The 288358-nt window shown below is 41.1% G+C and overlaps 11 protein-coding genes across 18 annotated transcripts; 7 read left to right on the forward strand and 4 right to left on the reverse strand.

The window, feature by feature from the left end:
- The first annotated feature begins 69598 nt into the window (after positions 1 to 69598).
- On the forward strand, positions 69599 to 71827 carry tmsb2 (thymosin beta 2). The gene is made up of 3 exons (XM_030062065.1): positions 69599 to 69726; positions 70928 to 71032; positions 71380 to 71827. The coding sequence occupies exons 2-3, from the start codon at positions 70933 to 70935 to the stop codon at positions 71415 to 71417; spliced, it is 138 nt and encodes a 45-aa protein (XP_029917925.1). The 5' UTR covers positions 69599 to 69726; positions 70928 to 70932; the 3' UTR covers positions 71418 to 71827.
- Positions 71828 to 73199: 1372 nt separating this feature from the next.
- LOC115366642 (protein Wnt-8a-like) lies at positions 73200 to 77620 on the forward strand. Its single transcript, XM_030062184.1, has 7 exons — positions 73200 to 73263; positions 74875 to 75138; positions 75279 to 75312; positions 75685 to 75823; positions 76156 to 76281; positions 76726 to 76868; positions 77054 to 77620. Exons 2-7 carry the CDS (start codon positions 75068 to 75070, stop codon positions 77618 to 77620), a joined length of 1080 nt encoding a protein of 359 aa, XP_029918044.1. The 5' UTR covers positions 73200 to 73263; positions 74875 to 75067.
- A 720-nt stretch (positions 77621 to 78340) lies between these two features.
- Positions 78341 to 80407, forward strand: LOC115366891 (protein Wnt-8-like). The gene is made up of 6 exons (XM_030062553.1): positions 78341 to 78405; positions 78500 to 78533; positions 78695 to 78824; positions 79212 to 79337; positions 79516 to 79658; positions 79850 to 80407. Exons 1-6 carry the CDS (start codon positions 78341 to 78343, stop codon positions 80405 to 80407), a joined length of 1056 nt encoding a protein of 351 aa, XP_029918413.1.
- A 3148-nt stretch (positions 80408 to 83555) lies between these two features.
- lcp2b (lymphocyte cytosolic protein 2b) lies at positions 83556 to 87652 on the forward strand. Its single transcript, XM_030061594.1, has 8 exons — positions 83556 to 83664; positions 84257 to 84319; positions 85388 to 85583; positions 85787 to 85841; positions 86317 to 86365; positions 86904 to 86978; positions 87195 to 87344; positions 87527 to 87652. The coding sequence occupies exons 1-8, from the start codon at positions 83587 to 83589 to the stop codon at positions 87650 to 87652; spliced, it is 792 nt and encodes a 263-aa protein (XP_029917454.1). The 5' UTR covers positions 83556 to 83586.
- A 1442-nt stretch (positions 87653 to 89094) lies between these two features.
- syce3 (synaptonemal complex central element protein 3) lies at positions 89095 to 90466 on the reverse strand. The gene is made up of 3 exons (XM_030062554.1): positions 90264 to 90466; positions 89857 to 89965; positions 89095 to 89729 (listed from the first exon to the last, which is right to left on the reverse strand). Exons 2-3 carry the CDS (start codon positions 89963 to 89965, stop codon positions 89533 to 89535), a joined length of 306 nt encoding a protein of 101 aa, XP_029918414.1. The 5' UTR covers positions 90264 to 90466; the 3' UTR covers positions 89095 to 89532.
- Positions 90467 to 91033: 567 nt separating this feature from the next.
- On the forward strand, positions 91034 to 101805 carry foxi3b (forkhead box I3b). 2 transcript variants are annotated; one of them, XM_030062552.1, is made up of 3 exons: positions 91034 to 91908; positions 92122 to 92692; positions 101794 to 101805. In XM_030062552.1, exons 1-2 carry the CDS (start codon positions 91308 to 91310, stop codon positions 92682 to 92684), a joined length of 1164 nt encoding a protein of 387 aa, XP_029918412.1. In that variant the 5' UTR covers positions 91034 to 91307; the 3' UTR covers positions 92685 to 92692; positions 101794 to 101805. The 2 variants fall into 2 exon arrangements, with proteins under 2 accessions (XP_029918412.1, XP_029918411.1); XM_030062551.1 differs by lacking the exon at positions 101794 to 101805 and having other exon boundaries at positions 92122 to 93368.
- Positions 101806 to 112744: 10939 nt separating this feature from the next.
- gabrp (gamma-aminobutyric acid type A receptor subunit pi) lies at positions 112745 to 119825 on the forward strand. Its single transcript, XM_030061319.1, has 10 exons — positions 112745 to 113182; positions 114530 to 114607; positions 114833 to 114945; positions 115100 to 115167; positions 115365 to 115582; positions 117062 to 117144; positions 117379 to 117516; positions 117684 to 117836; positions 118868 to 119061; positions 119378 to 119825. The coding sequence occupies exons 2-10, from the start codon at positions 114555 to 114557 to the stop codon at positions 119708 to 119710; spliced, it is 1353 nt and encodes a 450-aa protein (XP_029917179.1). The 5' UTR covers positions 112745 to 113182; positions 114530 to 114554; the 3' UTR covers positions 119711 to 119825.
- A 467-nt stretch (positions 119826 to 120292) lies between these two features.
- afap1l1a (actin filament associated protein 1-like 1a) lies at positions 120293 to 147170 on the reverse strand. Of its 3 annotated transcripts, none has more exons than XM_030061311.1 (20): positions 147017 to 147170; positions 131115 to 131240; positions 130110 to 130193; positions 129909 to 129997; positions 128765 to 128900; positions 128462 to 128557; positions 128119 to 128333; positions 127814 to 127993; positions 127009 to 127092; positions 126206 to 126281; positions 125646 to 125765; positions 125332 to 125543; positions 124624 to 124769; positions 124426 to 124498; positions 124053 to 124148; positions 123689 to 123803; positions 122636 to 122803; positions 121821 to 121996; positions 121599 to 121721; positions 120293 to 121171 (listed from the first exon to the last, which is right to left on the reverse strand). In XM_030061311.1, exons 1-20 carry the CDS (start codon positions 147036 to 147038, stop codon positions 121145 to 121147), a joined length of 2364 nt encoding a protein of 787 aa, XP_029917171.1. In that variant the 5' UTR covers positions 147039 to 147170; the 3' UTR covers positions 120293 to 121144. The 3 variants fall into 3 exon arrangements, with proteins under 3 accessions (XP_029917171.1, XP_029917170.1, XP_029917172.1); XM_030061310.1 differs by lacking the exon at positions 147017 to 147170 and adding an exon at positions 135071 to 135224; XM_030061312.1 differs by lacking the exons at positions 124053 to 124148; positions 147017 to 147170 and adding an exon at positions 135071 to 135224.
- Positions 147171 to 147679: 509 nt separating this feature from the next.
- ablim3 (actin binding LIM protein family, member 3) lies at positions 147680 to 195054 on the reverse strand. Of its 5 annotated transcripts, none has more exons than XM_030061314.1 (23): positions 194393 to 195053; positions 186631 to 186765; positions 174723 to 174906; positions 169609 to 169724; positions 163747 to 163873; positions 163416 to 163509; positions 160607 to 160694; positions 160404 to 160462; positions 160203 to 160274; positions 158991 to 159152; positions 158440 to 158469; positions 158158 to 158284; positions 156006 to 156101; positions 155596 to 155646; positions 153014 to 153130; positions 152722 to 152792; positions 152337 to 152505; positions 150674 to 150703; positions 150031 to 150086; positions 149869 to 149929; positions 149752 to 149759; positions 149527 to 149607; positions 147680 to 149206 (listed from the first exon to the last, which is right to left on the reverse strand). In XM_030061314.1, the coding sequence occupies exons 1-23, from the start codon at positions 194403 to 194405 to the stop codon at positions 149093 to 149095; spliced, it is 2061 nt and encodes a 686-aa protein (XP_029917174.1). In that variant the 5' UTR covers positions 194406 to 195053; the 3' UTR covers positions 147680 to 149092. The 5 variants fall into 5 exon arrangements, with proteins under 5 accessions (XP_029917174.1, XP_029917173.1, XP_029917177.1 ...); XM_030061313.1 differs by having other exon boundaries at positions 186631 to 186768; XM_030061317.1 differs by lacking the exon at positions 155596 to 155646 and having other exon boundaries at positions 153014 to 153148; positions 186631 to 186768; positions 194393 to 195054.
- A 7188-nt stretch (positions 195055 to 202242) lies between these two features.
- Positions 202243 to 220352, forward strand: sh3tc2 (SH3 domain and tetratricopeptide repeats 2). Its single transcript, XM_030062563.1, has 22 exons — positions 202243 to 202470; positions 207583 to 207681; positions 208410 to 208541; positions 209113 to 209240; positions 209498 to 209603; positions 209879 to 210022; positions 211236 to 211437; positions 212580 to 212653; positions 212886 to 213081; positions 213455 to 213591; positions 213735 to 213785; positions 214070 to 214377; positions 214565 to 214759; positions 214861 to 215721; positions 216253 to 216473; positions 216588 to 216754; positions 216990 to 217167; positions 217430 to 217580; positions 217863 to 217985; positions 218141 to 218291; positions 218506 to 218702; positions 219124 to 220352. Exons 1-22 carry the CDS (start codon positions 202428 to 202430, stop codon positions 220123 to 220125), a joined length of 4866 nt encoding a protein of 1621 aa, XP_029918423.1. The 5' UTR covers positions 202243 to 202427; the 3' UTR covers positions 220126 to 220352.
- A 15625-nt stretch (positions 220353 to 235977) lies between these two features.
- adrb2a (adrenoceptor beta 2, surface a) lies at positions 235978 to 239086 on the reverse strand. The gene is made up of 2 exons (XM_030062545.1): positions 238936 to 239086; positions 235978 to 238557 (listed from the first exon to the last, which is right to left on the reverse strand). The coding sequence occupies exon 2, from the start codon at positions 238552 to 238554 to the stop codon at positions 237307 to 237309; it is 1248 nt and encodes a 415-aa protein (XP_029918405.1). The 5' UTR covers positions 238555 to 238557; positions 238936 to 239086; the 3' UTR covers positions 235978 to 237306.
- Positions 239087 to 288358: the final 49272 nt, after the last annotated feature.

Genomic DNA, 288358 nt, shown 5'->3' on the forward strand with positions numbered 1-288358 from the left:
GGCGAGGCCCAAGGATTTCAACTCTGAGCCTGTCTTTTACACAGGCGTGTGGCCTCACCCACGGCAGAGACTTTTGAAAAGCTGTAGATGTCAAGTCCAGCCCACTTTGTGTGGACGAGCTTGTCAAACTTCCCAAGTCTCTTGAAACAGAGTAAAAGAAAGTTGGGGGCAATTTGAACTGCCACTGTGAGCTTAAATGCACCCATTATTGTTGTTGGTCAAGAGGAAAGTATAAAATTTCAACACAAAAAAAGTTAAACACAACAAATGGGCCATTGTTTAGTCAATCCACTCATCCTCGCACACTGTAAAACAAAACTTCTGAGAGTAGCAAAATGATGACAATGTGTTATAACAACTCCTTTGCCTTTCTTTCTGGTTAATTTTATTGTGATTGCTTCAGCAGTTTCTCACTATATTTCTTGGAAAAATACGTCACAGGCGATGCAGGTTACTTGTAGCCATTCCTCAAGCAGAGTATGAATCAATGATCCAATCACAGTCACCCAAGATGCATCCCTTTCCTTTTGTCTCTAGGGTAACTTTCAGTGTACATTTATTCGGTCATTTATCACATGTGAGCGAACAATGCAATCTCCCGGTAGTTTACATGTAGATGAACGAGAGAACACAGGGCTGCTCCAGAGATTCATTTTGACCGGAACTAATCTCTGCTCATCACTGATGAGATTGAGCTGAGGAATAAATCATCATCAGGATAAGGCAGGGGTGAATGATTTCTATGTAAACAGTAGAAATGCTGGATGTGTACCTCTCTGTTGTTCTGCCCCTGGACTGAAGCAAACAGTGGGGCAATGTGTGTGGCCATCGTCCTCTCTCTCTCTCTCTCTCTCTCTCTCTAGCATTCACTATCTCTCTTTGACTCACATACCTACACATGAGCATGAATACATACATATGCACACCAACACACTCTTACACACATGATTGAAAATGGTAATGGCTGAGTGACCTTATAGGGAGAGGATAATCTGCGTTTATAACAAGCTGTAGGTGGTCCGTATGCTAAACATAAACAATAGATCTACAACTGCGTCCCCCTCCACCACTCAAACATGATCGCCAAGTTTGCCGACGACACTACAGTGGTGGGTCTCATCTCTGGCGGCGACGAGACAGCGTACAGGGATGAGGTCCAGAGACTTGTTACATGGTGTTCAGTGAATAACCTTTTGCTGAACACCAGTAAAGCTAAGGAGATGGTGACGGATTGGAGGAAGAAGAGAGCAGACCATGTCCCACTGCAGATAAACGGTGTCTGTGTGGAGACAGTCTCCTCTTTCAGGTTTCTCGGTGTGCATGTGGCTGACGACCTGACATGGCACACCAACACAACAGTGGTGGTCAGCGAAGCTCAGCAGAGGCTGCTCTTCTTAACCCTGTAATGCCATTTGTATCATATATGATACACATTTTCAATTCCGTTTTTCATTTTCAGTTTAATCAATACTTGACCAAAATACTGTTGTATACCTTTGAACACTTCCCCTGTTCACCCTGGACCATACCATTGGCACTTCAAGTACATATCATATATCATACACCAGAAAGGTTGTGTAATAACATATTTTTTGATTTTTTTTTTTATATGTATTTTGTTATAGGACTAAATAAAGGGTTCAATTTCCAAAAATTGGAATTTTCTGCCAATTCTTTCATAGTTCAGGCTTTATAGGGTTAAGAATGCTCAAGAAGTGTCATCTGGAGGCAAGTCTGATGCAAACTTTCTATTGTTCCACGGTGGAGAGTGGGTTGACGTATTGCATCACAGTGTGGTATGCTGGCTGCACAGTCAAAGACAGGAAAGCCCTACAGGGCATCATAAAATCAGCACACAAAATCATCGGCCGCCCCCTGCCCTTCCCTGGAGGACATGTCAGACTCTCGAGGGCTCAACAGGGCAAGGAGGATCCTCCTCGATCCATCTCACTCCGGCCACAGCCTCTTCAACCTGCTGCCTTCTGGCAGAAGATACAGGGTTTTGAGGCAACGCAACAAACCGGCTCAGAAACACTTTTTACCCCTGGGCTATCAGGCTCTTGAACAATAATATGTGCAATATGTGAATGATGTGTAGGTAAGAGATAATTTTGAGTATGTTGTATTTTACTGCTTTTATTTTTATTAGTTAATTATTTATTGCTCCTTAATGCACTATGGTAAGGTGAATCTTGTTGTAACACTGTACAATGACACTAAAGTATATTCTGATTCTGATTCTGAACTGATTTCATTTGTTAGCTGTAGGAATTTAACGGGATAGCTGCTATAAGGTTTTATTTCTGTACACTGAATGAAAAGAGAGTGAAAAGTGGAAAACTTGTCACTAATTCCATCTGCCTCATTCAAAATGTTTTGACATCTGAGGACAGTGTCAGACTCAAAGACATGCACAAGCCAGAAGCTGTGTATAACCAATGAGTAAAAAACAAAATATTTTACTGCTCTTATGTCATTTATGTGAGCATCACCCTGCATGATCATTTTCCACCTACCTTGGCCTTGGCTGACCTAGCATGAGTTGACGGAGTTGTGGGCGGTGCTGCCTGCCAGCGCACTCTGAGAGGGGCTTCACCCAGCAGTCAATCCCTAAGACAAGGGCCCTGTGACTTGAATTGGCCATCTGAATGTTCAACTGCCTAAAAGCCTCGATTAGACGGGTCTGAATTGGGGCTGCAGCAAGGGAGGCAAAGCTACGGCTAATGCAATTTCATGCACGACAGCAGTGTCTTCAGCTAAATTTATACTGGGGCCCACCAATGAAAAAAAAATGGAGGGAGGGAGAGAGACAGACAGACTGACAGACAGAAAAAATGGGCAGATAGAAACAAGAACAGAGTGGAAGAGACAGACAGCAAGCAAGTGAACCAGTGTGAAAGACAGAGCGAGGAAGGAGCCATGAACAGACAACAATATTTGACCATGCCAGATCAAATTATTGGACTCCGATTGCAGTATTATCTTCATAGATTAACATTTTTATGAGTGGCTGAAATTACCAATGAACATATATTACTATGCAATACAATCAGGCAGCTAAGACCCAATGCATGAATAGAGAGGCCAAGAGGGAAAAAAATAGAGGCAGCCATAAACTGCTTTTCTCATTATCCAAAGCTCTGAGGAGAGAGGCCCCACGGGCACAACATGCAAGAGTCAATTGCAGGTTAAGGCAGTGAAAAGTTTTGTGGTCCTGTAAAAGCCACTAGTCACAATGCTGCTACATCAGCCTTAGATCAAGGTCAGAGTCATTCAAAAGAACCTCTGAAAGTTGCTAGTGGCACTACAAAAATACCTTTTTTCTGATGGTCTTGAAAACTTTGGCTCAGTGTCTCCTTTCTTTCCTGCCTCTAGCCCTTAAAGAGCACGGGCTGGACACCATGTAAAAATGTATTTCCTATGGCTCCACTGGAGTGTTGCTGTGTAAAATTGGAGGACTTATCTTGATCACTGTTCCAGAGCACAGCTTTACAGGGGATGAGAGGAGAGCAAGTCATGAATGGAGTTTGGTTAGGGTTTTTATCTTAAAGCACATGGGAGGATAGACCGCATCAGCAGCCTGAGCCTTAAGTACACTACAATGCTCTTTGATAACCGTGTTGCTACATTAAGAACGGGGATAAACATGTATCCCTCTCCAACTCAAGAGACCTTGCACACACAGGGAAAGAGATCCGCCAACCATCTGAAGCTTGTAGGCATAAACAGCCAGGACAAATACATGCTTACTTGGGTTTCCAGCATCTATACCTGAAAGACAAGTGGAGAGTGAATATGACATGCAGTTCTGCTTGTATCATTTGAGACTCATGCATTTGATTCTGTCACACTCTATTTGACCTCTTTGTGCTCAAGAATGGCCAAGGTGTCTATTCTATGTTGGTGTAACACCTACGTGCTGATGTGGTAGCTGGTGATGAGCTAATCAAATCTGTTTATCCTGATTCATCAACCGTTTCACAAAGCAGTAGAATGGAAAGATCACCTTGGAGCCTGACTGCCTGAAGAAAACATTGGAGGCTCCACAGAATTGTGCTATTATGCTGCAGTGATTCATAGTCGTGTTGCAAAACAGCAGACCCGTGGTCAAAAATAAAGGCCCAGGGCTTGGGATGCCTGCGTGCTTGTGTGTTTTTGCAGTCAGGCTCCATGACGGCTGTCAAACGTTATTTTTTCCCCCACTCATTCCTGGCAAGAAATAGAAGTTGCTCCCTTACACTAACCGTAACCACACAAAACCTTTTCCTAGCCGTATCTGTAAACCTGATCACCTCTAAACTAATATCTAACCATTTCTAACCTTATGTGTAACTTTAACCATATCCTAAACATAACTGTCCGGTTTTGTGAGCCAGTCACAGCACCGTGTAGTACTGCCTGAAATGCAGGAGGAAAAAAAGTGTGGCTGTCACATGTGATTTATGATCACTTTTTGCCTCAACACATCACTATCAATCACTGTCAACACAATTACTGGCCATCGCCTTGTATTGCATGTGGCTTTTCCCCCTTCAGGTCAACGCAGTGTTTGGTTTCACTTTACAGGATGGCACTCAAAACAAATCAACATGAGAAACTCAGATCGTGTCTTTGAGAAGCAGCAGCATCTGCATGAAAATGTGGTACATTTGTGCACTGAGCCAGTCGCAAGTTCAAAAAGACTATATAAACCATCCTGTTGTTTCTCCTGCTGTCAGGAAGAGGCAAGGCTCCTTTGTTAAATGCCTCTGTGTTGACATGTATTGTAACTCAGAGCAGAATTGGAAAGCTGAGTAGACAGGTTTCGTTCAAAACACACAGATGACTCACAGCCCCGGTGATAAATGAATTTTGATGCTGTACACCCAAAACAGTTCAAAGCCGCTGTAAACATCGCTTTACAACACTGTTTTCACACATTCATTAACTTTTGAGGACCTTGGCACCGCAGCAGACAAACAAATGTCGTTAGTGTTTCAAAGACCTTCAGAGAATAGTGAAAAGTCAGAAACACATCAATAAAGGAATGAAAAGACCCAGGAGCAAATAAACAATACTGTGTCTAGAGATGGAATTAAGCCCCTTTTACTGGAGGCAGATCTTTTTTTTTTTTTTTTTTTTTTTTTTTTATTACGTTGCTGCTGAGCATAAAAAGAGGGGGAGAAAAGCCTGTATACAACATTTTTCCAGTGACTTATGGAGTAGGAGCAGCAACTCAGCCCTCACCCCCCACCTTGGATCTCCAGATCAATATTTGATTAGAAGAAGGTTTATCTGGACCAGTGGAACACACACACACACAAAACACACATACACACACACACTGAATAAGTAGCAATGCCAGGCAAACAATAGAAGAAGCAGGAACAGACAGATTACGTGGCAGACCAAGACTACTCTCAGGATTGACCTGGCTAGGACTGTAGCTCTACCTCTCTTTCATCCCCAATGCCTTTTGTACTTTTCATTTCTGAAGTGGCCCCCCTTGGCTTGAAGAGTGCTTCAGTCCTTAAGAGTATTTTTCTCCATTATCACCTATCACCCATGTGCATGCATTTAATAAGGACCAAAGTCTGGCCACCATGATATATTACACACAGCCAGTGATGTTAATTAGGTAATTATTTTAGCTAATTAATTGCATTAATTAATAAATATTTCCATGTCAACACATTTGTCCTTACACGATGCATAGGTAATATGAAGTATTGAATCATAAGGCGTAAAGGAGTTATAAAACCTTGAAGAAATTAATTTTGCCCATTAATATACAGATGGATGAAGTAAGGTTCTCCACAATCTATTCAGATCATCCTCTATGTAAGAAAGACCTGTGGTGTAAGTGTGATCCTGAATTATTCTTGAGGTATCGTTAGGGCTAGGTGTGCTTACGACTGCCGTTTTGATTCTTCGGATTATTACAGCAGCAGAAGGTTACTTACAGCTTTAGGGGAGTTAACTTTGTTTTATTACCAAGCAAGGAAACTGCAGTGTGGAGTTTTGCCTCAAAATTACTTTTCCAAACATCTAAGTCTTCTTTGGCATAATGCCTTAGTTGAGACAACACAATGCAAGAACAAGTGAAAAAAAATTCAAGTAAACGGATTCTTATTTGTATTTACCACTTAATTGGGTCATTCAAGCATGCTCAACCTGTAATTACAAAATTTCCAGCAGCATTTGAAGGAAGCATCTGCTAACTACTGTTGTGGCTGCTGGTGAGCTGCTGAACGAGTGCGGAAAATCTAGGACATAATGAGGTAAATATTGGACTTTTGGACCCACAGTGCTATCGTTTGGCTTCAGAAGACTTGTTTTATACTGCATGGGTTGTTTGGAGTAATTTTATGATCTCTTTTTGGGTTGTTTTTGGAGCTCTAAAGTAACGGGCTGTTGCTCTGAAGAGTGCTACCACAGAGCTGTGCAAGCAATACTGCTGTATGCTGTAAGGACATACAAACATAACTGGTAGCATTCTTCTTTTGTAAGTCTTTTTTTATGACTGTGTACATGAATTTATGGTCATCTACAGCCACACACACACACAAACAGAAACATGAACACACACACCACAGTTCTATGTCTAAGTGATTCTTCACAGGCGGCAGGACTGAACTGAGCTCTCTTTGCTTATGCTTCACATTCACTCCTCCACACCGCTGATCATGGCTGACTGACTGGTTGGCTTACTGCTCGACGCTAAGCCTCATGTTGGGATGGAACATGCTAGCTAGTATTAAAGCTGGGCTCCACCTGGGGGACATGGTCATGCATCAACTGGCTAACATGGCTATCATTTCAATGCATGCCATCCTATCTTTTTTTCTGCTTAAATTTGGGAAGAGACAGAGCTGGGAGAGAGAGAGGCAGACACAGAGAGGGAGAGCATAGTGGGATGACCAAGGGAGGATAGAGGTAGGATGGATGGATGCTGGTGCCAGGATCTGTCAGTAGTGACAAATGAATGTCGCAAAGATGAACCAAGTAAGACATTAGAGAACAGTGATGTGGCGAATCACCGTTGTGAGTGTGTGCGTGCGCATTTATTTTGTACGTGCACACGCAAGCATGTGTGTGCAGTTGTGGTTTCGCATGTCTGTGTGCTTGCGAGTGTGTGCCTGTGCGTCTGGTGCACTTCAGTGAGAATGTGGGGGAGCCAGGAAGAATGTGTGTGTGCGTGCATATGTTGTGTGTGTGTGTGTGTGTGTGTGTGTGTGTGTGTGTGTGTGTGTGTGTGTGTGTGTGTGTGTGTGTGTGTGTGTGTGTGTTTGTGTTTTTTTTTTTTGTTGTTGTTTTTTGAGGGGGTGCACATGCATGGGTGTGTCCCAAGCTGCCCGGTGCCAACGCTGACAGCGGCCCTCCAAGATGGGAGAGTGCTGGGAAATTGATTTAGGTGGTGTATGAGGGCGACAGAGATGAATCTATGTGTCTGATTACAGGAGAAAAATAGCAAACACCATGAGATGGAAACAGCAGAACACAGGATGTCAGAAGGGAAGGGCAGAGAAAGACAGAAGAAGAAAGACAGGAAGAGAGAGAGAGATACAGTAGGTGTATAAGTCCTTCTATATTTGTATGAAAGATAAAAATGCCCAAAATGTCCCATGACAGGGAAGTTTTTTCTATTTTTTCAAGTCTTTTCAGTTTAAAAACATCACAGAGTGTACATCAAAATATGAGTGTAAAACAAAGCTCATTTTACACCCAGCATCTTATCTGGTGAGTGAGTGTCAGCATATGCTCCATGCCGCTCCCCACACATATAAACATATGGCTCTATCCAGAGAAGTGTACTGCCATGAATATTAACACCATTTCACTATGGAAATAAGCCTGCACACCAGAGGCTTGTTTAACTTGACTGAATACTGATGGCGTGCATTAAGATGATTTATACCATAACTTAGAGTGCTAAGGGAGTGGAATGAAAGATTCCCCGGTCTTAATATTATCACACTGTGGCCTCTGACAGGCAATTTCAGCCATCTGATGATACTTTTATTGTGATGTCTTTATTGTGATGTCTGGTTATTCCATACTCTCTCTCCCTAATCCCTCTCCTTCTTTCTCTCTGTTTCTCTGCTATCTAATGCTTCATGGATTAGATCTGAGTAATTATCCATTATCGAGGTCATAACTGACACGACAGAATATGTGCTTCTCGATGGATTTCAGGCAGCGTATCTTTGATTCTTAAGGGATAATGCCGACTTGGGTCTTTTTTTCCATTTTTTGCAATCATGACAATTGATTGTGCTAAAAATTTAATCGCTTGCTCGGTTGTTCCACTTTAGAGCTTTATAACTCCAGTTCACCAGATGCACTGCACCGATACATGGGACCAGTGTAATCTCTAACAGATGAACCCCAAGAACAATCAAAACATGTCATTTCAGAGCAGTAACAGACACACTTAAGTGGCATCTGCCTGCATCTGATTTCCATGTACCTGTTGCTTGAAACTGCATTTAATGTGATATTAAATATTTTATTTTAAGTAGTTGCCAAGTATACCACTTAAGTATTCTGATGCTGTGTTGAAGTCATAAGAACTGCTATTGGTAAAGATAGAAAATCCACCAATGTTAAAAAAAAGAAAAAAAACTTATACTTATGAAAAGTGAAAAATGTCTGCTGTAGTTTGTTTATGGTTGGTTTAAAATCATTTGCATAAATAGAAATGCTTGTAAATGAATGAGCTATGTAAACAATGCTTTCAAACTAAAGCAATAAAAGACAGTTTTTCTGCTTCCTGAAATATGACCAGAGTACAGCAGACTAACAGCCTGAAAAATAGATGAAGATTTAAATAAAAAATTAAAGAAAACAAAATGTGGCTCAAAGGATGTTACTTATATTGAATTCCTGATCAAAATAATAGTTATTTCTCTCTAATTGTGAATGTAATGCCGTAAGCATGATTAAGCATACACATTCATTCAGTGTTAGGATTAATCATAGACAGCCACTGGTGATAAATCACTGTGACAGCCCTCTCTCTCTAAGTCCAGCTGTCTGTCTTCCTGTCTTCCAGGAGACCTGGTACCAGCGTTCAGAGGCCCGTCGGTGTTGGTTGGCTACACAGGCCTCTTCAGGTGTAAAGGAAAAATGGTAAAAAAAAAAAAAAAAAAAAAGTACTGCGTTTCTAGGAGAGTCCCTCCTTCTTGCTGAGCTGCCAGGACACCTTCCACATGGCCCTCACCTCAGCTTAGATAGTATGTTTCTGTTTTCTTTTTTCCCCCTTACTTCTACAACCCACACTTCACTCACCCACACACACCTTACACCACTGATGCCAAACTTTCCCATATTTCATTATTTTTTGTATTTTGCATTTCCCTAAAAGTTCCCTACATTTAATAGGCTCCCTGAAAGTAATAAATAAATAAATAAAAAGCAAGAACTCATGCCCAAAAAAAACAAAAAACATTAACAATATTGAGAAGTTATATGACGCACACAATACATTACAGTTCATGTGAAACAACACATGAATCACACTGAGAGAGCTACATACAAAACACAAACCACAACAGACAACACATGCAAAAACAGTAGTGGGAGAAACGCGAGAAGTTCACAGACAGACTGACATTAAGAAGGTGGCAGCAGCAGAGATGAAGTGCTGACAGATTTGACTATCGGTGAGCCACTGTTTTAAATGACAACTCAGTGACTGGTAAGTGCTGAGTTCTCTGATATGTGTTGGAATACAGTTCCACTCTTGTGAGGCTCTGACAAAAAAGGTGGACTGAATAAAGGCATTTCTCCTGAGTGGAATTATGCAGTCTGCTCTTGTAATCTCTGAGTGCTGGTGGGGACATACGATTCTGTAAATAATACATACATTTTACACACTTAATCATGACTTCCCAATTTAGGAGATTATATTTCCTTGATATTGCACAATGCTGGAAATTATTTTATTTTATTTTATAAGTTTTAAGTCTCTGTTTATACAAAGACTTTGAGACACATTTAGTTGCAGACAATGTTGATAGAGCCACACTGTAACATTGATCATGGTACTGGTGGGTTTGGCAGCGGCTTTTGTTTTTGTGCTACCATGAACATAAAATACAGTGTCATCAGCATACATTTGGATATTAACCTCAGGACACACAAATGACAGGTCATTAATATATAAACTAAATAAGAGTGGGCCCGATATAGATCTTTGTGAGACACCAGTGAAGAAGGAAAGGGCATCTGATTGACTGTTACAGAAGGCGATTTGATCTTTGTTCGCAGGGGGGATAAATAATGTAAGCACCGCCCTTGCTAGCACACAATGAACAAACACGCATGTAACACCTCCCAAATAGAAACTGAGGAGGAGGACTTCCTTGTTCAAGGTTTATCACATAGGCCTAGCCCAGTTTTTTAATATTTTAATTCCGATTATAATTTCGATTTAGTAGAACAGCTATAAAGCTAAATACATATTTTGTGTAGGCCTATTCTTTAACTGGTTGCAAACATTAAGCATTTTAATCATTCCTATTCTTCAAAACACATGGCTTTGACTGTATAAACTTTACCTCGAATTATGCTGAGCATGGTGTGGTCAGTGCAGGTTAATTTCCTCAGTCATGTAACCTGCTCCACTTGCAGGTTACACCACACATCTATCATAAAAACTGTATCTGTAGTCACACCTTTTCTAAAAAAATTTTTGGAGAGGTGGCTTGGTCTGGGGTGTATCTTCAGCAGCACAGATACTACTGAATTATCACAGAAATATTAAAATCATACTACAGAGGCAGCAGTGTGTCTCTATGATCTTCCTGCTCTTCCATGACTACATGTTGCCACTTGTCACTTTGATCATAAAGGTGACAGTACTCTATAGAGTATATAGGGTACAATATAGTGTAGAAATATTGAGTTTTTATAGTATATAGTTTAAAGAAGGATCAATGAATCAGGCAAACTAGACTTAACAGCTAAACAACCCATCTGCTCCTGCACTCTCTCTGCTACAAGAGGGGGGATGGCAGGTTAAAACGGGGGATGCATTTTGGTCATTTTTCTGACAAGGGGGATAGATTCCCCCCTCATATTGCCTGGATGATTATGTATTCGAACAGACTGAGATTGGTTGGAGAGGTATGATTCTACTAATTTAAGGGCCTCAACAGAAAAATTAAAGGTAGATAACTTTGGCAGAAGAACTCTGTGGTCCACAGTATTAGATGCTTACTTGAGATCGAGAAACACAGCCTTGACAACACCACTTTGATCCAACAGTGATTTGACTTTTTCTAAGAAGAAGCAATTGGCGTCTCAGTTGAGTGGTTGTCTCTGAAACCAAATTGCATTGGGTGCAGGGGAAAGGAGCTGTTTCCCAGGTGGTGAATGATTTGCTCAGCTGCCCATTTCTCTGCTGCCTTAGACATTATAGATAGGATGCTGAGGGGCTTGTAATTACAGGTAGAATGGGGATACTCCGACTTGAGAATCACAGTAACAATAGCAGGCTTCAAGGCACCTAGAAACTTTCCCGGTGATACTGAGAGGTTAATGATTTTGATGATGGGATTAACTAGTTAATCACTAGTTAACTAAGATCTTTAAGCATTGCTATGTCCATCCCAAACACATTCCTTGCTCTTGATGGTTTGACAGATCTGATAATCCCATAATGTCTTTTTCAGGGACAGTCCTTCTGTTGAAGGCTGGTTCCATTGTGTTAGTTGGACATAGATTTATAGGCTCAACAGAGAAGCCCTGTGTAATAGCAGCAACAGAATCAACAAAGTAGTGATTATGTCAGCTGGGTCTTGTGTGTGTTTTCCATCAAGGTTAGGTTCTATAGGCTATCCTGCTTCATGATGTTGCATTGTCAACTTTTTAAACTGAACCCAAACCATTTTGGTGTTAACCAGTTATAGTCATGAAAAAATCTGCCTCAGTTTCCCTTAGCTCCCTTATTGCCCTATTCCCAAACATAGTTAAATGCTGTTTGTTATGAATTGTTATGCTTAGTATTATAAACACATTTTGCACTGTTCACTGATGTTTGGATTTTATGATTTGCTGCAAGCCCTGAGCCAGGTTTGTAACATCACAGAGACACATCTTTCACTTAACAAAGAGTCGGGGTAGCTTGCATTGCCACGCTTATCATGTTGCTCACATATGCATGATGAATCTCCTGGTCCTCTGGTCAGCTTGGCTAAAGCTGGCTCTATTTCGTTTCCCAGCCTCAGGCAACCCATCTGGGGCCACTGCTGTTGGCCCCCGGGCCTGTTTGGATGGGCCAGGGCTCCTCCAGCACACAAATACACGGTGTAAGCCAGAGATTTCACATGATATATCCTGAAACATGCTAGACCACATGTTCCCTTCAAATGTACATTCTGAACAGTAACTGTGCCCTCCAGATTGTGGTTCTCAGCCAGTTTTTATATATACTGCATTGTACATAAAAGATGTTAAGTTAGTGCATGGCCACAGGGGAAAGAGCAAAGTGCAAAAAGGATGCCCACCAAAAAACACTTGTAGCCACCTGCTTCACCTTCTTTAAGGTCACTCATGCCACTCACTCATTTAATATTTTTTCATAAGCTTGAATCTAGCATATAAGGGTGTCTAGAAAAGGGTATCAGACTTGAGATGGAGACATAATTTATTTCCAGTACAGAAAGGCTCCTCATGACCCCAACCTTTATCGACCTTTAAATCTATTTGCAGTAAGGCATCAAAGCTGTAGGCTGATCTGTGCAAGGCCAGCTGTTTAATACCAGCAGCACATCTACACTTGGACAAAGTCACATTCACCTCCCGACAAGAGCCAAGGATGTGGACAACACACATTATTACAAAAAAGGAGCTAGAGCGATTAAAAATAAATAAATAAAATGAGAAAAGACAAAAACGAAATAAATTAATGAATGAATAAATACATTGTTGGCTTTAAAACAGTATGTGATGCTTACCATAATGGTCTCTATATACCCAATAAAATAAGTATATTAAGTATATTAGTGAATTTGAAAGATTAGCCTCTTTCACCACAGGTTTCCATGAAGATGTCCATGGATGTGGCCCCGAGGCATTGGTTCATACCAACAAGCTGAAGTGTCAGCCACTTGGTAAGAGGCCTATACATCTTAGAAAAGGTCACAAGTTGCCTGAATACACAAACATTGTGACTCGAGAAGTGACGCACAAAATTGTTAATCCAAGCTGAAGACCAGAGAAGTGATATAAAGATCATCTCCACCCAAGGCGCCTGTCTTTTTCATGATATGAAAATGGAGAGCGGGCGGTACACTCTGATTGCTCAAATCACAAACGGGGCATTCAGAGACTCAAAAAGGTACACTGCTGATTATTTTTGTAAACCTTACAGCCAGGAAATAAGAATCCACCTAACCTGGAGGGAGAAGGAGATAAAAAGAGAAAGAGAATGATGATGGTGTTGGGGTGGGGATGATGAGTCACTGGCTACCCGACTGACTGCCTTCACATTCAATAATGATGTCTACTACCTATCCTCCCACCTCGCTCGCTTTCTATGTATCTCTTTCCTCTTGGGTACACTGGTGTTGTGATGCATCAGCTTGACACAATGTTGTTGTTCCTGCAGCCGTAGTGTGTCTCTCCTTTCTTTGAATACCTAATTACTAGATCACCTTTTCAATTTGCCTTCTGCTTGCGTACGTACAGATAAATGTACACACACATACACACATCAAAATGCACACACACACACACACACACACACAAACATATGCACAATGAATTGCTAGAATGCGGCAACAGGAATGCATGAGGGTGTGTGGCTTTTGTTACTTTTCAGATGCAGTTTGGAGACACACAAACAAATGAAAGCTGTATAAATCTGATAAGAACATTTTAACCCCTTGTAGACTATTGTCACAAATTCGCCTCAAACCACTTCCAGTCTTAATGCAGCCGGGGTGGTGTATGTATCCCCCTGATGCTGTTGATGCATATTTCACACATACCAAGAATTGTATTGGAAGCACTCTACCACCAATAATTTAGCATCTGCTTGAAGGCAAAAACACAAACAATTTATTTGTGTGGATAATTGTAAAGAAATTCAGGCAGTAAGGGGTTAAGTCAGACTTTGTGGTGGACACATACTTGAAATGCAGAAATATGCATATAGGGAAAGTGAGTGTCCATCACTATACACTATACACAGTATACAAACTTGAAATAAGACCTACAGTACATGGCCTCTGAAACACATAAATACACATGTTGTCAGAGTGTTCAGGAGGAGATATATGGAGGTGTGTGATTTTGCTCACTTTGTTTATGTCCACATGAAAAGTAAAGTGAGAGAGCCAGTCAGAGACAGCGTGAGTAAGAGGGTGGTTCGGTGACGTAGCTGAACTATAAATATGGTGTTCTAAAGGCCGTATTGACATTTAGGTACTGATTTATCTGGGAGTCTGGCTCTGGTTTCTCAGGTCCTCTCCACAGTTCACAAGCAGATGAGGTGTTATCGAACCCACCCCCTTGCACTGAGAGGAAATACTACCTAATGAGTACAAATCTTTCACCCTTTTTTTCCCCCCACCCCTGGCTCCCACAAAGGAAAGGGCCAGGGAGGGTTTGATGTTAAAATCTGAACATATTCTCTGTCATCTGCTGCATGGTCTAATCAGAGACACCTTGATCTAAACCAATAATTGTATCAGTTGTGTGTGATGTGATGGCAAGAGGATTATGATGGCAGTGACTTGAATGATGATGATCAAAGTGTTGACGATGGTGATGATGATGAAGGCGATGATAGCAATGGGAAAAGGTGAATAAAACCCATGATCATTCAGGAAATCATCTTGGCACACAGATATGATAGATAGATAGATAGATAGATAGATAGATAGATAGATAGATAGATAGATAGAAAATCCCCATTCAATTAAATGATGCAGAGTATGATTACTGTCAGGTAAACTCCCACACCAGCAAGGTCACAGAGTTTTTCACCGGGAAAAGTTTCTATCCAGTGCCTCCAGCCACACGCTGTTGTGTTTACATAAACATACGCATTCTCTCTTTCTCCTCCTCCCTCTCTCACTATCTCCCTGTCATACCGCCAGGAAACATATGGCTGTGTGCTGACATGGTAATTATACACATTTCTGCCCACATAGTTTAGTTTCAGTTCTAACATTTCTTCTGTGTATGCTGATTTCGATAAAGTCCACTGATGAGTTTGTGTACATCTCAACACTGAATGTCAAAACTATTGGTTCAGTTTGCAATATCGTTACATTCAACCAGGTTCGGCAAGGATTGAACCTAACCAGGGATAATTTCCTCCGATTTCAATAAGCCTGGTATTTACCTCTCGCTAATTAAAGCAAAGCTTGTTGCAGCAACTTGTCACTTTGATTTATAGTGTGCTACCAGAAAGCAACCTAGAAAACTTTTCTTTTTTTTTCAACCATGACCAAACATATTGGTGCCTTTAGGGAAGAAAAATATCCAAATTGTCAAGACCAAAAAAAAAAAAAAAAAAAGGGAGGGAGAGCTCATTTTGTAGTTAAAGCCATGGAATGGAGGATGTGCATGTGGAAAGTCTGAAAATGAGAAATTTCATTAAATTAATTTGTTTTGTAATAAATGTGGCACTTGAAAGCCAATCCTACAACTTCCTCCGAGGACAATTCTCTTCTTTTTATACAGGGCACAAAATCTGACATTACGCGTGGTATGTTGGCACCAGGCCACTGAATGAGCAGTGACTTTGTTGCAAATGATCCATCCAGAAGGTGGTGAATTATTCACCATTTTGTTGGCAGCAGCCCTGGGAGGGGATGAAAGCCCTGGCTAACACCCCAGGGGGACTGAGGGGGCAGGGAAACCAGCTAACAGCGCCTGCCCTCCACCACTCCCGACACTAACAGCTAACACAGTGCGGTTAGTAGGGTAACAGCAGTTTATTCATTAGCAGCCCCTTGCTGGGTGACAACATCCAGTCAGTGTAAGTTAGGCCCCAGCTAACAGTTGAACAGGTTGGACTGAGGCTATTGGGAGGAGAAGACTCATTAGGGTGAGTTTACAGGGACAGTGAATGCCAGGAAATGTACCACCAACATCTGAGGTTAGCAACTGATCTGATAAGCTTTGGTTGTTGGCACAGTGTGGTGTTTTGATGTAACATTTTGAGTAATAAAGTCCACTTGTTAAAAAGCCCCACAGGAAGTGATGGTGATTGGACTCCTTGTGGATTTTTCCAGTGCGTACACTATTCCTTGATCTTATCTTCTAAGGACGCTCTTAAGATAATGTGACACCGCCTGCCCACCAATTAGTGTATTTCTTCCCAAAGTAAAGCTAATCTTTTAAAATGTTTGTCTCCCCGCGGCTCTTCCACTCAGCATGAGCCAGTCCTCATACTATCAGGGTTTCACATACTCATGCATTTAGTGTGACACACACTTTCAGGTTCAGCTGTATGCGCTTGGCCTCTTGTGCTCCGCAAACAAAATTCATGCCAGTCTAAAAAACAGCAAGTATTTAAAATGTCAGATTTTAATTAGGTAGAGTAGGATTCATTCTGAGTGGAGGATTCAAAATGAGTGGCCTAGCATGCAGTACTTTCCACAAGACCATGTTGGTTCATAGACAGACTGGCTCTTCCTCTCACTGTCTGTACATGAAGCACTATCTGACAAGACAGACCAAGTTCCCAGCACAGAGGTGAGACCCTGCAACCACAGTTAGACTATTAGCAAATAATGTGAAGCCAACAAAACAACAACAAAAACACTTATCACGTGGTGTTCAAACACACATGAGAATGCCACAAGCACAAAGGTGACAAAATACACAATATTGTGTGGAGATGGAGCCACTGCAGGTTGTTTTTTCCCTTTCTGCTCAAATAATCATGCCACAAGTAACTTTGGGGGAGCACGGAAACCAAAACCTGATTGTAATGTTTCACAGAGAAAGCTTATGAATAAAATGAGTCACTGTCTTCATGCTGGAGAAATATGACGCGAAACAAACATCTTTATGCAGATATAACTATTCTTGATTGACTGGTAGGTCACTAACTAGTCTAACTACACTTCATGTGTTACAATCATACATTGAGCTGGAAGTTCTAGTCAGTTATGCTGTGATTTTGACCAAATGTGAATTTAAAACTTCTGGGTGACCTGCTTGACCTAGATACTCCAAAATGTAATCAGCTCATCTTTTACTCATTATTAGTCCCTCTATTAAATTTCATCCAAATCCCTCCATTTGTTTTTGAATTATCTTGCTAACAGACAAACAGTGATCAACTGTAATGTCAGTGATCAGCTATTAAAACTCTGAAAGCAGTGTCCTCCATTATTTTTGAGCTTCTCATCAACTGTAATACATACTATGTTTAAAATGTAGAATAAATCAAGGCTTATCGTGTAAGTTAGCAATATGGCTCAGGTGTCATCATTTTAAGCAGCTCGGGTAAAATATTGGTTTTGATAAGTGCTATATAGATATGTCATCACTATACCTTGGAGATAAGTTTTATGTTATTATGTCATTGTTTTGTTATAGTGGCTCACTTGGTAGAGTGCCCACTCTTATCAAAGCCGTGTCCTTGCCGCAGCAGCCCAGCCATGTTTCTCGCCTGAGCCTTTTGCTGCATGTCACCCCCCTTCTCTGCCCTGCCTTTGCTGTTTCTCTCCATTGTCACTATCAATAAAAGTGAAAAAAAAAAAAAAAAAACTTTAAAAAAGACATGCAAACACAAAAGTTATAGCTCATGACTTGAACATCAGCGAGCTGACCATAGCTGACCAAAGGTAAACATGTATTATACAATAAGCCACCCTCCATTTCTGTTCTCCCCTCCACTCATCAGTCTATATGCGCTTGCTGCTTTTCAGTTTTAAGTTTGCATGGAGGCTTCTAAAATTATTCTGTCTGAGCGAAGTGCGGGTGCTGTTCACCTTGAATTAGTGCTTATTTTTGTCTCAACAACAGTTCAAGTGCATGGTGTTTAGCACAAAGTCTGTATCAAGACTGATGTCAAGGGCTGATGGAGACTGATAAACACATGACTCCAGCTGAGAGTCAGTCACAGGATGAGCTGAGTTATAGGCCAGGAGAGTTTACATGATCTCAGCAATGCATACATAAGCAATATATGAGCGTACATCAGCAATTTATCAGACTGTCCCATCTTAAAACAAGGATGAGCATGTACACACACATCCATGTACACACATGCACAAAACCTTACCCCTTAACAAAGAATCTCATCATCATTGCCAGTCGAAACATGTAGTTCACCTCCTTTGGGTAAGAGACAACCTCCCTAAATAAGAATGTCTCTCTAATGAGATTTTTCTGATGGGTCTTCAACATGAGACTGACCTTGTTCAGCACCTTACCCTCATTTAAACCAAAAATTCATCTGCAAGATCAAAACGGAGGATTTTTAATTAAATGTGTGATAACAAAATTGGAATACTTATCTTGGTATTTTTCATTTTCCCCTTTGAGCTCAAATTCCATTATCTTTGTCTCAAGAACTGTCAGCGCATCAAGATTTCACCACATGCGACAGCACTTTAATACTCTCTTTAGAGAGGCAGACTGCTGAAGAGGAGGAAATTAAATGCTCAGTGCTTTCCACTGTAGTCCTGAAAGGCTTGCAAGAGTCAAATAAACTACACCTTTGTGCCCTCACCACAGCATTGTTTTTATCATTGAACCAGAAAAAAAGTGTGGGTATGACATTTTCTCCATTGTTAACAAGCGCACAGTTACATGTCATTGCCTTTGGCGAGCAATGTCCTTTGTCCCAGCAGAGAGCCGTCCAAGGCCTACGTATAGCTGCTCCTAAAATAACCCTTAATTCAGAGCCAGAGGGTGATAATGTTACTGTTGATTGCATAAACATCAAAGTTTCAGTTAAATAACATAGGACTGGTGTACATTTATACTGTAGATCTGTGTGCTCTGCTGGAACTACAGCGTAGGAAAATACTTTGTAATAATGTTTGCAATGAGTTCCATGTCCAATGTGCTATGACCATATAGCCTCTCCTTCTTCATATAGCTATTTCTCTCCCTCACTTACCCACTATTCATTCCCTCTGTCCTTGCATATCTCCCATACTTTGATGTCAACCTGCGGCTGATTGTGTCAGTTTTTTTTTCACCACTTTCCAACTCCAATTCATTTTCAATCTTCTGTGGCTGATTTTCTTTTGTCCCCCTGATATTCCTTTGGTGCACATGCATTAAGTATGTTTTTATATTTATTCATTTCCATGTTGCATTATTCATTTGTATGTAAGTGATGATTTCCAGCAGTGGCCAGCCTGTCATGTGGTTACCTCATGGCTTCCAATAAATGGGTTTATACACAGCTCTTACTCCTTGTCTGGAGTCAAGTGTAACAGCACGTTTAGCAGAGCGGAACAGAGAGGATTGTTGCTGCTTGTGTTGTGCTTTGCTAACATTACTGTTGTAGCATTGTTGCATCAACATTAAATTAATGTTTTTTTTTTTTTTGTTTGTTTTTTTTTTTTAATGTTATCATATAATAATTTCGACCCCCAAAAAATCTCCCAAGCTCCAGATGGAGAACACTGCTCTACCAGATGTCTGGGACTTAGTGAGTTCTACTATCTGAATAGTTCAGTGGGTAAGACTGAAAGCTTGACTGCTGGAAACTGAGGTTCAACTCCCTGTTGAGGTGATTCTCAGATAAAAGTGGATGGCTCAGGCCTTGTCCAGACTGCCAGCCCATATCTATTTTTTTTGGTGTATCCAGATTGATTTTAGAAAGAGTGGACAGCCAAAAACGTGGACAGCCAAAAATGTGATTTTTGCAAATCAGATTCAAACCACATGCAAAGATCTGATTTTAAAAACAAATTTGATTTTCCTTCAGCCAGAAAAAGGCCTTAGACTCCTAATGCTATACAAGCCAACTACTGTACCTCAGACATGAGTTAGAGTAACATGAATAGTCATATCAGCTCGGACATTGCCTGGGGTAAAAAGGGCTGCTTCAGGTGTTTGGGTAACCTGATGAGAAATGAATATAGAGAGGCCCATATATATAAAATGTATGATACCATATGTCATATAAAAATGTTAATTTAATGTTGACACAAGATGTTAATTCACCCATGCTTAAAAGTAAGATGTTGAAAAAACTTTGTGATATTGACACTGATTTGCCTTTTGAAACCTTTGCCTTTCAAAAAACATCGAACAGTGTTTAAAGAATGGCAAGAAATGATTAAAAAAAAAAGCATCAAGAAACACAATTCAACTCCAGTCAAATATTCTTGGGATACTAAGTGTTTCTTCCTCTTCTTTCTGTTTTTTGTAAGGTTGTACTACCAAATTAAGGTGTACACCGGCACATACTGCATTGGAGTATGTAGAACAGGATCTAAACCAAGTGCTTTGTCTGCTTTTATCCATCTGTAATCACCTTCATACAGTGTCTCCTGGTCTGACTGTCAAACCAGAGCAGAAAAACACTCAGCACATGTATTTGTGAGGCAGGTGAACAAGAAAAGGAGCAGAAAAGTTGCAAAAAAAAAAACAAAACAAAAAAAAACAACCTCTTGCACACTGTCTAACTTGCAGAGATACACTTGATGCGATGTTTTGGTACTAGACCTTCATCGGGTGAAATCATCTTTTTGTCAGATGAAGGTCTAGTGCTGACTGTCAAACTGGAAGTGGGAGATATATATAGTACAGGGCGGTGTTTGTATTCATACTGCAGAAAGGGTCTTTAAGGGGCTCTAAATAAGTGTGTAATCATGAGATTTCTGCATCAGGATAGATTAGGTGATGTGTTGATGTGCACAGAAATATTTTAGATGTAAATATTGCATATGTTGGTCGTTTTCAGTTAACTGTAGTTTGTCTTGTAGGAGGGGCTTCCAGTATAAAGCTAGGGGTAGAGACTCTTCTCAGCAGTGTCTCTTGGGCCTGGAGAGGCAGCAAGCACTAAAGCCATATAGTCAGGGGCCTAGTGCTGGTCATTTGTCTTGTGTTGGTTCAGTTTCCTTCGTTTGTTTGATGCTGCGATGGCAGAAGGGACAAAACTGCCAAAGCGAGCTCTTCTCCATTTCAGTGTCCTTTACCTACAGCCTGAGGGCAGTAGTGTGAAGTGTAGGTTGAGGGGGTGATCGGAGTCATTCACTATTGTCAGTGCAAGGAGTGTGATGGCTCTGCTATTCATGTTTGAGATACTAGGCATTGGGGAGTGGATCATTTTGGAGGCAGTATGTTTGATCCTGTTAAGTGTGTTCTTGTTGGAGATAGTCAGCATGGTATAGAAACAGGGGAAGCAGTACAGGAGGATTGGTTGGATGATGCTTTTGCAAAGTAACAACAGGGGGCAGGGGGCAACAGAAAGTGCTCTGAGCTTGCGGCTGACACCACTTGACTGGTGACAATGATAAAGCAAAGCACCAGTGGAACATTTTTGAGTCCATGTCTCCTTCTTCCACTAAAGGGCCCAATTCTACAGAGCCTCCTCAGAGAGGATCCATGACTCCTTCTTTTTCTCTCACTCTCTCTCCACTCTTTCCACCCCTTCCCCTGACGCCCAGTGCCCTCCAGAGCATGTAAATCTCACCAGTAAATATTTCATCGGGGTCGAGCTTCCCTTCTCTAGCGAGGTTAATAGTATTCAGAGTGTGTCTTTGCCATTAGGATCACTCTAATTAAATCAGGAGGGGAAACATGCGGTACACACCCGCATGCACCTACCTACCTAACACCATTCTTTTCAAAGATACAGGAAGAAAGATGAGGCACAGCGGTGATAATGGATGGGCAAGAGAATCAGGGCTGCTCTCAGAATAGATTGAAAGGTGTTTTGTCCCTGAGCAGGTAGTTAAATGAGACTACCTCAGCTAAGAGCTTTCAATATTATCATTGTCATTTGGACAAATGTGTCTTTTGTGTCAGCTGTTCCATGGAAAGTCTTTCCAAACCTATTAAATAGCGACTTTGAGGTAGAGGCAGCTGATGTCTCAACAGTAACCCATCACATCCATTGAGGCATTCAGGGAGAACACAGATTTACATGGGACAGTAAATTACACAGTTTGATATTCAGTTGCAACACGCTCATTTTCAATCGTGCTTTTGGCTTTGTGTTACAAATGCCACAGCCTATTGCACAACTTCAGCGACAATTTGTGTACTTGTGAGAATTTCAAACACAGCTGAAAGTGTATGTTGTTTTACTGGTAGACTTAGTCGTGGCAAAATCAAAACAAACACACTGTAATAGTAATAAGTAATAACTCTTTTTGAATTGAGAGGAATATCCTAAACCCTCCAAAAACTGTCAAGGGATTGGTCATCCATTATCAAGGCAACCAAAGGTTAGGGAAATGAGTAGGAAGTGAACAATTCTTGGGGGAATAATCAAGATGTTTTATTTTAGCAGGAATAATCCAAGAGAGACAGTTTTAATTTCAAGTGCCCCACAGCAGTGACCCAAAATTAATTGTTCCTTTTGCTACAGAGGGAAACACCCCTTGAGACAGACCGAAGAACATAGAGAAAAAACCTGGGTAATTACACAAGTGTAGGGCACTTTTCTGTGGAGTATGAATCTCAGTGGCCATGGATTATTTGAGTTTAATGGAAGACAGAGCTGACCTGAGGCTGAGAGGGAGAGAATAAGAGCGTCGAGATACAGTGCTGTTGTTGAACACACACATACACACACACACACACACACACACACACACACACACACACACACACACACACACACACACACACACACACACACAAAAACCACAAACCAAAAAAAAAAAAAAAACAAACAGACAAAATCAACAACACAGGACTTGTGCATGTTGGAGGACATGGTCTGAAGATAATGAGACCACACCCAGAGATTAGTACAGCATATTGCAGAAAATTTAACAAGCTATACAAATGTCGGTCGACATAAAAGGGCAGAGCAATAGGTCAGGGATAATTTATCATTTTAACTAGACCTTTGGGGTGCAGCATTCAGTTTAACAAGCTTTTGCAAATACCACTGCTGGTGCCACTAACACATTTCCTTCAGGAAGAAGGTCAGATATACAATATAGACACAAACATGTCAGGGTGTCCAGGACAATATGAAAACAAAGGGATGATATAAAACACTAACCTTGGCAGAATTAGGGGATAATCTTGGATCAGCGGCTTAAAGACCTGTGGGGCCTTTAGAGCTGGATGGAACAGGACGAAATATGCCATGCTGAACCACATGGTTCCTCTTTCAACAATGTTTATCCAAGAGACAACAAAACTATTCCCGCTGTGGAGACAATGGCTCACTGCAAAGGGAGCAAGGACCTGAACTGGGCCCACATACAGTACATAACCTACAGGCGATGGAGATACAAGACCTGTCCAGGACGAAGACGTATGGTGGAATACAGAGAGAAAAAGTGCAGTTACAATACAATACAAACTTTTCTGAACCATTGTGAACCACGGTCGGCACCATAGATTTTACCAACAATTTGTGCAAACGTCAGCCAGATGAAGAATAAATCAGTTGGGCAGACCAGACTAGCGGAAGAGGCAAACCAGGATATGTTATCAGACAAATACTAGAGAAAGCATATAAATGCACAGTTTGACATTCAGTGAAGCAGGGTACATGTGGAAAAGCCGAACCATGCCGTGGAACTGGTAGACCCTACATGAACACAATAACCAAGTAATCACAATAAATGAACATGATTATCAAAAATGTCTCCAGCGGCTGTCTTATGAATCCACACCCAAACCAGCAATCCAGTAAAAACAAAAGTAAAATAAAATAAAAAATTATAGCTATACCAGCCACCCCCCATCTGATACTGGTCCTGATGTCACATCGCCAGCATTGTAAATAGCCTGTGTATATTGCCATTAAAGGCTGTTGTGTGATGTTCATTGTTTGACTGTCACTACCTTGAGGGATCCACATTTGTATCACGTGTTTTCTACGGAGTAGGCTACTACATACAGAAATCTATAAATATAAAATATAAATGAAAGTTATTAACCTTAAAACATGTCACATAACTGAAATGATTACACAGCTTTTGTAAATGAAGCTCTTATAATAATAATCTTATAATTAAATAAAGAGGCAAACTATTTTAGTGGTGACAGTTATTTCAAGTTTATGTTTATGCTTGTGCAAAAAGGATAACCAAATGCAAAACATAAAACTATAAAATTGATTGGGAGGGAAGCCACCATAATGGGCTTTAAAATAGCCTATGGAACTTTCACAGTGTTTATGGGCTTGAACAAAACACACCAAGACATAAACATACATGCAACCCATAAACACCGTGAAATGTGTGTGTTTTAAGGCTACAATAAAAAAGCCATTTGCACATTAGGCTTCCCACCCAATAGCTTTTACAGTTTACTTTTTGCCTTTTTGGGAAGCCTAATTTGATGTTTTGTCTGCTTTAAGTATGGTCACAGGTGGTTGTCTAACAGAATGTGTGGATAAAAGCAATTTTATCACCAGCCTTAGCTGCAAGATACACATATCATTAGATAGGCAGATGAATTGTTCAACTGAATATTTGATAATAGGATCTACCGATTGCTTTGTGAACAACTTTTTGTCTCCTTTCATATTTGGGTTGTCACTATGTTTTTCATTTGTATCAATGTGCTTTTGCAATAACTACATTTGTGTTTCATGCCAATAAAGCCCATTTCAGCTGAATTGATGCGGTGTGAGTCCAGAGGAGTAACAATATTCAGCTTGGTGCCAACCAAGTATCAGTTTTGTAACAACCTAACCCTAATGTAATGTAACTGAAGTAAAAAATCTAAGTGATAGTCAGTCTTAAGTTTAATTTATTTATATTTACTTTACAAGTACATATGCATTTACTTTATTTAAATTTACATTGTACAGCCTGATATGAAGTTAAGCACCAATATAAATTGAATATTCACACAGACTGTCCTAATAAAATGTTTCCAAAATCCATACACAGTCAATTTTGCTGCACACAGTGTTGCCTGATCCTCTGATCATTGCCTGACCACTTAGCAGTGCCTCCAGGAGAACTTTGATAGGTTAATAACATATACAGTTACCATCAAAAGAGCAAGACTGCACACAGGAGAGCTAAGTAAGACATCATAAAGTAGCAGTAATACTACATCATTACCAATTATATCTTATTAGCACTGAGGGAGGCTATTGTTTCACCTCAGCCACAGCGGCATAATCCAGAGCCTCTGTCATGCAGTTTTTCCTTGGTGTTTTCAGCGAAGCCTTGCAGAAACTCAGCTAGCACATAGTCATCCTCTGGTGTTCTCATTGCTCGCCTAATAAAATTCCTGCATCAGTGGAGTAAAGGATCACCTCTCTCTCTCTCTCTCTCTCTCTCTCTCTCTCTCTCTCTCTCTCTCTCTCACACACACACACACACACACACACACACACACACACAGACAAAACCATCCTACTTCATCTGATTTACTCTGCCAGTTGCTTTCACAGCCAGCTACTAACAGTGGGGCCATGGAATAGCTCTGTGTGCTTGTGTGTGTGCGTGCATGTGCATGATGTGTGCGCGTGTGGGTTTAGAGTTGGCTGGGGACTATATGCTTACTGACTCAGAGCATCACTCTTCTTTAGGATGCCTCCTGGAGGCTGTAATGCACTATTGATTTGTTTAGCTAATACATTTCTTCTCCCTCTGCTGAGGAGGATGCTATATAATTGCCTATCTCACATGGAAGCACAAATGAGACTAAAGAAAAACTCTGCCACATGCAGGAAAAGAAAGATTCTGCCTTGAAACAAATGAAAATTAGGGAAAAACATAGTACTGTACATCGCAATTGTGTTCATGGCGACTTTTGACAGTGCAGAAATACTTCTATTTTATAATCCAGTTTCCTCTCAAGAAGTAATATGTCATATTCATTTAGTCCCCCGTGAGCTGTAATCTTATTTTGAAGAGGAGCAGGAGGAGGAAATAGTGGTGCAAGCTCACCTAACATGCCTTTCGTCTTTCTGTTGTCTTTTAGGAAATCCTTAAAGGCTATGTGCATCCAGGGACGTCACTGCAGCAGCAGAGTCAGACGCACTCAATTCATCCCTCTTTGCCTGAGGTAATGTGATGTAAGAAATAGGTTGAGGCCATGTTAATAGCTTACAAATCTCTGTCTCAAACCCTTGAGTGAAATAGTCAAATAGTATGTCTATAGGGATACAGAGTTTCTCTCTATCAGCCCTTTTTTAATTTTTTTTTTTAATTTCTAGTCAAATTTACAGATGGAGTACTGAGAATGAAATGTGGGCAGGGTTGGAGAGAATACTGTGGACATACTGTGATGTAATGATAATCCTCAAACAATAAGTTAGTAGTAGTGACACACCATTAATCCAATAAGAGCTCATTACTATCTCTATCTCCGTTTGCATCTGCATTATAGCAATTAATGGAACAAAGCCATTCTGCCACAACCAAACCATTGTGAATGAATTAAGATCATCTGATTACACTGTGTGTGGAAAAGTCTCCTGTCAGCGTTTCAATGAGAAGAATATGAAGCCTCAGTAAAACTATTCCAGCTATGCAAGCCTAATTCCACACTGTCACTCTTTAAAAGCGAAGGCTTCACTATTGACAATAAAGACGTTTGGTAAGAGAAGGCTGCGTGGGTTGCTACCTTTGGCCCCATTCATCCAAAGAAGTATCAATTAGGTTGATATTGATTGTTGATGAGCAAATAAATTACTCTGCTTGTCGCTTCGATGAATGGACAGGTATGTCTCTCAACTGAAAATGCCCCCCTTATTTGGATTCATTTTCAAAAATGTATTAAAGAAATTCACTACAGTCCAAAATCTCTATCTAGGTCAGCACATGTACAAGGGCCACCCCTGCATCAAGCTTTCCAAAAGGAAAAATGGAGAGTGTAAGCCAAAATAAAAAAAAAAGTCTCAACTTTCACAGTGTCTTAGTTCATTAGCATCAAGTTGACAATTTCCTCAGTGGCTGTAGCTCAAATTAACACACCAGGATAATGAGAAGCAGGGAATCCTCACCCAGCCTTTATGGAAGCCTGTCTGAGGGATGAGGGGGAGGATATCAGACGGGGTGAGAGAGCCCACTGGAAGCAGCCGGGAGAGTAGAGTGGCCCGCTGACCTTCATTAGCAAGTCTCAGCTAGCTATGTCAAGCAAGACAAAGCTTGCTGTGTGATAGTGCCTGCCTGCCCACGCAGGAGGAGGACGGTGACAAATTGCATCCAGGAAAATAGATAAGGCTGTTATTAGAACTGTTACAATCAAAAGTGGATAGAGAGAGAAAGAGAGGGAGGCAGGGAGAAAAAGATTAAATGCCAGCGCAAGAAAGCACATAATTTCATATAAAGAAAGTAGTGACAGTGACATGTCTGACATTTTCTTCACTTTTTTTTGCTTCACTAAAGTTGAAGAGAATGTAAAGACTGGGAAAAACAGGTGATGCAACTGGTTGAGCAGCAAAGGAATAAGACTTATGAGCCAAACCATGACACTTATTCATGCAAATAAACACCTGTGCAGAAACTGCAATATGGTATTCTCATGCAAAGAGCCGTGATCAAGCTAAATTAGAGAACAACAGCTTTAACTCTTAGTACCATAACCATATGGCAGTAATATAAAGAGAAGTGTGTGTGTGTGCATGTGTGTAATAACATGTGTGCGCACGTGTGTGTGCGTGTGTGTGTACGTGTGCATGTGTGTGTGCCGTTTCAACTCTGGAGACTCCCCGAAAGCACTGAAGGGCATGTAGAAATCAACCCTTATTAGAGCCACAGACAGTCAGCCCTATGGACAAGAAGAGACAATAGAACAGAATAGAATAGAATAGAATAGAATAGAATAGAATAGAATAGAATAGAATAGAATTGAACAGAACAGAAGAGAATAGAATAGAATCATCTAAACTCATCTATTATAGGATTTTAAGGTTATGCTGTCAAGGAAACAGTTCAGTTAAGCTAGAATTCAAACAGAAAGCCTATTTATTCACTTGTTCAGGTTTCATTAAGTTTAATTGCATGACACACTGCCTCACTGAGGACATTATTGTTTTCTATACTGTGATCAAGAGCAGAGGCTCCTTTATGAGAAGCCAGGAGAAGTGGATGCTTGTGTATCTGAAGGATGTTATTTTGGAAAAGAGGCTTTGAAAAAGGACAAAAACAAACAAACAAAAACAAACAAACAAAACCTGCCAAAAATCATTTAGAGAAATAGCGATGAAAGGGGGGATTAAGATGATAATGAAATAAAAATGGTTAGGAATAGCAAGATGTAGAAAGCTACTGGAGATCAGAATACATCATAAGATGCAAACAATGCAAATCTGCGAGGAGTGCACACAGAGCATCCATGGATACACTATTTTCTATCATCAATCTGCAGTGTTCAGCGCATTTCAGAAGTTATTTTGTGATTGAGTGTTGTAACTGACTTACTTTCATTTAACCTGCCTCATCCTTTGTTTTCACTGATGATCTGCTACATTTCACAATCCCTAGAGAATGTGCCTCATTTTATTGCATTCAGCTGTGAGTTAAACAGCTAAACCTATAAGTGACTGGAACAATAATGGTAATAGAGCAAGAGTTTTGCACTCGACAAAAGTCAGAGTCGATTTACTCAAAATGCAAAATATCTTGTGGTTGTACTGCATCATGGTTTTTACTGGAGGTTACACTCTGAGATAAACTGGTATCTCTGCCTTTTCTGCAATAAATTTCATCATGTATGAATGTTTAACATTGGTGCAAAACGGTGAATCTACAAAGAAGCCATCCAACTTCGATTCTTAGGGTCTGACGCCAAAACCTGACTTTACCATTGATATTTTAGGGTTAGTATTGATGCTTACATGTGATGTTATCTATGTCTGGACATTTTTCCATAGGAATAAGAAAATTATGTCACCAACCAACAAAATGGGCCCAGAAATGCAAGGTTCATCATAAAGAGATGTTTAACCTTTAACTTGTTTTTATTATTGTAAGTGATCTTTCACTTACAGGACATGACTTAAGGCAGAGTGGGCTCTATTTGTTTGTCCAAGATTCGCAGATTCTTGTAAGTCTTAGCTTTTCATTGCACATGGTGAACATGGTCTGCATCCAGATGATGCTGGTGTGCACACGTGTGCAGCTTGTGTTTGTAACTTTGAATGTATGGAGGTTCTGTCCATGTACATGTCAGTGAATGAAACTGTCATTGTATCAGGACATACTGTGGGTGCATGGATGTGTGCATACTTTGTTGGTGTAGAAAGTCTCTCCCCTAGAGGAGTCAAGGGGTACACAAGTTGAGACTGTGCCCAGTACCTCAGCCAGCACTAGAAATCAGATGGCTCCTAGCCCACAGCCTTGGCTTGCCCTCAGCCTCTCTTCCCCAGCCAGCAGAATCTGATCAGAGCCTTTGAGCTCAGAAACAAAGAGATGTCTTCCAATGATTACGTGTGTAACAATTTTCTTTTTCATCCCAAATGCTAATTTTTGTAAACTGAACTCCCCTTGTGCTTAACTCTGACAAAGTAATTTGTTTTTATTGTTCGCAAAAAAGCTGACTCTCTTAACTTTGCCTAAGTGCTACACTGAATCATATGCAAAGTCTTTACTTTTTAATATACAGCCTGCAAGCTGTATGTACACGACAAACAGCCCCATCTGGAAAACAATGCATATGTACAGCAATACCCAGAATTTCACCTCCTCACTGTCATTGATCTGTCAAAGCAGTATGCATGCCATGCTAAGTATTTCACTCCATTAAGAAATCATGAACCATCTGCCTGCTCAGCTGAAATTGTACATGATGTGAGAGATGTCTATCATCTCATGTTTAATTAATGAACCATTGCATGCTTGCCAAGGAATCACACCACCACAAAAAAGACTAATGTTACACAAATGCTTCCTACCGCTATGAAATGGGATTTATCAGCTTTGCGTAGTTGCCATAGATAATGTACCGGCTGATGTTTAAGTCATTTTTGCTACAATGTTGTTTATTTCTATAATATGGTGCCATGTTACCAATTCAGCTAATGTTCAGCAATAGAGAAAGCAATATTTAGAATTTTTTTTTTTTTTTTTTTTTTTTTTTGTAAAAATCACACTAATTTGATTGGTGATTCAGCTGGACAACAATGGCAGATGATTCAGAAATGGAAGCATCACAAAATAAAACAGGGAGAGAACACTTGGCAGCACACAAGCACACACACACACAGGGACGACCACCACATCACCACCGCTTCCCTTGAACAAAAAGAACATTTTAATACCATAAAAATCTGATAAAGATTTTTTCGTTTTTTGAGATTGCCATATTGTTTGGTTATGCATATATATAAAGGAAGCTTGGGAAAAACATTTTACTTCACCTTCAAAAGAAAGTGTGATAAAGTTTTCAGGGCAAATTTTAATAAACAAGTTCAAGGAAACAACTTGTTTTCCCCTGTGCCCTTCTTACGTACAGAGAATCCACTGACAGACAATCAGATTTCCTCCCACACAAAGGCACAGACACACACACACACACACACACACACACACACACACACACATACACACACACGCGGACACGTCAAGTTAATGCAGACTGCAATGAGCCTTTCAGGAGAGAAATAGTCAGCTCGGTGAGAAGCGATTAGGGCTCCCTTCGGTCGCCATGGTGTTACTGATGATTGATGTGATTAATAAAGCTGTTGTCATGGCACCCTCCATGCTGCCAAATGCAGGCCAAGAGACGTAGAGAGGGAGAGAGAAAGAGGAATATGAGAGTGAGAATCTAAAGGTGCTCATGTATCTAGTAGCAACTGTAATTTATCTTTCCTCCGTTCTGGGACAAACCCCACTCATCTTATCATTATTTTATACACTACATGACCTCATCAGACAGCCGTAAGATATAGTTACCTTCACGTTTAAGCTGAACACCCCAACTAAATCACAGTCACTGTTGACTCGGTGAAGTCGAGTCGGTGTGGCTAATCAATTTATTCATTGGGATATTTACTCAAGTAATTAACTTTGAATGATTAGCCTTAGGGTATGAGAATTTCCCAGGACACCAAATCAAAGTTCCTCACTTTTTCTCCATGATCTCTAAGAAGCCAGGCAATTCAGTACAACCTCACATAAAAATTAAATAATCCTTCACTTTAGTTTCAGCTAATGCATGTCAAAGTGCAAAGAAATAGGGCAATGGGTTTAGTCAGAGCTATTGTGAAGACATGTACTAATTATCAGTCATCACATGCAGTGGGCTTTCGGTGCCTTGCTTTATTGCCCACTGTGTGGTTGTAGTCAAGTGAATTTATACAGTCCATTTTCCTCACGTTGGCGTGGTATGAAAACTGCAGACGCAGACACAGGCTGGCACAGAGAAACTATCACAGCTGATCACTCTCATGCCCCGACAAGGGTTTACTTGATAGCTATTGATTGGGAAACTACTACTTGTGCACTTTATTATCTGTGAGAGGTTTTTGGTTGAAATATGAAGGAGCACAAGACACAATCCTATAATATAAAAAATGAAAAAAAAAGTGTGAAAGCAAATAGAAGGTCTTACTTCACTGAGCAAGGGGAGATGGGAAGGGTTTTTCAATTTGCTTTGTGTGTTCTTTGACATTTCAAAACGTGGTCACACTTTATTTTTTTGTCAGGTGCATTTTAAAATGGCTGAGAAGACGTAATCCTAATGAGATTTCTGTAGCACCGCAACCTTGGATGGTAAACACTTTGCTTCAATCGATATGGTTTTACCTTCATGTTTTTATGGCACAGAACTGAGGGAGATAACGTCATTATGCTTCATAAATGGTGGCATGCAGTGTAATTAAGTAGGAAATTACCCAGAGGTCAGCTCACACCTGGTGGAGCAGAATAGCCAAGATAATAATGGGATTGTTTTAGCTTTGATCTCAGCTGCCTATTTAGCTTGCTCCCTGTGTGGGTGGAGGGACTCTGAAAGAAGCCAATGATGTCCCACTCTGTTTTTTTGGCCCAGGCTGAAAGTTGTTTTTGGATTCACTCAACCCTGATAATTTCCCTGTAGTTTATCTGCACTCTGTCAGTTTTTCACAGTTCACTGGCAATTGCTGTATAGGCAATAGTTTATTTTAATCACAGCTGAGGGCCTTCACATCTAGCCATTATCCTTTTCCTATTGAACATGTGCTCTCCAATTCGTTGTGGTTCATTTTTTTTTTCTTTTTTTGTTTTGAACCATAGATTTGGAAAACGGTATGCCTTATGCATGGATTAATTCATTTGAAACCATGCTGGAGATGAAAATGTGGCTTGCTGGACTGGGAAATGAACAAAGCTGCACAGTTCTGTCGCTGTAGATAGTGGGTGGATATGAGTCTTTCTCTCGCCTCCCAACAGAGCACTGAATCAAATGAAAAATTTCCCGTAAAGCGTGAAACAATGTGGCGAAACCCACAGCAGTATGGAAACATTATGTCTGCATAATAATTGTCACGTCAAACCTACATATATATATCCTGTATGAGGCCTGCATTAGCTGCATTAATAGTTGAACAGACACAACAGACACTGGTGGCAGCTGACATTTTTTTCTGGCAGTTTCATTCATCTGAATGTGCTGTGCATGTTCCCTGCAATCAGATGCTTTTTTAGTCTATTGTACTGCCATAGTGGAGATAACCCATTGTGAAACAGTAGCAGGATGAATATAGTTGTCTCTGTACTGACACAAACTGAATCAGGCATGCCCCTGGGGGAGGGATTGTGGGGCCCAAGGTCCACCTGGCTCCGAATGTAGGCCACTGGGTGAGAGGAAGGGATAGCCTCAGAGTGCCCACACATACATACACACACACACACACACACACACACACACACACACACACACACACACAAGGACACACACACACATACACATGCACGCACACTGGGAAATATTCCTAACCGTTGGCGATTATTAGAGGCAGCGTGATAGGCTCTGCTCCTCTGTTCTGACATGTTAATATTACATGAAACTGTTAGGGATGACAATGGGCCCGGGGCGAGGAGGAGACATTGAGGTTTTTTTTTTTTTTCTCCCTTTTCTTCTTTTTCACATTCGCCTATTTCTCTCCCTCTCGATCCATCCCAGTGACTTTAAATAACTCATGCCCTCATTATCCAAATATGGGAAAGCACAAAGTATCATATAATTAATTTGATTTCAGTGAAATTCATTCATACTCTGACTCTGTTTTGTTGCAGTACCCCGTTTTTTTGCAGAAAGGCTGTTGTACAGTATAATCTTCTGCATACGTTTCCTCAGTACAGTACAATCTTCTGTACACTTCTCTGTTTTTTTCTGTGCTCTGTATGCACTGTACACTATAGTGCAGTGTGTCTTAATATCACATCAAGCCTGAGGCCATTTTTGCAGATTGATTATTTCAAAGCCCAGAAATGCGTCAGAGCGCAGGAAAATGACTTCACCTGTGAGACGTTTCTTCACTCAGTGGAGGAGAGGAGGGAAGAGATCACTTGTCACAAAGAGAGGTTTCTCAGGTCTGTGTTGTTATGATCCTCTGAAAGACAACTTTCTGCATTCAAGCCTTCAGTCACAGATGCTATAATGTTCAAGAGCATTTTCACCTCAACTGGGGTGCATCCTCAGACTTTATAGACTCTTTAATCAAAATAAGAGCAACATTCTCATTTTGAATCCCTCTCTGTGTCTCTTAAATGAAAGCATTGCATATAGAGACTGAGACTCCCCACCCACCCCCACACATACGCACACAACTGCATATCCACATCGACTGGATTCTGAACCCAAGCTTCCTGAAAGATTCCTGCGAGCTTTATGTCGGCGCAGGAGTGGCTTCTCTCTTCCTCTGCTCATTGTCTCTATCCCTCTTCCGATCTCTATTCTGTTTCATCTGTATTTCGGCATGATATCGGAGTTTTCTTAGGCGCCGTTTACATGACAACTGTTCTTGCATAAAACGGAAAGCTTTTGTTGCCATTTTGATTTTTGTTCTCATGACAACAGCATTTTGGGGGCCTGAAACTGCAAACTTCGAAACTGGGTTCCAGGGTGGAATACTTTTAATAAAGCTACCCTTACCATCACTGTATAGAGAGGCGTTACACTATTCTTTTGAAAACCGTGATGACACGACCCTGCTTGGTACTATTATGTTTTCAACCTGCACTAAAAGAAACAATAACAATTGTCTGATTACAGTGGTACGCTAACGAGTATTACATACATGCCGTCAGATACAGGATAAAACTCTATCCCACGGGAAGAGTGGGACACAGTTGTGGACCACAGGAAACGGTGGAGCGTGTTTTTTTTCACTGTCCTAGATATCAACAAGAAAGACAGTCATTTAAAATTCAGGTGATGTAGGGCACAGGGGCTATTTTCAGATTTTTAGAAAACACAAGAATTATTAGGAGAATATAATTTATTAGCACAGTAGCCGTTCTGATACACACTCCAATCCAGAAGGTGGCAGTAATGCACTCACCACGAAGAAAAACTTCGTACACAGCTTCATGGTCTTCCATCGTGTTTGTATAGTTGAGTGGCAAAGTTACACCGCCACCTACTTGCCAGGCTTCATAATACAGCATTTTCAATCTTTTTTCTGTGTGGACGAGGATTTTTCTCATAACGTTGTTGTACAGATGCAAACATTTTTGAAAGTGCACTGGAGAAATTTTCTGTTTTTAGCAAAACTGCTGTCATGTAAACATGCCCTAACTGTTAAAACATGTCTCTCTCGCTCTCCTTGTCATTCAGTCTCCTGTGTAATCTCTCCTCTCTCAGCCTTTTTCCTTTCCCCTGAATTTGTCAATTCACCTCGCTGTCGAAACATTTACCTGGTCATTACCATCTCCCTATTGGCATAAAAGCTTAGGCACATCCATCCAACCGCAAATAAACATACTGAAAACACACACTTACTTTTACACTGACATGCGTTTGATGATGATAAGTGAAAGCAAATGAGTCATTAACAAATTGATGGTCATTTCTCGCCTGTATCCTTGTGCATATGTTTCATTCTCACAAAAGCGCACGTGCACACACACATGCATACAGACACGCACGCACGCACGCACGCACGCACGCACGCACGCACACACACCACGCAGAGGTGCATGCACAAGGCAATTTGCATCTCTGTGTCTTTGTTGTTGCAGCCTTTGACCGTCCACCTGAGAGGGTCCAGTGCCTCCAAGCCAGCCTACAAAGCCCAGTGACAGTTGGAGGGGGGAACAGAAGGCGCCAGGGAGGTGGCTTATGACAGCGACACAAAAGCACTAGTGTTTAGTGAGGGGAGGTTGTATCATACACTAGGCTGCTGCTGCATCGGCCTGCCACAGAGCTGAGGTAACCATGGCAACAGGCTGCTGGGAGATGAGGGAGCGAGAGTCAGCATGCTGGAGTCAGTGGGCCTTCAGCTTTTAAAAACCAAGAGAGATTAGCTCAGAGCAAAACCCCAAACCTCACGCTACACACAGCTTTATGACGGGTACTGATGCTGGTGCAAGTAGGAAGTAAGACCACTGGGAATACACAAAGTTTTTAGGCAAAGACCCAACCGCATAGTTGACATCAAAGGAGCTGTGCAGGCGCATCCTCCTAAACCCAGCACTCAAGGCAGTATGAAGTGCAAAAATTATGCAGAAAGCATCAAGCAGCCAAAAGCATTGAGAGTAGAGCAGTGAAGATAAAATACCCCATGATCTGGCAGTAATCATAGTAAATGACATCATTTGTGACCACTGGATCAATCCCAATGATTAGTTATCTTGTTAGGAAGTGTGAAATTATTACCATGACGATGTCTGCACCAGATTGCCATGGCAATAGAACACAGTGAGTGCTGGGAGACAAAAGGAGGAGAGTGGTGCTTACATAACAAACCGAGGGCAAGAAGTGAGGTGGGCTGAATGGGATAGAAAGAAACAAAAATGCCGAAGAGTGACTGGACTGAAAGAACAAGGAAGCATAAATCAATAGAAGGAAATCAAGAAAGGCAGGAAAAAGAGAGGAGATGTGGATAGATATCGGAAATGTACAGAAGCACAAACAAGCTGGAGACCGATTGATATCTAATCCTTCAGAGAGCTTTTAGCCTAGCGTAAGAGGTGAATGATTCAATAAAAAAAGTTACAAGATCATCAGACCAAAAACACAGTTCGGTGTGAATGGGGACAGGATGTTGTGGTGGTAAACACAGGAGGAGAGATTATTTACTGAAGAATTGTGTCATGAAAAATACATGAGGAATCATCAGAGGGCTTAACAGTTCTCTTTACTCTCCTCCTTAATCCACCTACTCAAGTAGGACATAACTCTCTCTCTCTCACACACCCCCCACCCCGTCCCTCTCTTTCTCCACTCTCTGTATCCTCCTGGGAAAAGGCTAACTCTTCACCATTTCTCTTGTTTCATCCTTTCAGAAGGTGGCATGGAAAGCGTTTAGAAAAAAAAAAAATGATACTATTCCCTTAAGTCCTCTTTTTCACTGACACATGTTTCAAAATATTGAAGATGGTTTGGAAGTCGTATTATGACACAAATTTCCATTAACGACCACTCACAGGTATTGGGAATTGAAAGTGTCACATTGAAAGTGTTCCTGGTTTTGTCAAAAAAGTAATGAGCATGACACATTAGGAACACGTTTTCTTAGCATGTCTCAACAGGATTAGTTTGGGGGACAGTGTCTGCCATACCGGCATGGGGTTTTAGACGTTGCAGTCTGTTTGAAAGAGAGTCCTTTCATATCAAGTACTTGGCAGGGACTACTGAGCTGCTTTGGGACATAATAGAGGTCTATATCCTGCTGCCAAAGAGTTCAACATGAGTGTACTTCCATGCATATGCGCACACACACACACACACACACACACACACAAACATGGATATGACCAAATACTCATAATCACTTCTTAGATTCTTAGATAAAATATTGGAAATGCTGCATGTTAATATTTCCAATCTAGGGAAATAGATAAATATTTGAAAGATGAAAATATGACTCTATTATTCACAAGAAACTTTTATTCATAATTGATAAGTAACAAGGGAGGCAAGAACTGCTTTTTTGTAATAGTTTTTTTTTTTTTTTTTTTTTTTTTTTTCCCCTTACAGAGCCACCATCGAGTGTGTCCTCACCTCCCCATCACTGTGTTGTACCCTGCGTCCTCTAACCACACCAATCACAGACTGGATTGCATCGTCTTACAGGCCAAGACCAGGTGCCTGTGAGCGCTCTGCATGATGCCAGAGCCAGGAAGCGGGACAGTATAGGATAACGGCGGAGCCATCACACCCGGCTCACTGCCTCTCCAGGACGCTTCCATCTGGCCACAGGATGTGCTCCATCAGCACCAGGACCCCCAGAAACCTGAACAGTTTTTTTTCTGTTTGTTTTTTTTTCCTAAGGCCATTAGCACACTCATCAATACACCATCCTAGCTCTCACCTCATCACTTTGCCACCCATTACGCATCAGTGTCAAATATTTATGTTATGTTACGTCCCACTTGAAAGGGACATCACCAATACAGACACTTCAAAGTACTGTGCAAGGGGACATTACAGTCAGTCCAATATCGTCAGCATACAGCATACGGAGCTATAATTCAGAAACTTTGAGCGTGTAAGCTTACATAAGCTGCAGTATCATGACAAATGACACCGCAGTTAAACATAAATGAGGTCTGATCTAACTTGTAGTCTGCTGTGGCCTATAAAATTTTTGCACTGCAGTGGCTATTCAGCTGAGACCATTTATGATAGTAGATGGCAGCGTGGCAGTGTTAACTCGCCACTCTGTGGAGCCTTGGAGTTTCAAAGTGCTTTGATTAAAAAGCTATTGCACGTAAACCAAGATGCTGCAGTCAATCATGGGTTTTATGTACACCCACCAAATTACCAGTAGCTTTAAATATGGTAAACACATGGTTACACACATGCAAGCAGGCATGCTCTCTCTCTCTCTCTCTCTCTCTCTCTCTCTTTCACAAACACACACACACACACACACACACACACACACACACACACACACACACAAATACGCGTTATACCTTTGATGATTGCTCCAATGGGGATGCCAGGGGCCTTACCTACAGGCATGAGAACTACAGTAACAAGCTGAATCCATAGCCTGGAGCTGTTTTCAACACTCTGACATTCTGAACATGTTGATGTTACCAAGCCTACACTTTTCAAACTATACCAAGTGAGGAAATCTGTTTCTAAGTGCATATATAATATTTCATACACAAATCATGCTTCTCTGTACACAAGAGGACTGAAAATGAATGCAGTGTTTTGAAGAGCTAGTAACAAATGAAGTAGACAGACATCCGTAAAATTCGATGTAAAAAAAAATAAAAAATGACCCTTCACCTAGACTATACTAAAATGTCTTTCAACCAAATAATTACTTGTGCAGAATTTTTAATTACTTGACCAAGAATTGATTATTTAATTCCTAATTGACTAAGCTAATGGCCCTTTTTTTTCCTCCTCTTGCTTTCTCCAAGTCCAGCCAAGACAGTTTTTAATTGCAAGGTTTTTGCAAACTCCAGTATAGCCCAACCCCTCAGGAGCTATGCTTTCCTCTCACCAAATATCAATCACTTGAATGAGATTGTCCCATTAAAAGAGCTTTAATGGGCCTAATCACTGAGGCGGGAGACGAGTAGCGAATCAATTAACTAGATTTGTGTAAGAAGAGACACTGACTTCAGGAGTCACATTTCATAACCGGAGACTTCTAAACATGATTGACAGGCTTTTGTTTATAGCCCAGTTGTAACAATTTAAGCAGTTAGATTGGATTTCTCTAACACAACCAGCTTATAAAATGCCTATGGACATAAATATCATAATTGCACAAGTGCGGGTGCTGACTAAAAATACTGTTTGAGCATTATTTTTTTAAACAAAACAAGTGCATTAAACTGTCTTGCGGTGTAATTATAACTGTGAGTGACCCCACACGAGAGCTCTGAAAACGATGTAATGAATTGGGACAGCTCTCTCTCTTTCTCCCTCTCCCTCTCTCTGCTCACCTGTCACATTTTCCAATTTGCCACTTAAAGCTCTTGTTGACCTTGCAGCTTTGCTGACCCAGCACCATTAACCTGCCTCACTTATTACAGCAGTGTGACCTGTCTCTCCAATATACTTGTTCGGATCTGTACAAACTAGCCAAGTCAAAGGTCTTTTTTAACAGTGAAGTTAACAGACAACAATGAAAGATACAGCCTCAGATGATAGATTCTCACTTTTTACTATAAAGTAACCTGTTAAGCCTGCTCTTAACTACTGACCTCCAGCCTTCATTCACAAAAGCCGTCTTTCCACCGTTGCGCCAAACGCGGGCATGCTAATGCTTGCCAAGGCCAGTTGCGTTTCCATTGTTAGTTTCGGTCTTTGATTGCGTGTCGGTGGAACTATGTCACGGCCAGTTTCTAGGTGCTAATGGCCCACCAAATACCCATGGGCCAAACAGGGCTAACAAAGGTTGGGAGCAGCTGCTAAGCACAGATGTCAGTGCAGCAGCTTGCTATTGTAGCAGAAAAGTAACGGAAAAAAGAAAAATGGAGAATAACCGGCAGTAGCGGTCAAACGAGGACATTAGGTCTCTGCTCACTAACTGGGCAGAGGATAATGCCAAACATCAACTTGACGGTGTTTGCTGAAATAAGGATGTTATGCAATATATAGTGAGAGAACTGGCAGAGGTGGGGATCCAACAGTCCAAGGTAATGAAAGCATCCAGCACACAAAGTGACATCTAAAAAAAAAAAAAAATCCCGTGGTTCGTAGCTCTGCAGTAGTTAGCTGATGCCAGGTGTGCAAACCTGGTTGGAATGGTTTTTGTTCTTGCAGCCGAGGGCCATTAACACGATCTAGCTTGAAGATAGCCCTAGCTCATAGTCACACAACAGTAGAAAAGTGGCTAATGCTCTTCGAAATATGCATTTGTCAAAATAGTGACAACGGCCATTTCCACTGTCATATCATTGTTATATGTCAGTGTTGGCTAATTCTTCAATTAGCAAAATGGCGTTATGGAAAATATGTAATGTATCTGTTATCACATAGGGACAAAAGATAAAAGCAAGAAAAAAGGAACAAAAAGGATGGACATAGGTGAATATCATGCCATTCAAAACAGTGAAAAATTGAGAAATTAGGCTACATGAGAGTATCCTGCTAAATCTTATATTTTTATGTATGTATTTGTATGTGATCTATCTATCTATCTTAATGTGTAATAGCTGACAGCTTACATGGCCTCCCACATGTGGAACATATTTTGCAGTTTCAGGAAATCCTATTGCAAAGGCATGTAAAATGACAAAACCACATGAATGTCATTATGGAAATCAATCAGCGTCTCTCTGTCCCTACTTCAGAGATTGCTTCTGGGGGCATGCCAGGTTTCTGCAGGACACTGAAAAAACTGTATGTTCATCCAAGTCTGTGCTTCCCCCACATTCTGTATTTCTGTCACTTGCCAACTCTGTGAATAATTATCCAGGACAGGCACACCACAGAGGGGCAGGAGACCCAGAGAAACCCTGGCACTTTAACATTCCATGGCTGTCTGTAGAGACTGACAACTTCACCTGGCTATGGTCTAGTTTTCTGCTCAGCCAGGAGTGGAAGGGGGGTCGGGCAGAAAAACAGGGGTAGGGAGACAGGTGATGCATATTTCATTAGGCTATTGTGGACCCCTCTCATGTATTTTTAAGGCTGTGGTAGCCTGGTGAGAGAGTGGGATGGTGGGAAGTTGTGCTGTGTTGTATGCTATGGCCTCACATTAGTGTTTGTCCTCTACTGCAATAACCTTGGACACATTAAAAATCAATCATATTGTTATCTCTAATTCCAGGGTAAATAGAGCACACATTCATTAGTGGGGCAAGATCCCAGAATTACTCCTGGTGCCAAATGGTAAACAGTAGTTTATATCAAATTCACAGCCTTGTTTTGTATGCAAGTCGAGATTGAATGTAAATATCAAATCCTCACTGACTGATTTATGAATTGTAAAGCACTATGAAGCAATCCAGTCCCCCAGGTAAAGATGGTGGGATGTGTGTAAAGCATGTATTTTTCTCAGTATGACCACACAAAATAATGTAATACAGTACAGCGCAGTATAATACAATACAGTACAGTTAGTTTTACGCACACAAGCCAATAGGAATTTTGTGCTGGCAGGTGAACATACATGTACAGCATGCATATAGAAATGGATCAACTAGGGATTCACTGGATCTACCAGCCAGATCCTGCATCCAGCATGAGATCCAACTAAAACAAGAACTGGATTCTGGACATCCAAAAGACTTTCTACACCGGGGTCATCAAGAGTATCCTGACTGTGAGTATCACTGTCTGGTAAAGGAGCTGCTCTGCCCAGAACCATAAATCACTAGAGCAGGTGGTGCAGGGTGTGTCACCATGACCTCACTCCCTGCCCTGCAGAACACCTTTACCAGGCAGTGCAGGACTAAGGCCCTCAGGATCTCCAGAGACTCCGGTCACCCCTGCAAGGGACCATTTAGGATACTGAGGTTAGGAAAACACCTCTGTAGCCTCAAGGCCCACACAGAAAGACTCAGCCCCTGGCAATAAGACTGTTAAACAACCTGCCAAAATAGGGACAATCAGTACGCTAGAGACACACACACACACAGTCTCTCCCTCTCTGTCTCTCTTTTATTCTGTCCACTCAGGCACATTGTGCATTTCTATTGCACACTTGTGTTTTGGTTTGTACTTTCCTCTGCACCCTACTTTTAATTGTACTTTCTTGTATATGGCCTCTGTTTCCACAATATCTCATATTGCCCAACATCATCCAAAGGCTTTCTTTTATCCTTTTCATCCTTTTATCTTTTATATGTTAAGTTCGTGTATATTTTCATGTTGAACATTTTTATATATAATGCTCTGTGCACAGTCCAGACATCTGCCAGAAAAAGCATTCCACTGCTTGTTGTACAAGGAGTATGGCCATATACAGTGTGTGACCAATAAAACTCTTAAATCTTGAATGCTGAACATAGAAAGGTAATTAAATAAATGGAATGATTTTTAAGCATATTTTTTTCAAGTTAAAATCCCCTTTGTAAAACAAAAACTGTAATGTCAGCAGGCATATATATTGAGTTATATAGGTTGGTGATTATACTCACTCATAGCAACATCAGTATCTGCAAGCTTAGCCATTTGCATATATTGTCAGATTTGAATCTGGATCCTGGATTGAATGCATCACCTAGCATCAATACAGCATTATTTAAACAGAATGAATCATTGGAGTTAGAGGGCGGTTAATTGCCTTGCACAGAAGCACACTGAAGCATTGAATTTGAACCAAGTCATTCTCCCCTTCACCAATTATCGGTTCATGTTCACAATCTTTGCATTTGTTGGGCATAGCTCACTTCAATACGCAAACCTTTTGGCCTTTCTCGGTGGAGTACAAGGACAGTGACATCTCAGTGCCACAGTGCAGCATAAATCTTTCGTTCCGGTTCACATGAGCTCTGTCCTCTGCTCCTCAGTGGGATTATGATCTCTCTGTGAGATGTCAACAGGAGTTAATGAATATCCCCTTTCACAAAGCCTGGGTAATCCTGCCAACAAAATGCCCCCCTCATTGATAAGATCTGCTATAATACCAGGAGGGAGACCACTGGCATCCAGCTCTCAACCACAGAGGGATTTTTCACGCTTCAATGCCTAAGCCGCCTTCCTTTATTTCTTTATTTTGCAACGCTCTGATGAAATTGGGCGCAGTTATTATTGGGGGATTTGTTGGTGACGGTGGCAATGAAACAGTCTACCTCCTGCTTAATCTACCCTCCAGTCTACTCTCACTGTTTCAGCCTTATTTTGTTTCAGTCTTTTTTTTTACTCTCTTTCTCTTCTTCTGTATTGCTCTCTCTTCCAGTCACTGTCTTCTCTAAGGTGTGAGCAAGTAAGTACAGTAATTGCACTCATCAGTGATTAATGGGGTCAGGTTGGGTAAAAAAAAGAAAGCAACTCAATCTCATAAAGAGGGAAGTTTCTCTTTGGATTTCTTGTTGGAGGAAGAACATCAGTGGTTTCTTTTCCTCAGCATGATTGGCAACATCTTTGATACCAAGTGGCCGCTGGCATTGTGTTTTGCACTGCACTTCCCAGTGAGCTCTGTGCAACAGTGTCACCAATATGTTACCCTCACTTGACTGGTAGCAGCTCCCACATTCCCTCAAAAACAAGCCTATGTTGATCTACAGAGATGAAAATAATGGATTTTTAAAGCCACTTTAAGATTGACCATGTCCACAGACAGAGTAAAGCCTGCACTACATTAATATATCAAACATTTTTCATAAAAGAGATAACTGTTTTGTTTCAATATTACTTTGGTACCTCAGTGACTATCTCTATTTGTTCTGGTACCAAAACTCACCACACAAGAGTCAAGGGCAAATCCTGACAGTGTTTTCAAAACCTGTTGTTTTGTTTTTGTTATTCAAGGAACAGAGCAAAAAGGATTAGACATTTGTGGGAAAGGGGTGTTAATTTAAAAACAGTACACATTTATTTGAGGAATGCTGTGCCTTCAAAACACTAACATACACCACCAGGCGTGCCGTGCTTTGTGCAACATAAAGGGGTTCATATAACCAAGAACTCTACTTGCCTTTAGACATTATTAGGCCAGCACAGTCTCAAATTACATATTGTGGCCATGTGAAAGTGACCTCCTACCATCAAGAAACAATAATGTGACAGAAACACAAATTAGAACTGTTTGTCACAGGAAAAGGCAAAGTAATGACTAAGTTTAGGCAAATTAAAAAAAATAAATAAATAAAAACAACTTTAGTTAAGGTTATGGCTACACTGAGGCTCAAATTTTGGTTAAGGTTTTAATTATGTTTAGGTTGCAATATGTTACTGTCATGTCAAAGAAATTATGTTAAGTGTTGTTGTGATTTCCTGTTTTATTTTGAAATTTGACTTCCCTCTCATTTCTGGTCACTTGCCCTTCCTCTTGTGTGTTCCCCTGGTCTGATTGTCTTCCCCGCCTTGATTGTTTCCACCTGTACCGTATTACCCACCTTGTGTGTATTATACTCCCTGCGTTCCAAATCGCATAGTTATACTTTTTACTTTTAGTATGTACTGCAGCTGCCCTTACAAAGTATGTAGTTTAGTATGAAATATGCATGCATATGCATACTATTGGGACACACTACATACATCGTCCCTGAAGTCCGCCCCTCTTGCTCACTTCCACCGCCGTCTGTAGCGGCAAATTTGTATGTTGTTGTCAAAATGCCGGTGCTGTTTCATACTGCGCTGTCGTCTGTCATATTTCTGATCTCCTGTCTTCCTGGCGCTTCTGCTGTCACTGAGCGAGTTTTGTGCGATATGTGTGTTTTGTTGTCGTCCGTATGTGGGCGTGGCTTGTACACGCAACTCAGTCAGTGCGACGTAACGTCCGCTGCGCATAGGATTGTGGGTCAGAATGGCCAGAGCAGCCTGCTGAAATCCATACTGCGAAATCTGACCGGATGTAATAGAACATCCTGGTACTCTTGGCATACTGCATCTGACATACTACGTATTGGGACATACTAAATCTTTTTTTCTCCTACTAAATAGTATGGTAGTATGAGTATTGGAACGCAGGGACTGTCTGCGTTTCCCTTTGTCCTGTGCCAGTTCATCTTGTGTCGTCTTGCCAAGAGAACCATGCCATTCTTGTCAGGTGACCACAGATTGTTTGCCTCGCTACTTTTTTCTTATTTGTTACTTTGCTAGTCATTGCCTTTTGTTTTGCTTGTCCTCGTTAAGAGTGAATTTCTGTTGTTACTTTTGCATTGATTTTTTTTTTAGTTGCTACTTTTGATTACTATTCCTCCTTGATTGAGTGATTTTTGGTTTTGTAGATTTCCTCCATGAGTGATTTTTGAGTTGTTACTTTGTGCCTTATTAAAGACTGTTCTTTATTCTAATTCGTGTCTGGAGTTGTGCTCTTGGGTTTTCTTTTGTGCTCGGTCCTGTCTGTTTTTTTTTATCATGTTTAAGAAAGAGCTAAGACTTCACCGTAGAAACCTTATTGGCATGAGCTCAGAGTTGCTAGAGCTGAAGGTAGATGATTACATCCATCTGACCACAATGGCTTTACTTTCCACTGGGAAAGTTCAGCATCCAGTTACTGCCTGTCTCCTTCACATAACCTTTTTGTGGTGGAGAAATATATTTATTTCACTTTTCATGCACAAAGCACATATTTGCATTTTAAAATATGCTCTACAAAACTGTAGGAGATCTGGCTCCTTGGGTCCAGAGTGTCTCTCTTCAGATTTGCACACCTCAGCCCCCAGAGCTTGTCCCTGCCAGGCTCTCCTGTCTCCTGGAATTTGGCTGTCAGGGCTTGCCGCCCATCTCCACAATCCCCTTCAGTGTTTCCAACTTGGCTGACAGTCCTTTTATTTGTTCCTTCTCCAGTCAGAAGGGCCATTGCACTGAGGAGGAATTGGGTTCACCTGTGTGCTCAAACCCGCACTCCCCTGGCATGTCGAAAGAAAAACAAAACTAGATTGTGCACATGCATCCCTGCACTATGGGAAACACAAATGAACAGACACACAAATAGAAAAACCTGTTTAAAACACAAGAAAATAATACAGCTAATCTGGGCTGTGGGTAATAAACAAGAGTAAAACCTAGTGGTCCAAATGAAAAAGAAAATTGTGTGCTTTCTATCTCACTCTAATTTTGCAATACAGATGGTGTAGTGCTTTTTTTTTGTTTGTTTTTGGATTGTTCAGATATTATATCTACCATTGCTCAAACAAACATGCAAACTACCAAGATTTTTTTTTTCAAACAATTGTGTTGTTGCTTCTTTAAATAACGGGAAAGAACAAGCTGTTCAAAAGATTTTAGAAGAGCAAATGGAAAAAACTATTTGTGTGGCATAGTCAATTACTATTGTCAGATTACAATTAATGGCAAAAGATTATTACTTTAGGTTAAATTTGATACATGTTTTCTCACACATTTTCATTTTAACGGCTGGGTGAGTTGAAGATATTCACATACAGAAATGAAGTGGACCGTGATTGCCATGCATGTGGTACTGGCATGTCAAACTTGGAGGTTGAATAAATCTTAAAGACAAAGAAGCTTGTCAAGCTCAGTGTGCGGTCTTTCAGGCCATTAAGCATAAGACTTGACCCGATTTCAGCTCACTTCATCAAATGGTCGTGAATCTATTTAGCATAAGCAGTAGCAAATCACTCTCTCCCTGATATTGATCCCAGGTCTGAAATTCGTCCTTTAACAGTCATTTTGTCAATGAAATCACCATCTAACTGGACACTAATGTCCATGTTTCCATGTTGATGGAGGTCATTGACATGCAGTGCCGGTACTCTGTAGCTTGGTAAAAAAAAAAAAAAAAAAAAAAAAATACCTTGGGACTCCTAATGAGTACCATAGCTCCTTGGGGACACATTGAAGGAAGTGGAATAGTAATTGGTCCACATTCATCAAGATACATCATTACACCGAGATTATACCTTCATCTAGCTTGCTGAAGCACATTAGTGTTTAAAAAAACACATGTAGAGTAATAACCATAACACCTCCCTGTGTTTTCAAATTATATCCACATTATTAAACTAGTATAACAATCGATGTGTAATACATGACTCATCAAATTTAACACTGCATGTCCTCAAATCCATCAGTGTTCATGAGAATGTGGATGGAAACGTGAGGCTGAGGAGAATGTGCAAAGAAGTGAGATGGTATTAATATAAAGAAAAGAAAAAAACGAACTGAAATTTCTTACAGTATCTGAAAAGAGAGACAGTGTTAAGAGCAATTTATGACAAAAGTAAGTGCTTGCTTGTTGGATTGCTCAACATATATATATAAAATAACATAAAAACATCAGTTTATGAATGTGTGTGTGAATGGGTGAATGTAAGGTGTACACTGCAAGGCATTTTGAGGGGACAATATACTGGAAAAGCTCTATTTAAATGCAATCTATTTACTATAAATATTTCCCAGCTGGAATTTATTGTGCGTTCAGATGAGAGGGTAATAAATATTGTGTAGACCCGGATATATGACCTTGACCATTTTTAAACCAATAAACTACATGTAACAGCAAGTCAGTAAACTTTAATTGACTAGATTCTGAAAGAAATCTTTCCCAGCATGTGCATGTGTGGGCTCCCTGGGCTATAGCGAGGCTGGAAAATAACATACTGCTTAACCGCTCCCACACTGGCATTCATGGACAATTAGTTCTCAAGTTAGAAAGACTCATTGATCCTTGCATGGATGTGGAGATGAAAGGGATGTTTTCTGTCTTTTCCTCCGTCAAATCAGCTGTCTGTTTCTCAATCAGTGGTACACAATTTACATCCTGCTATAGCCTGTGTGCTTTTCCTTTATCTTTCCTGCAAAAAGGACAAAAGCTTGTTATGTTTAAAAGCGGTTGTCATTTCTCTGCGCTTCCTGTCAAATGCGAGTGGGAGTGATCAGAGGTGAGCGGCGTCTCATCTAGCGTGGGCTGGTTTCCACCTGTCAGACTGTAAAAACGAGTGATCAGAGGAAAAATTCCAGCTTCTTCCTCGCCTCTCACATCTAGTACAATTCTGGCAATTTGTTTTTAAACATCTCAGCTCAAATTGTTTGCACGTTCAAAGTGTTACCTTCTGCATCCTGGCTTTTTCGTAAGATCTTCCAGGAATTTGCTTGGTCTTAAGAAGATATTATTTTGGAGAATGTTTCACTTCCCACGTTAACCTTGTTGTTTGCCTCCGTTTCTGAAATTCAAGGGGTACTTAGATGAAAATTTTGTTGAATGAAATGTCAGGACGGCACAGAGCTATTCCACTGGGAAGGACCTGTGCTAAACATTCTGAAATAAATCTGTTATGTGTTGCTGCCTTTATTACCAATAATTTCTGAAATTCTGTTAACAAACAGAGTCAAAACCTGCATTCCCCAAATGAAAAGAATAGCATATTGCCATCTATTTGAAAAAGTATAAAAAACAGCATCATTACTCGGTGCACAATAAAGTAGAAACCCTTAAAACTGTATGTATTTGAGCACCACGGGTTTTACTGGGGTGTGAAACGTGCCTAGAAAACACACACCCTCAAAATCTGACAATAATGCTCACATTCCACCTAGACCAATACCTTCACTCTCTCATGTTCCTCATGCAACACAGGAAGCACAGCTTTTTCCAGCGCTCTAGCAACCAAGAGCTGGTAAGGCAAGCACAGCAAAAGCATGTCATACCCTTATCTGACAGCACGGGCCAGAGACAGCGACACCTTCCTAACACAGAACCAGCTGATTGTAACAACTCCTTATCTCCTACAGCCCAAGAACCACAGCGCTCCAGACACCAGACTTGTGTCCCCCATGGCAAAAAACCCAGCACTGCCTGACAACGAATGTTCACGGGGCAAGATTTTGAAACCTCTGGTCCTCAGCATCAGGGACAGGAGCAAATATTCTTCCAGACCTTAATTTCAGATGTGTCACTAGTATATTTAAGGGTTGATGCAAAGTCGGGATTGATACAAATGTTTATCGCATAATCATGATAGAAAAGAGTGCATCAGGTAGTGGGGGAGTAAGAGAAATGGCAACAAATTACATCTATCATGAAGTGTAGTTGAAGCCATTTTCAGCAGCACAGTCAGAGTCACCCTGGCCCTACCTGAGAGCCTTTTTCTTCTGCTAAAGCAAAACCACAAAACTAGAATGGAGTAGAACAGTCATTGCTCTGTTTGCTGTGGTCATTTGGCTGGTACAGAATAAAATGGTGATTATAGTGCTACGGTAACAAGTCAGTAGAGCTGTAAATTGTGTCACACTTGCTTGCAGGAACTGGGCAGATATGTGTCTGTAGCCTGAAAGCAGAAATTACACAACAGAATTGTGAACAGCTGAATATGTGTGTTCTGGTGTGTTACACAAGGAGGGCATAACCTCAGAGTATTTCAGGACAATGGACAGTGCATTCTCCATGAACCAACTTGCCTTAAGTTGGTTCATACAGAAGCTAGCATTCACACATCTCACAGCCCCAACCATATCAATCTTAATCTACATCTCCTCACCCACTGTTATGTATGAAAAGAGAGTTGTTTGACAACTGCAGTTCAATTACTCTGTCTATACAAATGACCTTGAACCCAAAAACGGTCTCAAACACTTTTCAGGGCCTTGGACACACTTTGCTGATGACCTTTACGCTTGTCATGAAGACAGAGAAAAGTTACACAAAGTAGTTAATTTTATCTGTCATGCTTTAAGAGACATTCCTGTACTTTGTGCAGTTATATGGAACTTATAATTGACCACCTTTCTCTTTGTGCTCATTGTGAATGCATGCGTGCGCACACAGAATACAAAACACCCACCTCTTACCCACACACCCAAACACACACTCACACACACACGCGCACACACACACACACACACACACACACACACACACACACAATGCATACATAGAAAAAGGTGCATAACAAGAAACATTAACATGTGACAAATTCCAAGCTGTGTTGCTTTTAGTACAGTTGTCCTTGGTAGAAAGAAAACAAAAGAAAGCCTATGGATGATGGTCTAATTAATAGAGAAAGTGGTTGACGGAGGGTCAGAGAAGGTGTTGAGTAATTGTTGCCTTTCCTGGCTTTGGCAGAGCTGAATAAAGCAAGAGGGGATATTAAAATGCGTGTATTCTGCTGGATATGCTGCCATAAGGATTTTTTTTTTTTTTTTTTTTGGATGACACCTTGCACCATATTTCATTTTTTAGCTGGCTGTGTTTATTTAACCCCAGAGCTGATTGCAGGCAGAGGACCCAGCAGTGAAAACAAACATTATACAGAGTGTTGGGGATGAAGAAAAAAAAAATAGCTTACAGGATGTTGCTGATGGAACGGGCATCATTCATTACTGTAATACAGATGATTCAGTTCTCTATTTTGCCTAGAATGCACATATTACTCAGTCTATTGCGGTGGGGTGTGTACAAAATTACACTGTGTTGACCCAAATTATGAATTAATTCAAACAACACAACTTTTATTGAAAAAAAAAAAACCAGAGGACAAAGAGTGCTTCATTTGGGTTTCTGTGTGTAGCGGCATTAGCTGAAAGTGCTTTTTGGTCTGGTTTGTGCTGTTCCTTAATGAAAAAAGAAAAAGTACCAAGACACTCTTCAGGCAAAAATGTTTTACTTCTTCATGCAGCTTGATATGCTACTCCCCGATGAAGGCCACAGCATGGCCAAAAAGTGCTGGTGTTTTTTTTTTTTTTTTTCTTTTTTGTGTGGGTTCTTTTGAACTAACTGAAAAAAGGGGCTTCTCAAATTTTACTTGACGAGTGCTTTCTCATTTTTTGACTAATACAACTTTCAGGAATCCTGAAAATGTGCAGTGTATTTGTGAGAAGGGGAGAAAGAGAAAAAGAGCAGAGTAGAATGAGAATGTTAATGAAGCGAGGACCCAGTGATCAGGTGGGTGGCAACAGAGGTTATTATCAAACATACTGTTGTAAATGTATTCTTGTGTTTACTGAAACAGATGATGCATCTCACATTGATTCTCAGTTCATCTTTGTATAACAGGAGCCTCGCTATCACTACCTTCACATATGTAAAAGCTGAAGCTGCATCAGTACACTTTGCACGCTGGCAGCTGCAAATGACAGCGAAAAATAAGGTAGACTCTGAACTAAAAAGCCTATAAATCATGGAACACAACACTGGTAAACTAATAAAATGTGCAATCATTTTACCAAAGGATACCAAAGGGACAAGCCAGCAAAAATATCTAACATGGATGAGTCCATTTTTCTCTGGACAGAGCGCTTGCCTACTGTTGATTTGCAGACTGACACAGTTTGCATTTTGCTCTTAAGTTTCAATTTGTCATTTCCTGTGGGCAGAGAAGTGTATAAACCCAACTCCGGAATTTAATTTGGGAAAATAGGTTAGATTTGCAGGGTCTCAGTGCTTATCTCTAATGCAGTGTCACTTTGTTATTTAGATTGATAAGATGGATGTATTTTTACATAAACAGCTTGGCTTGTGTTGCTTTAATGTAACTTAAATGTGACTGAGTAGATTTTGGACTATTCCCTTTCCACTTCATTTCGCCTCTGTCATATCTTCCTTTCCTTTTTAATTCCCAATTCATTAAGTTCGGTGGCACAAAGTTACAAGTTTTTATTTGCCACAGAAGCTCATGGATTTCAGTTCCCTTACTCTCAGTTTCACTCCTTCTGCTCCATCGCCTCTCTCTCTCTCTCGCTCTCTCTCTCTCTCTGTTGCACTTCTGCTCTCTAGCTCTCCCTCTTTCTCTTTTCCATCACTCCATATCACTCCCCGCTTCCCCTACCTCTATCTGTATGAAGCTGTTCCAGTGTGTGATCAAAGCACAGAGCTCTAGAGTTCTTTCCTCCTTCTGTCAGAAGCATAGAGATGAGGGAAACAAAGGCCCCACAGTAGTCTGCCACAAATAACCTCTTCAGAGCACAACACTCACTATCGCACACACACACACACACACACACACATAGGCACACACTCACACACATACAAAGTCAGCCTATGGCAGCAGTAAGAAAGTGAGTGAACTGTTTGAGAACACAAAGTGTATGCTGCCACTTGTTGGGTCTCTATAGTGATCCACAGCATAAAAGGATGCAGCTTCTAATTATCTCCTATTCACACCAAACCAACACGACACATAGAGAATGGGTTGACTGATAGGGGTGTCGACTGACTGCTTTGTGGTGCAGAGTGTGAATATAAAATGTGTCACAGCCTAAATAATAGCATGCACTGCAAAGAGCCAAAATCGCAGAGCAAGTATGTAGTGCTGGGTGTTGAGACTGAAATGCATGAAGACAGGAGAGAGAAAACAAACAATTAACACAGTCCTTGAGGTTTTTCTGTCATTCAGCCATCTGTTCTATTTATGCTGTCCCCCAGGATTGCGTTAGTACTTGAAGCGGTCAGCCAGGGAGCAAGACAAGTGCCAGGAACTCATGCACTGTTTTCAGTGTCCCTTTAGCACTTTGATACTGTGAATTACACCCCAACTTCTAGTGGAGACAGGTCCAACAGAGCCTGGGGAGAAGGTCTTTGAAGTGGCTAAGATACATGTTTTTTTCTGTGGATTAAGTACAAACAGTGCAACAGCATCCCTGGAATTTCTTTCACATTTCGTTGCTCACACCCATCCTCTGTCTCTCTCACTTTGCGCTCACAATGTGTCTGCACCCCTGTTGCCCTTCATGTAACTTGCTTACCTCCCCATCAGACTTCAAACAGCCTTTTCCCTACATTATGCAGTGTTTTTGCATTATTCAGCAGCCAAATTCACGCTCTCAGATCAGCTGCCTCAATCCAGCTGTGCAAATTACATCTGGGGTGCAAAAGCCTCTGACTGATCTTGGTTCTGAGCAGAGAGTACGAGAGAAGGCAATGCCGCCTCACTTTGGAACTACTTGTTCCAGTTTGGTCTCCAACAGAGAAGAAACTTGACTAGGCTTGTCTTATGGTCATACACGCAATGGTCAGCAATGTGGGTTGGTTTATTACTGCAGCACTTTTTCGGAGAGTTTTGGGCACTCATCTGGGGCTGGTCCTTTGGGAGTCCTGCTTACCACTGGAACTTTAAGGAGTTTGGTTCACACAGCATCAAAGTGTAAGTCAGTGAATAGAGGTTTGCACAAATTTGTCCAGGAGCAGAGACTCTGATTTTCTCATGATGAAACGCAATACACCGTCTCACAATAAACAGCCACATCAGACGTATCTCTCTCTTCTGCTTTTCCCCCCCCTTTTCTTCTGGTGAATTGGGCCTCAGGGACTGTGACTCTGTGGTTGCACAGCCCCTGCTCTATGTCTGGTAGGCAGCGGGGAAACTGTGCAGCTCATTATCCTCCATTAGGGTTTTGGCTGTATCAGTGTGGAGGCAGCTCTTGGCCGTATAATGACAGAGCAGGTGCCGTTCAAACACAGACCACACTATTCTCAGGCTCTCCACCGAGACTGCAGCATAACAAGCAAATGTATGCACCCGCTCACACACGTACGCAAGCAGTCATAGATGCATATTCACATGTGTGCACACATGCAGACACGAACACCTGCATGTGTACAGACATGCACACACACACACAAATAAAGAGTTATGCCTGCACACATATCAACATATAGTAGTTCCAAAAAAAAGAAAGGGAAAAAAACTCCTTCTGACGGTAACAAACAACTTTATAATGAGACTGATGCTACCTGGCATATCCTTTTGTGGAGTGTCTTCTTGTGCTTCTCTTTTTTCTGTCAGCAAAACACTGGAGCCACAGAAATCTCACTTACTCCCACTAAACACTTGTGTCATATAATATAAGTTTCACAAAGCTTTCCTCGGTATACAAAGGATACCAGTTTATCTGTCTTGATTTATGTCTTATCCTTTTCCCTTCTGTCTCGTTCTGACTCTCTGTTTTGTCTCTTGCCCTCATCATCATCATCATCATCTCTCTCTCTCTCTCTCTCTCTCCACACAGACAGAGGTTGTTGTGAGATTGTTCCTCTGGGGTACACTGATATGTCCATGCCAATTAGGGCATGTTGATGTGCTTTTCGTGCCTCAAGTTTATTTTCATGTGGCCAGGAAAATGAACAAACTTCATCTCCTGTTCTCTCTCTCTCTCTCTCTCTCTCTCTCACTTGTTCTCTCTCACTCTCACTCTTTCTCTCGCTCTCTCTCGCTCTGCTCTCATCATCAGATGGGATTTTGTCTTGCTGAAAATTTAAATTCCGTCAGAATGATAGTAACTATGAGTTCTGTTGCCATTTCACACCTTCAACACTGAAGATTCGGCACCATTAACCCAGAACTTAACCTCAGATTTTTAAATGTTATCAGTAAATTGTGTTCATGCTGTAGAGTAATGTTCATAACTGGTATCAACCCTTTTGTTTATGTTTAAACAGTAGTTTGGAAGCTATAGTGCTAAAGGTAAGCTTTGTTTATTATTTGTTTGTTTGAAAAAAATGCTGTAAGTTAGTGTATCTTAAACATTGTTTACTGTAGAGCACTAATTCTCCCCCAATTTGGAGAAAGGGACTTTTTTAGTTAGTTAGTTTAGTTAGTTAGTTAGTTAGTTAGTTAGTTATCCCTTTATTTCAGACCCAGGGGATCCATATCACAATAAAAAAAAAAAAAACTTAACATTGTTTAAAACTGCATAATGACTTTAGTGTTTCATTAGGACAGGGCAATTCCCTATCATAAGCACATGCCATAAGGCAGTGGGTGCTATGGGAAGTGAGAGTCCCACAGCCAGAGCATTTCAGGACAATGGACAGTGCATCCTGCTGGCTAATAATGGCCCAGCGCAACAGCTGATTCCCCCACAGCTCTTTCATAGTAGCAGAAAACTGATCATCCACTGCAACACATTCCCCTCTCTGTTGGCTGCAGGCTTAGAGACTGAGGCAGAGACTGAGACAGCCTGTGGAGGGCTTAGGCTGGGATCTGCTCACTAGCTCAGCCATCTAAGCGCTACAAATGACCCACAATATGCTAGAGTGGCCGCAAGGGAAATAAAGCTTCCAGACACGAGGCTCCATCACCACTGCGTTCAAGAGAGGGAAATGGAGGGGCAGAGAGCGTTTAACCATTCTTGCTTCACTGGCCTCCCGCGTCTTGTTAAAAGCCGATGGCCACTTATGACAGGAGGGATAGCTGAGATGATGAAATGTAATGGGCCAGGAGGAAAGAGGGCTGGCTGAAGAGGTCTGGGAAGAGAGAGGGAAGAAGATCCAAGGGCAGACGGGGGGTTTAAGTGGTCTTAATAGAAAGGTGGGCAAATTTAGACCGCTGTACTTCTCTATGAACTATCAGAATTTGGGTGTGTAAGCCTGTTTGTGTGTGAGTGTATGTGCGTGTGTGTATGTGTCTGTATGCATTTATGATGGGGGGACTGTATCTTGAAAACAATAAAGTGAGGGATCAACATAAAGACAGATTAAAGTGTGTGAGAGAGGGAGTTCAAAAGGACTTATGCATGGTAATAATAACATTTAGAATTTAAACTGATCACAATTACCTTTCAGTGTGTATCAGTGGTCTTTTTTTTTTTTTTTTTTTTTTTTAAAAGGGTTTACTTTTGCTATTTCTTCTGTAACTGTTATACTTACACTACTACTTCCAACTGTTACCCTGCTACCTCCTTCTATTGCCACCATGGGAATCATCATTTTGTTTGAGGAGAGAGCTCAGAGACTCCTAATCTATGTACAGCTGTCAAAATGATTTATCCAGCCAGCTGCAAACATATGGACTAAATGTGTGTGTGTGTGTGTGTGTGTGTGTGTGTGCGTGTGTTCATATGTGTGTATTGCATGTACCGGCTTGCACACAGTTTTGTGTGCCTGCAAGTATATGTGGGCACAAAAGAGCAGCAGAGGAAAAACAGGAGATTGGAGCAAGAAGAGAGTAAGAGCTAGAGAAATCGCTCACCCTAAATATTTTCACTTCACATGAGCATGATTGTAATTTCAAGCCTCTCAGGCAGTTGTCATGTGGTGCATTGACTCAGAGAAGATAACAGGCTGAGGCGCACATACGTATGTTTCAAATCCCTATTTTATGCTATCTCCCCTTACAGCTTGCTGATCTGTATGTATGTGTGTCTTATGTGTGTGTGTGTGTGTGTGTGTGTGTGGTGTGCTTGCATAGAAAATAGCAGAACAGAACAGACCAGACTGAGCACAGAACGAGAAAAGAAGAGAAGAGAAGGGAAGAGAAGCGGACAGGACAGGACAAGACAGAACAAGATCGGAACACAACAGCAAAAGTGCAGAACAACAACTAAGGAGCTTTTTTTCTATTTCCTGTGTATGTTTTATGTGTCGTCCATAATGATGTGGTGATGTGACCCTCCCCACCCACCCACACACACACACACACACACACACACACACACACACCTAGTGGATACCTGCCGTCACATCTTCAGTGAGTGTACGCACAGATATCTGCCATCCCCACAGCAAAGCCAGCTAAGCCAGGTGCCCTTGCTCCCCAAGATAAGCCCCCAAAAGCTTGAATGACAGGCTGAGGCCTTTGAGACCACACACACACACTCACGCACGCGTACAAGCACATATATACTCTAACATACACTTTCTCTCTCTCTCTCTTTTACCACCTCCCACCATCTCTGGGTCTAAGCTAAGAGTTGGGCCACGTTTGATGCCTTTGATGCAGATAAAACTGCAGGAACCTAAAGACACTATCCTATATGTTCCTCTATTTGTATGTGTAACTTTGCAATGCTCAATGCAGTTTGTCTGTAAGCTATTTCATAACCATGCATGACACCCAACAGAAAACATGAGTATCAATAGGGAAATTAGTCAGTTTCCGCAAAATTATAAAAACTATTTTTATCCCCTGGAAATTTGAAATTTAGCAGGACATCAGTGATATGAGATCATCCCCTGGTTGTGCTGGAGCTCTGAGGGGAGCTGTAGAATGGGAGAGAGCAGCGCTTACAGCTTAAAAAAAAAAAAAAAAATACATGCTTGGTAGACTACTGTGAGAGATAGCTGAGTAATACCAGGGCAGAGATAGCCTTGTCTTGCACTGTGTTATCACAGGAGGGTTTCAAAGAAGGCAAAAAGGACGTGAGTCTCTGGACACAAAACCATGTGTCGGAATACGGTGTTTACTATTACACAGGATCTGATGCAGAGAAACCTTGGTTGGATGACAGAGGAAATAAAACTATAGGTGAAAGGAGGTATGCTATTGCATTTGTCAGGTGGGCTGCGTGCATATTTGTCAAATTATAGCCATGTCATCTCCAGGTGGCTCAATACCAATTGTTGGTGTCACGAAACTGCTAGTAGAATAAGTTATCAGGGCAGAAACATTTGACCTTCAGATGTGGATGACAGGCAAACAGCTGAGGAGAGATCAGGACAGTGAGAAAAATGAAGAACAAATATTTGACAGACTGGGAGGACCTCTGCTGATAACAGTGCTGCTGAAGAAAGTGAGAAGAATAACAGAATTAAAGGAAAATTCAAGCCTAAAATACATTAGCACCATTTAAGACCGTGATGATTTACATCTCTGGGGTCATTGTGTTTCTGTTATTTATGATATTTGCAGAACAGCATTTAAGGGGTACAATACATATATAAAAAGATAAATATTCACATATCTAAAACTGAAAAATGTAGGAGTTCAGTTTCAATTTCTAAAAATAAATCAACAAAGGCCTCATTTTAGGTTAACAGATTTGCATCAGTCATTTCTGTGCTGGAAAAATCCAGCACATAAATGAAAGAGCACAATTTTTTCCCCATTAAGCTCCATTGTAGCTGTACCTGCTGTCTAAGTGCCTCACGATTACCTATTTTACCAACATAAAGACAGAATTATTCCCTAAAATAATAAAACAGCACCATATAGACCTATGTGTCTATGTGAGGCACTGTACAGATTGGTGGCAAAAAAATTTCCTTGCGAAAGGATGTGATTAAAAAAATGCTACTTGTTATGTTTTAGGGTGGAATTTTACTTTAAAGTAGTTTTAAGTATAAACATATATATAAAACATAGTATAAAACAACCAAGGGCATATGGACAAGGGCATTATGTTTCATGAGTTCAAAAGACTGAACTAAACTTTGAATAATAACCAATATTGAACAGGTGCAGAGAGAATTTTGGAGAAATCTTGATGTCCGAAATGGCATGTTATTATACCTAAGATCCTGCGACTGAGGCAGTGTGGCAGAAGGTGGAGGGGTATGTGGAGGAACTCTCCTTCCCCTAAGGCGGAAGGAGAGGTGACCCATGCTATTGGTCAAACACGGACTCACACCCTGTAGCATTGGCCAGAGAAAACAATACTAATCTGATCAGAGTAGGTCAGGTCAAATATATGCACACACTCTCAAGGCACACTCACAGGCAAGTACGCTCAAACAAGGGCTCAGTCACAGACACACACACAAAAACACACATGCCCACACATAGCTTACTCACAGCGTTGGCAACGCAGCAAGGGCTGCTCACAGCACTGGCAAAATGACATATTCAGAGGCGTGAAAGAGTGAGAGAGTTGGGGAGGGGGAGTGGGGTTATCAACGGATCATTTGGAAACATCTGGGTCCACAATCAGTATCTCCCTCCCTCTAATTAACTCTCCTTCCATCCTCATTTTTCCCCTCCTTCCTCCTTCATCCTGTCCTTTCTAGCCTGTGTATTTCTAAGTATTTTATCTATCTTCTGCTCGCCATCCTTTCACCATCCACCTCCCCTCTTCTCTTTCACTGCACCAAGAGGCCCATTTTTCTGGCTTGGCTCTAATGGAACTATCACAAACACAAATATGGACCCACACACACACACACATACACACCACAGGAAGACACAAGTGCACACATGGTTTGATGCAATGTTGGTTTCTAATGCCATCGTCATGGTAACACTCCCTCGCTCCTTGCTCACACAAATGAATAGAGCACAGATCCCTGGAATATGTGTGGATTCTTATGTAACTACATAACCCTGCTCACATACAGAAAGAGAAAGGGGGACGGGGAGAGACAGACAGAGATAGAGTGAGTCAGTGCGAGACCACATAGGGAGAGCATCTGCCATCGGCGTTATACTTTTCACTGTGACGAGAACAGTATGTGCTGCTGCGTTTCTTCAGCCTTATTATAAGACACGCTCACACAGAGATACACATACAAACACACATACACCTGCGCACATGGACGCCTACACACCTGCACATCAGAGGCATCCTCTGTGTCCGAGTATTATCACTCCACTACATAATGAGAGGTGGAAATAGCTGTTTAACTAGTCTGAGCAACGGCACTGGCTGTTGTATCAGCATACTAATTACTACTTTTCCTCCTTGGGGGCACAGGGAGCACATGAAGATGATGGTAGGTAAAGTGGGGAGAGGAGAGACAGAAAAATAAGAATGGGGTCAGTAGAAGCAACACCATAAATATAATGAAAGGACCGGTAATTTCTAGTTGCTAAAATAAATAGGAGGAAACCACGCCGGAATCAAAAATGGAGATAACGATTTCTGCTTGTCTATTTATATGCAGTGTATGGGTTTTAGTGTGAAAGACTGAGCATAATGCGAAATTGCATGAGTACACTGGCATCCTGTTACTGTATGATGCTATTTGGGAAAGAGAGACAGCAGATGCCAGAAGAGCAGTTGCATCTCCCATGGTGTTGCTCCACTTCTTCTCAACTTTGTGTTTACCTTATCAGACATATGCAACATAGTCTGCTCTTCTTCATCACTCTTGGTGCTGTAGCATTATGTTTGGGCTTAAGCGCTGAATCAGTGCCATAGACAGAATTTTGCCTACACCTGTCCCTTGTTAAAAAAAATGACAAGGCTTCACACACATACAGGCGTGTACATGTGCACATTCAGATGCCAGGAGTGTTAAATGTAGGCAGCTGATGTGAAAACGGGCCTAATTAATTTTGGTGAGTAGGCTAGAAAGGCATTCTTCATGCCTCTTATTAATCAAATAAGTGACTTCACACCACTTTGAAGAACAGCCAAGGTCATGATTTACTCAGCTTGTGTGGAGGCACAGAGGCACCTGGCTCAGTCACTGAGGAGGTTCTGAAGTGTATTCCAGTTAATTCTCCCATCATAGAGTAACAGTCCTGCTATACCACACAGAGACTCTAAATTGACTGTAGGTGTGTATGTGCATGAATGTGTTTTTCTTCCTATTATCCTTATCGGCAAAGGAACCGTCCCTGAAACACAGGAACCCTTTTGAGGAGCCAGTCCATCTTTTTGCCCCAGGGGTTGAGTTTCTTGTACCAAAACAGTCCCTGCATTTAAGGTAGTACTCTCCAACTTTCTGGGGGCCTACAGGTAGAGCTTTAGTACTCAATATCCCTAAGTGTTTAAAAAAGAAAAAAAAAAGTAGAATAAGCACATAATTTATCACTGAGTTGGCCCGAGGATGCAACTCAATCATCAAATGATGTGCTTATTCCACATTTTTTGTCAGTTGAGTGCACGGTGCACCTATCACTCAAGCAGTGTGAAAGTATTATCTGACAGTTTTAAAAACAGGACCTCAAACACAGATTTTTTAAAGATCATTTTTTTTAGAAATTGTTCGGCTTGGAACTGAGAGAGCAAAAACATACCATCTGTTTGAGACTGTGCACCATGTCATTGTGATCTCCATTAATCTACGTGAAAGCAGTTTCCTCTTTTCAGCTCTTGGTTTTCTAGCATCCTCAGTCTCATTTTCAACCGCCATAACCTCCATAACCAAATGCAACATCACAATGGCACAGTAGTAACTAGTCATTAACTAAGCAATCATTAACTAGAAACAAATCATTAACACAAAGACAGCTTTGGCATCTTCCTTGTTTACTGTTTTGCCCCTGGAGTCTTTGGTGGAAAAGGAACAAAGTGTCTGTTCTGTGATGAACTGACAACCTATTTAGGGTGTTTTCTTCCTTCCACTCAGTGCATGTGGGATAGGTTCCTGTCCCCCTGTGAAACTGAATTGGAATAAATGGCTATGGAAAATGGATGGATGGGTGCATGGTTGGGTGAATCTGAGTAGCTTCACTACATATCAAAGTCGGCTGGGACGGTTTGTCTTCTTTCAGAATGTTTAGCCCACAGCATTTCCTTCCAGCTCTCCTCTCTCCATGCTAACGGGATCTGAACTGACAGGCTGCTCAGTCTCTGTAGTTTGGTTTCAAGTCGCTAAATGGAAGTGAGCATGTAATCAATGGCCAATGGCTCACTCACAATTGTCATGTTTGTGAAAGCTTCCTTGAGGAGCCATGGGCCAATCGTCTTGTCCACTCCAAGACAGAGGATGTCTGTTAGTGGCACAGCCTGTGGTGCATGAAATCTGACTGTCAGGGTCTGCTGACGCACCTGCCTGCAGACATGCACTGACACATTCAACACACACAAACACACACGCTGGTAATTGGGCTCGCAGAGCCGATGCACCAGAACAACAAAATCTCACTTCCTGTCTTCCAGAGTGTGCGTGTGTGTGTGCATGAGTATGTGTGGGTAGGTAGGTGGTTGTGTGAGCACATTGTGGTTTTATGTGTTTTAGTTCAAATGTCCTGGCATACATTCACTCGCGAAACCAGGCAATTTCCTGTGAAGCCATCGGACCGTGACGGCAGCAGCTGGCTAATGGGCAAAGCTTAGGAAACAGGGCATTACCAAACTCCAGCAAACTCAATTGTATTAATCCTCTGGATTAGCAGCTTTAATTCTCAACACATTTCCAGTTTAGAAAGTCTTATTTCCTTCCAGAAAATGGCTGCAGCATGTGAGGTGAATATTTAAATATATCAAGTGTAGCGAGGGATTTTTCTCTTCGTTTCATTGGTAAAAGATTGTTTTCCACTGTGGTACAGCACCATAATGATAAATACTGGCATCATTCCATATGAGAAATGAGATTTAACTATTTGAGCATACAAAATAAGGAGAGTCTCGCAAGCTGTTTCAGATCCAACAGAGAAGAGTTGTTTTTGAAAAACACAACCTCAAGTCTGAGACCCTGTCAAAACAAAAAAGCATCACTTGGTGTGTGTTTTTAACATTTTCCTTCGTATTTGTGGTTTACCTGTCAGTTCCATCAAGAGTATGGCACCTTGTAATTAACCCAAAGCATTTGTAATCCATCTCTCGCTGAGACTAAAGACCTATCTTTACCCCACTCCCAGCGCTGCCCTGAAGACCACTGAAAACTGTCAGCATTAATCTTTCTCTCTTCCTGCTTCAATCTGTCCCTCTCTCTTCCCCTCGCTCTCTCCACCCCCCCACCCCCCACCCCCCACCCCCAAGCATACACTCACACGTACAGGTTTTTAATAAGGGATTTAGATAATGGTGAACTGTGCTAGCGTCATGATGATGAAGTGTGTGTGTATATTCTGAGGGTGAGGCTTATTGGAATTCATATTATGTTTGTTGACTCCCTCCATATAAACAGGTGGCTGTGTGGAGATAACATACAGTAGGCCTATGCTGTGTGAATGATGCACACACACACACACACACACACACACACACACACACACATACACACACACACACACACACGAATGCACATACATGCATATGCATTGTTGTGTGTCTCCTTATAAATCCTAAAGCAGAACTCAGAGGGGTGTTTATTAATCTCTCTATTTCAGAAGAAGGGTTCCAAAGCCTTTCAGGTGCCTGAGCAGGAATTCCTGAACAGATGTCACCTCATTTCCACCCAGTGTGGAATTGCAGCAACAACAAAACAAAACCATTTTTGTTTGGGACTCCTGCTGGTTGATAAGGTGGTTACAGAAAGACGTGGGGCATGAAAAAATGGCTTTATTTTTCTTTTGTGCATATCCAGACTACTTATGTGTGATAGTACCGACACTGATCAGTATTTCCCAACAGTATCTCTCCTTCCTGCTTTGTCTCCTCCTTTTATCCCTCCACCCTGTCTCCTATCCACCTCCCGTCACCTTATTTGGTGTCACAGCTCAATTTCATTCATTTAAGTGAATCCACAAGGGTTCAGTGAGATACTGATCAGTGTTGGTACCATCAAACATGTATTATTTTGGATGTGCCCAATAAAAAGATGGAGTCTTCTTTATACTTGGTTGAAGGCTTTCTCAGCTGTCAGATCAGAGCTTTTTAGTGAAAGGACAACAGGCCTTACAAATTTTCTTATCTATCACAGCAATTTTGGGCATATTTTGGCCAGACGTGCAGTGGGATTCATGATGACACAGAAAAAAGCATGTATGTTGTGTATATGTATGTGTTCATTTGCATTTTAGTGTTACATTTCTCAAACGTCTTCTCTTGGCTTTGCTTTAGTGCTGCAACACAGTTACACACACACACACACACACACACACACACACACAATGACACCTCCTTCATCCTACTCCTTGTTGTCGAGGTAACAAAACATTGACTGTTACCTTGGTGCTCTCCTGCATACTGAACCTCACAGCTCTGCTTATTATGAATGCAAGATCATATCAAAACAGTGGCATTGCTCATGTCTGCTTGTCTGGCTTTTTGAGCATGCTAACTTGTATTGTGTGTGCGAGTGCATATGTGTGTGTGTGTGTGTGTGTGTGTGTGTGCACTTGTTTGTGTTATCCTAAAGACGTATGAGGTTTTTGTTTTCTCTGCTTATGTCTTGGCTGCCAGCTGCATGTTGACCTTGCCATCCCACATCCAGTGGTTAGCTAACCTCCATATTGATCTCTTGTTTCAAAGGCTTGGTGACACAAGCTGACAGCAATGTCTGATCAATTACAGTTTGACAAGGCTGTATCAAAGAGTCTCTACACTCACTTAGAATGATGCTGAATTCTTAAAGGTGCATTGAGTAAAGATTTGTATTGTCCAATAGTGCAACATGATCATAATATATTGGAGGCACTGGTGTAGTGGAAGGTATACACAGGTATACAGAGTATACCCACCTTTTTTTCTGGTGATTTACAGTATGCCCACCAGTCATCCAAAAACCCACTTGAATATACAGAAGAAGATGCCAACTTCCTCTTTAGTGATCTACCCATCTAATTATTAGTATATGCACTTCATCAATCACTACACCACTGACTGGAGGGGATGTGACAAGGTTGTTGCTGATCAATACAAATGACTCAACCATTACTTTACCAGGTACCAAGATTTCTGGCTTTCAAAAACTCACTTCATAATTACGCTCATATTTACTGTTTTGGAAGCAAAACTTTAGCCGCTTATATTTCCAACTGCTCAAAGAAGTAGGACAGCTATAGGCAAGCACCTGGTTGCATCATATTTCATATTATTTTAACATGGTGAAACAAACCAGAATCATTTCCATCCTAATATATTACCTATTCAATACACATTTGATGGATCACTGCTCCAATTACAATTCTTTTCTATGAAAAATGAGATGATTTTAAGTCTGTTCATTACAAGCCACAGCTATATCAGAGATCTGCTGATGCTGTTGCAATTCCTTGATCTTTGGTAAATGACAATTAAAGCTAGGAAAAACTCAGAACTTTATTAAAGCTCCTTCAACAAAAACATCTTTGGTTTGAATTACATTTTTACTAACATTTTTATGAGTAAATAAAAATTTAACAGTTCTTCCAGGCCTTCAATACTGCTTTCTTTGGGAACTGATTTGGAAAAACACAACAAATATGATTTTATCTTCTATTGTCCTTTCTATGGTGATATGAGAAGTGTTCTCATTTATGTTGTTTAGATGATAATGAAAAAAAATTGAGATATAATGAAAAAAATTGAGATATTTTGCAAAACGATGGGATCTCGATTGCAAACCTGTAAAGCCCGGACAAAACAGTATTGTAATTTTTTGAGTAATGCCTATGAATATGTATGCTTTTCATAATCACACACATTGCAGTGTCATGCATCACTACTCAATCTTAAGGACATAAGTAGTTTTTGTATTTGTGTGCCTTGTGATGAGGATTTCCTGAAGCCTTATTCCCAATCATATGAAAAAGAAATAGCATTTATAACATAATACATGGCCAAATTTGATCCAAACACAACAGATGAGTTAACATAAAAGTACAGATTGGTTAACTTCAAAGTACAAGCTGATCTGCGCACCATCAAAGGTAGTCTATGAAACATTGTAACAATGCAGTGTTTCCTTCAAATGTGAATGCCAGCGGGTTCGACATACAGCCGACTAGGTCCATAACAACAGCGCACATTTATCTTGAGGAAGGAAGTTACAGTGTGGCGCCCGCACACCACAACCCCTGGCACCACAGACAATGACAAGAACATTCAAGCAGTCAGTGAGGCTGGAATGCTGCATCTAGAAACAAACTGTGCGAAACAGTGTGCCCATTTTGCCAGTGTAATAATTTTCTCATATACCTCAGTTTCCTCGTGGAAACTGAGGTATATATCAAACTGTTAATTTTGTGAACCGTTCAAGCCCCTTTCGAGATCCTAGCGCTGTGTTGACATTTTAGAGTCAGACATCCCTCTGGTTTCACGGATCATTGAAGGTCTGTGTTTTACTCAACAGCTACGACATTTAGTAAGTAACTGTTAATAATTTTAATTGACAAGGATGAATGACTGAGCAGCATACCTGATTTTGTATTCCTTAAGGCAATGGCTGATTTTTTTTCCGGGGCTGGTTTTGACTTCACCGATTCGCTGAATCTATTCATGTTCTCACACATTTGTTCATTCATTTAATTCATAGAAGCATGGCTTTAACTGATCACTTGTTAATTTGTTTAATCCATTCAAGCCTGCAGTTGTGTGCATGCGTAATGCATTTCCTCTATCCCTGAGAGAAAGGGGGAGAAGAGGACACGCAAGAGGAGGAGCATGAGGGAGTGATGCTAAAACAGAGAGGATGCAGGGAGGATATTTACTTTGATGTATTAAGCTTTAAAAACAAAGCTTACACTAACCCTAAAGGAGACAGATATTTAAGGAAGAATGGTGGCTACTTTATTAGCTCCAAAATGCTCCCTTTCTCTCTCAGCCACACCGACATCACCCCCACATCCACATACATCAGTCCATTAGCATTAAATTCAAAGTTAATTTTGTCATTACTCTCCGATACCTGATAAGGTGCATTAAAAAGGTGTTCTGTATTTAGAGCAGCACTCTGTATCTTCCATCTCTCTCCCTGTGTCTCATCCCCCATCTCTGTCTTCATCTCCCTTTCTCTTGCTCTCTTTCCCCTCTCTTCATCTCTGTCGCCCTCCTCCAGCTGGTTAGGTGAGATAATTCTTCCACACTGAGATACTCTCAGTTCATTGGCCAGGTGATGGAACACACAGCACCAATCAGATGTTGGGTCATTAGTTGTGGAAACCACGAGCTGAGGCAGTGCCCTTATCTGTTCTCACTGATCCTCTACTGTCCAAACCCATCCATCCCACAATGCTGCTCTCCTTAAAAGCTCTCCACTCTGTTTATCTATATGGCACCTTCATTCCGCGCTGGTCATTTATTCCGATTAACCACTTTTTCCTATTCAAATGTGGGGTAATCTGATTTGTTTGAGACACATCCCAGCACAGTTATAATGAATGAGAATAGAGAAAGATTATTTTTGTAAGCCCTCAACATATCTGAAGTAGAGTTCTTTCATCCTGTTGGTTTAGAGCTGATAAAAGTGTCTGGCAGGATTTCATTTGTGTGAGTGTGGTTTGTAATTACACTTCAGGCAGAGTTGTACTTGTTGAATAACAATGTCTCCTCTCTTTTGTTCGGGGGTGCAATTTGCCCACTCCATCTCTGCTTCCATTGCCAACGCTTAAACTCATCTCCTATCAACTTTGATGATGAAACCTATTGTATTGTCTTGAAACTATGTGGCAGCATGTTTTCTACGTGAAATAGCCTCCATGTGTGCATACCAATGCACCTTATAGCAGAAGTCAGGACCACATCTCTGGAAGCTCTCTGTGCTCCAGAGAACACAGCAGTGGCTAATAATCGCATGACCCTGACTACCAAAATAAATAGCTAAGGGGGCAGTGGGGTGGGGCACTAACAGAAAGAGAAAAGAAAGCAGACTGGTTAAATGAAATACAAATTCTCCTAAGTGGCAAGATCAGACATCTCTATGCCTCTAAACTGGTTATTAAAAAAAAAACAAAAAAAAAAACAGATGCCCTTGGCTGTCCCTCTTTGGATATACCTGATGGAAACTCAGTTACTCATTTGTTTAATATTAAGCAACCACATCTCATCTATTCACCAACATTAACTGGCATCCTATTTGCCCATGATTCTGTTTGACAACAAATGCTTGGTGTCAACACTTAAAGTCATGAGTTCACTGTGAAGGATAACATGGCAACAATTTCACTGCTTCAAAACTAAAAACCTAAAACAAATATTAAGCTGTCTGCACACTAATTTATTCATAACAGCACAAGTTGCTGGGTTGCAAGTGTCACTTCTGAATTTATTACAGTAAAAAATTATGGAACCCTGTTTCCACTCGGCTGACTCATCTCCTGTTGTCTCTCAGTGCTAAGCCAAAACACACTGAGCTAACTGGCTTATGTATCTGTTCACTACTCACACACATCTAGTGACTAGCAGAAACTGTGCTTGAAAAGGTGTGAAAGGGTGATTTTATTTATTTATTTTTTATTTTATTTTATTCTCTCTCTCTCTCTCTCTCTCTCTCTCTCTCTCACACACACACACACACACACACACACTTTCTCTTTTTTTTTCAAGTGAGGTTAGTTGTTGTTGTGGTGAGTTGGACTTACTTGGGGGATGAGTGCACCCTAGTGGTCTCTCACACATTATTCACCTCAGTGGAGTTCTCTACCTGAAAATGGAAAATAGTCCTGTGCTGCCACTTTCTGTCCATGTGTAGACACAACTTGTTTAAACAATGATTAAACATTGCCCTACAGTTTGAATATTGTGAAATAAATTATATTAAATTATAATAAGTGTGACTATGCCACCAGAATCGGACTACTTGTATACTTTTTTTTTTTTTTTTTTAATAAAAAAGCTCCAATTTGTATGTTTTCAATATTGTACTATGCACAAAAAATATTTAATTGTATGGTGCTGCCATCTTCTGGTCTTTAGCAGACCTGACATTTTTTGTTCAACATGTTCCATTTGAGAATAGTGTAGACATGGACTGGTCTAAGAAAAGGTTTACTGGTCTATTATCATCCACAATCAAGCAGTGGGCTGTCAGACTGTTTGGACAGGTCATTTGGCTGCTCAGGCTGACCTTTGTGAATGTATATCTTGTCTCCAAACGTCAGCTTTGGTAACATTTCAAACAGAAAGGTTAATAGGAAGAATCGGATGTGTTTAGAGAAGGTCAAAGATCTTTTTTCACTCACAGAATGCAGAAGGAATCAAACAATTCAATGAATGTGCACATCTGAAAGGCTGAATCACTAAGTGATACAAAGAGCAGTAGGAGACATAATTCGCTTCACAGTGCAACTGCCAATTGGTTGATCTGTGCGGAATGATGGACTGTTTGTAGAATTCAATCGGGCAAAAGGTGAGAGAGTGGCAAGATCACAAATTATTGCTCATTTTGTTTTAAACTGAATGAGGAGTTGCTGCAAATGCAAAAGCCGTTAGGTAAATGAAACAATGCTGATCTGTAGCCACTAGGTGGTGTTGCTCACTCATTAGAGAGTGCTACTGTGAAGAAGCATTGGTTTGGGAATGATCTCACAGTGACGTTGCTTTAATCCAGTAAAACCCAAGTCATCCAGTAATGTGAAGTCACACATTAACACAATGCTTACAGGCAACCCCACATCCACTTGCTTATCTAGTTATTTAAAAGGTGAATGTCATGCTGACTCATGTGTGCTCTTCTGAGATGAGCTGTCCATTCTGAAATAGATATGAGTATGCTCACAGTAAATCCCCACTGCCTGGCATCCACAGGCTGTAACAGTACCTCTAGGGAGATTAACGAGTGCAGACCAACAAGTTTCATGATGTCAGCAACAGACTATGACCCTGGCACATCATGGCTTTATTAGTACTTGATGTAATCAAGAGCTGCTGAATAAATTATAAAATAAAGGATGTGACGGATAACCTTAAAGTTTACATAGGAATAACTGAAGGACACTGTTGTCCTCATAACAGGCTGAAAAATATCATATAAAGAAATGATATGTCAATATCACCCAAATGCTGAAAAATATTCTGTGAAATGTATTATATACCAGAATCAAAAGAATCACAACATACATTATGCAGCATAGTATAATGCCGTAGTTTACATACTGGACTTTGTAGCACAAATTGTGTGAATTTTCATGCGGATAATTAAATTGTACACAAATCCAGAAGCTATTCTGTAGTATGTAATGTATATTATACAGCCACAAAGGTATCTTTTTTTAATGCATTATTCTCATCATTCTCATTAGATGTCACCATCACGTTATATCACCACTGGATACAGAAAACAAATACATAAAATCCTGTTTACACCATCTCAGAAAAATACTGTATAATACACATTGTATTGGCCAAATAATTCATCACAATCAATCTCTGATGAGATAAGCAGCACAGCTGTTTGCTATTGGTGGTCTGTTTGCTTGAGTCTTTTCCCTGGGGGATCTGAATATTGATAGGGAAGGAAGGATGACCAAGCTGTCTTTCTCCCTCTCTCTGTCTACTTCTCTCTCTCTCTCTCTCCCTCTCTCTCTCTCCCTCTGTCCCTCCCTCCCTCTCTCTCTCTCTCCCTCTGTCCCTCCCTCCCTCTCTCTCTCTCTCTCTCTCACCCTTTCTCTCTCTCTCTCTCCCCTCCCTCTCTCTTATACCCACACCCTGGTGCAGACGCAGGCGGGCGTACACACACCGGCAGATTCTCTCAGCTTCCGCATCGCTCTCTGTTCTCCATCTCTCTGTTTCTCAATCCCTCCCTAATCTCTCCACTAGTGGATTTTCACCCACTGAGGAACACCGGTAAGGCATAATTATATCCTCTATATGCTGAATTTCTCTGTGTTTGTATGTTCCTTTTTTATTCCATTCCTCTAGAAGTCAAACAAAGGATTGGGGTGTGGCTGGATGGGCAGAAGCTGACTGCTGATGGCAGCAGTGAAATGATGTGAAGGACGGATGGTGATGATAATTAGGATGATGATATAAGAACAATAGAGAGGATATTTGTATAATTGTATGTAGTGATGGAAGAGAAACTGCACATACTTGACATGACTATTGCTGTGTATGGCATTGCAAGGCAGTGCCAAGGCTGGATATAGACTCCATTTCTAACCTAGGGGGTTGGGAAAAGACTCAGTGTGCCTCATTTCAAGGGACTGAAGTTAAGCATTCTGGGCATGAGCCCAGCATGTCTATTTCTATGTCAGACCAATTCTATTAGGTCCCATTCAAATTCAAGCTAGTGAGAATAATTTTACACTAGCTGGGTTTGAAAATGACTTGCTGCAGGCTAGTGAGCTTGTCATATTTCCTCACCAATCTCTGACAGAGTGGTGCTTGACACAGGCGTGACTGGGCTGGACTGTGCAAGACAAATGAGGCAGACTGGACGGTAGGTCAGGAATAAGACTGCAGTGAAGCCTGTGGAGCCATGCTTAGATCCAGGAGGCTGCAGGGGTGGATGCAGAAAGAGGCTGCAGAGGGAGAGAACAAAGACCTAAGCCCCAGAGAGGGAAGAAGAAAGACAAAGAATAGACAGCTGTGCAGCATGGTAGATTTGTGAGGCTAGATATGCCTGACAAATCTACCATACCAGGTTTATATGCCTGGGGGCATTTTGAAATGGAGCAATATCAAGATAGAGATATGTGTGGGAGGTGGCCACCACTCATATGCATTTGTGTGTGAGGGAGGTGTGTGTGTGTGTGAGGGAGGTGTGTATGCGTGTGTGTGTGTGTGTGTGTGTGTGTGTGAGGTATACATCTTATAGCCACTCCCTTTATAAGCATGCAGGTTACATTGGTTATATAATTCTAGTTTGGGGTCATCAAAATGTTTGACAGTTCTCATCATATCCTTTCGATTTATTCTGCTACTCTTCTACATTTGAGAATATATCAAATATAGGCATGTCTATCATGCTAGCTGCATTTGAAAGACGACAGCTGACAAGAAAGGTCAAACCCATGTGCTCAGGTGTCTCTCTTATCTTCCACAGCCAAAATGTCTGACAAACCTGACATGACTGAGATTTCCCGCTTTGACAAGACAAAGCTGAAGAAGACAGAGACAAAAGAAAAAAACCCTCTGCCCACCAAAGAGAGTGAGTGTCTCTCATTTGTGTGCTTGTGTGTGTGTGTCACTCAGTCTGTGGTGAGGAAATGGTTTCTTTTCACTAAGCAGGGTCCTGCCAAGCCTCTACACCACCCTCATCTTTCTATCCCCTGCAACCATTTTCTCATGTCAGCAGCTAGGCGTCACATGCGGTGCTGTCAACAGACCAGCCCTTCCCAGCAGCTTAAAGACAAATCTCTGCAACGTCCACAGCAATCTTTCTCAACCAATCGTTTAGATATACATCACATCAGAAAGCAGCATTCCCACATGACAGCGCCCCACATATTCACTGCAGACATAACTGCTGACCTGTCTCCCTCTCTTCTTTTCCAGCCATTGAGCAAGAGAGGAAAGGCGATGCCACACCTTGACTTCTGAGCACATGAAGAAAAGAGGCTGAGATGCCACAGCAAAAAGCACTTTGTTTTGATTATCCCAGTATTTGAATCTCTCATATTGTCTTCGTATAAGGGTGCTCTTGAGCTCCCTGGGGTGCTGTAAGGGTATATGGCATCCTCAAGGGGGCTCTCTACCACTAGGGTGGAAAACTTTAGCCTGGGTGTCTGTCTAGCACTGCTAGCCTATAGCCAACATGTCTCCTATATTGCCAAACTGGGGAGTGGTGTAGTGATGTAGCATACAGACATAGGCAGGCATCCATGCTAGGGGGGGTGGGGGTTGTCGAGAGACAAGGGAGCAATCAGATGCTAATCATGTGGGATGTTTTCATAATCAACTTTTTACTTTTCTTTATGAAATAAATATGAAGAAGTGAAACCAATCATCACTGAGTGTTTTGCTATCTTTCCTCCATGACTTTGTTCAGTTCCAAATTGCAATACATGTATGCACATTGCCCTCCTATACAGCATGGGCTGATCATTTAGCCTTGGAATGCCATTCTAATTATCTATGCTCTTTGCAGTTTTATAGCTTTCTAACTAATGTGGTACATGACAACGTATCCAATATGAATGTACACTGAAATTCACAGCCTTGATATAATTACCAAGCTATGAACATCACTTGTGAAAATGCACACAAACTTTCATCCAATAAAGGGGGTAAAAGATAATGGAATACACATGATGGGTTCATACTGAAGACCAGCATTGGGCTGGACATAATGTGTCTTTATGTGTGTTTGATTAGTGGGGGTGCAATTATTCCAAAATAGGCCTATGAAAAGTTGACAGTACATAAGCCACTTGGCACTTCCCAAAAAGTTTAGCATAAAATGTCAGACATAAAAAACAAATAAAAACACAAGATTAATAAATTAGATAGATAGTTATGAACAGAGCAAAGTAACACTGAGTTTGTAAATAAAGTGCACATTTTTCCGTCTTTAGCAGCAACACATAATATTAATTTCTGCATAGCGGAGCAGTTAATGAAAAGACTGGAGCAATTTGACAGGCTGAAAAACATAACGACTGTAATTTTTGTCACTTGTTAATACTGTAATGGCCCTTCAGGTCAGTCACCCCGCCTGGCTAACACATCGCCGGCTGGCGTCGCCAGTCCTGCCACCCTGCCTCGGCCTGTCAAGCCTGTCACCTCCTGATCCTTTATTGCTCTATTTATCTCACCCTGCACTGCCGTAAATCACCTATCAGCGCACCATGAGCGGCGTAATGTGTCTGAGATGTCTGTTAGAACAATTTAATTTACCTCATGTTATTTTAAGTAGTTCCATTCAAAAGTCTTGACCCTGAACTTTCCTGTGTGCTTGAGCTTGAGCTTCAATACACATCAGAGATAAAAAAAAAAAAAAAAAAAAAAAAAAAAAAAAAAACTAGCCATCTTCAATGCATCGTTCAAAGTTATTACGGAAAAGAAACTGACCGGTAGGCTAACCTATTTTTTAATACATTATGGAAGGATAGGACCAAACCTTCTCTGAAGATTTCGCGTGAGGAGTTTGATCATCATCATCGTCATACGACTAGGCTACTACTACTACTACGGCAACTCATTATTATTATTATCATTATTATCATTATTATTATTATTATTATTATTATTGTTGTTATTATTATTATTATCAGCAGCTGCTGCTGCAGCAGCTTTCTGATCAATTTTTGTGTGGTTAAGTCATAGTAAAACAAGTATCTCACTGGGTAGCTCACGTGATTTGTCCTTGACAGTTTCGGTGTTCTTGGGACCTCTAGCGCCCATTCGGATGGACTGTTTGCAGGTTATTAACCAATAAAGGTAACTTTAATATCGTTAAGGGCGCACTTAAACTGTAGCGTTAAAGGCGTTATGAGGCAACCGAGACTGTTGTTTAATAGCTCTTTATTATTTCTCAGATAGGTGCTGGGGGGCTTTAGGTTTCAGGCATGTTGTAAAATGGATGTGGTGATATCTAATTAGCCGGGATTATCCGCACCTACACCTGGCGGCTGTTAGGGGACCCCGCCCAGTGGCCCGTCTATTGTCTATGGCGCTGAGTGAATTGTTGTTTTAAAGGATTTTGAGTAGTTTATAGGGGATTTAACATGTGTGGATTTAATTTAAAGAAAAAAACCTACATAACGTTAATCACTAACGAGAGGTAACTCTCATATCAAATCAGATCCATTGAATATGTAGTGATAGAAACTGGCATGATGGCTGTTGATGACAGACACAATGACATCATCATGATTATGTAAATCAAAGAAGATGAGGCAGAAAAAAAAAATGGCAATGGGCCCAAGCACTGGATAATCCCATACAACAACAATAATCATCATTATCATTGTCATCATCATAAATATAAATATAACACTGCCAACAACAATAATAATAACAAACATCATAATCATCATCATCATAAATATAAATATAACAGCAGCAGCAGCAGTACCACCACCAACAACAACAACCACAATAATAATAATAATGAAGAAGATGATGATGATGATGATGATGATGATAATAATAATAATAATAATAATAATAATAATGACATTATTGCTATTCTTCTTATACGTCCTCTTCTCGTGGCGGTGGTGAAGGCGGTGTGGTATATATTTATTTATTTCAACATATGGCCAAAATCTACTGACAAGAATTAAGAAAATATTAACTTACAATATGATTGCAATATAATACAATATAACTGTTTTAACATTTTATTTCTTGTTTGTTTTACTTTTGTAAATTCCAGACTATGTTCACACCAGGTTGTTTCCCAAGGAAACATCTATTATCCTATTATCACTGCGATGTCAATGTCGCCAATGTGTGAGGCAGCATTTACATGACTAAGTCGTCAGCTGCTGAAAGACTTTATGGCTTTGTTGTCACCACGTATCCCCACGGAACACACGTGGTCTCGTTTCCAAAAGAACAAGTTCCCAACCACTCTAAAATATAAAACTTCTCTATGAGACTTTTAGGAATCCAAACTATGCTGTGCATCATGCCGTCAAATGAGACTCGCTTGATTAAAACATGGCTTGACCCATGCGCCATATGTTTGGACTCAACCCTTCCTCATATTTGCGGACAATACAATCATTATATTCCCAATATTGCTATATGAAGGCTTTTCTGTGGGGTAGGCCTACTCTAGTTCTAAAAACTAATAGTAATATTAACAACAACTATAACAAGAAGAAGAAGAATAACTGATAATAATAACAGTAACAATAATAATATCATCATCATCATAACGTAAATTAGATCAGCTCAGTTGTAGCACCGTTTCAGTCCGTGGGAAAAGTTTATAAGGACTAAAGCCTGGGAACAACAGGTGAATGAATGAGGGGCTGTTTGACTGTCTGCGTCACTTCTTTGAAGTGCAGTTATGCACCGACGTCTGCTATTCGTCTACAGGACGCGGCAATCATGTCCTGGTTGGGGCATTTTCACAGTGAAATGTTACCTACCGGACAAATCTGTCAATCAAAGGGGACAGACCGTATAAATATCATCGGCCTGCTTTCACGCCAGAGGTTCAGTTGCCTTCCTCCCTCTCGGTACAACACATCTTGGATACAACTAGGACTGCGTTTGGAATACAGCTGCTATGGGACGCTGGCATCTGCTCACAGCTTTGGCTCTGTCCACGCTCTGTTATGTTCAAGTTGCATCGGCTTGGTATGTTACTCTTTTTTTCTTTACTTTTCTTTTCCGTTTTTGTGCATGTGGACTTAACGCTGTATGATTTTTTTTTTCTTTTCTGTCTGTGTGTGTTTGAATAGCGGGTTTAATGTGCATCTCGTGTCCCCTTTCTATAGGTCAGCAAATAATTTCCTCATGACTGGACCTAAGGTAATTATTATTACTATTATTATCATTATTATTGTTAATATTATCATCATCATCATCATCATCATTATTATTATTATTAGTAGTAGTAGTAGTAGTAGTAGTAATAGTATTGTTGTTGTTTTATTCCTAGGCTATTATTATAATCATTATTTATTTTATTTATCATTGTCAGTAGTACTAGCAGTGACAGCGGCATTAATATTAGTATTTTTACTAGTACTGGTATTACTATCTTGGTATGTATGGGGTTTTAGGTCCTGCAAAAGAGATAAGGTTGGCTGAAAGATATAAATAAGTGAAAGAGTTTGTTTATTTAAATGGCTGTTAAATGCAAAGGCTGCGAATAAAATGTTCTTTACTTTCTCTTCTAAGGCCTTTCTAACCTATGCAAGCAGTGTGCAAGTGGGCGCGCAGAGTGGAATACATGAGTGTAAACATCAGTTCGCATGGGACAGGTGGAACTGCCCAGAGAGTGCACTCCAACTGTCTACACACAGCGGGCTTCGAAGTGGTAAGAAAATATGTATCCACGTACTCTATCCTAATTCATAACGCACAGCAGGAAGCTGCCCTCATGGGTAGAAACACCGACAGCTTGGGTTTAAGCCCAACAAGTGTCAACCGTGTTGAAATGTCCTTAAGCAAGACTGAATCCCTGATTGTAACTATTATTCTCGCAGTCGCTCAACATCTACCACTGTCAATCAGTCCCTGATAGTGCTTTTACGCACAGGTTACACGCTTTTTACGCACAGAAATTGTGCACAGTCAACTAGCCTTTACAGCACCAAAACTGACTGTATGAATATTAACATGGTCTGTTTTCTTTGTCAAACAATTTAGCCACAAGGGAGACGTCTTTTTTGCATGCCATCAGCGCAGCTGGAGTGATGTACACGCTGACCAAGAACTGTAGCATGGGAGACTTCGACAACTGCGGCTGCGATGACTCCAGAATCGGACAGACTGGTACGTTGGTAATTATGGGGGTGGGGGGGTGGGGGGGTGGGGGGTGTCTCTGGGCATGCAAAAATCGACATTTTAAGCATTTTAGGCATGCAAAATTCGACATTTTAACAACCCATATTCAGTTTAAATTCGTGTTCTATTTTTAATAAAAAATGTGCGTTGTGATGAGATATACCTATAGTGCCTATAAAGCTGATTTGCACTATAAACAAGTGAAATGACGTCACTCCGATGACGTTCTCCGTCTTTTGAGAAAAAAAATAATAAATTCAAGACTGAACTACATTAAAATGCTTATTAAGATAATGATTTTGCAGGTTGTGTCTTAAAATGAAATAGTATTGCGCACGAATCATTATTCTCCTTATCCACGGGAATGATTGTGAAAAATCACTGCTCATAACTTGTGACCTGTGATAACTCAAACAATTTTTTAATCCCCAGGCGGCAGGGGATGGATCTGGGGAGGGTGCAGCGATAACGCGGCGTTTGGAGAGAAGATCTCCAAACAGTTTGTGGACTCCCTAGAAAATGGACATGACTCCCGCGCAGCTGTCAACCTGCATAACAATGAGGCAGGCAGACTGGTAAGATATTGTGGGCCTAGCTATCCCTTGTGCTTTGAGAAAACACTAATATGAATCTGTCTTGAATATAAGAAGAAATAATCATCAACAACATTTACGCATGCATTCAATGTCAATAAACCAAGGTAAATTTAACGAAGGCTTGGTGTAAATTAAATTACTAACTATTCTCATCCTCTTGGCAGGCAATCAAAGCTACCATGAGGAAAGCCTGTAAGTGTCACGGAGTGTCTGGGAGCTGCAGCATCCAAACCTGCTGGATGCAGCTGTCCGAATTCAGAGAGGTGGGTAACTACCTGAAGCTAAAGCATGACCAGGCGAAGAAGCTGGAGATGGACAAACAGCGCGTGAGGGCTGGAAATAGCGCGGACAACCGAGGTGCCATTGCGCACGCTTTTGGCAGCATCGCCCGGACGGAACTCATCTATCTGGAGGACTCTCCAAACTACTGCCTTAAGAACCAGAGTCTGGGCTTTCAGGGCACAGAGGGCCGAGAGTGTCTACAGGGTGGCAAGAACATGTCTCAGTGGGAGAGACGGAGCTGCCGCAGGCTGTGTCATGAATGCGGGCTTAAGGTGGAGGAGAAGCGCATTGAGGTGGTCAGCAGCTGCAACTGTAAATTTCACTGGTGTTGCACGGTGAAGTGCGAGAAATGTACAAAAGTTGTTACAAAATATTACTGCACACGTAGGGAAAGAGGGAGAAAGCCACATAATAAAACGAAGAAAAGACACAATGCGCGCCGGCATTGATTATCATTGGCGAGGCATGCATTAAGGGACATGCTAATTATTTATCAGTTATTTCAGAAGTGTGAATGCCTGTTATATCTGAATCAATATTTATGAATTTCAATACTTCTGTATTTCATGAATGTTCATTACTCCTATTGCCTCATTAGCTTCAGTTATATATTTCTACATCAGCACTTTATTTTCCTTTGATAAACATTCAGTACATGAATTGGATGAATAAGCATACTTTTTCTACTGTTTTTTTCTCATGAGCACAAAATTTCCCATGCTCAGCCCGCGTTATCACTTGGACGTGTTTATGTAGTGGTGGGTAATTGGCTGTTTTTTGTTGGTCATTGTGTTTGTCGCCTATTTGGAAATTGTCTAGACTCTATGTTATATGTATTTTTAATTTTTTAAAAAAATGACTTAATAAATATTTTAATAATAACCAGGTCTCGGTTTGATTTGTCAAAGTGTGGATACGGTAGAGCTTTGAAATTCCAGTTCCGTTATTTGTATATTGGGGCTCTGGTGTTGAAGCCTTAGGGTAGAAAATAAACTATCGCCTAGTGCCACCCTTTGAAGTGCGCATAGAGGCGTTTCCTGAACTCGGCACCCAATCAGCTTTCTCGGAACATGAAGACAAAGAACAGAAGTTTGTTCGTCATTCAAATAAAAGAGAAAGTTGCAGTATATAAGTAGATCTCTTCTTTGTGGGGGTAACGGAGACTCAAAATGCTTCTTTCGGTGTTTTGGTTGCTGACAATTCTTCAGTGCAAAAGCTGTCCGGGACATGCTTGGTAAGACCTTACTAATTTGTCTCTATAGTTTGTAGGTTACACATGTGAAGTTAAATATATTTCTCTAATTCTCTATCTTCTGCCTTCTTCTCAGGGTCGCAAATAACTTACTAATGACTGGGCCCAAGGTAATTGCATTGTGGAAGAATTATTTGGGGATTGTGTCCATACATTATATTTGATTATGCACTAATAGAACAATTTGGCTACTGCAGTTAAAATGAAGAGCAGAGTTTTTAAAATAAGTGGCATTCAGGGCATAAAGTGACTGTCGCCGTCTCTCCTGCAGGCCTATCTGACCTACGCGGGCAGTGTACAGGTGGGTGCACAGAGTGGAATAGAAGAGTGTAAACACCAGTTTGCGTGGGATCGGTGGAACTGTCCGGACAGCGCCGTCCAACTGAGAGGACTAAAAAGCGGTATGCTATGCCTCTAAATACCATTACTTCCAGCACCATTATATAAGGATGCTCGGGCTACAATTTCATAAAATCTGAAGCGGAAACAGATTGGCCCATGTGCGTAAACTGGCTGACCCATGCGCAAAAAGACGTTTGTATGCGTTCTGCCATCATATGCTGTTGTGCATCGATATTTGTGTGTATTGTGGACATATGCTTTGTCAGATACGGTTTAGTGATTAGTGATTGTTTTTATTTCGGTCATTTTCAACTTGCAGAAGTCAAATACACATATAAATAGACAATATCTTATAGCTACACATATTTTTAAACAATACATAATATTTCATTTACAAAAGCGCATAAATCTGGTTGTTTGACTGTGTTTAATGCATCCATTCACAGCCACCAGAGAGACGTCTTTCGTTCATGCCATCAGTGCAGCTGGGGTCATGTACACATTGACCAGGAACTGTAGCCTTGGGGACCTCGACAACTGCGGCTGTGACGTTTCAAAGAACGGGAAAATTGGTGAGGCTATGATTTATGTGATGACTGTGGTACTGTAATCAATAATATATATTCTGTACAAAATACAACCTGTATGCTGAGTACTAACCTACTCATAATTGAAATGTAGACTATTTCTTTATACATGGGGGAATTCACTTGACCTGGACTCACTATTAATACAATATTTTGTGTATAGGCGGACGTGGCTGGCTATGGGGAGGCTGCAGTGATAACGTGGATTTCGGGGAGAGGATCTCCAAACAATATGTGGACGCACAGGAGACTGGCCAGGACTCCCGGGCTGCTGTCAACCTACACAACAACGAGGCCGGGAGGATGGTGAGGATTTGCACTTAGAAATTTAGTTGACGGAAAATATGATATATCTATGAATAAAATATAATATAAACCATAATTCATGTTCCTGTGCATTCGTTAGGTCTTAATTTCAAACGTTCTTTTACAATGGCATGTCTCCTTCAAGAAGAACTGACTGCCACATAATACCGAGCTCATTCTGATTTGAACAGGCTGTGAGGGCAACTATGAAGCGCATCTGCAGATGTCATGGCATGTCAGAGAGCTGCAGCGTCCAAACTTGCTGGACACAGCTGTCCAACATGAGGGACATTGGTAACTATTTGAAGATGAAGCACGACCAGGCCCAGAAACTTGAGATAGACAAAAAGCGGATGAGAGCTGGCAATAGCGCAGACAACCGTGGTGCCATTGTGGATGCTGTTGGCAGCATAGCCCAGACGGAACTCATTTATCTGGAGGACTCTCCCGACTACTGCAGGAAGAACATCAGTCTGGGACTACACGGGACCGAGGGCCGGGAGTGTCTGCAGCATGGAGACGGTTTAACCCAATGGGAGAGACGGAGTTGCCGCAGGTTGTGTCACGATTGTGGCCTCAGGGTGGAGGAGAGGCGAACCGAGGTGGTCAGCAGCTGCAACTGTAAATTCCACTGGTGCTGCAAGGTGAAGTGTGAGGACTGCTCTCATGTTATAGTCAAACATGTGTGCGCCAGGAGAGAGAGCGGACATGGACATGCCTTCAGAAGGAGATATCGTGGACCTAAATAAACGTAATTGTTGAAAAGACCTAGGTAACAGTTGATAAACCTACTGGTTTCTGATGAAATGAGACTGATATTTGCACTTTTCATTCCTCTTTTCCTTATGTCTTTTTGTAGCTTCAAATGTGAAGTTTAATATATATTTATCTGTCTTGTACTTGTTTTATATAATGAAATAAAGTTTTTTTTTTCTTTTTGGTTCGTTTAACTAAAGTTTTGTGAATTTATTTTTTATGTCAGATTAAGTCAGATGATTTTCCTTAAATCCATGAAGTTTTATGGCAAGGCGTACAGGACAGAGGCTTATTAGAATAAGAATGGAGTGGTGGATACACTCAAGGGGATTACATGGATAACATGGTGCACTTCACACCTAAACAAGGTGTTGATCCAGCGTTGATCTAGTGACACTTTGATGTTAACATGCATTGATTACATTCCGAGAGCACAAATGCTTTGAAGGACAAATTAAGGAAGTATGTCTACCGCTAAATTAGGTATTTGGCATGATAATCCGGGACTCAGATGTGGGTGTGGCCTATACTCTGTCACACCCCAGGGTAAATGCATTACAATAAATCAAAGCCGAGGGAAACACGTTGACAGTGTAACAGATACGTAGAGCAGTCTTCCAGTCTCTGAAGTCAGCCTGGTAAAAGGCAGCAAATTCTCAATACCATGTTATGTAGTTACCATGTAGTTATTGCCAATAACTACATGTGCTATAGCCCAATAACTTATTGGGCTATAGCACATACTTAAGAAACTAACAAAATAAGTGCAAGTCATATTGCACCAGGAATCATATTAAGTCTTAAGGAACTCGCGGTTTCTACATCATTAAACCACAGTCTCCGCCCCTGAGATGTCATTAATATGCCTCCTCTTTTACCCCACCGCCTGTATCTCTAAAGATGTTTCTCTCTGTTGGATATGCCATAAATCTGCCACTGTCTCAGCTAAATGACTGATGGCATGGATATTACCTTCATCAGGGGGTCCATGCCCCAGGGAGGGGGGGTGGGGGTCTAACTGAGAAGGGGGTCAGTCAGGAGGCTGTTACACTATCTTTATACATCACTTACCTGGAAGCAGTAAATAATATGTAAACTGCAAGATTACAATATGAGTGATTAGATCATCACTGGTCAGAGTATGTCTAAATTAACGGGTGTAAGTGTTTTAGACTTAAGCCCAATTAATTGGGAACAACAGTGTCATGGCATACAGGTAACCTTAAATTAAAGGCATCTACTCCAACAAGAATGTGACTCTCCAAAATGGAGTGCACTAACCTCATACTGGCACACAGTGACATAATAACTAACTCCAAGGCTGTGAAAGTACAAGTGTACTCCATTAAAACTATAGAATAAAACAGAACAAATAACATTGCTACATTATACTTACTACAGACGAGAACACACCCTCCCTGACCCCTCTCCATTTGTCTGTTTGCCACAGAGGAGGTCCCATGCTTCCTATGCTGTCCTGCTATGTGTTAATGAATGCTAGGCCCATTGAAACCCTAACTGGCCCACCCCTTAGTTCTGCTCACCACTGGGTACATTATTGCTGCCATATTGATCCCATCTGAACATATGCTGACCTATTGTTTTTTTATTTTTGTTGTTGTTGTTGTTGTTTTACCTATGCCTGCGCTTTTGTTTTTACTGTGAAGCACTTATCCGTGCCTGTACACCTGTTTTTTTAATGTGCACTTATTTTTACTGTGAAGCACTTTGGTTCAGCTAAGCTGTTGTAAATGTGCTATAGAAATAAACATGACTTGACTTGACTTGACTATTGTTCCTGCTCAAACTATGCTCAAAGTGGGTTGGGGGCATCTGTTTTTTTTTTTTGTTTTGTTTTGTTTGTTTTCTTTTTTTTTTAAAGGCCCTCTTCAAAAGGGTCACTTTATAATACTGAGATGCAATCTAATCTTTATTAATATTTCATTTTCAAGACATTTCATATAAATACACCTATGATTCCTTTGCAGATTTAATATATTTACCACAATTGTTTTTTTGTTTGTTTCTTTAGATTTTTTTGGAGTTCATAATTATGCTTTGCCTCCTCCACAGTATCATGTCTTTCATGGTGGTTTCCTTCCCAATCATGAGGAAGGCATGGGGGGAGGGATCATCTCCCACAAGGACCCCCCAAGGTGACTCATGTATTCACCCAGACAGGCCTGGGGATCTGGGAGAAGAGGGTGGGGACATAAGTGTGATGGATCAGCTCTTCTCCCTGTTGCCCTCCTCTCTCACCTTAGTGTGAGATACCAAGAGGCTGGGTAACTTATTATTCACAACATCTGCAGCCTTGGGCACATGTTTGCAAGCTAGGTAGTTGAACAGTTCACATTATGAAATAGGAAACAACATTATGACAAGTGTGCATATTTCACATTTTTCAAATTTTGTGATCCAAAACTAAGGAAGCCAATGTGCTTAACATCTATTGTATAAGGAATCCACACTCTTTCCCTGTATTTCCCACCCACAAAACAGCCATGTTTATGATAAGCTAACATGCACAACCCTCAACTGTATATGTTGCTACTAGAGCCTAATTTCCTCATAGGGATCAATAAAGTTTCATCATAAAACAAAAAATCAGAATTTATATCAATTTGGAAAAGGCTGAGTTAGTTTAGGTTTGAGCAACACATTATGTTCATTTAAATCACAATATAGTTAAACTGCTTGTATCTCTTGGTGATAAGCTACTGTTGCAAATCAAATATGAACAGGCAGTACAGCAGCAGACAAGTTGTAACAGACTAAAATAAGGGTCTCTATACATAACTGCATGCGGTTGAGTGCTGAAAGTTTAAGTTAATTATTCAGAGTCTTTATGTTTAGAGATAGGTCTCCTCTGCAGGATGTGCAAGCTCTAATATTGTATGTCCTAAACCGTCTGTGGCTGCTGAGACTTACGTATTTAGAGTCTTTTACCAGAAGAGTAGTAGGTGAGTAGGCAAGTAGGTCACACAAAGATAACACGTATTTAAAGAGAGGAGTGGTCCTTCTTAGCTGATAGCCATATAGGGTAGGTCAAGTATGCTGTGGGATTCAAGAGCAACATTTTTCTGAGCCCAATGCAAATAATAATTCAATCTACTGTTGTCAAGTAAGCCTTTCCTCTGTTCGGTGGATGTGACAGTGATAAGACACACAGATGAGTTTTGACAGTGTTCCCCCCAAGGTGGAGGTGATGGGATGGAATGCCCGAAGTCTGGCTGACTACATGAAGAGGGTGAGTATGGAAAGAAAAAAAAAATTACTCTCGATATATAAACATGTATATGTATTACTGAACACTAAAATACCAATATGTGGTACATCTTCTTTCAAGGGTCCCCAACCTGAATTCACCTTCTGAAATATTGCAGTAATATTACAGTATCCTATAGGCATTTCACTGCCACATTAATTAACATATAGTTGAACAAACAATGATCTACTGAAAGTATTATTATTATTATTATTATTATTATTATTTATTAATTAATTAATTTTTTTGTATGTTTTTGTTTATATCTTGTGCCTTTGTGTTCCATCATTCTGGGCCAAAATTCTGTATCAGAAATCTACTGTATACACTGAGTTTAGCGGAGTGGAAGAACTTGAAAAAAATTATTAACCATTTCAGGATTTCAGATGAGTTCATTGCCCTATTCAGTTTTTTGATAACTTGGGCATATAGAGAGATAAATTCAAAGTGTATGCAACAAGAGACAATACCACAAAACACACTTGTCAGTGTCTCTATTAGGATGAAACCTCACAGTAGAGCAGTTTTGTTCAATTGCATGCTGTGAGTTTATGACATCTCATGAACTTTTCAGCTCAAGCTATCAGGCTGTGACAAAGTGGTGATCAAGCGCAGCATCACCGGAGCACAATTCATGGTAAGTCTGTGTAATATGTAGGGGCCTCCTTTAGCCTTAACAAATAATTCCACATGCATTTCTTCGTCTGGAAATACTCATAGCATCTCTTTCTCTATATTATTAAACATGTTCAAATCGACATCTTACAGCAGATGACAGAGAGTGAGCTCCATCTTTTCCCATGCCTTCATATTCCGTAAGTCTGTTTTAAAGTATATTCATTTTACTATCATCAAACAGGACAACCTAAATTGTCCACAAAAAGATCAAGTTTTAAACGGTTCACAGATGTGGACCATCATGACCATGTATATGACGACACAGAAGAAAATGTTACTATATACACTGACTGCACAGTCTTCATTGAATTGTAGCAGGAAGTGGTTGCTGTAGACAAGATTAAGAATAGTAATGGAGAGAGAGTAAGTGAAAGACAAAACTGTAATACTAAATTTATCTGTAATATATCAGTCTTATATCTTTCTAGAATAATCAGCAAGATCCACAGTGAGATCAACAGGGGTGAGGAGAAGAGGGGTTTTGGTCAGAGGTAAGAAAACAGTCTTCAGTCATCAATGTATACATTTATTATATATATATATATATATATATATATATATATATATATATATATACATTTCAAAAATCTTAAACAGGTCAAAGGCATCAAAGTATCCCAAACAAGGTAAGGAAAACTTTCATAAAAATATGCCAAATATTTCAAGTCACCTTTCCTTTGGTCTGCTGCATTCTTTCATTTAATCTTCTCACAGATTTTGTACAGGAGGAAGCAGTATGGGAGTCTGACGAGTTTGTAAGTCTGTGGCAACAAGTTCTTTTTCATAAAACAGGCCACCATATTACACCTAGTTATACATTTATATCATATATAGAACCCTCAAAGTAAAGGACTAAAAAAATAAATTACAATCTGACTGAATAATGGAAATTTATAGGAATTCTATTTCTGTGGATTGAAAATCCAACATACAGCACAAGGTACTGCTCACAAACCTATTGCCTATATATCAGCTGCTTTCCTGTGTGAGTGCTAACCACTCTGTCACTTGTCTGGGCTGTGGTCAGGACAAAGAAGGTGATGATGATGGTGGGGAATACAAGGATGAGGAGAACAGCTATGTCTGTGCCCTGTCTGAGTCACCCCAACCTGGGCAAACAGAGAGCGAGGAGGCCAATGCTATGAGTGACTATGAGCCACTTGCCTCTCCAGACACAAAGGAACAGCCTCTACACCCCGGCTTGCCAAAACCTTTGGGAGATGGTGACTACAGTGATATCAGAAAGCAACTATGATGACTGCAATGTTATATGCACAAATAAGTGCAATGCTTAAAGAAACACTGTATTCATTTGATATTTTATGCTTTTTTGAAAGCACAATTCATGATCATGTTTCCAGTGGGTTTTAAGATTCATTAAGTTTCTGTGTGTAGATTCTTTCTGTGCCCCCACCCCTCCTGACAGGACCCCACGACCTCCCCTGCACCACAAACGGAGTCCACAAACAGAGGCTGACAAAGTGAGTCCACTCTCCTCTGATTTACTATTGAAACCCTTTATTTATACTGTCACATACAAAAGCACTTTCTGATCTACTTACAACAAGCTCATCCTTTCTCTATCCATTAATGTGTTTCTTGCCTAGCTGCTGTTGAGTTTTTTTTTTTTGTTTGTTTGTTTTTTTTTCAAATCATTGTCTCTGCCTGTTGCCCATTTTTTTCATAGCTGACTCATCTTACTCTACCAAAAATGGACAGTGCCCCTCAGAAGCCACCAAAACCAGGCCGATGTATGTATGATGACTCCACAATCACCTAATTTAGTGATGATGGAGATAAACATTTGAGTCATAGGACACTAATGATCTATATCTTGTGTAAAATGTTGAACAGCAAATGTTGTGATCCCTTGCCAAATTTTGCACAATCCCATTTCACACTACCCGACATGTCCAGGAGAGGGCAACCCTTATAAGTCCCCTTCCTTGTCCACAGGCAAGCCACATCAATTAAAGGCACCTACAGGGCCGGACAACTGCAACAGGTAAGTTAGCCTCTCACCCACCCAGCCCAGCCCTACACCGAGCTAACTGTGAAAATGAACTAGGTGCAATTAATAAACCTATGATGATGCTCTTTGTTATCTCTGCCCTACCAGGACACGTAAATTATCTACTCCTCCTACACCATCATTGCAACCTACTAAGGTTCACAGTGTAGTACCAGGACATACAAAGGTGAGCTGAGTCACAATAACGTTTGAATTCCAATTTACTGTGTAACTTGAGGAACATACATTGTATCCTAGTCAAAGCTGTGGTGTTTTAGTGTACTGCACAACTGGTGTAATTTGGGAGAGCAAACAGCAGATGGCGATGTTGTAAAACAAACGCCATTGGGGACACCCTTAGGTCTGTTTTGAGAGTTCAAAAATGATTTCTAAAGAGTAGTTGGATTGGTTAATAATATTTGTGTTTAATTTATTTGCAACAATATTTAGATCATAACAGCAAAAAGAGAGCTACTTTGAGTGTGTGTTTACCTACTCTGAGTGTGCATGTTTTACATTATGGTGTCTCCAGGGTATGGATCCAAGGTGGTACGCAGGACAAGTAACCAGACATCAGGGTGAAGTTGTCCTCAAACAGGTGAACAAGGTCAGGATGATCTGTAGTTTCTCACTTTAGTCACTTTTTTCTTCCTCCTTATGCTGGTGCAGACACACACACACACACACATACACATGCGGACACAACCGCGGTTGACATTTCACAGAATGTTAGGTTCAATATCGCATGTTAAAACACATAGTGGCTGAGATGACATTACCATTTGGGCATTTGTGTTTGTGTTTCTGTTTGTGTGTGTGTAAGGATGGGGCATTTGTGGTAAGGGATAGCTCAAAAGGCTTGTCTGAGCAGCCCTACACCCTGATGGTGCTGAGCCAAGGCAAGGTCTATAACATTCAGATCCGTAACCAAGGCAACTCTTATTCCTTGGGCAGTGGTCACTGGAAAACAGAGGTAAGTTGAAAATGATCATGGCATTATTAAATATGTTGAAATCATATATAAAAAAGCAAGTATGTGTACTGAAAGTAAAGTTCATATCTTGTGGCAGGCTTTAGGGAATGCTCAATGGTGATTTGTGCTGTGGTGCGTCATGAGGTTCCTGTCATCTTTTCTTGTGTGCTGGTGTGCTGTAGAGTTTCCCTGGGGTAAAGGAGATCATTAGCCATCACACTCGCATCCCACTGCTGCTCATTGATGCCACAGACTACAGTGCTGGAGCCAAGAGCCAGTGCTGTCTACTGCACCCTGCGGGATTCTGACCAGTGCCAACACTAGGCTTAATATGGGTGTTTGTGTCTGTCTCTGCGGTTGTGCATACAAATGTCTATGCAAGTATAGTGTATGTGTGTGGTTTGTCTGGACACCTTTCCATCACATCTGAACAAATGCCACAATTTGGGTATCACACAATGGTCATGGTTATATAATTCTCTTTTTTATTACCTTAACTTGTAGTTTCATTTACAAGAATGAGCACATAGAGAAGTAATGGTTTCAATGTGGCTGATCTTTTGTAGGTATTATTAAATTTTGCTTTCCAAATACACATACATACCCCTGGTCCTCTCTGCCTCTACTCAGATTCAGACACACACAGGGTCACTTTGCTCCCTCCTGGGCTCTTGTCAGAAATTCCAGCTTTCCAAGGTGACCAATGCACACAATAAGATCGCACTGCCTCAGCTGAGTTCGCACTACAGGCACAGAAAACAAAAAAAAAAACAAACAAAAAAAAAAAAACATGCAGAAACAGACACAAAAACAGCAATTGTGCTTAGCTGGAAATCACATCGCTAAACATTTAGGAGCTATGTTATCCATACTGCATAAGATATATCTGCACAATGTATGCATAACTGACAGACATAATTCTATATTGCTATGCAAGCTCTTAAAATCCATTAAAACAAAATGCATCTATTTCCCATGGTACATTGTCCATACAATTTATCTTTGTTATTATTGTTCTGTGCATAATTCAGGGATACTGAAGTGCTAGTCTCACAGCAACAGTGCAAAGATTAGCTCTAAAGTTTAGATGCAATATAACTCGATTTCTCTGGCCTGCAGGCTTTGAGGCAATAACGTAAATAGATAGTTATAATCACTTTTGACAACACAGCAGGAAGATTACGCTGATCACTGAGTTGCCCACCAACTGTCGCTCCAGGCAGAAATGAATTCAACATGATGTCTTCAATCAAGTGTTTTCATGGACAACCTTGTGTGAGACATCTTCAGTTACAGCCATCAACTCATCAACAGAAAGCTACCTGGCAGACATCATGGCATTCGATGTCACTGAGGTGCATGCACAGCTACAGTGCACAGAAACTGGAAGCAATCCACTTGCGCATATCACATTTCAGATCTAGCAAGTTACATTATGTGCTTTGCATATGTGCAAATCGATGATCAAGGTAATTTTTCAGGTGTCCCAATATTTTTGAAGTACGTAAAAAAATAGATTAAGAAGTCATACACACATGCCAGTTGGTCCATGCAGTGAGACAAGGACTCCAGCTCTTTAATAATCTGTTCCAGATCAATGGAGTTAATGTTACCACAGTCACCAGGTTGTTCTGGGCTTTTCTCTGTTTTTTCCATCTGAAAGACAATTAGGCTACATTAGTACACACCAGGATAAACAGAGTTGTCATATATTACCAAAAGACAGTATGGGCAAATTCATTAAAGACTGATCACTAAATGAACGGACAATTTAACAGAGAAGGAATGAGAGAAATTCAGCATGTTAATGTGTTTATTGTGACAAATTCAAACCAGATTTTAACAAAATAGTATATAAGTGTATTTTTTATGGGACTGGTTGTGATATGCAAGTCTGAGTATACAAGAGACTAAAGGTATTTACATTTGTAAAATTTATTCCACTCAACAGGCAAAACAGAGATCGCAACTTCTTTCAGCATACGACACATGGCTTATTTTCAAAACAAACTTCCATCAAATGATTACAATCTGAAATTTTACTGGTAGACACATCTAAATATCTGCTTCTGCTTAGTAATTTGTAGTGTTCAATTAAACTCTGCTTATCACTTCGTAAAACATCGTTTTCAACAAGCAAATCTCCATTTGGTATTCAGCGTGCAGTCATAGATAAGTCAACTCATCATCACATATCTGTCTTTGGTGTGGGATCTGGACATGGGGCCGGATCCGGACACCTGTCCATCTCCTGCTCCTGGCCATGTTCTCCAAAAACAGTAAGCCTGCATCTGAGATAGGCGTCTTGTAGTTTCTGCATGCTGTCCTGCAGCCCTGGGCTCACCCGCAACACTACCATGTCATACGCCATCCAGGCCAGCTGCACTACAAGTGCACAGACAAAGAATGAGGGTAAAATTCGCTCATATGCAACTGTATGCTTCAAATCCCATTTACTACAGGGTATATGAGAAGCTCCACGCTACAGTGAGATAAGAAGGCTGTATCAAACCTGATATATTTTCAGCGTCTTCAATCATTCTCTCTAACTCCTTGTTCAACTCCAGCATGTCTTCGTCGCTATTCTGCTGAAGCTCAGTGGGGGAAGGTGAATCGGTCATCTACAAACCGGCAATTTATTCTATCAATAATGGTCACAAATGGACCACTCCGCAAAAAACACCAACGCCAGCAAACCACCACTGACGCTAGTTTAACTTGGCAGCTGAAGTTAGCTAACGACACCGTGACCGAGCAAGTTAACTCTGGCTAATGTTTCAATCTTTCATGGCTACATCGAATTATTGGACTAATTAACGATTTAATTCAGACATGCTATCACACACACCCTGCCTTGCATTTAAATGAACAGTCTAGGAGCCGGCAACCATAATTTAATCTGAAATGTGCAAAACTTACGATAAGCTCTCCAGGGTTTCTGTTCAGATAGTAGCTCTGCAGTAGTTCAGTTACAGTTTTTTTTTTTTTAAAAAAAAAATAACCGTTAAAATCAATTTCACGTGCCTTCGAAAAACAGCCGCGTGTTCATTCTCAGTGTATCTGTGGCAGATTTTAGTGACCAAATGTTAGGACTACTTTATGTAGCTACCTCCTGTTTAATTCCAGTAGTCCTATAGGGTTTTGCAGTTTCCCCTTTTAACCTGTTTAACACCCATTTACAGTTACAGGATTACCATATTTATACTATAATTATTATTTTTTATTATTATTATTTATTTTTTTTTTTTAGAACAGAGCTGTAAGTACCACTATTGTTAATACTGATATTACTGCCACAGTTTCTATTATTGTAACTACTGCTGTTACTGAAGGTGGCTACCGCTGTGTAGAAGACTGGGCGTGTTTACAAACTGTCTACTGTGCCACAATAATGGGCACAATAACAAAATAAATAAATAAATAAGTAAATAAAACTTTCAAAGCTACATAAAACAAGACTAAGCAAACTTGTTTTGTTTTCAGTAAGCATAATGATTCCACAATTAGTGCAGTTAAATATGAACTCTATTAATGTTGGTGTTACTGAGAGAGTGGAAAATTATTTAATTGTAAGTGAGTGAAAGCCCTGGAGGAACAAGCTGACAAAAGAAAAAAAGAGAAGAAAAAAAATACTCACCTGAGAAAACGACCAATCAAAACAGTCTGTGGGAGGGTCCAGGGAACAGATAAAGGTGTGACAGGTGACATCTCTGGCATAAAGCAAGGACAAAAGGGGACAGGTCCTAGGTAGAAAGTTAGGTAAAATAAAGAAGGTAACAATAAAGCTAAGAAGGCTTGTGAATACTTTTTAGGTCGACTCACATGCTGAATTAAAACACATGCCGGGAACTGAATAATAAAAGGACTTTAATTTGAAGAAGAAATTGACACCGAAGGAAAGGACGACCAAGGGCAAAGACTCAAGCAGCGTGTTGGAGAGGTGAGAACCAATTTACCTTCACAATGTCTTCATTTGAGGCCCAGGGCCAGTCCCCTCCTCGGTGTGGGCCGCAGTTCCCTAGCCTTGGCCAGGAGCCACCTGAGCTCAGCATGTACAGTGATTGTTACTACCCTCCTCCCTCACTGCCGAGCCCACAGCGCACCACCCCGTCCTCCTATGACCTGGGCGACTATACCACCATGTCCCCCAATCCCTACCTCTGGTTCAACGGTTCTGGGATCAACACGCCTCCTTACCTGGCTGCCACTGGCCCACCAGGAAATCCCGGACCCCCCTTTGTCCCGCAACACTATGGCATGCAGAGGCCTTACCTTGGCCCGACTGGAGCTGGAGGACCAGGAGGGGAACTGAGTTGGTTCTCCCTGCCCTCTCAAGAAGACCTGATGAAGCTGGTCAGACCCCCTTACTCATACTCCGCTCTCATCGCCATGGCCATCCACGGCGCCCCAGACAGGAGGCTGACACTGAGCCAAATTTACCAATATGTGGCTGACAATTTCCCGTTCTACAACAAGAGCAAAGCTGGCTGGCAGAACTCCATTAGGCACAACCTGTCTCTCAATGACTGTTTCAAAAAAGTACCAAGAGATGAGGATGATCCAGGTAAGCACTTAAACTCAAAGTCACTCGATAAATGTTTTTTTTTTGGCTTATACTATTTCATTTACACATACATTTGGCTGTATGACAAATAGAAATCCTTACACTATAGGTGCTCTTGTGTGTTTCTTCTTTTAGCCTATCATCAAATTTATCTGTCTTCCCATGTTTCAACTCTAAAACATCTCACAAACTTGAATTTCTCTGATATTACAGGGAAGGGCAACTACTGGACGCTAGACCCAAACTGTGAGAAGATGTTTGACAATGGAAACTTCCGCCGCAAAAGGAAGAGGAAGTCTGATTCCCTCTCTGGTGGAGAAGGGGGTTCAGGGGGTCCTGAGTCAGGTGACAGTGAGAGAGGCAGCCCCAAGCATGCTGGCAACCCTGCTCTCGACATTAACTCCACGCCAGACAGGATTCCCTCCCCGTCATCCTCAAGTCCCTGCCTCAGCAGCTTCTTATCTGAGATGTCTGGGGTGACAGCTGGAGCAGCCAGTGAGGTTGGAGGAGATGGGTTAAGCAGGCCGCTGCAGATCAACCTTCCCATGGATGGGCCTCAGAGGCCCACACAGCCTGGAAGCTTTGGTAGTTACTCCCCCAGCTCAGGTGGGCCAGAGTGGGCATCACCGCTGCCGCCTCCACCTGCACTGTCCTCTTCACCCAACCACTCCTCCCTGGGGTACAGCAGCCCCATCCTCAGCCAGTTCAATGGGCATTTCTACCCTGGACTGGGATCAACAGGGATCCTCTACCCTCGTGAGGGCACAGAGGTTTGAGAGACTTTGTTTAAAGAGACTACAAGAGACTTGCAGCATGAAAATTTGCCCGTCTGATCAGTTCTGTGATGGTTATACTGTTGTCAGAGAAATAAAGCTAACACTGCTTAAACACACACAACAACACAGATAGTCTGTTTGCGCTGACTGAGACAGTTGAGATCACTATAGCGTGTGACAGTGAAGTAAAAAGACACTGATTCCCACAGGAAAAGCTGAGTCAGCTGCAATGCATTACAACTGACACTGCCTAAAAGCCCAGTCTGCTTCTCATATCAGGTCCTCAATCAGCTTTCATTCTGGCTAAACCTTGTCTCTATCAGATCTGACTCATTATTAACAGATCCCTGATCAGATCTCCTGCTGACATCAGGCCATTCCACACTGCTATCTACGGTTCTTTGATAGTATCACCTACACAAAGCTCAGACAGCACATTTGGAAGGGTAGTTAAATTACATATTAGTCTACAGAGTCTATGTTCACTGCCCTTATAGAATCAGCAAAAGATGAAAGAGAATTTCTCTTCCAGCCTCTTCAGTCATGACCGAAGAGAAGCAATCTGATAACCTTGAAATCTCCGAGTCTGATACACAAGTGGTGGTTGTATTTCATTTTGTAAATATGTCTATGTGTTGTGTAATGTTTATTCATACATTTATATGTTTGGTTTGTTGGTAAAAAAGGGCCTCATAATGTAAGGCATATACTGTATATGTAGTGTTTTTTGATATGAATAAAATGTTTTAGAGATTGAAAGTTGCATTTTTTTTTCCTCTTAATGAATAAGGGCACATTTTATTGCTTAAAACTTTGCTGTTTTTGATATAGATATGAGCTACGACTTTGCACTTTAAGCCAAAACAACTAAATAGATTAATAAATAAAATAATATTTAAAAAAAAAAAAAATGCGGAACAGAATGCAAGCTAATAAGCATGAACTGACAGAAAACAGTCCTGCCCGAAAACCGATGACCAGTCAGAAGGTAAAACCTACATGTCAGTGTAACCTGATCTCTCCGTGATGGATGGTTAACTGATTCTGTGAAAATCTGCATTCCCATACTTCACCAAAATCCTTCTCTCACACCATCTATTCACGAGTTCTGCTGACTAGCTGTGAGATGTGGTTTTGTAACAGGAGAGAGACCAACTGTGAGAACAGGTAAAGCTGCTTTATCATGTGTTAAATGCTGAATATTTTATACAGTGTCAGTTAAAAAATTTCCATCCAAGTAGGAGATTGGGGTGAACTTTCACCACTAGGCCTACCACCATAACATAACATCCTATAGCTAAATATCCAATACTCTAGACAGACCATGGTAAAAGCATATGATACCACAAATAAGGGTGCTGTTTTCTCAACAAGCAAAGGATACATATGCCATACTGTGAATGAAATTCCTCTTCGGACCAAGTCAAATGCTTTGCTGGAACTGTCTGCTAATGCTGAATTTCATAGTTTGATGATTAATATGTTCAACAATGGTGAACATTCTGGAGAAAATGTTATTGAAAAATTGAGCACACATTTGTCTTTTCAATTCTTGCTGTGACTGGCTGACAATTTGGTAACCACAGAGTCATCAGCTAAACAATACAATTTGAAGTTGGTCAACTGTAACTGTAATACACTTTGCCAAGCATTTTACATAGTTTTATTGTACTCCGTCTTGCACATGTGTTATTTAAATAGAGATAAACCCTTTGATTAGTGTCTGCCTTAGGCATTTATTTACCCTGAAACACAGGCAGCATGACAGCCATTTACCCTAAACACAGAAAGTGAGATTAATCCCCCAGCCCTCCCTCCAATACACACACACACACACACACACACACACACACACACACACACACACACACACACACACTACTTGCATTTCATACATAGACTAAAGATCAGGTGGAATTTGACATCCTGGCAAACATGACATAGTGTATTAGTTGTTAGAGGCAAGGAGGTCAACCTGTCAAAATTTGCATAACTGATTTCAAAACCCATAATGAGGTTGCAAATGATGGATCAGAAAGTCTTACTGTATCAGTTTTGCCAGCCTTGCAAGTATATCTGATTTAACTGTGCGAAATGTACTGCCTCTCGGTGTGTTTTAATAAACCTCAGAACTCATTCTCGGAATCATGACAGGGCCAAATTCACATGCAAATAAGATATCTTTTCCAGACATTTCCCTCACAAAGTGGATCAGCTGCATCTTCCTCAGGGGTGGGGTTTGGAATTTGAGTGGAAAGAAAGAAAGAAAGAAAGAAAGAAAGAAAGAAAGAAAGAAAGAAAGAAAGAAGGAAAGAGAGAGAAAGAATTGTAGGACGGAGAAGGGAAAAGATGTAAAAGGCATAAGTGTCTCAACTTGTCTTATTTCCATCCCAAATTGTGTTGTCATCTTAGATTATTTGCACAGTCAATTACGTTTTTTTCCCCCTTCTTGTTCAAACTCAGTTTTGGCAGGTGAAGATGTGATGTGCAGAATCAGGATTGCCTTTACCTTGTCTGTTCCACATGAGCTCTCTGGGCTCTGGGTGTATCTGCCAACAGAAACATTATAGGCCTTTTGTCACAGAGACTCCATTAACAGTTGACGTCTCCTTCGGCTGTCTTATTCAGACAGTTTCAAATTGATGCAAATTTTTGACCGTTAATCATGCCAAGGACATGGATGACAAGGTTAGAGCGAAAATGGAGTGTTCCAGATGGAGCTCTCCAGATAAGAAACGGTACAACCTGAGGGATTTACCTCACAGGCAGACTGAAACCAAAGTCAATTCACATTTCTAAAAACTAATAACACAATACACGTTTTAATATTTTATAACTTCCCTTCTTTGTGCTCTGTCTTTTACTTTGTGGTCCTGAATGTTTTGTTTAGATATGACTTATAAATCCATCAACCCCTTTCACTCATCTGCTTTTATCCCTTTACAATGGAGGATATGATTGTATTGCAGCCTACCTAAAATGACACTCTTTGTGCTCACTGTATATCCCTTCAGCTTTTGGATTTCCTTTTATCTTTGCCAAGAATGGTGCATGCAGAATGAAATTGTGATATATTGTGCTGCAAGCTTATGCAGTGTGTAGTGGAATACATTAGTTCCTGTAAAATTCAAGGGTGCAAAACATTCATCAATCATATGTGAGCTATTGGCCTTCCTTGCCTTAGGCAGTAGAATTATTGCTCAACAGAGTGATGCGATTAAAATCTATAAATCCTCATCTCCACCTGCTGCCTGGCTCGTGGCAGCCCTCCACACACCTGTTGGAACTAACGGAACGCACACACATACACACATTCTGTGTGTGTGTGTGTATGCGTGTGCACACACTGGTGCAGTGCAAGGCATGCGTGGTGTTTATATTATAAACTCAGAGAACGATTATACCATTGCCTGCCATGACAGGGTGTGTGTGTGTGTGTGTGTGTGTGTGTGTGTGTGTTTGTCTGTGTGTGTGTGTGTGTGTATGTGTATGTGTGTGTGTGTGTGTGAGGACAGTCTGAGATTAGCAGTGAGTGGACATTTCTTTGGGCATTGTATAGTGGATAGTGTGTGAGTTTGTTAAGTCTGACAGGTGTCAGCTCCGGTCATGTTTACTTCTTTAATGCGAGAGACTGCATATAGAAGATACTTCACTTTGGATAACTGCGAGCTAAAACAGAGAGCTAACTGCCCTGGTATAAAATCAACCCAAAACACACACACAAGGACACGCACAAGGATGTGCACACTCACTCACACATTCTGTATTTACTAAAACAGTCATGTCCTATCAATGCTGTTTAGTAAACGGTAAAAGAGGACGTCAAGCCTGGAGACATGTCGTCATGCCCACTGCTCCAGTTAGAAGTGGGCCCATGCACTACCAGCTCGGTGTTATGTGTAAACACCCGTACGCACTTCTGACACACGCGCAGGTGATAAAAGAGATGAAATACCCTGTTGTCAATATGCAAGTCACTGAATACTCTGTCTTTTGTGCTCTTTAGAGGTCACTTGAAGAAGACGGTGAAGTGCTAGAATTCAAACAAATTCTCAGACTGTCTGTGTTGGAGTGCTGGTCAGTAGAGTTTTGATGCATACAAAGCCGTTCAATCTCACTTAAAAAAAAAAAAAAAAATGGAAAATTAGAAAATTATCCAATAAATGTCACCAAATCTAATGCTAATGAAGAACAATGCAAATGACATGACAATGCCTAACTGTTTAGACACTTGCCAGGCTGCCATCACCAGTGTTCAACAATACTGGTGATGGTGATGCTTGCAATCAGTAATGTCCACGGATAATCTCCCAGTTTTCCAACAAATTCCATCAAGATTTCCCATAAAACAGCACAAAAATACAGCAGCTCCTTCTGTGGAGAACAACACATTCCAGTCAAACTCCAGAGAATAAGGCAGCGAATGATCTACCCTTCCTAACCATGGCTTTATATACACGATTTGGGGAATAGTGAAGTTTAAAGACAAACACAGAGTTGAGTGAGCGTGTGTATATATGAATCACAGCTATTTCACCCTAAAATATTTTCCGTGTCAACATGAAGTAAACATGGCGATATGAGCAGGGCCTTCCTGTGAGGGAGGGAGAAGCACAGAGAGGAAATGAAAAGTGCATTGTGTATGTCTTATGTATCTTATGTCATCTGCAGAACTGCATCTAAGAAATTGGAAGCCTTATGTAACGTAATGCTCCTTTACATCTTCAAGCTTGTTGAAGGTATGCCAAATTGCTAAAAGTTTATTGAAATGAGGACCATTTAAGATCAGTTGACCAAAAAAAAAAAAAAAAAAAAAGATGTGGAAACATGGAAACATTATTTGATGGTTGCTGTGCATGGTTCTCATCATCGGACTGACTTACTGATCATTGCCATGTTTATTCCATGTTTTGGTCAGTTGGGTGTAACGGGTCCTCACAGCTGTATTTGGTTTCAGACGCCTCTGAGGATGAGTTAATGGGATACTTAAGCTAGGGGCACACTGAAGGACTTTCCCTGGAATTTTCATTTTTTTTTTTTTCCTTCATTTGCATAGTCTTAAGAATTTCTTGAGAGTCTTACGGAACTCACAGGAGAAATTGTCCTGTAGTGTAACAAGCCAGCAATGCAGTTGTAGTGCTCCTAGGACTCGTAAGGACTTTTAAAACAAAATAAAACATGTTTGATTTTATTCAGAGTGGTGACTCAAATCCAGGACAAAGCAGAAGAAGCTGTTGCCAGCAGAATCATATAGATTTCCATCCCCGAGAACCCGATAGCTGTCAAATGTGACACTCTCTGGGTCAGGAAGCGCAGTTTAGATTCAGCAAACTGCCATTGTGTCCCCAGCTTTTAAGTATTGGACTGTGGCAAGGGTGTCACACTCAGGGCCTTGAAAAATGAGAATCAAGTCAAGGCTTGTTGGCAAGCAAGTAAATCTTGGGAATCTCACAACTGTAGTTTTGTGCTTTCAGCAATTCCCTGATAAACTGATAGCCTGTTTGCATATCTGTTAAACAGTGGGTGGTAGGCTAATATGCAACTCTGTAACTGTAGCACTTTTCCAAGTAATACACAACTAATATTATAATACTAGTAATGTAGAACCAGTATTTTTACAGGCAAGCACTTTTCTAGCATTAACATTTTACACTACAGACAACCAAATAAAAAAGTTCTTTGCTTCACACCCCTCCAATATTAGATTGTAGTCACATTACCAAAAACCAAAATCCCACATCAAATTCCACAATTTATTATCATCATAACTGGTTATCATCTTCTCAGCTGATACAGGCCCACATTGAACTAGTTTTACTTTACTAGGTTACTTTCTGCAGGTGGAAATTTTCCAACTTCTTTGATCTTATCAAATGAAAGGGAACAGGAACATGATGTCAATTGTAAAGCATGCACAGGTGCAAAATATGTTTCCACTGGAAATAACGTGATGCCAAATGTCCTGTTTTACCTGCTTAAACAGCATCAGACAGTAACACCTCACTCATGGCAAATGGCCCCGAGTTTAGACTGTAAAAGGACAACCAGAACACAGCTTACAAAAGTTATGGCCCATAGGGAAAACACTTGAGTGTGCAAATATATGTGGATATGTCTTAAACCCATTTGCATTTACATTTTACAGTTCAAGGATTAAGTTGGCACTGTTATCTAGAACAATTTACAATTAGTTAGGCCTTCAGTGCCTCATAATCCTATGACCACAGAGCAATCATGTCAGTCAAACACTTCGAAAAGAAGAGAATAAGAGCTAAGAGGCTTAGAAGAGTTTTTCTTTTTCTCTCTTTCCCCCCCCACTGGAAATTTAGATACTTCAAGTCTTGGATTTGACATTGCCACCTGCCAGCAACCCAAATCTATTTGGTTAACATAATCATTCACACAGAAGCACACATAGTAATTGAGTAAAGATGAGTAAGGTTCAGTCAAGATTTGTTGGTGAAGGGGAGAATAATGTAACACTCAGCATAATTACTGATCAAAGGGAAATGCATGTAATATTATTACTCTCCGCTTTCAAAATGAGTAACAGTGGGTCATGAGCCACTTTCATGGGGTAACATGCACAAAACTGTTGATCACATTTAATCTGTTGAAATGTTCCATGACATTCAGGGTTATATGTCACACTTTCCATCATTTAAAAGCATAGTGGTACAGCAGTGGTGTTTTTTTGTTTTTGTTTTTTTTGTGAGGGGAGGGCAGATAGGAGGAGCAGGATTGTTCAAAAATATGTGATGGTATTATTCACTGGAATTTTTCCATACATCCACAGGTACTTTATGAGATAAACAGTGAAGCTCCACTGTTTGCCACAAAGTAAAAGCAATGGAAAATGTATGTTTTCCACATTTATTTATTTACATATGTATGTATGTATTTTAAATGTAGCCCACTGTTAAAACATTGCACTGTATTATGGCATGAAAAATAAGCTAACATTTTGAAAAGCCTTTCTTTCTCTCTCTCTCTCTCTCTCTCTCTCTCTCTCTCTCTCTCTCTCTCTCTCCCTCTCTCCCTCTCCCTCTCTCTCTCCCTCTCTCCCTCTCCCTCTCCCTCTCTCTCTCTCTCTCTCTCTCTCTCTCTCTCTCTCTCTCTCTCTCTCCCTCTCTTTCTTTCTGTCTTTCTTTCTTTTTCTTTCTTTCTTTCTGGCTGTAACCTTCAGACAGATACACATTTCATGTGATTTTGTTCTAGGCAGACTGTATTAGTACAGTCATGCATAATGCTGTTATAGTAGTGTCTGATTTGGTACAAACCTTAAACAAAATTGTTATCCTCAAAGACTTCCTATCAGAAAAAATGCATTTTTAGCTCAGAATATTAATAGTAATTTAATATTGTGTATTTTTTCATCCATGTAAACCTAGATGTTCACAGAAGGTATCTGCAAAGGAAGGTCATCGCCCTGTATTTTCCAGTAACTCAAACACACCACCTTGTTTTTTTCCCTTGCCATAGCTAGTGATGACCGTTGTGGCACCCATAAACTCAAACTTATGCCTCTCAAGTGAGTCCAGCAGGTTCTGTTTTGTGTTGAGTGTTGTTGAAGGGCTGTGTCTGCTCAGGACACTGTGAAATACTTCAGTGTGTGTTCAGCTCAGACTTCTATAATTCATACCTCATACATCAATCCTTACTGAATGCATAAACTGATGCTGAACTAAAAAAGAAATGGATAAGTTTATTCATGTTTACCTAACTATTAAGTGATTGTAAATGCTGTACACATTTATGTTGTATGTTTATTCACATAAATAGGAGTGCAACTATGTTGGCCACATACACTCTAATACCCAGTCAGAGTCAGTAGATGATCTATTATCTATCATCTAGTTCGATACTTTCTATGTTTTTTTTGTTTTGTTTTTTTTCCTTTAAAGGCCATTAAAGTTTGTCACCCAGGAAAACATAAAGAGCACTACATTTAGATAACCACATGATGTAGTAAACCTTGCCCCTCTGGTTTCCCATGTGGTTTTGTTAAATCAAATTCTAATAATAACTTGCAATTAACATTTGACCCACATCTGAGTCTAGCAGTGACTCACAGTAATTGATATATCAAAGTGAAAGGACCCATCTAGTGGTCTTTCAAAGTACTGTGTAATTTTCAAAAATATGGCATGCAATGTCATTTATAACCCACGTCACACTAAGTGACATGGGTTTTGTGCGGCTTTGTGCATGCAAGTGTGCATCTCTGCGTGTGTGTGTGTGTGTGTGTAAGAGAGAGAGAGACATCATAAACTTGCACACTGCATAACCATACCATGCTACAGTACTATAAACCTCCTATATAACGAAGACATAATTGCTACCAACCTTTTTACAAATCCATCTTCTTTTTCATTACTTTGCAGATCTTTGGATCCAGTAAGGTCAAACTAGGGATCAATGGCAGTTTAATTGCCTGCTTTGCGCCGGTATGGTGGCAGTTCCACACATGACTGATCTGAATACCTAATCAATTCACCTAGAAGACAGGCTCCCTTATGTGGTATCTGCTTAGTAGGTCTACCATGCTGGAAACACTTTGCAACCACTGGAGATACCAAACAAATGCATGCATGATGGTGCATATGGCAGAACATAATAATGAAAGAAAGAAAACACTGCATATTGTGTGTATTGTCTATGTGCATATGGAGCATTTTCTTAATCCAAAATTCAACAACAGCTGTGACAGCATGAAAGATCCTATATTATGGTTGAAAGTGTATAGTTGATTGTTGCCTCATGTGGCTCTATGGCAAGCCTTGAGAAGGATTACAGACTCAGACTTGACTACGTAACAGTCATTTACTCTATATTCCTCATGCCTCTCTACATACACTTTGTCAGCTGACCGACAAAATATAAGGGAGGGGGAATTGTTTCATTATTTCCATATAAATAAAGCGCACAAGAGCATGCCGAGAATCTATCAACATAGGTGGACTGTTTCTAGGCTCTGAGGGGGCTTGAAGGAAGGAAGAAGGGAAGAATATAAATGAGAGAGGGGGAAAGAGGAAAATAAAAGACTGGTTGATGAGGGAAGGAGAGTTAAATTGTATTAAATAAAAGTGTCTCATAAGGAGTGATTGAGAAGGAGAGAAAAAAAATGAAATCTGACACAATGAGAGAGAGAGAGATGAAAGGAAAAGGATTTGTAATTTTAAAAAGCCACTGAAGTGTGTCCACACAGAAAACACCAGGGAACACTTAAAGAGCTTCTGGAGCAGGAGTAAATGAGTTTGCTTTTCCAGATTACAGTTACTGTGTTGGCATGTTTGTTCCCAAGAAACCATCTCACTGGGGACTCCAAGTAGACTGCTGACCAATATTTGAGCAGCAATCCCACTTTCAAAGCCAATAAGTAATTACCAAGCCTAAAAACAAAGCCTCACACTAGTCAAACTAGTGAAACAGCATTGAAGTATACACATGTATTCACCCCCACATTTTTTTCATTTATTGAGGATTGGTCTAAAATCTAGGCAAAGTCATCTTTTGTATATACAACTGCTGAAAATTTGAGGAAATCTATTTGTAAGTTCAAATTCCCTATAAAATCAAAATGAGATTTCGATGCACATTTTGCTGACAGCACAGCAACAGCAGGTAAAATGGTGCCTATTACATTTGCATAATTGCAAGTTTGTCCTGATGGTGGTGCTATGAATCCTGACCAAATGTGCTTTGACACACCTTGGGGAGACTTGCAAACAGGAAGGCTGATATATTTTAAGTTTGGATGATTGTGTGTTAAGCATGTAGAGAAATTTGCCTCACAGCCAAACAACTTTGCCCACAGAAAGCGAGCAATATTCTGTGTGCTACAGGTGCATCAAAAGCCAGACAAACAGGCTTGAGAACAGTTTCTTTCTCTGGGCCATCAGAACTCTTAACTCCAGCAATACACAAACACTACAGAGAGATGTCGTCATTAACATTTTAGGCACAATACACAGTGTTTTTATTTGCAATATCCATTCTTTTTAGAGTATTTATTTTAGTTTCATATGTATTGGACGTGTGCTTCTCTGTCTTTAATTGTTTTATTGATTGCACTGATCAGGAGTAGCACCCCGTTGCATAATGACAATACAGGCTTTCTATTCTATTCTACATAAAGACAATATAGGCATTTGAATTGTGTAAAAGTAAATGTGACAACTTCATAAGAATATAGATGTTTACAGCCAAATGTGGCAGATGTCACAGTTTGGTGTTCATTTCAAATCTGAAATTTGGTTACCCTAGCATCAAGCAGTAAGTTGAGGTTCACTTCTTATTAGTGCCTTTGCTGTAAAGTTCACCTGTGCACAGTGGCCAAATGCATGGTTTGGATTTCCAAAGCTCCATATCTGTGACCTGTGAAATCCATATATGCTGTCTACAAACTGAAAATGAATGCAGCTTGATGCAGCTTGAGACAGGCAGTTTGAGAGGATTGAAAAAATAATACTAGAAGAAAAACTCCTACAATTTCTGTTAAAGAATTCACCCCCTTTATTTACACATGACTATATTGTTTCACAGGCAAAACCATCTCACTACATTCATAATTTACTAGTCATCTTCAGAGGATAAGACCTTTCTTTCTTAGAAGTCTCAGAGCTTTTAATGGGATTTTTGCCTGCAGTCTGCTTCCGGAGCGCAGAGTGGATATCTGTGCTGCTGGCATTCTTCCTTACATGTTCAAGCACAGAGATAGGACTTTTCTTTTTTCATACTTTTTTTTTTTTTTTTGCTGACTGCCACTGTAAAATGAAAGAAGAGTAAGTGCTGATTGTACCTTAACAGTCAGTGATCACAGATTATACTTTTATACTTTATACTTTATACCTGGAATGAAATTCCATCTGCAAGAAACAGATTCCACCATCAAAAAGCAGAAATTTCTCATGTCTAAATATTACACATTATGTGTTATGAAATGTTTTTGCCAGTGACACAGTATGATTCAAGCGAGGAAAAAAGGAGGAAAAGCATACTTTTTCATAACAGATTTTTGTGACACTGAATTTTATACTTTCAGACAGGTTTTTTTGAATTCTCATTCAACCAGTAATCAGTGAGTGAAATTTTATAGCAGGGATATACAAGAGTTTACCCAGTAATATAAATATTAATAGTCAGCACATTCATGAGTCAAAACCAAAAGACCAAGTCATCAACATGGTGAGAGGATTAGGCCCATAAGCATAGGAGGGACATGTCAGCATGGCTGTTTTAATGCCCTTTACCCAATAATTAGCTACTTAGCTTGAATTCCCTCAGTCATTATAAATACAAGCGACAACTGTTTAATGTTGTCTGTTTAATTATTCTTGTTGGAGTGTTAACACTAGAGTTATCCCGGGCCATATGCACAGCCTTGGCTTTTTGAACCTTCATCTGCCCACTGGGCTTTTCTCCAGTTCATGAGTAAATCAGTTGGCACGAGTTAATTGGTGTGCTTTTTGCCTGTGGCAATAGGGTTAACAGTACGTGTGCATGCATGTGCACGTGGATGCCTGTGACAAGCAGACAAAAACAAAACAAGCACTTGGGATGTGAGACAGGTGTTTTCCTCTGCTCAGCCCTTTGTCCTCTGCTATGATAAAAATCTGTCAAAAACTGTCAAAAAATTGTAACAACAGCACTGCATATATAAACATGAGCAAGACCTTGTTTCAGTTTATCATGTTTTATTAGGGTTTCCCCAGGCTGATGTATTTTGACATAGTGCCTTTATCAGAAAACCATAACGGTTAAGGTACAAGTATCTTTTAAAAACAACCGTGATTGCTCACAGGTGTGCAGGGCAGGCTGGTTGGTTAAAACCCAACCCAGCGAGGGAGGCACCAACACCAATGACCAATCCTAGTCTAACAAGATCATGAATGCAACAGTATGAACATACAGCACATGGATCATGGACAGTGCCCCATCACTTGCCCTGATCTTAACCTCAGTGGAGTGGGTGTTTCTTGATCTGTGTGGGTGCTTTTGCACTGATGTGGGTGTGTGTTTCACTGTGGGGTCTTGTAGCTGCAGGACACAAATAGACACACTTGACCCGTTCACCTCGGTCCCGTCTAGATGGTAAAGCAAGGTTTATGAAACTCTAGGTCCAAACTCTCACGAGTGCGGTTAGGGTTTAGAGTAAGGTTAGGCTTACTGTTAGGTTATGGTTAAGGTTAAGGTTAGGAGTAATGGCACCAAGGTGAATAAGGTGAATTAGATAAACTCTGAAATGGTAGTCTATGTATCACTTTTTTTAATTACACTCAACTACAATATATAGCCTACATCAGATGAACTTGTATAACCAAGTTTACAAGAAAGACATGTATGAAGTCAACACATAAGAAAGAATGACCAAGTTCACCATTTTGGCTACTGTCTCACCACACACACTCACACTACTTTAATTTGAAAACAGTAACAATACCACCTATATCAGCCAACAGAAAACAAACCATCTAAATAATACAACAGAGACATGAAATCTAAAACGCATTCTGGATTGTATGACAACTAGCAATTATCTGCTCATATTTCGCAAATTATTTACGCTTAGATTAGATGAGAAAAACAAACCATTAAAAAAGAAAGAAAGAAAGAAAGAACAGCATGGCATGTCACCTTTGTGTTCAGAGATTCGTCCATCTTGCCTAAATGGCAGGTGAGCAAGACTAAATATGTTGAAGTGAAATTAACAAAATAGTTGATCAAATTTCTGATTAGTGAATGAGTGTGCAAAAAAAAAAAAAAAAAAAAAAAAAAAAAAAAATACAACAAATGTTACAATTTGTGTATTTTGTTTTAGCACAATGGTTGCAATCACTTGTAAAATATAATCTTGGGGATCTTTTGTTTTGTTTGTTCTCAGTACCTCAATATTTTCTCTCAGTGAGACAAAACAATCGCTGGCAGCACTTCCAAGGGAAATGACCAATGAATTAATAAAATTCTGTAGAATATTTATGAAGCATAGATACATATTTGAGTAAAATGAATAAATAAAACTGTAAAACTAACTAAACTAAAGCAAAGTCATAACAAGGAAATAGAAACAAAAATAACTGATAGAAATGACTGAATCAAATTGAACCAGAGGTTGGGAAGACACACAAACACACACAAACTCACCAATGCAGGCACACAATATGGGTACCCTGATAGACATTATTACCTTTCTCCAAGGCTGATTGGCTCATCAGAGCTGGCATGGTGAAGGTGACAGGGGAACATATTCTCTGTTCACCTCTCTGCCTCCTGTGGAATTAAATGAGATGCCACCCAGAGCCAGATGATAACCACTCCTGACACTCCACTCATCTGAATTTTAAGCAGAAAGGCAAAGGGGACAGGATTTGCTCCGGGGAAAGGGGATAATTCTGGAAGAAGAGACTATGGGTCAGTAAACTGATTTGATAAAGGTAAGCACTGCAGTGAAAGGGGGAATTTAGCCAAGGAATTACATAGGAGTGAGGTCAGTGCCTAGACTAGTGCTATGAATACAGAGACATACAGGTTCAAGGAAGCAATGAGCAAGGACACAAATGGTGAGAACATGTCGTAGACCAGGCCAAGCAGAGTTTGTAGGTGGAGAAGCGCAGAGAATACAAAGAGAAGTAAATGTTGAGAATGGAGTTAATGGGAGATATAACCACCATAGTAGATACTTTTATGCCATAAACTAATGGTTGAAAATAAGCTCCAAGCTGAGAGCTGTTTATATGTACTGTCACCCTTGACTTGTCCCCTCTGCTGCTTGTTGCCAAGGCTACGGTTTATTTTCCTGGATGACTGGGGCTAGGATTAGATCCCATCGGATCCACTAGGCAAGTAGTGAGATGGATTCACGCCTTCCACTGCTCGATAAAAAGAGTGTAGCATTCACTTATGGAAGCAGAGGATAAAATATTCCACTTGATCGGAGAAAGAAGAACTGGTGGAGATGGTGGAAGTAACATGGTGAGAAGTGAGAAGGGGAGGCAGGCAGATTTAGTTTGAAAGAGATGCAGAGGGCTAGCAAGGGGCTGGGAGAGAAGTGCAATGTTGTTTCCACTACCCTGTTAAGTGAGTTTTCTCATTACATGGCATGGCAAAGCCAAAGCAATAAAGGAGAGAGAGAGAAAGGGAAGCTTGTTATCAGCACTGCCATGAGAATAAAGTTGCTAATGGAGAATGAAGAAAAACAGAGAGACGCAACAGGAGGAGGTGTCAGTGGAGGTGCTGTTAATGACTCAGATCCCTCAGCATAGCTAATGAGGAAGCCACTATCATGCCTGTTGCACCTCTTCCAAATCAGGAACTGTGGCAATCTATTCCCTGGAGTTTATTCTTACACTCTCCCAGCCTCTCTGTCTCTCTCTACACTATATCTACCTGTCAGTTCAGTGGTCCCAACGGCACTACCTTGAAACATTTACACACAGGAAACTGGCATTTAGTACCACCTGCCAACTGCAGAATATCTGCAGCACCGTCAAACACAACTTGAATGTTTTGGCTATATGTATGTGCACACGGTTCATGGAATCACATTATGACAAACAGATTAGAGTATACATGATAAATTATGACAGAGTTATGACAAGTTGCAAACTCTGATTTACCTTGACGTGATTTTCTCTCTAATTCCCCAGTGGTTTCCTGGTGTGATGGTTGAGGGGAGTGCTGAAATCCAACAGCTATGCCAGCAGAGGATAAGACTGAATTGTCAATATGATATGGGGAGACTTTCTTTGCTATTAGGTTGAGATATAGGTGGTCCAAAAGGAACGATGTCTCAAGGGAGAATGGCCTGGAGAGTGATTGTTTTCATTGGATACAGGCTTCACTTCCGCTTCCCTTGGCACACACATAGGCACAACTCTTCCACTATGGATTATTTTAATGTCATTCAAAATCAGTATTAATGTAATGTATTAATGAAGAGTTCACCATTACTTACCCACCCAGCCAATTACTTTCTCTGTTTAATCCCGTACTTAACTGAGAATTAAAATGTTAGTTTCCTGTTTCTGAACATTACTGCCAATCAAATTAACCCACATTGTCACAATGGTTTGTATATTACACTGAAACAATGAGCAGTAGTTGCATTCTTTTTTCTATCTGCAGCTCTTTCCAATTTTAAGTAAAGAACTGTTTGGAGTTTAAATAATCTCCCAGCCATTTCAGGTTGATGCCAGCCAAAGACATAGATTAAGATGTTAACACTGAGGGAGTAAGCCGCTTACAACACACTGGATTATTCCATATTCACTCACTCCATGCTGAGCTTCAAATCTCAGAAGTCCTCATGGGAAAGGGGCGTAACAGCTGCTCATCTGCTAAATCCAAAATGTTTGTTGTGCCAGGCTCTGACCGCTACCAAAGCTGGACTGATGAAGGTACCTTTTTCTCTGTGATTTGTCCACGACATCCAGAAAATATCCGGTCATTCTCAGGTCAGGGCAAGTTTAATGTGTAATCTGCTACCAAAGAAGGACAGCAAACCAGTGCTATTGTATCAGTTCAAAGATAAAATGATGAGTGAAAATGGAATATTCAAGTTTTTTTCTTCTTTTTCCTCAGATCTCTGAATTGTTAGTAAATTTCTGTTTGTTCTTTGTCCTGTACATTTGTTAGCCAAAGTTGGTTTTCTCCCACTTTCTGAACAATGAACAAACAAATGGAATTACATGACCTAATTTGTGTTTAAATCTATTGGCAGAGAGCATGTCAATAAAAAACAATTAATTCAGTTAGCCAGCGGCTACCTGAGCCAGTGGCTACGTGAGCCAGCGGCTACTGCCTCTGGATATTTTTCTGTTATTGTATATTTATATCTCTAAGGATCAGCACAAATAATGAACACTCTGAAATAATGAAAATCCTTTGGACTTGAAATGCAGCGGTAATTAATATATTGTGTTTTCCCAATTTTCCTGCCTAATTTATGTTTTCCTGTCCATCTCTGTGCATGTGTCCGTGGTGTGGGCGTGTCTGTTTTTTTTTTTTTTTTTTGCCCTCTCTCTCCAAGCTCCTTGCTTCACCAACACACCTGCTCCTTGTTGCCATCAGTGCACCTGTTATTCATCAGCCGATCAGTCCTCCACTATAAGAACCTGCCCTGTGTTCCAAATCTCATACTTCTACTTTTAGTATGTACTGCAGCTTCCCTTACAAAGTATGTTGTGTAGTATGCAATATGCACGCATATGCATCCTATTGGGACACACTATACGTCATCCCTGAAGTCCGACCCTCTTGCTCACTTCCACCGCCGTCTGTGGCGGCACATTTGAATGTTGTTGTCAAAATGCCGGTGCTATTTCATGCTGCACTGTCGTCTGTCATATTTCTTATCTTCTGTCTTCCTGTCACTTCTGCTGTCACTGAGCGAGGTCAGTGCGATGTGTGTGTCGTGTTGTCTTCCGTATGTGGGCGTGGCTTGTACACACAGCTCAGTCAGTGCAATGTAACTTCCACTTTGCAAAGGATTGTGGGTCAGAATGGCCAGAGAAGCATGCTGAAATCCATACTGCGAAATCTGACTGGATGTAGTAGAACATCCTGGTACTCTTGGCATACTGCATCTGACATACTATGTATTGGGACATACTAATTTTTTTTTTTTTTTTTTTTTTTTTTGCAGACTAAATAGTGTGGTAGTATGGGTATTGGAACGCAGGGCCAGTCTTCACCCCCAGCCTTCACCAAATCATTTTCTCTACTACAGGGATAGTTTAATAGTCCTATTGCAGTATTGTGTATACTGTTCTGTTCGCCGGTGTTGTTCCTAGTTTTCTGTTCTCACCTGTTTTTTTTTTTGTTTGTTTGTTTTTTTTCCTGTGCCTTGGGATCACCTTGCCAACCTGTCTGCCGGCCCTCCATCACCTCCTCCTCTGTCAGTCCATGGACACCATGCCATCCTCATCAGCCAACTCTCTGCCACACTTAGTCCTGCCCACATCTCCAACATCTACCTCCATTCATCTTTCCTCTTAATAAACCTTTTTCACTCACAATCCTGTTGCTGGAAACTGCATTTGGGTCCACCTGTGTCAACACGTAACAGTATTCCACAAGGGTTGTTCCAACTCCTAATCCCACTTAACAACAGATTGTTGTGCCATGCTCTGAGAACACTGTTTTCAAAGCATTGCAGTCACACTAGTGTGAGTGTACTGTTGTGGAGGGACAAGGCAGCTGAAAATGGCACATCAAAGGCACACCATCCAAAAAGATGTAGGGAGGAATGATGCACGCAGAACAAAGAGGGATGTGCAGTAATATTTCTTTAAGATTATTATGGAGGATGTGAATTTTATTTTATTTGCATGTGTGTGCACATCTTTGTACATCATAGAGGGAAGAGAGTGGAGCTATAAGAAACAAGGCCAGAGCCAGTCGACAACCAAGGGTTCAAGCAGTTCCTTCAATACTGACAGATAGAGAAGATATAATTAAGTCCACCCAGGGCCAGAGAGACTGAATAAAGCGACTCAAAGAAAGACTGCCTCCAGCCCTGCCATAGGATAGGCTAGGAGCACAAGGCAGCAGAGCCTGGGGAATACTGGGAAGCACAGAGCTGGAGCGGTGTTTCATTAGTAGCTCATGTACTGTACATACAGAAAGACGAGACAAAACATTTCACCCTGCTCATAGGTGGATGTAGTGACGGGGAGACGTGACAGCTGGCTTCGAGCGGCAGGATGAAGGTCGGCTGGGGAGACTGAGTCAACACCGTGTTAATACTTACATGTTCCTCCTGGACATGGCAGCCGTCAGAGTTATTTAGGAAAAATTTATCTCTGTCCGTCTCTTGGGCAGCCCAGTGACATTTCCATTTGTCACATGACAGCAAATCACTGGGCCACGAGCCAGCAATGACGTTTCCATTTTCTTGTGGCGCTGTATAGATGAGGGCAGCGTTTCCTGACACAGGGGGTTATCAAAATGCTCATTTGTGCTGCCTCTGTAAATTGAAAGAAAGTGAAAAAATCGAGTGAAAGGTAGGATAAAGAGAAATATTCTTATCAAAAAGGGGGACCCTGAGTGCAGAATCGATGGATGCAGGAGGGATTGATGGATTGGTGAATAAATGCATGGGTAGAGGAGACAAGATAATGAGGCCTGCTAAAGTAGGTAGATTAGCTACAGGAGATAATGGAGTAGAATAAATAGTGGGGCTGAATCTGATACAAACAGAAGTAGTGAAATCCTATAAAACCTAGGTTGATAGATTGCATGTAAAATGAAGGAGGGTCCAAAATTCAATGACTGATTGAATTCTGGACCCTCTAAGAAAGATAGATACATGCTTACATAAAGACACATACAGACCTAACTGCAGACACAATCAAACTTTATGAAAGTTTATGACACATGTATTTTTATTGCAAACAAAAATTGGATTGATAAGGAGGCAGACATAAATGAACATGAAATGGGTAGATAAATAGATAATGCAGGATGAGGGATAAAGAGGCACAGTTTTGGAGCAATTGATAAGCAAAATGCACAGTGAGTTTGATAACATATAGACAAGATAATGTCTGACTAGGATGGACAAGAGTTGACAGACAGCTGGACAGAGATAGAGACAAGCAGGAAAACACATTTAACCTCAGGCAGATGTGCATGCAGGAAGACAAATGAACATGCAGACTTGTAAATAGAAAGCCGGCCAGGTAGATGAACTGTTGGCTCACAGTGAGCCAACAACCAGCCTGGTGCTGCTGCTGTGACTATCATTATTCATTAGCCCCCAAAGCCTTGCAGTCCAGCCCATGCCAAATACAGAAAGTCACTTACACATGAGACATTTACAACGTTCCCTTCAGGTACTTCAGCAAGAATCAACATTCATTTCATTCATTGTCAAAGGCAGTGTGCACTCAGACTTAAACGATGCATGAGGTGGATATAAATCAGATTACCTTATGTTCAGTCTGCAGTGTGCTGCTCACTGTAACTATTAAGAGTAAAGAGACTATTTGCTCCAGAAACCAGCTGTCAGGGCATGAAATTAGGAATAAGATAGCTTTATGAGTACAGTGAGTTATTGGTGCACTAAACAACTTGAAGTAGCAACATATCAGTTTGTTAGCAACCAGTTAATGTCATAAGCCAGCAAAGGGGAGTCTAGATAGGGAATCGAATATAGGCTGCAGCGGGTAGTGCCAGTACTGAAACCTCATAAGGTGTTATTAAGTCATATATCCTCAAGGCTGTCTTACACATTGGGCTCTTTTCAGTTGGCTCTGAGAGGCCAAGCTATGTAACTGGAACTCAGTTAATGTGCCAAAAGAGAACTAAGACCTATTAGACATTAATCACATAATGTCACCAGTGTTGGAATTGATACAAAATGGTCTGCCTTAATGACTATTGACCATAAAAATGCATTGGTCTTTTAACTGTGGTTGACTAAAATGCATGCACAACAGAACAAAATCCTTACTGTCGTCATCATCATCATCATCATCATCATCACCATCGGAAACAAAAGCAGCATCAACAATATCAAGAGTTGTATAAACAGAGCAGTAGTGCCTATTATAGTTCAGTTAGCAATAGGGTTGCATCAAGCAGAAATCATAAGCTTTCAGGTATGCTAGGTAATGATAGATTAGAATACCTTTATATGGAAAGAGAGATTGAGGAAAAGGGCAGGGGGCTTGAACTCTTACTGTCACCTCATGTGGTAGCTACATTGGTTATCCTGTGGACACGAATAGAGTGTTAGAGAGAAAGCTGAGAGGAAGGATGGCATGGATGCCCGGGGACTGAGTAAGAGGTGAGGAGGATGAGGGAATGAGACAGAGAAGAGCTGAAAAGCCCAGAAGGAGGTGTAGTGTCAGTGTAAATTGGAAGAGGAGAGGTAGATAGAGATTAAGGGCCAGAAGAAGGAGAGTATGTGGGATGAGAGGATGAGAAAAAAAAAGAAGATGTAAGGAGGATCAACTTGGATGTGAATCTACGTGTGTGCGCATTTGTATACATGTGAGTACATACATACATCTTTGCATGAGTGTGTGTGTGTGTGTGTGTGTGTGTGTGTGTGTGCATTGAGGTGGGGGCAGTGAGAAAACGGGAGAGATGTAGCGCAAATGAGAGGGTGAGCAGGATAAACAGAGACATAGACAAAAGGAGGGGGCTTCACAGCAGCGCTAAGGGGAGATGCAAGCACCGGAGAAGAAAGGGAAGAAGAGAGAGAGGGAGAGAGAGAGAGAGAGACGCACACACTAATACCACTGACACTATCCCACACACCATGACAAAATAGCATAACCAACAGTGATTTACTCGTTGCCTGAGACAAGACTGGGATAAAATCAAATAAATAACCTTGGTGAGAGAGCAAGCCCTTTCACTGGACAGACTTGGGACAGAGGAAGGCAGAAGAGTGCAAGAAGACACAAAGGAAAGAGAAGAGAGAAGGAGTAACCTGAGAGGGGAAAAAGAAACCGGAAGCTAATTGTGGCAAGTCATAAGGAATAAGACAGGTAAGAGAAAGGATGAGGGATGATGTGACTGAATTTGAGAGTGGGAGAAAAGTGAATGTTTGAAAGATGAACAGGAAGAGGTAGGAATCCTATTTCAGAGTTAGAAAATAAACTATAAAATGTAAAGAGAGATATTTGTTACTGACTGCATGCACAGACAACTCTAACTTAAGAAAAAAAGAGGGAAACATACAGAAAAGGAAGGGAAACAGAGAGTGAGCTGTGAAGAAGTGGGGAAAAGACCATTATCCTCCAGAGAAGCGTATTCAGCAGTTCAATATATTGCTGAGGGGGAGAGCAAGAGGGGTTTGAGAGAGAAATGGAGGATGGAGGGAAGCAGGCATAAACAAAAAGAATTAAGTTAAAATTTAGCATGCGCTACATGAATTAAAATGGCATGAATTAATCTCAACTTGACAGGCAAACATAGAGAGAAAAAAATATTGTACATCCGAAGAACGTCCGGATTTATTCATTTTCCTTTTGGCCATCGGAAAAATCAATTGCGTTCTTATGTATGACTACTTATGGTGGCAGTGGTGTTTGAATAATACATTGAATATTTAATTAGTTCTTCAGCAACAAGGGTTTACCATGGATATGACATTTCTGGAGCACAAAAATATCAATAAAATTGGATAGCAGAGGCTGCTTTAGGAATAGTGAGAAATAAAAACAAAGCATGAGGGACTCAGATGAAACTGGGAAGTAAGGAGGACTTAAGTCCATCGTGGACAGTGAGATTGGGGTCGGATGAGAGAGAGAGATGGATGGGATTGGTGGGTAACAATTAGAGAATGGGGAGGCAATCATGAGTGGAAGACAGAGACTTAGGAAGAAAACTGTTTGGTAAAATCCACAGAATTCACCAGGACAAATTTACTGACATGATTGTGCTTATAAAACCAAACACATAGACACATCTATATGCACATTCACACCATCGCCATATCTACAAGAAAATGTTTGTCATATCTTTGTTTTGTGTGTGTGTGTGTGTCAGAGAGTGAGAGAGAGAGAGAGATCACAATCAAGCTGCTAATGAGATATTCATGAAAGGCAGGTGGCTAAGATCAATACAACGTTCCAGTGCATTTCACCAAGAGTGAAACACAGAGGTATCACGCTAATTTATAACATCAAATAACAAGAAGAGCTGTTAGGTTATGCCAGAGGCGTGCATTCCATCTTGGTTAGGTGCTGCCACCTTATGGTGAAAGCATGTGAGAGGATGTGGGTGATTGACACTGCATCTCCAGCTGTTGCAAATGCGCAGGGAGAATGATCTATGCACTGTGGTTTCTGTTTTATCCATGTTTTGATTCCCTCACATGTCTCTGACCCTAGCTTGTGATCTGCCTGGCCATCCGTAATGTCGGCTCAGACCTTGACCCTTCTGATCTTGTGCCTGACTGTGGTACGAAGGTGAGAGGCTTGACTCCAGCATGAATGTACAGGGTTAAAGACACAGTAGTACTGATACTGATATTGATATTGCTGTTGGTATTGATTGGATATGCATCCTCATTCATGGACCGCCATGCTTGTGTGTTTCTTTTATGAAAAACCTCATCACACACACAAAAAAAATCGATGTTCCACCCCCCTTCTTACGCACTCTCATTTTTGATCTGCCTTTCTTATTGTTAGTGGTTCTATGTTCCCTGGGCACCACTGGGGAGACTGGAACGATTCACAGCTGCAGCCAACAATTCAGAAGCTGATGAAGGGATACAACCGCTACCTGAGACCCAATTTCAATGGTGGGATGAAGCTTGATAAGTAGAAAAAAACAGTTTTACAACAAAAACTCACATTCAGAACCTTTTGAATTCTAATTCTTGGAGCTAATAATGGCACGCACAAAAATTGCTGTTCAGTCAACAGTTTTGTTCTCCCTTTCTTTGACTTTGACAGAGGGTCCTGTGGAAATTGGGATGAGTCTTGATATTGCCAGCATTGATGCCATTTCCGAAATCAATATGGTATACTTAATGCCTCTAAATATACATATGTGGATCAATGAATGAGTGTGTGGGACAATAAGCTTTAGTACAACAGCAGATGAATGAGTGTGAGAGTGATGATTGGAATGTGATGTATTGAATGAATGAATGAATGAATAAACTGTTGAAGGAAGCAATGTGTGGAGTTTAGAGTCTCTCTCCCATCAACATTTTAGGACTACACTGCAACTATCTTCCTACGTCAACGGTGGCGGGATTCCAGGCTGGTTTTCCCAGGAAATGAGAGCGTCAGTGTGGATGGACGCCTGGTGTCACTCCTCTGGATTCCTGACACCTTCATCCCCGACTCCAAACGTTCCTTCCTGCACGATGTTACGGTGGAAAACCGCCTCATACGCATCTTCAGTAATGGAACTGTTCTCTACGCCCTTCGGTACATCGCTGACAGTTTTAGGTTTCAGCAGCATAGATGTATGGGACGGATTAAACATTTACTGACATTTTAGGCACTCGGGGTGATAATCTTATTACTCTTTAAAGTGCAGCAGTGCAGTAAGACTCAGCTGGACTGACCTGAATGAATAGAAAAGAAAGGGGTTTTAGTTACAGCAAGTGTAGGAAGCTGAAAAGAGAAAGGAGATGCACTTGGGTAATAAGAACAACCTAAAACACTCCAAATAAAACACTTAAAGATCTCTTTTCTCCTTTATGATTATTATGATATATTTTTTTTAAAAATTTCTATTCATTCATTACAAAACTGCAACAGGCACCCAGACTTCTTTTGGGTTTGTTTTCTGGCTCTTTAAAAAATAAATAAATAAATAAACTCAGTCCTTGGTAATTAGATGTAGATTGGCACTGGGTTGTACCAAAAAAGAGAGAGAAAAAATCCTTTATGTATCATCACTCAGTCATGAAACCTCGGGGAATACATTTATGGAATCAGATATTTTTTTCAGTGCCCCTTCAGTTCAGTTATGATTCATTAAATGTCCCCCATGGCCACAATAAGTAATAGTTCATCCTGCAGTCTAATCTTTCATGTCACACTGATATACAGCTTTATTAAAACTCAATGGGGGACGAATGAGGGGGTAATTTGTGTGCTCCCAGGGTAATTTTCTGGGATGGGGAACATGCCTTTGAATCATAACTGGTACCAGCGCCTGACTCTATGAAGCTGAAAAAGAAAAATTAAATGAGCAATCAAAGTCAGCTTTCAGTTCATGCACTGATTGTAAGACTTGAACAGTTTTCACGGTTGAGAGCCTTTCATGTCGGCTTTGTAACTTACTGATGGTAATATTTGCCTTGAGTACATGAATAGTACGTGAATTCTTAATTTAACTGATACTCTCCTTCAAAGCAAAATCCACCTCAATGACAAATAGTCCAGTTAGGAGTTGTTCATGTAGGATTTGATATATAGTTTATGTTGCACTCTCTCAAATAGAGATAGTCCAGGCTGTAAAATATTCACTTTGTTAACCAATGCCCCACTTAAGCCTTTTTTCATTAGTATAACTTAATATAAACTGTTTACTTTCTGGTACGATGACACACTGACCATGATTTTCAGGGATATTGATGTGTTTCATGGTTTGGAACTGCTAAAACGAATATATATATATATATATATATAAATTGAAAACAACAACAACAACAAGTTCAGTTCAGCCCAGATGATGTAAGAGGTCCTCTAAGCCAGCCATGCATATTCAGTGAGCATGACTTTTCAGATTAGATTCAACTCTTGGTTCTTTTGAACAAATCACATTTTCTGTTCACAAAATATTTATTGAGCTAGCCCGGCATCAAAAGAATAATATATGCAAATCCAATTTTGTCTGGGGATTTTTGGAAGGTAGCTGATTGAAGCCGCTCTAATGATCTTGTTATGTATGTGCAGCATCACAGCTACGATTGCTTGTAATATGGACCTGACAAAGTACCCCATGGACAAACAGGTGTGCACCCTGCAGCTGGAGAGCTGTGAGTACCTGTGAACTCTGTAAACGGCCATAAGTCATCATTATCATCACCACTGTCATCCTCATCACCACTACCATCATCAGCATTATCATCATTATCACCCAGTGTAGTGAGTATCAAACTAAACAGACAATGTTATATGTGGAAGGAAAGATTTATCAAAAAGTAATAGGTGTGTGTGTGTGTGTGTGTGTGTGTGTGTGTGTGTGTTTGTGTTTGTGTATATGTGTTAAGGGGGCTATAATCTGCAGGATGTGGTGTTCTACTGGACCAGAGGGAATGACTCGGTGAGGGGTCTTGACACACTGCGACTGGCTCAGTACAGCGTAGAAAGCTACTACACATCAGTGTCACAAGCTGTGTATGAGACAGGTAGAGTTACTTTAACTGCTAGAGCTCCACTTTATTAGATATAAACCAGTGGTGGAGAAACATTTCAATATGTACAGAGACTGAAGAACACAAAATTACTGATTTGGTACAAAAAGAATTGTTCTTTGACATGAAGAAGCAGTCTGTCTCTGTGTGTCTCTGTGTAGGAAATTACCCCAAACTGGTGTTGCATTTTGCATTGCGTAGAAACGTGCTGTTCTTCATCTTGGAGACATATGTTCCCTCCACTCTGCTGGTCGTTCTCTCCTGGGTCTCCTTCTGGATCAGCCAGTCCTCTGTACCAGCCAGGACATGTATTGGTTTGTACTGTTCTTCACTTCTTCACTTTTGTGTCTTGTTATTTTGGTTGTAGAAGTTGCTATCATAAAAATCCTGATTGTTTATTGATCATGTCTTCTCCCTGAATTTAGTATCACATCACCCAATACAAAATACTTTATTTTTATGTTATTGATGCATAATTGAACTGAATACTGAATTTTGCAGCACACTAGTATCTCATAAAGGGACATCTGCCCTAAACCAGAGTTTGCATGTTATTGCCAATTTGTTTGCAGACAGTCCTTTCCAAATTCATAGACAAGAGAGACAAGACAATTTTGAAATAAAAACAAATATTTGTGTATTTATAAGTGACTAATTTAATGGAATCTGGCACAGTTACAACAGTGAGCAATTTTCTGTCTCATTAGGCTAGTGGATTGGTGATGGTAAAATAATGCTCACTTGACTGTAGAAGTCCAAACACACATAATGACTTGTCACTTTTCAATTCATTTTAATTGAGCAACTCCATGGTTTGTTTTCTTTGTAACATTACAGATGTTACAAATCACAGATTAAGTTCAAGTTTATTTAAAGCCCAATATCACTGCCCACAAGTTCACAACAAACAGGCAAACACGATCATACCCCCTGACTTATTGCTGGGGGGAAAAAAGGAGGAAAATTTTAAGGCTTTTTTGTGATCAAGCTTAGGATAACAAATTGCCAAATTATGTATTCACAAATTGATATCATCCTTAAAATCAACCTGGACTTTGTTTTCATATCTGGTGGCTTATCCATTCCTTGTAATCTCAACAGCATTTTTAATGCCAAATAATTACTCTCCAGAGGCTCTAGCTAGAGCCAAAACACTCTAAACACACTATCCTGAAACAATTTTTTATCAAAAACTGGGACTTGGGATGGCTACAATGAAGCCAGTCACAATTTACTGTATGTGTGTCATGTCTAACTTTTGGATAAAGTGACCCTGATCACTTCATTTCATTGCGACTTTGCCTAAATTATCAAATCATGGCAAACATTGTGATCTTTGCTTCAGGAGTGACTACAGTCTTGACAATGACCACACTGATGATGGGTGCTCGCACTTCCCTACCCAATGCCAACTGCTTCATCAAAGCCATAGATGTTTACCTTGGCATCTGTTTCACCTTCATCTTTGGAGCGCTGCTGGAATACGCCTGTGCTCACTTCTGCACCATGCAGCACCAGACCATAGAAGAATTGCATAGGGTGAGCAGTCTGTTTACATTCATACTCAGTGGCACGTAAACAAACATTAAATAATTTAGAACATAGTTAACATATAATACTATGGAATGCTTCTCACATCTTTGCAGTATGTGGGACAAAGATCAGCAGAATATGTCAGATTGCTTTTTGTATGTTGACTGATCATCACACATATCGCTCTGTCTTTCTCACAGTGTTAATTCGTTTTTACATACATTTTGTGTGGTTTCTTTTGTGGTAATGAGGCAGAAGATTTGGATATGCAGAGCATCAAAGAAAAGTGTTTGATTCCTCTCTTTATCTCCATCCCCCTCAGGAGCTCCTGAGGGAGTTCAATGAATCAAATGGAAATGGTTCCATCCCTATGGTCAGCTCCAGCCAACCAAATCAGTCTGTGGAAATAGGTTCCACAGCAGAGGAGCCTGTGGACCAGTCAGCAAAGAGTGATGCAAAGAGCAAGACTGGGTCAAAAGAGAAGATGTCAGGGACAGGCTGCAGCTTGTCATTAGTGAAGGATGCATCCCGCAGGGCAGCGTCTGTCTTCATTGTGGAGAATCCACACAATATTGACCGCCATGCCCGTACTGTTTTCCCCATTGCCTTCCTCTTTGTCAATATCCTCTACTGGCTTTATTATCTCTTTCTCTGAGTCCTGTTTCCAAACTGATGCCTGGTTACTTTCACCATCCTAAGGCTGCTCTACCTCCTCATTTGAAAACAAAAAACGGTTGCCACTTTAGGTTAAAGCTATTTTGTTCTACACTTGCTTTAACCTATAGGCCAGAAAGTATTGGCAAACAGCTGATTTGGAACCAGGCATTCTTCTGTCTCAAACTCTGTATTGAAAGTTGCTAATGATAATGTATGAATGGGTGTTAACATAAAAATACAATGCCTGAATCTCTCTACCTATTGAAGATAAAGTGAGACTGTTCATTAGATGTAAACAATGGGCTGCCTGAATTGCATCACACTATATTGTGCTGCAGTGAATTGCCTTCATAAAGTGACTGCATTTTTTTCTTGTTTTGCTTTTCATACATTGTATGAGTTATGAGACCATAGATATTTTCTTCACAGTATGTCATGTGAAACTAAAACAATAAATCAGTGACTGAAAATGTGTGAATGTTTGATGATTTAAGGAGGAAGATCAACACACTGTGTATCCTTCCTGAATTATTCAGTGATTCATTAATTCATTCATGACCAAGGGTTTGGAAAATAAGACATGGATTTATTATTCCCTTATCCAGGTAGGAAAACAGTAAAGTGCAAAAGTCAACCACAGGTTTAGGAGAGAATTTGTTAAAATAATGCAGGGTGCGGCTTTCCCATTCAGACAAGATTGGCATGTACTGATGAACAGCACCATTGTGTTAGTCACTATAGTTATCAATAGGTACATCATATGCTGAAGAGAAATGAAACCACCTTGCACAGTATAAAATATATACAAAACAGTAGTCATGGCTCACTCTGCACGGGCAAGAAAAAAAACATTATGTATTGTCAAAGGCACATCATGGCATAAACTGTCTTCCATCCACCTATTATTCAACCCACTTATAAATGCAACAAGTCACATTCTAAGGCCATCTTTTCCCACATGGCAACTGAACAGCTAACCCACCTTGTGCACAGCTGGCTCTAGCACACTCTGCCTTTCCGTTTCATCTGCATTTTATGTACTTAATGCACATGCCTTTCAAGACGATTACCTCTTTTCTTTCTTTCATACACATCACTTTCTCACTTTTCATGTCTCTCACACTTGTATCTATGTCATTCAAGACAATGAAAATACTCATAACGCAGTGTGGTACAGGACAAGCTCACTGGATTCCCGGCAATTGGCAGGAGAGGACAGTTGGGTAAATATTTCATGAAATGTAACTCCCCCTAGTGACTGAACGCTTTCATTACAATATTTTTTTTTCCTCAGTCATATTCAAAACCAAGAGAGTAAAGTGTATCCTTAGGGATGAAGATGGTTCTGTTTTCCTCAGTGTGTATGCATGTAAGAGTCTTTATCAAAATCTTGATTTGTTTCCATTTCCCAATCTTTTGCATGATCCCACCCTTAGGTCCCCTTCTTTGACTCCCATTCCTGAAACAAGAAAACAATTTAGTAATTTAGTAACATTCTTAACTAATGACATCATTTCTCCTCTCTCAAGTGGAGCACACAAATGACCTTCTTATCCATCTGTCTATCTACAAAGAGAGAGAGATACAGAGAAAGATAGAGAGACAGAGAGATGGACAGAGAGGAAAGATGGAAAGAGAGAGAGCGTGATGAATAGTTGGTGCTTAGCACTGAGTGCAGACTCCACTGTGAAAGTCCATCAGACAATCAAGCTTTCTGCTGTGACACCATTAACCCCCTATGAAGGCTGACACAGAAAGCTATTCTTATTGACAGGCTGTGGAAATGATTCAGGCAGAGAGAGGGTGAGAGAGTGGGATCGGGTGTGAGCAGTACTAGAAATAGTAAAAGAGGTCCCAGAGGAAAAGACAGAAGAAGTTGCTGATACCTTGGCCTTCTGCATCACTGTTCCTTTAGGGGAGGCAACAGATGGCTGTCTTTTACGCATCTCTGCGGCACAGTTTACTGGTAATGAATCACTATAGATATTCTGGGTCTTACTGCTGCGAACCTAAACAAATAAAAAAATAACAAAAAAACATAAAAAATGTGTGTTTGAGCAGGTGTGCATGTGTGTGTGTGTGTGCGTGTTACACTATAGCAGGTATACCTTAGTGGGTGGCTTAGCCTCCGCTTGTGCACCCAGCACTCCGCTGGCCAGGCTCTTCCTGAGATTTTCTTTGACCTGGGTCAGTCGGAGCTCCAGGTCCACCCTTTCAGCCTCCTTCCCTTTACAAGCCTCCTCCAGCTGGGACACTTGCTCACACAGGGCAGACTTGTGCTTGTCTGCGCCACACACACACACAAGGAGGGACAGAAGACACTTACGTAAGACAGCAACCATAAACCTCCCATGGATTTTCATTTCCTACCATTAGATGGTGATAGAGCCAGTTATATAATCATGAAATCACATAATTTAGGCTGGCTTTTAAAACAGACTGGCAACGTATTACGTGTGAAACCAGAGGAAATTAATGGGATTACGAGGGGATTTTTGTGTCCATGTTGCTAGTGTAAAACAATAACATGATACTCATTAATCCCTGAAGAGGAATTCTGCTTTCCCTGTCAGCCCTCCTCAAAGTTGTCAAAGCACAGGGTTGGATATAGAGCAGGAATTCAGTGCCTTGCTCAAGAGCACATCAGCTACATGGCCACAGGATACTATCTATTTACTAAACCACCCTGAATCCAAACAACTAAATAACTAACATACACATAACCTTCTGTATTTCAGGGATGATTTTTTTTTTTTTTCAGATATTGACTGCTGCAATAATCAACAACAACAACAACAACAAAAACTGTCTGTTATGCTTTTCATATTTAGTCTTTTAAAGTCTTTTAAAGGGTTGAGTATAGCAAAGACTGAAAGCATTCTGAACAGCCTTTGCTCCCTTGTTTTGTTTTGTCTCCCCCTACCAGAGGCCGTCTTCAGCTCCTCCTTCAACTCTCTTTTCTGCTGTCGGAGGGCGACCAGTGCATTCCGGATCCCATCCTTCTCTCTTTCCAGCTCCTCTTTCTCTTTCAGGTAGCGCTTGGCATCCTCCTCTGCTCGTGTTTTCCCATACCTTCCATACTGGTTGGCATCTGAGTGGAAAGGTCAGAAGGAGGGTAGAGGTGAAGGGTTAAAAACTGGAGAGGTTATGGGAAGGAGACGGAACATCTCACGCCGATCTGTCTGCCTGTCTGCCGGCTTGACTATATCATGGTCAAACTCTCATTTCCTCCTTGGCTCACAAATTGTCCTGTACAGTTAATGAAAAGCACAACACTCAGCACTTTGCCTTTTTATATTTAAATAAGGCAGAAGAAGTATGACATGATGAAAGGATAAAAGACAAACACAGTCCTGAGGAGGCAGAGGTCAGCAGAGGAGACAGCGGATCTAATGTGAATGTCTAATAAATCTCAGGTTACATCCTGAAGCTCTTGGGCCTGGAAAGCGCAGCCTTTGATGTGTCACAGCTTCAACACGAAGTCCTGAGAAACAGCACTGAGAAGAGCCAACCACGCCAATATCATTTCCCTTAGCCCAGATGGCTTATCTTCACTATTTGTGAGGGAGAAATAAACTGACAGAGCAGAGCAAATTGGAGAGGCGAGCGAAGAGAGAGGAGATTGCAAATGGAAAGTGAGAAGATGATACAGGGTACACAGGGGAAGAGGACTATTGAGCAAGATGACAGCTCATACTCCATGACTGTCACTGATACTTGAATCAATATTGTATTGCACTGTAGTGTAAATAAATCACAGGGAAAGTGAAAAAATGGGTAGCTTTTCAATCTACGCCTCCTCTGTGACACAGAACTGTGCTACCTATATCGGCTCTGCTTGTTTTTCTTAAAAGAGATTGAGTGGGAGGGTTGCTACCCTTATTATTTTTTGCTTGACTCAGACAGACGGGAAGCCAGAAAAGCAGGTTTTATCAAGATTTCAATCCAAACAAAGTTCAAGAGCAAAGCCTCTTACTTGAGCCTGTGCGTTTGAGAGACACTACCGGCTTGGTTCTGCCAGAGTCACTGCCGGAGAAACTGGAGCGCCGCTTTGCTTGATTCCCTGACTGCTTTCTGCTGTTCTCCACTGGCTGGATGGAGAAAAGAGGAGAGATGAAGGGAGGAGGGGATATAAAGGATGCGGGAGGATGCAGATGGATGAGAGGGCCAAGGACAGAAAAGAGGCAAAAAGGCGAGAAGACAACAGTTCATTAGGATGTCAGATGGGTTGAAATATTTTTACAGGCCTGAGACCGCTGAGGTGTATCTGTTTGCTAAGCTTTAAGTGCCTGTCAGTGAGGTTAAAAAAGGGGTTTTACAGGTTGTAAAACTGCCATGACCTTTTGCCTTCCTTTCAGCAGTATGATCCCTTCTTCATTTTTCTTTTTTCTAGCTTTTCTGTCTTTTTTTCCTCTTTCATACGGACTGCTTCCCCCCTGGCCCACAAAGACAAGTCATTGATAGGCATGTAACAGAGCAAGTTCTGTTCAGATGAATGATCAGGGGTGTCATATTCAGACAGTGACAGTCCTCAGCAGCTGCACACACACACACACACACACACACACACACACACACACACACAGCTACTACTCTCTTGGCACATCAAAGTAAACCCTTGAGACTGACACAAACCCTAACACACAGAGTTCAGCTGGAGGAGTGTGTGTGTGTGAGTGCACATGTGTATGTTTCTGCACTTGTTTGTCCCACCTGCATGTCCTCATTAGGAACCTCATCATATGTTCGGGAGTCAGTGGAGGTGCTGCTGGAGGAGGTGGCCCACCTTGGATCAGAGAGGAGAAATGAGATCTGCATGAGGCCGAACCACTGCATCACTACAGCTCCAGGCATTGCCCCAGATTTGACCTCGCCCAAATATCCCAACCCCCCGCCCCGTGTCTCACTCACAGGAAGGAGTGCCGTGCAGCGTCACGGATGTTAGCGATGGTGTCCACATCAACGTAGTCGTAGTGCAGTGACTCTGGGTCTGTTGCTGAGCCCGTCTCTGCTAGGAGAACGCCCAGCCACCTCCCCAACTCCTCAGAGCTCCCCGCCTGAAGAGAGACAGGAAGAGCAAAAACTTCTTTATTATTAAGCCTCCAGTGCTTTCGGATTAGACATCCAGCACTTTCTCATTATTGCACTTAATCCAATTTCATTAGATTAGTCTTTGTATTATGTGCACTAGTGTTGGGCACTGTCCCTTTGTGCATCATGTTGATTTGTTTTTTTGTCTAAAAAGCAAAGTCTAAAAAGCAAAATTTAACTAGACAAGTGCCGTCGCTGAACAACAGCAGCGTATGACATTGTGACTACATCCCTACTCAGAACAACTGAAGGTTCAAATAAAAACCCTTGGAGATATCAAATTCACAAATTGAAAGTTTGGCCTGATGGTGCTAGAGGAAAGGTCACAAGGTCACCAAAATAAATAAATTCATTTCCTCCTGTAGGGATCATGAATGTGCACAGCACAGTTGAAGAGATTCAAATAAAAGGCATTTGAGGTATTGTCTTCACAGCCAGGATCTCTGGCAGTGGCACAGCAGTTTCAGGGATATAATTATGTTGTTGTTAGCAACAGGATAACAAATAAAATCAAAAACTGATGCCTACCTCCAAAGCAGCCACTTCTGTGCTGGCCCGCAGGATGCGGAAGGCAAAGGGGTGTTTGGGTCCGAGCCCTGGGACCACCTCACAGCCATGGAGAGGGAGGGAGGGCAGGGAGGCCCGTGGGTCTCCTCTGTCCTGGTAGAAATGCAAGGCACCTCTGCACACACAGCACCACTGCTCCCGCCACACCTGGTTCACCAGCACTAACAGGTAGCCTGCGTGGCAAGGCGTAGAAGAAAAAATGATGGATATGCAAATTCAGCTGGAGAGACAGAGCAGACGGAGACCCGAAGGCTACCAGGGAAGCAGAGCCTGACCTTGTCTTGGGTCGCTGTAAGCCATGCGAGGGTCCCCTGGCCGAGGAGGCTTCTTCTTTGAGAAGCTGATGATGCGCGTGATCTTCCGGCCTGCGGCAAAAGCCCCCCGCTTCACTTTGCCTACACCGAGAGTGGAAGGATCACACGTTTGATCACACAGTACAATCTACAGGTCCTACTAACCACCCAAATGCGCCAAAGTGTGCCTTCAAGTGCTCAAAAATTGCCCAAACTTTAAATCTACACTTGAAGCATTCTATTCTATTTCTGTTTTTCAATATCTGATCAGTTTATGTTCCCCCACCCTCCCCATTCCACCTTCCATGCACCTCATATTAGGGTCTTTCTTTTGATTATATTTGAGTAAGTTACTGGGCACTTTTGGGTATTTTGGGGTGAATTTTGGTGATTAGTGTTACCCTTGTAGATTCATCTGTGACATGTAAAATCATTTGTAATTTGCTCATGATGATAAATGTGTGATAAAAGAACTGAAAATATGAACAGAAAAAAAAGTTGCTGTTATGATTTCAGGGTGTGTATGTGTCTCTCTCTCTCACCATTCTCTCGGCAGTTGTCTCCCGTTGACACGCCCACACTGTCTGAATCAGATGTGTTCTTCTCAGCGGACAACCTCTGAGAGACGAGCGCACCACACACACACACACACACACACACACATGCACACACACACAATGGACAACACAATCTCAACAGTTGCATCCAAGTCAACCTTGGGTTTTCTATGTCAGCCAGGATCAAACTGGACCTAAATCACTCTGAGCCACCACACCAAAATAAACTAAATATAATTGAACTTTATTGTCCAACCAAGGCTGGAAATCTGTCTTTGGTTGTAAACACAAACACTGAGACACCCTTTCAACAACCTATCATAAGTTTGGATGGTCTCTTGTCCTATTGCATTCTTTCCTTCTTTCACACATATTCTCAAACCCATAAATCTGTGGCTGCAATGAGGCAAAACAATTCGTCCCTCCTCTCTCTGCACTCTGCACTCTCCCCACTCTGTGCTGGAATTCAAGACAGGTCCTTTGTAATTTATGCTCTGACACGGTGGTTAGTTTAAATCAGGAGGATGTGCCTGTTCCAGCCCTGACGTACTGCAGCCCTATCATTGCTGTTTCAACACCCAATTACACAGCATACTCATTCCACTTTGTTCTTTGAGAAGAACACAGGAATAACAATATGCTATGTCATGCCTGATGATTGTTTGAGAAGACTGCTGCTAATAATGCAATTGCTGTTTACCATCAACTTTTCCTTACTTCAGCTGTGAAGATGAAGCGTTATGATGACGTAGTCGCATTGATACAAGCATTCTCACATTTACGCCTACCTTGTCAAGTTCAATTTTTCTCGGAATGACAGGAGATGCAGATTCGTCAGGTCCTGTTCCTTGGCCGCTCACCTCTCTCACAACCTGCAGGGAAATTGTCCAGGTGCCATTCATGCTTACAATGACTAAACCATCACATTCAGTTGTGTAACCTCCATTTCTAAAAGCACAAGTGCTGCATATGTCAGCATGATGGTTGTGATTCCAGATCAGACAAAACTGTGCCCCAAATAAGGGAAGTTGTTGAGGGCCGTAGGAATAAGCTTAAGAACTTAAAGCATAATAAGAACTCAAAGAACCTCAAAAAAAAAAAAAAAAAAAAAAAGATTTTCCCACTTACTCCTAATGAAATCCATCCACCTGTGATCTGCCAAAGTTTGCAAACTGTATCTATCTGCCTTGCGTTCATTGTCCTTGGGGGGTGCATGGATACAGTTTGCTGGTGTTCCTCAGCAGGAAACAAGTCCCAGTGAAACTCTTTGCCCCCGAGGGCTATGGATTATGCTGGTATCGGTGTCATTGTTTTTGGAAAGCGCTGTTGCTGTTGAGTTTTTCACATGTAAATTTTTGGCGGTTTGGGATCCACAAAGGAACACCCATCCAGCCCCTTTGCATCAGGGTGCCGGGAGGCAGGGAAGACTGCGGCAGACTAGGAACCTCGCCAAATCACACAGAAAATATCTGGACGAACAGACTGTGCTAGGGATAAGTGGGAAAATATATATTTTTGCATTTTGGTGGAAGTGATCCTTTAACTCACTGAATGCACACATTACATGTGAAAATATGTGGAGGTGTTCCTCACCCTGAGCCACCTGTGAGCCTGCTCCTTGCTCTGCACAGCCAGCACCAGAGTGTCTCCATTGGGTAAGGTGAAGCGGAGCTCATGGCGCTTCCTCTTGCTGTCTTTCGGAGCATAGACCACAGTGCACTGGGGCAGCAGCAAGTCCACATAAGGACAAGTGTCCTTAGAGCTCTTAAAGCACTGCAGGGAAGAGGACATGTGGTCTAGGTTCACAAAGAGTGAATGACAGTGGATGTGTGTGTGTGTGAAGTGTTTCTCATACACCTACTGTAGTGTGGACATATTCATGCATTACACCCTCTCACCTGTAGTCTGTTTTCCCGTATAACAGTGAGCTGTTTTGCCCACTGGCCAAAGCGTTTCTTGCGCAGCAGGAAGGCACAGATTCGACAGTCCCTGGCAGGAGGCATGGAGCTCTCATCTGAGGGCCATTGGTGAGTGAGTCGGGCCCCGGGGCTCCTCTCCTCCTCATCTTCCTCGTACGACTCATACGAACTGCTCAGAGCATCAGAATCATTGTCTGGGAGAGTAGAGAAAAGATTGTGTTTTGTGTGTGTGTCTCTAGTTGAGATTTCCAGGAAATGTTAATAACTGCTGTTGTCATCCTATAATCCTATTTAATTTGGGGGTGATGGCGGTCTTACTCACATGAGTTTTTGCGGCGTGAGTTTATCCAGGTATGGGGGTAGTTGTTCTCAGCATCTTCATAGCCATCCTCTATAGAGTTGGGAGGGCTGGAACTGCCTGGAAATGGCAGACATGAAAAGAACCCCTAATTAGACCTCATGTTCTATCAGCCAAATGAGCATAACTAGTACTTTGTAAGCAGGTTTGAAAAAATGCAAGAAGAATGTGGTTGTCATTATTATCATTTAAGGGCTGAATCCTGAGACCATAGGTTTTAATGGCTAAATGGCACAAAGGGCACTGAGGGCACTTCATCATGCTGACCTCGTGTGATGATGTACTCCGGCATCTTGCCAGGACTGAGGGGCACTGCCTCCTCGTAATACTCCTCAGGAGGAGGCGTAGTGGGCAGAGGAGGAGGAGAGTTAGCAGAGTGAGGGGCCTGGGAGTCTGTGCAGTCCTGGTTGGGGAGACACATAACCACAGTCAACATGAAAACCTCTAATTTCCTCCATCACCGAAAAACAAGAATTCTTCTTCAAACAGTTAAGGCCCTTTTCTGTCTGCAGAAGCGCTGTGCCATATGAAATCTACTGCAGGGTTCCCAAAGGCTACAACACAGTTCTAGATAAAGCTTCCAGAAACTAATCTGGACCCTGCTTGGGCTGTGATACTGAAATCTGCTTACCATGAAACCTCTCAGAGAAGCTAAAAGTGCTATCAATCTTGACTGGTCAAACACGAAGATGATGACACTTCCATAAACGTGCTACAACACAACACAACCATTTAATGGGAAACAATGCAAACTGCAAGCTGGAAAAAGGTGTGGATGTCCTGATTAGTATTTAGTGAGAAGAAAGTATTCCATGGGGGCTCGGCTTTTATGACAGACTTTGTTCCCTTCCCGGTCGGCTCTTCATACAGTGGAAACAGAAACAAAAGCCAATCCCGGAACTTCATGAGTTCCTAAAAGTGGTGGAAAGTTCCAGGTTACCCATATTTAAAAAAGGCTATAGACATATGGACTCTGAGAACACTAGGGAGAATCTGTAAAAAAAAAAAAAAAAAAAAAAAAATCCCAACTCCTATATGCAGTTCACAGCGTGACATGAATAGGTGCATGGAAAACCCTGCAAAAGGAGTACAGTCTCTCTTTTTCTCCTTTTTTTTCTTTCTCTGTCACTCCTCAGTCAGTTGGAAGGATATAGTAATAGTTCCTCTTGAAGCTGCAGACAGTCTCATAGGAGAATGACACATGGACGGTGAGTGACAGAAAGACGGACACAGCGCTGTAACAGTAACATAGCTGCAGCAGGACAGAAAGCTTCACTCCTGTCTGTCAAACTCGCATTTGTCTCAGTGACATGAATCCCATCGATCACACAGCCTCATACATCAACGTGTCACCCTACTTCAAGGATGTAAAGCTACTGTTACACTTGATAATCTGAATTTGGCCACTTGCCTGTTTTGAAGCGGTTGTCTCATCAGTTTGTGTGTGCTGGTCCTGTTTGATATCCTCTGTAACATCTTTAAGCTCCCCCAGGTTGCAGTCTATAAACGACAGCATCATGGGATCAAACTCATGCTTGGGATATGGTGACAATCTGATCAGTGTAAGGAAAATAGTGCATTTTTACAGCTTGGCAGCAGAGCAAAAACTCACCAAATGTCTCAAAAAGGGATTCTACAAAGCTGGTGCCATTCCTGTAGACAGCTGAGTTCACATAGATGTAGTCTGTCCCTGACACTGAAGGAGAAAAAGAGGACACCATACACATATACATTAAGAAACCATCTCATTTTGTATCTCTGACATGACCTCTAACCTTTAATATACAGTGTAGAGCAGTGATTACCAACCCCTCTATGTTTGCAGTATCCTGAATAACTTAATGGAGGCTGATTAATCTGATTACAAGCAAATTACATGTTTTTTTTTTTTGTTTTTTTTTGACAGTAAAAGTCAGTAATTTGCTTTAGCTGTTGTACCATATATACCTAAAATGACTGCATTCAACTCGTGTTTGAGAGAGTATCTCTTTAATACAAAGATGGAGAGTAACTAAGTATATTTACTCAAGTTGTGTAGTTAAGTACAATTTTGAGGGACTGGCATCTTGTGAGACCTTAAACTTTTATTGCACTAAATTTCAAAGGGAAATATTGAACATTTTAGTCCACTTTTTTGTACCATATGGTTGGAGTTAGTTTGCAGTGCACAGTTTTACATGTAAAATGATACGATAAGGTCATAAAATATGATGTGTGGTCAAGAGTTATAACTAGCCAACAGCGTATGGACCAGTTGGAACTCCAACATTAAAATACTACATATATAAAATAATTAAACACTCTGAAAAGACCATTCTTCACAACGATTACTTGAACTTTTGAACATTTTACTGCTAATATTTAACATTCACTTGAATAGCATTATTAATGCATGACATTTACTTTTACTGGACTATTTTTAAATTACAGTATTAACTAAAGGATTTGAGTAATTTTCCATCACTGCGTATACCAAAAAATGACTGCATTCCACTTGTATTTAAGTGAGTATCTCCAAGACGCTTAATTACTCTTGTGTAATTAAAAGCACTGATATGCCCAGTGGCTCCTGTTTGAACATCAGCCAGATTTAATCAGCTTGACTCCTCTCTCTGACCTGCTGGCTGTATTTGCTGGAGGAGGTTGCGGACAGAGGTCTTCTTTTCCTGGGTGGAGGAGCTGAGGTTCTCCTGGTCCAGCAGCTTCAGCAGGATGCCCAACTCACTCACCAACACCTCCATCGCTGCACAGGGGGCAAAGGTCAGAGGGCATGGGGGTCAATGAATTGGCAGACAAGCCAAAGGTCAGACTGACCAGACTAAACAAACACCGGGTGTCATGTCAAAGCGTCTTTGTTTCCTCTGCTTTTTTGTGTCTTTCTTATCATTTTGTCTCACAGTCTGTCAGTATCAATCTGGCACGCTGTCACTGGGTCTTTCTGCTTTCCTCTTCTTTTGCTCTCTGTTACTTCCTAGACTAAACAGTATCATGATCTTGACAACAAAAACGCACCAGCAGGAACCATGCATGCTAACTGCTCATTAGCCCAGAAGAAAAGTGTGAATTAAGCTACTAAAAAAAGAACAAGTCCAAGTGTAGAGATCACACAGCCTAAGAACAGAACATACTGTATGAGGCGTAGAGAAAACAAGTGCAGCACTGATGTGTGGCAGCTCTGATTCGTTACTGGCTCACAGGCAGATGGGCGCAATCCCAAAGTTCAATCATCTGTCACTCTCAGTGCTGAGAGGGTAATTTTAACTGCTTTACAAAAAGTCGAAGGATGTTGGCAGAAAAACGAGATTCCGACAGAGAACCTGAAGGGCCACTTATAGAGCGCAACACAGGCCAAAATGCACTAGTGGGCAGATTTTGAATTCACAGAGGCTTGATCTTATCTAACAGCAGATGTTGCGCCAGTCTCTCACAAAAGCAAACTCGGGCTCAGATATTGTATGAAAGACAGATGGACTGACTGAAAGACAGGCGGTCAAACTATTTAACAGGTCTCTCCCGATTCTGTAAAACTTGGTGGACTGAGGATATACTGTAGGCATACATGATTCACATCACATGTTGATGTGAGAGGTGGGACTGGACCACTCCCTGTTTTCAGAACAGAACTTAAATAAACCATTTTGCTCTCCCAGCTGCTGGACACTCTTGAAACCCTGAGAACAGGTTTGGGAGCTGTTGGTGATCTATGTATGGTAAATGTATGTGTGCATAAGGAGCTTTGGGATTCCTCCCTTAATTTGCCAAAAACAAGCCACTGCCACCAATCATGACACACTCTACCGTCTTTAATTACTTCCTTTCTACACACTTTCTTCTCTGTCCCCTGTAATCCTACTGGGCATTTCTGCAGTTGTCATCCTAAAAGCCTTAGTGAAACTTGACAACCAACTGCGTCACCACTGGCACACTTGTCCTGTTTCCTTCTCCCTTTTCTCCTCCTTCTCCCACTCCCCCGTAACCCATTTTCACAGTCCAAGCACATTAGACCCACTGAACCATGCTTCCTGCTGGGGTCAGCCACAGGACAGTCACTCAGGAATCTCTTTGTTTGGTGGGTCTTTCATATGGCAACAAGACCTGTTGCACTAAACAAACACAAATACACACAGGCGCGCACATACATACACATATGCACACTCATACACACAACTACTCATACCTTGCATATTTTGTGAGGTGTGTCAACAGCCAACCCTAGTGTTGGGCCCTGAGGTGGCTGTGGCCACGTGTGTGCATGTGTGTGTGTTCAAGTTTGAGGAACAGCCTTTTTGTGAGTTTAGACAGAATGTTGGACTCTTTCACAAATAACTCTGACAAAGTAATGTTATGCATAATCAGTAATGACAAGCAGAAATTCTTGATAACCTAGATTATTTGTCTGATTTTTTTCTTCAGTGTGTGTGTGTGTGTGTGTACTCCATTTCATAGGGAGCAAGGACTGCTCCCACTCCTTAAGAAATATTTTCCTGAGGTGGGTCTTCCTATGGGCTTAACAATGCCCTGACAAGGATGCAGTCAAGAGCAACTTGGCCAAAGGCAGAGTTACAGCTAGGTGTGTGTTTGTCTGTGCCTGTTTAACCACTTTGTCTTTTTTACTAGTGTGGTTTCCGTCCATTGTAATAAAAGCGAGCATGCACATACTCTCCAAGAAGCTGGCATGAGGAACTGATTCAGGCAGGGACCCAGAAAGCCTATTTTCTTCATGCTGTTCACCCTGGGGATGCGAGGGGAGGAGAAGAAGGGGGGCGTGGAGGAAACTCGAAAGAGTAGGAAGTCTTGGCCTGGTTGATGCTGCCTCTCTGCCAGAGGCTCCAGCTGTTCAGACTTTGGCTCTAGTCTACAGCTGGGCTTCCCCTAACCTAGTGGGAGACCAAACCTTATCCACTGCATGAGTCAGTCTGATTGCAGGGAGTAGGTGAAATTTACACCAATCAGCACTAAATCAAATAGAACACAAAACCCAGGACAATGGAGTTGACATAAATGTGGGTCACAACGCTCCTGCGCTCCAGCAACATAAATAAATCTCTTGGACCAGTGCTCTTCAAGGCCGATTATGCAGTCTAACAATGATAATGTAAGTGTGGCTGTGCCAGCTGGAGCAGAGAAGGAGTAGTTCATAATATTTTGGCAATGTGAGGTATAAGATAACCCTTAGTCCTTCATCATCCCCTTATAATTAACACCACACTACGCAGCAGAGCCAGCCACACAGTTTCTCACACATCTAAGGCTGCGCATGATCCTTTAAATCTCTGCTGCACCTGTGGAACGTACATGTGTGTGTGTTCATTCATGTGTGTGTGTGTGTGTGTGTGTGTGTGTGTGTGTGTGTGTGTGTGTGTGTGTGTGCTCCATGCCAAAAAAAACAGATTTTTGCGCCCACCACCCTAGAGAATCTACACACACATATGCTCATAGCTGATAATGCCACATGAAAAACACAATGGAGATCTGTCTGGTCTGGTTTAAATATATGCAATTATGAGCGGGACAAATCATTGGCTTTTACTAGGCTTTTTTGAGGCCAGAGCTAAAAACATCCTAGGCAGCACAAAAGGGAGTATAAACCCCTCTGAGATACACAACCGTGACAAGCAAAGTCCTCGTCAGCATCTCAAAGCCGGTGGTGCCCGCAGGAATGTGCAGGTTATTCAGAGCCGAGGACAAACTCAAATGTTTACCTCCTCACACTTGGTTGACAATTGTTGTTAGAAAACCCCAGGAGACATTCCTCACCTTGTTAAAAGTGCAAGACGAGGAAAAGTGTGTATGTGTCTGTGCAAATGTAGCCTGGGTGTGAAGCAGAGAGAGTAGTTTGTTTAACAGTGGAAGCAGGGATCTTTAAAACAAGCTTGCATTAGCAGATATTTCTGTACCAACCGAGAGAAAGAGAGAGAGAGAGAGAGAGAGAAGGAATGAATAATGTCAGCAAACTGAGCACCTGTGCTAACATGTCTAGTGAACGCTGATACGAAAAATAATGTGACCTCAACTGGGTGCATAGTTTTTTCTTTTTCTTTTCATGCCAAAGCCCTTCTCCATGCTGAGCTTACTTGTTGTATTGCCACATAACAAACTATGACACCCACACATGTAGAACTTTTCATGCCGCATCATTCGACCATTCAACATTTCAACATTTCCACTTCACCGTATTGTTGCAGGCAGGAAATCCACAGCTAATCACAGCAGTGTTTGACATGCTACACAGAAACCCTACAGAGGAGAGTTTCAACAAACTACAATGTCAAAATGTAACCATTGTCTGCCCGTCTGGCTGCCAAACAGTTGCTTTCTCAACAATGCTGGCTTCCTTTCTTGGTTTTCCAGCGAACTGGCATGAGGCTTGAAATAAAAGAATTTGGCGTAAACACTAAAAAACATTCAAGAGTCACCCAGGCTCTTGCATTTAATTTCATCTGCTTGCAGCAAACTTATAGAGCTGTGCATCTTTCCATGTATTTCCATACTTTTACAGTTTAAATCACTTTGTAACACACTTGACTGTACCTGCCACACTGATAAAAAAAGTGTGGGGGAAAAAAGTCTTACCCTCAATGGGAATGGATGAGAGTCCCACCATGTTCCAGAGCGAGAGAAAAGACAAATTGGTTCATTCATGCACCAGCCAAGCAGATCAGAGCTATTCCCGAGTCAAAGCCTCCCTGTGTGCTCTGTCCTGTGGAGTCTTTGTAGTGGAGGTGAGTGTGTCGGTGAGCCTGCTGCTGAATTCACACTCCCCCACCTCTCCCTTCCTCCCTCTGATCTGTTATCTCTCTCTACCTCCCTCCTGTGCTCTCACTCCTCTTGGAGGGGGTGGGCAGGGAGTTGGTGGTAGTTTGTGTGTGTATGTGTGAGTGTGTGTGTGTGTGTGTTTATCCCCCACTGCTGTAATCCTAGGGATCGTGTAGCACCTGGGAAAGGCTCACTGTGTAAACACACACACACACTTCCATTAATAGTTAACTCACATTCTTTACCTCAGCCTTCCCCTCACTATTTCCTATCAGCCTTTAACTACAGGTGATACACAAAGTCATACTTTCTATACATTCCATCCAGCAGCTGACATGAACCTTTTGACATATTGCTATTAGCTACAATAGGATATTGTTCTACCTTTCAAACAGAAGAGGAAGCCGGATGTTGTATGGTAAAGATACCATTAAAATGTCTCCAAATCCCAGTGAAACTGTGTAGATGCAAAACTGGAAAATCTCTGAGGCATTTATTTGATTTGTCACCAATTACAGAGTGAAGGATGCAGGAAGAGTGAGGGAGAAAAGGCTACAGGGTGGAGACAGAGACAAGTTGAGACCTCTCAGGGTTGCACGTGGATGACTTTTTGCCTTGGGGCAAACTCATGGGCCCCAGGCACGACCCAACACGCTGCCTTCAACGCTACACACAAAGTAACTCATGAACACACACAGGCACACACAGATATAAACAAACACACAACTAATTTTCATATAAGAACAGCAGGCAAAGACACTCTGAAGATGCATATGGAACACACGCCCACACGCAGAAACACACAACAGACAAAAGACACAACTGCGTCACAAGTGTAGCATTTGGAGTCTTGAGATAAGGCTTTTACTGTTTATCAGTTCTCTCCATCATTTTTTCCCAGAAAGGTGACAGTCTGACTGGCCTTAGCTGGGTTTATGTTAAGATATGCTAGGATACCAGTGGATAACACAGCACTAAAGTTACTGTCAAGCCACAAGAGGAGATCTACACTGAGAGTAAAAATATTAGAAACACATGCTCTTCTGAATCCTGGTGAAAGCTGTGGCGGCTTTTTTAATTTCACTCACTTCAAATCCACTTTGGTTTTGAAGGAGACTTGTAGATAAAGGGATTAGATGGCTAAACGATGTGTAAAGGTAATAAATCAATGTTTTGTATGAATCAATATCCATTTGTTATGTTCTATTGAAAACTGAACCTATACTGAGTTCAGAAAATGATTTATGTTTTTAACAATTTATGTTTACTGTTCCAAACACATGATGTTTCTCCCAGGAAGAATACTCTGGTGATGCATTTCTCACTGCAGCAAAAGTGGTTTGTCTTGAAATAAAAAAAGAAGAAATGCGTCGAGGAGTGATCTCTGGAAAGCGCAATGCAAAATATGCCACATCAATGCTAAGTGACCACTAAAGATGCCGCCAAAACATAAAAACAGCAATTTCACAGGCAACTTATGCATTTAAACATTTTTGCACATTTTGCATGCAAAACAGGCAGGATCTCACTCGGAAGAGCAAAGTTAATGTTTTCAGAGAATATAAAATAGAATCACCATAGACGAAAATGTAGAAAAATGTAAAAATCAATAACCTAAACATGCAGACAGGAAGTCCTGCTGCAACCCTACTGTGCTAGCCAATATGAAACACAATCCAGATCCTCGTATGAAACATGTCTCCTGTTTCCCAGTGTTCCCTCTGGCAGAGATGAAGACAACAGCCGCAGGCAGACCCTACAAGGCCTGGGTATGTCCTGACACACCAACTCCTTGCTGTAACTAAACCATTTGAACTCTAACCTCCCCAGTAAAGCTATGAGCTCACACAGATCTCTGGGTGCCAGAGCAGGGGTCAGAAAGTGCACAACATGCTGTAAAAAACACACACAACACCACATGGCTTCTCACTAGACTTTCTAGTTATTGCATGCTTGTTGGATATCTACCATGTTAGGATAATTCAGGTGCCATCTATAAAGAAAATGTACTATGCGGATATTCGAATGCTCTCAAATTAATGGCAAGAATGATGTACAAAGAAGCGACTACAAAAAAAGTCTATATATACAATACCATTCCACTGATTATACTGCACATATAGCATTATAGACGGATGCTTTACCTTCCTGCTAGATGAAACCGCTGTAGGAAACTAAGAAGAGTGTACCATCTGTGACTCCACAAGAGCTCAGTATCTGATGAGAGCTGCTGAGTTTGGCTTGGAAGTCTCCCTTTCCTTATTGTCTTTGGAAGTGTTAGATATACAGCCATTTCTGAACCTGATCTGACATGAAAGAGCACTGCAGGTTGAAGACTTTGCGGGGCCCAGAAACTTGTTGTGATACTCCCTCTCCCTCATCAGTAAGGCCATCCATATATGACCCAGCAACTTTTGAACGGCAAACAAAAGCATATTTGTGCAAATGCATGGGGGGAGAAAAAGCATTATCTTATCTCTTGGTGAGTGAGTCACAGGAGAGGTTTTAAGTTAAGAGACAGCAGGGCTTGAACGTTATCTCCATGCTGTCTGAAGGTCATCCAAATATTGCATCCCAGCAGAGTCATCAAAGCTGAGACATGTATGGTCCAAAAATACAGCTGAATCATAATACACAGAATATAGATGGGGAAAGAGATGCCATGTCTCCCTGTTGAAAAAAAAACGAGAGCTTATCACACCTGTAGATCACTGAGGTGCGTGTGCATGTCTGCTAACACAAGTGAAGTAAATCAGATGTGCAGATAACAGATGTTCTTGTGGTTCATGGCGTGATGTGCTGCGCCAACAATGTATTCTCTCACCAGCCTGTGTCCTATCATGATAAAATCCCCTCCCACTTTACTCCTCAGATTCCAGGCATTTCCAAAGAGTTACTATTCTCTTCTCTTCAACAGAAAAGCATGTCGGGGCATTCAGCAGCTGATGTCTGCACAAAACATAATAAGTAAATGTAGACAATATCAGCTTGTCGGTAAGATAATACAGATTGATATGATAACCACAACTCTGATTTTGTAGTGAAAGGTGCATGCTGGCTCTGCAAAGCTCATGCAAACAAACCACTGAAGATCCTTCGAGACTGATTCTGATCTTATTATGCATACAGAATGCCTTTCCTGTCCCACACAGTTAATGGGCTGCCCAAGTGTATGGGGATGCCCCATGTGCCCCCTATAGAGATGGACTTCCTGTCTGCACTGATGACATCACCTATCACCTCCTGCCTTCTGTTTCCTATTCCTGTCAGCTGACCTAGTCCCACTTTTACTGTACTATATCTGGTAGCTCCATTCTAGATACAGTAGATCCTGTGCTCGATAAGATTGAATGCATCTGCTGCATTGCTTGTAGTTCAAAGGAATGAAAATATAATGGAGATGTTCAATATGCTCCCAAGAGATGAGGATTACCCTTTATTTATTTAACCTTTGTTTAACCAGGTAGTTTTTTTCTCAAGGGAAAACAGGCCAAGCAATACTTTCACATGCCTTTACATTAATGGTGGTCAGTCAGACACACAAGTGTGTGCACTTGGATAGCAGGTGATGAGAACATGTGGAAAAACTTACTTTGTTAGGAAGAACCATAAAGGTATACAAATGAAGAAGAGAGGGTAACAAACATGTCCCTCCTACTGTTTTTATTGCACATGGGAAGATGCTTCAGGTCATCGTAAAATACAGCAAGGAGCTCACACTTCAAGACAGTCTTGTGTAAATGCGAGTGTACACACAAACACACTGTGGATTGAAGCTGCTTAGGGAAATACATGCATGACCATGTGAACAAGTGTCATCATGCCCCAGTAGGTTACTCTAACCACTGACTGAATGACATACTGCCCTTCATTTCTAAGCCTCAAATTAGACAGCATACCATATGAAAGAAAGCTTTTTGAAACACTTTCTGTTTGAACTATGCTGCACCACAATTAAATTCACCCTTCATGCCCTCCATCTCAAAGATTTCACTCTCATTAAAGAAGAGCCGAGATTATGTTAGAGTGACAGTTACAGTTATTTTTAGGCATCATTTAAGCAGGGTGTACAGTGTGTATCCTGGGCCAGTGCTTGCAACCAGCCCCTAGCTAGAACATGCATCCTTACTCCTAATTGGACCAGTTAGTCTAAAGTCATTAGGTCTATATTAAGTTGCTGGGACATTTCCTTGGTGACTGAGTGTGAGAATTACAGTTCTGTGCATCCCCACTCACCTGTATTAACTGGCTTTGAAGGTTGGCCATGGAACGGTAGGGAGCACTGAGGCTTTGATGTTTGCATTTGACTGGCCAAACACACACATGAACACATGCATACACTCACTCACACACACATAAACCCACAACTACATGGCTTCACTGCCCTTGAGTAATCTCCTTCACCCACATGTGGTGAAGCAGCAGCAATCACATGGAGTCGCTATCACAACAGCGATGGAGTCCAGGACTCTGTTTTCAGGTCATGTCAGAAACGACTGCTGCTCCTTTTCCCTCTGACTTTAACCACATCCGTCCAGTGCTCTTTCTTCAAATAAGTCATTAGAAGTGGCCAAGCAGTAACAGTTGCATCTGGGTGTTTGTCAGTATGATCATGTCAAAAGTCAGAGTTCATGGAACTGACATAGGGGATGCAGGGGACATTGCTCTGCCTCTCTTGATGAGTTTCATCTGCTACACTGCCTTCATCTTCCGTTTTCTTTCCCCTCTTCCACATTTTTCATCCCAAACTCTCTGTTTTATTCAGGTCCGATGTGGCACAGAGGGCTTGACTCAGCCTGCTGCCAGACAAAGACCCTACAGTGCAGTCAGTATTAATCAGCTCTCGTATCTGCTCAGAGTCCTATGAGATCACCACAATGCTATGTCTCACTCACAGAAAAGTATTCACATGCTGAGAAAGATGCTATTCTCTGAGCGGAGGCACTGTTTTACTGATGTTGCGCAGACAAGAGTAATATACACAAAACACACATGCATGCCCGCAAACACATGCACGCACACACACAATCACATGCACACGCAGGCTCACGTGCACAGAAGGGAAAAGGGGCTGCTTTGTCTCCATGTGGGATTTGTCGTGTTAATGGGAGTGTGACCCGAGCAAATGGATCACCAGAAAACTGGGACACAGTTTTTGTATCTTATAAAGCTATCCCTCCTTGCAAACGTTTGAGTCTAACCATACTGTAGGGCGAAAGTTCTCCTAGAGGATTACTGAGGCACAGTGTGCATTTCTCTTTGTTGTTATATGTTATATAGAACTGGTATAAGAGGGTAAATTTATTGTGGATTAATGCCAAATTAATGCCTATTATATGTTTCATTTGACTAAATTCTCAAAAGCAGTGAGTGCTGACATGCGATAACTTTCATGTCTTACACAATATTGTATAGGTTTGCATAGGGCCAGGCAATATATCAATATGATATTGATACTGTGATATAAGACTAGATATTGTCTGGGATTTTGTATATCCTAGTATTATGATTATGGCATGATTTGGCTTTTCCTGGTTTTAAAACATATATTACATTAAAGGACATAACTTTCATAACTTAATGGACTGTTCTAGCTGTTCTATTATTTCCCTGCTCGGTCATCATATCCACATTACTGCATATCAAAAAATGTACACTGTGTAAATATCTTATGCAAACACCAATAGTCACCATATTTGATTTTGTCCACAGCCCTAGTTTTGAGTGTGTCTGTGTTCACAACACCCAAAGATCAGCTTTACTAGACTGTAATCAGATGTCATGTACTACGGGACATTTTTAATCTCTAGTCTCTGCAACCATGGTGGTACTGACATCCATGTCCTTTTGCTGATGTAGAATAAAGGGCAATACAGTCTGCCATCCAATGAATCATATCTAAAGCTGAACAGATACAGTATGTGTAGGGAAGTCGTCATGTCATCATCTGTGTGGAATGTCAGGGCAGTGTAAAGACCATTTTACTTTCAATGAATTTAAAACCTCAGTAGATAATCTGGAGTGTTTGCCTCGTTTGCTTTTGGTTTCTCTTTTCTGTCCCACTCTCCTTAAACTTGACTGATGGGGGTGCACACTATGAACTGTTCTCCATCCATTCATTTGTCCGGCACACATTTCTCAGGCACCACTGGTATGATTTCATACCATGTATCTCACCACTGAGATTCAGTATTTCCAATATTACAGTGAGCGCTACTGTTCTTGGACTTTCCATGGAATTAGACAAGGCTTCCTCTGTAAAACAGGAGACAGTATAAAACAGGAAGCTCTGGTCCAGGAGTCAGAGGGTGCTGGATGAGTTATTCATTGATAGAAACAAAACCTGCTTCTGATTTTAGGGAGCTGGTAGAGCATATGCGTGCTAAGCAAAACAACCAAGTTTTCTTTTTTTTTTTTTTTTTGCAAAGATGTTGAAGAGACTTGCCATGTCATTTTTTTGCAATCAAAGTCAGGAAACTAAAGGTAGCATTAAGCCAAGCATTACCCTATGCCTGGATGAGCACAAGGGGTCTAATGAAAGAGCTACAGATATAGCCATATAAACCCACAACATCATAGAGCTACTTTACTGCATGAAGTCCACGTGAGCTTTGGTGAGGCCTCCAAGACAGGAGATGACACCCCAAACAGTAAACATGTCAACAGGGTTTCCATGCTCCAGGGAAGGTTAGCAATTCTGCATTGTGTTGTGGTTTCAGTATCTGGAGACGCTGCAGCCCTCATACAAAGACTGAGATTCACGTGCTCATGCATTTAATAACTTTATTGTGGTAAAAACAATGACTAGACGTCAAATTTCACATGGAGTGGAAATTCTGACAATAAGCTTCCTAATGCTATCTCCAACCCTGACAATGTCATTAAGTAGATTTACTGAAACAATCCGCATTTACTGCAAATGTCATACATTAGAAAGCAAATACTGTGTGCACCACTCAGTGTGTTTGTGAATAGGATTGCAAAGGCAAGAAAAATATCTAGTCTTGGCTGTGAAGCCTGTTTGGCTGAAGAGATGAAAATTCATTTTGGGCTGGGCCAAGGCACATTTTGCCCAGGGGTGTAACCTGCTGCTGGTTTGACATTTTTGTGTGCGTGTCTTCAGAGGAATGCTACAAAATGGCCCAACCGTCACTTGGGACATCTAGTTGTGCTCATTGATTCAAGAAACACACTCTGAAATTGCATTTATTAAAAAGCTATTTTTTTTAAACAAAACATCTGTTAATATCTCGGATTACTGTGCTTGATCTGCATTCTTTAGTTGACTATACTTGATTCAGTGTCGTTTGTTCTTTTTGATTTTGATCATGGGCTGCAAAACTTAGGTGACTAAGCACTGTTGAGGTCATCCACTTTGGACACCAGTTTTCCTACTGTTCCAACAAAATTACCGATTCTCAACATGAGTTTCAGCTGTTACCCTTGCAATAGCAAATACAGATGGTGAATATAATATCAGCCACACAAACATTAAAAAGGACTTCAACTGTGAAGTAACTACACCACAACTACAAAGGCAGCTTGGGTTGTAGCAGCATGAGTCAGCGTTTAAAAGAGGCCATCATCTCTCATACGAGTATCAATTATACGCGTGTTTTCAAAGCAACACGAGGCAGCCGAGAGATTTTCAAAGAGGTGAAAAAGAGTTTAAGGTCTGAACTGCAGCAGCAATAATTATAAAAACTGTGCAGTTACTGAATGTGGTAAGGAGAGCAGGGTAGAATTATGCTTTCAAAATGACCAAAGACTTGAATCAACACCTCTGAAACACAGACTCAACATAATTGTATATTATGAGATTCACAAAGCTGGTATCTGTTGCATGGCTGCTATTCCCTGGCTGAGATCCCTCTTATCTAATGACAAGACTTAAAGATGCATATCCAGATTTTAAGAGCACAAAACCTGCACCCCTGTCTGATGAAACATGTAGTATTGTCTACTGAAGTGGTCTTTCAGCCTATTCGTTCTTGGGTCAACAAAGTCTGTTGCCAATTGTTAAACATGGTGGTGGAAGTCTTTGATTACACATAATGATACTGAGATTTCCATGTGATGAAATGAACCTATTGTTACCTTACCTGAAACCTTAGAAAGCCTAGAAACCCAAGAAAGTTAAAAAGACTTTATGAAGGCATTTGGCTACATTTCTAACTCTTCCACACTAGACAACTGAGGAAGAAAAAATATTACCATAACTGTAAGTATCTATTACTGCTAAATTATGGATTTTGGCACAGGAAGGCACAACAAGGCAGGTATTACAAACTGTAGAACAGGTTAGCTAAGTCTTGTTGCAACCAGAACTCTTATTTTCAGCCAAGTCACACCAATAAAATGGAATTTTCCCCGCTAGTGCTATTCCTTATACCTGTCAGCATACACACCCCAGGCAGAGACACTTTTTTATCTTGTGATAAGGAGAAAATCAGCACAGACAGTGAAGCTATCTCCTGTGATGTTGTACAGCATATCACCATGGAAACACTGAAACAGCTGCAAGGGGGATGACCATAGCCCTTACACAATGCACACACACATACACATACACACCTTGTTCAGAAGTGTGAATGTCTTAGTCAGAGGAAGTACAGAGATCTGCTCATCCCACCATGGTGAAAGAACATAATTACACAACTTGTAGGAACTGTGGCACCTAATAGTCCATGAGTTAGAGCTCATGCATGATGGGGCAATGCACTCCACATCAGCATGTCTGAACATTTCTTACATCGAAAAAGTAAGAATAAAATCTGATAAAGTGAGTGTATCAAGAATGTTACAAGAAGCTGGACTCAAGTGGCTACAGTAGACTGTGTAGAGCAGAATGTGAAAATGCAAATCAGAACCTCATTTTACATGAAAAATGGCAAAAATGGGCACACAATATGGTCAGTGGCCATTAGGAAAATGAGCGCAGTTGTAATTGAGCTCATTTGCCCCGCTATACATATCCACTGACATCATGTTTTAATTCAGCTGCAGTTAATTCAAATCCTTGTTTACACTCAAAGACATCCTCTGCAAGCCTGAGGACTTGGCTTTGTGTCGAGTAAAATTAAATTATCACTCAGAGCCACTGGCTGGTTTTAGGCATGTATGTGAATAACAAATCTGAGAAAAAAAAGAAATCACATATTGCCCTCAGACAGACAAACACAAGCCCACACAAGCTCATAAACACACACACACACAAACGCACACACACTCTCGCTCTGTCTCCCTTTTCATGGATTTGACTGTGGCATGTGGAACATTCCAGCCTTCTCATCAGAGAAAAGGTATGGATGGATAGGGATTTCATGTTTATGCAGCAGACTTGTGCCTACATGAACAGTATGTTTCACTTATGCATCTGTGGAGTCTGCAGCACATCTCTGCTGTGCTCGCAAGTTCTTCCATATGCTCAAAAACAACCTCTCCACAATAGGCCCAATTCAACACAGCCAGTGCGAATCACACACAATCGCTCCACTACAATGCGTCTCTGAGGACACAACCTCTCCCCGCTCACACCCACCTGATTCTCTGCTCCTCAACATGCACATTAAGACAAAAGTGGAAACAAAACCTCTATTACACTAGCAACCTGGCTTGGGTTGTACATATTAATGTTCTGCTGATTTTGTCAATAGAGAGAAACATATACTCAAGTCTAGAGTGTCAAAGACCAAACCCAAGCACAATGGCATGGGAAATAACTATGATCCTTGGAGATCACCACGCTATCCAAACTGAATTAGTCTCATTTAGTAGTGCTTGTCCATTCCAAGGTTTACCACTGGCTCATGAAATTGTGTGTGTCATGGCATCATCCTGGGCAAACATCCTGCCAACCAGCACCAATGTGGAAAAACGGGGTCAAAATGTATTCAGAAGCTTCCTGGCAACAAGATGTTCTTGTGTAAGTACTGCTGAGGCAACTGCTTGGGCACCGCTGCCAATTAGTTGCCCAAAGGTTGCACAGTGTACTTCTGCCTTGTGGGGGTGTAAGGAACACTGAGCAGCCACCATGAACGCTCTCACCTCCCTCTCACCTGCTTTATCAAGCTTGATATCTGAACTCACAACAAACATCAGTTCATTGCACACAGCAAGCTTTTAGGGTGACAAAAGGATCCAAAATAACCCTCGAGACAAACTGAGGAAAAAAGTAATACTGCAGCAGCCAATCAGGGAACTCAAAGATTGTAAAAACAGCAGGGGTGCTCCCCATGGGACACTGGCTGTCACAGTGTGTTTTCTCCTGTTGTGTTTACTCAAACAGAAAGCTGAGACAGAGGTTCAGTCAAGCAAAACTCATGTGTGTACTTGTGTGTGTGTGTGTGTGTGTGTGTAGGGGGGTGTGTGAGGGAGAGGCAGGAGTGACAGAGGAGGAAGTTTTCACTCAGCCAGTGGGTGAAGGCAACATATCGGCTAGATCCCAGCAGAAGAACTCCTTTCTAAATCCCGTTCTAGAAAGGACAGTTCTTTCAAAACACTTCCTGTATGAAACATACTGTACAAGGGATGTGAGTGGCATCTGCATTATGTACATAATCTGTCAAACAGTGAAGATGGAAGGCAAGGAAGGATGAATAGCAAAGGAAGGATGCATAGCAAAAGTAAAGGAGGGAGAGGCTCTTTAAAAAAAAAAATGGCTTTACTTTTTTCCAAGATACTTAAGATCAAAAGTAGCAGTGGAAACATGAAGAGGAAGAAAAGAGAAGGCAAAAGAAGTGCCATGCCAGTAGTTTGTCCTGTATCCCCTCACCTCAGGTCAGTGTAGTAAAAATGTCCATAAAGTTTGGCCTCGTAATCACTTTCATGTGTGTACCTGCCTGGCGGCTGGCAGCAGCAAGTCTATGAAATGCACTCAGCTAAAAGACTTTATAGCTCTGTAAGCACCCAGATGATACTGCAGAATCAGATGAAGTCTACAAACTCAAGAGGTTCGGTGTCAAAATCAACTACAGGAATCACGTTGCCTCATTTAAAAACGGGAGTTTGGCCATAACCTGTTCTTTGAATGTTTTCACTACTCACCTTGAGCCAAAGCCTACGAGCCTATTTGTTGTTTTTTTTTTTTTTTTTGGTTACAATGTGGAAAAATGTTGTGCTGTGTAGGGGCCAACTATACCCCTCCCAGAGAAAACACATGTGGCGGAAACACATTTTTTTCCCCCTAGCTATTTCAAAGTCTCCAGAGATGTCCATGATGGAGGAACTCACTGTTGGTGGTATTCAGTATCAAACAATTATTACCAGGACTACCTAATTTCAAAATATCTAATCCCCGCGCCCATTTATTTACTTTGACTTGGGATGAATGAGATTCACTTTCTGGAATAACAATCAAACTTTGAATCAGCACTTGCTTTTCTGTCTCCCCAAGCAAGCAGGGAAGCAACCAAAGTAACTTTATTTATAGTTGGCCACAGTGCATAGCCATTGTGTCTCTGATGTTGTCCAACTAGAAAAATAGGTGTCCATTGTACATCATCATGGGTGTTCTCATAGACTTACAGTGACAAGCAGAAGGGGGGGAGGTCTTGCTCAATCCAAGAACATAATCTCTATATTCCAGCCAAGTGGAGTTTGAGAGAGCTGCAGTCAGGGATATGACTCTTTAAACCAGACAGTGACAGATACAACAATAAAGCATGCAACTTAACTGCACCTCAAGACTGAGACTCGGCAGCACTGTGCCAGTCTTTTTTTTTTTTTTTTTTTTTTTTTACAAGACGTGAAAAGTAAACTTACATTTAGTGTTGTCTGTGTCCATTCCACTGCAGATGCTGGCTCAAGCGGAGAAAACGGTGGTTTCTAGCGCAGGGCCATGAGTGACGGAAGGAGCGTGTGAGTGAGTGAGCGTGTGTCTGTGTATGTGTGTGAGCGTGTGTGTGTATGTGTGTTGTGGTGTGGTCGAGCTGCTGCTGCTGACAGCTACAGGGACACAATATAGAGCTGCAGGTTGGGAACTGGAGGCAGGCCATTCCTCTGCTGGGTCCTAGAGTCAGGCGGAGTAATGCTGCAATGAGCTTCCTTCACAGTCCCGCCGTCAATAAAGTTGAGACCGAGTTGGAAATGGTCGATATGGACAAAATCAAATATCGCAATTTTTTAAAAACCGAATATACATGTATTGTGACAATATTGTAGGGACGACTATTGATGCTTTCGCAAGATGTTTACACACTAGGGATGTATTTTTTGATAAGCAAACATGGAAATGCAACAGGTAGATGCAAATAACAGCAGTCTAATAAGTTAAGAAAATTGCATTTACTTACTGTAATGCAGATATCAATATAATATTAATATATCGTCCAGCCCTAGAGCCACTCAACTGAATATATCCTAAGATTAAGACAATATATTGACTAGATGTGTCGGATTTACAAATAAAACATGAAGGAGACAAAATTTGAATTTCAGTTTAATTTTTTTTAGTGACAAAATCAAAATAACAATATTCAAAGCAAGGAAAATCCTCAACAACCCTGGATTATTGTCAATGTGTTATACCTTGCAGAACATTTCACCGTGAGTGAATAAAATCTCTGTAGCTACAAAATTATTGGGTAATCATTCAAACAAACAATAGATGTAGATGTATATATGGCTACTGTCTGAATAAACCGTTAAAAAAAAAAAAAAAAAAAAAAACACCTGATCTGAAATATGTTGTAGTGGTATTGTAATGAGAGGTGGAGCTGGAAAAGGTGGAATGGGAGGACTGTACTGGTGATGTGTCCCTTTTTCTATTAAATCTACTTGATTGCACATTCTTTTAGGTTACCATCCAGTTGCATGGTAAACCGTTTCTATAGGTGACCCTTAGCTATATTTGACCAGAACATTACATGGAAGTGATTTTCTAACCTGTATATATTTGCATTCTCACTTTGGCTTTCATTTTCACACAAATCAAAGAAGGTCACGCATACAATTAAAAATTATCCACCTCAAATTGCTTGTTTTTTTTTCTATAATAATCAGTGTAAACTAGAAGGATCCACAGTATTGTGTGTATGTGTGTGTGTGTGTGTGTGTGTATGTGTGTATGTGTGTGAGGGGGAAAAATGGGGACAGGTAAACAGTATGCATCCATGTATCCTTATAAACCAAAGCAAAGTGATGCTGTATTCTCACTCACTCAGTCTTCCATCCAATTCATTCACGCTGATAAAGTGTCATAAATGATATATCTACATTCTACTCATTCAGATTGCTGGTGCTGCACACTCATAACTAAGAGAGCATAACAATGGTATTATAAGGCAAAGCCAAAATTCTCCTCATTATGTATTGGTACTGCTGCTTAGGTCACAGTCGTCCCGTCGTATGACCTCACAGGGGCACAGCCATGCCTTCTTCCATCCTCCATCCCTAAGAAAAGTACGTACAACACTACTGTATATGGCCACCAGGCTTACAATCTCTATTGCTTAAACACCACTCCAGTTTGTGCTAGTCTAATCAGTGACTACTTCAATGGACTTTACCGGAGGATGGAGGAGTAAAAGACACAGCCGTAATCACACAGGCAACAGTGTAACAGTGAATCTGTCCATCTGCGTATAATTTCTCTCTGGCCTTCCTTCTGTGTGTATATGTGTGTGTGTATGTGTGTCCCAGAAGTCCACGCTAAGGTGAGCAGATTTTGGTTTGTAGTATGAGGAGATCAAGAACAGGTTCTCAGCCATGGCAGTGAAACCGGGTAGAGTTCTTCAAATCGCTCTCTTACCCCCCTCCCACTCCCTCCCGCCCCTCCCGCCCTTCACACAGTTGTTTTGAGTCTCTTGCTCCAGTTATGGCCGAACTTCCGTAAATGTTTTAAAAGAGCCGGGCCTGTTTCTTTAACTCATTCCTTTTCCACAGGGCCAGCCGATCAAAATCCTCCACGGTCATGCCAAACACTTGGACGAACTCCTCTGGGGACAGGTGGCGCTGCATGGAAGACAGACAGAGGCAAAGACTTGATGCACTATTAAGACTTCATAGCTGCTAACGCCACAATGCCTGATCCACAATTTCCTCTGAGCTTTCCCTCTTCATAAGGCCTGCTTCCTATTAAGCCCTAAGGACCAGATGAAACAAACTGGACAACAAGTACTGGATAACAGTGACTGCAGCTGCCAGTAAAAAACACAATGGCTCATTTTCCCCAAGGTGATAATGCAGTTGGCTACAAGTGATTCTTAAAATATGATAAATATACACAGTTAATACACGGCACATGTTTCTCCCCGGGCTGCTGAACAACTCACCTCCAGTCTGGCTCTGTCTACATCTTTGGGCAACCTGTTCCGCCCCCTGGTGGTGACAATGAGCGCTTCATAGGGGTAAATCTGCAGGGAAGAATGGATAGCCATGCTTTATTATAAAACTGGTTAATCGGTTACAATAACACTGAGATAATTCAGTATAACTCACATAAGGTAAGTGATTTCACAGCTAGCTAATGAATGTTTTATTTTTTTTCAAAAATGTACCTTGTATTCTGTAGGGAGAAAAGAAAGAGAGAATGGCATCAGTATAACAGGAAAAACTTTTAATTTGTTGCTACTGTGTAATGAGCCATACTATAGGTATGTTGCAGTCATAGTTACCTCTGCTTCCCCAGTTGGCCTCGCTGTCATATTGGTATTGGTAGCAATCTGCACTCTGAGGCTGCAGGTACAGAGGGACACAGAAAGTTTAACAAGCATTAGGCAGTGACATTTATTGGCCTGAAATATGTCAGTGTGATGGCTTGCTCAGACTGGTCTCACCCTCTGGATGCCATTACGTCCGTATCCTGGCAGGGAAGCTGATTTACACACATAATCTAGAAAAGAGAAAAAAATTGTGATGCTATAGCATATCACAATTATTTTGTGTGCCCTCTTCACCCAATAGTATATCACTAATTATCAAGACAGAATCAAGACTATGAATATTCACTCCACACCAAATTGTATATAGCAATTTTCACATCTCTTTAAAGGTCCTAATTTTAGACATTGTATATTGTCTGTCATACCAATCACTTTGTGTTGAAAAATTCACCAAAAAAACAATGCCTTAATCAGGTCAGCAATGTCTCCACTTTCCATCTGGTGTGGCACATGGAAATCAGACAGACAGACACTATTTCTGCCAGCAGATGGCGCTCACCACTAGCTAACAAATTATCTGAGTCTTGCTCCAGAGGTTGCCAGTACAAAATATTAGAGGTTTGTGGCTGAAGGGCGTTCAGCACAAATACATTATTTATCAACCAGCGTCAGTCTTCAAATGCAAACCAAGATCTAATGACATCTTCCCATTCTATTCCATTACAAACTTGTTGACAAGTACACTGAGATGGCCTCTATCCCAGCCTCATCCCCTATAGCATTTGAAAATGACATTAATTAATAATGATAAACTCACCACTATCAGTGCTGTACTGAGACCTAGGAGCTGTGAAATAAAAAAAGAACACAGGGTCACAATTCATATTTAACCAACATCCTGCTTTCTGTGCAATCTTCGGTGCTGCTGAGATTTTCTACTGTCCTGCTGTGTGCTCTTTGATTAAAATTGCCTAACACAAGCCACAGAAAGCTCTGTGGCTTGCGTTAGGTCTCTCAGAGCAAATTTGACAGGCGTCTGTCTAGTTAGAGGAAAACTTTACAAACAAACAGAAAAAGGAGCAAGCTGGGTACCCATCAGGCGCTGGGAGGAGTGCAAGACATCAAAAGAACAACAAGACAGGGAGAGGCTAGACGAGAGTAGTACAAGAAAGACAAGACGGGGAGGCATGAAAAACACAGCACCAGTGGATGCACGCACCCGCTCACACTCACACAATAATCACTCCACCAGATAATCGTACAAAACAGCCTGTATGGACACAAGCCCTCCGCTGCCTTTCAACTGTGGCCAGCAGAGTCCCACTCAGCTGTCTCCCCTCCCATCAGAGCCCAGCGTTAATGAGAGAACTTATTACTCATAAATAAACAAGAATGTGGGACACCAGCTGTGAGAGCAAGAGGGAGATAGATAGATGGATTTATGGAGAAGGAAAGAGAGATACAGAAAGAGAGAGCGAGTACAAAGGGTGTTGTTTTGTTTTCTATATACTGCTGGTCTGAAAAGACCTTTGAGACTCCAACTGCTATTGAGGGCTATAAATAAACTTGAACTTGAACTTGAACACGTCAAGAGGCAGAGAAGAAGACAAGCTGGTGTCTGTGTGTCTGAAGCTAATTAAAATCAAAGTAAAAATATGCTACATGACCAGTGAAGCTAATAAACAGTCCCCTCTTATTGTGGAAAATATGACCCACCTAGAATCCGCTCATTTGTCTCTAGAGTTGTTCATCCAAATATGAGCAGGAAAGCACAACTTGTTAATTGCTCCAAGAATTATCTAGATATCTTAATAGTAAAAGTGAATATTGCCAGCAAGAGATACATATTTCACTGATGCAACTACTTGTTTTTCACCAATAAAGTCTCTCCATCTGGTAAAACCATGTCCAAGGAAATAGGAGTGCTTTGTTGAACAAACAGCAGCAATTCGGGGGAAAACTGCTAATTTTGGATGGGTCTCCATTCCTGCTTTAAAACATCTGGCACTGGACCCCTGGTTGAACACTTTAGCTGATTCCAGTAGCTCAAAAAGTTCAGAGTCGGTGTGATCAGATAATCCTCACACCAATGACAGACCACATCTGGTGCAGGCCAACCACAGGATCAGCAGCAGCTGTTTCTGCCCTCCTCATATCTCTCCATCTCAATAACCCTGGATGCCTGCAGCAGCCATGACCCTCCGACAACCATAACCTCACTGCCCCCTCCTTCAACTTATGACTAGCAGCAGATATTGAAGCTCACAAGAAAGCCTTGTGGCAACACATGCACTCATGCATACACATACGGTCACACTGGGAGGGGACAAAGCCACGGCTGTATATCAGTGACTGGGGCAGGGATACAGTCAGTGGGGCAGGCGATCATGAACATGCAGAGATGATAAAGCGAGCGAGAGAGAGAGAGAGAGAGAGAGAGAGAGACAAAGAGATGCGAAGGGGGCAGGGTGGATCCTTACATCCGTTGACAGTGTTGTTGTAAGCTGTGGTACCATAGCCTGTAGTGTTAAGTGTTTCCTTGCTCCCACTACGAGAATTCCTCGCACTGCCCCAGGGGTCGTTGTCATAGGAACCAGATCTGGCTTTCATCTCCTCCTTTAGGATCATCCTGCCGATGCCACTCCCAATCTGGAGAGTAAGGAAAGAGATACAAGGGGGAAAAAAGAAAGAGACATTAGGGACTCATTTAATGTACAAGCAAACATACAGGCAAGACGGTGAGAGACACAAATAAAGAAAAGCAGGATGCTGCACACTACATTTAAAAAAAGTGGGTCTTTCTGAGAAAGAGGTTGGTAATTGACGGTGACGAAAAGGGAGACAGAGAATAATGAGGCCTCTTACTCTTTGAAGACTCTGACTCCAGCTCTCTTCATCTCCTCCTGTCGAGAACCGCCTTCTCGGAGCCCGATAGGCTGAGAAGGAAGACAGATAAAAGAGATTTCCTTGTATGAAAAAACAGCTCTAAGGATGACAGAAGGTAGAGTCTGACCATATAAATATGACAACACACCACATGAGTTACAAAATGCTCCCTTATGCCACCATGTTTCGCCCAGTGAAAAGATTACAGGTTACCACTCCAAAATCTGTTAAACAATACTTTACAAATTTCAAGCAACTGATACACTACTACCCTTGGGGGAGCTGCTGTATGGGTAGTAGTCAGATTCAGACTGGGCATATGGTTCAGGAGAGTAGGTGGAGAGTCTGGAAGATCTAAGGATGTCCTCACTGGTCCTGCTTTTAGTGGCTGAGTCCACGTGATTTTCTGGGGAGAGATGGAATACGCGTTAAAACAGAAATTAAAAAAAAAAAAATCCTTTAACATAGAACACAACAGAATGATCAGAGCTGCTTATTCTGTTAATGCAGTGTACTGTGGCGTGCTGAGAGCTGCGGAGAAAAAGGGGTTAATGAAAATCACATCAAGATGTACGATGAGAGAGCACATTCAGGCTGCATATCCAGTGTCATCTCCTGACCAATCTCAGCAGGGGAGATCCAGACTTAAGTACAGCACTTGAATAAGTAACATTAGTTTACAGTACATTCAGTTACACCTTAGTTTTTTAACAAGCTCGAGCCACGCAGCTGTTTTATGAGTGCTGTAAGGGGATGGTATCGATGCCACTCTGCACTAAAGCGCAGTCAATGGAAGCCAACGGAGGTGACATGCAGTGTAATGTCAGATAGATCGCTCTGCTCTGCGTTAGCCATTAGCCATGCCAAACCCAATCCAGGATCCATTGAATTCCTATAAACATGATGCATGACACCAGTGGCTGATGGTCTCATCACTAGAACACACGACCGCTTGCCTACACAACGGGATGCTACACACACACACACACACACACACACACACACTAACACACTCACAAGACAGTCTTCTGTTAGAGGAAGTATTGCTGGTGTATTGTGCAGTTGTGAGATGACAAAGGCAGGAAGACAGACACATACAAAGACAGGCAGATTGGCATAATACAGTAAATCCAGACAGACAGAGAGTGAGGCAGCGAGAGCAGGGAGATACTTACAGTGTGATAAGTTCACCGGGGGAAGTTGGAGGGAATTGAATAAAAGTGATTGGATGCGATAAAAAAAGAAGGTGAAAAGAAAAGGGAAACATTATTGGAGTGTCCCTGAGGGAAATGCGACAATGTGAGAGCTTTGCTACCCATACGGAGCACAAAACACACTTTGGAGACAGAAAAGCTAAAACAACAGCCTTGATACAGCCTCTGCTCTATACAGGTAGCAAAACTGTTAACTAAGTAGTACATAACAGGCCTTTTCATATGCAGCTCAATTTCATACGAGTCTTTTACAGGGAAATATTAATATCAATCATCTCTAGCACTGAAACGAGTATAATGGTCAATAGCCGCATCAAGTATCATGAGGATGAATATGGCCAGTGTGGAAGTGTGCACTGAATGTCAATAGTCTTACAATGCTAATATTCAAAGCCCTATAAACCTGTTGTATGTATGCTTAAGTGTTGTGCATTGTGAGTCACAATGAAAAGAGAGTGTGCACATACATGCACACACATTTTTGCTGTACTTTGCACTCAACTTCCATTCTCATCACACCAAATCAAATCACTTAATAATATGGAGGATGCACTTGGCGAATAAATATGGTTCTGATTCAAGAGGCCAGTGATGTACTACTTATATTAAAGTAGTACAGGGGGTTATAGTGTCCACAACACATGTTCACACACTGTTCACTAACTAACACACAGACACCAACACAGACAGAGGAGCATGCAGGACAATGGGTAAGATACACTATCCTCTTCCAAGATTGCAATGCCTTGTGATGTATATACTACACCACGCTAGCCAGATTGCTCAAGAACATTAAAGTTTAATGATTACAAAAAAAAAGAAGAGGAAAAACACAGAATCGTGTGATGACCACATTATTTTGCAAACGGATAGAGTGACAGCAATAATCCCCTTTGTTTTCAAACCCAATGAACACAACAACTTTCTCCAGGTTCTACCAAGGCCTTTATACCTATCACCACATCTCCTCACTCCTTGGCTGCTGGATAATGCAGCCCTTTGTTGCTTTGTTAAAGAGGCAGTCTCCATGGCAAATATACATTCTAGTTATAATAGAGTTTTCTGTCTGTGACTGTGCTTTGTTCGTTCGTTCCTTAGTTCCTGTTCTATTCTAAGGCAGTGAGTTGTGTGTCCTCAGAGTCCCATCTACTCTGCACTTGTCACGCCTGAGCAACCTTCACTTCTTTCGAAGCCTATTCCCTCCCTATTTGTCGACACAAACCTTCCAGCTAGAGAAACTGAACTCAGCGGTGTGCATGGGCATGTGCATGTGCAAACACATGCATGCACAGCGCACATACTAAACATACTCATTGCTCCTTTGCATTCAGCTGCTGACAAATGCATTAAGCCACCTTACCTTCACCTTTCGGGAGCAACCTGAACTGAAACGCTCAACTCTAACTCTATTTCCTCGATTTTATAGTACAGCATCGATTCTTGACATTCATTGCGTTTTGTTTGTGACAGCTTCAATTTGGCTGATAACAGGAACATCAATACTAATCGATCACACCTCAACAGGCTGTTGTGAAGACATCAAGAGGTCACTGAAAACATCTATCGAGTATTCAAACACAGCATGACTAAACTGACAAGAGGACAGGCAGGCTAAAAGGCGAGGCTAACTGCACTGTACCCGTTCTCTTATAGATGGGAGGCTTCCTGTAGATGTTGGGGTCCCCTGTGGCTGAAGAGAGAGAGAGGAGATGGAGAGGTGAAACATGGAGGAGTAAAGGACAGATGAGAGGATCTGAGTCTCTGTTGGGAAGGTGGGAAGGGAGAGGGAAGAGGAAGGAGGGATAGTAATAAGGGAAGGTAAAAAAAAAAAAAGGGTAAAGATGTAGTATGAGGGGAAGAATGCCAGAGCAATTACGTGCAGTTTAAAAATACAGCTTAGACACATTTCCACACCCCCTCACCCCCAAGTAACATAAGATGAGCTTTCTGGATGGTTTGCATTCATGAAATATGGATGATGATAAATTCCCTTTGGTGATAACTTATGAGACTTGGAGTAGTAGGATGAGGGAAGATGAGGAGTCCTACCTGGTACATGAAAATGTTTAGGGGGCTGGTATGTGGTGGGGGTGCTTGACCGCCCCTCTTGGCCGTAATAAGGTGAGCTCCTGCCACTCTCAGAGCCTGCAGCCAGCCAGCACCAGCCAATCACAGCAAAAGAAACGTGAGCATGAAGGAAGGCCTTGACGCAAGCCCTACCCACGCAGATGAAAACCCCACAGCACTTGACATACTTTCCTAAAAAGGACTTTTCCACTTGTGTAATGACAAAGGATTATCGACATGACAACAGCATGACAGTGTGGCAGTACAAAGTCTTTAAAACAGTAATTACAATGTCAATACACATGTGTAAGAGTTGAGTGAAATGATAGCCAAAGGGCAACAGCAGCATATGGTGGCCAAATGATGCTCAAGTGCAATGAAATTCCACCGATAATCAGTGAGGAACAAAAAACACGAAGCTGGTGACGCTCCTTTATTACCACTGATATTACTGTATAGAAGTGGTTCCCAACCCAGTCCTCAAGGACCTTCTGTCCTGCAGGTTTTTGTTCCAGCTCTACTCCTGCACACCTGACCCAATTACAGCTCATGCACCTTCATGCACACCCTGTTCAGGTAGATCTGTGTCAACCAATTAGCGTGAAGCCCTTAAATGGATCAAGCGTGAAGGAGTAGAGCTGGAATGAAAACGTGCAGGACAGTGGAGTCCTTGAGGACTGGTTTGGTTACCACTATGAGAGCATAGGTATTATAAATGTATCAGTGTTAATTAAGGAAAATGACTTAAATGAGTTCACTTGAAAAACACGATGTAAAAACAAAACAAAAAACAGATTGTATATCCACTTTCATTCAACTTTGTTAAAGGGACAGTTCACCCAAATTACAAAGAAGGGATTTTTTTTTTCACCTTACCACAAATGCAATCTACATATTCAGATAGTTTCTGTGTGATTTGGTAAGAGGTTCAGTCTGCTGTGATCTTCACCGTCTACAGGGACCATAATACAATGGGGTTTGATAGGTATTCATTTGTGGCGCTCAAACTGTCAAAATTTTGCATGTGAAAAACCCAACATTCAATCTGCCCCTGACTGGGAGCAGATAAAAACAGATAATGTATTGGGCCTTGTTCACCGATATCTTCCCAAGTTTTTTCTTTAATGTGTTCTTGATAAAGGTCCTAAGTGACGTCTACATCAGATTCATGACATGTTTTTAAACTGCGCAGTTGTTCATACCCGTGTTCTTATAATGATGAATCCCACTGTCCTCACAAATGATGAATCCCACAGTGATGAATCCCACTGTCCTCGCAAATGATGAATCCCAGTGTTGAATCCCACTGTCCTCTCAAATTGAAAGAACATGCCAGTTGTTGCTAATTAGAATAGGGAAACACCCTGTCAATCCCCCATAAAAGGGCCATGTGCAAACACAGAAGTCCCACGCAGAGACTGATCAAGTTGAGAGAAGTCATGAATGCCCAAATGAAAGTCTAAAGAGGGCGAATCTCTCCAAATGTAAAAAAAAAAGGAAGTGAACACCAAAATTTGTAAAATAACTGAATTATCATTATTAAAAAAAAAACGTAGAAATGAACCAATTATTTTGCACAAACATGTCAGCACTCAAATGTACATAAATGTGCTCTGGAGTGTGAGTAGATTCTATTCTTACCGAAGAACAAATCCTAAATAAGAAAATATTGGTAAATGTCAGAATCTACATGAAAAGTGGTTTTTAAGAGGAAGTTTCCTCTTGACAATAGATAGTGAATGAGGCAACAAATATCTTTGCCCAAAGTGCTGTAAATTATGTTGGGTATTCATTTCACTATTTTCAGAAAGCGAGGTTGCCATTGAGTATTACATGTCAACATTTGATGGTTTGAGCTCAACAAAAGAATACCTGGCCACTTCCATTATATTTCGGTGAAGGGAGTATCTTGATAGAATGGAAACTTCACCAAATCACACAGAAAACATGTGGATAAACAGACTGCACTAGATGCAGTAGATGCACTAGTTGTGAGAGGGAAAATATCTTTGTATTTTGGGTGAACTGTTCCATTGAAAGTGCATTTCACCTACAGTATAGTGTAAGTGAGTGACTGACTAACTTCGATATTTTTTATTGGACTGGCCTAAAGCTAGGAGTCTGTCTGACTCACCGGGGTAGCCATAGTGCTGCGGAGAGCGAGGCATGATGGGAGACATGCCCTGACGGCTATACGTTGGGGAGTCGATATAACCTGGACTGGAGCACCGCCTCTGCTTCATATCCAGGCTGTCGTAGTCCTAGAGAAACAAAGGGGGAAAGTTGTCGGGGGTGAAAGAAGAGCAAGGGGAGAGTGAGGCCTCTCTAAATACCAACGGGTCAAAGTGCCATCAGTAAGCTTGTCTAAGCATGTCCTAAACATACTGCAACTTATGCTGGAGGGAAGTGCACTTACCTGAGAATAGGGAGAGAGAGTCCCAAGTGACTAGAAAATCAGTGGAAAGAGAAGAATTACTATTTGAGGCACAGATGAGTATCTAAAAGCAGTATCTCATAGTCTATGTTGAAATTCATGAATGTGTATGAAAAGGCAGCAGCAAAGACCAGACTTGAGCAAAACAGCATTTACAAACAGTATTTAGGGTTTGCTGTAGCCTACTTTGGTGCTGATGGGTGGGGTTTGCTGCATGGGAGAAGCTGACAAGAAGCAGAAAGCCTTTATATAAAATTACTTTAAGTTCAACTTGGCATACTTACAGTATCTGGGAATGACAAATTACTTGATTTTATCTGACTTGTCTGGATACAGTAAACTCCACCCAAAAAGTAAAAAAAAAAAAAAAAAAAAAAAAAAAAAAAAAAATACAACAACTGAGGCTTAGTACAAACACACAATTCCTAATAGATAAACACATGTAGCAAGCATTTTTTCAAAGTTTGTCCATCTTTAAATTAAACAACAGATTTCTCCTGCAAAGGCTGGCCAGGAGTGTGTGGCAGTAGTACCTCCCCATAGCTGTAAGTGTCTAGCCTGTCATCAGAGGTGTATCTGTGGTAGGGCTGGTATGAGGAGGATATGAGGTCTGGCTGTTGGACCTCATAAATGGCCTTGACCTTTGGCAGGGCAGCTAGGTCCTTATAATCTAGGATCTCATTCTCCACTCTGGCCTGGAGAGAAGACACACACATACATATACCCACCAAAGACAGAGACAACAGCAACAAGCCCCAACATCAACCACATGGACAATGCACAGTAGAATGGAAACCCCACCAATGACAAGAAGTGGATCGTGCAAAGGTGAGACAAGTGAGGGGCCAAAAGAGAAAGAGCTGATGAAGCACGCACAAGCTCCCACGCATGCACATACATGTGAGCACACATCCACAGAACACGTATACACTGCAGAACTTGACAACAGTGTAAGATGTTGACCTTCAGCAGCTGTGTGTGTGTGTGTGAGAAAGACAGCGAGCGGGGGGAGAGAGCAGAGAGAAGGGGAGAGCAGACAATATGGACAACAAGCATGCTTACACTGCATTTTCCTCTCATCCATCACCTTAAACAGAAAGGTCATTGATTATGAGACAAGAGCAGAGCGGCGCGGGGCAGGGCTGAGCAGAGAGCGACTACTGCTGCTCGCATGCAGACGGTCCTTGACGTGCTAATACTGCCGACAGCAGCAACACTCAGCAGACTGCCAAGCAGCACAGTTGGACGCCGTTCCATTTCTGGCCAAAGCCGAATTTTGAAATTGAACTGGCCCAACTCCACAGAGCACATGGTGACAACATCACAAAAGCCTGGGATGTTTCCCTACTAGCCTTAATCTCTTATTTTGAAAATTTGTCCTGCCCTAATTGCACTTTGATAAGCAAGTCATCATAGCTATAGCACATAAATAGTGTGTTAATCTTGAGTCCTTGAGGTGAAAACATGATAAGAAAGAAAGAGGAAGATGACTTTTTTGTTTGGTGTTGTTTGCTTTATGGCAACAGCCAATCCCTCATTTATTATCCCAGAATGCATCACTAATGCTGGCAGAGATATGGGACACAGACAGTGAACAGGCCAAGGGAGCAAGCAACCTCTCGGGTTGGTGGTTAACCATTCAAACCTATGGATAGTGCTTGTGTCTATTTGTGGCTTTTGGTGCAAACTCATTAGCGGTGGCAACAGCCAGGTGACTAAAAGCTGCTAAGTGGTAGATTACTCACACATATAACCCTGCTGGGAGAGCCGATGGAGGAGCCTGGCGGAGAGATGGAAGTTTCTGACAGGCGTCTGTGCTGTGAGGCACCAAGAGACAGAAAGAGGAAAGAGGGCAGAGTGCACAAAGAGGGTAAATGAAGTCACTCTTCATGGAACAGATTTCATTTTATTTCAAAATCTAAGCTTTTTTCATATTTTTTTCTTACCCTGAGTCTCCTCTCTGCCCTGGCTGCCTGCTTGCATAATGGGTGCCACACCTCACATCCTGAAAAAGAGGGAAAGAGACAGAAAGAGAGAGAGGAGAGAGGATGGTGTTGGGTTTTCCCACATGCCATGTATTGTCTACACAGGCGACTAGGGTGTGCATCTGTATGTCTGTGTGTCTGTCTGTGTTGGTATCAAGTGTCACCTGTCAGGTACATTTCCTCCCCCTCTTTGAACATCATGTTGCAGCGGGCACAGCGGGCACAAGTCGGATGGTAATGTTTCCCTCCAGCCTGAGAAGAGAAGAGAAGAGAAGAGAAGAGAAGAGAAGAGAAGAGAAGAGAAGAGAAGAGAAGAGAGGTGTTAGTGGACATGAATCATCACTGTAAACTGTTTCATAGAATGAGGTCTAATCTTTATTATTTACAATATTGTATGCATATATTACAACACCCAGCCAACAGCAGTCTCATAAAATACGTCAAGTCGTAGCCGGGACTATAGTCACTGCAGCAGAGGGTAGCACCCTCATTTTAACCATTATATAAACTCCTCCATACCATAATTAGAGTAACAATCTGTGTAGGTCACCCACATGAGGAAGTGAGTGTGGGACAGAGGGAGGGCGAAGTAAGTGACTGAGCACGTGAAGGACACAAGGGCGGGATACATGTCTTTGGACATTTTGAGCGCCCCTGGGGAACATATCCAAACACACATGAAATGCATGTGGCATAGGTGAAATGATGCAGTATTATGTCACTGTGCCATGACCGACCATTAACCCAGTCCAGTGCATTGCTCTGGTGATTCTCAAATGTCTCTCTCTGTTGGGTTTGCTGATGGCTAAGGCGTGGCAGAGGTACAGCACATCACCCCTGCTTCTCTGACACACCATTAGAGATTTCTATTTATAGAAGCTCTGCTGACATGTGACCTGTGTCAAGGAGACTTGTGTGAAGCTCTATTTCTTTTATCTGAACATGGCTAACATGCATGTAGTGTGTGTGTGGGTGTTTCTGTGTGTGGGGGTCAATATGTTATTTAATGCCTAGTCATGTGCACAATGCATCCTTCATCCATCAAAACTGCAATGGAAAATTTTTTTCCTAGTGTTCTTTTCTGTGATACTTTCATGTGATATGCTGAAAACTCAACTTCTTTAACACTGGTTTTAAAGCAATAAAGCCCCACCAGAAAGCAGTCTCTCCAAGATGTGCTAATTTATGTTTTTAAACTATATCTAAACTGCATTTTTAACCCATCCCTCTTCTGTCTCTGTGTCTCAGGTTACTCTGAAAGGAAAGCCGGGTGTGGATGCTGGAAGCCAGCATTTCCGTCTCATACTTTTCCCAGCAGCTTGCTGTTTATCGTCTGTGGTCAGATCACTTGAGCAATGGCCATTACCGTTTCTAATGAGGCCCCCGTTCTCTCTGGTGGCATTAATAGGCTGCTATATTTATTGGAAGAGTGAAACAGGAAGGAGGAAAGGGAGAAAGAAAGAAGGGAAAGAAAGGAATGAGGTATCACTCTCCTTTCCCTTTCTCTTTCTCTTCTCTTTCTGTCTCTGTCCACTTCTCATTAAAGTAACAACCTTTGACTTTGGAGAAGTTTGACTGAGGGGACTACAGCGGATGCTGGAACAAGCCTAATGAGCAGCACATACACACACACACACACACACACACACACACACACACACACACACACATTTTCAGTGAGATTTAGATTTTAGATTTTGCTGATATTTTGCTGAGATGTTATAGGACAGAGGCCTTGAAAGTGCTTATGGTGAGAGTTTATATGGTTTTCTTGAATGAGAGGATGTGAGGGGAGTTTAGGTCCGAGCTTCACGTGGGTAAAATCAGTGCTGTATCTAAAACAACTGAATCATTATGATATCATAATATGAAAGGAGTAAAGATTTCATGAACACATGCATTCACACACACACACACACACACACACACACACACACATTTGTACTCACAGAGAGAGAGAGAGAGAGCGCTGCAGATAAAGGCTGACATGTCCCCATGTCTATAAATAGCCCAGAGAGCCTGACAGTCAGGAACAAAGCACTTTACACCAGCTATTCTGACAAGCAAAGGAGCACAGGGACAACAAGGCCCCGATGTGTGTATGTGTGCATGTGTGTATGTATGTTTATGTGTTTGAGAAAGTTTGACTGCGTCTCTTTCCTTTTCCTCATTCCCAAAAGACAAGTGACACCCTCAGGAGTCTCTTCCAAAACATTTAATTAGCATCCCTGCTTTATTGCTTTCATTATTTTCAACCGTACTCCCTCATTCATCCTCTCTTCGTCTTCCTACACGCACCTCACCATGTTCTCCTTCAGTCCCCCTCCCCTTCACTCCCCTCTGCTCCCAAGGGTTGACTCCTTCTTCCATCTCTTTTTTAAGAAGCTTCAGCATGAGAGAACTTCAAACACGTGTTTTTATCTGTCTCTTGGCAGATCTTGCGTTCTTTATCACTCTCTTCCCTCTATCGCTTCCTCCATCCTTCACTTTTTAGCCTCTGATCTTTTTATATCCCCACCCCCACCCCCCCCTTTATGAGTTATAACTATACAAGGTAGGTGTATTTTTTTTTTAAGTCTGTGTTCTGCTCAATTGTGGTGCTTGGAGAAACAGTGAATGCTCCTTCTTAGAAGAGTCACCATTGTAATTGTGGATGTGGGCCGCTGTTCAACCGGGCTGAAGCAATGCAGTTGAGCTAGTTTTGATTTGGTTGAGCAAGAAGAAAACACAATTTTATCACCCCCGCTAGCTGTTACTCACTCCGCTCTCCCTCGAGCACAGCACAGCTTAAACAATGTGAGTTGATAGAGCTGAGTATAATATGGGACTGCTCAATTGCGATAATGCTGATTACGCTCAGTTACAACTGTCAGCTCCCATTCCACCATTTCCGCACTGCTGCATAATCCTGCGTTGCTAATGCTCTGTTACCGCAATCTCAAGATATTGCTGAGATCTGGTCCCGTTTCTCACCTCCAGCACCCTTCCACTGATGTATCTGCTGCAGGTCTCACATTTCACCCCGTACTGAGCGTGGTAATCTGCCTCACAGTATGGCACTCCATCCCTGCAACACAGCAAATATGAAAGGAAGCCAGGTATACTTTCAAAGGGTGTATTGAACGCGCACGTTATCTAAAGAAACTGGATAAGGATGTGGTTTCAGTTTCATTTTAGAAGCGGCATGAGGCCTGCTGTATAAACAATCTCTGATCAAGTGCACAGCGCCTGTTTCACACTAAAACAAGAACAGGAAATTGTTCAAAGTGTGTGTAGCATGTGTTTTGTTTCTTTGCATACTCACTTGCTGATGTATTCCCCAGTGAGGACCATGTTGCACGTCTGACATCTGAAGCAGCTGACATGCCATTGTTTCTCCAGTGCCAGGAGAGACTGACCCTGCTTGATCTCATCCCCGCATCCCGCACAGTCTGAGGAAAGGGAGCAAGACAAAGAGAAGGGAGACAGGGAAGGGTGGAGAGAAAATAAGAGAAAATAAGAAACAGATATGGATGTGGAGACAGAGGAAGGGGAAAGAGACAGTAAAAGACAAAAAAGAGCAGTGATGTAATTGTGCAGCTTTAAACACCTACACTGGTCCCAAGTGTCATTTGCCTCCCCTTTCACACAGTCCCATCTCCTTAATTAATATCCTTACTTAATAAAAGATAATGCAGAGTTGTGAATCTTGCTCTCTCAACCAATAACTACACTTGATTGAATGCAGACAAGAACCTTGTATCATTTAAATGGCCCAAGGGCTGAAACACTAGATAAATACCTTCTTACATACAGTGAGAGATGCATGAATCCCTCTCCACACACACACACACATCCTCACACATATATCCTCTCAGACAGACACCCTAGCAGGCGTTATTGACACTTATTGACACAGCACTAACGGGGCCCACATGAAGCCGAGAGGAGCAGGGGCTGTGCATGATGCATGGCTGAGGAGAGTCTGAATGCAGAGAAAAGGTCAGTGCTCCATTTGTTTCCATTTGAAACACACTGGGCTTAGTTTAACCTTCTCTGACCCAGTCTGCTGTCCCCTAGAAATGCACTTGAATCACAACAGACAACTCCACTCTGCCCTGTCAGCCGGTGCAGCGTTTTTCTGCAAACTCAACGCAGTGCTGAACTCAAGCCTGAGAATTTCACACCAAGACTGTTACAGTACGCAGCAGATTTTCTACTGAAACATGACATTTTTGCCATCCACTGGGGTCAGTGAAAAAGATGTATCTCAAGTACAAATGTAGTCCGTGTTTTATAAGACCCCAACACAGTCTCATGAAATTTGTAAAGTGAGCATAATCTCTGCAATGACAATACAACAAATTGTGCATGTAATTGAAATATCACTGGCAAGCTTAGGCAACTAAAATACACTATATTACCAAAAGTATTCGCTCACCCATTCAAATGATCAGAATCAGGTGTCCTAATCACTTGGCCTGGCCACAGGTGTATAAAATCAAGCACTCAGGCATGCAGACTGTGAAACAAGACATTTGTGAAAGAATGGGCCGCTCTCAGGAGCTCAGTGAATTCCAGCGTGGAACTGTCATAGGATGCCACCTGTGCAACAAATCCAGTCGTGAAATTTCCTCGCTCCTAAATATTCCACAGTCAACTGTCAGCTCTATTATAACAAAATGGAAGCGTTTGGGAACAACAGCAACTCAGCCACGAAGTGGTAGGCCACGTAAAGTGACGGAGAGGGGTCAGCGGATGCTGAAGCGCATAGTGCAAAGAGGTCGCCGACTTTCTGCACAGTCAATTGCTACAGAGCTACAAACTTCATGTGACCTTCAGATTAGCCCAAGTACAGTACGCAGAGAGCTTCATGGAATGGGTTTCCATGGCCGAGCAGCTGCAGCCAAGCCACACATCACCAAGTGCAATGCAAAGCGTCGGATGCAATGGTGTAAAGCACGCCGCCACTGGCCTCTAGAGCAGTGGAGACGCGTTCTCTGGAGTGATGAATCACGCTTTTCCATCTGGCAATCTGATGGACGAGTCTGGGTTTGGAGGTTGCCAGGAGAACGGTACATTTCAGACTGCATTGTGCCGACTGTGAAATTTGGTGGAGGAGGAATTATGGTGTGGGGTTGTTTTTCAGGAGCTGGGCTTGGCCCCTTAGTTCCAGTGAAAGGAACTTTGAATGCTTCAGGATACCAAAACATTTTGGACAATTCCATGCTCCCAACCTTGTGGGAACAGTTTGGAGCGGGCCCCTTCCTCTTCCAACATGACTGTGCACCAGTGCACAAAGCAAGGTCCATAAAGACATGGATGACAGAGTCTGGTGTGGATGAACTTGACTGGCCTGCACAGAGTCCTGACCTGAACCCGATAGAACACCTTTGGGATGAATTAGAGCGGAGACTGAGAGCCAGGCCTTCTCGACCAACATCAGTGTGTGACCTCACCAATGCGCTTTTGGAAGAATGGTCAAAAATTCCTATAAACACTCTCCTCAACCTTGTGGACAGTCTTCCCAGAAGAGTTGAAGCTGTAATAGCTGCAAAAGGTGGACCGACATCATATTGAACTCTATGGGTTAGGAATGGGATGGCACTTCAGTTCATAGTATGAGTAAAGGCAGGTGAGCGAATACTTTTGGTAATATAGTGTAACTTATAGGACTAAGGTTAATGTTAGACATAAAGCAAGTAAATCAATTGAATCATTCAAAATCACATATCTATTCTGATTCTTAAAGCTCTTAATAAAGTTTTGATATCTAAATCTTCAAGCTTTCGTAACTAAAATTATTTGGTTGTTGCAATGGTTAAAGACAAGAAAAAAATCCTGAGAGAAAAATAAGTAAGTAAATAAATAAATAAATAAATAAGAATAAGAAGATGAGGAAGAAGAAGAATCTATTATCTTTTCTAAAGAGTTGCCTCTTGACAGATAAAAGAGCATCAAAGGAATGAAGTAAATCAACAGAGGAATAACAACAAGGGTACACAGGAAGGAGAATATAAAACAAGCAGGAGAAGAAAAAAAACACTGGAGCATCAATAAATTAATGAATAAAAAAGGAAGGGTTTTTAGTATTTGTGCTAACGGAGTAACACAAGCGTTTTAAAAAGTTATTTAAAGGAGGTTTCTCGGGCAAGCTGTATCATGTTAAAAGATCAGATACGTAAACAGGGGGTACACCCATATGCCTTAAAAGTAGTCATTAAAATTTTAGAATCAATCCTAAAGCTCACAAGCAGCCAATGCAATGAGGCTATGATGTTCCCTTTTCTTGGCTTGTGAAAGAAACTGTGGCTGTAATCGGCCAATTGATTTGTAGGGGAGGCGAGAGAAAAGAGCTTTTCAGTAATCTAGTCTGTTTGAAATGAGGGCATTTGTGAGTTTTACAGCGTCTGACAGGGCAAAAAAAAAAAAAAAAAAATCATCTAACTCTGGCAGTATTTCTGAGCTGGTAGGAGACAAATTTGCTCAAAAAGATAAAATGTGATGAAAAACAGAGGTCAGGATCAAAGATCACCCGCAAATTTCTTGTCTGCTCCGTACAATCCCGCCTTAAAGGAGCCAGTGCTGCCAGAACACATTCTCTATTCACTTTTAAGCCAAAAGTCATTACTTTTTTCTTTTAAAACATCGCTGGGAATCAGAAAATTATTGGACACCTAGACCTTAATGTTGGACAGGCAACTTATGAGTTCATTGATGGAGAAAGGCTGGTAGGCCTGCATGTCATTTGCATAACTATGGCCTGTCCTAGAGGAAGCATATACAAAGAGAGCTGTGTGGGACCCCGCGTGTAATGGGAGCGGGACTAGAAACAGAGTCATTAATACAATACAAAGTCCTTATTTGTACGGCAAGACTTAAACCAGTCTGTAACAGTCCCCTTAAGTCTTGCCCAGTTGGAGAAATGGACAGAGAGCGGTCCACTGTGTGAAAAAGCAGCACAAAGGTCTGACGAAACTGAAATAACAAAACCCCTATATCAGAGTTCAGGAAAATGTGTTTGGAAACTTTAAGCATAGTAGTTCCTGTATCATGATGCGCTTGAGAACCAGATTGAACATTTTCATAGTAGGTATGGTAATTTAAGTGAGAGGGCAACTTAAAGAACTAGTTTCTCTAAAACTTTAGAAATGGGAGTTTAGAAATTGGTCTATAGCTACTGAGGAAATACAGGTTCCATATTTCCATTTCCATATCAGCTTTCTAAGGAGCGACTGAACGATGGCCTGCTTACAGTAAAACGCAAGGTCCCGTCTTTGTATGTTATCAACAGCTAAAATGACAGGGAATAAAATGGTAAAAAAAAAAAAAAAAAAAAAACATCTTTCAAGAGTCTAACACAACATCTAATGGAGGGGGAAAAGATTTCACAGTTCAGTCAAAGAAATGGGGTCAAAGCAGCAGAAGAGTCTGTGTTACAGGCCAGACAATCTTGAAAATAAAAACTTGACTCACAGTAAGAAACTTCTTCAAGTGAGTTAGAAATCAAGCGAGGTTGCCAATTGTGTATGACTTCTACATTCCTCCATCCACCATCCCAACCACAATGCCCCTTTTTTTCCACCTCACTTTTTTCAGAGCCAAAACTCCTTATTTCTAGCTGTTTCTCCTCCACAAAAATCCTGTCTTGGCACAGAAACACGAAGCTCTCACTTTTTGTGCACAGAGGACATATTTGCATTTGAAGACACTGTGCTCATTTCATGAAATTTCAGGAAAGCAGGCTGTTAGAGCCAGCACATTAGACTCACTCTGTCTGTACTCTATCTGCATCCTGGCCCTCAAACAGCTCCTCACAAGGCAGAGTGATGTACACATACCTGGGGAGCAGTTCAGCTTTTACTCTGCTGAGCGGAGCAATCCGGGGAGGACAGTTATTCACTGCTTCCCCACCATCTGTTATTCCTTCACAGCAAGTTAACGGCAGCCTGCTGTCTGCATGCCGCACTTAACAAATGATTCACGATCAATCACCACTGCTCTGTTCTGTGATCATAATCTGTCATTGTGCTGCTTAATACTGAACAATAGAGAAACATGCATGCTCAACTGTCATTGCATACTCACGTAACTGGATGACACAAAGTGGGAGAAAACCCCAGGAATCCACAGATATCAATGATAGATTTTTTTTTTTTTTTTTTTTTTCATAACAGAAGCTGGATCACATTTAATTATATCAGAGGTTTTGTCAATATGCACCACAACCAAGACTCTGTAATTTGCTTACAAGAACATTACAGGCTCAGCTACATTAAATAAGCTACACATGTAATTTTTCATGTCACAATATGACCTCATGCAGGATATGAGGATATATGGGCTCATTATTTTGACTAGACAAGCGAATATGCTGAAATATTGAGTGCCCATACAGTTTTTGATCAAAGTTGGGATACTTTTCTGTTATGCACATGTATAACTGAAATATCAATGGTTTTATTGCAAAACCAGCCATATTTAGGCATGTAATTGTATATGAGAATATAGAAACTCCAGATTCCTGTAGTAGTGGCCCCAACCCAGAACGTGAACTCTGTGATTATTGTAATCAGAGAGTACCCACTATGGATGTCACCATATTTGGATGATATCTTGGAATATCCAAGCAATAAAATCTCTGGTTTCTTTGTTTTTCTTTTTTGCATGGGTATGCACTCATGCAGGCACATTCACAAGCACACACAAGCTCACACATGAGGACACACCGCAAAAAAACTCCACTCAAACAAACACAACACTTCTAAAGACACAGAGGGATTGTGAGACACATCAGCACACATCTCACTGCCGGTATTTTCCTCTCCCTGTAAATATAAAGTAGAACATGACCTGTGCTTTGGTTTGCTACAGCTGAGGACTGAGCCATTCAGTAAACCAGCAACACGACAGGTAAGGAGGGGTGTAATTAATAGGCCAGATGTGCAGTGAACACACAAGACGCTTGATTCTCTGCCTGTTTAGCTCCCAGGCAGGGTGACTGATGTGTCTCTTTAAGTTGTTTAATTCTCAGTTGACAAATCAGCACGACAGGGCGGAACACAGATTTGACAGACACTTGATTAACTAAACGAGCTAAATGGGCCTAGCGGAGACTCGTCACATTAGACTCAATGTGCTGTTATGGTGGGTGGCTGTAAGCAGAGTGGACAAAGCCTGGACTTACGGCTCGGCCCATGGATCTTGATCGGCTCGTTTGATTTGATGAGTGTGTGTGAACACTGCTGGCAGACGCAGTCCTTTCCACTGAATGTCACTCTGTCTCCAATGGGGAAAGGCCTCCTGAGGGAAAAAAAAAAGTAGAGAGAGAATTGGTAAACACAGCCCACACACACACACACACACACACACACACACACACACACACACATACACACAAACAGAGATAATATGCCTGCAGTGATTCTGCATGTTTACAGTATATCAAAGTGTAAACACTGAGATAATAATGGGGTGATGGGAGAAACATGATTGGGTGACAGACAGGCCATAATCCTGCTGACACAAGCTAAGCACATCCTGACATCTCCTATGGACCAGAAAATGCATTTCCAAACTGTTCAGACAGCAGGTTAATAAAATGTTGACTGTTGCACGAGCACCTGGCTGCTCTGTGATTAAAGAGCCGATAATATGTCGCTGGCACAGGCTTCAAAAGCAAAAACTGTCTCTCTCGGTGCCAATGAAAGCCTATTAGGGAAACTATGTGTTGTGCATACTGATACATACCTCAAATTTTCCTCTCTGCCTTGTTCACTCTACCAAAATCTCACTGTCTCCCTCTCTTTTCCTTCCTACCACAGCTGGTGCCACCTGGTCACCATTCTCTTCACTGCGCAATCAAAGCTGTAAAGCTAAGATTATGAGGAGTGTAATCACACATACTCTCTCTCTTTCACACAGACACACACATACATAAATACATACCTGCAGTTAAGTGACAGAAAAACAGCTTGTATGGAATTAAATTACACATATGATGATATGCTGTTTTGTCTTTCCTTTGTTTTTTTTGTTTTTTTTTTTTAAAGAGGCTGATTGAAATTTTATGACTGGAGAGGAGGAGAGAATGAATGGGGAGTTAAAAGGCTTAGGGAAGGCTGTTTAAAAGACATAAGGCAATAATCCTTTTAGTCCCCCACCAAGGCCTGGAGCTGCAGCCAAGACCCAGAGGGAGGCAGGAGTCTCCAGCCGCGTTCACAGTCAGCACAGACAAGAGCCCACCCACAAGAGTGGGGACATCCACATGCACACTCATGCACTGACACACACATACAAGAATGGACACAGCAAACAGGCCTACAAGGCATACAGCTTGGTGTTAAGTAGTGAGTTATTGCATATGTACACATTTTGAATTAGTAGAATTAGAATTTTAGATTTGAATGTGAAATTTGCAGTTTCAGGGGACTGCAATACGCAAACCTACTACACACCAGCCCAATTACATGAACCATTTGGCTGCTGTCAACAAATTAATTTGGGAGAAAAATGTGGCCATTCATAAACTCCATGGCAGTTTTTTCAGTCCCTTGGTGGATATGTGAAGGTAAGTGATTTTAACCCATACAAGCAAGTTTTTTGAAAAAGATTTCCTTAAAAATGGTCAAAAGGTGAAAGAAGTGACATTATAAGGCTACACTTAATTGATGCACACTACCACAGATGGAAATACTCTTGTCAAATCAGCTAAGATCCCATAGCACTGGATGTAAAAAATGATCATGTTACATACACATACACTAGGCCTACATCTATGCATGCAGCTGCAATTGGACAGTTGCAAATGTTCAACATAAATCAATCAGTTGTCATTAAACTATTGAATAAAACTGTCTGTATTTCCAAGATGATGCTTGTACAGCCCTGATGAAACTGATTAACATGGAGCTGCATTTCAGTTTTGAGTTTTGAAGCAAATGGAACTTCTCCCTTTAGTTGTTTTCTGCTCAAGAAAGCTTTCAGGAATGTGTGGCTTAATCTCGAAAGCATCTGTCTGTCAAGCTGAAAATTGCAGGTCTGAGCCCGGGCCTGTGGTTTTCAAAGCCATAAACTGTCAACAACAACGGGTATATTTTCTAATATAGAGTTCAGCCTTTGCAAACAATTTTTAACACAGTTCTTTAAAAGGCTTGGTCACAGGTCATTAAGCCTCTTTCATTTTTTTTTACAGTCTCCTATCTACACCTGTGCAGCAGCCTAACAGACCGTGTGTGTGTTCACTTGCCAAGATCAAATTCTCAACTTGTTTGGTGACCAATCCATGGGGTTCCCCTCTTAATGTCAAAATCTGTGTTATCTATGTTTGGTTTATCCTATTGTTTTGTCATTGTTTGTTTGTAATCTAAGTTGAGTTAAAAGGGTAGGCAAATATAAGCTATGGCTTCAGCCTACGCCCATTCAGTCCAAGTATTGTTTTTTTGTTTTTTGTTTTTTTTTTTTGTTTTCTTGTTTTGTTTTGTTTTTCCTTGTAATGGTTATGGTGAGGAGAAAAGTAAGAGAAGGGGGAAAAAAATCCTGTATGTTTTAAGACCGAAATAAACTTATTCATTCATTCATTCATTCAAAATGTATTGTGTGAATTTTTTTTTTCACCCAATTGTTTCAGGTGTGCTGGGACCGATCCACTGCCACTTGCATTATTATTTTTTGTATGATTATTAAATTATTATTTTTTTTTTTCATTTGTTATTATTATATATTCTTTTATGTATGAAACAAAAAGGAATAAAACAAAGGGAAACAGAGACAGCATGCACATAATGTGCATATATACATGTAAGTGTGGGCATTCAGACTGCAAACACACACACACACACACACACACACACACACACACGTATATGCATGTGTCTATGGAGGTTCTGAGCAACATGTCCCTGGAGTTCTGGGAATATTTTGTGCTCTGTGTGTGTGTGTGTGTGTGTGTGTGTGTGTGGTGTGTGTGTGTGTGTGTGTCTGTGTCTCTGTGGCATGGAGGGAACTGGTGTGTATGCTCGCCTTGCTCCCTCTTGCTCTTATATTATTCAAAGAAGAACAACATCCATACATAAAACAGAAAGGCTGGACAAGCGAGCACACGAGCCCATCCAACTGAAAGAAGCCCCCACTGGGTGTATTTTATTTTTATTATTATTTTATTTTCTTTTTTATCTGAAACATCTCACCTCACAAATTATTCAACAAGGATCTTAGAAAATACTAAATAGGACACAAGTCAATGAAAACGGATAAAACATATTCATTCAAGTTTAATTTTAATTTCACCCTTCAGTTGTTCCTATGGTTAGTCATCTTTTTCCAAACTATTTTTTTCTCTGTGTGTTAAGGTTTTCTTAATTTTACTGACAAGCCGCGCTGAAGGAAAAGCTGAACACAGAAACACAGAGAGGTGTGTATTTTGACAGCCCGGCGCATAAAATGTGATGTCTGTTTTTCTACGATTGTACACGTGTCTGTTTTCTAAGTGCAGCTTGCGTGCACTATGAGCTGAATTTTTTACGTGTACTAAGTGCTTGACCATAGCTATCGCAGTCTATAGCTGACTTAGATGAAGTACATGCTGCGATGGAGTAGAGTGTGTTTGTCTGTGTGTGTGTACATGTTTGTGTGTGTGTGTGTGTGTGTGTGTGTGTGTGTTTGTGTGCAGTTGACCTTGTCTTTACCTGTGTGTTGGGCTTACTCCCTCTAGACACACACTGCCTTGTCAGCCTTTCTCAGCGCTTTAAAAATTTACTCTGTTTACATATTTAATGCATCTCTTTTTTTCACTGGCCGCAGAAGTAAAGCTATTTCTGGCCTCAGTGGCACGGCCTCTGCTTTTTTGAAAACACATCAGCACGGAAACTGAAACTTGGTATCTGCGGCGATGAGGATGGAGACAAAGAGTAAGATGATGAAGATGAGGAGGAGGAGAAGGGGAAGAAAGGGAGGAGAGAGGAGAGAATGAAAAAAGAGCAGGTAGAGAAAGTAATGTGAGCGATGTGACAGAGGGCAGACGGAGCAGGGAAGAGGAGATTCAGCCTTCAGCTTCCTCCTGTCTCTTCTGGTTGGCTCCACATATTGACACACAAACACACACATACACATACACACATACACACAATCCCTGTCGCTGTCAGGACTGCTCCACTGACTGTCTTCGGCCAGTTGGTGTCAGTTTAGTATTTTTTACTAACGGCTGCTGGGCATGACCGCATGTTTATCAACCAATGTCAGGCAGACACACGACAACTCCTGGAGGGAGGGGGGGGGGGACTCTTACGCAAGCCTTAAACCAGAAAAAAAAAAAAAAAAAAAAAAGATGACGAGACAGAGAGACACAGATGGGTGTTCCTACGTAGCATGGCTGCATGTGCCAAGAAAGCAGGCATGGGGGCAGAAGAGGACTGGGAAATGAAAGAGGCACAAAAAGACACAGATAGAGAAAGACAGAAAAACAGAACGGGTGTGAAAAAGAGAGAAAGAGAGGTGAGAGGAGTCGACAGGAATGCTGATGCTGAATTTGTCCAGGAGGCAATTCTTACAAAGGCAGGCTAACACTGATAGAGGTCATATAGGCGAGATGGTCTACCTTTACTGTATCTGATAGCAGGTAAGCTCTCCGCTTGACTAGTCAAATGTGATCAAGGGAGTAGTAAAATAAAATATGCCTCTGGAGAGGTCTAAAAATATCTAGACTTTCTATCTTGTTTCCACTTTCATTGTTTGATGGCAATCAGAGAATAACATAATACTGAGTTTAGAGTTTATTGTAATTATTACCAGTCCCAATTCACCGCTGTTGTTTCAAACTCAAATGACTATGATTTTTGGCCTGTGGACAAACTGATGAGGTGGAAAACATCAGCAGGGACTCATAGCCTAAGCGAGAGCAAACAGCTGACATATCTTCTCATTGAGCTCCATCAAATCATCGTCTGTGCCTCCTCAACTCCTGTCCTCCTTTCCTCTCCTCTCCAGTGCTACTCTCTTCCACTAATGTCTCCACACTTCATCAACAAATAAATATTAAGGAGGCACTTCTGCCCTCTCAGCAAGGACACGCATATATGTATGCACTCACCCCCCCCCCCCCCACACACACACACAGATATTTGTTTAGTTTGCATCTAGTTACAGTGTGCAGACAGTTATGCATGAGCAGCTGAGTTTATGTATTTGTGCAAGTAAATGAGTTTGAGTGCAAGTCTGCATGTGGGATGGCATGTGTATGTGTGCGAGTATGTGTGTGCGTCTGTGTGCCTATGTGTGTGTGTATGTGTGTGTGTGTGTGTGTACCTGCAGACACTGCAGACAAAGCACTTGGGGTGGTAAGTGCGTCCCAGGGCTGAAACCACCTCTCCTGTGATGAAGCTGTCACAGCGGTCACAGCGGGTGCCGTACAGACGCTGGTAGTCCGCTGTGCATATGTACTCGCCTTTCTTCTGGAAGAAGCCCGATCGTGCCAGATCACAGTTGCATACTACAGAGAGAGAGAGTGGAGGGAGAGACAGACACAGGGGGAGGGAGGGAGGGAGAGAGAGATAAAGTGAGGGTAAGCATAGACTCAAAGCACTCAAGCATATGGAATAACCTGTGGATGCAGACATCAACAGGTGTCAGCGCTAAACACGGCTCAGCTTCCCATCATCAAAACATTCCACCTTCTGCCATGTGCTCATTCAATAACAAACAATCTCAAGTGTTTTACAAGACCTATTTTCCAGTGAATTGTTGTGTTTCATTAAACTTCCTCCGTCCTTTTATTTTATTTTATTTTTTTGCAAACTGCATTAATTTCCTGTTACCTGTTCATGTGTATCTGTGTGTGTGTGTGTGTGTGTTTGTGTGTGTTTGCATATGTTCATCTGTCTTCCAGTGCCGCTGCTAGCAAAGTTATTCAGCTTCAGACATGTTACTGAGCCAATTTGCTCTGATGGGAATACAGTGATATAATCAGTGGAAAAGTAATTTTGTGCTGAACAATGTAGAGAAGGAAACATAACAACAGACTGCAAGTTCCCACACAGATATACTGGCAACATCATACCTCTAAGTACAGACTCATTAAATATCAATGGGGCATCACTGAAAGCATTTGCCAAGTGTATGCACAAGGTGAATGCTCACTTTGTGCATGCGTGTGACTCCAAGCTGTGAATCCACAGCAGATGCTATCGGCTATACCTCTCTGCCATGTAAGTGAGAGTGAAATGGTATAACAGTGACGCTTTTCATGGATCAGCGGCCAGTCTGGTTGTTTCTCTCCAGATTCTCTGAGTCTATCTGTTTGAACAACATGGGGAGTTGGTGGTGGTCATAACCTCTTGCAGGAAGGAGTAAAGCCTTCCTGGTCAAGGTCACATGTTTTATACACACACAGTTTCACACAGACATGCACATATATGAACATTTTTAGATTAGAAGGCATTCAGCGTATGGCAAACTTTTGCCGATACTGTATAATAATCCATCTTGCAGTTACAACCATCTTGCAGTCATTCCTTTCACATGAAATTTAAGTTAAATTGATGCTGATTTCTGCAAATGAAGGATTTAAGTGCTGGAAATCTTATGCTAGAAATCCCAGATCCTGATCACCAACAAAATCTAATTACTTGTTTATTGGCCCAAAACCTCTCTGTCTCCCGAATATGACAGAAATTTCATTGTTACATTTTTGAAAGATACAGACAAACAAACTGACAGATGTGAGACACATTATCTCTTCCCTCCACCTGTAAGTGACAAAGAGACATGGAGGGAGGGTGGGAAAGTCTTGGAGATGAAATAATGGAGCAAAAGAGGGAGTAGAGGACAGGGTAAGCTGTGTAGCTGCATAGTCTGATTCATAGACTCTCTCTCTGCCTTTTCCCTCAGCTAGACCTGACAGCACAGTGTGCGTCAGCATCCTCTCATCCCTGTGGCTGAAATACCATCATGACCAGCAGGGGGAGTGCTAACATGACTTGGACCTCACAGTTCCACACTTGATGACTCCACAGTACACACATATGCCTAAAAAAAAAACAAAACTAAATTTTAAATATGTTCATGAGCCACAGCCATCTTGCAGTCAGCTCTAGGACTTGAAGAGTTACATTCTGTCTCATCTATAATGCAGCAGGACTGAAACTTGTGAAATGTGCTGCAAAAACAAAGATGGTGCCTGGTGCCTGCTACCTAGGCAGGCCGGGGAGGCTGATCGCAAATATTCAGCCATAAGTATAAATACTGAGCACCATAATGATGAAAATATGCATTAAATATAAAATATGTATTAAGTTGTTCTGTTGTATATTTACTGCCATTCTAATGGGCATTTCCATGGTTACATATTTAAAATTAGTAGAAACAGAAACAGAAATTCATTTCTGTGATTTTGGTCCAACAGTGGTGGAAACTGCTAAATGCACTAAACTGCAAAAAAGCATAACATGCCAGTTGTGTTTACCACCTGAAAATGTAGCCTATACTGAAATATAATCCACTTGGAAGAAATGCTAATTGTGACATGAACAATATCAGGTTTGACTGACAGTGTAGAGTTGAATGCTGATTGAAACGCTGGCGGGAACTGAAGGTGGATTGCACAACTGCTTCATGCTGCATTATACCACCAGTGCTCTTGCTTGTGTTATAATGAAGCACCTGGAATACCAGCAACTTAGTGGTGTTAAAAGGCTTCATACCAACCAATCTAGAAAGACTCAAATTGCTGCCACAAGCTAAATGTGGCTCCCTGAATCCTCCAGTTTTCAGTGTGCTCTGGCAGGCACTGGGTGTGCACAAATACAGGCACTGACAGACACACACACACACACACACACACACACACACACACACACACACACACACACACACACACACACACACACACACACACACACACACACGCTTCAAAGGGGCTCATTTAATCTAGAGCTGTTTATGAGTGGAGCGTATTGACTTAATGGTGTAATAAAAGATCAATGGCCCCTCACTTAAAAACAAAACAATCTCAGCTCCCACAGGAAGATGGAAACACATAAATCCATCCCCAATGAAATGGGACTGTGTGTATGGAGAGATAGAATGATGAAATGTGACATTGTGTATAGTAAGATATAATGATGGATCTTTATCATTGCGACAGGTCATTGGCACAAAGACAAGAAGGCTGGAGGAGGGACGGAGCGATGAGAGGAGGGAAGAGAGGGGGACACATGAGCAACACAGTGCTGGAAGATTTTAATTGTCTGTTTGTTTACCCAAATTGTGTGTGTGTGTGTGTGTGTGTGTGTGTGTGTGTGTGTGCGTGCGTGCGTGCGTGCGTGCGTGTGTGTGTGTGTGTGTGTGCCAACCACATTTCCAGACCCGCTGAACAATGGCACAGAGCTTCAAATGTGTCCCTGCTGCGTTTTGAACCAGACCAACCAAAGAACTTAACCAGAAACCCAAATCACATGTTATCTGATGCCTTCATGGAAAAAAAAAAGGAGAGGGAAAATAAATATTTCCACATCAGTGAAACTCTTCAGTATGGCAAAAAAGAAATCCTTGCATCTCAAACAGTCCAAACATTCAATTACTGAAAACAATGTTTTTAATCTTCTGACAGCTAAATTGTGCTAAATGTGCCTCTGTGTTTGTGTTCATCTCTTGCTATGTCCCTCTCTCTCTCTCTCTCTCTCTCTCTCTCTGCCTCTTTTTTTTTTACTCTCTCTAAATTACTTGCTTTTCAATCGGCGCCCAGATTGATTTTCAAACGACTGGAATCTGCTCAATTAGCCTAATGCACTTCATTAGCATACGGACGCCTGGCCAAATCACAGCCAGCCAACTAGATCTGCCGAGACTGGATTGGATGGGCTGGCTGGATGGTTCACCTGTTCTGGCTAATCACACTGTTTGCCTCTGACTGGACGATTGGCTGGGTGCGTTGGAAAGGACGTCCCCCTCCCCCAGTTGCTATAGGAGACGTAAACCTTCCACAGTTGCCCTAGAGACAGCTAGGTCCCAATACTGCACTGGTTGTGGTGTTGGTGCCACGTTTGGCGGTGTTGTGGTTACAATGGACGTTGATCAGAGATGATAACAGCGCACTATCTGTTTCAAACCAACTGCTTAAGAGAGTTTGGAATACTTCAAAAAAAGTAGATGATAAGTCACCTGTGTTAATTCTCACCTCTCCAGTAATGATGCGGCGTAAGAGGCCGCATCGAAACCTGACAGGAAAGACCACGTTTCTGAAAACAGATTCAATCGGTTATGAAACATGTTACAACAAGTCATGATCCTCACAAAGCCTGTCCTGTCAACCAGCCTGTCAGCATCTTTCATACATCTTTGACAGCAGAAGAAGATTTCCCTGGAAGAACCTCGATAATTTATAGCTTTACTGCAAGCATGCACACATACTCTTTACTTTCTTTCTTCAAGTTCTCTCTTTTCAGTCTCAAGTAGTTTTAAACTTATCCCTCCACATGTTCTAGTTGGTTGCCAGCACAGAGGGTGGAGCTGGGTCAGAGCGCGGTGTTTCTGCCGCTGCATGACAGAGACGCGGCTTGGCTTGGCCCGCAGAAGAAAGGCTTTAGCTGCAGCCACACAACCGGCACCACATGGTGTGGACACCTACCTATAAAAAAACAGCCAAATACACCCACTGCAGGACCAGTCTGGTTGGTTTCACTACTGTATTCATGGCCTTTGGGCGTTGCAATCATTATTTGTACTGTATCTGCTCATGGGAAAGCACAGACAGCTGCAGTTGTAAATACAGTAGTAACTGCACAGAATTCAAAGATAGAGAAATATGTGTTATTTTATGAAACAAGTATTCTGCTTCATCCTCAATTAGCTTATTAAACCAAAAGTCATCAGCTTTGCAAAAACTGCATTGCATCAAAGACTTCATTTCATCTGTTAATTTTCTGATCTGCTCCTAAATGACACACTAATGAGGGAATCTATAAAAAGACACCACTCCTGCGCCTCACACTGCTCTTTTTGGGCAGAGCAGGAAGTTAGCATCTGCAGATTATAAGTCTAGTGATTAGAGGTTAGCATGTAGGCTGGTGTCTGCAGCTGTGGTCATTAGAACAGCACTGATTAGGCATCCACAGGGGGTCTGGATGATTGGGTATTTATCTCCAGCCAACAGACGCAATTAAAATTCTCTTCTCAAAGTCAGCCTGGGCCGGAACCCCCAAAATAGTCCCAGCACCCCTGGACCCCCTCCTCCCGTTCTCTTCCTCTGCCTTTCCAGAGTGCATCTAAATCCTCGTGGCTGTGCACACAGACGCACCACTTGATCTCACATTACACTTTCTTTTCCCTCTATATTACAAAGCTGCACCTTTTGGTCAGCCTTCCTCCCCTTTCTCTAAATACCTCACTCTGTGACCCAGACCCCCACCCAGCCTTCTCGCTCTCGCTCCCTCAGCTCATTATACCGCTGTTAGACCTTCATAATGTGCCATTAAGTAAACAGACATGCTCCGTACAGCACGTCAAAGTAGCCCCGCTACACATTCTAATTGTTTTACTGCTGGTGTCAACACTATGCTAATTTTCAGGGCTTTTTTAAGAAAGAGGACAGGAGCAGCCACACACACACACACACACTTTCTGAGTACACACACATGCTGGTGTAGCAGAGGGGCTTGTATGACCATAGTCAGTGACATTTCTCAGCAGGGGAGGCACTCACACATTCACCCACACATCTGTGCCATCGATGTGGGGCCCGGCTTTCTCTGCCCTCCTCCTGTCCCCCGGATCTGAACCCCTCTGACTAGAGGAAACAGGGAGCACTTCAAGTGTAAATAATGTGTTTTCTCAAGTCGTGCCAAAACACAGGGTGGGAGGAGAAGCAGTCAGAGAGACAGGGAGACGAGAGAGAGGAATGAAGACAGCGAGGGGGGGAGTAGGACAAAACGAAGGGAGATGCAGACAGAGAAAAAGGGCAAGTGGAGAGTAGACAGGCAGGCAGCTAAGGGCTAAAGACGAGAGTGATAGTATGTGAGTGACAGGGCTCCCCTGGCATTTGGCTGCAGCAGGTGATGGAGACAGATGGCTGCCCAGTGGAGTCCCTCCATGCTATCAGACCCACCCTGCTGCTCAGGTCCTCAGCTTTTAACCCTCTGTGGGGAAAAGCACAAAATCGCAAACATGCAGCACTAAATGACCCATTTGGGAACAAAGTGAAGAGGAGGCCTGATATTCATAGGCGGCGAGAAGCGATGTCCTGCGGATTAGAACAAGCAATAACCAAAAAATGTCATCTTTCCACACACAGATGAATATGCGCAGATGGGCTGTCATGTGTGTGTATGTGAAGTGTGTGTGTGTTTGTCCAGCACAGCAGGGGTTGTTGCTTAATGATCCTCTTAATCATTCAGAAATCAGTCCTTGAGTGAGCTGCACACTAAAACTGTTCCCCCTTGCCATTGCCTGCGCACATGCACACACACACACACCCACATGCACACACGCTTAAAGACAATAGGCAGGGCGTCTGTGTGTGTAAATCCCCCAGGACGGTGAAGCTTGAGAGAGACAAGCGGAGGGATAATCCCTGTCATCTATCCCGGATCCTGGAGAGTCGTTGGGGAATAGCGCCGCTGCCTGCCGGCCTCGCTGCCTTCTCTCCTCGCCAGAATGTCTCCCTAGCAACCAGCCGTTGGCGTGGTGATTGGACCAGCGTGCCAGTGGTTGCCATAGCTACAGGAAGCTCCCCTTCCCCATAACCCCCCTCTTTTTCTGTGCTGTCTCTTCTTCTGTTTCTTTTCCTTACCTCTCCCCTTTTCTTTCTTTGTTTCTCTTTATTCCTCTTCCTTTGTTACTACATCTCTCTCTTTCTCTCTCTCTTCCCCTCTCTCCTTCTCTCACTCTCTCCCTGTCTGTCTGCTGCCTTCAGAGAGCAGAGCACTGGTACAGTAGATTGATGTTATTAACACAGAGGTTGAGTGATGGGGGCTAATGGCATCCAAAGGGAGGTCGGACAGAGTTAAAATGGGTCTGCAGAGAAAGACACAAAGACGCCGCAATTTTACAAGAGCCCTGGTGAGAAGACTGGCCAAAAAGAGAGAATTAGCCGCACAGTCAAGAAGTATTTATGTGATCTTGCGGTGTAAATCTGCTATTCCCTTTGGTGGTGCTTTATAAGACCGTGCAAAAATCTGTTTTGTCTCAGAAAATAATAAGCAGATTGGTGGTTTGGAGAGAAGCATGGGTTAGTGTCTGTGTGTAAATATATGTTTGGGTCTACGTCTGTATAATTGTGCCTCCGCGTCCGCCTGTGTTTGTGTATCTGCGTGTAAATTTTCCACAGTGGATTGCTTCAGAAAAAATGTGCACTCCCCGTGATTTTGCCTTTGCAAGTGAAATGTGCGCGTCTGTTGGTGAGTGTTTGCGCTCGTGGCACTGACAGGCCCGGCTGTTTCTGTTGGAATCCAAGAGTGCCACTTATGCTCGGGAGGCAGGGGAAATGTGGTCACTATGTCATTAGGCCAGTATGCAGGATTCAGCCCGTCTGCCCGTAATATAAAACCACATCATCCATACTGCACACTGCTATGGGATCCACACTATCCACATGACCAACCCCCCCCCCAACCTCGCCTCCCTCCTTCCTTCTTTCTGTCTCTGTGTCTGGAGTTGATACATCAATCTGTGAGCCGACTTCTGGCTTCAGCATTTTCCACAGACTTCTGTCTTGGGCTGATTGCATGCCTGCCTCGCCATGCTATAATCAGCTGCTGTATAATGGACTCAAATGAGAGGTTAAATGCACATGATTAGCGTTCTGTTCTTCCTCTGACTAATGCATGAGAAAGGAATTATGATAATGTGGCATCCGGAAGCTAATGTGGCTTGATAAAGTGTGGGGAGAGATAAAATGAGAGAAAAGACGTGGATGCAGGAGTTGCTGCATGCTTGTGTGACTGTATGTCTGGGGACTAATGTAGCTCATTGGCCGTCATGTTTTAGATAATGTGTGTTAGCACAAGAGTCAATCCTATTCAGAGGGTCACGGTCAGCCCTGTGGAAATGAAAGGGAAGAGAGACATAAAGAAAGGAAAACAGAGGGAGAAAGAAAGGGGGGGAAGGGGGCAGGGTAACTACGATTTAATGACATGGCTTCACAGTAAAAATGAACGGACTAAAGCACACACAATATCATTGGTCAAGGTCAATAAACTGGGTACGTGCACTGGTTCTGCGCAAAAATCACGCAACCAAGACAGCTGATAAATACTGAAACAGACCCCAGTCACAGAGTTCACAAACACATCCGACATGTAAGACAATTGACCATTGACAATTGTGGACTGGCAATATAGTGCGATGGTATACAGTAGCCATTAGTCTCCAAACCACACACCCTGCATGCCAATGTCACACTGTCCCAAGATGAGAAATTGATTTCATGCTTGGGTGGCTGTCATCAGGACAGAGGGAGAGAGAGAGAGGGAGAGAGAGAGAGAGAGAGAGAGAGAGAGAGAGAGAGAGAGAGAGAGAGAGAGAGAGAAAGAGGGAGAAATTCTATCTTTTATCCTGCCATTGCATTCAGAACCATTCAGCCTCCGAAAAGATACAGAGAACTAATGAAAAACAAACACGGACAATAGAGAGGAGAGTTTATAAGAAACAAAAAAAATGTAGCATGTTTGTGTGGAAGGGGCGGGCATTACACGACAAACAATACAAGCTTTAGAAAACTGCTTGCTGTGCAGAGGCCCACAGTGCTATACGATAGTGTATTATGGGTAGGGATGTGGTAGAGGCCGGTCAAACAATAGTGCCCCATTGCCTCATTAGAGAGAGGTTGGAGTCGATGTATGTGGAACATGAGAGAAGACAACAGGGAATGGAAAGGAAGGGAAGAGAAGAGAAGAGAAGAGAAGAGAAGAGAAGAGAAGAGAAGAGAAGAGAAGAGAAGAGAAGAGAAGAGAAGAGAAGAGAAGAGAGTTTTTGAAAAGTGCCTTTTATATGATCATTAGTGAGACTTTTCCACTGTTACGCCGCTGTGGGTGAAGTGACTGAGAGGGATACACATAGTGAGACTAACAAAGAAACATGGGAAGAGAAAGTGGGATTAAGAGAGGTGTTACACTAAACTGATGATGTAATGTTTAGGCGACACACACAGCACCCCCATCCCCCTTCGTGTTTCTCTTTTCTTCTCTCTTCCTGTGTTCACCCCCCTTTTTCTCTAGGGCACAGAATAGGGTTTTCCTATTGGCTAATAGCACCATAGAGATGCTGAGAATATCCACCAACCAGGGCCCGGGTGCCCCTTCACACCGTTACCACAGCAACCCCTCACAACCACTGAGAGTGTGCATGAGTGTGTCCGTGTGCATGCGTGCCCACATGGATGTGCACACACTCACGCACCTGAGTGTGTGCGTGAGTGCATGTGCGTACGTGTGCAGTACATGCATGTATGTGTGTGTGGTGCTGTTTAGGGAACATACAGTATCATACCAACCCGTCTCCAATGAATAAGCCTTCAATGAGTTTATCTACTGTAGCCCAGCTGTGTGCTCTACAGCACTGTAGCACAGCAACTTATTCACTTCCTTCTCCTTTGCAACAGCTGCCAAGGAACTGGCTCATATGGGTGCATTACTGAACTGCAGCTTTGAAATGTGTTATTACTGTCCTCCAAGAAAGAATACACTGCAAAAAAAATAATCCATCTTACAGAGTGACAGTACCCAGTTTCAGTGTCTTCTCCGCCTAACCCAGTAGTTTGAAAAATGCAATGCAATGGGCAGAAAGAGCACCGGTGGAGAGGAGTGTATGGGTCAGCAGGACCAGCTGTCAAATCTGTCTGATTATGCAGAGGCAAACTAACGGAACAACCCTGTAGAATATCCGGTGACATCCAACTACTTTTTATTGTCAATTCCTGAAAAATAAAGAACTGTTGATTTAGCGCCTCAAACACTGGCAGTTCAGCATGCAGCTTTACATGCCGAGGTGACACCTATTATTGTCTTCTATTTCAAACACTTGTATCACTTTACATGTCAAAAAATATGTTTTAGCAGCTTTTTGTCAGGTACCATGTTTGATTTTCCTGTTGCTGAATAAGTGAAGAAATGTCAGTGGGGTTAGAGAAATTGACTTCATTTTCAAATGAAATGACAGACATGTTTTGCATGTGGTTTGAGCTACAGCAGACATAATCACTACTATACCCTCCTCTCATCACTGCAGCCTCTCTGATCTACAGCCAGTTAATAATATAAGAGATGGAAAATGTGACTATGACACTATCCAGCAGGATTTCCAAGGAAAAAGTTCAGCAGCCTTTTTTGGCATGGTTATGCTGACAAGATCTGCAACTGTGAATAAAGCAGACTCAGTGTAAAGCCTATTCATAACCACAATAGTGAAACAATGGGATAAATCAAACAATTTGATATTTTTAATAAATCATAAATTCTTCCTGTTTGTGAAACTGCAATTAATCTCACATCTAAAAGAATAACTGCAAACTGCAAACTAGTAAGTTATGGATGGCGCCCTCAAAAGATTAACGACAGAATTTTCCCCTGCATCCTTGCCATATTTGCTGACTCCATCTGTTAATTAATCATTCCTTCCAGAATAATTCAAAAATCAAACCCTCCTTATTCAGTTTTATTGTCAGCATGTTTGAAGCATTTCATGTTCTTAGTAAACGCCATGTTTATTTGACATACTGCACTTTGATATCCTGTAAATTGGTCCACAAAGGACTGTAGAAAATAATGGGGTTCTACAGAGAGACTGTATGCACAGCCACTTACACTGTGGGCCCAATTTCTCTAATGGCTACAGCCTGCTTTTTCATCATGCCGCAGCCAAAAACAGCCAATTCTAGGTTTCCTTGGATCGTGACTCAACAGAGTGTGAAATAACATGAGTCAGCTATCTTTTAGCTCTAATTAAATCATTACAATTTTGTCGAGATTTAATATTCGAATGCAAAAGACAGAATCCAAGTTTCCTGGCACAGAACGATTTTTCTCTGAATAATTTTTATTGGTTAAATTGAGTTAGTTAATCCTACTTATCTCAAAACCTTCAAAACTTTTTTTTTTGCTCTCATCTATTGCATTTCAACTCAGCTAATGCACCATGACATAGACTTAATGTACCTTACACATAATGAGGCAAAAAGACAAAAGAATAACAATATAGGGCAGAGATTCATCTGAAATTATGTTAGTTGGGTTTTATGAACATGAACAAATGAGTGACTGCTGAACTTCATGAGTGTTTATTGTCCTCAGTTTGTTTTCCCTTCTTGTCAGATGGTAAATGACTGGGCACAGTAAGCCATGACTGACTGGCTGATGGACTGTGGGACATTTTAGTTTTAGAAAATGCTTGTAAATGTTAGTGCTAACATATTTCTAAGCATACCTGCTCCCTCCAGGCTGTACAACAGTATGACAGGACAAATAAGATTCCTCAGGTCTTGGCCTGATGTTCTAGTTTTAGAGAAGACTCTGATACTGATTGTATCGTTACAGACCATGAAACCTACAGTACCAAATACTTGATATTTCAATAAAATACCTATATGAAAGTTTAAATAAAACCTATATTCTCCTTTTAGAACATTACAAAATGAGTTGGTAATCCTGTGCGATTCCTTTTCTAAGTGGATTGAGTGATTATGTCACCACTGGGCTGCAGGTCAACAGTGCTCACCTGTAGCAGCCGAAAGCCGGTGATGACAGTCTCATTAGACCACAGTGTACAACAGAAGGGAAATCCCCTCCCAGCAGGCAGCTGTAGTAACAAGCTATCTTAGTAGGAGCATAACTCCCCTGCAAGGCTCCTCTGATCTATTCCAATCCCCTGATGCAGCTATTAGCAACATTCATCATGTACTGCAGGAGATGGATGATGGATGATTGACTATATATATATATATCTATATATATACACACACACACACACACACACACACACACGCACACATATATATCTATATATGCTTGGGTGGGTGTGTGCAAACAAGAAAGATTTCATGTTACCCATTCACCACTGGAATCTGAGTCCCATTCTGTGTATCTTTAACAGCTTTATCGACCAGACCCACCCAAGCCCCAGGACCCTCCAAGACAACACCCACCTGTGTGATCATTGCCTCTGTTTGTCAACTCTAACACTCTGTGCTATGCTAGGTGGATCAGGTTGCTTGTTGTGTCTCTCTTACCTGCGCAGGTAAAACACTTGACGTGAAAGTGGGTGTCTTGGACTCGCACCACCTCACCCTTGCACATCTCCCGGCAACGCTGGCATCGGATTGGTCCAGAGCTCCGCTCGCCGCCCGTCAAGCCTTGATTGGGTGCTGCTGAAGATAAGAAGACATGCCTTCATATTTTTATACTCAGCTAGAAGACTAACAAAACATTATTTGTTAATCTGAACAAAGCATTTTCTTGGTCTGATGTCATATCATATTCAAAACATGACACTGTTCTTTCTCTTATATATAATATCCATCTTTTGAACTGGTGCCATGATGACAGACCATTAGACTGTTCTGTGTGGCGTTCACACAATAAGATCAGTGTGTAGCTCTGTCAGCACTTGTTCTGAAGCTGTGAGGTCTGACACCTCTGTAAGCTGGGTAAGCTCCCAGGCTTTCTCTCCCGCTGTCTGTTTTTTCTCTCACTCTCACACCCACATATATGCAGGCACACACACACACACATGCTGTTGTTTCAGGTTAGAAAGGAGATGGATCCCCTTACCTCATTATGCATTAGCTTACATGTCAGTCTTCCCACAAGCCCAATACCTATTTGACACAGTCACAAAAACATCCTCTTGTGTCCTGTCGATAATGGGATGAGTGGTATCACTCTCAGAAAGGTTAAAGTGCTCAATTAAGTCAATTTTAAATGGGTCTAGATTATGGGTTTAAGTGACACCTCTTAGGACATTAGGGAATAAAGAAAATTCCCTCCATCCTAGGACCCATACGCAAAGGCACAGGACTCAGCTTCCCAATACTGAGAGTTCACCACAACAGCTGGGATCACGATGTCTTATTTAGCTCCATTTTCCTTAAGGAGCATTTGAGTGGCCCTGCACTTGGTGGAAGGGGTATAATGGCAGGGTAAGCAGCTGGTCTTGCTATCTGCCTGAATGGCTGACTTGAGGACTTTGCTGTTTCAGTCAGAGCTACATGGGCTGGCGTGACAGAGCTACTGAATCCATTTCATTGGGTGAACCTCTGAGGACTCAGAGCACTTAAAGTGTTATGGCCTTGCATGCCTCACAGCCTGTGTGCACCCCTTGCATGCTCTGTGCATGACAACCGCATATGCATACTCTATGAAATTGAGTGTGAGTGCATCCGTCTGTGGGTGCGAGAGAGAACCTATGCATAACTCTAGTTGTTTATTTTCCTGTTTGGGACAGGACTGTGGGTGCTGGAAATATGCAAGCATGATTAATTCCCACTCCCAATCTCCCACACTCAAGTCTCTATTAGTTCATTGTTTCCCTCACAATGCTGGCAGCACCACTGGGACCCACTACCCAGGCTGATAAGTGCCCAACCACTGGTTCAAATAATGACACACCCTTTTATGTGTGTGCATATGTGTGTGTGTGTGTGTGTGTGTGTGTGTGTGTGTGAGAGAGAGAGAGAGAGAGATAAAGGAGAAGGGAAAGTAGTTTCTGATTGCCATAAAACCTAATGAACAAGAGATCCCATCAGGTGTGAACAGGAGATAATGGGAGATAATGGCAGGAACTAGCAAGCTTGTTGTGCCAACACCTACTGGAAACATGCAGGACATTCAAACACAATACAGGGCTTTTGAAAGCAGGCATACACAAGTCTCTGGCATGCTACAGCCTCCCCTGCCACTACACACCAGGCTAATCATTTCCCTCCCCACATTGCCTATTCCTATTTCATATTTCACATCTCCAGCAAGCAATGAAGCCAATTATTATTTTGTATTTTCTCTGTGTAAAGCAGGACAGCCCACAGCAAACGTAATCTAATTACAGCTGCTAATCCACTGTCATTTGGAAACTTGGTCAATGAGCAACCTGGGCTTGAATGGAACAACATACATGGAAACAAAACAAGATTAAGTGGCCAAAAATATTGACACATGGCCCTAAAATAGCCAGGCATTTACATTTTAAAGAGATATGGGAAACAGCAAGGTTTCTAATGCGATATCATACTGCTGCCCCTTAATAGCTGTAATGCAATGTCAAGTGTTTACATTCGTGCATACCTCCTGTCAAACAGAGGCAGTGATGAGATGGAACAGGGTTAATACTGGGATAATATAGTCACTTAATGTAGGCAATAATATGCTTATTAAATTGCAAAAAGGTAGGCTATTTAGACTCAGTCGTCAAAAATGTGAAATAAGCACATAATTTAACAAGGGCTCAGGCCAACTGTGACAACTGTGTAGACTCAACAATTAAGTTAGTGCTTATTCCACACATTTGCTAAGTTAAGTCTAAACAATCCTCACTTAAATTGATCCACGGCAGCTTTCAGACATTATTTCACAACTTTAAGTACAGCTGAAATGTTCAAGTCGCTTCCATTATGCAAGCACGCTCCTGCATTTCAGAGCCAAACTAATCCATTTTCAAAGATGGTTACATCAATGAAATACATGTTTAACTTGTTTAATGTACATGCCAAAAAGCCAGCCATTAGCAGAGAATGCAGGTTGGGTAATGAGCTCAGGAGCTGCAGAATTATGTAACACCACCCAGCAGTGTCAGTGTGTTCATATCCATTGAAAGCAGCCGAGCTCTCCCTGTCTAAACCCATTACAGAGCCCTTGAACAACCCTCCATCCTCCCACATGCTAAGGTGTTGAGTCATTGCATTCTAATGATAGCTACCCGTCTACAGGTGTAACCCACTGACTCCAGATCAGTGACGGGCGCCCCGGGAGACTACGGCCTCTAGCAGACAGGTGATAAGAACAGGCCCAGGGTCAGAGAGGCCGACAGTATCCTGAGGGAATGAGAGCTGGCTGCTGCTATTTCTGCCCCCCGACCTGAGAGCCCGAGGGAAGAGCATGCTGGGAGCTCAGTCACACGGGATGGTGGGAGATTGGAGGTGACAAGCCCCTCCCCCCGCTCTCCTCTTCCACAAGAGGAAAGATGAATTAAAGAGAGGAGTGAAGAACGAGGCAGAGAATGAGACGGGAGTTATAGAGAGAGCGTGTGGATTTATGTGATTGATTATTTCTGTCCTCAGATAATCTGACATGGTGACGTTAATAATGCATCCTAGGAGTTATTTTGTGGTAATATGTTACAATATACGTTTTTGTTACACCCACTTTCCCACCACCTGTCTGGTCTACTTCTCCTTTGGTTTGCAGTTCCCTACATTACCCTGAATGACTCTGGACAGCTCCCTGGAAACATGCCTGAACTTGTTTTATTTAGCTGTGTATTAAATGTGTCTGGAGTAAAGTTAGCGTTATATTGGATATTTTGTGGCATTATTTTATTTAAATAGCTCTTCCTCTTCTGGTAATCACACATGTACTCATTAACATGTTTTCTGTGTTTGGTTTCCTGTGTGTTTGTTACTGAACAGGAAAATGTTAAGCATCAAGCTACCTGCATTTCGATTTTCACCAGTCTGTACAGAGAGTAATGGCAATGGTGCTCGCTTATAGTGGCACTTGGCAGTGTAGAAAAAGTGCGAGTTATGGCCGTCATACAAAATGCATGCGTGACAAACATGGCATCACATCATATATATTTGTCCTGTATTAAGCGAGACTGAACTGTGCGTGTGTGTGTGTGTGTGTGTGTGTATTTGTTGCATATACATATATATGTGTGTGTATATATAATAAATGTGTGTGTATATTTCAGTCTGTGTGTACATGTATTTTTTTCTTTACGAAGAGAACATCATTTTGGACTCAGTGAGGTAGTAATTTAAAATACGTGACATGACTAATGCCCATTTTAAATCTGCACCGGAAATGTCAGAGAAATTCTGGCAAATGCTTAATACTTTGAGAAAACAGTTTAAGGTTTACTAAATATGTTCACATCAGTATGTTTTCTGTGTCTGTGATGCAAAGTAGCAAATCATCAGGTCTCTCTCTCTCTCTCTCTCTCTCTCTCTCTCTCTCTCTCTCTCTCTTTGTCCGTCTCTCTGTCTCCATTTGTCTCTGTCAGGACCTTGGAGAGGATCATTTATCAGAGGGGTGATGGAGAATCCAGTGATTTCACAGACATACTGTCATTCTACAGAGAGAGAGAGGGGTCAAAGTGTTCCTGACAGTGTGAATGATCACTCAATCTCACCAGAAGCCAAGGTCACCGACAGAGCAGTCTGGAGGATGCAGTATACACAGACTACAGTATAGCTGCTGCACGGCGCCTGCAGGTTGAATGAGTCTGATGCTGATTCTGTTCATTCTAATTAAATTATAAGAGGGCTATGGCTGACACATGAGAAGACAACCGAATGTTGTCTAGGTTTATTCACATTCTTCTCCGCAAGGGCTTCCCCTGTTTCATGTAAACAAGCAACACTGTGTTACAGTTGGCAGAGGATACCAGTTTGTAAATTACACTGTAATTAAACCAAAAATGTGCCTGACTTGTCTCTGAAAATACATATTGGAGCAGATGTAAATGACACCAAACATATATTCATTATGAATGTCTACAACTATGCATATTCTTTTCTCCTACTTTTGTTACGTGCCGAGTTGAACTAAAGGGTCTGGTGGCAGGAGTGATAGATTGTGTTTGGCTCTGGTTTGGACTGTTCACCAGATGAGGCAGAAGAGCAGGAATCATATCTGATAGGGCTCCCTGTATACCCTCTTTCCAACTCCAACAATTTATAAAACACAACTCCCGTGGGAACACTACAAAAAAGAAAAAAAAATATCCATCATAACCAAGAAATCTATTTTATTCTTCAAAGAGAAAATCTCCCAATGGGATAAGATCATGTCTATTATTTCCAAAGCCAGAGAGGCTGTTTTAAGAATTTTCTTGAATCAAGTGTCATTTTTTCTCAGTAATAAAGGTGCAGTCTGCTTTATTCTGCTTTGTTTCAAGATACTGACACTGAATTACGTGTTATTATGCCAATCCACTGGCAGAAGGTTACTTGTTTTAAAGAAAAGGAAAATCTCAAACTGAATATGAAACTAAATGGCTTGTTAAAACTGACATCTTGAGTGATGAAAACTGTATCTTCCTGCTCTTTACGTTTATATCGTCATGGATTCCATGTGTTATATCCCTATATACAGTATCACTAATCATTACAGTTGCATGAGATACTGGGCCAGTCATCTTAAAGTTAGGACAGGCAGATGGGAATATTGTGTGAGAGGATGCAGTCCAAATACACTGTGCTAAATCTCTCTTTGTATTTCTTATGTGTTTTGTCTGATATTTGCAAACTCATAACACTACCCCAGAGAGAGAGAGAGAGAGAGAGAGAGAGAGAGAGAGAGAGAGAGAGAGAGAGAGACTAATAAGGTGTCAGTGCTGCCAGTGATGTATGGCTCTGCAGGTTCTCTCTAGTCCCTGAGCTCAATGATCAGTATATTGATCAGCACATGTTTTATCACTCCCTTGAAATTTCCCCCTCCCACAAAAAAAAAAAAAAAAACACAAACCACAAACCCATGGAGAGACAGGGGATGGACCTTGACAGATACACAGTACAGTGCACACAGATGGCCTGATTTATCAATTTGTCCAGGTAGTGAACATTTTCATTATTACCCCAAGGACATCAACATACTGTATATTGGAATTTCTGTGTGTGTCTGCATGCACGTGTGTGAGGACAGTGTGCTAAACTAAGTTTCTGTCCACGAGAAACTAACCTGCTACTCTCACTGACTTGCCTCTTCCACCATTCAGGCAGAAAATAAGAGACTGACCACACACACACACGCGCGTGTGAGACCCAGTGACCATGAGAGATAGAAGACCCACAAGATGAAGAGAGACAGTCAGAGCTGTGTGTAATTACTCTGTGTGTGTCTGTGGCCCTTGGGCTATCACACCCAATGTAGCGGAAAACACTGCACAGCACAGCCTAACAGGCCCATTCATGTCCAGACCTTGAGTGTGTTTAGAGCAGATGAGCATATGTTTGACTGGGAGAGAAGAGGAGAGGAGAGGAGAGGAGAGGGAAGGAGAGGAGAGGAGAGGAGAGGAGAGGAGAGGAGAGGAGAGGAGAGATGAGAACTTCAGCTGTTCATTTCTCAGCTCCCATGCCTGCTGTGTTTTTGTGCCTGAAGCTAGAGTACTGACACATGTCACACCACCATCTGCCTGCTGTGACAGCGCGGATGCTCACGCACACATATGCATGCATGCACACATTCACACATCATAACACATGGTTAGATGTGTGTGTATGTGTGTGTGCATTCTAGTACATGCGCATGCATTGTGAGCATGAGCTTCACATGAGCTTGATAGCTCCCCTCATGGTGGCCGAGCTCCTCCCCCTCCTGTCAGCTGAGAAAAGCATTCTGAAGCTTAACAAAAGAATTTGAAACATTTTTTTTTTTTTTTTCCCACTCAGCAAGCGGAAAGCTGCAACACCAAGTACAGCACAGGAGCTCACAGTCAGGCAAAGCTCAGCAGCGGAGGGTTAAGAGCACTGAATGAATAATGTAGTGACACACAATGACAGGCTAGATTATGAATGATGCAATAATGCCCGGTTCCTCCTGTAGACACAGGGACAGGGGAGGGAGGACAGGAAGTGCCTGACACCATCACTTCGCAGAGCACCTGACACACATCAACTTCAACCAGCCCTGCTGACAGCTACAGTACAGTGAGAGGGAAGGAATGTTTAAAAAGTCATCCCCATCTGCAGTGTTGCTTAAACTTGCCCACCAGCTGTAGTGTCTATCAGCCCTTCCCTCCAGCCAGAGAAATCCTACCAGTTTGTTTTGTGACTCAACCTGCACTGCTTAAAAAAACAACTTGTAAACATAAATACACAGCAAAGACAGAGGCACTAAACCAGGCGTGCAAAAGCGCAGGCTGTCAGGCAGGCACACATGCTGCACACGCTGCTGACCTGCCTTGCAGGGGAAAGCCCTGATTCAGCTGACAGAGGATCAGGGTCAGAGTCAGCTGATATGAGGTCGACTTAAAATCACGGCTGCCCCTGGGCTTTGCTGGGGTGCAAGACAATCAGCTGGTCAGAGACAAGCATGACTGCAGCCCTGAGGCTGTCTGACTTTGTTCTCCTAGGCTACATCACAGTTAACTGACCTGGGACCAGCAGTGATCAGATCAGAAACCTTCCAGCCGAGGGATTTCTACTTCCTCCACAATGAATGTGTTAGAGGCCAGGTGGACTTTCTGAAGGGCAACAGCTGAAGACACAGGTGCTCCCCCTTGGGAGGTCATATGAACTATGATCGTGATGGGGAAATGGGTGAGGAAGGTGAAGATGAGGACAGGGAGAGAAGATGAAGGGGCAGGGAGAGTGAGAGACACTGACAAAGCAGACATTTGAAGACGCAAAGCAACAGCTGTTAGGTAGATGAAGAATCCCAAAAATGCTGTTGCTGGAGGAGTGGGAGCAAATGCTGATGTGACCTCCAGATATACTTAGTTCTCCTACACCCTCTAGACATGCTCCGGGTCCAACAGAAGGGCTTGGCACACACTACTTAGTTAAGAGGCATTCTGAACATCAAGACAAATTTTAACCTGTGCACAACAATCTGTAGGACTTCTGATTTCAAGAAACTGAGTGTTCCTTGAGTACAATGCTTTCATCGAAACCTTCCCCTCAAAATTGCTCAGAAATTGTTTATTATCATGACACCCTCTGCAATTTCTACCAGCAAGTAGGATCCTGATGTTTTACGGGTAGCTGACTCTCCTGCCCACAGGTATTGTCCTTGCGCTTCATGTGGATAGATAGAAACGCGCAAGACTGGACTTACCACTGGAACTCATGATGCCCAACGGATCTTATCTAAAACAAAGCCGCTTCCTCGAAAATAATCCCATAAATCACAGGGGAACCTCTTCAATGAGCACTTCTGTTCCTTGAAATCTGTGTAATATGGCAATCCAGTGACCGTAGATGATGCTCCCCACTCAGCGCATCTCCGCAACACTGGTTCCAGTCAATTTCTGAGAAGGTGGACGCAGCCAGAAAGAGGAGAAAGATAACGGGGAGAATGGGATAGATAAGCGAGGATATTCCCAGTGTTGATGGATTCCAGTGTGAGCTCCTGTTCGTGCTGTGTGGGAAGGCTTGTTGTTATTTGGAGAGGAGAAAAAAAAGAAACAAACGCCAATGACAATACAATGTTGCCCGGTCGCATTCCACCTTCACATTTTCGCTCCCGGCTGGTTCCACCTCCGCCGTGTTGTCCCTGCCTGTGCGCTGTCACCGTGCGCTTTTCATGTATAAAGCCACTCTGAATGAATTATTACATATCCGGTCATACCTTTCAAAATAAAGCCTCTCGGGCCCTTTTTTTTTTTTTTTTTTTAATTAAAAAAAAATCTTAGAATGTATTTTGTTTAGGTAACAGATATTGTTTATAATCTGGGTATTATCTCCTAAAATGTACATGCTAAACAATTCTTTTGGAGCCAAACAATAAAACGACAGCTTAAATGTGTTTTAATGTCTGTTCCAGAGTGCAGATTAATTTCATATTCAGTTGAAGGAGACGACAGAAATATTTCACGCTTTTTCATATTTGACTTTGCACTGTTCTGTAGACCTAACAGGCTGCTACTTGATCATTTTAAGAGTCAAACCTCGTGTGTTTTGTTGTGAAAGCAAAACACCTGAACTTCCGTGTATTGTTCTGGCTAATTTTGGCTGACATGACGCACCTCTCTCTCTCTCTCTCTCTCTCTCTCTCTCTCTCCATCCTGGGTTAAGCGACGTCACTCCTCTCGCAGAAAGCGACCAGCTGGCTGCGTGTTCGGGGCGCATTGGGGAGACTGTAGCCCACAACACACTGCAAAAAATGTCTATCACAAAAAGTCTTTTTTATTATTATTATTATTAAAATATTTTTTTCAAAGCACCAATTATATCCCCGTTTTCCAATGTTCTTTCATTTGTTATAACAATTTCCTAGACCATCATCTTGAAGGGGGTCCTCCAATAGCATCAAGGAAGACAGTGGAAAGAAAAAAAAACTGTGATGAATTGATTTTCTTTGGAGAAGTGAAATATTCCGGTCCATTAGCAGATTTGTTCACTTGGTTTAAGGAAATTAAGATGCTGGGTCTGTACACTAGATGAGCGGGCTTGCAGAGATGGAGATATTTTTTGCAGTGGTTGGGGCATGGTTTGTTTTTCATCGGTGGCTAAAACTGTTATGACACCGCCCTCTTCTGGAAAATCGACGTAAGCAAATTAGTTAATTGGATTATTTACAGTGGACCTGCTGTCATCAGGATACGGGGCAATTGTCAAAGTGTTGACGGACAACACTCTCTGCTGGCTTTGACAGCATAAAACCATAATTATATCCCTAATTGCGTTATGCCAAGCATCACAGCCGTATTATAGGTTTGAGATGGTCCTGACACGTTGACAAGGCTGTACTTCATCCATTTGAAAACCATTTAATAGCTGAACCAAACCATTATCATGCGTTTTGTAACTTATTGGATGTGGTATCAACGTGGAAAGATCCCCATCTAATGGTCAAAGCAGTATTGATAGTTTTTGTAGGGCAAAAACAACTGGACTCGGTCAAAGGGCTTCAGAAAGCCAGTAAACAGAGAAATAGCCCTGTACACGAATAATAACAACCCCAACAAATCCAGAGGACTTCAAAGCTACTGAAAAAAATGTGAGCACTGACTCTGAGAGTAAAACGGTAATTTTTAAAGAGCCAAGAAAGATGGCAAGTCACTTCTGTTTGAAGCCAAAATTTATGAGCTGACCTGTTTGTTAAGTACATATGGTATATGCTGAAGTGTTACATAGAAGATTACAATGATAATGATAATTACTATGCTAATAATGATGTGATGGTATGACACGTGCACTATAGTGGCTTCTTTGATCCAAAGTGCCTTACAGTGGCATTACTGCATACATTTTTGGAATAGGTGGTTCCAAACCACATAACCCTGATTAGTGGGGCGGCTTAGCTCAATATATCACAACAATCGTTCATTTTGTGATAAAAGCACCAAATTTGGTAGATGTGTTGGTGGATATATTTCAAACAAATCTGGATATTGGGCCATCACAAAAGCGCCCCCTAGTGGCCATAGCAGGCATTTGATTTATTAAAATGAATAAAAATATAAAAATGATTCATTAAAATATTTTAAAAATGTAAATACACATTAAATTAAGAAAAAATACAGTTATACACACTCAGTTTCTCAAACACTTTCTGCCCCCACCACCACAACAACCACTGAAAGCCAGCTAGCCAACGAGCTGGCTAGCATATATTCAGGACCGAAAATTGAAAAAAGCCCCTTAGAAAACAACATGGTGGGCATTTTTGAGGAAAAGCACTTTATCTGTTGTTTCTGTATGATTATTTAATGATTTATGATTATTTAATCCATTTCTGCTGTATGCCAAGCTGTAAAAGTTACAATTTAGTCATAATTATTGATTAATTAGCATAATTATTGATTAGTCGCCCAAAGTCAGAAATGGCTATCAGTTTCCTATTTGTCAATATTCTATATATGATTGTTTGGTATCATTGTAAAGGGGACCTTCTCAGCTTTCATTTAAGCCCATGGGCGTCTCTTTCTGACAAACACAGAGGTCACATGACCTCCTTAAACCATAAATTACACACATTTTCCCACATTTTTCGCCTAAACTATATAGTTTCTTTTATCCCTGTGGGATCAAGGGATATCAAGGACCCAAAAGACAACAACCACAATACCTAATGGACTTTGAGGATTCAGGAAATGTATGATATACCCATACTATTTCTTTGTGAGAGGTTATTGTGAGCCTTAAAATAGCAGTAACTGACTCAGGCCCATTCACCTCCATTCATTCTCCAGCATTACGTAAAAACGACCTCACCAATTGTTTACTGTAGATACAATGATATTATTACTAATACAAATGTAATAATAATCAAAGGCCAGGTAGACATTTTTCATCAATTTAATTAATTAGTAAAAATTAACTGAACGTGGCCACTAATTATTACAAATATGGATGATAATGATTGGATCAAAACAGTAGTGCATTACAATTTTTTTGTGATCACATTTTTTCTTCTTCAGTGCATTACATATTCATGCAAAGGTCACTAGACTTTCGGCACTGACAAGACCTGCTGGAATGTGTTTAGGCAGCCCAGTGATCTACTCAACAGGCTTGGTGAAGGTCCGGAGGTGAATGACTCCACCATCATGGATGCAGAAGTGTTCTTCTGCAAATTATATGGTGCAGTCAACACAAACAACATCAGTGAAGTCCGTTTGGACATGTTTGTCAAGAGCATGACCATAAAGAGACTGCCACCCACCAGAGATGCTCTGAACTTTCACATCCAGCGTGTTCACTTCCAGACTTTGGTCTGGCGGCAGGCCCACTTGCAGTACCCGGTGCTCCCACCCCCTGAAAATATGGGATGGAAGATGGAGGACAATGTGCTTGTTCCTGAACTCATGTCACTGCCTGCAGTTCCAGATGCCTGTGAGGAGCTAGTGACCTGTGGCTGCACAACTGGATGCCAAACCCATGCACTGCATCTTGTCAGTGCCGAAAGTCAGGTGACCTTTGCATGAATATGTAATGCACTGAAGAAGAAAAAAAATGTGATCACAAAAAAATTGTAATGCACTGCTGTTTTGATCCAATCATTTTCATCCATATTTGTAATAATTAGTAGCCATGTTCAGTTAATTTTTTACTAATTAATTAAATTGATGAAAAATGTCTACCTTGCCTTTGATTATTATTACATTTGTATTAGTAATAATATCATTGTATCTACAGTAAACAATTGGTGAGGTCGTTTTTACGTAATGCTGGAGAATGAATGGAGGTGAATGGGCCTGAGTCAGTTACTGCTATTTTAAGGCTCACAATAACCTCTCACAAAGAAATAGTATGGGTATATCATACATTTCCTGAATCCTCAAAGTCCATTAGGTATTGTGGATGTTGTCTTTTGGGTCCTTGATATCTCTTGATCCCACAGGGATAAAAGAAACTATATAGTTTAGGCGAAAAATGTGGGAAAATGTGTGTAATTTATGGTTTAAGGAGGTCATGTGACCTCTGTGTTTGTCAGAAAGAGACGCCCATGGGCTTAAATGAAAGCTGAGAAGGTCCCCTTTACAATGATACCAAACAATCATATATAGAATATTGACAAATAGGAAACTGATAGCCATTTCTGACTTTGGGCGACTAATCAATAATTATGCTAATTAATCAATCATTATGACTAAATTGTAACTTTTACAGCTTGGCATACAGCAGAAATGGATTAAATAATCATAAATCATTAAATAATCATACAGAAACAACAGATAAAGTGCTTTTCCTCAAAAATGCCCACCATGTTGTTTTCTAAGGGGCTTTTTTCAATTTTCGGTCCTGAATATATGCTAGCCAGCTCGTTGGCTAGCTGGCTTTCAGTGGTTGTTGTGGTGGGGGGGGGCAGAAAGTGTTTGAGAAGCTGAGTGTGTATAACTGTATTTTTTCTTAATTTAATGTGTATTTACATTTTTAAAATATTTTAATGAATCATTTTTATATTTTTATTCATTTTAACAAATCAAATGCCTGCTATGGCCACTAGAGGGCGCTTTTGTGATGGCCCAATATCCAGATTTGTTTGAAATATATCCACCAACACATCTACCAAATTTGGTGCTTTTATCACAAAATGAACGATAGTTTAGCTATGCCGCCCCACTAGATAGAGTTTGACGCCACTCTCTAGCCATGGAACTCAACACAACCACAGTAATGATGATTGTGGTGCTGGCATGTGTGTGTGTGTGTGTGTGTGTGTGTGTGTGTGTGTGTGTGTGTGTGTGTGTGTGTGTGTGTGTGTGTGTGTGCGTATGTGTGTGTGTTTGTTTTTATTAACCTAACCGACTGCCTTGTCCTGTGTCCCGAACAGAGAGGAAGCCCTGGTTCTGAGGCCTGGAGGAAGCCGGACAATGGCGGGATGTAAGGCGCCTCTCTCTCTCTCTCTCTCTCTCTCTCTCTCTCTCTCTCTCTCTCTCTCTCTCTTTCTCTCTCTCTCTCTCCTCAGCTCTACCTCTCAGTGCTGGAGCTCACTGGCCATACAGGACGTTCTTTCTTTGTCTGTTCAACTACTTTACAGTACTCCCTCTTTATTGCCATGCTGTGTTGAGTTTCACCCTCTGTCTCAGTGGAGAGTTTTGGAAAAACTACAATGTCGTCTTTACCAAAGTAGAGACAGACTTAAATCATAGACTAATATGATCAGATCCCATTAGAATCACATTATCAAGGGGGGATCTTGGTGGCTCAGTTGCACAAATAACAAAACCCTGATGTTTGGGGTTAGAATCTGGCCCGGGACCTTTGCATATCATCTATCGTTCTATATGGATTACTGTCCACTGAAGCTGAAAATAATCTTAAATATCTCATTATATATATATATATATATATATATATATATATATATATATATATATTTATAGCATCCACTGAGGTTTTATATTCTATGTTTTTTCTTCCCCAGAGAGAAGTGATACTGTTAGCTAAATGGGAAATGAAATATAACACACCATATGAGAACTGTCCTGCACCCCAGTGATTTTATGTATTTACTGTGATTACTGAGGCACTATGACTGGCCGGCCCTCTAATCACAGTCAAAGCAGTTTACGAACAGGAAAAGTACTCTGGAGGCTAATGATTAACTGAATTATATCATCTTCACTAGTGTGTCTGTGTGTGTGTGTGTGTGTGTGTGTGTGGGTGGGTGGCTGCCCTATGGGTCTACTGTGTGCCGGGTGCTGAACATGCTCCTGTGTCAGTCCCGTGTTGTGCTTTTGTCCTCCAAACTGATGGTGCAGAAAAACAGGAAGCTGGCCTTCCTGAGCGCTGAAGGCAGAGGGGCAGGAGGGCGTCAGGTCACTACAATGTTCACACTGCCTGCAAAGGCGCCTCTGTGAGCCAGTGCCCCCTAAGCAACGCTAAAGGCAAACATCCACTGATATCTGTTTTTACTGGAATAAACCAGACCACTGTGACATCACTCTGTTCCTTCTTCAAACTCTGCCACTAAGCATAATGCAAACCGGTTTCCTAAATCTCAAAGAAACAAGGAAATGTATCACCACTATTCACGGTTGGCATAAGCAGTACGAAAAATATTTGTTGTCCTACTGAAACAGATTGATCACTAGTCTTGTTGTTTGGTGCAGTTCTAATCCGTCACCACATTGTATCGTCTCATCCAGTGAATGTTTTTCTGTTGGAGGTAATGTGTGTCTTTTGTTTGACAATCACACTCAGGCGACAATCCATTCTCAATATCACTGATCAGCACTAAACTGCATTCTTTACTAACCCTGACAATCCCTGTCCTTTGTCCAACCACATGTTCAGGCCAAAACCACACAGACACACACACATACACACACACATGCTCACACACACACTATGAACTGTCCACGCTGTAACACTGAGCTGCTATCTCCACCCATTGCTGTGTGTCTGTAATTAGGAGTGGAATGTTGCTATTCAATACAGAGACACACACTCAAACGTGCACAAACAGACACATACACACAACACACACTTTTGCAAGCCGAGCAGAATAAATGGTCTGTGTCTTGCAGGCCTGCATAGCATATCCAATTGTACGATCACATGTGCAGGGCTGATATTCTGTTTTCAGGGTGACTTTGCTGTAGTTTGCTGGAGGCAGGGGATACACAATCAGTTCCAGAGTTTATATTTAACTAAGCAGGGCAAAACACAAGAAACCAAAGCAGCACTTGCCTGGGGATTATTATCTTGCTGCACACAGATAGGGACGGACATGACCCAGAAAGTGAAAGAGGGAGCCAATGATAAAGAGAGGTCACTGGTGTAGCTGAAACAGGGTTAGGGTGTTAATGGTTGGTGGTACTCCTGGTGAGGGCTGCCGCCTACCACTTTGTTGAGCATGCTCACTTGGTGCATGAGGATAAATGCTCGTGACACGTTCAGTCACCATCACGAGTGGAATGCTGACACTGTGGGAGGTGATTTCCAGGACTGTAGAGGTGTGAAACGTTTGGAATGAAGTCGAATGAAAGCTTTGGTTTAGGCCTCAGCAATCGCACAAACCTGCTGATTGTGCATACCTTTGGCATGTTGTTATGTTCTGAATGCAAGTGTGTCACATCAAACTGGCAGGACTGGTGCTCCAGAATGAGGAAATAGCACACTATGTTTGCTGTACTTCTGCTACTCTGTTTACAGGGGGTTAGAAAGACGCATTATACAATTGCCAAGGCGATTGTTGAGCTTTATAACAAACAAAAGCATGAATTAAAAATTGATAGTGACTGCTGTTTACTCTTTCACTCTTCTTATTGTCAAAAAACATAAATATAAAAGTGTTGCAAAATTGTTAGAAGAGCTCAAAATCAAATGACAGAAAGGAAAAGTTTGGGGAGGGAGAGAGAGAGAGAGAAAGAGAGAAAGAGAGAAAGAGAGAAAGAGAGAAAGCTTGTGCCCTTGTCCCAAAAAATAAGGGGAGGAGTCACAGGATACTTCCTCAGTCAGTGACATGCCGACTAGGATAGCCTCTGGGGCACGCAGACACTCATACACCTTCACTCACGCTCATTCACACTGACTCACACACACTCGTCTTCTGTTTTTGTTTTTCTCCCTACGCTTGTGGACTTACAGCGGAGAATGCCATAAGTTTTTTTTTTTTTTTTTTTTTGCCACAGTGGTACACCCGTTTAATTGTGAAACCACACTCACTCACACACGCATACATTCATTCTGCCACACACATGAAGAATGAAGTGAGAGGGGAGAGCTGGCAGCAGGACAGAGGTAAGAGTTGCTTTCTATAGCTGTCTATTGAAAATGACCGGTCTTTAATTCTCACAGTCTGTTGTGTTGATCTGGTTGCTGCACTTTGTATCTGTGCTCAGTCACGTCGTCATAAAGTTGCTGACAGCTCACAGGATATGGGACAGAGTGTAGGCTAGTATCAAAAGGGACAGTGACTACTAGTGATTGTTAGTTCTGTATTCTGCTTAGTGGTTGCTCTTAATGTTTGCATAACAGTTCTTCCACCCTCTGAACAGCATGACAGCGGACTTTTACCAGGACAAAGTGATCTCCTCTCATCTCTCTACCTGAGTGTTGATCTACCAGTAATACAAGAAAAGCAGAGTATGCAAACAGATCAACCCAGAATGTCGCACTATCACTGAATTTGTAGCTCTGCACTGTTTATTTAGGAGTTGTACATACGACTGCATGCAACAGTGTGGGAATCTCCCAGCAGAGAGATCTGTGCTAGACACATAGGCATGTGAGTGAGCTAACAGGGGGTTAGTCTAAACTTAGAGTCCATAACCCCTGTCTCAGATTTCTCTCCAATACTTGCTCCCCACTAGCTCCCATGCCACATATCCCCAACTTACAGGCACACGTTGCACACACAGACACACACGCACATGCACACAAACACAGCCAGATTGTGTTGGCAACCATATGTTTCTTATTAGCATGCTGCGTTTTAATGTTACTGTCGTGGGCTGATGAGTGTTACAATTGCAGTTTGGGCTTTTGAGCTGTGTTTTCAGACTCTTTAGAAAGGAGGGCCATTTGTGGTGTGTGGCTGTTATGCTCATCAGCTCTTGTCCTTAAAAGACACTAGTTATGTTTGTGGCCTAAAATGTTTTTCATCATCTGTTGTATGAATGTGTAGCAAAGCAGGGCACAGTGTGTATTTTTAGGGGCAGGAAGGATTTTGACACTACAACTGTGAGGAAATGATACTTTGATCTACTCACTCTTTCACTTAGAAGGCTTTTGTGACATAGGCAGCATCAGCAAAAATCAGGTTACACTGTTTCTATTTACAATCAGTCCGCACTTCAACAAGGATTTAATAATAGTGTTTTGGATGACACTGGAGGCTGCCGTTGCCCTCTGTGCAGCCTTTGGTGCTAACAACAGCCTGAACTTATGACCACGTATATCTGCCTTGTGCAGTTTGTGTTTATCAGATTAGAGAGTCCACCGGTGAGAAACAGAAAGGAGTGTCCTAAGAGTGTCAGGATATGTCTTGACACGCCTTTAGCCTGTTTACAGCTTTCTGCCTCACAAGACCCACACACAGATTCAATCATGACCATTCAGCAGCCACATGAACAAGACGAAGACACTGAGCTCGGCTTCAGAGCAGGATCTCCCTGCCTTTGATTACAGCGTGTCCAAACAGACGAACAAGCGGGACACAAAGAACAAAGACATTTTAATCGTGTGTCTTAGCGTGTGTTTTCTGTGATCAGCAATTACAATGGGTCCCATTGTGCATCACGCATTAAAGCATCTCTCCTTAAAGGTGCACAACGCAAAACTATAGAGGGTCATTAGAAGTGAGGACTGTTTAGACTGCAATGCAATTCATCAGTGAGTCTGAAGGATAATGAGACCCGTGTAGACTCAGCCATAAAATATCATGCTTCTTCTTCTTTTGTTAAGGCAGAATGAGTAAGATTTGTCATCACAGCTTGTAAATGCAAGATTCAAAGTCGACCCCTCCTCCTCGACTACACTAACCGCCAGCCGGCACCTTCAGTCTGATTTCGTGTTGCTCTTCATCCTCCTCCTCTCCGTCACTCTCTTTGTGGAACGAGCTTTTTCCCCTCGGTGTTTCAACTCACTATATTTCTTTTTTCCGCGACCTGCGATCCATGATTTCTGTAGCTTCCTATTGGATGCCCAGCTGTCAATCTGGCACTGTGCGCTGTGATTGGCTGGGAGCTACACACCCACTGCCCAAAGGCTTCCCTCTGCCTCTTCTGGGCAGAGGGAAGGGTCTTTGCAGATACACACACCAATACACCCCTCTACGGGGTCATAAGTAATGACTGAGAGGGATTATTTTGGTATGAGTCTATACATTGTTTCTTTTTGCAAAATCCTATTTATTCTGCCTTTAAATCAGTAGGTATTACAGCCCACTTTTCCTTTAATGGTATAATGTTGACCTTAAATACATATTGTTACGCAAATTTATGTTTGACCAGTGTTGATACAATGTACTTTCTGTAAGTCTCTTTGAACAAAAGTGTTTGCTAAATGAAAATGTAATCTAATGTAAGTAAAATTAGCCAGTTTGCCTGACCAGGAAAAGGGATGTATTTTTTTTTTCTAATACTTCCTCCTTCTGTTGCAATAAAAGGTGTCATACCTGCAGGGCATATGTCATAGAAAGCATGACTATTGTGTGAGTTTTGTTTTAAATCCTATATACAAAAACAAGAATACTGACAAATAAACACACTGAAAGGAGTCATTGGATTTTCGTTTCTTCTAAGACAGTAACAGTTCATATAAGGTCAGTGAGTTGGTGTTCCCATGAAAGGAATGATACAGTATTAAAGGATTATTTTAACGTTTTGGGCAAAATTTTGCCCTTTTCCAACTTACCCAGACTGAAACAAGATGTTCGGTCCCATTTTCACCTCTCGGGTTCGGTTCCAATGGGTAGCAGTTTGTGTTAGCTTACCATAAAGACTTGACGTGTATGGGACTCAATAGCACTGGCTCCGTCCAAGTGTAAAAATAAACCTTATGGCAACTCCGAAGCTGTCTTATTTACACAATGTGTCATGTGTATTTGAAATAAACATCTTGGAATTAAAAAAAATAATAATAATGTTTTAGGAGCTAGGAGGGTTTATGAGAGTTTTGCCATCTCTACCTACACCTTCTCTGTGGTGCAAATCTCTCCAATAGACGGAAGCATCAATATGTGTCACAGTTCCCACATCTAACTTCTCCTAAAACAGCTCTCATTTTACTTAAAAAAAATCCCAAGATGTGTATTTCAAATATACATGATGCACTATGTAAATAAGACAGTTTCGGAGTTTATTTTTTCACTTGGACAGAACAGACTATGCTAAGGTAATACAAAATGCTACCCACAGGAACTAAACCACTGGACATCCACTTGTCCCTGTCTGCATAAGGCAGAGAAAGGGTATTTTTCCCAACATGCTGGAGTATTCCTTTAACATTTTTCTTCACTATCTTTATGATCTGGAGCTTGGCCTATCAAAACTTCCACAAAGCCCCTCTATCCAATCCCGGCCTGGATCGCTTTCCCCATGGTGACCTTACAGAGTCAGATGATGTTGTCCTAGTGTGCTGATCTCATTTCAGCTGGCTGCCACCAATCTAATGGCAAAGAGTGCAATTGTGTTGTGTGAATAAGCTGATCCTTGATCTATGCCAACAGTCAACTCCGAACTGCTTTGCTGTGACCTTGCAGCCTGTCCCCATGCCTGACCTGGCATTGCCTTACAGAGGATCAGCAATACATTGTCTCAGCAACACAGACACACACACACACTCTCTCTCTCTCTCTCTCTCTCTCTGTCTCTCTCTCTCTCTCTCTCTCTTAGTCACACACACTCAAACACACAAATACATTGTCTTTGTGACACACATACTATACATATTTTCACACAGAGAAACTCTCACTGAGGCCTGCCCCCCACACACTCATACCAATTGCAGAAAGTGCTTTGTGCATTCACACACTGGGCAGCTACTGAAGAGAGAGAGAGAGAGAGAGAGAGAGGCCGGTGGGAGGGGGAGATGGAGACAGCAAGAGACAGAGGAATTACAAAGAGAGAACGAGACGGAGACAGACAGGGAAGGAGAGATAAGGCTTGCAAAGGGAGCGGACCGACACCTACAGTAAACACAACACATGGAAAAAGAGAGAGAGTGAGCAGGGCAGGAAGGAAAATGCAGAAATAGGGGAAGGAAGCAGGGGCTTGTCCATCAGAGCAGAGAGGAAGAGACTGAGCCGTTTTAAAGAGGCCGGAGGAGCTGATGGGATGGCATTGATCTCTGGGAGCTGCCGGCTCCTGGCCCACATGGCGTCTTGTTGCTGCAGACCGCTGCTCCACTCTTCCTGCTGTGGACCCCTCATCAAAGTCTGCCTCTCCTCCTTCACAGGTCGGTCCCAGCCTGCTCTCTGTGCTACCGTACTGCCATGAGAGGGACTGGTACATTGAGCTAGACAGGAGCATAGGTCTATGTGCAACATGGGTAACAGACTTAGTCATGAAGGTAAAGGGCATGGTGTGTTCCTGACCTAGCATCCTGACTGTGCTTATGTGGTGTCAGATAGTCCCGTTGATGCTAACTGTGCTGTATGTTGTGGATACTGTAGGACGGAAATGAATAGGCCGTTGTCTTCTTCAGTATATTGTCATGTTGCATTGTATTGCTGAGTTGTGCGCCTCATTGTCGCATTGTCCTTTGTTTTGAATGCTTTGCATAAAGATAATACTGTTCTGTTGTTTTTTCTTTACTGACAAAGCATGGTTTCCTCAAAAAGAGGGAAGAATAGCATTTTAATCATACTTGAGTTTTTTTTATGGGTCATTAATGAATAATTGTGTTCCTTCTTATTGTATTTGAATGCTATGTACTGGGTCCACTCCTTTCTGTGCTGTTGTCTGACTGTATGCATGGCAGTATGTGACCATGCTGACATGCAACTCTGCTCCTAGCAGTCAGGGGCAGGGCAGCTGTGTGATTTTGGAGGCGGCTGTTTGGCTGATGTCAGTGCAGCTGTGTGTCACTGCTGGGCCTTTGTCTGGTCCCTGATCAACGTCACTGTATCCCCCTTACCCTGTTAACTCTTACACTAACCTATGGCTCTGTCTTGAGGTTCCCAGTTTAATGGCTGCACTCATTGATTCCCTAGCATCCTTAAATGGCTCCCCATCCCAAAAGCTTTTATTTTATTTTATTTATTTATTTTTTAAAAGATGCATTACTTGTACTGTATGAGATAGTACCATTTTTTTAGATTTATTGATTAAAAGGGAGTGTAACAGGGAGTAAAAGGAGTGTGGACATGTTCAGAAATTGCGCAACACTAAGTTGTTTCCCCCTTCACAGACATTTCTCCTGCTGAGCTGGATGCTCTTTGGAGGGAACCACCATACACACTAGGGGGAACAAATGAGCACTTCTCAGGAGATGGCATCATGACGCAAGGTACAGTGTGTTGCCCAGAAGGGCCGGACGTTGTAGAATGTCTCCAGCAATTTGAAATCATGTTATTATAGAAGCCTTTATTACTTTGAAGCCCAAACAACCTTGTGAGGCTAATTTGAGAACAAGACATACTGCTGCTCCACTGTTCACAAATTGAGGAAGTGTTTGGGACATCCTCTCTGCACAATGGCACAAACCAGGGAAAGCCCGTCGCTGCTCCACTTCAATAGCAGCCTGTTATGTGCAACCATCTGGTTTATATTTATAGGTGTAACTGAAGGAAACTGAAAACAGACTTATTAAGCAAGCAGAACCACAGTCACATGCAGCTGGTCTCATAGGAATAAATATTGTGTGTGCAGCGTATATTGAATTTTTTTTCTGTAACGGCAAAATAGAGATTAATTTTCATCTTGTATCATCTAGTACTCATCCACTTTTATCCCCAAGACAATCTGGCACTTGTATTTAGGCGCAGTACACTCTGGACAGTCCTTTGGACGACCTTCCTGATAAAACTGTTTTCATTTATTACACACCTGTCTTTATCAAAAAGCATCTATACACAGTTCTGTTTTGGTAACACTGGCTTACCACCTCTACCACCTGAGTGTCCATAAAGAGAAGCTCCGTTCTTCCTGCTGTGGGCCTAGAATAAACAACAATAATGCAATAAACTTGATGCAATACTACTTTTTTCTGATTTTGTTTCCTCATTTTCGGTTTAGGTGAGGAGGATGAGGGTCCAGGGTTGGAATCAGGGGAAGGAGGGGTGGAGCCAAACAGTTACTGGAAGAGGAAAGAAGCCTTCCTTAGAGGAAGTACTGTCTCACTGGGAGTGGCAGAGAAATTCTCCCCAGGTATTTGTAATAACATTTTTGCATGGTTCTCTTGACATGCCACTTATTATATTAGCTACTCTAACTAGGTCATATCTTACATATATGACATTTACAGTGTATGCACATTACTTTCTTGTAGACTGACTGATGATGATCATTTTCCTCTCTACTAATGTTTTACTCCCTCAGCAATTTAGCTGCATCCATCACATTCCCTGAGGTGCGCCCTCTCAAATGGATTCAAATGGCCACCCTTAGTCCAGTCAGAGACCTAATAGCACTATTATTCCTCCGGAGGCTGATATTGTGCCAACAATGCATCTCCCTGAAACATGAGCTCCTTTAGAAAGTGTTTAATGAACTAGTGAAAGTTTTGTCTCTCTTTGCCAGTACATACTAGTAATAAGCGACTAATGTGTGCAGGTGTGATGAAAAATGACGATTTTGAAAACGTTAGCGGTTTATTCCCATATTGGCTCAAGGGATGAAGGCTTTGGTTGCTTTGGGATGGGATTCGGCATAAGGCCTCTCCCTCACTGTGTCGATGTCCCCAGATTATGTAATAACATTTGTCTTGTCTGTGGTCCAGAAATTTTACTGGTGTTCACTGGGCGGAGGCGGTCCAGTGAGCTTCCTGACCAGGCCCTGCAGGAGGCGCTGCGCACACGACTCAGAGTGGTGGAGAGCAACAGTCAGGATGTCATCCAGCTCTTTAAAGTCAGTGAGAGATACCATCAAAATACTGTCCTAACATTACAGACTCTTACTATTCAAACAACATCTACTGATATATTAAAGTTCAATAAGTGCATTGCAACATGAGATATGATCATACACAATCCGATCCAATATGAATCACCATAATGCAATATGATACCACATACTGTATCTCTATTGTACACTTTATGGAGATGGATCACTGGTACTGAAACACTGTAGCGGAAACATGACCCTGAAGCCCTTTGTCTCGGCAGGACTTGTCTGCCCGTCTGGTGTCTGTCCATGCGGAGAAGGATAGCTTTGTACTCACCTTCAAGACTGTGGAGGAAATCTGGAAGTTTTCAACTTACCTAGCTTTAGGTAGGATTGATCAGGATTATTCTTGATCTTTTGGACTGTAATATCACAAATGCAATGGTGAAACTGTATATGGTTATACATGTCTTCTTTTCAATCCCTGGTTTTCTACATTAAAATTTACCTTATTTTACTTCAGTTAATGCAGATATTGTATGATTGGATGTTTGCTATGGTTTTGCTATCATTATTATTAGCAGTGGTGTTGATAGCACTAGCCAGTTGATAGCACTGACAGTTCCTGCAGCACAAAAACAGATGCATGTGCGCTCTTCTAGGCTATGTGGCTCGGTGCTTGGAGAACTTCCTGTGCGACCAGTCCTTCTGGCTGGACCCAGAGCTGCTCAGTGACTTGGAGATCAATGTACAAGTGGACGAGGAACATCTGGCCACCCTCTACCTGGGACTGCTGCTCCAGGAGGGTCAGTAGTGCTGTGCTGCAGAGCACTTTGATTCATTCATTTATTTTTAATGCAGAGGTTGGGAGTGTCCCATTCAGGATGTAATCCATTTAGATTACTGGTTATGTGGCTGAAAAGTAGTAAATAGGAATGAAATTTAAAAGAGTGGTAAACTCACTGCCATTCAGTAATTGAATACTGTAGGTCTCATATAATTTTGTCTCCAAATCTATAGATTATTCAGTTAAATATTCAATTTACCAACTCTAAATTGAATAGTGTTATCATCATGTGCCACCACAATTTATTATGTTTTCACACAATTACCTTTGTGTCCGTATTTTCAAATTCTCAGTTAAAATGTATTTCCCCTTCCATCATGTGTCCAGAAAATCCAGTGAGTAATTTTCAAAAATAGCCATAATCTGGTCACTTTTACTACAGCATACATTTACTTTTTTTCTTCTTCTTCAAGTAATCTGTTCCTTGTAATCCACTGATGAACATTATGAAATCCATATGACCAGACTGCCTCACCTGACTTGAGACACCTGATTGCAATGGGCACCTTGTTGTAATTAGAAGTAGAAGAGCTTATCTGTCTTACGATATACACCAAATCTACAGACCACAGCAGACCTCCAGTTACCAATCAGCCGCATGATGTCATTGCTATTTATTACCACAACAGCCTTTTGTATTCCCAATAATTTTGACAAATTGAATTAAGTGTGGTATCTTCAAGAGGGAAGCTAGGCATCACTGAATCTTTGCACTTTGCTGACATTTTTATAATGCATCACAAAAAAGCCATTGTTCTGCCAGGTAGAATTATTAATACACTAGTTGCCTTGAAGAAATTATATTGATTTTTTCCCTGCCTGGGCATTGCGTGCATCACTACTTTCTCCTAAACATTTCCCTGAGGCAAAAAGCTTCAGGGAAATGTATAATGGGAATGCAGTGCTGGCAAATGGCACTAAGAAATACATTAACTTAATAGGGGATATAAAACATCCATCATTCGCCAGTGACTGAATGAGGGCACTGCAGCAGTTTTGCTGATCTTTAAGTGTGGCGACTTTTAACAATATAAAAACTGATGTTAAAAAAATACTTTGTGTGTGTGTGTGTGTGTGTGTGTGTGCATTGCTGTGTGCCCATACATGCCTCCATATGTATGCGTGTGTTTGTGTCTGTCTACCAATGCATCTTGATGTCTAATTCTTTACAGGATCCTTCTTTGCCAAGGCACTCTTGACCAAGAATGAGCAGAATGAGGATGAGGAAGAAGAGTTATCATTCAAAAAAAATGACTTGCTGATGGTGAGGAACACAGGACAGGATCACATGTGGGAGGGCACCCTTCTTTCCACTGGTCAACACGGCCTGGTGCCAGTCAACGCCATGCAGCCACTGCCATACCCTTTCTACCAGTGAGTCACTCTGAGTTATAAATTGCTTGCACTACTAGCCCATTCTCACTTCCGGGGCGTCAAATACCGATGCTTTGTCACGTCTTTCTGTGTCTGATAGCGATGCCAGAGGCACCTATTAGAAACCAATGGCACCCATTGGCATCATTATAGATACATTCACACAGTAGTTGAAGGTGACCCAGTTCTGATTTTTTTCTTTTTCTTATTGCCATAGCTGTCCACATTCATCTTTGTATATGACCCATATCTGACAACAGCGTGAACAGATCTGTACCATGACCTCACATTTACAACAAGCGAGTTGATGAACAACCAAGAACGTCATTTGCACAACAGTCCATCATCACAATTAAATAAAAGAGTGGTGCACTGCAGGCATGCATCTCTTAACTCCTTTGTTGTGGTAACAGTGGTGTGGTGGCAGTCAGTCAGCTGTTCAGGCTGAAGGCAAGAAGGCAAAAAGGGGCTTTGACTTAAGCAACTTCCCACAAATCTATTAAATTTGAAACCTCCTGTCTCCCTACCATTGTTGCCTATCATTGTTGATCCTCCTTGTTTTGTTTTGTCCACGACTGCTGACAATCAGTGAATGCTGATGCTCTGATAGTGATATGAGCGTCATTAGAATCAGAATCAGAATTTGTTTTTTGCTGTTCACTCTGGCATAAAAAAATCAGATCTGTGTCACATTTGAGGAAAAAAAATCAGATCTAGGCAACTTTCTTCTGATTGTCTGACACAGCATAAACATCGATAAAGTCGAGGTAGGCAGGTGGTTGGGGTGGTTGGTGGGTATATAAGGAACAGGACATTCAAGCAGGTGACGCAGGTCCAATTCTGGCAATGGAAGTGAGACGCCGCACTTTGCATTATTTTCAAGTGACACCTTTCACACATGACAAGAGACTATGTTCAGTTTCAGGTTTTGGTGCCTAAACCTAACCGTTCCCCAACCTTAACCAATTGTTTTTTATGCCTAAACCTAATCTTTCTCTACCACATGACATTGACATCCCCGCGAGTTTCCTGTTCACCTTGCCACCTTTTTGGGTGAAGGAAGAAATCATCGCTAGGGATGGTTGCCATTTATACCCATCAGCTTTGTCCTCCTGTCTAAACTATGCTTCCTGTTTGGTCAGATGGTTCCTGATGAAGTACCCAGGCTTTGCTGGCTGCTCACCAACAGAAAAGGGGCAGTTTGAGCATCCTATTGGTAATGTCATACTCCATAAAACATATATTCACATACAAGGTATATTTTATACTCACATATACATGTCAGACACTCTGTCATCCTACCTCCTGGACACTGACTTATATTGTTATTTCATATATCAATTGCATATTGCATAACTATATTGTGACAGTGTCTGGTAGTTTTGATCATATAGTGACCTCAAAAGGAAAAATCGTCCTGGGCTCATTCTCCCCATTGAACCCTCCAGTGACAGGTTCATGTGTGGCGGTGGTGGACTACAGTCCAGTGGGACAAGAGGAGCTCCAGCTGAGCCAAGGTGACATTGTGGAGATCCAGGGCTTGCTCGTGCGAGGCCTGGATGTCTTCATAGGAACCCACTCCTCCACAGGACACACTGGCTTTGTGCACAAGTCCCATGTTAAGCCTCTGGACACTGTTCCTCTGTAAGTTGTTTTGTTCCTTGATTATCTAACGCGTCGTGTGGTTTGAACTTACTGGTCTGACGTGCATTACATAAACCTTAAAGCAGTTAAACCTCATCCAATCCAAATGAGTTGTCCCAAAGATATTAGATATGACTCCTATTTAGATGTTTTTCTCAAGGGTATAGTGAATTAGATTATATGTGAGGACATTATCAAACCAAGTAAGTATTCCAGACTTGTTTATAGCCTTTCTGGGGAACTTATCATATAAGGACTTCCACTAATCTTTATGAAATCCTATTTAGTGCATCTGCAGTCTAGAGAAGGTGGATGGGGTGAGTAGGCTGATGGGAGAACTGAAACGATAATGCTGCCTTTGTCCCCCTCACAGAGACAGACAATTGGTCTTTCTGACTGAGGAGGAGAGGGCCGCCCTGGCTCAGGTTAACCCCTGTAGCTCTGAGCCAAGTGACAGCAGCCTGCTGGAGAGACTCTTCTCCTCTGACATTAGCTCTGTGTACAGGCTAGGTAAATAAACTGCTGGGCTAGGCTCAGAAATAATACTGTTTGCATATCCCCCAAAGGTTTATTTGGGGACACAATAGTTCCATCTGTTCTGCTTGCTACTGCAGAATTGACACATACATTTATTTTACCTTGTGTGTTTCCAGACAGACTGGACGAGTCTGACTTCATGGTCATCAGGAACCAGCCAAAGCATGGTAATACTTTGCAATTTAATCAAATTGTTAGTTAATTCGCTGTTTATGAAGTAGATGCAGCCAAAAGGCTTGATAATTTCATAAAGAATTAAGGGTGTTTATCCACTGAGGAGGCCATAATCTACTCTACCAATCTAGTTTCATAATCCCTTCTCAGCTCTGCTACCATTTCATTGTAACAAAACAACCATTTGCACTGCACTGTCATCTGGTCAATCAAAAAGACTATTATTATTGTTATTATTATTATTATTATTATTATTATTATTGCTCTCTTTACCCAGATCATAAGATTCCTGTGAGTGCCCGTCAGAGCCTCATTTCAGAGAGAAGTGGCGAGACACCCCCTCCATACCACTCTTCCCCAAGCCCCTCGTTCTATCACTCCTCTTCCCGTCTGTCCTTCTATCAATCCCACAATCCTCTGCCACGTGAGGGAGAGCCCCTGTCCTTTGCTCTAGATGACACATTCAGAGAGCTGGATGAGTTCCAGGAAGACCCTCCTCTCTTCTTGGAGGAGAACAGCTGGGAGGGAGAGGAGTCAGAGCTCAGTGACCCCACTTTGATGCTGCTCAACCACGATCACTTCCAGGTCAGCATAGTCCCCGGCCAACACATTAAAATTTATTTGGGCACAATTTTAGTTATACTTCATATCAATGAACAAAAACAGTGTTGTTTTTTTTGCCCTGCATGTTACAAATAAAAAAAAAACTACTTAATGATTGCTAAATTCAAGTATCCTGTCATTCATTCTTTTGTTTGTTAATTTAATCTAGGAGGACTTCCTGCCACTGTATGACCTACAACACTCTTTCCTGTGGGTGACCTTCAGTGGTAAGACTGAGGAAGAGTTAATAGGGCACCTCGAGAATATCAGGGAATGTGCCAAGAGGCTGGGCATGCACTGGGCACATCGAAGGACCTGCTTTCTCCTGGGAAGACTCTGTGCCAGGAAGCTTAAGTACTCTCAGGTTTGTACTGTTCAGTATTAATATGAAAGGTATATTTTGCCAGTGGTGTTTAGGGTATATTCTAAATCTGTTGCTTCATGTTTGTTCTCATTTCTCCTCAGGCACGTGTATATTATGAAGAGGCTCTCAGTGTCAGTGTGGATGGTTTCTCGGACACGCCCCTCCTCATCGCTCTCTTCACCAACCTCACTGCGGTCTACCTGAAGCAGCGAATGACAGACAAGCTGCCCCAGACCCTGGAGAAGGCCAGTGCCTTGCTGCTGTGTCTTTCTAACCATAGCTTCACCTCCCTGGATGAGGTTGAGCTACTCAAGCTGCTCCTTAGGAGGTCAGTGGTAGAGGGGGACAAACACCTGGAGGCCCGAGTCTGCTACCTCATCTCCAGCCTCTTCCTGCTCCTCCGAAAGACTGATGACGCTCTTCCCTTTGTTGAGCGACTCCAGTTTCTTTCAGTGACTCTTTCTGCCACAGAAGGCCAGCCTATTGTTCCTTTGGACCTTAACTGGCTCCTGAGCTGGCTCTATCACCGTAAATACATGCCTTATCTGGCTCTGGCCTCTCTAAGCCTGGATTCAAGACAAGACCACTCCATCCAGGATGCCTTCAAGAGAGTGGAGCTGTTCATTAGGAACTCTGTCCGTCTGAACCCTCGCTGGAGGGAGGGAACCTCCCTGCTCCCTGCTCAGACTGTGGTCTGCCTTCAGCAGGCTCTGGCCATTGCTGAGCAGGGGGAGGACCTGAAGACCCAGAGGGACTTGTGTCTGGGCTTGGCCTCAGTCTATCAGCAGTATGGAGCTCTTGATAAAGCAGTGTGCTGTGCCCAACAGGCTGTGGAAACAGGGGGCCATATCAATGAGGAGGAGGGCTTTGAGGCCTCTGTGTTGCTGGGGTGGCTGTTGGTGTTAACTGGCCAGGCTGAGAGGGCCCAGAACACGCTGCAGCCACTGCTCACATCTCTCCAGGTACATTCACTGACAATGCTATTCAAGCCAAGTTTGAACAAACCAAACCAAACCAAACCAGGCCAAGCCACACTAAACCCAACTCAACTTTATTTATGTAACACATTTTGTACAATGAAACACAATTAATTGTGTATTACAAACAAATAGAACATTTCAGAGAGAAAAACATCTTAGGCTGTATAAAACAGTTCTCTATACATATACAGTTCCCCTGCATAGAACAGACTCTATACCCTTGCAATTTTACTCATAGTGCACTATAGAATAAACTCTCTATACCTGCACAAATTACCAATCTGATTTTACACTCTTAGAATTTAACATGATCAGGTATAGAAAAAAAAAAAAAACTTCAAATAAATGAGTACATGGATGAGTGAATGGATTTATACATATTATCTTTGTGTGTGCATGCACTTTGTGAGGAGAGTGTATGCCTCTTACTTTTGGATGTAATCATTCTTTCTTAGTGATGCTCTTAATAAATGTGATGTGTAAATTGTGCTTTGGTTTGTGACCTCTCTCCAGGGCACAGACAGTCCCACTCAGCGGGGAGTGATTCACAACCTCTTGGCTTTGTGTCTGAGGCGGCAGGGTCGCATCCCAGAGGCGGGTTGGCATCTCCACTGTGCCTTGAGAATCTCCAGGGAGAGCGGTAACCAGAGGAACCAGGCCCTGGCACTTGCCAACCTAGGCTGCCTTGCACTGGATGTAGGGGCATCTGGCCTAGCAGAACGTTTCTTAGTCAGGTTAGAAATCAGTTTTATCACAGAAATTTGGCCCTCTGCTACCCTGATTGAAAATGTGTGAGGAGTCTACCAAGAGTTGTTTATTTTGATGGTAATTGTAAGTGTTGTTGACAGATCCCTGGGCCTTTTTCTGGAGCTCTGGGACAGCCCCACAGATGAGGAGCACGTTCAGACCTATCTTTGGCTGGGGCGGAGCTACAAAGACAGGGGGAGGAGTCAGGAGGTCAGGGTGTGCTACGAAATGGGGCTACTGATCGCACTGAATGCCAGAAACTTGCACAGTAAGTACAAGTAAACACATTACAGTACAGTAGGGGAGGGCAATATACTGATATTACATTGATTAACACAAAATAAATTATACTGAAAAATGCCACCTGAAATATTCTACATAGATTATTACTCCTTTTGGTGTGACTACTTACAAGTGTGTTCCACATTAGTATACATATATTGCATATTTCATGTGTGTTGTAATTAGCAATATTTTTGCTGTATATTTTCTGTTTTCCATAGGTCAGATGGTTGTGGCCAAGGTACTAAGTCGACTGTATGCAGACATGCTGCTGTATGGCCAGAGCATCATCTATTATGAGCACTGTGTGTCAGTGGCCAGGGAGCTGAAGGACAAGAGACTGGAGGGAGAGTATCTGGAAATCCTCAGCAGCCTCTACCTCTCACTGAACACAGAGAAGTGAGTTTCTCTTTCTCTCCATCTTTCGCTATCACTTTCTCTCTCAATTTTTATGTAAAATTTCTAAACTTTCCAACCAATTTCCAACCTTGTTTGTTTTCTCTCTCCTTTCTTATCATTCTCTCCTGTCATCTTTGCATCCTACCTTTCATAGAGGAATAACTCAAAAGCTGTCATCAGTTCTCATTTGATGTGATGTATTTCAGTTACACTTAGAGATTTGTGGTATAGTCCATTGTCATCTGTGGATTGTGTGGTGCAGATCATCTCGTAAGTCTCTGGACTACACCAAGCAGAGCCTCAGGATTTCCATCGACCTGGGCAGGAAAGAGGAGGAGTCAGAGACCTGGCTACAAGTGGGACGCATCTATTACCTGATCTATGAGGACGAGCTAGCTGACATGTACCTGCAGGTGAGGAGAGAGGGGAAATGGGGAGAGGGGGCTAGATAAGAGTGAAAAATGGGTTACATGGGACAGTGAGCTTTTCAGACCAAAGTCAGCTCCCTATCAGATCACATCTTGTAATCTGTATTTCACTTCTTGTAATATGCAACAATTTGCATTTCTTCCAACTAAATATAACACTGCTGTCCATGCGACAAATCCATGTCAAATTTCAAAAAGCACTGTTTCTTGCTGTAGCTGTTGATTTTCTATTGATACAAGCATTTCATACTTCTGTTTACTTGGCAGGCAGCAGTGAAGACAGCCTTGAGGATGAATGACCCTCACTTTGCCATGAGCATCTATGAGGAGGCAGGAGACGTGTTCTTCAAAGGCCACAGGAACCGAATGGCCTCGCTGCCCTTCTTCAGAGTGAGAAAACACAGCAGCATGTGTCCTTGTTGTTCTGTTATGTTTGATGTACTTTGTGGGTCTCATAGGTGTTGTATGCAGTATTTAATATTATAAACTGTGGCAACTGATCAATGCATGTCATACTCAATGAAAATCTCCATATTTTGTTCTAGGATGGCAGTCTGCCATTTGCACGGAGCATCAGGGACATCCATTCAGAGTTTCGCTTGCTGAGTAAACTGACAGAACTGCTGATGACCCAGGGAGAGCAGGAGGAGGCTCTGCAGTACGCAACACTGGCTGTTCAGATTGGCAGCAAAACAGGTAGCCAGCAGAAGCAAAGCCTGCAGTTGAATCAGAGCCCCATGTTTGCACTATTACGTCTCGATCTGGGGTGTTAGTGAGATGTAATCATAGCTCTGTCTCATTCCCAGATTTTGTGGAGTCAAATACACCTACCAGAATGTAGCAAACCTAGTATTACTTCATCTGTAGAGACCATTATTGTTTTTTGTTTGTTTGTTTGTTTTTCCCATAGGCGTGCGTGTGAATGAAAGGACAGCCTACCACCGGCTGGCTACAGTCTACTACCGCCTGGAGCAGTATGAGATGGCAGAAAACTACTACCTCAAGTCCTTGTCCCTTTGCCCCCCTGTCCTGCAGCACCCCATGGAAGCTCGTTACTACACCAAAGTCTATATCAGACTGGGCAATCTCACGCTACACAAACTCAAGGTATAGGAGACACATACTGCATGCATTACTCTCAGTGATAAATGAGGACAGTAAGGTGGTACGATTTCCAAATGATAAATACTCTGCAAATAATTAAATCTTGAGAAACCACTCAACTTCATATTTCATCTTAAACTCTTATTTTCCATAAGAAAAGGATCAAAATTTTGTGGGTAAGGTATTCCTACTTGTTATCTTTCCAAAGCTGTTTCAAGATTTTTCTAAAGATGTCAGTATTTTGACATCTATTTAAGAAAAAAATACATTTTAATATTTCTTGCAAGAGTCAAATTGGAATGGTCTAAAGTCAGTGTCCTTGTAACAGCTAATGGGAAAAGTCAAAATCAGATCTCAATATGTAATGAGTATATTTTTAATCTTAGTCGGTCCTTAGCCCTTCTGTTCTGTGTGCTCTTATCAGGATGCCTTTGATGCAGTGGGCTATTTCCAGCTGGCTCTGGCAGCTGCCCTAGAGGACCATGCTAACCCTGAGGCTCTGTATGTGGTCTACATGAAGCTGGCAGAAATCCATGGCCACCACATGCCCGATGCTCAGCTGTGCCAAGCGTACAGAGACAGAGCCCAGAGCCTGAAGAGGGTCCTGGCAGGTCAGGTTGACCCCAATGGGGAAGAGGAGTGGGACAACCCAGACACAGAGCCTGGACAAAGGGAGGAAACGGTCTCTGAAGCTGATAAGGAATGTACAGAAGGCTTTAATGTTGTATCTTGTACCATGGAGGTAAGGGATACACAGCATGTCTCTCTTGCCAGAAACAATCCTATACCTGAAGATGGGAACTGTGAGGATGGCTCATTTACACAAACCTGTAGGAACCATATACAGGCACAGCCTGGATGTGCAGACTGTACTATTGGAGATGATAATGCTTGCCTTCCTGATACAAATGGAGTTTGGGCGGATGCCACTGGGTCTGAAACCAGTCATTCGTACACTAACAGTAATCATACAGAGTCTTTTGAAACAGCACATGAACGGATCTCAGACTCCAGTGACTCTTCTGACACTTTACAAACTGACCTGTGTCAAACAGCTGGACCACATGGGGTCAAAGACCACTCAGACTTTGACACTGACCAGGGTAGGACTAGTGAAACTGTACCTGTCGATAACAACATGGGCAACATCATCCATGCAGATGGGGGACGCACAGATATGCAAACCAGAGAGACTTATATTCATCAAGAAGAAAATATTCCTCCTGAAGAGACATACGCAGATCTTCATAAAATAGACCCTATTCACAAAAATGGCACCATTGGGGACAAACAGTCTTATATTGACCAAACAGAGACTGCTAACATGGACACTGATAAAGCTGATAGTGCGACAAGCACTTCCTACTACACCGGGAGAGATAAATCTGAGACAGCTGATACAGATACTGAACAAATGTACATATAGCCTTCCAATGGTGGGCTAGATTCTGTATTGACATTTCCCTCTTGTTGCCTGTCACCTGAAAGGAAAACTATTTGTAATGTACCAAAACACATGCACTTATTGTTGGAACGATATTGTCAACACTGTTGTCAGTATATACTTTTCAGAGATTTAATAACATTGAGGACCTGTACCTTTTGTATAGTTCTCTATTACAGCGCATCAAGCTTGTAATATATGTTTTGTAAATATGTATTATTATTATTATTATTATTATTATTATTATTTGTTTTTGTATCTCATGGGATGTTATGAGTTAAAACATCTGGAATGATTCTTGGCTCTTTTGTGTTAAGTTATTTGATATTCTGGGGATAGGGGAAGAAAGAATCAACACATTCATTTTCAAAATAATGTCATGTCTACAAAGAACCACAAGAGAGCGCTATTATGCACCTTTTTGTGCTATCTGTTGCAAAAGGCTACTATGATGCTGTTGTACCTTAGTTCTGCCAGAGGTGGGCAGTGAAAGGCAGCTGTCGACACTGGCATGTGTTGCATCAGCTGTTGTAGCCATCTGCAACAGGTGAAAGAGGAGAGGAAGCAGAGAGAGCTTTATATCATCTGCCTGACAATGGTAGAAATCCAGGCTGAGCAGTGTGGAAATTGTCCTTTGTCAGTCACATTTGGTTTTGGGTTGACCACAAGCTCAGTAGTTATGTCCATCTGTGTAGCAAATTCCTCCCTTGAGACTGTGAGCGAGTTTTTTTTTTTTTTTTTTTTAATAGAGGAATACAACATTTTCTGCATGATAAACTTGTGAAACAACTGGCTCTGTTTCACTCCATTTTTGGAGAGAAAATGAGTTTAACATTGCTTGAATTACAGTAATCAGATATTAACCCGAGTGTAGTATTGAACACCTCACTCTGGTACACATTAGCCTACTTTCCGTGGACCTGGCACAATGGAGAAAAGCTGAGTGATGGGTGCAAGCAAAGCTAAACAAACTAGAATGGCCAAGAATTAGGTTAAGCTACAAGCCAAAGCAGGAATGTTTGCATACCTGATTTGCATGTATTACAACATTACAGGTCTTGCCCCTTATCCCTACAGGCATGAGCTTGGCACCAGTCCAAAAGACGTCTTGATGTGTTCTTCCTTTTTAAGCATTCACAGAAGTACTTTCAAATTAACTTTAGGCATATTTGCTTAGCATGTTTACCCCATGTACCCATGTGAATATTCATCTGGGACTGCAGGGGTTATTAATTTCAACACCTGAAAAATACAAGGTTGAATTCTCTCATCTGACCCCCAAACTCTCCACCAAACAATACATGACATAAAAAAGTACGCACAGTTCTGATTGGTTTGTGCTTTTAGTTTAGCATCAGAGAGAGTGAAGGTCTTGCTTCTTAAACACTTGCAGAGGTTTAAAATGTTTAGAGGTATTTAGTTTAAAGTGTTTAAAGTATTTAGAGACCTTAGATGACTAACACATACCACACCCAAATGCAGTCTTACTTTATGTCTCTTGTGTGTGATTTGTGTGGTTATTGACAAAATCCATAGCGCCTACCATAATTCTGTTGTTTTTTCCATCATTATTTCTAGTTGTACTCTTTGTGTCTGCTCCACCTTTCTGTCCTTGTTCACGTCTGCACCTCTATAGCCTCTATGCTGTATGAGCGCCACTACAGGTCCTCACTCCTCTGCAATGTGTCATCGGCCTTTGTGGGTGTATCTCTTCAGAACTGTACAGGGTTTCCAAGGCATCCCCATGTTTCCTAAATGAGACTGGGTATTGCAGATGCCAAAATTGGATAAGCCTTGACAATCACTGTCATTTACACAACTCTGGCCAGATTCATCACCATAACAAATGCAGACAGGAAACTATAACAGAAGTATACCAAACTACGATGATGTACAATCAGCAGGACGTTTTTTTTCCTCTGTAGGTGGTACATGGTTGACATCTTGACTCCATACCTCAGCCACTGCAAAACTTACAGCAACCAGATATGTGTAACCCAAGAAGAGCTTTGTGTAGAGGCTTTTATAGAGCGGTCAGGTTTGGGGATCAGATAGGACAGGGGGTGACATGGAGGAGGAGGAGGGATTTATGTCAGTGCAGCAAAGGAACCTGAATACCGTACCTGTACTAAAAGTAACAAACAAACGATCCATGGTGGAAATAGATCAATGAATGATAACACTCACATTGCAAGCGGTCATGTTGGTATAGTTAAGTGTCTGTTATATTAATTCGAACAGCTTTAACCAATTGAATGATGAAGGATCAACTACAGGAGACGCACAAAAGATTTTAGTGCCAATCCTCTCGTCAGATTTTTGGTCAAGTGTGGTGGACCAAACATAAAAGTCAGTGTTGTCTTAAAATGTAATTATTGAGTCACATGTCAGTACACCGGTATTGTGCTCTGAAGTTAATTGTAGTAGATGGTGGTTAATTTGTTTACTAGTCCTCATTTAATAATCTTAATTTAAAACAGACAGTTAAATCACAGTGAGGACATAGCTGATTAGTCATGGTCCAGGTTCAGTAACTTGGTGCAGCAGCATATAAGTGCTCTGTTGTACAGTTTAAGGTTCACTATACACTCATGCACACACACACACACACACACACACACACTGCCCTGCCTTGCCTTGCCCTGTCCTTCACCACTCCACCTCTCTACCTGTTATTCCCCAGGGGCCCGTTGCACAAAAGTAGGATTAAGACATCCGGGATAAGTGAGTGAGCCGAGCTCAACGAATCCAAAACACGAGCGTCCAGGCTCAATTGATTGCACAAACACCAAGCCAGGATCAGCAGACACGGATTCATCAAGCCAGCTGAAACCTATCCTGGATCAGTGCGCGCACGCGGCTTCCTCAGTAGACCCCGCCATCGATCACAGATTCACCGATTCACCATAGCAGCGAGAGCAGCGTATTTCTCCCCCTCTGAGGCAGAAATCCTTATGGAGGCTTACGAGGAGGTGAAAGATCAAATAAAAAAGAAGGACAACACCGCCACTGTTATCAAACAACGAGAGAAAGCGTGGAAAAGTACTGCAGACCGCCTGAATGCGTAAGTAGTGCGCAAATACACACTCACTGTTCCGCTGAAACCATCACAATTACAATCCAAATAGTTAATTAACATCTCCGAAAACGTAGTTGTCCTCTGATTATTAATCAGTTGAAATTGTAAGTGAAATTTACTGCAGATGTGAGTGAAATTGTGTAAATGTAACTCCTTCAGACTGTATAACAATTTGATAAATAGATGAGCTCACTGACTGAATTGAATTTCACTTTAGGATAAATAAAGTTCCTCTTATGTTATCCTTATATTTGCCCCTCATGCTCCCCTGCATGCACATCAAGATAAAATCCCCCTCAGGTGCCCATGAGGTGGGTTTTGTGAATAGGAAATCCTTTCACAGCATTATGTTCAGGTGAACATGACTTTTTGATATTGTCAATTAATGAACACTGTACACTGCTTGTGATGTCAGTTGATTGGTTTAATAGTCTTCATCTTATAATTTCAGATTCTGCAATGCTGACTGTCTGATCAGCAATGTTGTGGCAAAGTGGCCCGGCTCAGTCCATGACTCCCAAGTCTTTCAGACCTCTGGAATCTATCAGCGCCTATCACAAGGTGAGCCACACAACCTCTATTAATAACCACTTTTTACATCATGGCTGTGTCAAGAATGTCACTCTATTTATGAGGTTGTGATGACGAGATTTTGTATTGACAGGTGAATTCTCTGGTATGTTGCTGGGGGACAGGGGGTCTGCCTGCCAGCCTTTTCTCCTGACACCACAGACCCCCAGGGGGCACAGCAGGCCTACAGTCCTGCCCATGCCAGGACAAGGGCCAGGACTGAAATGACCTTTGGCCTCCTGAAGGTGCTTTCACTGTCCTCAGGACTTAAGGGTCAGGACTTTGAGGGCATGTGACATCACTGTGGCCTGTGCTGTTCTCCAAAGTGTGGCCTGCCTGAGGAAGGAGAGGGCCCCCAGAGTGCCATCACACAGACTGGGACAATCCTGCATCTTCCCTGATGACGACAGTGGTCGGCTGCTCAGGGACCAATATGTGTTAAATTATTTTAGTTAACATGCATGCTTTAAATTTAAGTTAAATATGTCCTGCAGTGGCAGAGATACATGCTGTGAATTTCAGTTAAATATGGCCTGCATTGGCAGAGGAATTAAAAAAAAAATGCTTAATTGTATTTAAACTGATTTGGCCTCTTATGTCGTTTGTGCTGTATACTGTGTGTATACAAGCTTGCTACTGCATCCATTCATTTGTCTGTTCATTTGTTGTGTATGGATTTGTCCTGCATTTATTTCAGTGTGCAAACATGCAGGGTGTATTACATACAGACCTTTGAATGTGTCTTTATTCTTGTATTGTATAATATGCTTTGATTCTGTGCTTTCTATCATGTAGAGTCACTGTGTGAAGGAGCTGATTGTTTACCTGCTTTGATTTATCCTTATTCAATAAAGGAATGTCATGTTACTCTTTGATGTGTATTTATATTTATATGGGATGTGTATTTTATAGTCTATGGGAAACTAAATTATCTAATATTGCAACATCTAAAATCATCATTTATCATCAAATTAATGATCACAAATGTTTAAATGACAGGGGGTCTAGTTTTGACACTTTCCTAAAATAATCGCCTAAGTTTTTTTTTTTTTTTTTTTTGTCAAAAATGAGTTTTTTGCCTAAATCATCTCCTCTTGATGCTGGCCACCTCTGGTGAAATCACCAGCATCAGAACAGGTGATGCCATTCTACCCCTGAAGTATAACTGCCTAAATCACTTGTGTGCAAAAACTGTGACTTTGGTAGTTTTTATTTTTGCAAAAAAAAAAAAAAAAAAAAAAAACGTTTTCAGGCTATTTTAAGCATTTCAAGATGGCAGCGGTATCAAGAAGAAAGAAAATTTTCTCTGCCAGTGAAGTTATTTCAATGATCCAGGGCTCATCCTCAATTGGTAAGTGATGAGGTTTAGTATAACTTTGGCATATAACATATTACAATTGCCTAAGTCAACAAAGGCATGTTCAGAAATTTGCCTAAGTCATTTATTTCTGTTATGTTACATAATTGACTGACATTGTTTTTAGTATGTCAGTAGTCATTTTTTTTTATATAACATTTTTGAGTGAAATTATCAATAAATATCATAGTTAATTTTTTCGTGAATTTTTTTGTGTCTCTTGAAAAACCTGAAAAAATGACTTAGGCGATTATTTTAGGAAGGTGTCGATGTGATAACAATGCGTAGTGGGCAGTGGAATAACTTTTAGTTTCCGTTTGTGGTGACTGCTGACTGAGATAAGGGATAAGATTAAATAAATCCTGGAACTTAGCCTGGTCTGGACCAGGCTAGCTCCACAGAATATATCTCCATGGTAACTTATATCAAAACATATCCTGCTATCCACTATCCTACTTTTGTGCAACCGGATCAAGGATAAATTAATCCAGGATAACCAAGATATCCCGGCTTAATCCCTTATCCTAGTTTTGTGCAACAGGCCTCTGGTCTAATCTGTCACCTCCCAGGCTATATTATAAAGATAACAGGTAATAATGGATAAACAAGCTTATGAAATCAGCCACATCTCATATTCATATCCTTCAAAACACATGCACGCATGCACACACACACACAAACACGCACAGCATCATTTTTCAGTTTATTCTATCATGGATTATTGGTGAGCGTGGACACTCTGTATTATTAAGGAGAAATATATGACTACATGAGGTCGAGTGCAGCAGTATGGATGATCTCAGAACAAAACGTAGACTGAAACATTAACCATGCTTGCAAGTCCCACTTTGAACTTGAAGAGGGTCAAGGTGAATGACAGTAACAGTCTGTAATGAAAGTTTGGCCAGCACTGAAGAAACCCTCTCTGGCTTCACTCTTTGTCTATACTGTAGCCAAGGCAAACAGCAGCACTCGATAGATACACATCAGTATTTCATTACAAGTTCACGCTGAGAGTGACCGTCTCTTCTTTCTGCCTATGACCTAAGATGTGTAATGCTCCAGATATCCTCCATGGTAAAATTCTCTTGATGATAGGTCTTGGAAATTCCACGCATTTGAGCTGGTTTCTCCATATATTTTTCTTTTCTCCTCATGCACAATGTAAACTTTGTAATTGTGGTTCTCCAAGTTCAGCTTTTTCCTCCGTCCTCCGTCTCTCCTGTTCCATATGGTCACTAATGTAAATGTCACATGGAAAGTCATTATCTTTGAAATAAGGTCAGCAGAATGAACCTCTTCCACTCTTATTGAAAAGAAAAAGGGTAATACATCTGGCTGTCAAGTGTATCCTATCTTTGAGAGAGATCATTATCTATACTGTAGAGACATTTTGTACTGTAAAGTATTTCAATATCATTGTTTCACTATTTGTTACCATGGCAGCTCGTGCGAACAAGTGAAGTGTGTCCATTTGCCAGATAAAGCAGTAGCAGAGCAAAACTACCAGGGCTAAACCTGACACACACTTTCCAGAGATGACTCAGCCTTTCAGCAATAATTTTAATAATTTTGTCCTTTGTATGACGAAGGGTCAGTAATGGCAAAAAGTGGCCTAATGTATGATAATTTTGCCATTTCATGGAAATAATGCATAAATTAACTTTATTTCCTGACTGCTGACTTTTCTTTCACAGATAGTGTTGCAGAAATCCGATCCTAGATCTCTGTTTAGAGGGAAAGATGATGTGCACATTGGTCTCCTGCTTGCTGCCTTCCCTCCACACATTGTGGCCTATTTTGTGAGTAACATAGGCATTTTAGTCTTATATTCTTTTCTTATATAGTTTTCTTCAAAATACAATCATTTTCAGGTATGATAGTTTATTGATTCCCACCAACCAAAGTGGGGGCGACATCAGCTTTTGTTAGTAATGTAGGTAATGTAAATATGTCTTGAGTTCATGCACTTGCATGTGACATGTTTTCATGTTGCTTTTGGAGCAGAGTGACAGACAGAGTGGCTTCATTCCTGTACCCTGCAATTCCCCAGTTAATTAATTCAATTAATTGTGCATCTACCAGTTCTAAAAAGGATACAAAAACGTTTTATTTTTCCATTCCCTTGTGCAGTATATTCCCAGTGTGTTTTTAAGACAAAGTGTCTTATTTTGTTATCATATTGCTATGCCAAGTAATACAACTCTTCAGCCCCACCCTCTGAGTCAACTATGGAGGTCTTGGCTTGTCAGCTTTCAGGAGGGCAGACCGATGAGCTGCTTAGATGGGTACAGTGAAATGTTACTACCATTGTCAAGCATTTAGTGTTGGCTTGCGATGTGTTTTAAATAACACACATAGCTTCCACTTCACGAGTGCTCCTCGTGAGTCAAGGTTTGGTACTGGATATTCCCTTGCCACGCAACATTAACCACAACCCCCATTTCACATATATCTCTTGCACACACACATACACACAGATGCTTACTCACACAAACACTTTTAAACCTCTACTACTTAGTTCCTTCTGCACCCCAGCTTCACACAATATCCCAGCGTCTCTATAGCACCATATTAGGCATCTGTTTACTTAACTGGCGGGAGTCTTTGTCTCATATGCAGTCAACACCATAAATATGTCAGGGAACATGGGGGGAGACGGTCACTCAAGTGTCAAAGGGTAAACAGAGATCACAAGGGGATTAAGGGTGTCGTGGCCTGACAAGTCTTGCTATGGCAGGTCAGAGCAAGAAATTTCCTCTGTTGTTGGAACAACAGTTGTGAAAATGTGACAGTTGTTCTTTCCTGCCTTTGTGTTTCCTTTGGATGAGCTAATATCTGTGAGATTTTCAGTCACTCGAAGAGACTTGACATTTTCTAATGGAACCCATCCATTTAGGTACATTCAGCAGCTTAAGCAGTGAGTGACAGTTTGACTTTTGTCAAACTATTTCCAAATAGCAACCCTGGCAGACAGGAGGAGCATGGTTAATGTAAGCTATCCATTCAAAAGGACCTGCTGATTGCTGTGGAACAATGAATCCACTGGTTGGTTAACACAAACTCTGTGGCTCTCCATTCCTGTTGGAAATACAATGTACAATAACGCATGACATGCAACTGTCACCCCTCAGTCATTCATTTTTGAGTCCAAGTGGATTTCAAAGTTCCCAGTATGTTATTCAAGTCCCAATGAAAGTTCTTGAGCCAAATCCAAGTGGGGCCCTTCAATAGCATGAATATGATTCAAAGCTGGTACAGCTCTAAAACATATGCCTGCAATAAGTGGTTGTCTCAGTCTCTTCAGTAACTTTGTATTCAAACCAAACAGATTTAGCAGGAGGCACAGAGGTGGCTTTGGAAAGGTGGAAAATGCAGCACTTAACAAAGTCATTAACAATACAATTCAGTCATCGGAGCCAGCCCACAGTTATATAGAGCAAAATGGATCGCTTGGCAGCAAATTGTGACTGTTATGTTGTCAGATAATTGAGCCATTAAGAGACAGAGCAAAAGAGGGTGCTGGGGCACATTGGAAACACTATGATTACACCAGAGTAGAAAAAAAAAAAAAAAAAAAAAAAATTGTTTGCATCATGGTCAATTCAAAATAGCCAAATGAAGCTCTAGGTCCACCAGCATCAATTCACAGTTCCAGCTGGAAGTCAGGAAATCCAGTCCAGTATGTTAGACATTATACTGCAGCGGACCATAAAAAGCATATGTGGATATCTGCTAACTGGAGGCAGCAGATGGTAAGCAGACTTGCAGCGCATATGTGTGACCACAAATTTGCACACAGATAAAACCTCTCTTGACTTCTTAAAAACAAAAACCTAAATGCATGTTTCATCATCCAAAACTACAAACACACAAGTGCAGGGGACAGTGTTGTTGGGTAATACTGTTAGACAGGGACCAACTTTTAGCTGATGCTGCTCTCTGGGAGGAGACTTTCAGGACCCTGAAAGTTTTGAAAAATCATTAAATTGCACAGATGAGACAGCTGAGGCAGAAAAGTAAGAGAGAGGAAAAGGTTTGTGTGGCACTAGAGTTTACATGTTACGTGTTCCACCAATCATCATCTTGACCCTTAACATCCAGGACTGGAGTCACATCGCTAACCTCACCGATATCCCATTGGTCTCCTAATCATCCTTCTCCCTATAGATTTCCTCTGTGTCTGTTATCACCGTGGATTGGTTGCTTTGATTATTATGTATTTTTTTTTATGGTAAATTATTTTAATTAAAATGTCAAGGAGAAGTCCTTGAACTGCATAGTTTGGTGTTAAGGACTTGCTCCATTTACAATGGCCAGGTTTTGGGAACTGGACCATAAATCAAATAACATGTCGCAACATTTTTGGTTGTATACCAAGAATACATATGGCTGACTGCTGATATAGGATGGTCTGACACGTTGAAAAATGAGCAAATTTCTAGAATAATTCCGTGAGTAGCAATGGCAAGAGTAGCAAACATGGGAAAGGAAAGTAACATGTTGGAAAGGTATATATATATTTTTCTGAAGGAGATGTTTTATTGCATTTTCCTTGGCCTTGAAAACAGAATTAAGCCCATCTTTTGAGCTTGTATTTGCTTTGATAACCTTCAGTCCAGCAGAGCTCGTTTCTCAAAATGGGACTTGATATGAGATGCACATGTGTGCGCACATACACACATGAACTCGCACACACACACACGCACACACACACACACACTAGCAAAGCCCCCCTGGGAGCAAATGAGGCTGCAGACATTGTGGTGCCTTAGTCACTACAGTCACCAAAATGCCAAGGGACGTCTTGATCTATCAGGGACAAACTTTTCTCATGCTCACACCCTGCATGCTGTATGTCACAGCCATGATTAACACATCTGAGAATATAGTCTTCGCATACCAAAACAGCCCCATCATTCCAGTACGCTTCTCGCTCCCTGTTATTTTCATTTTCTCTCAGCCCTTTGCTTTCAGCTGTGACTCACACAATACGGTAAGCCAAGATATAAGAAATTGCTTCTTTTTTATCTTGCTCTTACCATAAGTGACTGCCTCAGCTCTTATGATAGGTATTACCATACTTGGGGCATATTTGACAGCCTAAACCCATTTAGGAAAAAAAGAAGTTAGAGAAAGTTTTCCCCGAGTGTCTTTGTCACCCTTCAGATGTGGTCAGCAAGCTCCGCAGAGCACGTGGCAGATATCACAGCCTCCAGTCTGTGCACACCCGTGTGGACTGGGCTCACTGCTCACCTAAACCCCTGAAGGACATGAAACAATTGACATGAGTTTGACTGAAATTGCTATGTGACAGTGTAGTGGAAAACTTGGATTTTGAATGATTGCAGGGAGGGCAGCAAGGAGCTCTTGTGTTTAGAAGTGGACGCACTTAAGCTGCCAATGGCCATGCGTCAAAGCTGATGTTCAGCAATGAAATTCAAGTGGAGGAGGGAGGCATGAATAATGATTTGATGAAAAGCTTTTAGATTGTTTATTTCAACATGAGCGGGCTCTAGCTTGACACTCTAGAGTTCAGTTCATAGGCCGCTGCATGGCTCTCTCTGTAATTGGAAGGAATGACTGAATCCTATAACAGTCTCATTAATCTTCACAGCACACTGCAAGTCAGAATAGCAATAAGGCAATTAACACACAAAGATAATCAAAATAAACTGCCCAATCATTGCAATGTGCATGTTAATATTTCACAGGGAGAGACAGAGAGAGAGTTATAATATTAGAAAAAATTATTTTCCACCCAGTCACACAACTTAGACACAAAATATTGCATTATTCAGTACATACAGCATGATAATGTTGCCACTAGTCCTTATGTCATAATCCATGTGAGCGTTCATATACAGGCTCAAATCAATACTTTAATTCAATGATATGCTTCTGTACATATGACTTGTCATGTGGCTATAGTTCAGCAGAATATGCTGTTAACAACAGAATATGTTGTTAAATGTCCCCTTTGTTGCAGCCATGTGGGGAAGAAATGTTAATGTTATCCTACTGCTGAGGCCATATTGGTTTGGATATTATGAAAGTTCAGATAACAACTTCAGCCTTACTGCTGCCTCTCAGACCATTTACATAAAAAACAGGAGATATACAAATATTTGTCTCTCCCTTTCTATCTCTCTCCCTCACACACACACACACACACACACACACACACACACACACACCCTCACACATGCACATTATGCGGTGTATCGTCACACAGTATTGATCTAGGATTTTTACATCATAGAAGGGTTTAGAAATACTGTCAAGGACAGGACATAGGTTATGTTAACGTATGAGCAGGCTTATTCCACACTTGTTTAAAACAGCTTCCAAGAGTTAAGACAACATCCTGTCAAACACTGATTTGTGTATATTTCTCTTTTTCAGGTTGCACATTCATAATGTATATCAATCTGTATTCTGTTTCCAAGGATTTAGATAATGATCGAGGAGGAAAAGAGCACAGTGACTGATGAAAGGGCATTATTTCTTGCTTCTAATTTATTGTTCCCTGTCAAACTACGTGGCTGCCATGAAATTCATATGTGTGATATGATTTACAAAGCCGATCAGCTGATGTTCTCGCCGTGGATTCCTATAAATCCGCCCTCTAAAAATGCATTCACGAAGGTACATCTGCGTTCATAAAGGTTTTTAATCTTCATTCAGCGGATGGATATTTTATGTTCATGGAAGAAACACAGCATAATTTTTATTTTTTCATTTTTTTTTTTTTTATTTTACAGTTTTTCCCCACTCTGGCTGTGTGCCAAGGATCAAGACATTTTTATGGCTTTACATAGCTCCACTCTCCTTCTCCTTTGGATTTCTGGAGAAAAGTTAGGTCGTCCGTATAAAAATATGGTTACTCCGAGCACTGGGCAGACACAGTGTCAAAATGAGAATGGAAACATTTTCATAATATCCCTATCTCTGTCTATCACTTCATCTGTGTCACATGCTGGTGACTGGTTTTCCCACACCAAAATAGGCATAACTACCATCAATGTGCAGGCATGACGAATTCAAATGGAACTTATCCTACCCTTCAGGTTTTATTTTTTTTATTTTTTTATTTTTTCATGCTAGAGAGAGTAAGAATGGGAATTGGTTCTTTCTCTGGCATTAGTGTGGTGTCACAGAACAGAACAGACTGAGAAATTAGGACCTGCCTTATGAAAACATTTCATATAAACAAAACAACTGATGGAGTTAGGCACAATGTGCTCAGCTGATAAAAAACAGTCAGTATATGATACAGTAGAGGCCCACAGTTGATGTAATTTGCTGTGATTAGGGGACTGTGCTGACTGAGAAAAAAACGCTTATCAAATATCATGTGAATGAATATGCCTGTTGTCTTGGATGAAATAATAGATTCACATAATTTCACACTTAATCACTACAATCATGCAACCGAGCCATATAGTGATGAGAAATGTTGCATAATATCAAGCAGACTGCTCATTGCTGTGATGTTTAGTGAATATTAAGGACGCATCAGTGATAAAATTACATGCAACAAGTACATAATTTATTATTTCAATACAAATGTTACAGCACACTTGGATTTCATAAATATCACAAGACACCACACATGTTGTAAGAGGGTTCAGTACATCAACAGTGACAAAAAATGTGTGCGAAAATAGCTTGAAAAGAAACATTCAGTAAACATTCATTTGACTGACATTCTCAACCTGGCCAAGAAACAAGTTCACATATAATATATTTTCTTTTAGTTTATTGTATTTTGTTTTATGTATTTTATTTTATTTTATTTTATTTTCCTTTAGTTTACTTAGTTTATTTTTTGTATTATGTTTGAAGCGATATTTCACTTTCATAAAAAATTCACATTTAGATACATCAATAATAACATTAGCTGTGCTGAGAGAGAGTAGCCATCATGGATGTTAAGTCTATTTTCTTACTCTCATCTTTAGCTGGAAACAGACAAAGTACTTTTTAATGTTATCTGTATTGTTGCTGCAGTCTGTATATATGTGAGTATAGTTATACATATAGTTTTCTTGACCACTATTAATAATGCTAGAAGTGGCATTATTAATAGCTGACAGTTCATGAACTTACTAATGGCTTAAATGCTTAAACATGAAAGTGCAATACAGTGCTGCTTTAAGTCTATGCTTTTTAAACTGTGAGCCAACTAGCTGAAAGCATGGTGAAACTCTTGTTGCAGAAACCTCATGGATTAGCTAACCTGGGGCTCATCTTTTTAGCTCTTGTCCATCCATGACATATGCCTGATTCTAACTCTGTTCTTCCGTCATGCTGAATGAGCAATGGCTCAATGTGCTTTCTTAAATATTGAAAATATTATATTTGCCATGTCCTGGTATATCCTCTGAGACGCAAGTTCTCAACCTTTTTATTGTCACTGATCCCCAAAATGAAACACATCAGGTTGGGGACCCGTATTCCAGGGATTCCTGTCTGATAAGATTTATTTATTCCATAAATGTCTAAAGAGTAGATTGGCAGATTGACACTGAGGGGTGTGAAGCCTATGGTAACAACACGTTGGTGAAGACCTCACGGATCAGCTAACCTAGGGCTTATCGTTTTAATTTCTGTCCCTCCATGATATATCCCTGATTCTGAAACTGTTTTTTTTTTTTTTTTTTTTTTTTTCTGAAATTAGGAATGATCAAAGGGTACCTTTGAGCCAATGAAATAATGGTGAATTTTTTCTGGGGACCCCTTGGAACCTCCTCAAGGACCCCTGGGGATCCACTGACCCCAGGTTGAGAACCACTGCCCTCATCCATAGGCAACAGCCACATACCTCCTTGTTTGTGGCAGCTGTCCAGAATGAAGAATATTCAGATTTAAGTTCAGTGAAATCAGGTGTTTGAACTACGGGGAATCTATGGAAAAGCTTTGGTGGTGCTGGGTCCTCCACGTGCACAGGAGAGCACCGTGGGCAGCGCCTGTGGTTCCACACCATGAACTGTGCCTGGAATGTTGCAGTGTCAGCTAGTCATTAAAGAATCATGGCACATAATTGCATTGTGTCCTCTAGCACGGAGGGGGTGAAGACACAAATTTCATTCCCCATTATACCAGCCTATTGATGAAATAGCAACCATAAAGAGCTCTGACACAGCCACAGTGCAAGGAGAGGCCACAGCCAGGAGGGAGCAGTGTGGATATAAAGTTCAAACCTACTCCACATGGACTGATAAAGATCACATTGGAAAGGAATGGCACCAAGGCAGACGACAAACACGTCACTACAAATACCAAATAGGCATGCAAATGGTCAATAATTACTGAAGTGCATATGGACGTAACTTTTTTTCTAAGTACAGATCTGATGAGTTTTTTTTTTGTTTGTTTGTTTTTTTTAACAGTGATGAATGAATTCAAGCTGATGATGAATCAGTGAATTCAATAGTTGTCGTGTGATTAATCAAACTTATTCAGCTCTTCAGAATCTGTTTTGTGCTTTGTGCTTTTAAGCACAGTGAAACTGTTGAAAAATTATGTGATAACATTTGACATTCTATTCGAGCATAAAAGACGAGTCATTCTGACATTTACTTTACTGTAGATCCATAAAAAATATGTACTATGAAGCTTGTTTTTCACACAGCAAACTCTGACATATGATGACACCATATTTACGTCCATTGTATAGGGTCAATGACAACAGTGCCAACTAAAGCAAGCAATACAGTACAGAGAGATTCCTGAAAAGGAACAAAGTTCACAGTTTTACAGTGTTAGCTGACTTCACTCCAGAGGTAATGCCACGTGCACTAAAACACAGGTCACAAACACTGATTTAGACTGGCAGAGAACCCCCTGCTCCCCCTCCCACCCTCAGTTGCTACATTTAGCATGCTGCTGCTTTGATCAGAACATACTAGAGATCACAAGCTTGACTGGGGAATGGGGTTATGTCTATCGCAACACCTCAACCTCTCTTTTTCAGAGTGCCTGTGAGCTTGCCACAGTGTGAGCCATTTAGATCAGGACAAGTGGGGTTAACTCTCTGACAGAAGCCTTCTAATGAGTGCTGATCCTCGTAATGCTTGCCCATGTCAAAAGTCACAACATTCACAAGAACCTCTGGTCTTAAGAGAGGCAATAAAAAATAAAGTATTGTTTGAGCTTGGCCCTTCTCATCTCATTACAACCTGCAAAGTGGGAATTGTATACTTTGTAATGTAATAATCTATTCTCAGCCTTGTTTTTTAGGAGGGAGTTATCTGATTCTCCAGCTAAACAGCGGAGATAATGGATTTATTCGTGTTTATTGGGCTGGGCTCAGCTGGATTGGGGCATTTCCTGGGGACTGCAAACCAAGAGAGGGAGAGAGGAGGGAATAGAGGAAGGGAGGAGATATGGAAGGAAACTGACTGGAACAACTGGAACAGCAGCGGCACCGCTCAGTTGTCCGCTCAGTGTCCTTTCCAATTGTTAGGTAGATTTCATAAAGATCCAGACATATGTTTACACTGAGAAGACTCTGGGAAATATCAGGGAGCACCAGGGAAAGCGCACTGATCAGGAGTGCCGACTACTTCTTATGTTTACTGAACTGAGTGGTCACCACCTCTAGCCCTGGAACTTTGTTATCACTTGGCTATTTCTATGCACTGTTTATTATTGTGTGAGGTTTGTACTCTTGTGCCATGACTAAGGAAACGGCTTCTCTGGTTTCAGTAAACACTGTACATGCTGAAGCTCAGCAACCACATAATCCAATCAACAAACAGGCACATTATGCAACGAAAGGGACTTGTGGGCACATAGGATAAGAAAGATTAATGGTTGTACATGGTATGGAATTATAATGGTTTGTATGTCTCACAAAGGCACTAAAATGATGTTATCATTGTGCTACTATTAGGTAATTAATGTTATAATTTATTTATTTGTGGCCACCTGCTAACAATGGACTAAAGGTGGGTATGTGCAGTATGCAAACGCATAAGAAAAGTATGCATGGGAATTTATACATAAAATGGCTGCATGCTTTAGAGGCCATTACCCAGGGTAGCCAGATTAACCATAGTGACTTCTGTTTTGTACTGAAATACAGTATAATGGATAATTATTACTTCATGACTGATACTGGAGTCCTGCAGAAGAATTAGATTGCAAGTATTATCATTTGAGTCACAGATCCTGGCCCTAGGCGTTCCTCAGCTTGCAGCACTGAGATGTAGATAAACATTCTGTGAATGTTTCCATCTCCAGTGCTATCTGCTGGTAACAGATAGTCCCGTGCAACTGGCTGTAAAACATTACAGCAGGGAGCAGTGCCTCAGAACATTGCCGGAGTGTTTGAGGCGTGAAGCCTGGCAATGGAGACAGAGAGACAGGTTCTGCCACACCTGTTGTTGCTCATCTCTCACACTCTGAAAATCCATCAAAAGAGAAGGAACTAACTGTAGTCTTGGTTGGTTTGGAATGTATGTCTTTAGACAAAGCGCCAAAAAGGCTTTGAGTTTGATCCTACTGTTTTTCTTTTCCACACTTTCACAGGGAAAGTAGGTGACTTATTATTCATGTCTCTCTACCATGCCCAAATGGAATCTGTGGGATCCTTCAGCATTTACATTTAAATATATACAAAACATTTTTATGCTGGCAAATAGTGCTGGTACACCTCTTAGAAATAAAGACTTAACTCACACATTTTACATATTTTTGCCATGAACATCAGAGAAGTTAAAATAGATGACCACAGATTCCATTTGAGGCTGCTTATAGCCTGCACAGACCACTTAGTAATGTAAATAAACTGAGATACTGCCCAAGTCTACCTACTGTGGGCAGTCAGTCAATGTGAAATAACTTAGATGAATATTTAAGAAATAGATATTGAAAAAAAAAAAGTGGTGAGGTAGATGTAAAGTCAACTTGATAAACGTAATAAAAGGAAAAGTGATCTACCTACAGTATTTATTCACTGGTGTGGAAAAAGAAAGTCCTTTCCCTCCTCAGCCAGACATGTCCATCATTACCGTTCCCTTAAACCAGTCTTTAGAGACTCTGCCAGTCAGTTTGACTGTATTATCTCCATTAGTCAATTGGAAAAAGTCAGTGGCAGCAGTGTAAACATGTCTGTATCGTCCTGTTGGCAGGGCTCAGTGTTCCAAGGTTAGAGGACAGTTGTTACGCCTTTTCTGCAGTTCCCGTTAGGGTCCATTGTTTTGTCCACAACACCACAGAGCCCCTCACCCTTACCCAGACTCCCTTCATTGGGGTCACTGTCCTCTGAGCTGCCCTTACTCCTCCCTTGCTGTTCACTCTGCCAGCTTTGCCTACTGTAGATGTATCCATTTGAAGGCCCAACATTGGGGAAGCGATTTTTCTTCATACAAAGCAGCTCCTTGAAGGCATATCTGAACTCTGGGCTACGACAGTAAATGAGTGGGTTGAAGGCAGAGTTAGCATAACCTATCCAATTGAGTATCCGGAAAGTGAGGTTGATGTTGTCTACCTTCCATATGGCCACTACCACATTGAGCAAGAAAAAGGGCAGCCAGCACAGAGTGAAGATCCCCATGATGATGCCCAGTGTCTTGAGGGCCTTGTGTTCCCGCAAGCAAAACTTGGTCTTTTTGGCACCACGCCCATCGTTGGCCTCCAAAGAGTCGGGGTTGGTGTTTTGGACATTATGAAAACGACCCACACTTTGGTCAATCTTCCGCAGTTGGCGCTTAGCCTCCTGGAAGACACGGCTGTAGACAAAGACCATGATGATCAATGGGATGTAGAAGGAGATGATGGAGGAGGTGATGGCATAAGCTGTGTTGGTATTGAATTCACAGCAGTTGCTGTTTGCATTGCAACGCTGAGCTTCAATATCATCTGACGTCCACCACTTCATATGGATGGGCAGGAAGGAAATCAGGGCTGCAATCACCCACACCAGCAGCACCACAATTCGAGCCTTGCACTTGGTCAACAAGGACTGATAACGGAAGGGAGAGGTGATGGCCAAATAACGGTCTAGAGCTATGACACACAGGGTCTCGATGCTGGCAGTCACGCACAGCACATCAGTAGCAGTCCAGAACTCACACCAGAAACTACCAAAGTGCCAAGTATTGAATATAATGTAACAGGCTCCAAAAGGAACAACAATGAGGCCCATCACGAGGTCAGCACAGGCCAGGGACGTGATGAAACAGTTGGTGACATTTTGGAGACGTTGGAAGCGAGCAATAGCCGTGATTACCAGGATGTTGCCAAAGACGATGCTCAAGACGAGCAAGGACATGAGCATGCCCAGCAGGACCATTTCTGCCTCACTGTAAGGGTCTTCATTTTCACGTGAGTCTAGCAATGAGGTGTTCATCTCTTCACTCACATTAAGGAATACTGTGGGGGTCGGACTTCCCATAATCTGAAAAGACCAGATGTAGATAACATGCACACATACACATACACACACACACACACATACACAGACACGCATTACTGTACACTTGGTTGAGAATCACAATTTATGGACAGTCTAAAGTGCACTGATATGGAGAGGAAATTAATAAAATGTATGTAAAATGTATAAAGACATGCCTTTTTTTAAACAAAAATTTGCTATCTAAAAGAGTGACCACTGATGTGTCTGTTGTTGGTTTTATTTTGAAAAATTAAAAAAAAAAAAAGAGTTGAAAAAACTTTACAGTACTAACACTACAGCAGGCTTTTGTTAAATCCTTGTTGTCTGCAGCAAACATAGCTTAAAAAACATCTAAAATATTATTAAACTGATTTTACAAACCTCGACAGGTTGCTGCTCTGTTCCTGGTTTCCCATACAAAACAGAAATCTCAATGTTTTGGATAGTTCCTGCAAGTATGGAGTTTCACATGTCTTTCTCTCGCTTTTTCTTAATCTCCTTGTGTCTCTCACTCACTCAGTCCCTGAGCTGAGCTGTGTCTCGTCTAATGTGTCTCCCAGGCTATTTGTCAGAGCCCTTATAACATGCAGTGATGACATCATGGTCGGTGCTCAGCCAATCAGGCAACAAGCCTGTGGAGGGAGCTAAGAGCTCCTGAGAGTTTGAACACATAATCCCTACTGCTGCAGGGCTGCATAAGAGAAAAGGTGCAAAAACAAATGAGCTCTTGTTTGGACTTTTCGTTCTTCCTGTGCATGTTTTTAAGAATTTTGGAAGAATTAGCTTCAAAACTGTACATCTATTCATTTTAAAATTCATGTGTTTTGTTCCAAGTTCACTTAAAGCAAGTAACATTCTCAGCACTGAGGAGATTTTACTGCACTTGCTTGTTAATGAACAATCTGGACCTTATTACAAATACATGCAGATTTGAGTTGTTTGGAGATGAGGTGATGTAACTGCAAAGTAAAACTAATGTTTTGTGATTTATAGTCAGGTTTGTCTTTGTGAAAACAAAAAAGGCAATTCCCACTGACCTTTTCCTCTCATTAGATTTCCGACTGGTTCAGTGTAAACTGTATGCTGCAGTCTCATCAAAAACTTGGGTCTGGAGTGGTTCAGTCCTTGGAAATATATGAAATGAAAAAAGACTTTCTTGATTATGTAATGCTACTAGGATAAATATTTTAAGGTTAAGCTATACAAATTCCCCTCCTATTTCTGGTATGAATATTTATCCATGGCCTTTTAGTGTTCCTGCCTTAAAAATCAAGAGTAGTCTATAACCTCCTGAACAAAAACAAACTCCCCCACAATATTTCAGCGAAATAGAGCCGTGTGTTTAGGATCTGGGACATATTTGCATCCTTTCAGCTGATAACATCAGTCCATGCAAACAAACATGCATGTACTCAAGGAAAAGTATTTGTGGCTTTACCTGACATAACATTCAAATTTTGAGAGCACTCCTGCATTATCTGTGGCTTGCTAACAACGCAGAGCTCTGTGTCGGAGCAACAGTGCTAGTGGTGTTAGTAGAAAAAGGTAGGAGGATGAGAACTGGTGAACCACTCTGGTGTGTAAGTGGTTTTTCAGAGAGAGGCTCAAGTTATCCTCAATAACCTCTTTTCTAGTCTAAACTCTGCCATGCCTTGGCCTTGTGCAAAATGGGTCTGTATGATGTCTCCCTGCTGAATAAGTAAGTGTGAGAGCTTTGAGGAGGGATGCATTGAGGGTGAGTGTGTGTGTTTGAGCACAAAGCACAGCCATTGTGAGTATTTACACATCCACATGGATTTCAGAGATAAAGCAGGAATAACAATTAAATCACCTCATTTAAAGCAGCACTTCCAAAACTCTGATAATAGCCAGACAATTTTGGCCATCGCAGGTTCATTTTGCATGCTTTGTATATGTGGGACATATGCCACATATGAGGTAAACAACACTGTGCAATCTACAACAAACAGAGGTTCTTACTATAATTTTTTTTTACTTCTCTCACTCTTAGATCTCATTGGCTATTGCCTGTCTATGTTTAATTTTCAGCAATTCACCAGCTCAAACTAGAGGAGTATGGCAAGACCTGTCCTGATGTCAGTCACAAAAATCACACTTTGAAATAGTTGTGATGGAGACAAGAGACAGAAATCCTTCAACCTCAAATTATAAAGATCTTCTGTATCGACTGCCACTCTGACCCCCAAAGTATTATGGGCTCAGTCGGAGAGGCAAATTGTCAAGAGAAGAAAAGAAAAGAAAAAGAAAAACTGGGGAAAATTGTTCAGTTTATACTGATAAACTGCAGGCTGGTGAAGTTGTTCTTTTCATTACACAATCTTTTCTCTAAGAGTGATGCTCATTGGTCCTCTGAATCGTGTGCATGTGTTTGTCTAGGGAGTGTTTGTCTATGGTCTGTGTGTGTGTGTGTGTGTGTGTGTGTGTGTGTGTGTGTGTGTGTGCGTGATTTGTGTGCTTTTGTGGACTTGCTGTGACTGCATGCCAGGAGGTCTGCAGCATGGGATCAATTGATGCCCTGATAGCTGAGGTGTCGATTGACAGAGAACGCATTGTGCTAACTTGAAATGATACAAAATGAAAATAGCTATTGAGGCAAAAGGGGAAGTTATCTTGGAGGAAGAGTCAGTTTGGTTGAGGGAGAGACACAAGGGGTAAAATTACAGGGTGTTTTTTTTGTTTGTTTTTAGAGTTTTGGGCGTTTCGTGTTGTGTAATGTTTTTGGTGGAGATCTCTGTAAACAATCATTTGATTCTCAGTAAACACGTTCAGGTAGGGTAAGCAGTCACACAAATTTAGGAATGATATAAGCATTGTGTAAGAACATGAATCATAGACAGAGCCCTTAGAGAAGAAGTGGAAGTAGATGTGTATATATAGAGCACTGATGTATGAGTATGAGTGCGTGTGTGTGTGTGTGTGTGTGTGTGTACACCTGTGTGTACACACACACACAAATGCACTTTGTGAGGACTGGCTTCCATTCATTTTGACAGCCTTTCCCTGATCTTAACCATAACCAGCGCATGCCTAACCCAAACCATAGTCCCAGCCTTAACCAATAAGACAGAGTCTGGTTGGTAGTTGTGAGGAACGGCCAAAATGTCCTCACTCTGTTGGTTAAAAATGCATTCTGGTCTTCACCATGTAGCACGTGTGTGACCATGTGTGTGTATGTGTGTATGTGCAAGGCCTGTCCTAGTCTGAGTGTAGGAAGTGATGATGCTTTCCAGACCTGTGACCTTCCCTCGGATAGAGACGCCACAGGCACTGTGCTTCGTCCTTGTACAGCGAGCTTTCACAAAAAGACTTTTGACTGATGACGCAACAGCAAATCAGACCTGTGACTACCATAAGCTACGTTCTCAATATTCAATTTTTCTATGGAGACCACACAAATTATTTACTATGAGCTACCTCTTAAAATAAATCAATTCACTTCAGTTGTATAAATGGCCACTGATTTACTATTAATTTATGAATTGGTCTTACAGGCTCCTATTAGAGTTCTTATGCTGCTATTTGGCTTTTGGCTAGATTTCATGTGTGAGCTCTCTGGGGAGAGTCTAAAGCATGCTCACACATCATCCTATGTTTCATAAGTTTCAGCCAGATTGATTGCCCAGATTGTCGTATATTGTTATGATCTGTAGGATGTCCTGTACTTACACCTGAAAACAAACAAACAAACCAGCAATAGCATGTGGGTATCGTGGCTTTGGGCTCTGAATCCTGTGCTATTACCTGTCCTGTTTGTGATTTAGAGAATGGAGCTTATTCTACTGCTGCGCTCACTAAATGGCACCCTGGGCCAAAGCAACAGATATACAGTGTGCCGTAAATGTAATGTAATGTAAATGTGATTCTGTTCAATGTCCTGTTTTGAAGCTTTAGACATCGGGAGCCTGTATGTTCAATTAATCATAACTGGTTTCCTCAGCCTGTGATGTCTGACTTCCTGCATCCTGTCACTCTCCAACACGGTCATTCCACAATTGGAGAGCCACTAAGAGTCTTGGCTCTTGTCAGCAGTTAGATACTGTATATTGTTAGATACTGTATACTGTTGAGTCAAACAATGTTTCATCTCTTCCAGTCCCCCATTATGTGTCCCCCCACACACATACACACATGCACACACACACACCTAACCCCCATCTAACCCCGAATTCTAACACACCTCTCTCTACCCTGTATGTGGAACAATACCTGGAGGCATTATTCCTCTGGGGAACGAGACTGCTTCCCAGAGAGGGAGTGGGAGTAGAAAGGAAAGGGCTTTAGCTTTCTCTCTCTCCCTCCCTCTCATTCAATTCAGTGAGATGTGAATATATATTAAAAGGTCAATATTGGTCGGGGACTGTGGGGGTGCTATCTGTGGAAAAAAAATATTATGACAACTGCAAGGTGTCTGTCTTTTTTCACAAGCCTCTTTGGCATACTGTCTCTCATATTATTTCTCTTTCACCTTTCACACATATACACACACAGATGTGTGTGTGTATATGTGTATGTGATCCCTGATGCATCTACAAGAAGTATTTCTGCAAGAACATTAGATATAAAAGGATCACGTGGCTGGATTTACAGTACATCAGAGAGCTTTAATTATCCTCAGAAGAATGAAGAGGAGTCATGTCATGATTACTTGGAAGCGTTCACCCAACCATTGTTCCACATGCCATTCTTCTCTCACCTCCAAGCTATAACTGTCAAAAACCAAATGGGCAAAAACGAAAGAAGACATCAGAAAATTGAGTTTCAAATTGAACATGATAATGTAAAAAAAATATTTCTCTGCCACTGACTGTCCAATTATGTCTAATCCATTCAATCTTGCTCTGATTTTAGGAATGACTTTCCAGGCCAATCAATTCATGACCTTATCTAATTCATTTGAACTGAGGCATTCCCTTGGGGATTAGTTCAGAGCCTAAATCACTAATTGCTTCTGTGGTATTAGCTCTCCCTAAGGGACTGTGGCTGAGTTCCACCCAAAACTTAATAGTGTATAACCAACACAGACAAAAAAAAAATCCATTGCTGTTTTCCCTGCCATGGTAGCATAGTGGCCGATTATTTGGACTTGTTGCAATCACTATAATTACTTGGAATAACATGTTTTTCAGTCAATTGAAAAAGTAAGACAGAACTATTTGTACGTTTTGAATGGATGAGAGTGCAAGACCACGCCTGGCTCGCACAGGTTTTTAACTTGCAAAACACACCTCATTGTTCACCCAGCTCAACCCTGAGGGCAAAAGTTCAGCCTCAGGAAAAGGCTGTAAAAACCCGGGAGTCAACACAACATTATAACCAGTTTACTGTGCCATTAAAAAAAAGGTTTGGGTGGTGGCCACTAGAACTTGACATAGTTCACAGGTTGTATTTAGCTCAATGGGCTCTGATAAGTCTGCCCACTGACACAAACAGAGGAGAAATGGCAGTATGAAGATTCACATCAGGCACATCAGTGTAAATGACATATTGTTTAAAGGGTGTTGTTGTACCAACTCAACATGCCAGCCTCTTTTGGAATTAATATGTTAGGACGTCCATCGTCTCACCCACATTCCCTTCCACTCTCATTTTTTCCAGCAGTGTTGCTATGGTCAAAAAGCAAGGTCTGTTTCCAAAACAATTACCCTTTCTCTTTTCTCTACTGGTCACCACCACAAATCAACACGCATTTCACTATTCGACATTCATGGTAAAAAAAAAAAAAAGTATAAATACAGTCTCTGCCAAGGTAAACTGTATTTTAGTCAGTGGAACGGTTCCCTGCCCCCCTCTTCTCGGCTTGGTGTTTTCAACAAGCCAGAGAAATTGTTGGTCTCATGAGAGCCACTTAGTTTGTCTGATGTTTTATTGATGCTGACACACAAACACAAACCTTCGCAGGGGTTGTATGACTTCATGTCTGTGAAGGTTAAAGGTTAAATGTTGTAATTGACCTAGTGTCCTATTTAGGCAAACCCTGTAACCAGAATCCCTGTCACACGACACAAGCAGGATTCCTTGTGTAACGCATGTGTGAGGAGAACACATGGATTTAATAAAGGGCTTATGAAATGAAATGGGAAGTTAAGAAATGAGCTTAACTCTTCTTTTTTTAATTTTTTAACAGCAACATTTAAACTCAATCGATGGCCATGTGTGGACTACATTGTTACTAACCTGTCAGGGGAATCCTGGTAATGAGTTTCATTAAGGCCATATATAGGATAATGTAATTCCAAACAATGGGCGGTAATGGGCAGTGTCAGCTGCATCATCCCACCAACTGTGCTGAGTGTTCAGAGAACATCTTATTTCATTTTCAAATTGGGAAAGCTCTAGCCTAAACCTCATGGGAGAAAATAAGATATTATGCATTAGAGTCCTCATTACTCAGGGAGGAAAATTAACTTTACACTAAGCCTTAATCAGTGTACACTAATCTGCATCATTCAGCGAAAAAGTCCACAACAAACGCCAGATCAGCACAGAATCTTCATCCATCTTTTGTCAAAAAACAAAAAAACACTGCAGGGTTTTTTAATTTTTTTATTAAGATTCAGTTCCATTAAAATCATCCCTATACAAATATACAAGAACAGCGTGCCTTCCATAAATCACAGCTTTTCTAGCTGTTGTTGAAGCAGTTCAGGCAGTCTGTCTGGTCTTGTGTGGTGTTTATATACCCTCAGGCTTGAGCGGCAGCTGAGTGTTTGTGGCTGATGGGCATTTTCCCACCACAAACTGTTTGGGTTGTGCCATCAATCTTTAATGGGCATGGGCAGTAGTTAGAAAGCGAGGAGATGGAGGAGAGTAAATCGAGATATAAATAATGAACCGCTACCATTTTGTCTCCCAAATCTGTTGAATGAAAGTGATGGCCCAGAAGCACCTGCAGATCTTAGAACTTTAACCATCTATATGAACAAAAAGGCTTTTTTATGGTCTCAAGTTAGTGTTTACAGAACAGAAATATGGATGCTCACCACTTTCCATGAGCACAGACAGTGATTTTGTTAGGTTATGTGTCCATATACTGAGATGCTTGCATAGTCTGTGAACTGACTGAATAAAGACATGGATTTGCAGTGTCTGTCAAAGAACTCTTATCATGATCCGTCATTTGTAACTAAAGCACATAGTATCATTTGTTAACCTACTAGATGTGGGACCCTGTTACCTGAATAATGTGACTCTACTGTAGCTACAGCTCAGACAATAGGCGCTGACCCAGTGAACTGACTATCCTTTTTCCTTCCCACTTCCACACTGATTTATGACCAAATAAACAGGGCGTGGGTAGATTTCTTTCTGTGTGCTGCTTAAGGAAGTGGCTTCATTCTTCCCTACTCTCCAACACCATTAAGCCTCTTTCCAGCATCTCTGGAAAGAGGGTGCCCCGTTCCAGTCCATATGGGAGGGAGAACTGAGTCGAACTCTCTCTGGTTTTGTTTTTCTCTGTAAGTTCGGGCAGACATCCAGCTTGTATAAATAGCTACAGTCTTACGAAGATTCTGTCCACTGAAGCAATTAGTTTTGAATGAGACATGCATATTCACAAGATGCAAATGGCTGTGTGTGTGTGTGTGTGTGTGTGTGTGAGAGAGAGAGAGAGCAAAGTACAGTGTGTCAGTGTTGCTAAGATCTTCATGTGTTAGTGATAATACTTGAGAGGAGGGCTTCCTGTTCTTTCTGCAGCTCGTACAGTGGAAATGGATGCAAGCTCAGTTATTTATGTTGCAAATCACCATCATCTTCATAGCATGTACCACCTGTTTTTCTGTCTCTCAGCATGTGCAAGCACACTCACATAGGGGACTTAGTGCTAGTCTTATCTTCAGTAATGAGCTGAGATGTGCCACCATCATTCTGCCCCTCCCTGCCAGTCTATTGTTCAGAGCTTCTGAGCTCCTGCGGATTAATGGATTGTTCTGTGGCTTGATACACACTGACAGACCAGAACAACCCCAGAAGATTTGTGAATGAAAAAAGCCATGTTTAAATTAACTGTGAGTGATTTCATAACACCCCTCTCCATTACCCAACATAACTTCTGATGCTGGTTCGGGTGTGTGTGTGTGTGTGTGTGTGTGTGTGTGTGTGTGTGTGTGTGTGTTGGCTGGCAATGTCAATACATATGGATTAAATTACAAATACATGCAGTATTAACCTAGATGGCTACATTTGTGCTTTGTCTCCCACTGTCTTTTTCCCCTTGTTGTTGTTGTTGTTGCTGTTTTTTTTGTTTTTTTTCCCTTTGTAAGCAAGAGATAATGAATTTTTGACCCTTAGCCAACAAGCAGGCCCTAACAGATATTATGTGCAGCTAAACTGTAATCAGGTGCAACATCAGTCACAGTCCATCTTCGATAACAACGGCCACATCTGTGATAACAGCAATGACTGGATGAAACAAAGCAGGGCTCCAAACGCATTCTGACGGGTCATCCATGATGTTACAAGCACGTCATTAAAGAACAGTCTCTCTAAATACCCCGAGGGGCTTTCTGAATTCAAATTCATTTATTTATCTTTGTTTTGACTCAGTCACATTTTCTATTTCCCTTTTTTTAACCTGTGTGGTGTGGGCTGTGTTTTATTATGCTGTCACTATAATTATATTAGTTTTCTGTATTCAAATACAATTAGGCCGGGGCACATATTTACCATGACACCAACACCAGGCTGACCTGAGGACCAAGCCAAATATAAATAAAAGAGTTCCATCCTTCATTCAAAATAAATGTGTCTGTATTCAGTTTGTACTTTGGGACTTCCAGATGAGTATGAGGGGGAAGGAGGGATGTTGATGACTAAATGCTAACCAGAGAAATCTAACTGCTGAGAGTGCATCAGCCATCAAAACGTATTATAATGAAGCAAAAGAGGAGGGAGAATTGAACGCAAAGCTGGGGAGCATTATGTGTTTAAATGCAAATGTTAAATTACAATGTCACTGCCAAGTAACGTGTTATGTAACAAAAGTTCCTTCACTTTACGTTTCCTCAAAATGTTACATCATTTCCTTGACATCTCAGTGGAGTGGAAGCACTGATTTTGAGAGTGGAGAAAAAAATGCACAAAAAGTAAAAGGCAATCTGTATATATCAGTTTGAGTGGTTTATGGACTGATTCCCCTTAGTCACTCTGTAAAGGCAGTGTCCAATTTCAGTGCAGCTGTGTGGAGCAGCGAGTCCAGCCATTCTCACGAAAGAGAGGTTCTGATGCACTGAAACATGCCTTTTTTTTTTTTTTTTTTTTTTTTTTGAGAAGCAGACACTGATTGCCCTTTATTTGAGAGAGAGAGAGAGAGAGAGAGAGAGAGAGAGAGAGAGAGACTTGCTTACTGGAAAGTAGTGGATAGCTGGCATTGAGTATATGGTACAAAATAGCATGCTGACTTGTTAAATAACAACAAATAACATGGGGGGAGGCGGAGATATATATAGAACAGTGCATCACAATTAATTATTTATTCCATTATCATGTCATCAATTTGACCTGTATATGGTGAACCAAGGTTTCAAAATAAGCTAGGACAGCTCAGTCTTGTCTGTATTACTTGTAAATATGCAAAGCCAAAACACATTTTGATTGATCCCAATTCATTACAGAATTGTATTCAGTATTGCTGATTTTATCAGCTACCGGTAATTGTCCCCTTCCAAGAAGTTAAAAAAAAATAAATAATCAAGAAACCACATCTTTATTAAGAACCATTTCAAGAATCCAAGGATCCTAACACTGAGACTCTATCCCAGTGGGAACAAGATTTGGGAGTTCCACTCACCTTTGCAGAGTGGGAAAGAATATGGGCAGACACTGCAGTAATTTCCAGGTTAGTCATATTTAGACTTATGAAAGTGAAAATCTTTCACAGAGCATACATCATTCCCTCCAGAATTTAAAATAATAGACTCAACCTCCTCTGATCTCTGCTGGCATGGTTGTGGTTGGTTTCATCTGCTGTGGCACTGGCCTGCAGTCAGGTCCTTTTGGACAAAAGTGTTTCATTCGATTTCAGCAATAATGAATATAAATCTCTCTCTTTGTCCTGTTGTTCACTAGCTAGGTTATAGGGTTGAAGAACGAAAGTCAAAGAAAGGCAAATGGTAGGCCTAGCCATTTTGGCTGCTAAAACAATGATTCTGTTAAACTGGAAGATTCATAAGCCAAATCCTTTTCTTAATGTATATTTCCACAGGTTTTGTGCACACTCAGAGAAAGCCGACTGTTTTCAAGTAGTTGATGGACCTGCAATAATGCAGCTTACTGCATATTAACAACAACCAATCAATGTGACTCCCTAATTTGATTTTAGTAATTACATCGAATAAATAGCTGTTTTATTATGATGCTGTTATGGGGATAATTTAATTGTAGGCACTGAAACTCCCCAGGCGCTATTATAAAATATTTGTGTTTCTGATGCACTGAGGCATGCCATTTACTATTTCAGGATAGTATTTCCAAATGCTGGCTGTCAGTGTTTGAAATATTACCCCAAATGGCATTGGGACTGTTTTATGTTTGTTTTACTGTTGTTCAAAGTTGTTGAAATTTTAAAACAATTATAGCACACTTGCTTGTTGATTAGCATGCAGATTTAATTAGGAATCATAGGAAAACATTGGAGGGGGAAGAGAGAAAAAAAAAACATGAAAACTCAGCTTGGGGGCACCAATTTGGCCAGGTGCAAGCACTGGCATGCTAACAGGTGCCCATGAAAATAAGTAGCCGATGGAAATAATGATGGTACCAACTCCTAACAGGGGATTAAAAACAAGATGATGTTATTCTGCTCTGAGGAATTATTGACTCTCCTCTGCTGCATTGCTGTTAAAGGATTCATGGTTTATGTGTTTGGATAGCTGTAGGGTGAGCACTGGTCTTAGTTGGACTATTGTAAATCTTCCAGAGGAGCTTGTGATCCTTTGACAGCTCTATCAGAGAGGTTAGCTAGCTGATGAAAGAGAGGCTTAACTCCCTGCTTGCATTTTACTGTTGTTCTGTGGCCTCACTGGCCTTTTTGGCATTGTATTAGCGTTGGCCTACAGCCGTGCCCAACAGACACCAACTATATGATGCACACACACACCCACACACACACACACACACACACACACACACACAGCCAGCCACACACACGAGCACACCAATACATCAACACACATTAACAGTGGCAAGTCATGCACATACATTCTGATGAAGTTGCCAGAATTACTAGTTTGCTACTGTGGGGACAGCTGCTTGAGACCAGAAACACAAAGACATGCATGGATACTCACGTACTAATGAATAGATACACAGAGACAGGCACACACACACACACACACACACACACACACACACACACACATACACACACACAGAAGAGAGAGAGAGAGAGAGAGAGAGAGAGAGAGAGAGAGAGAGAGAGAGAGAGAGAGAAACAAATTCCCATGTCCATGCCATTAAAAAAGGAGCCATACTTCAGCTTTTACTTCTTTCACAGTGGAAACCCCAAATACACTTAAGTACATTCATGTAGTAATAAGCCTTAATTAAAAGTTAACTAATTTATATTGAAGTTATTTACTGAAGGTGCTCGTGTTAACTTAGATATTTGAAACAAACTAATGTATTACATTCCACCACTTTCATTTGGTTTCACAGCAGATGATTTTTATGATGAACTGATTTCCAGTTTCATATACAAATTTCTACACCAAGTCGCTTTTGTTGATTTCATCACATCAGCTGACTTGTTTATCTACTGATTTACTTACAACTGTAATAAATAGTACAAATTAACATTAGTTAAGTTACTTAATACTTTTTACTATATTAATTAAATTGTTTATTTTTCCCAACTGATAAATAAGATTAACTATCATCATTCCAAATTATCCAACTTGAAGAGTGCACTCAGTAGAGTGTGGCATGTGTAGCATATGGTGCCTCCTCCACTCTCTGGTGCTCAGACTTGGGCCAAATTAAAAACACCTCTTTTTCACCTTCAAGGAAAAGAGAAAATAGGGAGGCACTGCCCACATATCTCTCCTTTTCTGGTATATGGAAGGTTTTGAATCACAGTAAGAGGTCCTTAATCATACAGTCATAGTAACTGTGCACAAAAAAATATTAGGCTGGTAGGCCTAAGAGTATGTCAGATTGGTTGTGGACAGATACATACAACCAATCACACGATCCCCACCAGGCTAATGCCTGGCAGACATTATAATATATGAATTAATCTAATAAACTGCATTTATGTACACTTTAATGTTAATATAGGTCTGATCAATTATTAATAGGTCTGATCAGTCATCAGTAAGACAACTTTGCTTGTGAAAACAATACAGCAGTAGTACATTTCTGAGCTGTTTCCATTCATTCAATTCAATTCAATTTTATTTGTATACCATCAAATCATAACAAAAGTTATCTCAAGGTACTTTACAGAAAACCAACAGATCCTGGCCAAATCCATGGACCAAAATCTCCCCCAGGAGCAAACACAGGGCGACCATGGCAAGGAAAAAACCCTTTTAACAGGGCCAAAAACCTCGAGCAGAACCCGGCTCTGGGTGGGCGGTTATCTGCCTCAACCGGAAGGGTTGAAAGATAGACAGAGAGAGAGAGAGACAGGAGGGAGGACCACATTGCAGGACATGGAACGATGAAAGTTCAACATAGGGCTGTATAGTAATACTAGTGGTGATAACAGCAGTAACGACAATAACGACAATAATAGTGGTTACAACAACAGCAGTAATCATAATAACACTACTAGCAATAATAATACTACTTCAGATAATAGTAATAATAGTAGTAGAAACAATGATAGCAAGAATAGTAAAAATGATAAATATATGTCTGATAGTGGCGGGACTGAGTAATACTAATAATTGGAGTAGTACTAATATGACTAATGACAACCAAAATACATATTGTAGAAATGGGTGTTGATCAGGATCATGGGTGCTTTGCAGCAGATGGTTTGTCATCACAGATGCAGATTCTACAGCTCCAGAGGCAGAAATACTTGCTGAGAAGTGACAGAGCGAGAGAGACAGGAGAGGAGAGAGCACAAAACTACAGGAGAGAGAAGATGGCCGGTTAGTAACATGCATTAATGAAATATGGATATGAGAGGAAGGAGAGAGGAGAGAGAGAGCTCAGTGCATCATGGAAGGGCCACCATTGCTTTCACAATGAGCCAGTCAAGTCATGTTCATGTCTGGCATTTGGACCAAACTGAATAAAATCAACATGGGTCTCAGAACCCTAGAAAACCATATCTTCGTCTGTTTCTCTGCAGATTACGTAAAGCCTGAGGTCATTAAAAAACCTGAGTGCATGTGGTCCCAGTGCTGATTCAAATCTGACTCTATTAAATGCCGCTGGTTTCCCTTTGACGGGATTTCCTGGGGATGATTGCGGCCATCAATGAGATAAAAAGTTATGGGCTGGACTCGGAAGTCATGATGAGTGATGGCGAGGATGTGTGGCGAGACCAGCTCAGGGGTCAGCACCGGTAACAATGTGTGAAATTAACATTACTCTCACAGTTTGCCACTGGATTTTTCCAGGTGCAATTATGGCAACTTGGTCTAGTCATCTGTGCCAAATCTGTGTCAGTCTCTGTTCTCTGAGTGATGCAAGAATAATCTCCCCTGGCACATATACAGTGTCTGTCTAGAGAGCTGCTATCTCTGATGCCATGAAGATTGTAAAACTCACTGACCAGAATATCTGGTTGTTTTAAAACGTACATTCTAGTGTTGGGATGCTGGGAGAAAGCCCTGTTGTCAGAAACCATCTGCTGTGTGTTGTACGTGGGTGCATGTGCACTTTTTTTTTTTAGCATTTTGGTGCGTCAGCATCGTGGGAATCAATGCGAACAAATCTACATCAGAATCTCAGTTGTAAGCTTTCCTATTTCAATCCACCTATTTTTACAGAAATGATGCATTTTGCATTTGCACAGAAAAAAAACAGAATGTAAACAGTGGAAATTCACAAAAACTCAAAGTAAAGCTTTTATACTTGACTGTGGTGAATTATAGTTGCCCTGTCAACAAAGATATAATGCAGTAAAGGAATTTTTCAGTTTTTACTTAAAATATGCAGATAATTCAGATAGAAACATAGCCACTGTCATGTGTGCAGTAGTCCTGCTTTATTAAAAACCAATCAGGCACTCAACTCTACCAGGTCATCAGAAACTGTCTATTTTGATCACCAGACCAGCCATGAGTTGTGTGGTTGGAGTCGACTGAGTGGTTTACATGTGTGAGCACACACCCTGACCCTAGTTTCACAGGTCAACAACCTCATACTGCCTCGATGATATTGCTGTGCAGCTAATACATGCTGTCTCACTTCAACGACCCTGCCTGAGTGACTTAGTGGAGATAAACGCAGCTTGGGTGTCCTCACATTGATGAGCTTCCTAACCCAGAGGAAGATTGGACAAGCCCGGGGGATGAGGCTAATTACAGGCCATTACTACACTGATGACTGGATAGCACAATGACACAGCCTTGTAATTCTACAGACATCACAGGTTAAACCAGACTGGGCTTGTTTTCTTGTCAGCCACTCTAAAAGATTGGACGTAATGTTTCCTGTGTGGAAAAAGAGCCAGCTTTTTTTGTTGTTTGTTTTTGACTGGAAGGTTGCTGCCTCCTGCATGTTAAGAATGCATTTGTCTATCAAATGAGAAAAAGAGAACAACATGGCGTGCCATTCACATCAGTTAATCTTTGTCCCTTTGGTGCAAATCCCACAGTGACACGTCAGCAATATTTAAGACACACAGACACACAAACAGAAACACACAGAGACAGACACACACACACACACACAGGCTGTAAACATTTAAATGTATTTTATGTATTAAATAGAAAGATGGTCTAGGCTATTTTGAAAATATGAGCTGTGAGATGAAGTGGAAACAGAGTTTAGAAGACCTGATGCTTCACAGCCTGCTGGCAGATTACTTTTACAGATCCTTAGACAGATTATTATTTTTTGTTTACTGTGCATTTTGCAGACGAGCCTTCATCTTTATATCAGGCCAGTACTGGAGCCTAGGTGGTTTCGATTTCTGTGTAAAGACATAGACCTGTAAGGAAAAAAAAGGAGGGTCAATCCCTTTGGAGGAAAGCAGAGGAAAACCCCAAACTGACCAAAGTCACACAGTTTCTCTTTGTGCTTATTCACAAAGATGAATTGCTGCTTGATATATGACTCAAGACATGAGAATTGGCAGGTTCCAATATTTCACTCAGCATAAACACAATCTATCAAGAAGCACAAAACAGGTAATTTATCGCTAAAGTGTTTTTATTGTCATCATTGCACATGAAAACATGAAACTGTGAGAAACTGGGCTCCTTGCTATGTGGAGTGAGCAGGGGCGGCGCCAGGAATTTTGGGCCCCATGAAAAAAAAAAAAAAAATATATATATATATATATATATATATATATATATATATATATATATATATATATATATATATATATATATATATGTGTGTATATATATATATATATATATGTATATGTATATATATATATATATTTACTCGATGATGGTTTAATAATTTTATATTAGTTTTTACCTATTTTTTGGGGCCCCTGTCAGGCAAGGGTCCTTGGAATTGTCCTAACTTTTCCCCCATATACTCAACATAAATACATAAATTAAATAAATGAATTAACTGAAAAATAAACGAACAACTTAGAATTGCTTTTTACTTGCTTACTGTTTTGGTCTAAGAATATTTTGGCAATAACAGGCCAATCTTCTAAAAGTTAAAGCAATATTGAAAGAATTGCTACTTGGTGGTTAAACCACATTTTAAAAGGGTATGAATTTTTTGCAATAATCGGGGGTTAGTGATAGAGTTAGGAGATTTTATCCATCAAAGATGTTATCTATGCACGAAAACTGCATAGACTAATTTTACCGATTCCCTCTGCTTCCCTTTAGATAGATAGATAGATAGATAGATAGATAGATAGATAGATAGATAGATACTTTATTCATCCCAAAGGAAATTCACAGTTTACAGCAGTATCCACAGAGTACAAGATTAAGTAAATAAAAAATAAAGAATAATAAAAAATAACGAATAATAAAAAATAAAGAATATAAAAAATAAAGAATAAAAGATGACACTCGAGATCTAAAGATCTAAGTACCCAATGTGCAAAAAACAATGTGCAAAAAACCCCAAAAAAAACAGTGTGCATTGATGTATACAATGTGCATAGATGTGGGCAATGTGCAAATTTACAGTATAAAGAGATGATAAATAGCTGATAAATAGATGATAAAAAACCAAAAAACCAGTGTGCATCGATGTATACAATGTGCATAGATGTGGGGCATCGATGTATACAATGTGCATAGATGTGGGTACACACCAGGTTAAAGATAGGTTATGTGGAAATCCAGAAACAGCATATTTATCTGGGTCAGCTATGTAGGAAGGCTTAGAGGTCCCTCATTTACAATCACGAGGAAACAAGAATTAATATATTTGCCATCTCATCTTACAAAAATCTACCACAGGCGATTGCATTTCTGAAACAGAACCTTTGTTTTCTTCTTGTTCAACAAGAATGAGTTGTACTAGTCTTTGCTGACACACACTTCAAAATATGTCACAGGATCAGGTCATCCTGTGTATGCTGCACCATCCCCCTCTCTATAGACATTTTTAAAAATACACTGTATGTCTCTGTTTTTATAGAAAAATCTGCCTTCAAGGGAATGTTTTTGATATTGTCTCTTGTCTTTGCACTATGAGGATACATGAAGAAGTGTTGAGAGCGCCTTCTCCAACAGTTGTGATCGTGTGTAGCATACGATGTCTTCCATGTTCCAGTCATGTTCATTAGGTTTCTAATGTTTCTGGCCACTACACGCCTGTTTTCCATCTACAATCGAAACAACCCCCTGCCTGCCCCACCTGTTCCTCATTACTGATCAGCTCCACCTATAGCTGTATTTCCCTATAGCTGTTCCTGTATTGGTCCGTTGGTCACCAGAGCTCAGTCTTGCCTGAAGCTTTTTTTTTTTTTTTTTTTTTTAGTTTATTTCATTTTTATTTTACTATACCAGTTTGCCTCAGTTTTAACATTACACTTCCGCCTTTGTGTATCTAGAGTTGGGTCCAAATTACTCTGCCCATCACTACACAGCTGGAGGTTGTATTTAAACCTTTGAAAAGCCCTGACTTACACATGATACACATGAATTTAGACACAAGGAAAGAAACAAAGGTTTGATGCAGGAAGCCCACAAAAAAATCTGTGAATGACTTACTTAGAAGTGGTAGAACAAGAAGTAAGTAACGACTATCTTGTGTAGGAGGAGAAAAAAGTTGCAAAATCAAGATGAGCAGACTGAACGACTGAATTTAAAAGACAACAAAAACAGCCCTTACAAAGGGTTTAGAGTTTATTAATTAGGTTGTAAACACTTCATAAATGTTATAGGCATCAGTCAACCATCTTCAGTATCGGCATCAGTGTATGAAACCTCTTTTTATAATTGTTTATTAATGGTTTATAAAGTGTTCACAACCTAATTACTGTATTTCACCAATTAATCGCCCGGCCGCAAATAGCCGCCTGGTTCTTTTAAACGCCTGGGGTCTGCACCCATTTTGCATATTAAACGCCCACCTGAATAACCACCAGGGCGATTATTTGCATTATATTGAGGTAAACCAAAATAAGGCTATTCACCTTATTTTTGCAGAAGTAAACAGTTAGCCGCACAATCACTGTGCGGCACTTCCGTTTTCTGTCAAAATAAGAGAGCTAGCTAACGTTAGAAAAAAAGGGTGTACCGTAATCTTAAATCGACCGACTATAAATATGTTGGACGGTAACTGTCATCACAATAATGGCCTGGTGTAGGTCTGTGCAAAAATAAATAAAGGCGGCGAATAGCCGCCTGGTTCTTTTAAACGCCTGGGGTCCAAGTTGATTTTGCATATTAAAAACCCAGGCGATTAATTGGTGAAATACGGTAATAGCCTAATTATAAACCATTCATTAAGCCTTGGTAAGGGTAGCCTTATCTCTTAAGTTGTACACAAAATAGAAATAAAAATAGACCAAAAAGTTAAAATAGTCCTACAGTAGTGCAATCATAGGGGGATTTGAGCATGGAAAAAAATGGGAGGGTGTAGGATATGTGTGTGCAGGAACAGAGAGAAATTGTGCTGAGTCAATAAAGGAAACATTTCAGTTTCAGTTTTTTGGTCCCTGCATGACTTCTGCATGATTATTATCACTAGTGTCCAGAGGTAGAGGGAATTTCAGTATTGTCCTTCTCTGACAAATGTGATGCATATGACTGAAACAATAAACTATGTGGCCTTTAGGCAGATTCAAGAAAACACCATGCCTTTAGTTTATCTGAGGGCACATGAAGGAAGTGGTGAATGGTATTGTGAGGACGCGGAACTGTACCATTGGGTGGTGTTCCCTATATTTTCTGCTTTACCGTGACTTTTAGTTCCTTTTTTCTGCTTGGGGACATACTGTTCAGCACTTATCAGATACTCGCCACTCAGAGGAAGGAGCAAATTGATGTTGCATAACCACTTAGGGGCTTTGAATGATGCCTGTGATTTGCTGCTGTAGCTTGGCTTATGTCAGACACCCATATTTTGTTGTAATAGTTATTGTGAGTCCTTCATGGCTTGATTATTGGTATCAGACTGATTACTGAAGCAGAGACAACAGACAGAGTGAACAGTGCAGGTAGTGTATCTGAGAGCTGCTTGTTAAGCATTGCATTAAGCAGAACATGAGCATTCCCTGCATGCACTTGATACTGGAAGTTGGGGTTTGAAACATAGTGTCAATAAATCAAAATAAGTAAAATTACATTATTAAACTGTCTGTAAGACATGTTGCAGTGTTTAGCGTTTCTGTCTAACAACTATACTCTATATATACTATACTTCTTGCATATTTACTTCCTTATTTTGAAGGCAGAACATTGCAACTATCTCCATATCTCAGCTGTTTTTGGTTCCTTTCCAAAGCCTGTCTCATTTGCTCCTGTCTGCTCCTTCTGCTCTTACAATTTTTGAAACAGCTTCTCTCTGGAAATGGCTTACTTGTTTGTAGTTCATAGTTACTTGTGCATAGTGCATACATAATGTACATGTTTATATATATATTTGTATATTGTACATGTTATTTTGTGCACACAACTATCTTGCAGAAGGGATTTTAATCTCAGAAGCACTTCTGAATAAATTCTTGTATCATGCAGACAAACAAGACAGAGAGGGCAAAGCAAGATGGAGCAAAAGTGCAACTTCAAAGTCTTACTCTGTGTCAAATGTAAAGTTGAAGTCTCTTTCAGGATTCAGAGATATCCACATGTGCCCTATCACAATCTCTTCTCTTGTTCTGGGAGGGGACAGAAGGGGCATTTGAGATACCAGGTGTCCACATGGGACGGGCTCACCTTTGCACTGTTGCCATTTATGCTGTGTTATTTTTCCCCTGACACTTCATTTGTATGTCATAGCTTTTGATTGGCACACTGAGCAGAGCATTGGTTACTCTCCATGTGGAATGGGATAGGATACAATGTCTCACATTATACCCTGACTGGTGGACGCCTGGGTAATTGGAAACCTCATTTAGCAGAGCGGTGACGTACAGTGCGCCAGTTAGTACAAACACTGCCACACAAGCCCTAACGGAAGACATGCTTAAGAGTGGGAAATATTCACCCATGGGCACATCATCTGCCAGGACACACTCAGTTATAAATCTTTCCCCTAGGGTTCCAGTTAGCTCCTTATGTTAGCTCCTGTGAGGAAAATTACTGTGGAGCTGTGCGTTATGCAGGACTCCAGCCGAGGTATTAACATGAAGCCACCACACACACACAAATACTCCCCTCGTAACACTAAATCTTTTTTTATTCACCAAATAGACTTATCATATATATTATCAGCCAAATAGACTTGATGATGATGCATGCTTAGCCTCATCAGTGAGACAAGTGAGATAGTGTTATGTCATACCAAATTAATGATACACAAAGGACATCAAAGGATCGTAAATAGTCTGGCCAGAGGGTGTGAGGACAGAGGGGGATTGGTGGAAAGGGGTCATTTATGGTATTTCTATGTAGCCCTGTGGAAATGTTGAGTAAGTAGGAGATGTGAAATGACTGGCAAGTTCTAAGAAGACACAATGAACATCACAGTGTGGTGTTATCATAGGATCAATGACTCTAGGACACCATTAAATGTAAAAAAGCTCATTTGGCTGTAAAGATTATTGCGCAGTGTGCTATATGCGCAACCCGACTTGTTAAATCACAAAGCTAACACTTATACGGAAGGTCCCACATCCATTTATTAAGACCTGTAAAACCCATTTCATGCACATTTTAGCTCTCAGCGCTTCCCCTACGGCCTGTCATACTACTCTACCAACACACATTGATTTTCAGAAGAAGCTGTCTCCTCAGAATGGCTGAATGAGAGATTTTCTCCTTGCTTGTCATCTTTAAAGCATGTGTTGATCAGCTGGGGAGTGTGACCCTACCCTTAGGTCATGACTGTACTGTCCTTACATTGTTAAATGATTACCTGTTTCCAAGTGTCCTGAAAAACATGGAAATCCTGGAAACTTAAGGACTAAAAAACTGATAAAATGGCCTAGAAGTAGTCACGAAATCCTGGAAAATTCTAAAGTTACACCGAGAACACATTTTCAAATGTTTTCATAGGCTCAGGTTGTACATTTTTAGCTGCTGATGCCCTATTGATTCCCAGCTGTCGTCCTTTGTCGTACCACATGTTTGGAAGGCAAAGCAGGTCAGAAACAGATGAAACAACACTTTGATCAACACAGAGTTTGATCACCATGTGTGTTGTTAGCCTATTCATTTTTTTTTTTTTACACATAAACAACATGATGTACAGCTCAACAACTTGTTGAGACATTAATTTCACACAGTTTTAACCATTTGACCACTTTGTCCAATCTGAATCATTCTAAGGTGACTTTATGTATGAACATGCACGGTAAGGTCACTGAACATGTCCTTGAAAAATCCTGGATAATAATTTCCTCAGAAGAGTAGGAGCCCTGCCATTGTGACATTGCTGTGCACAAAAAAAAAAAAAAAAAAAAAGGCTAAATAAATAAATAAAAGCCATGTCAGGAAAAGGGATGTGGATATGTACAACTGTAAGTCAATGTGCCCGTTAGTACTGTTCTCCAAATCGGACAGCTGACTTGCATACTGTGTTTGTTTTATCAGCAGAAAGGAGCTTGTAGGACTGTAAACTCCATAGTGACTGGCCTCTATAAATCAGTCCAGCTGTTCACCTTTGTTTACCCTGCTGACCTCTGAAAGATGAGTCCTCCGTGACTCGGGTTAGGAAAATTATATTCATTTAGGTGCAAAGAAATCCCTCTGCAGCCATTGTGGAAAAGGTCCAACACATTCTGTGTGAACTAATTACAAATGCCCATGTTGTGACCTCTCTCGTGCCATATTTGGTCTCTCTGACCTTGTCCTAAACTGGTTGGGACTGGAAGCGTTTGAACAATGGCCCAACCTGGGCTAGCTAGAAAGATGGGTTTATCCTAACGCTCTCATTCCTTACACCACAGTGACATGATCAATACTGCTCTATGAGAGAGAGCTTTAATTATTACAAATCCTGGCCACACATCAGACAAAGCTTGAGAGCTTTAATTAATACACATCACACACTGTGGCCTTTCATCCTCCTTTTTCCTGTTACAAAACTAATCTTTCCTCATTACAGACACTCCCTGGATGAGTTTGGACTTTTCAGTGATTGGTCAGAGCATCGATCTTCATCATGAGTGACCGCAGAAGCTGATTTACAAAGGGGGTGTTGGTAAGATTTTATAACCACTTGAAAAGGGAAGGAATGCTGTGTACTACTGTATTTACAGATGTTAGTATAACAACAAGACATCATGCTTTTTCACTTAAGAGATGTGAGAATAGTGAAACCAACAACAATATGCAAAACCTAAAAACAGTTAAAAATGTGTTAATCACTGGCAGCAAAAAAAAAAAAAAAAAAAAAAAAAAAAAAAAAAAAACTGTGAATTGATGAGAACTGAAGGTAAAATATATTATAATAGCATGGCAAAATGATCTCAATGGCTCTGTTAGAAGCAAGGATGCCTTCCAAAACTGTGAATTGTAAATTGTAAAACAATGTCATGCATATGTAGTCCATGAAGCTATTCACTTATTCTTTTATTTTTATTTTATTATATTAATTTAGTTATATAAAGGGACATGGAGTGACACTAAGCAATCCTAGAGACATATTGCCAGCCCTTTATTCACAAATCTAAAAGCTGTTGAGAAATACAAGCTTGTGACATGCTGCTGAGCGGCAGAGATCTGATTAACATTATAAACTGGCACAATGAGCCTATTGTTCTTTTCTTATACACCTTCCTCTCCTCAAATTCCCCAATAACCCTGATGAAACTTCAGTCTCATAGTCAGCACTGAAAGCTGTTCCAAGTTGTTTTAAGCTGTGAGGGTACAATAGGTGGAATAACCTGTTACATGCTCTGTATTATTAACCCCCTTTTTTTCACATCCAAGACTTTATGGCTTCACCATTACATCAAATAGGAAATGTCTTATGCATTATTTTATACACATTTACCTGTAATTCAGCATGACATTTTAGTATCTCTAGAAACCTTGGGATCTCCACTAGACTTTAACATATAGTTCTGTGGGTGCGAACAAATATGAGCTGTACATCAGGCTTGTGTAATGACAAATCCACTGATGAAAAAGGCTTGAATAGATTTAAAACTCACAGCATAAAAGTTTAATACTGATTATTTTGTTAAAATAACAATAAAAACAACAGTACTTCAGCCATCCTTCACAGTATAGGGTGCAGTGGGACAGTTCCACATCTTGAGCGTGGGTTTTGGCAAGTGAATGATGGGTTGAGGCTGGTTCTTCCATTACATGCTTCTCACACATGCAGGACATACTATCCCCAGTCTTTCCACTTCATAAATCACTGCCTCACTCACACTGTGGAGGCAGTAGTCATGACAGTTGGGAAACACCTACTGTATGACCCACTTGTCTGTCACAGACCAGTGCACATTCATAACAGAAACTTGTCAGTTCTTGGGAGCAAATGGTGTAACTATTTACAGCTCTACTCAAGTGCGTACTCAGTATGGTGAATGAGCTACACAAATGTCGCTGGCAGTGCAGATAATGAGTGTTTGAAAATAGCCTGACTTATAATGACATGACAAGCTTAGATGAACTGAACAAGTGGTTTGACAGTGGATGTCAAAAAATTGTATGTGATTGTGTGTGTGTGTGTGTGTGTGTGTGTGTGTGTGTGTGTGTGTGTGCATATAGATACAACACATTGCATGTATCTGTTTATTTTAGTTGTGAACAGAGAGAGGTACTATATATATATATATGGGTGAGTTAAATATAAGTAGGTCTTCCAGCTGCTTATGGCTTTGTATCTAATCAAATCAGACGTTGTGTGAAAGGTATTCACCCCATCATTTTCTCAGCAATTCTTCCATATGCTTTTTTTTCCATCAGAATACAGTCAGTTCCTGGACCCGCCCCTTTCTCTTGTTTTCAACATAAACAACCCAGGTCGGGAAACAGTATTTCCTGTTTGGTCAGACGTTTCAGAGGGGAAATACAACCTAATCCTCCACACATGCATGGCATCCAGTCCTGGATCAAATAGGAATGGTAAATACTTTCTCTGAACACTGGGTGGATGTGTCTTACCATTATCATGACTTTTCAGATATTGTTAGATTAGCTGTCAGTCATGAGGTGATATATTAAAGATTATGCTGGTAACTGTTTCTCTTCACATGGAGAATCTGAGCCAAACGAAATGCACTGAGAAAAAAAAAAAAAAAAAAAGGTCTTCTGGGCTGCTCCTGGGGCTGTAATCTCATTTGTTAAAATCCGTTTGTTGCAAATCAAACAACCAAATGCCTCAAGGAGGTTTTGTTACCTCAGTGCCAATTAAACCTTGTGCACACACACCGTGCATTACCGCTGTGCACACTTGCTGTGCACGCTTTCTTCCCCTCTCCATAAAACATCGGCTTAGCCTGCCATAGCTACAGAGGTTTAGCTGAGCATAGCATAGCAACAGAATAGCAGACAGCTTGCAGATTTGCATTCCCCTGCTGCATCGGCAGTGGAGTCGCAGGCACAGGCGTGCATGAGGATGGGAGGAGGTGCTGAATCTCAGGTGGGAGGGGAGGGGTGAGAAAGCTGTCCAAGTTCAAATATTCAATGAAATACTGCCCATTGAAAAAAAAAATTAGGCACACAAGCTTTAAACTTAAAATCAACTTCCTGATTTATGTAGCTATCCCTCACAGTCCTGAAAAACTGCACCAAAAGACCCACATCAGAGAGCATTTCTCAAAACCTAGTCACAGCTTCACAGGTCTTCTCTCACATTGTAGAAATAAATATTGCTTTTCATAATAAAAGTGACTTTCTGACTGTTACACTTTATTTCAAATTACACTTTACAAATTGAGTTTTTAAGTCAATTTAGTTTTATAATTTTAGTGTATCAGCTTACATTTTACTCCTTCCCACCTAACACATGTCAATTGCCATGTCGCTTTTTATCAGTTTGTGATTTAAGATGCTACATGTAGCATTTTAACATCAATCAAGTAATCATCACTCCATTAATTTTTACGCATTATTATAATTACCACAAAAAACAAAACAACTGTTAAGAAGATGGGCAGCCTCTACCAGGCTCTACATGCAGTTTATATTTTGTGATATATTTTGTGGTTATATTTTGGTTAAGATTTTGAAGGAATTTATTGAATTGCTCAATGACACAAAACAGGCAGAGAGTGCAAGAGTTCAAGCTTTGAGTCTCTTACAGTGTTAGATTGTGGAGCTGCTGAAAGGCCAATGGAAAACATCTGCAACAGGAGGCTGTAGAGTTAATTTTCAGAAATACTAGCTCCAACAGTACACTATGCTACAAGTATTGCTGCATCTTCAGGCATCCAGAGCCCTGGCTGGCAAATGTGCAATCCAAATTGTTTAACTAACACTAACCTCATGGACTGACAGCCAACTGTGGCTGCTGCCATCTATCAAGCCTCCCCAAAAAGAAGCTAATAATTAGTTATGAACTTTGTTTGACCCTGGTCTGATTACATAATACAGATGGAAAAGATGGATATTATACACACATGCAGTTAATCAGTGTGTCTCAGATACATACTGTGTCATACTGTCATACACAGTGACGTCTGTAAAATCGTGATTATTTAATGCAGCACTTAGGGTGAAGCAATTCACTGTACAATGGACAGCTCTGTTTAAAATATGTTTGCTTGCTTAGCCAATACTAATAAGAGATCTTATGACTTTGATCTTAGACTACATTCAATTCCAAGTGCATGTGCAGTTATTGTATCCATGTCTATCTAATACCTGTACTTGCAATTTTGAATAAAAGATAAAGCATTGACACTTCCTTTTAATGCCTGAGAAAAACAGGTAGGAACATGGAAAGAAAAGTTACTCTAGCCACATACTGGATTAAGGTTTGTATCTCTTCATCTAAAGAGGAAGATAATAGACCTTATCTTTTCAAATATATATGGCACAATCAGCTTCTACCAAGTGTGGTGACAAACAGTGCCGCAGGGACACTGCTTCAGTTCTGTTTCTAATTACTTTGCTGTGATATTTCAAAGCCATTTTCAACACTTTCATGTTCAAGATTTCTTATCCTCATCGTATCTCTACATCACATCTCATTATCTTCTGGTGTCCACTCAACTCATCCTCATTATCTCCAGCTCTCGCTTTATGAATCAGCAGATCAAACTATATCGGGTCAGTGAAATAGCGTGGCATGGCGTCTCCTCGTTAAGTCCCGTACAATTTGTTTCACATATCATTAACCTTTTCACCACTTCACAGCAAATGTCACAGCATGGAGATTCACTGTGATATTGAAAATCCTTGGCCAGTAGCCTAGATGTGAAAATTAATGGCACCTCTACCATCTTTCATAACATGCAATTAATTGTAGATGGACAAAACATGTTGCGTGATGTAGTCGTGCATAGTCATATTGCATTTTACAACAAATAATATTCTTGGTGCAGGAAAAAAAAATAAAATCAGTCTATCAAGTGTGGTGACCCTAACCCAGTGGTGCAGGAGGGTAGTGCACCCTGAGCCTGACTCCTCCCTTGTCCCAGCCCCTTCAATCAGAGTCAGGAAATAAAAGGCACCTGTGAGCACCTGCTCTTTCTCTGCCTGCCTCATGCCCTGTCCCTGCTGTGGCTGCACATTGTTGCACTAGGTATGTGTCCAACTGTTTTTGGTGGTTCCTTACCTGTATTGTCACCTCCAGCCTAGTGTAATGTGTGCGTGTGTGTGTGTGTGTGTGTGTGTGTGTTGGCTGTCTAGGGCCAAGGATTTCCCTCCTGCTCTCCTGCCATCCCATTTAATATTTAGGCCTCAAGGTGGTGAGTAGGGTTCCTCCTAATCAGTTCAGTGAGTGGTAAAGGGCCAAATTAATTGTGGTTTCCCCCTCTTTTAGGTCCTCCTGCCCCACTGACTACTGCTGCTTTGCCTACTTGCTTTTTTAGACTTATTTCCTTTTTCCTTTCATTTATGATTTTCTATTGCCTTATTTATCAATTTGCCCTTTGTTACGCCCAGTTGTGTTTATTTGCCCGTTTGTTGAACAGCTGGGATACTTATTTATGTTGTGAGTTTTCTGTGAGTTTTCCTTTATTTCAGGAGTGGAGTGCCATATTGCTGAGGGGCTAGGCACTTGTGGTGAGGTCCCTGCACATTTTGCGTGTGAGTAGTTGCACTGGGACACCATTGACTGCACCATTGTTTTGTGTGAGGTTTGCTGTGTTCACTGGTGAATAGCGGTAGCACCCCTAGGCACCCCTCCGTGTAGTCTGCCTCTCACAAGTGGCCTCCTCTCCTTTTTCTATTTAGTTTCACTTAAGTTGGGCTGTGTTTTAGCTTTGTAGTTGCCCCTTTTTAGAATTATTATTCAGGCCTTTTTTTAGCATTAAATGTAACAAAGTAACTTATAAATTGTGTATAGTTGTGCTGTTTTTACTATTTTTTTCCTTTTCCGCAGCTCCAGCCCCTGCCTTTTGGTTTTGATTATTTTGCTTATCTTTAATAAAATTTATCTTAATTGTCAATACTTGCCTCTGCCTCCTAATTGGGAACGAACCTGTGTGTCCTTTAGTATTTCCTGGGGTGAAACTCCCCAGGTGGCGTTGTCTGGCTTTCCATTTTCCTCATAGCTATATTAACTTCTCACAACTTCAATCTACACTCCGCCACACAAGGAATACTAGGCTGTGCAGCATCTTTGACAAGGTTGGTGAAATTGCTTGCATCTAATCTGGATGCAGTTTTAAAAGGTAATAATGAAACATTAGAACCAGCTTTAAAGGACAAACCATTCAAAAACATTTCAATACTGATTCAGAAAACTGCTATTGGAGAGGTTGGAGATGATGTTTGGTGCAGGCCTACATTTTTAGCTACTCACTGATTCTTGGGAATTTGGATAAATCATGTCCCACTAAGAAAAATACTATTTCTGTTGGAGATTTACAACATTTTAATGAATAAAAAGAATCAAGGCCATAATCAGGGGGTCCTAGATTAGATTATGGAATCAATGTATACTTTAAGAAGAGGTCTGATGTAGGTAGCAACAGGGTGGAAACAAGCTGGCTAATGTGAACAACTCATGCTCATCATGTGAAAGTAGGTTTTTGTCACCCGTCAGACGTCACCACCATCAGGTTTTCTGTCTGACTGTGATGACTGAAGTCTGAAAAATGCTTCAGTGCTCAGGATTATTTTTTGTACCAAATAGTTAAATAAAGTTAAGCAAGAAGCCATTGACTTGAACGGTATAAATTTTGGGATTGTATGTTGTAATGAGGCCACTGTCACCACCGTCAGAGGCAATTATATTTGTTTTAAATGAATATGCTTACAATATGTTTCTTTGGTGCTGTTGAGTTATTAAAGTAATAGTCTCTTTTAATACAAAAATATGTTTTTCAAATAAAAACATTACAGTGATAGTGTTGACAAAAGCAAAGTAGCCTAATAACTGGAAAAACGCCTATTTTATGAAAAAAATGCAAAATGAGGAGGTTGCACCGGTACACTGCTGAACAGCCAAGACCTTGGCCTATAATGATATACCTTCAGATTTTGTAATTTAACTCGCTTTTTTTTTTTTTTTTTTTCAAAATTAAAACCTGTTTTATCCAAATTCCCAAGAACTTAAAACATTAACAACAAAAACCTGGTTTTGCTATCAGTTCCTTAAGTGATATGAAAGATTAACAGCCCAGTCACCAGGAAAAGATGTTTGCATGTTACGATTCTAACTTTAACCATGATCATGAACATTTTCCTAACCTTAACTATGACCTTTTCCAAATTTTAACCAAGTAAAACAAGCAAACAACAAACAAACAAACAAGCTGGTGTTTGCTACTTAATGTTAACAATCTTGTGACTTTGAAGCAGGCCTCACCACATTGCGTACAAGTCTAATTGTTGATATGCAACAAATTTTTGGTTCAATGTATTTGTTGGTTTGCAGAAACGATCTCTACTGGCTAGCAAAATGGCAACACACAACAGAAGTTGGCAAGCTGCTTAAATAGCATACCTTTAAGGAATTAAGATTATGGTTATTGAAGATTTTGTAGGCTGCAATCTTACCTTTACACAAAAAATGTACCACTTATAACTAAACTAACATTATAGCCGTGTGTAGTCCAAATATAAATGTTTGAAAATACCCAATGGCATTAAAGATGGGATAATTGCAAAGATAAGAATTTGCATGGAGAGTGCAGTTGATATTCTTTTTCATGTCTGTCATAGCTACAACACCTTAGATTTACCCTTGATGTACAATTTAGCTTCGCTTAGAAGTGTATCTTCAGAAACAGAAAAAATGTAGTATGACACAAAATAGAACATTTTTTCCACACAAAATCAATAATCATTACTGACCCAAACCTCTACATTGTAGCATGTAGATGTGTTGTGATGCAGGTGGTGGTGGTGTTAGGGGCTGCTGTGTACATGATGAGTCAAGTTGGGGGCTGTGGGGTGTGTACCCATTGTGTGAGCTGCTCAGGATCACAGTCCAGGACTGCTTTTTTGTTCAAGTCCCTCACAGAGACTGATCTACCAATTTCTCAATCAGCAGTAGCCTCAGTAGACCTTAATGCAGTGCAGCCACAACATGTCTTGTATTTTAAACAAGGAACATGGCTTGATCATAGACATGACCAAATGTTCACAAGCAGTGATGCAAAATAACCACATTTATGAGCCAAAAAGCTCACTTTTGATTCAAAGAAGCAAGTTCATACCTTTGCTCAGGGCTTTGTTGAAAATCAATCTACTGAATGTATAGGAAATCTTTAACTGAAGTAGAGGTCGATGGGGCAAGCTGAGGGAAAGATGGTACAAGAGGCAAATTATGATACTTTGTCACATAATAATTCTTTGAAAGCAGTGAGCATCCCAAATTGATTGTGTCTATCTGTGTGAAATATCTGATAGTGGGATTTTCATTTAGGCACATGTCCTCTCTCCCTCTCTGTCTCTCTGTCTCTTGCTCTCACACCCAAAAGGAAGCAAGTCCACAAGCCTTTCAGCAGATGGAAATAACCTTTCCAGATTGTCCCCTCTGCAGATATAATTATCACAGCAGCCCTGGCTGTTAGTGGAAGTGCTCCACTGCCCCCTGAATACCTTACCACGTTCCTTGGTAAGGCTGTTCCCCCATGGCCGTATGAAAGCCCATCATTACTGGAGCACTCAGGAACCTTGAGGAATAAAAAGGAAAAATGTAGCTTGGGCTCAGATGGGTGAGTGGGAGCATCATGGTCAACCTCTATAAGGGCAAAAGTGCAAGGTTGCCATTGAATTCTGGACAAAGTAGTGAATTACTATATTCATTTTATTTTGTTGACAAACACTTATTCACCCCTACAGCCCTGAATTACAATTCTCTTTTATCCTTCTCAGAAAGACACAATGGCTTGTCATAATCTATAACTCACAGATAGATAGATAGATAGATAGATAGATAGATAGATAGATAGATAGGTGATGGGATGGATGGGTACATTATTCCATTGCTACATGGAGGCATACTATAGTGAGAAGAATGTGCGAACCAGCTGGTTTTAAGCATGACAAGCTTACACAATGGCACAGACAGATGGATAGGCGGCCTTTAATGAGCTATGTGGTCATAGGAGTCCTAAATGACCATTGTGGGGAAATGCTTGGGTACTGAGTCCAACTGAGTGCTATGTGCCAGTGTGAAACACGTTCTTCCTTAGTGGAAGGAAGAAAGAAGTGTTATGAGGGAGAGAGTAAGAGGGAGGATGACAGAGGGAGACAACAAGCTGTGAGGGGAAATTTTGTGCAAGCTCTCCCTGGGGGCAAACATTTAATGATTAGGATGGACCAACCAGCTGGTTAAAAACAAGGACAACTTCTGTTAGCTGGGAATTCATGTGGACGGTGCATCCAGCTGAGTTCTCGGTGCCAAAGTGAGAGAGGCCGATACACACAGTATCCCTGTAGGTTCAGGTTCAATGGAGCTCAAAAGCACCAGGGATAACAACCATTTCATTTGTGCCTATGCATCTACCCATAGGGCATTGGATTCTGTGTAACCCTCTTGACAAGATACAATACTGCCAGTATTTCAGTGGTGATTCAGTGGTTTAACACTGTCTGAGACCTAGTGTACATCGCACATGAAAAGATTAATCTCCTCTTGCATAAAGTTGCTCTCAAAAAGTTTGCAGAACTTTTGTCAACTTGTTGTTGGTGCTTACGTGTGGCCCCTTTGATAAAATTCATTATGCATGTTTGAGTGTGCATGTGTATGTGGGCAGGAGTGTGTGTGCGTATCTACCGTGGCTGATAACCATGTGATAAAATCCCTTTGATAAAAAGTTACAGCTCTTACCCACATCTCTTATGGATCATTTTCAAGTGATGGATCGGAGGAACAAGTGTGTAATCAACCTTGACAGTCACATGGTGTTGCTGAGGGGTCGGTTTGAAGTTCAACTCAAGGCTGATGAGGACGTGCTGCCTGCAAAGTGCTTGACAGAGCAGTGACAGTTTGATTAAAATGCCTTTTCATGCATGTGTGTATTCATGGTGTCTGCAAGTGTATGTGTGCATATATATGCTCGGCTCCTGGTTGGGTGTTGGCGCTGTATGTCTGCATTTATGCATGCTTGTATTTGAGTGTCGTGGCATCTTATCTCTATGTTCTTGAGCACATGATACCAGCTCCATGACAACGGACATCATATGTATTGGGATGAAATGAAACCTCGTACCCGTGAGTGTTCCTGATTGTTGGCAGTTCAGAGTAGGACACCATAAGGACAAAATTACCCCCAGACAGACGGACTATTTATACTGTCGACCACTTCCCAGTTTATCACATGGCACTACTCAAGGAACCATGATCACTGGTTTTAAAATACATAGTTTGTACTACATACTAACATTGTTTAGTATGTAGTATGTCTACCATCTTCTTTTGGTTATTTTTGCACTACAAACAAAAGTAACTTCCACAGTGAGCTCACTTGTTTTTCAGGTGTTTACATTCTGTTTGTTCGTTAAACTTAAGCAAGTGTTTTGCTTTAATCACATTTAAATGTTTTGAAATGAACTAAACCAGAGGTGTTCCCGCATTTACTGAGATATAGTCTTCTTTATGAATATGTTTTCATAAGCATTTCTCCAGTTCAAGCTCCTTTTTCATCAAAGGCAAGAATGAAAAGGCCAAAAAGTGTAAACAGAAAAGTCTGAAACATATTTGGCTCAGACACAGTGGAAAGATGTCATCTTGCCAATATAGTTTGCATGACCAAATATTTAACTCCATATTTTGAATGTACATAATTGTCTACAAGCAACTCCAAACAAAGGCAAAGTGTTAACTGCGTCTCTCTCTCGGCTGATTCTACCTTGAGCGTGGACTGCATGAACATGAGTCTCCTTCACAACAGACAGGGCCGGGAGGTTTGTCTTATAAGCAGTCTCACATCATTGGCTTATTGACAAAATAAATCCATCAGTCACAACCTCTTTATGAAGGAACCAGTAAAGTATTTATGACCTAGAACAGTATGTGAGTAGCCAGCAGGCAGGAATAGAAACACGTGAACAGGTCTGGCTGGTCTGCTGAGTTCCCAGAGTCTGGAACAAAACTATCAGCTACTACAACATTGCTTTCACGTAATCCACACCTCTGAAAAATGTAAAGTGTGTGTGCATGCGACTCGTGTGTGCATGAGTGTATTGCGCGCGTGCATGTGTGTGTGTTTGTACACGTGTGAGGGCTACTGTGTACATACTGTACATGCATGCATACGCAATTACAAATAAGAAAGTTGAGATGTGTCATACTCAGTACACCTTCAGACTTCTTGGTTCTATGTAAGAAACGTAATCTGTTCAAATGCTCATTCTGTGGCCCATATCCCAGCGCTGCACCAAAGGGCTGCATTTTGATGAATCACATTACAAACCTATGTCTGAATGAAGCTGTCAAACCAAAGAGCAAGCTGGTAATTAGAGGGATGTTGGAGAGATGTTCTTTAACTACACGCTGCCTCACTTCCTGCAGGTGTACAGCAGCGCAGTTTCTTAAATTACTGCTGGTTTTATGATGAAGATTTCTATTCAGCATTCAGTTTTGCATTTTAATAACAAGCAAAGGCGACAGGTTCACTGAATGAGAACTAAAAAAAAAAACAAAGTTAAAAGAAACATGTTCACCCATACACCTTAATAAAAAAAAAAAAAATACCTTAATTTGTTGATTCTCGTAGACAAGGCCTTTAAAAAATAAAGTGAATGAAAAGAGTTTTTTTTTTTTTTATTCTCTAGCATCACATTGTGTTCTCTTGTTATTCAGGATGTCTCATGACCGGAACAAGCCTGTGTCAGCGACATTTTCCGACACATATTAATATTGCCATCCAACAAACGCGATAGTAATTAAAAAGACAAGAGTAAGGACAGAGTGGGAAGGAAGTATGTCTGGTGGAATAAAACTGAAACTGTTAAATAAAAAAATAAATAAATCTATAAAATACTCTACAGTGTGGGCAGAAAACCAGACACACTGAACATACTTCTCTTTTCACTTGTGCTATATTTATACTAACCACGGAGTTAATTTATACTGAGGTAGTCTTTGTTACACCGGTATAGTCATAATACACTACAATACAATGTTTCATGTGGAAAATGTGTCATAACAGATGTAAATTACAGTGTATGTGGCGGGAAGATCTGGGCTGCGTGAGCGGGCTGGTGTTTGTTGAGGAAAGGATGAGTTATTTTAAAATGGATTTGCGCAATCATTTGAGGATAAAGATGAATCATTCCTTTATTTTTCGCTCACCTTTGTAAGTACTCTTCCTGGTTTGCAAACACACGCACGCACACACATACACACACACACACAAACAGCAGAGAGCTCTAACCTTGTGTCTCCACATATGCACAGAGGAACTAACAAGCAAAATGATAAAAGAGCATCAATAGAAGACTGAACAGTGCAGGCAGTGAAAGGCTGCAAAAACCATGGCCTTGCTTTTAACAATATTGTTAAAAGCAAGGAAACATTGTTTTTTTGTTTTTTTGTTTTTTTTAAGTGGTCCCATCTGAAAGAAGACGAAGGGAGTGAAATGGCCAGCGTTCTCCATTCTGCCTCCCAAATGTCTGGATCTGGAACGAGAACTGCACACTGAGCTTGAAAGGCGTGCTGTCACTTATGTCTTTGCTAACCTATTTTTCAGTCCTGTCATGGAGGTAATCACAACTGAACATAATTGCTGTTTGTGGCCTGGCCCAAGATAGTAGCAATTAACTGATCTCTTATTTTTGTCCATGCATAGAACATTGCTCACCCTTTAGGGAACTGCGGAGGGTCTCTTCTGCCTCAGTCCTCCATATGTGCTACTGAAGGAGGTCAGAAACATGGAAAGCAAAGGGCCTGTACCTGGCAAGCAGAGAGAGTTAAGAGACATCCACCATTTTCTCACCAGATAACAGTAGGTGAGGTCAACAGCAATCAATGGCAAACATAATTGGGGTATTATCAAATCCAGGAATGCTAATTTGCCACTTTTGACCAAGAAGAAAGAAGAAAGTCTTCCCAAGCTGTCTTGGTGAAACTGAGCCAAATTTCTCTGATGATACAAAATACAGCAATTTTGGTTTGATTTGATTTGATTTCATACAGAGTCCTCCTTATGGTTTAAACGGTGCTGCGTGTTCAATGTAGATATCATAAGCAATTAAGACAGAGAAGAATAGTTTAATTTCTTCATCATGAAATTCACCAGGATTTTTTTTTTTTTTTTTTTTTTAAATTATATCACAGTACTTAAAGCAAAATCACTACAAATGGGGTCTACGGCTTGATGAGGTTGACTTCCAATGACTCTTGGAGCTTACCATCAGTTCTTGCCAGACAAGTCACCCTCTGATGTATCCTCGGCTGACAAGAAAACCTCAAGTATCTTCAGCAGTCCTTCATCTTTGTATTACTTTGTTTTGGAACTGTGCCTCACTGATTACATATTGTGCAAAATGGGTCATGGAGGACAAAAGAACGTGTAAGAATGCATGTTACAAAAGAACCACTGACAGATGTTCTTTGATTGGCAGTGGAACGCATCTGCCTCCCATGTCTCACTGACATACTGTAGTTTCCCACTAATATAAGTTATCATTGTCTTTCCAGTTCGATGGGTGGTGGCTGTCTCCTAAGTGGACTCTTGGTCAACTTCTTGTGTGGAAAGCCCCTGGAGTGGGACAATAAGTTGTCATCAGCATTGACAACCTCTCACTGTTCTTCATGGTTTCCCCTCTCACAGCTTGTATCTCCAGGCTCCCACCTTAGTTTCTGAGCTCAGGTTTGCCCCCCTACTTTGCTCATTCCCTCACCTTTCAAAAAACTGTTCATGGGGAAACCAGAGCTGAAGTCCTGGGCAATCTGTTTGCAGCCTCAAGAAGTTACCACACATCAACCTCTCCCATTCTTGCAACAAGTTTCCCTTCACCATAAAAATAGCAGACTGTTTTCTTTATAATGCACTCTGGGTGCGGCAAAGAGCTTTTGCATGTAGTTGCAGCATTAGGCCATACCCCATATGCAGGTTTCCAAACAAGACGGGGAGCTAACTGGTGTGATAAATTAAAAAGAGACATCTCTGACAACAGTATTAAAAGACAGACATGTTTACTCAGAATCATTATTTGGATATGGCTTTTTTGTTAGTCGCTGCACTCTGTGTCTAGACCCAATTACAAAATAATGGTTTGACCGTACATTTTGACGTAATACACACCTATGACACCAGCCTTCTCATAACAGGGAAGGACACATAAATCACAAAGGCAGACGCTGCTGGGCGGCAAAATCATTTGATTAAAAAAGTTTCAACTCTATTTTGTAGCAGTGACCTGAACAGACTCAAGTCGCCTGTGTTGCTAGCTTTTGACTAGTTCTTGTAATTACACAATGAACGGGGTTGTAGATTATCTGATTTGGGTATGAGATTGTCTGGGGGAGATTAGAGGACTCACCGGTGTGGAATCACAGCCAGGGCTTGGAGGGAATGGGGTGCCGTCATAAAAATGTTCAAATTGGAGACTGAAAGGAGAGAGTAGCATGAGATAGGGGAGTGTAGAGGGAAAGGCACATGATGGAGAGATAAAGAGAGAGAGAGAGAAGGGGGGGTCTATTTTATGGTTAAGATAAGAGCCATGCAATGTTCTGGGGGCAGAGAAGGAGATTCATTACATTGCCTGGCACTTTACATCATGAATGTTATCAGTGTGACCTTGTTGCTTAGACCAGGTTTGTGCAGAGTATTTGTTGCATGTGCCTCTGCAGTCCACTTTATGGCAATACATCTAAACATTTGTACTCTCTCAAACTGTCAATAAGGTAAGCAAATTGTGTTCATAGCATTTTTGAACCAGACTGTGTGCAAACTGGTGACTCTAATCAGTTTTATTATTTTACTTGCTATTGGAAATTGCAGAAATCATTATTTCAGGCTTCCATCCAACTGTATTTAAACAAAGATCCCCATACATCAAGAAAATTCACGTAATTTTGTAATTCCCTTCACATTTCATTTAAATGTTATGTTCAGTGACCTGGCAGTCTTTAACGGAGAAAACAGGATTATGGATTAATTAATTCAGAGTAATTTCCAACCACTTTAAACAGGGGTATGGAGTTGCAAATACATACTCCGTGTCTATAACATATTTTTTTTTGTAATTCTTGGTTCTAAACAAAGGATTAAGGTAATTACAATTCATTAGAAGGGATTAGTTGCTGCACTCTCAGCAGTTTAGTTGAGTGGCAAATGAATAGAGCTGGAGGAAACATGTAAAGATGAAACAAACAATTTATTATTCTGGAAAATCTGATAAAATAGGGTTGTCTGATAAAAAGTGTATCAAAAGGTCTAATTCATGAACAGTATAACTGCTTGGTAACTGTCTCTCATCCATGAATAGATTTGTTTTCTCAGTGAGGTGTCAATTGGCATTTTTTTTTCACTCTTTAACTCTTTTAGTACATAGATTGTCAGAGTTAACAACACAAATGGCTATACAGATGTATAACATCGGATCTAAATGTAATTTAAAGTTGCAAATGGCCCGTTTTCATCTTTCAAAACAGTGGACTTGATTTTGAATGAGATATGATGTTTAATGAAATTTTCTATCAGCAGGTAAATGTTCTAAAAAAGGTCTTAAAAATGATTTGTGTAAGACTGACAGACCAATAATAATAATAATAAAAACACAGTGGGGGACAAAGATAGTTCAGTATTTTTAGAACCTCTTCAGATTTTACAAAAGGCTCCTATTTACCACCAAATTATAGACTTAACTTTTGCCACCCAGGGTTTGTGCCAAGATCACAAACGATGAATAATGCAGCTTTTTAATTCTGAATTTCACTGAAAGATGCATTAGCACAGCTTCCTACTATAAGCATCGTGTTCTGGAAGAGGGCTGATATAATTATAGATTTTGATTGCTCCCCATCTCCACCATCAGCAGTGACATGTTGTTTACGAAATATGAATCAAGGAAATAATAGACTCGCATCGACCTGTTCCTCCACCTGCATATAAATGGGAATATTTATCAGAGGCGCAAGTGCATCGCAGAGAACCTGTGCAAGTGAGAGTCCCAGTGGGTTTCAAAGGCACAATGTTCCAGGTGTGCTTCTCCTCCCTAAATGTGTCCCTTTGCTCCTCAAACACTTCTGTAAATCTCATTAGGTCCCTGGCTGTAAGTTTTGTGATAATATCTCACAAGCTTAAAATTAACTACGACAACTTTTGACATGAAGCCATGCCAACACAAATATGGGATCTACAGTAAAGTCACTGTAGTCACTGCCATTTCTAAAGCAAACATGTCTCTAAAGTGAAGATGAAAGGACTGAAGGGGTGCTTCAGCTGCTCCACTGTTATTTTATATCTTTCAGTCTCTCATTGCTGATATTACAGTAAATTATTGCTAAGGCTTTCTGATGCTTTTTTGTTTTTGAAGAGCAAATCCACACAAGGAGAGATGTTCACAGCAGTTGCTATAGCAGCAGGATCACAGACGTACAACAAAGAGCTGACTTTGTAGGCCTGCAGGAAGATAGGATCATCTGTAGTTACAAAAGAGCACAATAATCATCCAAAATACACCCGAGAACAAAATCAGCTAAATATAAGACACCACAGCGAGTACAACATTTCACCAACAGGCTGGAAGAATGTTAAGTTAAGAAAATGCCTTCAGCTTAGTTGACTGGTGGTACCCAGTTGACTGGGTGGTACCCAGTCAACTAAGCTGAGGGAGTAATTACCTTCCTTGACTGCAGGATATGACCTACAGGGATCTTTGTTGAGCTGTGTGTGACTGAAATCTCTGTTAGGAATGTTTAAGGATTTTTGGATTTTATTTATTTTGTAGATTGTGAAGAAAAGTTGTAGATTATGTGATAAATTTAGCAGGTAACAAGGTGCACAGCATTGTTGTCTCTATAGATTGTTGTTGTCGTCCATCCACTGGTTAAATTAGCAGGTTATTAAGTGTCAGCAAATCTTTGTTAACTGCTAGCTTAGAAAAAAAGGAAAAAAAGAGGGGTTTTTTTTCATAGCTTGGAAATGCGATGACTATTTGTGCAGTTTTTCTTCAGCCTGAGCTGAAGAAAACATTTGAGGTAATTAAGACCACCTGACTGGGTTAGCCGTAATTAGAGGCCAAGTGCAGGTAGAGCCAAGAATTTTGTTTCATGGAGTTTTGATGTATTCTTTGCACGTGGTTTTGTTATTAAACTTTTTATAGAGTATGTTGTAAGAATTAAAATATGGCAGTGATGTTTGTCTTTCGTGTTTTTCTCTATATGTAGGTTGCAAGAGTGAAGCTTTTCTTTCAAACACAAGGGTGCGATCTTAAAGACATTGATCAATAGCAGTTACTAAAACGCAAACTGAGACTGTTTACATACATTCATATTAGGTCACAGAAAATGCAGTGTTGATTCTCAGTGACGGTGGAAAAAAAACAAGCGTTTAGCCAAATTTTGACACACAACACACAACACACAAAACACAACAATATTAAAAATACATGTATTTCCATATGTGGCATGATGCATCAGTGTTACAGATGTACACCCATGGAACTAGTCAGCTATGTCCTAAGCTCTGACAATAAGACATACCTAAACTTGGCAGTGGAACATACCGAATGTTCAGAGATACTACGAAAGGATTCTCTGCATTGTCAGCCATCAGTGTTTAGCTGTATAGGACATGGATTTCATCCTGATTAAAGGACAAATAGTAGAAATAGTTCCTTTGTACGAACACCCCCAGGATAGCAGACGGGACTGGATGGAGAACACTAGCACCATGTTTAACAAGGCCCTGTTCAGACTGTTTTCCTCAGGAAACTCAGCTCATTTGAAGTCGGCCGGTCTCTGCAACATGCGTTTTATCAAAGTGTTGTAGCAAGTGTCCTGTTGTGTGCTGTTTTCTGTTGAGGGAGTAGCCTGACAGTTGAGGAACTGAGCAAGATCAGGAAAGCAGGATCCATTATTGGACTGACCCCAGACTGCATGGTGTTTTTAATGACTTGATTCCTATCCATACAGTGGTATTTGCTGTTCCATGCGTGTGTGACATATCCACCAAGTTTGGTCCATTAACCTCTTCCCTGTCGCAAGAACGAGAGCTTCACTGAGAATGTACAGCTCCAAATTGAAGTAGTTATAGATTAGCAGAAAACACAAAGCTGTAAAATTATTTCAAAGGATGCACATTCAGCCCCCTGGCTTTCGAAATACTGGAAATACCGTATGTTCTGCCGCAGCATGGCCACCATGTTAACATGCAGAAGCACTTCAGTCCCATTTCAATCTACAGGGTGATACGGTGGCAGTATTGTACTGTATCGTATTGTATTGTATCGTATATTGCATATCGTATATTGTATATTGTATATCGTATATCGTATATCGTATCGTATCGTATCGTGCATTCTCTGTATTTTGAGCACTACAGTTTTGTTCACTTATCTGTTACTATAGAGACCTGACTTGTGCCTGTTTTTCTGTTTCAGAATTGACAGGATAAAATTATCATCTTCAATAATAAATCCTCCACACCTACACAAATGCAATACATAAAAATAATACATTATATTTTTATCATCTCAAAAACAAACTCTTGGTTAAACATATAAACATGAAAAAGGAAAATGACAGAATTTACAATAAAATAACCTGTAAACATCCTAAATAAAATAAACGCTACATAATGCTATGCCACTTCAACTAACCACCAATTACTCAAAGTTAATCTCATCAAATCCTCCAAATATGCACAACAATATTAAAATACTATAATTAAAATTCACCCACACAACTACCAAAGCATACTTTATCACATATCCACACGCATTATATTAAACTTATCTACAGCACTCATAAGCTAACAATTCATTCTAATAAATCACATTATAATTAAATGATGTTGTGTCCATGCCCAACCCATCAATCTTTTCACTGATTAGTGATGTTATTGTCTTAAAGACGGTAAACAAAAAACTTGCAACATCCCTGCTGGCAAATATGTAATTAGTCCCTGAGCAATTATTCTAAATTGAAATTCATTTACCTCAAAGCTCCCACAACCACAAGAATGCACTGAAAGTATTGTCCAGAGACCTACTTCTTCATATCCCAAAGTGTTATAGCCTTGATATTTTCAGTGACTGATACTGACAACATTTGGGGGAAAAAATGATATGTTGCTAGATTTGCCATTTTGACACTCAATCCTATGGAGTCTTTGTTATTTTCACTGTTAGGTTGCACTTTTCCCCCTAAATGCCAGAAGCCTCCCCTGTAAACAATAAGTTGCCTGGGTGGAAAATGCTACAAAGAATTTTTTTTTTTTTTGTAGTGAGGCATACTGGACCAAAATCTGGTTGCACTTTTGAACTGCAGCTCAGTGAGTGGGAGCTCAGAGGTAAAAATATTTCACTAAAATAATGACATGGAAATTGCCCAAAACAGCAAATCAGCAGGGGTTCATGTGAGGAAACAGACTAAGATTATTAGAAGTTTACTGCATGAGTTATAACCATGGGAACATTTTTCTTTGTTGTCTCTTGACTAACATGGCCTAATTATGGGACATAAATAACATTTTCTGAAAGCTTTAGTTTTTAAAAATTTTTTTCCTCATCCTGATCCCCAGCTGAATTCAAACACAAAGACAAAATCATTCTGTTTCTGCAAGACTTCAGGCAGCACAGCAACTCTGTGGGTAGCCCTGTCACCTCACAGCAAGAAAAATACAATAGGAGTGGAGTGGAGTTTGCATGTTTGAGTTTCTTCCCAGAGTCCAGAGACATACAGGACAGGCAAGCTGATGAATCTAAATTGCCTATAGGTGTGTATACCTACGCTTATGTTACTGCTATGGTGGACTGGCAACATGTCCAAGATGTGTCCCTGCCCTCCGCCCAATGCATTCTGGGACAAGATCCAGTCTCCCACAGCCCTTAATAGGAACTGGTTATGGGAAATGGATGGACAGAGGGATGCTGTAGAACTCTTTTAATCTATCCTAGTTTTACATTCCAAATCAGATAAGCCAACTTATAATAGTTTTCAACTGATTTTCAACTCAAAACAAAGTGAATTGATGTAATGCAGTGGTTATTCTTTGTGTGAGGGCCCGGCAGTGTCAGACAGTTTTGCAATAAATCACCCAGACCTCCACTCTGTACACACTGTGACTCACACGGTCAGCCAGTCACTCGCTCACACACTTGCTAAATCAGTTTATCAAGCAAGCAAGAGAAACAATGCCTGTGGCATGACTGTGCCTTGGATGAGGCTGCCTTAGTGGACATTTGACATTCCTCTGGCACAGCATCACAGGTCTATAGTTCTCACATATCAGCTTTCTTTGCTCAGATAATACAATGTGACTGGACTCAAATAGTTTATTCCCTGATTATTGTGCTGGCCAGCATTACCACCAATTACACATACCTGCGCTGATCCAAACTCATGCCTCAATGCATCTGAGATACAAAGTACCACATTTAATAAAATGTACAGGCTTCTTGGTGTGTTTTACAAATAGACTCCACTTACACTCAGTCTATCTCTCTATCTCCCTCACTTTCTCTCTCACCCTCTCTCACACACACAAGCATTAATCTCTCCACAGAGAAGCACTCTGGTTGATTGTCGACAAATGACTCAACAGGTTTGATTGAAGAGCCTAGGATGTTTCACCGTAGATAGTCTGATAATTAAGTGTGTGTGTGTGTGTGTGTGTGTGTGTGTGTGTGTGTGTGTGTGTGGAAACACAGGGAAACAAAGGTGAGACAATGCTACACAAGGTTACCTCCAAAGTAACATCAGGATAGACTATTGTAAAGGCATCAACTTAAAGTCGCTAACGTGACATTCATGTTCTCTTTGTTTATCTGTCAAAATTAGAACAGTGTATGTGAAAAGTGACCAGCGTTGTCACGGTAAGCTTGCATTACACTACTTGGCACTGAGCAAGCAGTCGGATTAGTCTGTTGAGTCTCAGATTTCGCTGGTTCCACTTCCCAGCGAAGCAGTCTCGCAGGCAGAATGCCAGGATCCCCGAGGAGGCTCCAGCCATTCACCCTGTGCCACTGAGAGGACATCAGAACAGGAAGAAACACATTAATTTAAAAAAAAAAAAAAAAGAAAAAAAGAAGAAAAAAAGTTCATGCAGAGCTTGGCACCCTGCCCAATATGGTCAGAGGTGGAGTCGTTTAAGCCATATCCCGCAAGTACTTTTGGCCGGCAGAGGTCTTTGTTACAGGTACAGCCTATTTATCCTGTTTGATTGTAAGTGCACACAGTACGCACACACACACACACACACACACACACACACACACACACACACAGAAACACAGACAGTCACTGACCTCATGAAGCGGTCTGATAAAGCTGTTAGGCAGTAAAGGCAACATTTTGAGCTTGAGCCAGCTCCTCATTCATGCTGCCGCCCACAGAGTGAAGTTAGATGGCTAAAGATACTGTATATCCCACACACCACAGGTTCTTAGAATGGAAAAACAATCCTCCATGTGAATAAAGAGTTGCAGTCAGAGCTGAACTAAAATGGCTCAGTATGATCCGCTGAAACTAAACCTGCAGGATTGACACACTGTAATATCACCAGTCTTGGCTAACCCGGATTTAAAATAATCCAAATGTGAGATTGCAATTACAGAGAATGTAAATCCATGTACTCCTACCTGCCATGTGCACATTGCTAAAATATAAGCTCTGCAAATCTGTCTCATTTTATGTAAGACAATTTTATGATGTTACAGGGTTACAAAAGGCCTCACCCACTTATCTTACCATCAATTCACTGATAGGACATTGAACATGGAATAATGGACACTTGTTTCTGTCCTGTGAAAGCTGCTGATGTAATTTCACAATAATAATCTTTTGTCTCCATGCACGAAGAAAATAATCAATGTCACCACTTTTTGCCAGTCCTGAACACTAAAATCAATAACAACGAGGTTGTTATCTTGTCTGTTTCGGAAATATTCAGTGATCACTTAAGATGCTGGGGGAAAAAACAAAAAACAAAAAACTACAGTTTATCTCTCACACACTAGTTTTGCTGGTTTTACAGTCACAGACATTCACCTGATTTGAAGGCATCATCACCTCATTGATCTCATTTAAAATTAATTCAATTTTTCATCTAAAATCACATGAATACAGATCTCAAATTGAAAATTTTCTGCCAAAGTTGTGCAGAGTAACTTTCACCCCTGTGATAGAGAAAAACTCGACTGTAGGCGGTCTGACAAAAGGTGATATAATGCACCTACCCGCTCTCTCCAGCAGGCTACCCCTCAGTGACCTTGTTTTTCTGAAAGAGGACGATAAACAGTGCAGCACCAACCCATATTTCCCTGTGCAGGGACGATAGAGAGCATGGCTCTGTGGGATGTTGGCATGGTTAATAACTCTACCTCTGTCGGTGAAACTCTTGAAACTTATTGAACTTGATGAACTCTCTTAGTAGCTGAACGGGGGTCATGAGGTATTATGTGTTCCTCTGTGAAAATTTATGCAACCTAGAGCTACACAAGGACCAGCCCTGATCATCATGTGAATAAACAGGGAAACAGGCACTCCTTTATCCTCACTGATGATAAGGGGATTTAACAATTAATCAACAACGTTCTCAGCAGAATGAAGAGCCAACTTCCACCATTTCATAAGGGGTGAAATATACATTATGCACTACAGTGTGCAAAAGGATGGAGAGCCATTCTGTAATTGGATTGCACACACTTGTCAAATGTATCATATGAAGGACACGGATGTGATATGAGGGAAAATAATTCAAAGTGGCATGTGTAAAGCGATTTTTATCATATTTTCATATTCTGGATGCGGCACACATGTGTGAGAGAGAAAGAGAATGAGCAAGCGAGAGAAGGAGTGTATACTACTTATGCCCTAAAAACACAACACCGCTCTCCACTATAAGCATGATTGCAGAGATAATAAAATTCCACTTCATCTTATTCATTTTATGGCAAGCAGGAATCAATATCAGTGGAGGAACTGTTTGAAGATAGACATTAAGACATGAAAAAGGGTGAACACGACACGCTGCTGCTACAGTGTAACACTCAAGATCAAGAACAGCACTGTTAACATTACTTGAGCAGAATCACGATGGCAGATTGAATAGGAGTCACATACTCTGAGTTTACAGTTAATTGACTGACTGAAATAATCTGCTTCACTCCTCTTCAAGTAATTGAGGTCATTCAAACTTGTGTACATTAACAGCCACTTTGACAGCAGCCTCTTTTCCGCAGTCAGGCCAGTTCTGCATACAGACAGTAATCGCTCCAGTGGCATTTCCTGGGCACAGTTTGGCATGGAACGACTACAAACCATGCCATGCGCTCTTCTTTGCACAGTCAGCTAACCATGCTCAGTGCAGCCAAACTATTCTGGTCTTATGTAGGTGGTAAGTGACTGGTTTCACATTCAAGTCACATTTGTGAGTCCACATTGGGGTCAACAACCTACCCTCACTGATGTCTTTCCTCATCCTTTGCTAAGAGTTGCTTACATCCCCTGAAAGTGCAGCTCAAGGTCGGTGCTTTAAAATAACTTATACACCCTTATGCAACTGTACATATAGCTCTAGATCCTCCATTTCGTCAGCCGAGAGAATGAAATGCGACAACGATTGACGCATTACATGTACAGGATTCCACCGCTGACCAGCTGAGTCACTGCTGTCGTCACTGTAGTTGCTCTAAGGTACCTCCGAGTCCTAATTTGAGCAGTGCAACAGATGGAAGAAGAAACCATACTCGAGTCCGAAATGGCACGGAACAGCACAATGCAGCCATGGTAACCTTTTCACACCAACTGTGGAGAAGAGGCTTTAGTTTCTCAACCTCTGACATGAGGCCCTAAAGCCAGTCTTCTACAACCGAGCCTGCCACTTGATTATATTGAGAAGCATCTTCTGTTGTGATTCTGTATTCCATCTCATAGGAGCTAAGCACAGTAGAGAATAATAGTAATTACTCACTTGGCTTTTCACCTTGACGTTATTGTTAATGCCAATAATTAAATAAGCATAAATGTGGTCTGGCATTAATGATTTTATCTGTGCATGTGCATGTTATATCAGAAAAGTAATAATAGCTTTTTCATTCTCAGAAAAAATGTTGTGCACAAATGCTGCACATTCTCTATTTTCAAAATATGATCATACATTCTAAAGGGAAGACACACACACACACACATACATACACACCAAATACACTTCGAGAAAAGCTACCAAAAAATAAATAAATAAATAAACACTTCAGTTTGATGGTACAAGCAAACAAATCTGCAGATACTGCGGATGCTGTGATTCAAGGTGCTGATTCCACTTTATATTATTTGGTCTTTCTTTTCCATTTCACCCTCCCATCATCTCTCTTTGTCTCTCTTTCTCTCTCAAACACACACACACACACACACACACACACACACACTCACAAAATATCACTTTCTCCTTTCCTTTCCCTTTTCTTGCTTTCCAACTCTCAGATGGGAAGATGAGATCATCACAGTGATTTCATTCCAGCTGTTACAGTCCAGGATATCTGGGAGGCCTTCCAGTGCAGAACCAGAGATCACAGGCCCATACAGAGCCTCCTGCCCAGCCATGTAATCCTCAACAGCTGCACAACATCTTGTCATATCACTTCAGCGAGAACACCAGGCGTAATCAATTAAACGTGAATTTGTACTGAAAATGTGCAGATGTGCCAGACATAGTCAGTGCTCCTGATGTAATATTTTTACTTGGATCAGGCTGATTGCATAAGCGGTCAAAATAGAGATTTTTAACTGTGCAGTGTTTCTTTAGAATTGCTTTCAACTGGTTAGGCAGATTTTCATTTCGAAAGGAAACTGAAAGCGGGAACAGCAGACTGCATCACAAACCAACACTTGTAATCTTGTAGGGGCACCTAGTGGCCAAATATGAGTACTACATGAGGAATTTCCCTCGCTCTGTTTCACAGAGTTAACATGAGCAGTTTAGAAAAATGCTGAAGTGACCTACTCCAATCATTAATTAAACTCTTTGAACTCAATTAAATTTAATATCAGTTCATATGATAACAGCAAATTACACTTACAGCAACAGCCATGTTACAGTGGGTTTCTTGTATGTCTGCAAAGGGACATCTTTATTTGTCCTTACGCTGACATGAAGCCACAGCTGCCTGTCACATGGACTCATCCACATAACCTCAAATATTTCACAGCCTAACAACTACATAGTCATTTAATTTATTACCGAGTCTTAGGAGTAAAAAGCATGTTCCTAAAAGCAAGTGAGAGAAGCTTCCAATCAGTTGAGATAATTTAATATCTTGGATGATAATCAACATCCACACATCCCATGTTCCATACCCATGCACAAGGGAACTGGAGCCTGTCCCAGCATGCACTGGGAGTTAAAGCAGGGAGACGCTGTTTTAGAGTCATCAACAGAAAGGACCAAGGTCAAAATTCAAACCCAGGAAATGTTGTGAGGGGGCAGTTCTAACCACTAAGCCATGGTACTACCTGATAATCATTTCCAAAATTTTCTTGAATCAAGTGGCAATATCTTGAGCTGTGATCCTGTGAGCTGGCACTTGTTGGGTGGGACTGCACTTCTAAAAGTGATATGATTTCTTCAGTTCCATGTTCATCTGTTTACGTTAAGACTTAACTGGTTCAAGGTTCTTTCCATTTTCATTTCTAGAACATGGGTATTTGTTTGTAATTTTTTTAAATGGACAATAATTCATACAAGTGAAATTTTCTCACCATTAGCAGAAAGACAAACACACATGCACATGATGTCCTTGCAGCAAAAAGGGAACAGGGAACATATAGAAACTATTATGGGATTGTCTTCTGCTCTTGATGACTGATTTCTAAAGTAAAACCAGCAACAAATAGAACTGCCACAGGTCAAAGTACTGATAAAGTACCGATACCGAGAGTTTCATCAAATCATACTGACCCTTGCTTTTTTATTCACTTTTTCCAGTCTCTCTTGACCTTTTGCCTTTGTTACAGAGAGGAAAATTTATGGCTTAGGTGACATACAGCATACAGTAAAAAAAAAAAAAAAAAATACAGGCTGGAATGCTTCTGTGCCTTTTTCCATCCAGATCCTGTTAAATATAATGGACTAGGATTGTTAGGCGAGTTGTTTTAGATCATGGTAACAAACTCCAACATCTCACTGAGGCTCTTCATGTGTCCTTCCCTTGGCTGCCTTATACCATAACGACATAGGCAAAGCTGGGTAGACAGAAGTGAGAGATAAATCCAGTACACTCCTACATCTGATCTCGACCTGCAATTGACAAAACTGAGTGCAATTAAACTTGTCGTACTTGACACAACAGAGTTTGGAACCACCGTGACCTCCAGAAGCTGATTAAAAGAAACACACGGGTATAAAATAAAAATGAAAAAAAAAAAAAAAAATGAACCTCGGGGCTGTTTTTCATCCTTCTAATATCTAAAAAAGAAAAACATCTGCTGAAGAAATACAAGTACATGGCAAGACATTTTAACATTTAATAGCTAGACTGGGTATGTGTTGCAGATATCCGTAATTCAATTCTCCCTAGTCAAAAAGCACATTTCAGATATCCACAATGATATTCTTCCCAGGCCGAATGACATCATTTTTTTCCATTCATGTGTACGGGGTTTCTCATTACAGATATTTAAAATTCCCCTCAATTCAAGATATTACATTGTCCTTATGTCAACTTTTAACTAGTCAGAATGACATTGTAAATACCTTGAACTGGAATTATGACTAGTCAGACTTAAATGATAGATATCTGAAACTGGAATTAAGACTAGAATAATTCAGTTGTACATATCTGTTATGACAATTCCCATGGACATGAATGGCAAAAGTCATGTCATCTGCCCCAGGAAGACCGACATTGTGGATATCTCTGTCGTTTTGACTAGTCAGAATGACATTAAGGATATCTTGAATGAAAATTCTGACAATGTAGCGAGGACTAGTCAAAATGACGTTGATATCAGTAATAATAATTCCAGATTGTCAAACATAGGTATTAAATATCAAAACAGGTTGCCATACAAGTGCAGTACATTCCCTGTTCATACCAGGGTGAACTGCAGGGCTTTGTTGACATATTGCTTTAATGATAGTGAGGTCATCAGAAAGAGGGAAACCGCAACTGATATACAGGTGACAGGTTACATAAGACATCAAGTATATTTAGGCCTACGATAATGTATGGTATTCTGAAAATTAATGAAAATTAATGAACGCCCCTCCACTCAGATCCTTGAGCGATCTCTTTGCAGGTATCTCTTTGCCACTTGCCATAAAAGTACAGTACATCCCCTTGTAATACCAGGGTGAAGTCTAGGGCTTTGTTGACTTATTACTCAATGATACTGTAGTAAGGCCATCAAAAAGAAGAAAAATGCAACTGTGTTAACATGAGAGGTTACATAAGATCAAGGGAATTTACGATAATATATGGTATTCAGACCATTAATGCATTCGTATCTCCATTCAGATCCCTGAGGAGATATCTATTTGCCTTTTAACTGAGTTTTCTTCTGCTGTTTGCTATTGTTATTATTACAATAAATAAATCTGCTATACAATATGTCTATGTTATCATGTTGCCAATTTTCCAAGGGGAGCAGGGCATGAGCAAGGAGAAGGAGAGGCAGCTCTCAAGGAGAGAGGTGAGTTAGCTTATTACCCAGAGTGTAGAAACCTTAAGAGCTGGCTCATTACACTATGAGTCATACTGTATGAACACAGAGGGGTGACATATTCATGGAAATATACGACAATATATCAATATCCAAATATCAAGTGCTTAATATTTTATCCTTGTTTTTATTTCTTTATATTGATTTTATATTGTTCTTATGGTATGATTTATTGTGATTTTAATGATCATTTGTTATTATTTTTAGTATCACAATTGATATTTAGATTTTTACATTCTGTCGCTATTCTGTATCTTATCCTTGTATATTATTGTATAGATCCAGTTCTTGAGAAGCACCAAGCCTTGCTCTCAGAACAAGTTGCTTCCTCTTTGAAGTCTGTCATATGAGCCGGTCTGCTGGACTGGACTTTTCCTCAAGACACAGGGTTTCCAGTTCTAGGAGAGATGAGGAAAATGGAAACCTAATACACACTGTGCTTCATAACTTCCAATAAAAGTTCAACAATAGATCGAGTGAATACGGCCATGGAAGCTTTTTGACACCATTCTGATATTCAGGAAACAGCTATTGAATTTGTGTGTGTGTGTGTGTGTGTGTGTGTGTGTGTGTGTGTGTGTGTGTGTGTGTGCTGATTTACCATTTACTTTTTTGTTCTCCAGCATCACATGCTTCACACCTTATTTCATGTATTTTT

Source organism: Myripristis murdjan, chromosome 10 (assembly GCF_902150065.1).
Source record: "Myripristis murdjan chromosome 10, fMyrMur1.1, whole genome shotgun sequence".
NCBI lineage: Eukaryota > Metazoa > Chordata > Actinopteri > Holocentriformes > Holocentridae > Myripristis > Myripristis murdjan.

Bases quoted from the DNA above. Each gene is read 5' to 3' on its own strand.
- tmsb2 (XM_030062065.1), top strand. From the start codon at position 70,933: ATGTCTGACAAACCTGACATGACTGAGATTTCCCGCTTTGACAAGACA. The intron at 71,033-71,379 runs GTGAGTGTCTCT...CTTCTTTTCCAG, and splicing joins CCCTCTGCCCACCAAAGAGA to CCATTGAGCAAGAGAGGAAA.
- LOC115366642 (XM_030062184.1), top strand. From the start codon at position 75,068: ATGGGACGCTGGCATCTGCTCACAGCTTTGGCTCTGTCCACGCTCTGT. The intron at 75,139-75,278 runs GTATGTTACTCT...CCCTTTCTATAG, and splicing joins GTTCAAGTTGCATCGGCTTG to GTCAGCAAATAATTTCCTCA. The intron at 76,282-76,725 runs GTACGTTGGTAA...TTTAATCCCCAG, and splicing joins CTCCAGAATCGGACAGACTG to GCGGCAGGGGATGGATCTGG.
- LOC115366891 (XM_030062553.1), top strand. From the start codon at position 78,341: ATGCTTCTTTCGGTGTTTTGGTTGCTGACAATTCTTCAGTGCAAAAGC. The intron at 78,406-78,499 runs GTAAGACCTTAC...CCTTCTTCTCAG, and splicing joins AGCTGTCCGGGACATGCTTG to GGTCGCAAATAACTTACTAA. The intron at 78,825-79,211 runs GTATGCTATGCC...ATCCATTCACAG, and splicing joins ACTGAGAGGACTAAAAAGCG to CCACCAGAGAGACGTCTTTC.
- lcp2b (XM_030061594.1), top strand. From the start codon at position 83,587: ATGAGTTTTGACAGTGTTCCCCCCAAGGTGGAGGTGATGGGATGGAAT. The intron at 84,320-85,387 runs GTAAGTCTGTGT...GGCTGTGGTCAG, and splicing joins TCACCGGAGCACAATTCATG to GACAAAGAAGGTGATGATGA. The intron at 86,979-87,194 runs GTCAGGATGATC...TGTGTGTGTAAG, and splicing joins TCCTCAAACAGGTGAACAAG to GATGGGGCATTTGTGGTAAG.
- syce3 (XM_030062554.1), bottom strand. From the start codon at position 89,965: ATGACCGATTCACCTTCCCCCACTGAGCTTCAGCAGAATAGCGACGAA. The intron at 89,730-89,856 runs GTTTGATACAGC...GTGCACTTGTAG, and splicing joins AGACGCTGAAAATATATCAG to TGCAGCTGGCCTGGATGGCG.
- foxi3b (XM_030062552.1), top strand. From the start codon at position 91,308: ATGTCTTCATTTGAGGCCCAGGGCCAGTCCCCTCCTCGGTGTGGGCCG. The intron at 91,909-92,121 runs GTAAGCACTTAA...CTGATATTACAG, and splicing joins AAGAGATGAGGATGATCCAG to GGAAGGGCAACTACTGGACG.
- gabrp (XM_030061319.1), top strand. From the start codon at position 114,555: ATGTCGGCTCAGACCTTGACCCTTCTGATCTTGTGCCTGACTGTGGTA. The intron at 115,583-117,061 runs GTACATCGCTGA...ATGTATGTGCAG, and splicing joins ACTGTTCTCTACGCCCTTCG to CATCACAGCTACGATTGCTT. The intron at 119,062-119,377 runs GTGAGCAGTCTG...CATCCCCCTCAG, and splicing joins CCATAGAAGAATTGCATAGG to GAGCTCCTGAGGGAGTTCAA.
- afap1l1a (XM_030061310.1), bottom strand. From the start codon at position 135,101: ATGGTGGGACTCTCATCCATTCCCATTGAGG. The intron at 131,241-135,070 runs GTAAGACTTTTT...CCCCCTGTGCAG, and splicing joins CTCATCCATTCCCATTGAGG to CGATGGAGGTGTTGGTGAGT. The intron at 127,994-128,118 runs GTGAGAGGGTGT...TCTTCCCTGCAG, and splicing joins TACGGGAAAACAGACTACAG to TGCTTTAAGAGCTCTAAGGA.
- ablim3 (XM_030061313.1), bottom strand. The intron at 163,510-163,746 runs GTGAGTATGCAA...GCTGTGTTGCAG, and splicing joins ACTGGGGAATACATCAGCAA to GGATGGAGTGCCATACTGTG. The intron at 160,463-160,606 runs GTGACACTTGAT...CCTCTTTTTCAG, and splicing joins GGAGGAAATGTACCTGACAG to GATGTGAGGTGTGGCACCCA.
- sh3tc2 (XM_030062563.1), top strand. From the start codon at position 202,428: ATGAAGAATGAAGTGAGAGGGGAGAGCTGGCAGCAGGACAGAG. The intron at 202,471-207,582 runs GTAAGAGTTGCT...CCCCCTTCACAG, and splicing joins GAGCTGGCAGCAGGACAGAG to ACATTTCTCCTGCTGAGCTG. The intron at 208,542-209,112 runs GTATTTGTAATA...TCTGTGGTCCAG, and splicing joins GGCAGAGAAATTCTCCCCAG to AAATTTTACTGGTGTTCACT.
- adrb2a (XM_030062545.1), bottom strand. From the start codon at position 238,554: ATGGGAAGTCCGACCCCCACAGTATTCCTTAATGTGAGTGAAGAGATG.